The sequence below is a fragment of the Podarcis liolepis genome (assembly GCF_965112155.1).
Source record: "Podarcis liolepis genome assembly, chromosome: 1".
NCBI classification, from domain to species: Eukaryota; Metazoa; Chordata; class Lepidosauria; order Squamata; family Lacertidae; genus Podarcis; species Podarcis liolepis.
This window is the reverse complement of record NC_139554.1, coordinates 92,961,918-93,250,275: the sequence shown is the minus strand read 5'-3', so window position 1 is coordinate 93,250,275 and position 288,358 is coordinate 92,961,918. Positions and strand designations below refer to the sequence as shown.

Here is a 288,358-nt window from a genome sequence, read left to right as displayed (position 1 = left end):
AGATTGCCAAAAGGATGGCAGTAACATGTCAGTATACTTGCATTACACAGCAGTATGTTTCTTTAACAGCGGATTCACTTAGGAACAGTGTCTTAGCAGCCCATGTTGGGCTGAAGAACAGACTATATATAGAATAGATGGTGGAGCTGATGCTAACTGGGAATCCAGTGTCTAAAGGGAGGAGGGAGTCTGGTGTAGGTGCTGTGGCCCATTCATTAGTGGCCCAGGCACACTCTTTAAATTGGGGGTAACCAATGCAGAAGGCCTTCCCTGGTTCTTCCAGACACCATGGCGCCTACGACTGCCAGCTTGGTAACCCTCAATATTTGGGGGCAGGGGGCAGGGTTGAGCTGGGAGGGCCTGCTGCCTTGGATTTGGTTGGTCTGCAAGGATTGTGGAGGGGGGAGAAATGGTAGGAATGACTTCCTTGCTTGCCTAGTGGCCCATCCTCTTTGCTTCTTTGTTGCCTACCTGGAACTGGCAGAATAAAAATAATAATTTCAATAATAATGATATTATTATTTACCGGTATACCCTGCCCATCTGGGTGGGTTTTCCCAGCCACTCTGGGTGGGTTTTCCCAGCCACTCTGGGTGGCTTACAGAAGGCACTTGCTTCACCCCATGAAAGGACTGTGTGTTTTAAGAATTACACAGTTGGGCACAGAGATGGATATATATGTGTGTAGTGTCTGAGCGGGGAGGTATATTTGAATGTGTGGTTTGTATGAGGGAGAAATGCACTTAGGCAGAGAGAGGGAGGGAGAGGTGTGTGAGAGAGACAGAGACAGAGACAGAGGTAGCAGCTGTTTACTATTTGCACCTAGTGAACTTACTTTATTAAGCTAAGATATGAAGGGTGTTCAGATGTTACATTCAACAAGTGTATGATCTGTATACACAAAGAGTTGATATGTACACCAGTGTTTCCCAACCACTGTTCCGTGGCACACTAGTGTGCCGCGAGATGTTGCCTGGTGTGCCGCGGGAAAAATTAAAAAATTCGAAAGATTTTTTTTTAAGTCAAATTTTTGATTGGGGCGCCGTCACTAGATGACCCCTGGGGTTCCCTCCCTCCCTCCCGCTCTGCGCCTCCCTCCTCCTCCTCCTCCGGGGAGGCCCTTCCCGGCTCTCGGGAAAGGCTTGGCGGCTGCCACTCACTCACTCGCTCGCCCACCCGTCCCTCCATCCCTGCACCCGGCCTCTCCCCCTCCGTCCCCGGCACGGGGGCTGCCGGGATCCGTAGTCCCCTCGCCCTTGGGCTCCGCGCCCGCGCGGGGTGCGCGAACTACGTTTCCAAGCGTGGCCTGGCGGGCCGGGCGTTTCGTTTGAAGCGCTCTTCTCCCGGCCATGGAATGAGCGCAGCGGCAGCGGCCGGGCGGGCAGGGGCTCTTCCGCGCAGACCCCGCGCAGCCTGCCTGCGCCCCCGCGGAGATCGGGTGGCAGGATGGAGCCCGGGGATCCCCGCGGAGGCGGAGCGGCGGAGGCTGCCCCCCAGGTAGGGCTGCGTCGGGGGGGGGTTATTTTTGCAATGCTGCATCCGCGCCGGAGGGGACGCATCGGACTGCGGGGAGACCCCTTGGCGGGCGTGCAAGGCAATGCCTGCGTGCAGGCGTTGCATGGAGTGCAGTGCAATGCAATGGCAACGCGGCGCCCTTCATGCATGCATGCAACTTCCACCGGCGCTCCGGACTTGGCAGGTGAGGGGGGTCCCCAGTGGGCGGCAGAGAGAGCCGGGAGGGCGAAGGGGAGCCGGGGGGGGGAGCAGCGCTGCTCCCCGAGCCGAGCCCGGGGGGAAACTTCGGTGTCGTTGCGCCGGGTGTTGGAAGCGGAGGCTGGCGGGGGCCCCTCACCTGCAAAACCTGGTCGCCTCTCATATATTTCGTGCATTGCATTCATCGCCCGCTTTTTCCTCCAAGGAGCTCCCGGGGGCGCGCGTGGTTCTCCCCGTGTTATCCTCGCAACAACAGCCCTGCGAGGTGGGTCAGGCGAGTGGCCCAAGGGAGCACCCAGGGATTGTCCTGGCCAGGTGGGTGATTTGAACCCTGCTCTCTGCCCGGTCTTCGTCCTCATTTAGCCCCCACATGTGCATGACTGTGCATGACTGAGGTTTTCCCCCCTCGTCTTGGCTATGGTGTGAGTCTGTGCTGTTAATTAATGGGGTTCTGCCTTCGGAGAAGATGAGCCAGCCCTCAAGGAGGTGATTATGTAATTTGCTAGCAATTCATGTCCCTCCCGGCGTGACGCTGCGCGCTGACGTCACGGGGCTGTAATGGTGGTGTGCCTCGAGATTTTTTTCATGAAACAAGTGTGCCTTTGCCCAAAAAAGGTTGGGAAACACTGATGTACACTTCTACAGACCTTCACATATAACATTTAATGAGTGTACAGCCTATACAGATTAGCTGAGCTGTATAGGTGGCGCTGTGGGTTAAACCACAGAGCCTAGGACTTGCCGATCAGAAGGTTGGCGGTTCGAATCCTCGCTACGGGGTGAGCTCCCGTTGCTCGGTCCCTGCTCCTGCCAACATAGCAATTTGAAAGCACCTCAAAGTGCAAGTAGATAAATATTTACCGCTCCGGCGGGAAGGTAAATGGTGTTTCCGTGCGCTGCTCTGGTTTGCCAGAAGCAGCTTAGTCATGCTGGCCACATGACCCAGAAGCTGTACGCCGGCTCCCTCGGCCAATAAAGCGAGATGAGCGCCGTAACCCCAGAGTCGGTCACGACTGGACCTAATGGTCAGGGGTCCCTTTACCTTTACCTTTATCAATTAGGAAGTGCACATGCTTGCACAAACACTTGCATGTATGTAAAGATTGCTTGCATCTGTGTTCAGTGCAACATGTAAACAAGCCTATGATCTTCTGAACCATGGCAGGGTTTCAGAGCTTTCTTTTAGATTTTTGGAATTGCACCAAATATTCCATTTTCCAATGAGGGTTATAATTTATAATGTGCACTTAGAGGTTCCAAGAACAGTGTGTTTGGAAATGAACACAACTCTTTCCTTAATTACTAGTGCCCAGTGATGGATTTGCTTAACTCCATTCTGTTAAGCCTGTTCTTTTTAGCCTTAGTTAAGAACAATTTTCATAGTGAAAAGTTGTCCAAGAGCCCAGACGTAATCTTGGGGGAAATTAGAAACCTTAAGTGTGTTGAGTAATTTAATCTTAATGTTGAAGCTTTATAAATGAGAGGTGCCGCGTAATTTTAATGCAGATTCAAAGTGGTTTCTGTGTCAGTAATGCTGGAATTGGCTCCCCTTAATCTGCGTAGTAGGTGTAAAGCGTCTCAGTTCTGAATCCACACTGCAAAGACAAGGAGAAGACCAAGCACTTGCAGCAGTCTCTGTTTCAGAGTCATTTGACATTAATGCTGACTTAGAGTCAGCTTCTAAAAATAAAGTTATTGGAAGAAGGTTTAGGCTGCAAATATGAAATTGCAGAACTTCTACGTGAAATGTTTTCATTGTCATTATTACTCTTTTTCTGATGGACTTTGTTCTTATATTTGTCACAGTGACCACATGGAAAATATATCGGGCTATTTAATGAAATACACAAATCTTGTCACAGGCTGGCAGTACCGGTAAGTACGGTTTCTTAAAAATTCACTGTATTACCTAATGATAAAATGAAGTTGTCTTAATCAGTAGGCAGGGATTTGTTTTAAAATGCTGGAAATAGTCAAGGGCTGCTTTTGTTCTGTTTTAGAAAAGGATAAGCAAACTACAGATAAAGGCAGAAGTGTTGCATCAGTAATCTCTTATTTTTGTGCCAGGCATTGATTGCCTGAGCTGTAAATGCCCTCATTCGACTAGTAGGTTTTGTGTGTTTCTGAGGGAAAACTCTGCTATGAAACACATTCGAAAAACCCAGAGCACAGTTAATATTTGGGAGTAAAGTGCAAATAATGAGGCATGCTTTGCTTTCAAATGTTATATTGTACAGTACATTTGAAAAGCATAGTGTTTACAAGAGAAAATACTGCATCCCTGTTGAATATTACTGATGGTATTCTGAGATACTTCTTGGAGAATATTTAGCATACCTAGTATTTGGGGACATTTGAAAAAGGTTTGAAATGCTTGTTTTTCACAAATCTAAAGAGGCTTTGAGGAATTCAAATTTTGCTGTTGCTCCCAACCCCTGCAGTCTTTCCTTCTACCCCGAAAGCTCAATGTTATTTAGATTTGACAGATTTGGGTATGCCCCTCCTTATTTTCCCCGCCCCCCCCCCCGGCTCTCTGAAGTATCCACTATGTTTTGGTTCAGGTTAATCACATCAGTATATTCTAAAAGCCTGTTAAATTCACTTGGACTTTAGAGCTGGTTAAGGGGAAGAATTAAAAAGTGAACCAAGCACTTCACCTTCCTTTTCTCTCCTAATGCCTTAGTTGTGTTGCATTGTGTGTTTTGAGCTAAGGGAACAGCATTTCACAATTTCCTCTAAATATCTGCTGTGTCAATTTGCTTCTCCCATCTTTATTGCCTGTGCAGTTTGAACTTGAACTCTCAATGTGTCAACAACTAGGTTTCGTTGCACTGAGGTTTCCCAAATACACATTTTGTTATTGGTACTACATAGTGATTAAACTAACCCCATAGGAAACCATTGCATTTTTATTGTCCTATAAACAGGCGGTGATGAAGCAGCAGTAGCACAATTTCATCTTTTAATAACGGAAATGGTAGTATATAATTATCATTAGTGTTCTTTGGGGGGGTGAGCCATCAGAGTGCCACAAAAGTCCTTCACAAAAAATTATCCCACTTCCCCAGCCCTGATGTCTAGGACAACTTAGCAAGTTTTAAAAATGATGTACACATAATTTACAAGTACAGCAACAGAAGTATGTATACCCTTAGGACCAAGCCATGCATGATATGTGACTGGATCTACCAATCTTTTTTAAGAAACAGCAGCAAACCGTTTTTTTAAACACAGGCATAGAACTCTGAATTTGGTCAGAGCATCAGTGCTGGGGAGGAGTCCCTAAGCCCTGTTCCCTAATCTAGATGATTCTACCCTAAATTGCTGCTGTGTTTCCCTCCCCCTATAAAGTACTTAGCAAATATATTGGCTGCAATGCACAATAACCAGTGACTGAGCCATACATCAGAAAAGGCCTGTGCAAACAGAAGAGTCTTAAGCAGGAATCTGAAACAAAGCACCAATTGTTATTGCTTAATAGTAATAGGGAAGGAGTTCCACAACCTATGCACAGACAGTTTAAAGGACTTCTATCTTTTGGAAGCAAGGCAAACATCATGTGGCATTCTTAAATGTTCCTTTCTGGCTAAATAAAAATATTGGGCAGAGGGTCTTAAACCTGCTCTCTGGACCCTGCAGATGTGTATTGGAGATAATACAGTGCAGTCCCTCCTGTACTCATTTCACAGAGTAAGCCAAGAGGATGCCATTGTCAGTACTATAAAAAACCATATAAGGAGAATGATCATACTTTCTGTGTCCTGCTCTTAATAAAGGTACAGTGGTGCCTCGCAAGACGAAATTAATTTGTTCCGTGAGTCTTTTCGTCTTGCGAAGCACGGTCCGTCGCAACAGCGCCTCTTCAAGCGGTTTTAAGAAAAAAGCGAACAAACTCGCAAGACGTTTTTGTCTTGCGAAGCAAGCCCATAGGGAAATTCGTCTAGCAAAGCAATGCAAAAACCCAAAAACCTCTAGCGAGTTTTTCGTTTTGCGAGGCATTCGTCTTGCGGGGCACCACTGTAATCCTTTGAATGACCCAAGGGTGATTCATCCCATAACCATACCTGAACCTAGACGGGGAAGGGTCTAGAAAATTGGTATCCTCTAGGCATGCCTGCAGTTGCTCCACCATGATTCCACCATGACTTTCCTCCTCTAGAAAGGAAGCTGCCCTATATCAAAGGTCCAGGGTAGGCTGCTTGAGGAGTGGCTACACCTCTGCTGCCTTGAAGACAGCAGGGACCCTCCCCAATGCAGAAATGTGTTAACTACATTCTGAACCCACCCAGTCACACCCTTTCTCCTAGTTTTTATTAGCCAAGAAGAGCAGGGGTCAAGAGAGCATTGCTGTGTGTACCCTGTCAGTGCCACCAGGCTGCAGCAGCAGGTTAGACATGGCAACGGACACCTCAACAGAGATGTCCTTCGGGCATCAAGTGAGTTTGTCCTCAAAAGTACAAAGCAAAATGGTCACAAAGGGCTTCCAAGGACACTACAGGTCCACCCACAACAGCAGTTGTGATCAAACTTCAGGCCACATTAGAAAACTCAGTTGGACATTTACTGGAAGGTGCAGTGCATCTGATAAAGTTTTGCCATCTGCACTACTGCATAGTCGGCATGGTTGTGCACTCTAACTAGTGTTTGATCAGCTTCAGGATGAGACATGTGCCATTTGCATTCTAGTCATTATTCAGCCTGCTTCATCTTCTATGCTCCTTAGAGTACCATGGGGCTGCCTAGACTCTGCAGCACCTGAGAGGACACTCACGGTCAATTGTGTGTTACCCCACTTTTTCTAAATGTTATGAAATCTTCAACAGGTTCACCTGTGGGAAATCCCCCAGATATCATTCAGGAATCCCTTGGATTCCATAAATCTCAAGGGTAGGCTATCCCTCTTGGTCCTCCATCCCTGTAGGGAGACACTGGCACCAGAAGTCCGCACTTTCCCAGTAAGTGGTCTGTCCGTGACACAGGGGTATTGTGGAATCCCCTCCTTTCAGACTGCTCCTCCCATTGTTCAGAGCAAAAACCACATTCAGGGTATGCTGTGTTCTGTGCGGTCTGTTGTGGCGTTCCCATCATAGCCATGGAGGCTAGGAAATGCCAAGCTGGACAGACAGTAGACCCCACATGAAAATTGAAATTGCCTAGAATAATTGTCCTTGTTCTTCCAAAGTCTTCCCAGAGACCACTTCAGCCTGTTCAGTCACTGAAGTTACTGAGCAGCAAAGGGGGGTGGCACAGCAGTGGTATTCCTAGTTTGTTTTTGTGGCCCAGCACCAGATGCAGACCCTCTAAGCCAGTTCCAAGTTCAAGAGGTTTTCTGGTGACGAGAGAGTATTCTGATGAACTTTGGTGACCTAATCCCCCAACATTCAGGCCTAACAGTGTTCTGCTCTGAAAAGCCTCACCGCCCCCACATCAAAAACATTAGCCTCGGTAGCAGCGCAGAGTCACATACCAAGGGGAGAAATAATATTTTTCTAAGGACAAAATGTCCACGCACATGTACAATTACTTCGTGGTAGAAGGACTTCCTTGCCAGTCTGGGGAACTGCAGGATCTGAGATCCTGTCCCTCAGCCTGTACATTTAGCATGACTGTGGATCCAGAGGCAGTTTATTCACTGAGTGGGGAGTCAATTTATTGAACTAACAGGAAGAAACTGGTTATAGCTGGCGGACTGGTCTTCAAGGAATATTTGATCAGTCAGTTGATGGGCATTCCAAAACTAATCACTTCTATTATTGACACAACCCAGTTTTCTGTAATCCCAAAATATCTAAATATGGCCATCTGCGTAAAGAGTAGTTTGTTTAACCTTTAGTCTTGCTTTACTCTTACATGGTTTATTTCCCTCAAAACTTACAGGTATTTTGTCTTGAACAATGAAGCTGGTCTCCTGGAGTATTTTGTGAATGAACAGCTGAGAAACCAGAAGCCCAGGGGTACATTACAGCTGGCTGGAGCTGTGATCTCTCCTAGTGATGAAGATTCTCATACGTTCACAGTGAATGCAGCTAGTGGAGAACAATATAAGCTGCGAGGTAAGACTCCGTAGTTCTTGGACTTCCCCACTAGGAGGAAGCCTTTCCTCTTTTTTTCTTGTCTTTGGGTAGCTGTCTTCTTCAAGTCAATGTCTGCTTGCTATTTTGTGCATTCTGAAAAATTACTGTGTCTGAATTTGAACATTTTTTTTTTTTACAAATTAAACTGCTAGAGGTATAAAGCACTTTCTTTTTACATAAAAAATGCATAGTAGACAAGAGAAATACTAAAGATAAATGAAATCCTCTAATTTAGGAATAATGACTATAACACAAATGTTGGTGAATATAACGTCTCCATGTGGTAAAATATTTATATGCATATTCTAGGTATATACAAAACTTTGCATTTTAATTACCGTGTGTTCTTGAGATTTATTCAAGTTTTTTAAAAATATATATTTTAAACAATTGAAATCATGTTAACCATTCCACTTTGATAGTTGGCATAAAACAGTCACATTTTTTCTATATGCATCGTTTGGGGAGAGTGGTGCTTTTAGTCAAAACAAGAGATGTAACCAATCAATGTGCTGTCAATTTTTACTAAAATGCATAGCTGCAAAATGTGACTGCTGAAGAATGAGGGCTGATAGGTCTTTACCCTTTTATACAGGCGTTCAGACAAATGCCACATTTCATTGAAGAGGAGCTTTCTGTTGTAGTCCAGACTGTAATGTTCCTTCTGACTCATAGTGAATACTTGCAACACTTAGTATATCTTACAGTTGCACTTATCTGATTCCCATATTTGTCCCAGCCCAATCAGTGGATTGTGAAAAGGTGTGGGTGTGTTAGAACAGTGTTTCCCAACCGGGGCCCACCAGGATATTCTAAGGGGGGCCCAGGTGAAAAATGCATAAATGGGGGGCCACAACAAGAGGCCAGGGATCACAGAGGGAAGTGAGAAGTGAAGAAGAAAAATCCTGATTGGCTGACTGTCCGTCAGTAACAAGGGGATAAGGGGCAGCCCACCAGGGCTTAGCGCTCCTTTTTGACATGTGCACCCGCCTTTTTCAGTATAGCTTCCTCAGAGTGCAGGAAGAGTAGTTTTAGTTCAACATTTGTCATTGTTTGCTGTAGAAAACATTTTCCTCTATTTTTACTGTGGCCCTGGCATCACCTAAAAGCGTACTGTGGACAACCAATACTACATCGACCACAGAACCATTGCAGTGGGAGGTTAGAGTTATGATATGCCTCAGGATAAGACCCAGTAACCCAAAGCAAGAGGTGCCACAGGTTGTATCTATGCCACATTTTGCACACCCTCTCCTTCCTTCTGCATTGCTGGGATGTTCCCTAAACAAAACTTAACTTGAAATAAATAATTGCATTCTTGCCTTGTCTGCCTCTGAACTTCCTTTTCCTTCTGATTTTTTTTTTTTTTTAATCCAGCTACTGATGCCAAAGAACGGCAGCATTGGGTCAGCAGGCTTCAGATATGCACACAGCACCACACTGAAGCAATTGGAAAGGTACTGTCTGTAACATATACTTTAAGTTATGCAGCAGTTATTTAAACTGCCCATCAATTATGTAGCTTAAAGGGTCATAATTACAATTGCTGAAGAAGCGTGAGCCTACCATAGAAAGGTGACAGCAATGCCAAGACGAATTAGGTTTTAATGTCGTTTTATTTGAAATGTGACGCTGCAAACTTAAGCGTGTATTTGTTGAAATAGTTGAATAGCGGGGACCTCCTCTGATTGCCACTGAAGTGACTTCTCCGTAGCTTCTAATGGCACTGTTCAGTAAAACAAAATAATCTGACAGGTAGTTAGCTAAACACCCAGAGAAGGAAATTCTACAACTTTCCAACTAGGTTTGGCTTTTTCCATGGACCACTGTCTCTTCTGCACTTGGGAAATCTGAAGTCTGTTTCCTTAAATTGTAATGGCAATGCAGTCCTTAAAACTGAAACTGCAGCCCTTTCACTTAGGAGTAATCGTTGTTGAACCCAGTGCGATTGACTTCTGAGGAAGCATCCATGGGATTAGACTGTGGATCTGTTTTTTCTTGTAGATGTAAATTAGGTGTACAGTGCGTACAGCACAACAGAGAAGGTGTCTATTCTCTTTTATACACTGCAGCATGGTGGGGGAGATGGAGCAGCAGCCCCATGGGTGCTGATGAGTATTTAGTATTGGTCAAGGCCTGAATATATGTTGATGATTTAGCCAGTCCTCAGGGTTTTCAAAATTATTGGGTGCATATTCTGATAGTATATCTATGTACTTAATATGTATATAAGTAAAAAAAGGTGGAGACTTAAAGATTAGTTTTCAAGTATTTCCTAATATGTATGTTTGTTCACCAGAACAATCCTCCTCTGAAATCTCGCAGCTTCTCTCTTGCATCTCAAGGAAGTGGCTCCCCTGGTGTGCAAAGAAGACCCAGCCAAAATGCAGCTTCCTTTTTTAATGTTGGGCATCACAAGCTGCCAGCTGGGAGGAGAATTCCCATTTTGCAGCCAGATCATTTAATTGATGTACGAGAGGTTAGTATAATCTTAACTTCTTCTTTTTTACCAGTTTCTTGGTTAAGAATAGCTTGCTTTGGGAAGCAAACAGTCCCTGTACTATCTGAAATTCAGCATGATAATTGAATTTATGATCATAGTAATTTACACCTTGCAGCGTCAATGACTTATTCTGGTTACTTTTCCCTTAATCTACTCAGGTTGAGGTTGGCAGTGAGCATTGAGCTCAACATGTGCTCTCATTCTAGTAATTGATAAACTGCTATTTCCATTCTCTATACTTCTTTATCTGGGTACCCGGGGGTGATAGTTGCGACTTATTCTTATTTATTTTATTGTTGGCTTCCTTGAGTATTTTGTATGGAAAGGCAAGGCATAAATTTAATAAATAATCCTTTCATGATGAGAAAGAAAATCTTACACATGGAACTAAGGGGTTACAGGTGTTATCTTGACCTAACAGGGGTGGGGAGATACCTTACTCTCTGAACTTGGGATTGGCTCTTTCTTGAAAAGCAAGCTCAGACACTTGGACCATGATTCTTTAAATTAGTAAACTGAGCAGGAAACACATGACTAGTTCCATCATCACTCCTGTAATAAGTCTTAGGGCTGGAATGTAGCACTGGATGGTGATGAAATTCTATCAGTCTCCCTCTCGTAGCCTCCCTTATATTCGTTTGAATAAGCTGTGCAGTGAATTATCTATGTAATCTGCTCTCATTGCTGGCTACAGAAGGTTGAGATCGCCATTCATAATAGATCACGTAGCCAAAAAGTAGAGTGACCCAGTTGTGCTCTCAGTACTCTCTCAAGTGATCATGGACAAGGCGTCCTGTGCTGCCTGCTCATCATCTGCTCAAAACAAAGTCGAAAACACTGGAGTTTAGGATCCATTGACATCCTTTTACCCTTGGGTTTTGAGGGTGATGATATGGTAACTCCTCATTCCTACTGAGCACCAACTATGATGAACGTCAGGGTGAACCTAGTTCCATTCAAAAGGTGGATTTCTAAAGTCTCAATAAATCCAAAGCAGAGCTATTTCTGCTACTGTGTCTTAACTTCTAGGTTGGTGCTTGGCTTTGCTCCGGCAGTGTTAACCATACCACATTTCTGGCTTTCCTCTGTCTAAAAAGAGCATTAAGAACAAGCAGGACAGAGAACTGGACAGGTTTGAGGCTTCAAGATGGTGAAGAATTGTGGTTAATCTTTGACTGTGGTTAAAAACAACGCTGAAGTATTTCATTCAGAGAGCGGGGTGGGTGGGGGGTTAAGACAAGACAAGAGGGAAGGTGCAGGACTCTGGAGATATGTGATATCGTACCTGGTTTCCATCCCATCTGAAGCATCCACAAAAGATAAAACTTTTGAGTAGAGAAAAGAATAGTGCTTCTTTTTAATATAGGGCTGATACTTTTGTGTGGTAGATTATTAGCACAAATGTTTCTTCCATTCAGGTTCAGCCCAAGACATTTCACAGTAAATGGTTGTCTTCTCCACCTTCCCCCACCCCAACCCACTGGCCCAACCAAGGCTAACTCTGTTATTTTAGAATGTGAGACAAAAAGGCCCACAATCGCCTCTCCCTGGCAATAAAAATGCAATAGTAATAAATTAAATAACTAACAATTTGCTACCATAGGTGTCAGCAAAGGAGTGGAATGTGATCATTTATATGATTATGGTTCTAAAGGAATGGATTGGCACCATCTTATGATGCTTTTAAAAATAGATTGGTGTGTGTGTGTGTTTGCTTATTTAGTCTGAATATGCAATATGTTCTTGCTGGTTTGAATGCGTAGGTTAGCCAAAAAAACTGGCTAGGTGAGTTTAGATAGAGTTATTTCCCAAGATAATTTGACTAAAGAACCACCTGAGGTCTCAAGCCATTTCTGCAATGCAAGGCAGGCCCTATAATTAGGCAGAGACCTGGGAGGCAATGGAGGCAGACACACCCACCCCAGATGTTTTTGCTGAGCCCGTGGCTGTTCCTTTTTTCTGGAAGGCAGGTTACGTATGACCTGTCCTGTGCCCCCATAACTAGCCGTTAGCTCTTGGGCATGGTGAAGGACATTGTTCCACTGTCTCCACTGAAGTAAGAAGTAGCTTCATTTAACAATCTATATAGTTTGGATGTTTGAAGAGTTCAGGGGATTGGATGAAGCCCGAGTGCTCTTTTCGTAATGTTACGTTGGCACACTGAATTTGAATAACAAGGGGTTTTAGGTAAATAAGAGTTCAGCTGTTGTTTCAGATGACCCAAACCTCAGCCTTTTGTGCATTGATTGCCTGCTAGATGATGTCGCAAGCTGAGGGACAGCAGAGAGACTTGATAAGGAACATAGAATGTCTTCCTTCCTCTGGCCATCTTTCTTCCTTGGACCAAGACCTGCTGATGCTCAAGGCAACCTCTATGGCCACAATGAATTGCTTAAACGATTGTTTCCACATTCTTCAGCTCCAGCATGCATCGCAACAAAAAGGGTCCTTACCTACTGGTGAGTTATATTTGCTCTGTCTTCTTCTTTTAATAAAGCCTTGAATTGATCTTTCTCTTCCGTGCAAAATAGGAAACATATTTAAATGCCTTCAGTACTTTGGAGTTCTTACGTTTCCACTTTGCTGCTTGCACTTTAGCATTTGCCTATCATGAGTTTACATCACTCCTTTCATGGAATTCACAATGGTGTACATGGCATTCCTAAGTGGTCAACATCCAGGCACCAGACCCAGACCCAGACCAGACCTGCTTAGTTTCCAAATGGTGGTGGCCTCATGTGCCTTCAGATCATACCCGAAGGGGAATGTTCAGTCAACCTAGATAGCTGCTGCTGCTGCTGAACTTCCCCAGGGTCCTTGTATGGTGTAACAGCTCAGCTCAGAATCCGGCACTGTGGTCGGCAGAAGATGCCAAGTTACCAGTAATGTTTATGTCCCAGATTGACTGTTCTTTTATTCAAGTTTGTGTATGTGTTTCTTTTAATAGGGCATTATTAGAGTCTACACACACTAGCCTTTGAGAACAGAATGGAACATTTTCATTATTGATGAGGAATTGTATCCATTCCGATAGACTAGCTGGGGGGTAATTGGAGACACCAGAATCATTAAACGAACGGGTGACAGTTTTCCAAATGATGCAGCTTTTATTTTCAAGCAACTATTATTTATTCAACAGAGATTTATTCAACTGTGCAAAACCAAGTATTCCCTCCACCCCGTCAATGCCCCAACAAGACCTCTGGCAAAACGTGTGTTCTTTAGTTTTAGCTTTACTTCCTAGAAATAAATTGCAGTTTGCAATTGTTTTCCCCTAATGGTGTTGCTAGAATGTCGATGCTGCAACCTGTCCAAAGGGATTACGTAACAACCCAGTCTTATTGGGTTCTTTAACTGGTGTCTGATTACACCTTTCGTAACCCCATCTCCTCCTCCGCCGGAGCAAGTTGTGTGTTTCATCATGGCCCAATCACAGGCATCATTCTAATGACCCGAGGAGGTGGTGTTCTCCTGCACCCATCCTTGTTTTTTTGTAGCTGCTTGAGCAAGCTCAGTTGCTTTTTAGTCATTTTGGGGGGAGGGGGGAGTAAAGCTGCTTAATGACAGTTGCCTTTTCGAAAAACAAAATACGCTTCTAGAATATGAGCAAGTTTCAGCGTAAACTCTCGTTTGCTTCAGGGACAACTATCAGCTGGTTGGAACCAAAGATCTCCCTGCCAAACCACTTCAAAAATGGAGCAGATCAGAATTTCCCAGCAGATCAAAACAAGCCATCATCGATCAGAGAGGAGCAGTCCATTTCAGGTTCCAGTCAGCTAACCAGGGTAAGGTTAACATGAAAGCCCCTGTTGTGTGCTTTGTTTTTGGTTTTTTCCTCCTTTACTTGAGAAATGGGGACGGCTCAGGGTTTTAATATACTACTATTTTGAGTAGGCATCATTGAGAAAAATCAGAGTGTAAATAGTTTCTGTGAGTGTAACACAGTATCAATACAGGTATCACTTCTTAAGTTGTAGCTTTTTCCCTTCTGTCATTAACAGGAGGAAATATGGAAAAGGTAGCATTGATGAAAGGAATAATTAAGTAAATTATAATAAATCCCATGCAGTTAAATATAGTTGCAAAGCCATAAGCAGATTAAACGGTGAAAACATTTCCAGGTATATGTGCCCAAATCGGTCAAGATAAAGTGAGAATGCAACTGGATGTTTTTAATATATATATTTTGTCACTTAATCTATAGATACCTTTCTTGAAAATTAACAGCAGATTAGAATAGTAATGGAGCAACAAGCTGTAAGATCTCATTGTAAAACTACATATCTGATCTTAAAATATCTTAAATTGAAAGGATATAATGAAAGCTATAAAAAAATTGTAATACGACCATATTTCAGAAAGCAAACCATGAAAGTTGTAGTGAATGGATGCTGTCATTTCTTCATTTCCCACATTAAAAATGAAGAAATTTAGTGATTGCCTATTTGATTTAAACTTTACTTAAAGTGTGTGTGTGTTTAAGTTTTTTTAATGAGTTGGAAGCCAAAGCTAGGCTTTGAATCATGGTTGCTTCCAAACAAGAAACTGAGTTACAGAAGTGGAATACCCTTACTGGAAGAATGTGATGCCAGCATACTTACTGACAGTTCAGCAGCTGTTCGCACCCTGGAGAGACAATGCAAGAAAATAGTCTCCCTTTCTCTGCCTACCCCGTCATGGCTGCTGCTCCTGTTCTGATGACTGCTGTTTACTGCTTTTCTTTACTTCTCCCTGGTTACCACCACACTTTGCTCTAGGAGATGGCAAATTCCCACTACACACCCTGTTGCTTGCAGCACTTGACGGTGTTACCTAGAAGAGTTACTGAATTGTACCTGAAAAGACCTGGTGCCCAACCCATTCTTCACTGAGGCAGAAATCTCCACACACCCAAGCATTCCTAAATGATGAGTGTATGTAACTGAATAGAATTCGGAGTGCAGTATGCCGTGAGCAGGGAACTTCAAGGCTGGGAGAGGAATACAAGTAAATACAAATACAAGCAAAAAAATAAACTCATTTAGTAAGATGCAACTAGATGATTTAAAATGAAATCACATCTCCCTCACCAGCCATAGGGAAGAGTCAGTTTCATAGCCCACTTCCTATGTTGTTCTTGCTGCCCCCCAACCTCTGCTCCTGTATCCCTTGTTCCTTAGTATTCGCTCCCAGTTGCTGGGAGGAGCAAGGCCTGTTGCAAAGCTTTTGAGTTTCCACAATAGCAGTAGTAGTGTGAATGTGACTGTTCTCTCAGCTATTTTTCTGCGCGCACTGGGATGAATATCCACCATAGTTCCATCCCAGAAAAATTAATTCAGGTATCCCAGCAGTTCTCAAACTTTCTGCCCCCAGGGCCCACTTGAGAGGACTGAAGGCTAGCACTTACAAAACTGTTGGGTGTCAGGGCAGGGGCAGAAACAATTACAAAATGGTGGCAGGTAGAGATGGAGACAGGCATAATCAGCTGGCAGGTACTGACATTGCTCTTTATTGATATCTAATTACACTTCAGAAATCTCTAAATTCCCTGGCAGAGCGATTTCCTTGTGGCAAGAAGTTCCGCAGTACAGATACTGGCCCTGAGGTGATATGACTCAGCCTGCCCGTTTTAGGTAGAATTTGCTGTTTCAGAGGCTCTAGATGGAGACGTCTTTTTATATTATCCCCCCATTTCAAAGTCTTTATTCATCTCCTGTTATTTCTTCTCCTTTAACACTTGTGCCTTATCTACCTAAGCAGCCAGTTTTTCCTTTCCTCCTCCCTTACCCTTTTATGTTCACTCAGTGGCGTAGCGTGGGTTGTCAGCACCCGGGGCAAGGCAAGTAATTTGCGCCCCCTAACCCTAACCCCCAGATGTTGCGCCCGGTGTGGCCGGCACCCCCTGCACCCCCCACGCTACGCCACTGTGTTCACTTCTTTCTTCTGCAACAGCTTTCTTCTCATCTCCTTTCTTTCTGTTTCCAGTTGCTACTTATTTTTAAGTACAGTGGTACCTCGGGTTAAGTACTTATTTTGTTCTGGAGGTCCGTTCTTAACCTGAAACTGTTCTTAACCTGAAGCACGACTTTAGCTAATGGGGCCTCCCACTGCTACCCCGCCACCGGAGCACGATTTCTGTTCTCATCCTGAAGCAAAGTTCTTAACCTGAGGTACTATTTCTGGGTTAGCAGAGTCTGTAACCTGAGGTACCACTGTATTAGCCTTTTGCATCTCTAATTTCCTTCCATTCCTCTTGCCCTTTCCTCTCAGAGAAGGGAAAACTCCCTTTCCTCCCCCATCCCAACTCTGACTCCCGCCCATCTTTCTCTGCAAGGAATTGCTGGTACTGGCACCAGTCCAATCAAAATGGCAGGGGCAGGGCGGGCAAGTGAGGAGACACAGTGTGGGCTGTGTCAGTGAGGCCCACTTGAAAGTGCACTGGGACCCACTGGCATTCCCAGACCTTCTGTTGGAGAATCGTTGTCACAGCCTAAAATACTGGTGCATTTTGGTGCCTGTAGAGAAAGCAGGGAAGAGCGGGGAAATGTTTTTGCACATTTCCGAGGAACTATTAAAGGAAGATGTCTACTCAGTATAGCTTTGAAGGGCACTTCAAATGGGACATGGAACAATAAGCATTCACAGTTATTCTGTTCTATAAGCAGTCTTTATTAATATCACTGACAAATATTTTGTGGAATATGGAGGGTAACTCCTGGGTCCGTATGTTTGAAAAGGCTTTGCTTATTTTGATAGATACCATAGTGGCCAAGTGGATAAGACTCCTTGTTGTTTATTCAGAATGTTACCTGCCTTTCACCACAAGGTTCCAGAGTGGGATACAGCAATTTAAAACACAGCATTAAAATTAGTTAAAAACAAATACTTGGTGTGCCTTATCTGTCTTTGTCTTCAGTCTGCCTCTTCCAAGGTGAGACATGATACTGAATATATCATTCCCTCTCTGCCATTGGAGCTAATAGACCTTTGAGTCCAGGTCATCTTACTAAATACTTCTTCTATGCTTGGTCTATAGCCGTTTTGTAGTTGGCTATTCCACTTAGGACAAGCAGGAATTCCTTCTGGGAGAGTAAACTTCATAATCTGTGATACATGGATACATGCAGGCTATACTTCATTTATTTCTTTTTTTGTGTGTTGGCACATTTTATATTCAGGGCAAGTCTGTCAGAGAACTTTTACTGTTCCCACTTTTTTCCATCTGTAATACTTGAAGTCATCATTCTACATAGGAGAAACTGAGCATCATTAGCATTAAACATAACATATGTTACTCCTCTTATTTTTGTTTTACATTTAATTGTTATTAAAGTGGGTTTTTAAATTTCCCACTCAGTGATTTTGTCTTGTTCATTTCAGGAAATTGACAGCAAGTACTAGAAATATAAAAAAATTGTTCCATCAAAGGCAAAATATGATTATACCTATCTGTTAAGCAGGTCTATCAGCTGAAGTTAAAACGCAGTTGATGAAACACCCAGCTTTTAATTAACAGATCAAGTAAATGTGCATATTACCAAAACCCTGAGTGTGTTTGAGGTGGGTGTTTGAGATCATTAAAGAATGCTCCTGGGCAGCATAAGAACCTGTAAGCAAAGGCTACTATTCATTGTTGAACCATCTTTATTTATTTTTTATCAATGTAGAAATCCAGATTGTATAATAATTCCTATTTTAATAGCACCCTAGAGACACAAAAAATGAGCATATTGAAATCCCACCCGTATTGCAGAAGAGATACACTGACATTGGTTTAAACTGAGTGCTGTCAGCTTTACTAGCTTGTGTCTCTTATTCCTAGAAGTGAAATCATACATATGGGCTAGTTTTGTAGAGAAACGAAAAATAAAATTTGTGTTTTTTTACAAAATAAAACTTCCATAGGGAGAAGAGAGCTAGTGTGTCTGTGGAGGATGAACAGTGATATTCTCTTCAGTCAGCCCAAGAAATTAGTTAGGCAACTAAGTCTTTCTTCTGATTCGTCATTCTCAGGATCACGCTATTAATTGAAGCTTGCAGCCTTAACTGTTGTTAAGTGGCTTGTTCAGTATCACTCCTACAAGCCACTTAACAAATGATGTTGCTTGAGACATGAGTGATTATCTGTGAGGTTTGGGAGGATGACTGAACCGTTGTGCTTGGGAGGAAGAGGGATTAAGTTATAAAGCCCAGATATTTAGGGCTGGTAAATTATTTGAAGTGTAATTTGTTTTTGGAATTTACACTAGGAACCAGAGGAAATAAACCCAGATGAGGAGATAGAGGATACATGTGAACTTAAAGAGGATGACCTTGGAGCCGTGGAAGAACAGCGTAGCGTTATCTTGCATCTCCTGTCTCAACTCAAACTTGGCATGGACTTAACAAGAGTAAGTGACTGAAACATTAATCTTTTTGAAATTGAGAGGGAAGTGCTTCTGGAACTGAAGGCTGGCCCAGCCACATCTGGATTTGCACAGACAACTTAATTAACTTGGAATTAAGCCTTTGCTCCCCTTCCCACAAAAAAGCCCTCGCTGAAGACATTCCTACCAGTTGAATTTATATCAGCTAGTTGAACTGCGCTCTCAGAATTGTTTATTTAGGAATTCTTTTGGGTAATAAGGAATCTGCTCAGAGTGTGTGTGTGTGTGTGTGTGTGTGTGTGTGTGTACTAGCTCCATCTCACCCCAGGTTGTCATTCCTGTTGACCACCATGGACTGAAATGGGAAGCTTCCTGCACTTGTGGAGGCTTGGTGTACATTTCAGAGCCCTGGAAAATCGGGGTTCTAGAACACTCAGGGAGCCCCGATAAGTATAAATGATGCCTTAGCTTCAGACAGCCACCCTCCACTGTGTTGGAACACCTAAAGGAGGAGGAAGTATTTCATAGTGTTTTAAGAATACACAAAGTAACATGTCTTCCTCTTGTTTGCACTAGTTAAGGTTGTGCTCTTTGCTTAGAAAAGCGTTATACCCTTATCCAGTCACTTTCAATTCGAAGCTTTAGGTGTGCTTCATGCCTTTCTTTCTTTTCAGGTGGTACTCCCCACTTTTATATTAGAGAAACGCTCTTTGCTGGAAATGTATGCTGACTTCATGTCCCACCCAGATCTCTTCATTGCGATTTCCAGTGGCGCCAGCCCCGAGGAGAGGATGATCCGCTTTGTTGAGTATTACCTCACTTCCTTTCATGAAGGTCGCAAAGGGGCGATAGCGAAAAAGCCATACAACCCGATCATCGGGGAAACGTTTCACTGCTCGTGGAAGAGCCGAGTACCGTCCGACACGAGTAGTAACTCTTCGTCCCATTCCCTCTCTGAGCAAGGGACTGTCTCAGAAGAGTCACAGGAACAAGCAGAGTCGGACTACCACACAGTCAAATTTGTAGCGGAACAAGTGTCCCATCACCCTCCAGTCTCAGGGTTTTATGCCGAATGCGTAGAAAGGAATATGTGTGTCAATGCTCACGTCTGGACTAAAAGTAAATTCCTAGGAATGTCAATAGGAGTCACTATGGTTGGCGAAGGTAAGTGAAGAACGCTGCAATTAGCCACTTGCCACATCGGCTCACTCATGTTTGGTCGGTTTTACAGTGTGTGTTTCACCACTTGTGCTTTACTTGTCAGCTAACCCAATGTTTTCCAATCTTTTTCTAACCGTGGCTCCCTTCTGACCTTGTTTCCTTCCTGTGGCCTGCCCATGGACGTAGCCGGGGGGGGGCAGTTGTGTGCTGTGGCCCCCCATTTACGAGATTTTGACCTTTGGCCCCCTGGAATATCCTGGGGGCCACCAGGGGCCATATGGCGCCTGGTTGGGAAACACTGATCTAACCTGTGAAGGCAGGGCTTCATGGTGCCAGAGATGCTCAGGGATGGCCATTTCAAGAGCTCATTGTGCTTCACTGTTCAACAGCGCAACTAAGTTTCAATCAGATTGTCTGCTCTACTCACTGGGAAAAAGGCCCAGGGCATTTAGGCACCCATTGGATTCCATTAATCTCCAGTGGTGAGAGTGGGCCATCCAATTCAGTACCCCACCCCTCCAGGGGTGGATCAAAGCCATTAGACCATACTTCACCAGAAAGTGGTTTGACCATGAGCCCCCTGCTACTTCCAGTCAACCCCTTCCTCCATCTGGAGCAAAGACCAGATTGAGGGTGTGCCCTGGCCAGTGTGTTGGGTCACTGATAACTTGGGACAGCCCCATGGCTGTCATGGAGGCCATGAAGTCCTGAAAAGGAACACCTGAGGCATCCTCTGCATGGATGTTGACATCATCCAGGGCTATTGTTAGGGGTTCCTCCATCACCATGCCCATCAGCTTGGTCAGATAAGCTGGTTAGCAGCAGATTAGATGGTAAACCAGCAGTGACCCTTGTTGACTGTCTTCTTGGCCCAACAACAGGTACCGGCCCTAACAACCAGCTCCAAGACAGGGTTTTTTTTCTGGTGATGTAGATGGAAGTACCGGTACTATGAGCCACATCCACTTCATTGCCACCCTATCTCTGTAGCTTGTGCTGATGCTGTAGTCAGGTGGACAGAGCTGAGTCAGATCAACTCCCAGCTTGCCCACCCAGGTCTCATAGGCACCATGGACAGGCTGATGGCCACAGCAGATGAACCACCAGGAACCCAGCCATGGGAGAGGTGGGAGCAAGAATCAAGGTGTAAATAGCCTCTCCCTCGACTTCTGTGATAACTTGTCTCCCATAGCCATTTCTCTCCCTAACCATGTTCGGCTCTTCACAAGCCCATGATATAAATAACAGCCCAACAACAAAAATGTACTACTACCCATCAGTTATCCCAGAAGGTATCTATCTGGTTAAGAACAGCTTTACTAAAAGCATGTACAAACCACCCAGCCCCTGCCACACTCCAATCCTGCCTCATATTCACACTGCAGGCTCTTGCCCTGGGAGAATCTGGCAACTTTCTCCAGTCATACAATTCACTGTCCAGGTTCTCACCCTGTGCAAGAAGCACAGACACCTTATGAGGAATGAACCCCTTTAGTGTCACCCTTTTGGTGGCAAGCCTAACACCCAAGTGCAGCTGAGCTTTTATGCCCTCTGTCCCAGCCAGCTGCAGATGCAACAGACTACAGGATTAGGTGCTCCTTCCAAGGGCAACCTCTCTTTGGTCTCTTGGTCAGAGAAGAAGACAGGCTCCAGTCCTGTCAGAACTTACAGTGGACCTCAGTTGTTTTGGGAGCACTTGGGACCAAGTTCGGAAATCTTGTAGCACGTGAAAATGATAAAAATGTTTGTCTCCAGATGATGTCTTTTGTGTCTTCTTTTATGATGCCTATGTCCTGGCCCTAGTATGCATTCCAGTTTCTTCTTTGCTTCTTTTGCATTGCACATTTCTGTTAATTTCAGATATTTCCTACAGAATTTCAGGTGCACAGACCCCTTTTTCTGAAACTGTTGCTTTGCTCTAGTTCCTTGTGAGAGGTGATGTCGTCCATCCTGCACCCAAAACTAATCTTACTCCGTTGCTCAACTTATTATACAGTGGAGACGTTTTTTGTAATGTAGGGTTGTTTGACAAGTCACAGTAAGACATAGATACCAGCAAGCCTCAGAAATGTAGAGGAATTGTGCTGGGGGGGGCGGGGAGGGTCATAGGCTTTACTAGTTTACAAACTATGTTGGCCTCTTAAGTAGAAAATGCAAATGGGGATGATCCCAATGAATTTTATCTCTCACAGGAAAACAGGGGGTATATCTTCTGTCTTTACAATTAATGATCATAATTTCCTAACATATACTATGGGTTGTATATACAACAAACTCCTGTTAGAGCAAGGATTTCCACCTATGCAATAGGACTTCTTCCCATCTATTCCAAGGGATCTCCCAACCCTCTAGAGCATATTTGCAGGCATGGGGGGGGGTCGTCTCAGGGGGAGAAAGTTATATTGCACAGGCAAAAGTCCTTGCACTAACGGAACAGCAACTGATTTTAATCTTTCTAATATGGTTTTTGCTGCATGGTTTATGTACTTTTGTTGTAAACCACTTTGATAACTTAATGAAATAGCAGTATATAAATATTTTTATAAATAAACAAGCTTGGCTGGATACAACCCTATACTGTTAGTGCAAATAGCTCCTCTGTGAGTTAAAAGAAAAGGGCTGTTGTCACCTTAAGTAAGTGGTATATCATTGATAATACTAACTGATAAAAAAGTCCTGGTTCTCTGCATCCTCTAATATAAGTACGGGGAGTATGAATTATTTGTTTCTGTTATTGTGGAGCTGATGTGAATTTCTCTTGTCTCGCAGGTATTTTAAATCTCTTGGACCATGGAGAGGAATACACGTTTTCTCTGCCTTGTGCATATGCTCGGTCAATTCTGACTGTCCCTTGGGTAGAACTGGGAGGAAAAGTCAGTGTTAATTGTGCAAAAACGGGATACTCTGCAAGTATTACTTTCCATACCAAACCATTCTATGGCGGCAAGCTTCACCGGTAAGTATTTATGGTTGGCAGGCGTTTTGTGTAATGTAGTGCAGAATCAATTGCAGGTAACTTTCTTATGGGAATGGCATCTTTTCATCTTCCTCTTTTGAGCTGGATGTTGTAAAAACGAAGTCCATGTATGCTGCTGCTGCTGATCTAAGCAAGCCACTTTACCACTTTGTTCTGAAAACTTGAGAAGGACATTTAAAAGGAAGCTAAACCTTTTCTGAAATGCTTTTGGTGCTTGCTGGAATGTCGCTTTCAAGTCAGAGTCTCAGTAACTCGAAAAGGATCTTCAGAGAATTGTAGAGTTGGAAGGGGTCTTCAAGGTCATCTAGTCCAACCCCCTGCAGTGCAGGAATCTCAACTAGATTTTCAGCATCTAAACCATCTTGATTTATTTAACTAGTTAAATATTTGCAGAAGATTGATTGAACTCTGGCCCCTGGCAGGGAAATAGTGGAAAATAATGACAGAATGTTATGTATTGTGTTGTGCTATTGAAATTGTGCTTCCTAATTTTATGCTTCTATATCAAGTGCCTTGAGAGAGCATTTGCCTTGAAAGATGGCCAATAACTATTTCAAGTAAATCAAATACATCAAAGCACTTGTCTGTCGTTTCAATTTCCAATGGGACTTTGGGTTAGTGTTTGTATGAGCTTTTTTGTAGTCATAAGTACAAGAGAGAAAATGCTGTCATAGTGACTCTGCTGCTAGTTGATATTGTAATGAAAATAATGCTACTATAGATTTTTCAGAGAACTTTACTATTAAATACTTTTTATTGAGCGGAACTGTATTGTGCACAGCTGAATTGCTGAGGCAGAAGTTGGCTTCCATAGTACAATTTGCATTTGCTTAGGTTTAAAATAATGCTAGGGAAACATCTGGTTTCAGGGAGTTTTACCTAAAATAGAATATAATATCTAGACACTATTTCATATTTAGTATTGGTCGGTATTGGTATTTTTAACAGGATGTTGGGAAAACTGCATATTTCTCTTTAATCCAAAATCTGCAATACTTCACTGTAATCAGCATGTTAAGGTAGCAGCGGCCAAGCAATAGCCTTTCAAGAGGTTGTTGGACTGCGGCTCCCCTTATGCCTGACCATTGGCCATGCTGGTTGGGACTGATGGGAGTTGGAGTCCAGCAACAGCCAGAGGGCTACAGGGTAGCCACCTTGATGCAGAGGAACGTTTATCCAGTCTAATGTATTCCTATCTTAGAAAGCTTAGAGGAGGCCACCAGAAACTCATCTAGCATTGAATTGTAAGCAAAATGCTCCTTTTTTGGTACGCTAGATTTCGCAAATTTGGTGAAGTTCCCATTAAACTTTGTTGTTCAGTATTACTTGGCAAGCCACATATTTAAAAGTCTATCTCTCTCTCTCTCTCTCAACCCTCCATGGCATGAAATTCTTGAGCTGCCATCAATAGAAAACAATGATTTTTAAAGAAGTAAAATGCAAGATATGAGTGCAAAAATAATTAATGGGCCCCTAATGGGCTCCTAAGTTTACTATTTTCTTTTGAAAACTGTTTTGAACTAGCTGCATAGTTAAACATTAGAAATGTAGCTTTTTAAAACACATTTGCAAAGAAGATGATGAGCACTCAAATCTTGCTGTACTGGAACTTGCATGTATTCCTGTTTCTAAAAAGAAATAACACAATGTGAGCTGTAACCCTACATGAATACAGAGCATGGGCTAATCCAGCTATTGTCACATTTTACTTTTTGAATGCTGTTTTTTTAGGGTTACTGGTGAGGTGAAACAGAATGCTACCAACACTGTTGTCTGTAGAGTGCAAGGGGAATGGAATAGCATCCTTGAATTCACCTACAGCAATGGAGAGACAAAATGCATGGACTTGACAAAGCTGTCTGTCACAAGAAAACGAGTCCGACCCATTGAGAAACAAGGGGCATTTGAATCCAGGTAAGAGAAGTTCTTTTATGTTTTCGCAATTAACACTTACTGGGTACACTTAGATGCCTGCATTTCTTTTTCATTCATATTTGTGGGAGCCAAAGTGGTTTTTTATTTTCTAAAAAATGTGTTAGGAAAACCTAAGAAAAACCAAAATGAGCATAGGAGGCTCTCAAAAAATGGCCCAGAGAATTAGAGGTTCTTCACAGAATGGTTTGGCACTTCCATTAAATGTGGCTGCACTGAGATTCTCCACTGCTGCCATGCATTTTTATTCTTCAGTTGGGTAACAGCTATATTCTATATTGCACTGCAAGTTTCTCATAATTTTTTCTGGAGAGAAAGCACTTCCAGGATGTGGTGGCAGTTCCTTCTTGCCTTTCAGTTCACCTTATTCTTAATATGAGAGGAGCCAAGATTATAGCTGTGAATTCTGCTCATGTGCTGCAAGCATTGACAAGACACTGACCTGCTAAGAGAGCTTGAAGTCAGCTGTCCTTTTTTTAATTCAGGAAGCTGTGGCAACATGTGACAGAGTCTCTGAGGGACGGGGACATTGATAAGGCGACAGAGCATAAGAAAGCACTTGAGGAACGGCAGAGAAATGAAGAACGACTTCGGGCTGAGACAGGAGAACCGTGGCAAACTAAGTACTTCGTCAAAGATGTAAGTAACTCAACACAAGTCGAATATTTAAAATGCCAACCTTCCAGCATGTCATAGGGGCTACTGCTTGCCTCTATAAATATAAAAAAAATTCCTCTACTTAGTTCTTTGCATTTTTTTTGGAAACAGAAGATAGGTGAATATAAATAGCCTCTGCTGGAACATTTTTCTTGCCACTTTATTTGATAGATTAATGCCTTCACTTCAGTTTCTCTACATGCTCAATGTATATGCTTCTTTTTGGAACTGAACTGTAGATTTGGCTTCATATTAATAAGTCACATTTGCAACAATCCTGTCTAGTAGGTTAGCATTCTTATCCTTATCTTGCAAGCATAAGATATTGTGACTTGTCTGAAGCCACTCCCTGAGTCTGTAGCTGAGATCTGAACAAGGGATCTCCTAGTGAACTATTAGCTACTATGGTGAAGAATCTCTAGCGCCCAGGGAGGAAGTCCAAAATTAGGCTTTCTTGTCTTGTAAGGGCCAGACTTCACACTGACTCAGTTCATCTGTAGTTTAGCCTTGGAGCATCTGACTTGTATGGAGAAGGGCCTAAATTCAATCCTTGGCTTCTCCAAGTAGGACTGGGAATGTTCTTCTCTGAAACCTTGCAGAGTCACTGCCAAACAATGTGGGCAATATTGAGCTAGATGGATCAATAGTCTGGCATAGTGTAAGGCAGCTCCCTAGAAGAACATAATAATAATAATAAATAATAAATTTTATTTATATCCCGCCCTCCCCAGCCGAAGCCGGGCTCAGGGCGGCTAACAACAATAAAACAGTACAAAAGTACAACATAAACAACATTCTAAAATCATTCATTATAAAAATTAATTAATTCAAGCCACTAGCAACCATTGGGCCAGAGCTCTGCGAAGATTGCCGAGGGAGGGAGTCAGGCTGTGCCCTAGCCAAAGGCCTGGTGGAACAGCTCTGTCTTGCAGGCCCTGCGGAAGGATGTCAAGTCCCGCAGGGCCCTGGTCTCTTGTGACAGAGTGTTCCACCAGATCGGAGCCACAGCCGAAAAAGCCCTGGCTCTAGTTGAGGCCAGCCTAACTTCTCTGTGGCCTGGGACCTTCAAGATGTTTTTATTTGAAGACCGTAGGTTTCTCTGTGGGGCATACCAGGAGAGGCGGTCCCGTAGGTACGAGGGTCCTAGGCCATATAGGGCTTTAAAGGTTAAAACCAGCACCTTAAACCTGATCCTGTACTCCACCGGGAGCCAGTGCAGCTGGTATAGCACCGGGTGAATGTGATCTCGCAGCGAAGACCTCGTAAGGAGTCTCGCTGCAGCATTCTGCACCCGCTGGAGTTTCTGGGTCAGTCTCAAGGGCAGCCCCACGTAGAGCGAGTTACAATAATCCAGTCTGGAGGTGACCGTCGCATGGATCACAGTGGCTAGGTCAGGGCGAGAGAGGTAAGGAGCCAACTGCTTAGCTTGGCGGAGATGGAAAAATGCCGCCTTTGTTATAGCTGCAATCTGCGCCTCCATGGAAAGGGAGGTGTCGAAGATTACACCCAAACTCTTAACGGACGGTGCTGGCACTAATTGCGCCCCCGCAAGAGATGGGAGTTGCCCCCCCAATCCCATATCGCCCCGTCCCAGCCACAGGACCTCTGTCTTCGAAGGATTTAGCTTCAACCGGCTCCCACGTAACCATCCAGCCACAGCTTCCAAACATCTGGTCAGTGTGTCTGGGGCCGAGTCAGGATGGCCATCCATCAACAGATAGAGTTGGGTGTCATCGGCATACTGATGACAACCCAGCCCAAAACTCCGAACAAGCTGGGCGAGGGGGCGCATAAAGATGTTGAAAAGCATCGGGGAGAGTATCGCACCCTGAGGTACTCCACACACCAAGGAGTGGCGCGATGACAATTCCCCCCCAAGCGCCACCCTCTGTCCCCGACCAGAGAGAAACGAGCGCAGCCATTGAAGGACTGTGCCCTGGATCCCCACGTCGGCAAGGCGGTGGTCCAGAAGTTCGTGATCGACCACGTCGAAAGCTGCTGATAGATCTAGAAGAATCAGCAGCCCCGACCCGCCTCGATCCAGCTGTCTACGAAGGTCATCTGTTAGGGCGACCAGAGCCGTCTCGGTCCCATGACCAGCGCGGAAGCCGGACTGGAATGGATCCAGAGCCGATGTTTCATCCAGAAACCCACCAAGCTGTTCAGCAACCGCTCTCTCAATCACCTTACCCAGGAACGGAAGATTCGAAACCGGGCGGTAATTGGATAGATCTAAAGGATCTAATGATGTTTTCTTTAAGAGCGGGCGCACCACTGCCTCCTTCAGTTCCCCTGGGAATGTCCCCGTGCCAAGGGACAAATTGATGATATCCCCCAGGAGGGCCCGCACCTCGTCTGGACACGCTCTAATCAGCCAAGACGGGCACGGGTCGAGAGGACAGGTGGTGGGCTTTCCAGCTCGGAGGAGTCTGTCCACATCGGCTGGGGATATCTGGTCGAAGTGGTCCAATACTGGACCCGAGGACAGTCGAGGGGCCTCCAGTTCCTTTATTGTATCCAAATTGGCAGGGAGGTCATGGCGGAGCGACAAGACCTTCTCCGCAAAAAAGCTCGCAAATGCCTCACAGCCGTGTGTCAATTTGCTATTTAAATTTGGCTGTCCCTCAAGGGACGTTAAAGACCTGATTATACTAAATAATTGCGCTGGGCGAGAGCTAGCGGATGCAATGGAGGCCGAGAAATATGACTTCTTTGCAGCCTTCACCGCCATCTCGTAGGTTTTCATAAAAGCCTGTTCTCACAGTAGCCAATCAGATGCCAGGGTGAAAACAATGGTCACCTGTGTTCCTAGATGTATTAGAAAGCTCTGGTTTTCTGGTAAGGGAGTCATAGTGAGCCTCAGGCATATATAGTCCCCTTCCAACTCTCCAGTTTTGTACCTGTACATTCAGCTTCTGATTTGAAATTTGTGGGTATCCAAACTCAGGCAACTGTGGCTTGTTTAAACTGTGGATAGTGAGAAGGATCAAATTGTGGTTTCAGATATTATGGTTATGATCAGTCTCTGGGCAGTAGTGTACTACTCAGATCCTAGGACAATTAGCATTTGCCATTGAATTTACATGGAATTTTTTTCTTCAACTGAGTAATCTTGTTCTCTGTTTGAATTGCAGGGAGAGGGCTGGGTTTATTATAACCCTCTTTGGAAAAGAATGCCTGCCGTACAAAATCAACCAGCAGACACAAACTAGATGACATTTCTTCAAAATTATTCTTCTCTTTTGTTCTAATCCCTACAACTTCCAAAATGCTGTGTCTCACTAACAGTCCTTTGGGATTTTTATACAATTGCACAAAATTAAGTAAGCATAATGGAATAAACTACTAGGGCACTTTAAAGTTGCAGAAAATCAAAAGATAGCGAGAGAGAACCTTACCAGGTATGTCTTCTCGCCCCCACTTCAAAAAACATTTTATATGGCACTGAAGATTTTATCTGAACTGTGTATTGTATTCTTTCTAAGCACACCTACTGCAAAAGCTGCCTAAGATGTTTCTCTCATATATATATATATATATATATATATATATATATATATATATAATCTTCTAGAAACAGTAGCATTCAGAGCTGCTATGCTGTTCTGCCCAAGTGGAATTGCTTCTGGAGTAATAGCTGAACAGTTCTTCCCAATCTGTGCTCCATTTCCCACTTGTTTCTGAACTACTCAGTGCCCGTATAGAGAAACACCTTTTGCTGCTCTGAATTATTATTCTTGCTGAAAACCTTGAAGAGGAAGCTCTTCATAAGTTGACCTTGGAATCAGTGTTATTGAACTGTCTGGATCAGGACTTGACACTTCTTTTTGTAATTATTCTTCGGAGGCAATGTGTGCATGGCTGTGGAAGAATGAGGGAGTCACGTAAACCACACCTTTTTTAAAAACACCCCCCCCACACACAACATTCTAAAGTAGATTAGAATTGTAACTATGGGGTGTTTCCTATATGTGAAAGAGTTGTGGAGAGAAAGGTGGGAGCAGTAAAATTCAGAACAATTTTCAGCTCTAGAATTTCCCTTAACCTCCCGCCAGCTTCATTTCCTTAGCAAACTGCTGTAAATACCCTGAAGATGTTCTGTCTCTTTGAAGAGACTGGAGCTCAGACCTGACTGATGTGTCCTTTTTTAAATATCTCTATATATACTTTAGCTCATTGCCCCCACTCACTGTTCTCCATGGATCATCTCTGAGACAGAGTCAGTGTTACAGGTTGCCCAGGCAAGTGATTTCATTTGTCTTCTGTGTAAGTTCCGAGTCAGACATCTTTGTGTGCCTGCTGAGTACAAAGACCGTCACTTTGGTTTTTCTACAACACCTGAGAAGGCTTGTTTTTTTGCTATGGGACTGCATACAAAACCAGTTGCATTCTGATACCGGAAAACCATGTTCAGGTAAAAACGTCCATTGTTTTTTATGATACCAATATTTTATTGAAGTCTAAGAATTGCTGGCAATTAAGAATAGTACTGATTTATGGCTTTCATTCTTGTTACTACAAGCTACCTTAATTTTTCTAAGAGTGGTGCCTTACTCTGTTTCTTCTGATGTAGTCTTCCAATCAGTGTATATACCATTGTCTGTCATCTTCTGGTTTGTGTCAACAGTGGGGCCTCTCCCTGCCATCATGGAAACTTTCAAACTCTGTGTGTGCTGGTCAAGTGTGTTTAGTTTTTTCTTCCATATTAAGGGAAAAGGTTATCCGAATGCACCCGAGAGTGGTTAAGTAATCGCCCTCATTTTCCACAAAGTCTGAAAAGTGTTTGGGGGGATTTGGGGGGGAGGGTTATGCACATGTGTTAAGATTCCCTTGTACTTTTTTTTTTTTGCTGTGAAATGCACTGAAATCTTAATGCGACTAGTGTACAATTCCATGTGTGAGAAAATGGGGAGGGAAGGAAATAAAGCTACCAAACGGAACTGTTTGTTTGTTTTTTGTCTGTGTTCATAGCAATGTGGTGCTCAATGCTGACAGCATATTCAGCTTCAAATTGTGGAATAGGATTTTCCAGTTCAGAATTTGTGAGCTTTTTAAGAATATCTCTGCGCGCTCTCTCTCTCTCTCTCTCCTGTCCCACACTGCTCTTGTCTATTCAAACACGCAGATGACACAAATGCCACTTCTGAAGCATCCAGATTTCTCTTCATAGAGAGCTTGCACCGCTTTTGCGAGTTAAGATGAGATGGTGCTTTGTAGGCAAGCTATATGCTTCCATTAACTTGTTGTATAGTTTTCGTGGAAAGAAGCCCATTCAAAATAACAAAAGAAATAGAAATCTGCCAGTAGTTGCTACAGAATGCCAGGTTTCTGCACAAGCCAGTGTCTGTCACTGTGAAACATAAATATATATAGTTCAAGTATCTCCTGTTGGTTTCAATGGAACTTAAGTTCCCCAGGATGCTTACAGTTGCAATCTTAGTCCAGAATCCAGAGAGCCCCGTGCCTGTGCAGAGATCTTCCTCATCCAGTAGCCAACGCCTTGTCTTGTCCAAAGACAGCAGTGACTTTCACAAGTGGCTTTTCAGGTGGCATGTGGTACGCCTGTGGAAAGGGTGGGATGCTGAAAAGCCCTGGCTCTTACTCGGAAGCCCACATTGCGTTCCTTTGGAGTTCTAATTTAATAGATGTTCTATTGAAGTGAAAGAACAGTTTAAAGAACAAATAAGATGGTTAGACAAAATGTGGGTTTTGGCTGAGATGACAGTAGTGGAAATTAGGAAGGAAAGTTTGCAGAAAGAGTTAGGTGTCAAACCTTAACTTTAGGAATAAACATGGTATCAATATTGGGTTTCTTCAAAGTCTGAGAGATGTAACAAATTTTTCAAAACTTTGGAAGCCTGTGTGAATAGAAAAAATTATTTATTTTTAAAAGCAAGCGAATGGAGTTCTTCTCTGATTAACACCTAATGGTTCCAGCAATTTCTTGTGTGATCTAGTAACAGGCTAGGTTCAAGACTCTGCCTTACCCCCTCGTAAAGAATGAACATTGGATGGTGTTTTTTTTAAAAAAAAATGCCTATTAATTGTGAATCTTTTTAAAAATAAAGATTTTTTTGTGTTATACATTTAAAATAAGTATAAAATGATTTATATTGCGTGCTGAACATAATACAGTGACTCTGCCTTTTTGCCTAGTAAATTAAAAGGGCTTATAAATATGTTTTATTCATTCAGAGAACTAAATGGGGTTTGGGGGAGGTTGTTTTTTTTCTGAGTGGCATGCCCATTGGTGCTTTTGTCCAGCTTTTATTTCTTTCTCCAGTCATTGGATATTCCTGTCACTCCCTTGATTCTCATCTATTGGGCAACCCATTTTGCTTGCCTCATCACCAAGGCTGCTGCCGTGGCTGCTGCTGCTGTTGTTGTTGTTGAGGATGTCATCGCAATCCGTCTGCACCATCAGGTTGAACCGCTCTGCCACGCAGTGAGCCGTGAGTCTGGCTTCAGGATCATGGTCCCAGCATTCTGTGATGGTGTCACACAGGAAATGCATTCCCTGAAATTAAGAAGGAAGCTGGGAAGTTAGCAATCTCAAATCTAGGGGGAACGAAACGAACAGGGCATCAAAATAAGGACATGCGTTGTATTTTTGATACTTTCCTCCGTGCTCTTCCTTCTGCTTCACTACAATTATTGCCCACTTTTGAAGTAAAAAGAAGAGCAATCAGTGTGCGTTACTGGCTCAGGAACATGATTTTTGACCTTGTGCTTGATTTCCTTTTCCCTATTGAAGGACACCGTATTCCATTCACCTCCCAAAAAATAAACTCTGCTTGATGCTATTGCCCACATAAATATTTTGATGATTTACTGGGAAAGCTGCAATAAATCTTGATTTCTTTCAGGCACGTATTGGTGATTAGTGAAGACACTTCCTCCACAGCCAGTATGGGAAGCCAGTCAAACAGATGAAGCAGATGATCTGCTTTACTAGCCCAATAGAGCTGACCAGGCAGGGGAAACAGAAGGTTCTGTCCTGCCTCATTTGTCCAGTTAGCTTATGTGCAAGTCCTGCCAGAGCCAGCGCCATCTTTGCTGGGGCAACTAAAAATTGACTGGAAGGGTCTTGGGCAGTGTTATAATGGAAAGTGGGGGCGGGGGACCCATCTCTCAGGACAACGCCTTAAGAGGAGAAGAGGACTGTTCATGAGAGGACTGTGACTATATGAGGCCATTTTTGTCCACCAAGCACACTTCACTTTGTTTAATACAAAGTTATTGATTTCTTCTTTTAGCTTTTATTTTTTCCTCTTCAAATTGCAAAAAAACTAAGATGAGAAAATGTACAAGGCAGCATACGGTAGCAGTTGACAGCTTGTGCTCTTTGATACTGGGTGCATTTGCAACGGTGCTTGTACAAAACATAAAGCATTTATTCTTCTGAGACTGTAATCATAGGTACTTTGAGAGTGCCACCAAACAGAATCAGTATTAGTTATGAGTAAACATACAGAGGCCAACTCTCTGCATTTCAGAAATATGCCAAATATAAAATTGTACTATGTCAAGTTAGGATGCATTTTATGTTAAAACATATTAGGTTTGATAAGAAAGTAAGTATGTTAATTGGTTTGATAAGAAAGTAAGTATGTTAATTTCAATTTCCCCCAAAGTCTCCATTTTGCCTCAGAAACCTGGGGAGGGGGACAGTGTTTGGGGGGGGGGGCTTCAAGATTTCTGCAAATGTTGTTTGTCTAGACACGCACCTCTAGGTCTGCTGCTCAGAAATATTTATTTAAAGCATTTTTGCACTGCTCTTCAGAGGAAAAGGCTTCCAGAGATCAATAACATGAGATCAATAACAAATAAGACTGCCCCTGCCCTCAGGCTTACGATCTAAAAAGAAAAGAAGCCAAAACGGATGAGGAGGGAAGAAGAAAACAAACTCGGGCACCAGTTCTCAGTTATAAGCTTGAATGTAAACAGTTCAAGAGGAGGAGTAGGCAAAAGAAGGTGTTCTCGTGGCAAAGCCATAAATTTTACCTTCCTTTTTTGGTACTTGCCTGATGCACCAGCCAATTGCCAGGTATCTCTGGACGCCCTCGGCCATGCAGTACAACATCTCTCATAACCTCCATGCAGGGTTGCTCCCGGACCTTTGATCCAAATGGTAGCTCATAGTTCTTCACCTCTGCAAGGAAGCAGCGTTGATGTTAGCTAGATGTGCATGCAATTTAGATACACCTTGACTATGTACTTGCTGTGGTGCCACCGAGAACATTCACCAGGAAATGGATAATAAAACTACCTCTAGTGGCGGCTTGCAGCTGTACCTGGTGAAGAACTGTTCATTGATAACAAAGCTTGGCAGCCAGGTTGTGAACAGGGGACACTTTTAAATTCAGGCAGCACATTGAAAGATTTGTCGAAATGCCACTGTATGTTTCAGAAAAGAAGCTTGCTTCATTTAGTATTGGCAGCACGGTATTGGCTGGTTGATGCCCACAGTTTGTTTTAAAACCTGTGAACTGTTAAAAGTAGTAGCACCTACAGCCCAACCGGGTTGTGTTTGAGATGTGGAGTTGCAGGGTGTGTGTGTGTGTGGATGTACAGCAGGTACTTCCTTAATGGACCACGTTGTAGGACACAGCAGAGGCCGCTAAGTATTTGTTGCTTGTTGCAGTGGTTAGGGTGGTGGACCTGGGAGACCAGGAGTCCAGTCCCCACTCAGGCATGAAGCTCACAGGGTGACCTTGGGCCACTCACTGTCTCTCAGCCTAACCTGAGGTTTGTTTTGAGGATAAAAGTGGAAAGGGGGGAAACTTTGCATGCCACCTTGAGTTCCTTGGAGAAAAGGTGGGATATAAATGTAATGACAGATAAATGAACCAGAATCCATATTGCACCAGTGCTGTATCCCCACCATCCTGCTAACACATTTGCCCATAGATTTCACATACACCGCCCTTGTAGACTGTTCCACATGTTAGTGTCTGGACTTGCATCTCATGAGAATTAGAATCAGCACAAGCCCAAATCACTTTGAATTAGCAGGAAAGGTTAGCATTGCTTCTACCAGTTCAAAGCCTGATTGTGTAGCGGGAAATGCTAAAGCAATAAATTAATCCCCGTTAATGATTTTTTTTTACTGCTGATGAAACGTGGGTTCCTTTAGTGGCCATTCGCACTCCAAATGCTTCCTTCAATCTTCTTGGTATTTTCTTTCATTTTAGCAGGCTCTTTGTACCATTTTATTATGTTAAAAGAGGCGTCACTATCATTTCCTAGTGGAGAGGCAATACAATCTCCACTGGAGCCACACAAATCTCCATGCTGTTGAGATAGGTCATTTGCCCATCTATCCTAGGATTATTTGCCTTGGCTATGGGCAGTGCGGCTTTTTGAGTCCTGAGGCCAGAAGCCTTTCTTGGCCTTGCTAACTGAGACCCATTTTTGCAAGAGATGCCCTCCTATCTGACAAATGCGTCCTTCTGCTAAGGCAGGAATGGCTAACCTGTGGCCCTCCAGATGTTTGCTGAACTACAGCTTTCATCAGCCTCTGCCTACATGACTGGCAGTCATAGAGATACTGGGAGTTTTAGTTCATCAACATCTAGGGTGGGGTGGCCATAGGTTAGCTTCTCTGCACTAAGGTTTGCTCCCACCTCCCTCTGGCAACTTCTTGTTGGAACAGCCATATTTGTTTTGCCCAGTAGACCTGTAAAGCGGGGCTCTGCTGGTATAGACTTACCTCCTATGGCGTCACACCTGGAGGCAATCTCCCATAAAACCAGAGCCATGGAATAAACATCCATTTGTTTGAAGGACTCCAGGTCTTCGAGATTCACTCGAGATTCCAAAACTTCAGGAGCCATATATCTGGCAGTGCCCACCTGGCCATAAATTGAGTAGATGTTAGAAGGGGTGGAGGAGAGAAGCCGTGGTGATTCCAAGTTAAAAGAAGATCTGCGATACAGACTGGACCTTTTGTACTCCAGAGTTGCTCCACCCCTTTATCTCTAGGTTTTTGTCCAAGTATAGGGTAGCCAGGAAAGTGACCGTAAAATCTTCTCTAAACTTACCAGCCCTTACTGGGATGGGAACCAAGGCCCAAATTAGATGTGACAATAATTGAGAGCTTCTTTCCTGGGTTTTCTGTTTGTCTCATTCAAACCAAAATGTGCTGTGGGCAGCTGTGAGTTTGAATGGAGGAAAGTACCACTCTACTGTCAGTGGGCAGCTTTCTGCTCAAATCACTCCTCTGCCTGCCGCTTCACCATGAGGGGAAAGACATTGAGTATTTCAGTGGTGTTAGATTTTGAATGCAAAAAGAGCTTGGGAAGATCTAGTAGCCCCGGACTTTGATTACAAGCTAGCTGCCAAAAACAAGATACCCTCCAGAACCCGGAACACAGTAGCTATTTGTCATTCAGCATCAAAGGTGATTCCAAGCCAATTGTGTACCAACAAGCAGGGCACTCACTTAAATCATAGTTGCATGTTTGTATATGGAAGATGCCGAATGCCTGCAGCAAATTCCATAGCAGCGTTGCCTTTTCAGAGCTTTTTCATACTGCCTGCTATGGGTTATATTTGCCATTCTGAAGGACCCCCTTCACACGTAGAAGGGCCCTCCATCCATGGAAAGGGCAGCAGGCAGCACTTCTGGCCCCACCCCCAAGATTTACATGCTGAACTGGCTGTCCAGGGGAAGCTTATGAGTGTCATGCTCTACAGATGCAGCAGGCTTTCATGTGACCTGGATCCCCATTCACACAGGGTTCTAGATCACATGGAAAACCTATATAAGGCAGGCTTCCGCTATGCAAATGTCCATGCTCAACACATGGAAGCTGGGATTGGTAAATCAAATGATGTTTTGGGGTGGGGCCAGTGGCACAGCCCCCACAGTGCGCAGAACTCTTTGCATGGCTAGCACATGAAGGAGGCTAAGATCTTTCTACTTTCCATCAAGCAGAATGGATTGCTCTGCTGGTTTCATTCTACAGCACTCACCTGTCCGCTGTTTGCAAAATCTTCCACACTTAAGGCTGGATCCAGCCTCAGAGCAATCCCAAAATCACAGAGCACACATTCCTGTTCGTTCTTAATGAGGATGTTGGTGCTTTTGATGTCCCGGTGGGCGATGGGGATCTTTGGACTGCCACAGGGAGTGTAGTCACTGTGCAAGTGAGCCACACCACTCACTAGGGAGCCAGCCATCTTCTGCAAGTCCCTCCAGCTCAGAACATTCCTGGACAAATAATCCTTGAGGTTTCCCTGGCTGTGGTAGGCCGTGATGAGCCAGTATTCTTTCTGGAGTCCAGAGTGCCTCTCTTCCGCTGTGAGGAACTGAAGGATGCTGTCATGCTTGAGATTGGCATCGCTGAAGATCTGGCTTTCGTTTTTCCAGGAAGCATAGTCCTCGCAGGGGAAAATCTTCACTGCCACCGTCTCGTACTGCTCCGAAGAGGCATGCTTCAACTTTGCTCTCCAGACTTCTGCAAACTGCCCTTTCCCGACTCGCTCATCTAGCTCGATAGGCAACAGTTCGGTGTTGTGGTTGATGTTGTTGGCACAGGCTGTGCTCAAGGTGACGCGGTGGTCGATCTTGACAGATAGTATCTCGTCGTAGCTGGTGGCTCTGCTGGATTCAGGCAGTGGGCGGTGCTGGACTTGTTTCTGGGGCCACTCCTTGGCTCTCCTCCTCTGCCTGTGGGTTCGGCAGAGATAGAACGTCACCGTTATCATGATGGCAACCAGCAGTGGGGGCAGCAGGCTGATGGCTGCCACGGGAATTATTTCTTTGCTTTGTAGCATGGAGTATCCTATGGCAAAAGGAAAGCAAAAATTAATACACAGCAAGAACATCTCCGCATAGGCCAGTTAGTCAACATGAACAGCTTTTCTTAGTGAAGAATGAACATAAAACTAATAACTTGTGGGGAAGAATCACAGCGCAACCCCCAACTACTCCAGGTAGAGCTGGAAATGTTCCCTGTCTAAAAACCCTGGAGAGCTGCTGCCACTCAGTGCAGACAATACTCAGGTAAGTTGGACCAGTGGTCTGACTCAGAATAAGGCAGCTTCCTCCGTACCTTCTCCTGTATCCTAGGGCTCAACATTTCAAGTGCTAACATTTTCTACCATGGGTTTGCTTGGTTGTCTGTTTTCTTTAATATATACAGTGGTACCTCGGGTTACATATGCTTCAGGTTACATACGCTTCAGGTTACAGACTCCGCTAACCCAGAAATGTTACCTCGGGTTAAGAACTTTGTTTCAGGATGAGAACAGAAATCGTGCGGCGGCAGCAGGAGGCCCCATTAGCTAAAGTGGTGCTTCAGGTTAAGAACAGTTTCAGGTTAAGAACGGACCTCCGGAACGAATTAAGTACTTAACCTCAGGTACCACTGTAGTGCGATTTTGGAAAAAATAGCCATGCAGTTTAACACGTGGCAAATGTTAATTTATTATTTGTTTATTATTACATGTATATCCCACCTTTCCTCCTAGGAGCTCAAGATGGTGTATCAGGTCCCTCTCTGCTTTTCGTTTTATTCTCAGCAACTGTCGGCAGAGCAGCAGCCACTCAAAGATTACAACCAAGTCAGCCGCAGTCGTCTGTATTGCAGCACTTTACCATGCATTTAGGAAACAGGCAAATTTCCCCCACAATTTACAATTTGGTAAGTTAGTTGTTTTGTTCTCAGACATAGTCAGGAGATCTGATCTGGGAAAAAGCCCCAACTCATTGGGTAAAGCACATGCCAGAGACTTTTGAGATGTGCTGTTAATTAGTATATATGTACTGTAGATCTGACGACGGTATAAGCAGCTTCATGTGCACGCAAGATGACAGAGCCAAATCTTGCCGACTAAAATGAACAGTCTTTACAAAAACTCAGCTCTTAGATCATAAACCCAAGAGGCCAAGGGTGGAAAATGCTGGTAACTCCTTTGCTCCAGGTCTTTTGAAAATATAAATGGCCCTGCTATCAATGATCAGATTAATCTAAGGAAGGAATGCTAAGTAAAAGCAGTCCGTCCAGCGGCAGTGTGGGAGCGTGGTCCAGAGGGTCTGACTCCCAATACTCCTTCCACCCCCCACCCTTCCCTCCCCCACCCTTTTAACTCACAGATTTTTTAATTTTATCATGGGGCAGCTAGGTGCAGTGCTGCTGAGACCTCTTAATTTCCCAGAGGCACCTAAACAGGTAAATCTCTGTAGGGGGAAAAACAGAAAGCACCCAGTGGTGGGTACTGTTAATGCACTCATAAGAAGCACAAAATGCATCACTGTGAAAGAAGCCTGCTGGGTGGAGCTGCCATAGATGCTCACTCTCCTCCCCAGCCACACTCAGTAAGTAAGAACCTGTTTCACACTGCAGCCGAGTGGCCCTGGAATTGCAGCTCTGGTCAGGAAAGAGACCAAGACTGGGCACCACTATCTTTCCTTGTGAAGTGAAGATTACGGAGCAGATTGATTGCTATTAGGCCAGGTCTTGTAAGAGCTGGATTATAACCATGCCGAACGCTTCAAGAACAGGCTGGCTAATCTTTGTGGGAAAGATCCTGTTCTGCAGTTACTAGTGGGTGAAATCACTACTAGGATGGGGATGTTTGTAAACCGCACTTGCAACTATAGCGCCTTACAGTACTTGCGCCTCTGATTCGCAGATGCTGCAGCCCCTTTGCTGCCACCTGCTGGTTGTAATGTGAACCTGCTGCTGCCCCATTAGCTGGGAGTATTTGCAATGAAACAAGCTTTACTGCTGAGTTTACATTGCAACGTTTCTGCATGTTGAGATCCACCTAAGGGATACTCACTGACTGCATCCTTGAATAAACCGTAAGTAAGGTCCATGTGCATGCATTTGTACACATGGTTAAAAGTGTTGTCGTTTTTTAAAAAATGAAACTCATAAAAGAAAGCATACAAACTAACTCAATGAACTAAAATGGGAACAGTTCATTCAGATAGCTAGTAAAAATGGAAACTATTTTAAGTTTACAAAAAAGAAAGCTACCATTGATGCTAAAGGTTCTTTAAAGTCTGAAACCATAAATGATTTTGCCTGGCAGCCAAATGAGAGTAATAAGGGTGCTAACTGGGTCTAAGTAGGAAGGCTGGCACCCCAAAGCTGAGGACCTACATTAAAAAGGCTCTTTTTGGTCACTGCCCACCAACACTTCAGATGGTGGGACCAGCTTAAGGAAGGCCTCAGGCAGTGACCTCAGTGGATGGGCAGATTGATATGGGAGAAGATGGCCCATCAGGTATTAGGAAGATAAACCGTGTGGCTTTAAGAGTTAATACTGGCACTTTCAACTGAACTTGGAAACTGCTGGGAGCCAGGGGAGTTGTTTTCAATACAGGCAAGATATGAGATACGATCTCTTCTCCCCGTTGCAAAGAGATAGGAGCAGTTCCTCACTGCTGCTCATGAAATTCAAATAAAATCTTTGAAAGGATTCTTGGCCAAGTATAATAGTGAGGAAGAGAAGTTCAAGAGCCATCCCCTAAGCAAAAAGCCTTTGCTGCATGACCTCAGTGGGTGCAGCCTACAGTTCAGATACTGGAAAAAGAAACTCAAAGCACTTGGCTGTTTTACTTGGCAGTTTACAAAAAAATAAAAATCTGCCACAGCTAACTTCTGCTAAGCTGTGAATGTTTCTAAAATAGGCATTGAGTTCAAACCACAGGATCAACCTCAAATGATATAATTTGAGTTTGTTTTGGAAAGCGCGAAGCCTGGCTATCTCCTGCTTCTCTAATGGATTTACCTGATGGGTATGACTACATCGCTAAAGGCTGTGAAATCCAATGGAAAGCAGAATGGTTTTCAGAGGATTTTCCAGGACTTCTCTTATGTGCAAACCCTGAAGTAATAACTGTGTACATAATTCCCATCAGCTGCATAAGTATGTTGCCTCCCGGGCTGCAAAGTCATCAGCTTGTAGCAGGGATCATTAAATGAGCCTGAAGAATTATCAGGCAAGCAGTTGTTTTCTATGAAAACAAATGCTGAAATGTAAAGAAAAGGAAAACCATCGCCTCATATTTCTCTGTGCCTCCCACTGCTTTCTCTGCCAGAAATGAATTGGTTCTAGAAGAAAGAAAAAAACCCACCTCACGGTCAAATGAAACAAGAAATGCTGAGGGCATCTAAATATTCCTCAATGGATATATTCTGAATCGAGCAATATAATCTCTATTAGGTAGATTTAGAGTTATAATATAGCCTTGGCCACCTTCCTATGGTCCTTGTCTGCTCTCAAAAGGGTGTAGGAGGATAAATGGCATATAATGAATACGGTATGCTACTTTCTGAACACCAAACAATAATGTGCTACTGCTTTAAATGATCCAAGGAAGCCAAGAGAATATGAGTTTCTTTGCATACTGCTAACTCTAAAGGGCCCGAGGTATAAAACTTCACACACAGTATATCTATAATCAGTGCTTTTTTTCTTAATTTTTTTTTAGGGGTACTCTCATTTTGACTCAAGAAAACCACCATTTTATAGTTCAAATCGGGAAAAAGAAATACAGTAAATGGACAAAAGTACAAAGATTCACAAAATGTTTAGGGGTATGTGTACCCCTGCGTCCTCTCCAGGAAAAATGCACTGTCTATAACAGGGGTCAGCAAACTTTTTCAGCTGTGGGCCGGTCCACCGTCCCTCAGACCATGTGGTGGGCCGGACTATATGGGGGGGGGGGAATGAACAAATTCCTATGCCCCACAAATAACCTAGAGATGCATTTTAAATAAAAGCACACATTCTACTCAAGTGAAAACACTAGGCAGGCCCCACAAATAACCCAGATATACATTTTAAGTAAAAGGACACATTCTACTCATGTAAAAAACACGCTGATTCCTGGACTGCCCATGGGCCGGATTGAGAAGGTGACTGGGCCACATCTGGCCCATGGGCCTTAGGTTGCCTACCCCTGGTCTATAATGAAAAGCAATGATTTTTGTCGCCGCCACTGCACTGTCCATTTGACCTTGGCACTGGCTGCCATAAGATGTGATCATAATCAACAGTGTAACTTACTGATAACTAAAATGATAATTCATTTAATGGCCACATGTTGTTATTATGCTTTTCCTGTCAAACAGTTCTGTTTTATGTTATGTGGACTTGGTCTGTGTTGAAAAAAGAAAGTGGTTGCTCATATATTCCTTGCTGAGAGAACAGTCACTGGCCCTGTGTGCACATAATGTTAAGCCCAAACCATGGCTAAGCCTCAATAAGTGTGTGTTTTTACAGTAAAAATCAAGTCTGTTTCACTCCAGTCCTCCTGCTGTAAAGTAAGGTATGATTTCGCTTAATGTTATGTCCAAACCCATGCTCAAGTTTCTCTCCCTGGACAGATTTAACATGTCAAACCATTGCTTAACTCAAGGTAGCATGGCTGCAGGAGGACTGAGGGAACAGTGAAGTGGCTGTGATTTTTTCTGTTGCTACCTGAACACTTGCACATTCACACTTAGCTATGGTCTGGCTTAGTGTTATGGTGTAAGCCAGACCACAGCGAACAGTATCAACTGCGTGCAATGACAGCAACCACAGAATGCTAAGTTCCTACATGTTCAACTGAGATTCTACTGCTCTCTTGCTTCCAAATACGGTTTGTTGTCACTTCTGATGCTTTTTTACTTGTTTTTCCATGCAATTAAGATACAACAGTTCTAACCTTGATTTTTATATGTAATATCACATGACATATAAATAAATATTTGCATTAAATGTTGCATTAAAATAAATAGTCTGCCCATCATGCCTGCGGAATTTTCTGGAGCACCATTTATAATTCAGCTATAGATTCTGAAGCTGATAATGTGACTTAAGGGGCGATTTTCTTCCTAAAGCAGGCTACGTAATCATTGCACAGGAGATCACATTGTATAAACTCAAGTTTCAGTTTCACAGCTCAAAAACTGCATCAAACTTTACCACAGTTTGGTCCAAACTAAGCAGACCCACAATTAGGGCAGGAGGGATGGGGAGAGGCATCTCCCCGCTACATTTTGTTCCTTCCCACACATGACCCAGCCTGGTGTTTTATGTTTTTGCCTGACAGGCAAACTTTCAATGGAATGTTTGGGAGGGGGGGGGAGCTGTGGTTGGGCCATCTCTGTTTTTAGACTGTATAAGCAGGAAACAGATCCCATTCCTCGCAAAACTAACATCTGATAAGGTCAACACTGAAAGCGATGGCTTAGCTTACAAGTCTAAAATAATACTGGCTTGAACATATGCCTATGGAGTCAAACCATCAATCCACCATGGGTCGCCAGTATGCTGCCCTTCCAATGTTATTGGACTGCAATTCCCATCTTCCCTAGCCATCAGCTGCGCTGGCTAAGGCCCACACGTCTAGCAGCATCTAGAGGTCACCTTGTTGGCTACTACTGGTCTACTTTCATGGTCAGTTACTGTAACTGATCTACTTTGACAGTCAACAAGACCTTAGGCAGAACTCCGTCCCTGCCTTGCAACATAGGCCACTTTCACACTGAGCATTTACTGTGGAATATTTACACTGCATTCTCTCACTTTTTCTGGGGAATGTATAATGTTGTGAACAAAACATCCCCCTCTCATGTTCTGTCCAGCTTCCCTCCCCACCCCTTCAGAGCTCAGAAAGTCAAGCTTCTTAAAATTCAGTTGAATAGCCGCATCATTTCCCCAGGTGGAAATGGCCAACTGTGTTACTACAGTGGTACCTTGGTTCTCAAAATTCAAGAGAATCCGTTCGACTCCCAAAATGGTGCAAAAACCAAGGTGTGGCTTCTGTTAGGCTGCAGGAGCTTCCTGCACTCAATCGGAAGCTGCGGAAGTTGTGTTGGACGTCTGGCTTCCGAAAAACGTTCGCAAACAGGAACACCCACTTCCGGGTTTGTAGCGTTCAGGTGCTGATTTGTTTGGGAGCCAAGCCGTTCAACTACCAAGGTACCACTGTAATCCGCCAGGTTAGATTGTTCAGTCTAGCCATTTTCTACATTGTGCTTGAGTCATTTTTTTCTCCTCTCTATGAATTGACTCAATCATTTCAACCCAAATAACATTGCCTTTATATCAGTCCTCTCCTCCCCCCTTTCACCCCAATTGCAGCAGGGGCAAGAATGATTGGGAATGAAGGTGGGGGAGAAAGGATTTAACACACGCACCCCAATGGCAGAGGCGGATTTAGGGGAGCAGAGTCAGTTTGCCTACACTGGGTGCAACACCGGGGGCATCGCAACAATGACAAACAACAGAAGGTGAGAGTGCCACTGAAATTTTAAAGCCCAAAGTCTGCCAATGCCAACAGTCTCAATAAAAATAATCTCCTCTAAAATGGGGAAAGGTGGACTCAAACCAGGAAGAATACTCACCACTGGTGTGCTTTTCAAAAATGAGTTTGTCATTGCATTCCTGTTCATTCACACAGCCACAAATGTAAAATATCCCCTCCTCATTGTGCTGACGGACCATAACACACTGGGATGTGTTATACTTGGGAACCATGACATTTTCCACGGGAAGCTGTGGATTGTGACAAAGAGTACTCACTCTAATGCTCTCGTTGTCTTGTTTCCTGAAATGCATAATTAATCGGAAAAAATGATCACTGTGAAGGTAGAATAATGTAAGCCAACATTGATGTACTTGTTCATAAACAAATAATAAATCAGTCCTGAACATAGTTTCAAGTTACAAGAAAGGAGATTCCAACTAAACATACAGAAAACCTTTCTGACAGTAAGGTAAAGGTAAAAAGGTAGAGGATCCCTGGACGGTTAAGTCCAGTCCAAGGTGACTTCTCACTTCAGGCCAAGGGAACTGGTGTTTGTCTGCAGAAAGCTTTCTAGGTCATGTGGCCAGCATGATTAAACCACTACTGGTGCAACCAGAGTGATGGAAACCAGAGTGCATGGAAACCCTGTTTACCTTCCCACCACAGCGGTACCTATTTATCTACTTGCACTGGTGTCCTTTCAAACGGCTAGGATGGCAGGAGCTGGGACAGAGCAATGGGAGCTCACCCCGTCATGGGGATTTGAACCGCTAACCATCTGATTGGCAAGCCCAAGAGGCTCAGTGGCTTAGTCCACAGCGCCACCCACATCCCTCTCTGACAGTAAGAGCTGTTCGACGGTGGAACAGTCTCCCTCGGGAGGCTGTGGACTCTCCTTCCTTGCAGGATTTTAAGCGGAGGTTGGATGGCCATCTGCCATGGATGCTTTAACTGATATTCCTGTATCAGTTGGACTAGATGACCCTTGGATCCCTTCCAACTCTATGATTCTATAGATGTACCTTGACACAGTAGCCTAAGCAGTGCTTTGTGCAAGGGGTGGAATTCACAATTGCCTGTTACAAATGTTCTGCGGCTTGCCAGATGGAATGATTCTTTCCTCTCCTCACCCCGCATATTGTTCTGGGGGTTCTCCTGACCATTTTGGGAAGGAGGGGGAGTCTTGTTGCACAACTGGAGGTCCTTGCACGGGGCTTCTGATGATGGGGCTCATTAGGTGAATGCTGCCCAAGGCTGTTAATATTTCCCGATGCCAACTGGAAGTGTATCCAAAAGTTGTCTTTGGGCTTGTCCACACTGGAGCAAAACACAGATTTGCACCTGCCTGCCTCCCCATTAAAGCAGTGGTGTCCACATGGCAGCCTCCTCATCATACTGTTGTCTTGAACCTGGAAATGTAAGGTTTTTCCATCCTTGGAAAGTCCAAAATCGACAGGATCAAAACCCCCACATTTAAAGGGGGGAAGGTACAGGACAACACTTTCATTCCTATCAGATGAACTCCCATATAAATTAAAAATGTCAATTGCTTGTCCCCAACCATGACTTTGTACTTATTAGAATCCTCAAGATATAATGTGCAGCAGTTGGAAAATGTAACTGCTAGGTGTGGATCTTTCCGTAACTATGTTCTTGCACTTTATTTTACATTTAATATGTAAATGTTTTTATTAACAGAGGTGCCAGAACCCACCTGAGAGGGTTTTAAAAAGCCCTGCTTATAATGTATATATTTCCTTTTACCCATATTCTAATATTCTAATATATCTGTGCATTTGATTTCATTGACAGTTTGTTTCATCGCCCATTAGGGATGTGCTTAATGAGGGTTGGTGCTCTTTGCCTGCTTACCATATAGACACACAGATTTCCTCTGACTTTTCACAATAGGAGCTGAGATCACAGTTGCTGTAGCACTCCTGATCTTTACAGACTGGGTACGTGTTATTACACCACTTACATAAATTGCTCTTCACATTCCGCCCTCCTTGGCCGTCATGTGCTGTGAGTAAAAAGAAATCAAACAAAAGGAGCATCTTTAGTTGTTTGAATGACCCATTTTGTACATACGTCTCATCTGCTGATTCTGAGTTCACACATGGGTCATTAATTGACATACAGTACTATGAGACAGTCATCCACGGGGAGGGAACGCACAGGTTTCACATATTGCAAGCACCATGTGAATGTGTGTGTTTGGTGGAATCTAGATACACATAAAAACATGTTGCGAAAATGCTTTTTTCAAAAACGTTTTGAAAAATATATTGACTTTGCCATAGCTCACCATTGCCATCTAGTGTCACATTTGTATAATGCACTTGACAACACACTTAAAACATTTTATTTGCAGCTGTATAGCTGAGCCCTTTGTGTGTGTGTGTGTGTGTGTGTGTGTGTGTGTGTGTGTGTGAGATAAGGGGATTCTCTTTCTGTAGCAAACACTGACCATACTCTGTTTCCCTTTAGGCCTCATTAAAAGTGCACTCATTAATTCTGTGTCTTGCATTCATACATCCATGCACTGTCACACCAACATGCAAAACAATTTTCACTAACATGCACAGTCACAAGCTTTCTGGGTGTTTCTGCATACGTTTATCTTAATGCATCGGCTTATAGCAAACTTCATCTTCTCTCAAGGTTGCACTTCTGTTATGGGGATATTGTATCCACTGAGCACTCAAAGGGCAATATACTGCAATGGGTTTTGCTGTAAGTTGGGTCCCCCCCCCTTTTCTTTTTTTTTTGGTGAATAGGACTATCACCATGAGTTGTTTTAAGGCAGTATGTGCCAGAGTCTTGACAGAGGAGGCTGTTAATAGTCCTGAGTATTCAGGTGATGTGTTTCCATAGAAACTAATTATTAGACAATCCTCCTTGCGTCTTATGAATCGGGCAAAAGCAGACCTCCTCCCCCTTGATGATGTAATCTAGATGTCTTGTGTGTGAAGAGAAACGATAGGAAATGCAGTTTGAATCAAAGTATTCGGGGAAATTAAGCCCCTGGTGATTTGATGATCTGGCGATCTGATGTAGACTTTGGCTGTCTTTTGAAGTATTTAAGCTGTGTCTTTACCTATAATCAACCTTCATATCTGTAAATGAACTCAAATATTACAAAATGCCATAAGCATGCCACTGACCTCCTTCCAAAGGAAGCAGAACCCAGTAAGTTCTGTACACTCAAAATGGGCTGAGCATAACTATCTTGTACATATGGTGCTGTGGTCCGGGGACAACCCATGTGTGATGCTCTCAGAACCGCTCTGACATTACCTTTTCACATGAACAAGACTAGGAGGGGGTATCAAGCAAGGGCTAAAATGTGATTGGGACACATTTTGGCTGATCACACAGAAAAGGCCTTCTCTCCCACAAACATTTGTGTTGACCTATCTGGCACAGCTCTGACAGATGGAGAAGACGAAAAGTAGCAGAATAGCAAATTAAGGCAACATGCTTGATTGAAAGATCAAGACAGTACAGAACAATGGACTGCCTCCCCAGTCAGTTTCAGTGAGGGTCAAGGAAAACACTATTAAACTTAATCTCATCCACAGGTGAAATCCTGTGGCCATCAGGGTTCCTAACCCTTGCTACTAGAAGCTTGCAAAGCTCCCCAATTCTTTGGAATGAGGCAGAGCAATTTTGTTAGATTCAGTACTCAGCAAATTTGTTATAGCCAAGAGTCAATGGATGCTGTTTCAGAAGCTGAAAAGCAGACCTAGATATCTGGTTCTGATTATCATGATGTTCTTCCAAAGAATATTTTATACCAATATTCAGATTTGACCCTTTATTGTTCTCTAGTTTCTGGCAACCAGCAATAAATCTCCCATCCCATTTCCTGATGCATAAAATGAAATTTTGCATTACAAAAGAGACAGTAATCCTATGATTGGTGAATTCCGATGTTTGTGTGTGAGTGTGTGTGTGTGTGTGAGAGAGAGAGAGACAGAGACAGAGGCAGACAGACAGACAGACAGAAAGACAGACGTTGACTAGTACAATCATTATTGGCTACCACCAAACCCTTATGTCTTCCATTTATTCTTGGAGACCTCATCCTCATATTTAATTAGTTTATAGTTCGTGCCAAGTTTTGCTTTCCCAATCTTTTTTTTTTTTAAAAAAAAGTTTTTATTTTGATGCTTTGTATTTGCCTCTGCAACATCTGGAAAGCTTTTTGTAGAAGCTTATTGTTACTTTACTGCCTGTGCAGCTTTATTAAATTATCTGAGTATTAACATTGAAAGCATTCATCTGGGTTTAATTAGGGGTAAGATGAGTGATGTGGCAGTTAAACTACAAGCTAATGGTTCAGGGACACAAAGTTCTAATAGTAGTTTTAGCAAGTTTCTTGCCCTGATTTTCACTAATTAAGAAGCTGGGCTCCTATGCAAAAGCTTGCCTTCCAAAACAGATGGGGGGGAATCACATAATGAAGCAAGCTAGCAATAACCTCTCACTGAAAGTTTTCGTAACTTGGTGGCAGTGCTTTATCTGGATTCATAAGTGGTCTATAGTGGTGGCTGGTGCCCATTGATACTGGTGGGGTAGAAGTTGGGGAGCCCAATAGTAGGTGGAGCCAGAGCCAATAACAGGCAGAGCCAACTAATTCTAGTTTTGTCTCCATCCTTGTCCCTGCTGAATTCTCTGCAACAAGGGGAAACCCTGAGATTGAGGAGGAAGAGGGAGCCGGATACCTCCCTCCCCCCCCCCCAAGACTGGTTGTAAATAAGGAGGGAAAGCTGGTTAACTGAGCTTGGTGGGGCAGCCCCTCACTTGCCCTAATGGACCAGCCTACCAGCCTCCCCAAACATAGGTCCCCCAAGTTGTATGGGACTACAACTCCCAGCAGCATGATCCAATGGTCAGGGATGATTGGAGCTGTAGTACAAAGCATCCTGAGCACACTAGGCTGGGGAAGACTGGTTAGTACTCCCCACCTCCAACCCTAATTTGCCTTTGCACTTAAGATCCCCCCCCCCATTTAGACTGGTCTTGATGTATCTTGTTGCACAGCTGGTGATGATTTTTCTTTTGGGGAAGTGTATGAATCAGAACCAACATTCTTTTGAACGTGTCTTTTTTTTTTGTAAGATTACACGTGCAATACTTGGGTGTGTTCCTAGTGTGATTTGGCAATAGCTCCAATTAATGGGCTTGTTTACCGTGGGTCCCATGATTGATAGTAGAATCTCATCAGGGCCAGTTCACACTGCAAATTCCTCCGCATAACTATATAGGCAGCAACATGGTGAAAGGCTAGTAGGGCTCTACGCATGAGGGTGATGGCAAACCTATTTCTGTCAGTAGGTTGTGCAAAAGGTACAGATGTGGCCACATGAAATATCTGCTGGCTCGCCGCATGTATGTACAGTATTGTTTAGCACTAGTCTTTCTTCACAACCCAACACTGCGCATCTGCACACAGTGGTGCTGCCAGGGCAGGGCTTTGGGGCAGAGGTCCAGGGCCCCTCTCAGCAGAATGAGCAGGAAAGCTGCCCCAAATGCAGGAGGACTGGCTTGCCATATTTTGAATTGAGTGAATATGGAGGAAGCCTCTGCAAGGTCATGGATTCCAGAGCCCAAAATTAAGAACTGCATCTACATGATCATCTGGAGCAGCGGTTCTCAACCTGTGGGTCCCCATATGATGTTGGACTACAACTCTCATCATCCCTGAGCTCTGGCCTTGCTAGCTAGGGGTGATGGGAGTTGTAGTTCAACATCTGGGGACCCACAGGTTGCGAAAGGCTGATCTGGAGGAATGTGACAGTGTCGCCTGGCACCGAGAAAGAAAATATAATCGACAGTAGGAGATAAAAGCAAGAGTGATCCATTCATTTATGCAATGAACCTCAGTTTTTCCATAGAGTGCCTCTTAATGCATATGTTGCCCCTACTTGTGTACTTGCCTGTCTTCAATTTATCTGACAGCTGTGTCTAATGACACATAGGCAAAGCATCTTTCCCTAAAAGAAATATGCTTCTGGGATTGCTAAGGCACCAATGTTGTTGATTCTTCCATGTGTATCCAATAATTTTCAGTCAGCACACTTCTTCTTAGTGTTCCTGTTTGCTGTATCAGTTACTTTTAGTTCCTCAATGGAATACCCTTCCTACTTGGAAGCACACAGTTCACACCCTACTGATGAAGGGGTTGATAGGTCTATGAGAGCCTATGGCTCAAGAGGATGGGTTCTCATCAGCCTAACCTCAAAAGGGCCATTAGCAAGGGTTTCAAAATTTATCAGGGTGAGACTGTTTAAGGCACATGGGAGGAACACTTTTTCACATTGAGGATGTACCGTATTTTTCGCTCTATAACACGCACCCGACCATAACACGCACGTAGTTTTTAGAGGAGGAAAATCCGTAGGCATGCCACCCGTAGGCATTCCCTCCATAACACACACAGACATTTTCCCTTACTTTCTAGGAGGAAAAAAGTGAGTGTTATGGTGCAAAAAATATGGTAATTGCATTTCCAAACACCTTTCACATAGCTTATATTAAGGGAGGAAACCTTGGCTTGTTTTCAAAGGATTTACCTGACTGGAACTACTGCACATGCAAGAGAATGAGATAGTAGACCCATGAGCTGGTCGAGAGTGCTGGGCCATTTTGGACTGTAGGATGAGAGAATATATATATATATATATATATATATATATATATATATATATATATATGTTCCGCCAAGAAAATAATTCCATGCAAGCAGGAAACTAGCAAACTAGGGAAGGGTTATAGACCAGTTATTTCCCTGTTCTGCTAGCTTTATATTTTCAGGGAGTTGTTTATTTTACATAGGGAAACATAACCATGCCAATCTGAATGGTTTCAAGTGGAACTTTCTCCAAATGATCATGATTAAGAAGAATTGCATTTTAAATTTGTCAAAGAATAGACTTACATAGTGTTTCAAAGATTAGCTATGGGGTGAAAAGAACTTGGCTCTTCATTCAGTTTCTTTTTGTATTCATCATGAAATGTTAAGGAAACACCACTCCTGTTTACATCCAATTATTCAAATCCCCATGATATGCCCGAAATGCTGAAGATAACTGAACACAAATTATACTTAATGAAGACACATTCACTAGTCTATTTTCCTTTGCCATAGCTCTCATTCTTTCAAAAAATAAACATGCCTACAGTGCTATCCAAGGCTGACCCAATACATTTTGATGCCTGAAATGAAGCAGCAAATGGCACCAAGTCAAGTTATTTTATCACTGAGACATAAATAAATCCCACAAGTGCCTCTCCCACTTTCTGCCAGTAAAAACACAATAATAAGTTAAGTAACTGATAGTAGGCTGCCCTTTCATGGCATCCAAGATATGCTACCTGGGGCAGGCCTCATCCATTATATGGGGAAGATAACAGGATATAATAACACCATGAGGAGCCTACTCCCCATGTTCTTGCATAAGTCCCTGCCCAGGAATTTATCATGGTGTGTTTCAGCCTCTTTTGTCGGTGGATATTCTGGGTTCATAGGAAAGTTAAATTATTTATCTCTTCAGGCCTGCTGGCGATCCCTGCACTGTACTCTCATCTCCACTGGCACACATTTTGAAATTACCGGTAAAGATACTGAAATGAAACAGTTCAAATTAATAACAGCCTTAATTGAAAGTCATTATAAGACTTATTTATGGCCTGTGGAGAAGGGGTGGCGTTCTTTTCAGACACAACTTGGTCAGCACAAATAACCACAGACGCTGAACAGGAAACTTGCACAACCCAAGGGTCTTAATGAGAATTCATGTCAGGAGGGGGAAATGGCAACAGAAGCAGCACTTAGAAAATCTGTTTCAAAGACAAATATGCACTGAAAACGCCCGGGGGAATAATCAATTCCTTTGCCCCATTTTTGCTACCTCTGTCTATAAAATAGTGGTTAAAGCCTCTGCTGGTCATTAATCTGTATTAAATTATTTAAAACAATCCATTAGATTTGTTCTGCATAACGTTTAAGTCATTGTATCTACATAGTCATGTTAGTATAAATATGATTGGGTGGAGGGGTGAAGCACAGCAAACTTATAATAAATCAACTCCTATCTTTGAAGACAGTCCAGTTATCCCTGCACAATGCATATTGCATTGTATTCATTGGCAACAGACAGCACTAGTGTCTAATCCAATAAACTTCAATTCTATATCTGGTGCAAGCAATGGGGAGAAGGCAAAGGTGAATGTCGGTTTAGTGGGAATGGAACAGAGAACAATAGGAGCCCCTGCCTCTAAAGATGTGACTTTGCGGGGAGAAGGCAATGAAGGCAATACTGTACAGTTTTTGGTTTTGGCAGATGTTCTGCTTGGTGCTGCTGTCTGATAGCAGCTATCACACAGGCTCTCTTACTCTCTGGTTGGTATACATTATAACATTCTACACACTTCTGTGTCTCTGTCATCATGCTGGTATGGAGAAAACATGGTGGCCAATATGCCGGTATTTTTGCTTGTGTGTACATGCAATGGGGATTCGTGGTCAATCCTGCTACCCTGGTACATACAACTGCATGCGTGTGTGTGGTGGAAAAATATTTCTTCTATGCGCCTTTTTGCTTGTTACTTTCACAATAAATCTTTTCCTTTTCCCAACTAATCAGACCTCCGGCCCTTGGAAATAAAGTAATGGAGGAGCTGCATGGCATTCTAAACTACAAAATATGTTGATCGCATATTCTCCATTTGCTCTGGGATTAGAAGATTAAGCAATAAACATTTACAGCTGTAAAGCCAATTTTCTCCTCTTTAGGGCTCTCTTTCAAGTTTAATAAAAGAGTTTGCTCTCATAAGCTGATTTACGATCAAGATTTTACTGAAGCACTTTGTAGAAAATTATTCAGATCAGTGAACAAAGAAAATCCTTCAATAAAAGGGGGAAGATGCAAAATTGCATACTGAATTGGTGAATCCAAGAGCAAGTCCATGGCCTCTTCTAAAATCCATTGACACCAACAACAAAAATTCCCACTGACTTTGGGGTGCTTTGGCCGAAGCCTAGAAAATACTTCAAGAGTGGCAATATAATAATTTTTCTCTCTGATATGTTTGATATTTTTCTTTTTTTGACAGTGTTTTCATAAATGAATGAATGTAGGAACACTGGAAATGGCTTTCCCTCACTGACAACCTGGAGTGGCACAGTCCATTCTCTGTCATCAGCAGAATTTGCTACATGTGTATATCAGGCAGACTGGCCTCGGAGCCAGACAAACAGTTCTCACATTCATCCCGGTATTAAGAGTACAAGATCTAACTTGTCTACCCATTTGTACTTGGGCACAGGCTTGATTCTCGCAGAGGTGGTAATGCCTGAATCTGGGCCTCACTATTTCAAACTGCAGTTTGGGTTACTATGGTGGAATCTTTGGGTTTTTCTTTTTGTCAATGTATGCGCTGCACTTCAGGTAACAGGACTCTTAGGATGACATGTGAATTTAAAAATTATATCCCTCACATTTCATTTAAATAATAAGGTCTGGAAGGATAGGTTAGAATGTTTTCTCCTGGCATCTAATTTTCTGTATGGAGGGAATTTCTTTTTAACACATAAGCTCCCACCTGCATTCTGAAGTGGTTCAGAACAAACAGATTTATTATCTCAGTGACAAATAGCCCATTGATACCCAAGTATCATATTTTGTGTTAAGCCCTCTCCACTTCCTTAAACAGTGAGTTTCCAGGGATAGGGCTACACAGTGTTTGGCTTCCTTTGGCTGAGAGAACCCTTAAATCTTATGGTGTCTTTGTTATTGGGTGGAAATTAGATATAGATCACCTGTGTGGGGTAATTAATAAAAGAATTGGAAGGAAAACACTCGAGAGCCCCCAGCAGAGTATTAAAATCACAGGATTATGCAGCACAGTGAAGCATGGGAATAATAGATTAACAGACCTTTTAAATATCCTGTTGTAGCCACTTACAGCATTTCCCTTCTACTCCTCTTGCAATGAACAGACCATACAGTTACTAAGTTTAAATGTTTTACTTACAAACTCCAAAGCTCAGATTAATGCCTTATTCCATGCAGCAGCAAGAAGAACACAAGTAGAAATCTTGGGTTTACAAAATGCAGAAAAATATTTCTGAGAACACGGTCTGTGCTTAAAGCAGTCAAGCCCAGGCATGTTGCCTGGTCAGCTTCACATAGGGGAAGAGAAGGAAGAAAGAATCTTCACTTCCTTCTTCAATGGAGGTGAGGGGGCATGACCTAACTGAGTCTAAGAAACTGGCTGACTGACCGAACCCAAAGGGTGCTCATCAATGGTTCCTCTTCATCCTGGAGAAGAGTGACTAGTGGGGTGCCACAGGGTTCTGTCTTGGGCCCGGTCTTATCCAACATCTTTATCAACGACTTGGATGATGGACTCAAGGGCATCCTGATCAAATTTGCAGATGACACCAAACTGGGAGGGGTGGCTAACACCCCAGAGGACAGGATCACACTTCAAAACGACCTTGACAGATTAGAGAACTGGGCCAAAACAAACAAGATGAATTTTAACAGGGAGAAATGTAAAGTATTGCACTTGGGCAAAAAAAAATGAGAGGCACAAATACAAGATGGGTGACACCTGGCTTGAGAGCAGTACATGTGAAAAGGATCTAGGAGTCTTGGTTGACCACAAACTTGACATGAGCCAACAGTGTGACGCGGCAGCTAAAAAAGCCAATGCAATTCTGGGCTGCATCAATAGGAGTATAGCATCTAGATCAAGGGAAGTAATAGTGCCACTGTATTCTGCTCTGGTCAGACCTCACCTGGAGTACTGTGTCCAGTTCTGGGCACCACAGTTCAAGAAGGACACTGACAAACTGGAACGTGTCCAGAGGAGGGCAACCAAAATGGTCAAAGGCCTGGAAACGATGCCTTATGAGGAACGGCTAAGGGAACTGGGCATGTTTAGCCTGGAGAAGAGGAGGTTAAGGGGTGATATGATAGACATGTTCAAATATATAAAAGGATGTCACGTAGAGGAGGGAGAAAGGTTGTTTTCTGCTGCTCCAGAGAAGCGGACACGGAGCAATGGATCCAAACTACAAGAAAGAAGATTCCACCTAAACATTAGGAAGAACTTCCTGACAGTAAGAGCTGTTCGACAGTGGAATTTGCTGCCAAGGAGTGTGGTGGAGTCTCCTACTTTGGAGGTCTTTAAGCAGAGGCTTGACAACCATATGTCAGGAGTGCTCTGATGGTGTTTCCTGCTTGGCAGGGGGTTGGACTCGATGGCCCTTGTGGTCTCTTCCAACTCTATGATTCTATGAAAACAATTTATGTGGTCTTAACCCCTGTGTGCATTAACTAGCCCTGAGTTTAAGAGTTCTATTTGACTGCAGTTTCCCACGTTTGTAATATTTGTTTTACTTACAGACACACAGGTAGAGGACACTGGAAGTAAAGAAGCACCCCAACAGCAGGCAGCAAATCCGCTATCCCTACACCTGATTCTCAGAGAGATCCCATGCAGTCCCAAGGTTCTTCAATCATCTTGCCTACAAAAGGTTTATTGCTAATGGGAGTTGTAGTTGTACAACACTTGATGGTCCACCAGTTTCCCATCCCTGCTGTAACATTATAACCAATCCACATCAATCATGTCCAGAAGGATGCAGGCAACTTTCCCTTTTGACTTAAGCCCCATAACTAAGGATAACTATTGCTCAAATACGCTCCTTCTGTGGCAGATGAGGGTATGGGCTCATTGCGACTTGTATCCAACAAGTCTGCAAAAATGCAGCAAAAGCAAAGAATCTGTCATTGGATCCAAAATTCAGAATCTTAAATCTGCTATCTCAAGTGTGCTTGCCCAGGAGTAAGTCCCATTGAACTCAGTGGGGCTTATTCTGAGTAGGCATGCATAGGATTGCACAGGAAGCACCTCAAATTTCATGCGACAACTCTGTCCTTGAGACTCATGTTTCCTATATTTTGCTTCCCCTGTAGGAATTGTAGACCCATCTAAGTGGATGGGAAGGAACTGGGAAGTGCAGTGTAAATAAATCTGGTGTTGTCCTTGGAACAGTAAACATGGCAGAAATGTTATCTGTGTCACATTTGAGCAACGGGGGTTTGTGCTCTGTTTTAAGTGCAAATGGTTTACTGGTGATTTAGATGAACTTCCTGGGGAGTGTTTGAAAATTTCTGGCAGGCATTCTGTTTACCATCTGGCAGAAAGACTTTGATGAGCCAACAAAGAGATGTCAGAGCAAAGAAACTGCTATAACTCAGTGACAAACTTCTGTGGTCCACTAAGCTAAGCATTTTCCAGCCTTTTTTGTTATTTTATTGCAATGATGAATCTTGCAAGAGGCTATAAATCATGAGAAGCAAGAAGAAGGGTTTAAAATTTAATGCCACCCCTTTCTTAATCAGACAGTTCCAGTAACCATCTCCTTGCAGCTGATAAAGTTGCCAACTGATACTATTTTTAAAGTCTTAGAAAACTGAAATGTATTTTTTTTAAAAATGTTGCTTTATAATCAATTAGCGAGACTCATATTTCTTGGTCCTCTATTTGCTACTCCTTGCAAGTTACAGCAGCTGGGTTTGCAAAACTCAGCCAATAGCCCTCTATGCGTTACTACAGTAACTATAATGTGAACAGCACAATAAGACTTCTTTATTTTATGATTATTAAGTTTATTTATCTATATCCTCCCTTTCCCCCAGAACTGGAACTCAAGGTGGATCACAAATTCCCAAAAGCCTGCTGGAATAAATAAAATTCTAACTCATATGCCAGTCCCTTACACTTGGTAAGGATTTCAGTTTATACTGAATTGATACAGCATTATGCTTGTGGTAGCAAATCCTCTGATTTATTGAACTGTGTGATGGCATGGAATGCTTATAAACATTCCAGCTGTTGAAGGAAAGCTGCTAAAATGCTTTTAGTCCAGATTTGCAAGGGTATTAAAAAGGTGGGGTAGGATTAAAACTCACACAAACCCTGTGGTTTGGTAAGGTAGGGTAAGGTAGATAGGCTCAATGGACAGAGGAGACAGAGAAATGAGGCAAGAAAGAATTAGTGAGAGGTGGCTGAAAGGGAATAAATAGACTTAAAGCAGCTTTTCCCAACCTGGTATGTTGGTTATAACTAATGAGTCAATTTTTGGACTGCAAACTTTTCAATTCAAAGTAGATCTGCAGAACATAGAAAGCTTCATTACACCTGTCAGGTTATTTGAACATCTAGCTCCTGGCACTGCCTACTGTGACTGGGGTGGAATCAACACACATATAAAAAACACACAGTGAAAATGTGTGTGTTAAAAAAAAAAGAGTTTTGAAAAATATATTGAATTTACCATAGCTCACTTTCGCCATCTAGTGCCACCTTTGTATATTGAACTTTGCAACACACTTAAAATGTTTCATTTGCAGCTGCATAGCGGAGTCCTGGGTTTCAAGCAGAAATTATGATCCTTTTTAACTGGACATTCCAGAAATGGAAGTTGGTATCTTCTGCATGCAACACATGTGTCCTGGCACTGAATTATAGTCTCCCTCAATAGCACTTCATTTGCCATCCTACTGCCGTCACCCCATCCCTAAACTTTGGATACCTTATTTTATATGGAATAAAAGCAGGGTTGAGAAAGAACTCTGGAGTGCCATGGCCAGTCTGTATAGACAATACTGAGCTTGATGAGCCACTGCTCTGACAAAAACAATTTACAGTTGCCTAGTGACTAGAAACCAAGACACATGGTGGTAGGCAAGAAAAGGAAAGATAGAGAATAAAGTAGTTATTCATATAGCACATAGTTAAACTATACCATTCATTACCACAAGATGGCCACAGTGATGGCCACCAACTCCAGACGGCTTTACATGAGGATTAGACAAATTCATGGAGGATAATGTAGCAATGGCTACTACCTCCACTGTCAAGAGACATTCTGCCTCTGTGTACCACTTGCCGGGAATCACAAGGGGCTGGGGGAGAGCCCTGTGGCCCTCAGCTTCTGCTTGCAGGTTTCCCATGGGCATCTGGTTGACCACCATGAGAACAGGACACTGGACTAGATGGGCCTTTGACCGGATCCAGCAGGGCTCTTCTTATTGTTTATATGCCACCCTTTTCTCCAAGGAGCTCAAGGTCATGTCCATGGTTCTCTCCCACAACCGCCCTGTGACGGGCAGCGAGTGGCCCAGGGTCACCCAGTGAGCTTCATGGCATGGTCAAGTGGGGACTTGAACTTTTACCTCCCAGGTCCTAGTCCAACACTAACCATGACACCACACTCAATTCAGTATGCCTACCATTCTCAAAGCCAGTGATAAATTCTGGAGTACTAAGACTATTGAAGAAAAATTAACTTTTCACTAATGCAGACATTATGGCTTCAATATGAAGCCAGCTTTTGTTCTCACTCCCCTATGCTTTACTTAACAGTCTGATGAAGGTTATTCACTATTTTGCTACCTTCTCATTGGTCATAAGAAAGCTATGCTTAATGTTACCTCCTTCCTCCGTTTGGCTTATTTGGTGGGTTTCTTTCCGAGAAAAAACACACTTATCTGGCATGCAGAGGACTGGCAAATAGCTTCCCAGGAGATAATATCCTAGTCCCTGCTGCGAAATAAACTGACACTTCTTCCTTGCCTGTCTCTGCTTTGCCAAATCACAGTTCAAACCCCTCCCTCTTGGGAGACACCTTTCATCTCCCCCAACTTCAAGTAACCCTTGCATTTCTATAGGAAGGACTAGATCACTCTTTTTGAGAACTATATCCCTAGAGAAACAACAACAACAACAGAATGTGTGATGGAGGATGGCAAGCAACCCCCCAAAACTATCTTCCTGTACATCTGGTGAGAATATCCTACAGAATTTTCCAGCAACCTTGGAAAGATGCCTATTTGCAAATTAAATACAGAAATTAAAAGTTCTGAAGGCTTTGTTGGTCTAACATGTGTGATTGCCTGTTCCATATGTCCAGTTTGAAGAAAGCCAAACTTATTACTTGCTGGCTAGATACACAGTCTTTCTTTCTGTCACGAAGGAGTCTGCCTAAATTCAAGGCACTTGAGGCATATCTGTACTTGCATTGTACCATAGCTTGCATTCTGGACTGAGACCTCAAAGTCATGCATTCTTAGCCCCACTAAACATTCCCCAGTTGCCTTGGGCAAATCGGTTCTCCATCTTAGAAATGAAAACCACAGTGCCCTATCTGACGGGCTGTTGTGGGTAGGAATAAGACAATGGTTATAAAATACTTCGGGAAGTGCTGTTGAAATGATTAAGAATTATTTTCTCAGGGCATTGATACGAGGTATGAAATATTTGCAGAGAGGGTGTCTTTCATATAATATACCCATTGAACTCAGTGGAATTTACTTCTGGGTAGGCATCCATTTGATCAGGATGTTGAATAGGCCCTTCCATAGAAATCAAAGTGCTTCATTTTGGCTGTTTGGTGCCCAGTATCTGAACTCAGAGGTCCTGATTCACAGTCTCTGATCCTCACTAACTACACAAGATCTTCACCGATGTAACACTGTTACTACATACTATACACGGGAAGAATTAAGAAAATTGTAAAGGTTGGGGGGGGGGTGTTTTGCAAAGGAACATGAAACATGGTATTCCTTCCTATATATGTTACTTCACTTTGCATTCCGCTTTCTGCATTTCTGCTTTAGCACCAAACTGGCAACAGAGGGAGTTTTGATCCAGGCACTCCCTTAAAGGAATCGGGAGTAAAGGAAACTCTTGTTGCTTCCAGTCCTCATTCTTTAGCATGCTGTTTGGAAGTGGGGTGGGGGTGGCAAGCAGGAGCTTGCCTGCCCCCCCCCCAAGAAAAAAATGGGGAAGAGCCATAACTCAGTTAAAAAGCATAGGCTTTGCATGCAGAAAATTCTGTTCCTGGCTTCTCAAGTTATGAAGTGGTGCAGTTAGGTAACCGAAGATTTCTGATGTAATAACCTTATGGGGTCCTTTTCTTTAGATGATAATATGAGTTATTTCACTTATTCGAAGTCATCCAGCCTTCCAGCTCATTCTAGACTTCTGCCCCAAAGTCATGCCCTTATGATACCACCCGCTTGGGGTGGCGGGTTTGACGGTCAAGTGGTATACATACATTTTACTAAACAAATAAGTCTAGGAAAGACCTCTACTTGAGAACTTGCAGAGCCATTGTCAAGTGAAGCAGACCAGTCTTTGCCAACTTGGTGGTCTCCAGATGTTTTCGACTCCAACTCCTACCTGCGCCAAACACCTGGAAGGCCACCAGGCTGTCGAAGGCTGCAGTGGGCACTATTTGACCAGAGGCATTGATGCTCTGATGTTGCATGAGACAGCTTCATGGGTCTATAATTCTAGGAGCCTGCCCCTGTTCTTATCGTCCTGTCCCGTGGAAGGGGGAGAAACAGAACCATGAAGAAGAGCTCAGGGTTGTGCAGGAAGAAACATGACAATGCTGCCAAAATAGGTTACTTAAACAGTGCCCCCCACCCCAGATAACCCTTGCCCTGTTATTTGTGCTTGTGGGAAACTGCAGCACATGGAACAGGCAAGGTTCTGTATGTGTGACTTGCACATGAGCCTACATAGAGCTCTGCAGGATCAGATATAAGACCCAAATGCCTATGAGAAGCCTGCAAACAAGATCTGAGAGCGACAGAATTCTCCCTGCTTTATGATTCCCCCCTTTATGATTCCCAGAAACTAGCATACTGAGGCATACTTCCTCGGAGGCAGAACACAGCCATCATGCCTAGTAGCCACTGATAGCCTTACCCTCCAGGCGTTGGGTACACTGAATTGCCATAACTGACAGCCAAGTAATCATCCATCAAAAGGCACCCTTATGGTTTCACAGAATGACACAGAATGCATTTTTTTAATAAATTTTGTGTATCAGTGCAATAAACAAATCCCATATAAAGCCATGCTGTTTGCGCCACACACACACACACACACACACACACACACACACACACACACACGAAGTGTATATACTTCTTCTGACTTGTGTATATATAGCATCTATACGTGTGCATCTATGATTTAAACAAGAGCCTTTGCAGCCTGGTGGGGCATACTATCAAATCCACCATGGAAGTTGTATCTTCAGTATTAACAGACCGTTAACAGAAACAGAAACACAGTGCTTGCCACAAATAATTATTTGCTTATGCGATAGTTGGGCTGCCTTGCCAAGCAGCTAGATGCAATGGCAGAAATCCTCATTTCCCTCCACATCATACTTAATTGGTTTAGTTAGTACTGCACTTAAATTTGTGTGAACGGGTCAATTTGAGAGTGACACAAGCTATGTTACAACCATCGCAAAACCCTGACCATCTCAAACTATTCAACCAAGTATTTCCGCTGATTTTAAAATGCTGCAATACAATGTAAAAACAACCAATGCAATTCCCTCCCCACCAAAAACACACACATTAGTTTCTTCATCTAACATTAACCCACGTTTGGTTACAGCAAGTACTGTAACAGTTGCAGCTACAAGAAGCCTGACTATATGGGACAAACATCTACCGATAGAAAGAAGCAGAGATTGGATTTCCAAGCCTGCCTTGCAGCTAGCGCTTATACCAAATTATCAGACATTTCTTATCCTTCCAGTCATCAGCAAAGGAGAAGGGAGCTGAGAGAAGGAACATAAACAGCCTCTTGCTTTGCACAGCTGAAGCAGAAGCCCTTTTTTCCTTTACTCACGGAGCAACAGCAGCAGTAGCAGACTCAGAGTGAGGCTCCTCCAGTAACCCATTTTCTGGATCTTGCCAGCAACTGAATCCCTGCTTCACAGCGTTGATCGGTTCATCCTCCGCCAGCCCATCCAGAGCTTGTGGGGCTCCTGTCTAAAATTGAAGGGGAGGCAGTTCCAGCTGTTTCAAATCCAGCTGTGCGTGTGTGGGGTCCGCCCAGGAACTGAAGTTTATGAGCAGGCTAAGCTTGACTCTCTGAACACACACAAATATGGGAGGGGGAGGATGGGGAGGGAAAAGTTGGCATGGAGAGCAGGGCTTGATATAACGATGACAATGCTAAGCTGCTTCAGGAAAAAACGGCTCCGTATGGTCCAACGCTGTTTGAAGAGCACCTCATTCCTGCCTCTAATTTTAACAGGTCTACTAAGATTAGATGTACAAATCCTTTTCTTGGAAAGAGAATGAAAGAATCCAGCAGTGACTATTTCCCTATGTTATCACTTTCCTTTAGAAAGTACTGGAATTTGATGTTAAGCTTCATCAAATACCAAAATTCGACATTTAGGAAAACATCTGTACAGTCATTGCTATTAGCATGTTGCCGTTATCATCATTGGTGGTTGTTGTTGTTTTTTGAAAGCTTTTATTTAAAACTAGTCAAAAGATCTTAAAAGGATACAAAAGCACACCCTATTTTAACCTTTCGGTCTGGCTTCAGGTCGAAACACAGTACAGTTGTACCTCGGGTTAAGAACTTAATTTGTTCTGGAGGTCCATTCTTAACCTGAAACTGTTCTTAACCTGAGGGACCGCTTTAGCTAATGGGGCCTCCCACTGCCACCACACGATTTCTGTTCTCATCCTGAGGTAAAGTTCTTAACCCGAGGTACAATTTCTGGGTTAGCGGAGTCTGTAACCTGAAGCGTCTGTAACCTGAGGTACCACTGTACTGAAGCAGCCTTTGCTCACTTTGGTTGATGACCATTAATTAGGGAAGAGATGGAATGTGGTGGTGGTGGTGGGGCCTGCTCTGTTGGCTTTCCTTTTCCATTTCTCCCTATGGCAGCTCCTTGGGCTGGGAGAGGGAGGCACTGTACTGTAGTGGTTCTGCTCCTTCCTGCAGGGCTGCTCCTACCAGATGTAGAACTCGGGGACTTCGGCTCAGCTCCTTGGCCATTGAGAAACTGCTGGTGAGGGGTATCCGGAGATGTGGAGCACGATATGCTGACGACAACCAGTTCTACCTCCTGGTTCCATCTGAATTGGGCTTTGCAAGTGGTGTCTGCAAGCAGTAACTGGCTCTATGAGGACCGATAAACTAAGGCTTTATCCCCCATAAGGTGGAGATGCTGTGGGCAAGTGGTTGTTCCATGCCTGGCGTTTAGGGAGACAACCTGTTCTGGATGAGGTAGCAGGCACATAGCCTGGGGGTGTTACTCAACACTAAGTTGTCACTTCACATCTGCATGACCTCAGCAGTTAGGAGTACCTCTTCTCTGGTTTGCCAGCTACGACCATTTCTAGATCTGGATAACCTGGCTGCAGTGATTTTTAAAATATATTTTCAGCATGGTGCCATCAGTTCACATCGGAAGCTCCTGCTGGTATACAACAGCTAGACTGATGATGGGGACAGGTGGCCGAGAGCAAGTAACAGTAAAGAATAATATGCAATACATAATACCATAGAGTAAAGTAAAAAGGAGGCAGATCAATTAATACATTAATTGTTATCTGTTAATATGTTATCTTTGTGGATATTTGGTGTTTATGAGCTGAAAGAAACTAGCATTTTTTCTTCTGGCTTAAGTATATATTCAGCCCAGACACTGAGGTCCTCCTCTGAGGATTTTCTGCTGGTTCCCTCACTGTGAGAAGCGAGGTTACAAGGAACCAGGCAGAGGGCCTTCTCAGTAGAGGCGCCCTACCTGTGGAACACCCTAACCTTCAGATGTCAAGAAAATAAACAGCTATCTGACTTTTAGAAGGCATCTGAAGGCAGACCTGTTTCGGGAAGTTTTTAACTTTTGATGTTTTAGTGTGTTCTGATATATGCTGTGAGCCACCTAGAGTGGCTGGGGAAACAGAGTCAGATGGGTGGGGTATTATTATTATTATATTGCCATCCCCTCTTTTTTCCCTGAAAACTTTCCAGATACTCTGTTTTATGGGTTCTGCTTCTGCTTGGCTTAATATTCGCTTTCCCCAGCCCTCCTGCAGTCTTTGTGGTCTCTTTACAGCCATTCCGCTTACATGCGGAGGCATCTCTGAAGCTGCTAGAGCAATATATGAGGGTTCCCCACCCTTTTAAATCATCATTTCCTTCAGGCTTTGGCACCTTTTGCAAACGTTTTTGTGGCTAAAAAGGCCACCAATGATTATTTACTTTTAATTACTGTCCACTAGGATTTTTCATCTTATACATCCTTTACATCACAAGCAAATGCATTTGCCTTTTTTATTATAGTAAATACAAAATTAAAATGCACCCTAGCCCACAGCCTACTGGAATTTAAGACCTTTGGCTACAAAGACCTCTTCAAAGATCATGTCAGTGTGTGTACGTCCGTACAAAGCAGGGTGCCTTCATATCCCATTCAACAGACATACTGGGCAGCAGATCAAATGGTGAATGAATAACCCATTTTTCCAGTGCCTCAAGCAGATTGCCTTCTTATTTTTTCACAGTACTGGATATATATTTATTTAATTAATTAAATATATATTCACCCTCTCTCCAAAGAAAACAACAACAAAAAAGCAGCATCAGCAGCATCAATTGTTTAAATGTTGAAAATCTCCTTTGGAGATGTATATGTATGTTAGTGATCTCACCAGTTCCCCGCCAATCACTGTTGTGCACAGCTGCTTCTGCTTCAGACAGGAACAACAGGTTCCCCCCTGAACTCAGGCTGGGATAGGAGAGTCTGACCAAAAATGCAGTTAGCATACTTTCACAGTTTACTTGGAGGAGATCTAAAGTCGAGCACACCACTTGCATGCAAAAGATTCCCTCTTCAATCCCTGCCATCTTCAGCCATGGCTGCAAAAACCTCTGGTCTAAGACCATGAAGAACTCCTGCCAGTCACCTTAGGCAGTCCTAAGCTAGATGCACCAAAGGTCTGACTCAGTGCAAAGCAGCTTTCTATGTTGTTCTACAACAAAGACGATCCACATCTAAGTGTATCCTTGCCAGCAAGCAGGAAATATAACTTGGAAACAATAGACCAGTAGAGGGAGATAAGATCAATTACACAGCCAACAATCATGGAAGAGCTGGCAAACAAACATTTAACACTCCAGAAGAGGGCAAGTGAAAAATGAAAATGGTGAACACAAAAGTGTAACTCAACCTCTGTACTGTACTCTCATGGCATACATTTCATTACAGGGAATGTGTTTTGTGTCGTGCCTTACAAGTCCATTCCCTTTTCCGTCTTATTGCCTCTTTTTTAGGGTTGCCATATTTCAAAAAGTGAAAATCCAGACATAAAAATTGTGTCTAATCCCGGCTATTCTGGGAAATTCCGGATGTATGGCAACCCTACTTTTATTACTTGCTTCATCAGAAATGTCATGATTAAGGAAGGCCTCCAGAACTTGTAACCTGATGATCAGAAGACAGCCCACTAAGATGAATACAGTGTAACAGCTGTGTATTGTCTATGTGGAACTGGCAAATTTTAGCAATCCATAGGAGCCAACTCCTAGGGGCCAAGGTCCCTTCAGCTCCCCAATAAAATATTTGAGGGGGCCATGCCCTCAATGTTGATGGGCATTGCCATTCAAATGGTTTGTGATCGATTATCCAAGAAAGGGCTTACCTGGCCCGCCCTCCAATATTTTATTCAAGGTGGCTCCCTTTGTTATCCTAGTGTTAAGCCCAAAGAGAAGAAAAGGCAATATTCCCTAAGGAAGTGAGTTTACTTACATACAGAAGAAGCCTTAAAATCTTGTTTGCACAAACATGTGCTTACTGCTTATCAGTGTGTATCAGACTTGCTTTGTATGCTTTGAACACAGGTGAATGTGGCTGTGATAGTTCTGCTGTACCTACAGTTCAGATTTCCATGAAACTTTTTTCCTGTTCAACTGACCAAACTACAAAAAGTTACAAGGATCAAAATCCTCTTCTGATGTCCCAGCAATCAAGACATCTTGTTTTCTTCTAATGGGCCACTCTACCCTTAAACCTATTTTATGAACTGTTGTCTTTGAATGCATTTCTCCATCTGTAAAATTAGCTTTTAGCTATTGCAAGCAAAACATTCATACTGTACTAAACTTGCATGCATTTGACCTCTCTAACCTATCCTCCCTTCACAACTCCAGTTAAAATAAACTCAAAGATGATTTTAAAGACCTTTTGAGTGCTTTCAGTGTATCTGGTTTCTATTCTGTTGTCTCCATTGTTTGTACAAATTTCTTCCAAGGTTATTTTAATTGTTACCTTTGCCCATTCATTCCTAGTCAGATAGAATTTCCCAAGTTTTTACAACGAACATTTTATTGGAACAAACACTCCTTTTAAGAATGTGAACTGTCGATGTGCCCTTTGAGTATGACTGATTTAAGATTTGTTTTATAAACCAATAGTCCATTTTATGCATGATTGCACAGTCGCCCAAAATCTGTTTCCCGTTATGAAGTGGTCTTTGGGGTGTTTACTCTAGATATTCAGTAAGATATGTCTCTTGCATCAGTTACACTTCCATTTTAAAGGATATGCATATTGGAATTTTCTGAAGCCACCCCAGTGATGCTGAAATACTTGTGCGAATCCCATATATGCCTCATCAAGCATTATTGTTATGGCTGGGTTCTAAAGATGAAGATAATGGGAAACTTGGGATTGTATCTTCTCTCATGACAACAAAAGCAAATCTGGAAGAGTCTCAAACAGACCTTTTGACTTCCTTACCCGCATTAAAGCATACACAGGGCCTTGCTGTCTTGCTAGCTCTCTTCTCTTTTGATGGGGTTATCTCTGAGCTGAACAACATTCAGCACAGCCAGGCAAATTGCCTAGTTCCATCCTGTCTTGTTAACATGGCCTGGGAGAGGCTTAAAGTGTTGAATGCTTGGCTTAAATAAGACTCAAAAGTAGCCTGCATTAAACAGTGTACCGGCAACTCCGCATTTATGTGCATTCAAGTCATGTGTGACTATGCATTGCCAGAACCCGGAAATGTCACTGAAAGGGGCAAAAATGGCCTCCCAAAGAGTGCAGGAACGGCATCTAGCAATCCCACAAGCCTTTGCACCATCCTTTGAGGCCTGTGGAGAGTTGGAGTTTGGGCAAGGAGGTTTGGAGGGAGCAATTGTGGTGGAGTTCAGCCAGTCTGTAAGTGCTGCTGGTTTTTAAAGCGTATGACTTCTGCCAAAGAATCTTTGGGAACTGTATCTTCACTTAGAAACAATTCCCAGCATCCTTAACAAAGTACAGTTCCCAGGATTCTTTGGCAGAAGTCATGTGTTTTAAATGTATTGTGTTTAATTAAAACTCACGTGTGCATGGAAATACTGGTAGATGCTTACAACTGTTGCAAAACTAGGTTTTATTTCACCTGGGTCAAAGACCCAGTTTGGTTCCCCTCCCCACGCATTTGCAACACACATACACACATCCCCCCATAGCACTGCCTTGTCTATACCCCAGATATCATATATTTTGCGAAAGCTTTAATCAGACCTTTAATCAGGAAGGGGAATCAGACCATGGGGGGCTGCAAGAATTAAGACTGCACATGCAAAGGTACACACCCTCTCTTCTTTACTGATTCTCCCATTAATCCCAGGGTACAGTATATCGTATTACAGTCTGAGAAAACACATAAAGCCTAAACACGTTTACTAGATAGTAAGCCCCACCAAATAAGGTGGAATTCACTTCCGGAGCTTCGATTAGACATGCAAAAAAAAAAACCTGCACGGCGGGAGGCGTCGGTGGGGCGGAAGTTACCCAAGGAGAGTATCTCTCACTGTAGCCAATGAGTCAGGCTGCTTGCGAGCCCCACTGGGATTTGCCAAGACGCAACTTCTGAGCAACAACATCCACGCAACAAGATATACAGGCTTCAAGTCAGTGACCACTGATGCTAGCAAAGTCCCACCGAAACATGCACAGCACCCGGGTGATCAAGCGGTGCAAATCTCGCCTTAGTGGTGCCGAGGACCATACGATCACAGAATAGTAGAGCTGGGAGAGACCCCCAGAGTCATCTAGCCCAACCCCCTGCGGTGCGAGGGATCTCAACATGACAGATCTCTGCTTAAAAACCTCCAAGGAAGGTCTGGGGCGGGGGAGAGAGCATACTAGCGGGTACTACTCCTTCTCAAGGAGTGCGTTCCACTTCACGTTTTCAGTAGAGCTGCGTGAAAGGGCTTGGGATTAGGGGGGCGGAGAGAGAGAGAGAGAGAGAGAGAGAGACTACTGTACCACCTATCGGGGAAGACACGCCCCCTTCTCCCCGCCCACTCCCTCCTTCCGCCTTCCGCGTAGTTACCTCAGGCAGGGAGCATTCCGCGCCTGCGCGGTGGAGTCTCCGCGTCCCTTTCCCCGCTTGTGTCCTCCATGGAGCATCCCGGTGCCGAGAGCCCTGGCGGCGGGAGCAGCGGAGGCGGCAGCACCAGCAGCACCAGCAGCCAGGAGGGCGAGGAGCCCGAGTCTCCCGGAGGCCCCGGGCCTGAGGAGGAGGAAGACGACGAGGCGGCGGCGGCCGCCTCCCCGGCCACTTACGCGGTGAGGGGAGCTGCTCCGCTCCCGGGGACCAGGAGGGCAGTTAGGCCGCGGCCCTCGCCCTAGTCCCGCTTCCCCGGCGGAGGCGGCTGAGAAGGGAAAGGGCGGCAGAAGAGGCGGGGGTGTTGGTGGAGGGCCTGAGAGGGCGGGAAAGGGGGTGGGGGGCAGAGGGAGGCTGGGTTTGAGCTGAGGGTCTGGGGTGGAGGCTCGGGAGGGTTAGTTGCATGGTGTGGGTGGGTGGGAGGGAGGGAGGGGGTCCCGCGGGCGTTTTCCGTTGAGAAGCAGGGAGGGGGAGGGGGAGCCTCTGGGCTCTTAAAGAGTTTCTCTCCGCTGGGAGTTCTGGCAGGTGCAGCTGAGCGTGCACAGGTGAGGAAAGGCTCTCCAGCTAAAATCCCTCTCCTCTGTCATGGTTAACGAAATCAAATTGCGGGGGCAGTTTGAATAAGATCTATTATTTGATTGTTAATGTAAACCTCGAAAGTTTTTTACCTCTTATCTTCAGTACATTTTATTTTATTGCTATGGCTAGTGGCTGATGCAAATAAAGATTCTACTGCATCCGTCATTGTTAACGAAATTCCCTCAGCGCCCTCAGAACTGCCGTCCTCCTCTTAACCCTCCTAGGAATTCAGAGGTTGACAATAACGATGGTAAAGACTTGGCAGTACAGTGGTACCTCGGGTTACAGATGCTTCAGGTTACAGACTCCACTAACCCAGAAATATTACCTCAGGTTAAGAACTTTGCTTCAGGATGAGAACAGAAATTGTGCTCCAGTGGCGCAGCGGCAGCAGGAGGCCCCATTAGCTAAAGTGGTGCTTCAGGTTAAGAACAGTTTCAGCTTAAGAACAGACCTCCAGAACGAATTAAGTACGTAACCAGAGGTACCACTGTACTGTGCAGAGCACTCTGCATGGCACCACCATCTCCATGTTCCTGGTTCATTTCTGCTTTGTTATGTATTTTGTGCCTCCTTTCGTGTTTTTGTGTTGTGATAGTTGGATACACAATACACAATAATGTGGATTGAATAAATAATTGAATAAATAATACTAACTGGAGCAGGTGGTCTGCCTAAGGCGCTCTGTTGCATTGGTCTTTACCTGGTGACCCACTTCAGGGTCATGGCATGTTCTGAGGTGGGTTGCAAGAGCTGCACTACTGCCGTACAAATATTTGCTTTCAAACTGTAAGTGGGTTCCCAGATTCATACCTTGGTTAAAGGTAGACCCTGGATCAAAATAGGTTGAAACTTATTACTTTAGTGTGTGTATTCAAGCAGAGGCTTAATTTAAAGCACCACTTATGGTGCTTTATTACTTGTGGTAATGCACAGCATCACTTATGGCATGTGTACTCTAAAGTAAGCTTTGTTGGTTTCAACCTTCCCAGGGTGACGAGCCCCATTTGACCCTCACTTGTGCAGAAACTACCTTATTGACCTTTGGACCCACTATTTGTCCCATCCGCTCAATCTGCCCGACCCTGTCTACACATGCAAGGAAGTCCCTAACTCACTGAGGGGTTGAGACCTCTCAGCTATCTTTACCTAGTTTAACCAGCCACTTGAAGCTGTTTCCCTGTGTTTGGTGCTTATCGCATGCTGACCCAGAGCCACAGATGATAACTGAGTGTAGGGTGGGGATTAACTACCCAAGAAGGAGCACATTTCCCCCCTCCTCCATAGGTACTATCATTCTGCTAACACCCCATAACCCATTCTAATGATAAACTGAAATATAGTAGTAGTAGTACCCTGCCCATCGGTTTTGTTGCTTCCAACAAGTATAAAAGCATAACATCAAACATTAAAAACTTCCCTATACAGGGCTGCCCCTCTGTATTTTTAGTCCATTTGATCTAGTTCTGTCTAGTTTAACTTATTTTGCTATCTGGCTTGGCTATTTAGTGACAAAAAATGGGACTGAAATATGCTATATGAAAGAGAGGGACATCTTATACCAGCTGGCTTGCGGATATGAAATGGTAGCAACATTTGAACTAAGTGATTGTGAACATGCACATGAACACCAGCATTTGAGGAGGGGGTAAAGATTGGGAAACTAACAGACTAAGGTGAAAAAGTAGGATTATGGCTACTTCACCTATCACTGAGCATACAGTATGTGTACTTGCTGTCATGTTTGAAGTACTACATACATATGTATTACTGCACATAAATGGTGCATATATGTTGAGGAGGCATGGCCAGTCATGATTTCTCTCCACATGTACATGTGGAGCTTTCCTTTTTAATACGTAATATCTGAAGCAGCTCTTCACTGGCAAGATTGTATGTAAGAAGTGTATTAACAGTATGACGGTCCAAGCAAGCAGAAACACAAAGAGTGCTGGAAAGTCCCCCGTTTTTAATTCTTTATTTTCTTTCACATAAGAATAGCATGTGGTACAATATGAGAAAGCTTCTGCTGTGCCATAAGCTTCAGCGTACAGTATGCACCTACCTACCGTTGCTCATTGTTGGTGTAGTTAAAAGACAAATAGGGTACTATGGCAGTTTTTCTGATATAGTTAAAGCAGAAGAATAAGACTATAATGTTAGGGCTAGAGTCTAACAATCTGTTGCACGCTACCCCAATCTCTTGAGTGGTATGAAATTCCACAGGTTCTACGCACTTACCCAGGGTTCTTGATTCCTTCAGAATGAGGTACAGTGGAGACTCTAGTGTCTTTATGATATATGGTTTATTTACACTTATATGCAACCTGGGCCTACTATGGAGGGGCTCACAGCATTAACACCCCAAGAGGGTCTTGCGTCTCTGATTACCACAAAGAAACTTCTTTGTTACTTTAATGACCCATACTTACACAGCCATTCTTTCACCAGGAAGTTAGCCTGGCTATTCCAGAAATTGAATCTGTGCTGGATCCAGAAAGTAGAAGGCGGCTCCGGCATACAGCCTACCTCCCCCCCAAATTCATAACAATAGGTACTTGGGGTGAGCTTACATATATTGTTGGCACCAATGAAGAGTGTGAAACTAAATTGTGCTCTGCCCTTTTGAAGAATCAGAATTCAAAAGGAGTTGATAGTTGTTTTTGTCTTGTGCAATTCTTACTAATATCCTCTCTCTCTCTCTCTCTCTCTCTCCGTAAAAAGATGATGGAAGATTGCTTATTGAAGAAAATAGAAATTAGTGTTGCAGAAGCAGAGAAACGGACTGGACGGAATGCCATGAACATGCAGGAAACTTACACTGCTTACCTCGTGGAAACAAGGTGGGTAAAAGAACATTCAACCAAGGTTAGGTATCTGATTGGCTCTTCTCCAGTAGTTTAAGGGCCAGTTACATTGCAGTATTCTATGGCTGCTTTTGGATGAGTATGGAAACATGTACTTGAAGGACAATTCATATTAGCCTACTTGTAGATGAATCTGTGAGCTGAGGGTTGTATGTATTCCACAGAATTCTTTAGTATTCTGAAATAGATTGTATAGATTTAATCTTTGTGTCTTTTCTTGTTTAGTTACTCTACTGGCAAGAATTCAAAATGCTAGTATCAGTAGCCATATATAAGCTCAACATAGCTAGCAGACCACTCATTCTGGAAGCATTTGCATATAAATGTTGGTTGACTCTTGTGGCCCTTTGTACATTATTAACCAAGCTGTTCAAGCTTACTGTAGCACTCTAACACAGCTTTATTTTTTTTGCAAATAATAAACAGGTACTATTTTTCTCTGTTCAATAAAATGAGTGTTCTAGATTACTGTTTTCAATCCTAACTGCAAAATAGTCCTGTTCATCTCCTGAAAAAACTGCCTTGCTACCCTGTTGACCTTTTAGCTACTCTGTGGCGCAGATGGTAGGGTTTTCCCCTTTCTACAGCATCTCAAACTTTTTTTTTTGTATCTTATTAATTAGCAATATTGGTGAATTGCTTAAACCTTTATTATAAAGGAATTTTGTATCAGCTTTGCTTATCTAAGATTATTTTGAACTGGAGATTTAGAGCAGTGGCTAATTCTGACTGCTGGAAACGAGAGAATCCTTTCTTGTTTGTTTGTTTCTTGAAGTTCAGTGGTGGATGATACTATAAAATCAATATATGGTGATCAGCCCATTGTATCCCCATCACTAAAAAATAAACCTCCAAAGCTAGGTTAAATTTACTAAAGTTGATATACTCAGAAAAATGTAGTGTGGATAAGTTCTGCTTTGAATGAGAATGGGTTAAATCAGTAACTTGTAGATATTTCAGTTTTAAAATAAGATCCCTTATTTGTCTAATAGAGGGACAGGCAATATAAGATCCCTTATTTGTCTAATATTTTGACCCTCAGCTTAATTTCATGTATCCTTGCACTAATTTCTTATGTGTTGCAAGGAGGGTGACTGGGGGCAGGCTAGAGGGTGACAGGGGAGAGGGAGAGGAATGGGGGGAGAGGTGGGCACAAAGAGAGAGAAAAGGAGCAGCCATGGCTACTTTTGCTCTAGTACCAGTTGTCACTGGCTTCTGCCCTGCCCACTGCTGGTGTAAGACTCCTGGCCCATAATTACTGAGGGAATGTAGCCGCAGCAGGAAAAAGATTCTCCAGCCTTTCCCTAATAGTAAATGTGGTCATCATGCTTCCTATCTGCAGTTGCTGAGTTCCCAGTGTTTCATGAGTAATCACTTAGACTGCTATCCTGTATCCACTTACCTGGAAGTAGGCTTTATTGAACTCAGCAGGACTTGCTGCTGAGTAGACAGGATTGATCTGTTAAGGTTCCAAGTTATTTGAATTTAAACATGTTAAGAATTTCTTAAGTAACATGTCCTTTGCTAGCTCTGTGCAGTTAGAGAGGCTAGATTTGCTGCGATTTAAAACACCAAAATAAAAATTAAATTAAAATCAATTAAAATAACAAAATCTAAATGAGAATTCAAGTTCTGTGGACTTGTTTTTTTAACAATCCAAAAAATATTAACAAGCTGTTTTTATTACAAGTGATCTGCACATTGGGTCAGAACAGGACTAGTTAAAAGGATCTATCTGTATAAGAGAATTGCTAACTTGAACGCTGACAATGATGCAGTTCACACATAATGCTAATCTAAGTCATTGCTTAGTACAGATGTGCAGTTCCCAGAGGGACAATTGTAGCTGCTTCGCTGATTCCCTGGTCTTGCTGGTAACTTTATTAAATCATCTTCAGATAAATCTGTGAAATAAAAACTATCCTAGGGGAAGAGGCGGTTTGAAAACTTGCTTAATAGTAATAAGGACTGAAAGAGACATGGTTGGCAGTAAAAATTGAGAACTTACATCCAGCGGTCTCAAATGGGCTTCCCAGTAGACCCTCCCCATGCCAAAGGGTTCTAGGATAGTCTCTGGACTGTTGAACATTAAGGAAATGAAACAAGTTGTAATTGTTCTACAGGGTATAATATACATCTTGTTTTCCCATACTGCTGCTGTTCGTTATTTATACATCACTTTTGGTGTGTGCATGGCTTTGTATATAGAGCAATGGGGCAAGCATAAACAGTGTGGCAGAAATGGTTATAGTGTATTGAATTGCTTGTGTGTTAGAAATGAGGAGTATTGGGTTTGGCTTTTTTTTAAAACAAAGTTTACAAAAGCATGTTGAGAGTAACTAATAAGAGACTCCACTCTTTTTTCCTTTTGCTGGACACCTCTAGATTACAGTTGTGTGCAACCTATTTGTCAATGTAAAATTCCTCTTCTTATGTTAAAGTATGGAGTTTATTATATTTGACTGCCTTTCAAATATCTTACTAAGTACTTAAGTTCTTCCTAATTCAAGTAGAGAATTGGACAGCTCTTATCTTTTCCTTTGATATGCCAGCCTTTTCACAACTTCAGTGGAGCAAGGAAGAGAAAAGAGATTTAGGAGTAGGTAAAAAACACTGATCCTAAGGTGGGAAGGACCCGCTGCATTATCCTTTATTCATTGCTTATCTGTCTGCTTTAGCAGTCAAATACCCTTTTCTGTATTTCATATTCAAATAATTTTGGGCACCTATAATATTTACCAGGATGCTAGTCTAGAAGGATTTTAAATAGCTGTTGGACTACTGGATCCCTTAAATATATTCTTCTTTGGAGAAAAGCACACAAATACAATCATTTGGCTAAGTATTCGGCAAAGCGTAACTTTTATTCTCCTGGAATAATGGTAATATGCCTATGTCCCCTTCTAAACATGGAATAACTCATTTGTAAACTTGTATTAAAAGTGTGTGAACCAGGCCTAACCATGTAAGTCATCCAGTCAAAAGGTGTTTTTTCTTAAATTGGGAAAGAAACAATGTCCTTCTTGCGTTTTCCTGATTTATAGGTTCTTTCTGTTTAATGGCCCATTTTCAGATAGTTAGTTTTATATAGCAATGAGAATTGACAGATCTTCAACGCCCATTGGTTCAGTTTGGCATTTCTCACTTAGGTAAATAAATGCGGGTTTAGAATAATTCAGTATCTTAATCACTTACACCATTAAATGGTGGAAATTCAGAGGTATAACTTTTTCCTTAACTTTTCCCCCAGGCATCTTGCTTCAGCTCATGGCAAGGACCATTGTTACTGCTTTATTAAGTGGGAAAGCATATGGTTTTCTTGTCAGAACACTTGACAAGCATCCTAATGTTTCAAAACCAATAATAAATTGAAAAGTTAGACCAAATGTCAGCAAGTGATTATCATCTTAATTGAGGCAGGGATTGCAGAACTTGTGTTTAGAGATGAAGTTTATAATGTGGCTGCAAGAATCAAATGATGATGAAGGCATTCAGCATAATGAGTACCTTTTGTGGGTTTAACTTCCTTTTGTGGAGTAAAGCTCCTGGGGAGAAGTATTCTCACATTAGTGATATTTTATGGCCACTTAATGCAGCCAGATGGAAAAATATTCTTCAAGAATAAAAATACCTGCAATTTTCCCTACCTTGTCTCCATTGTAGTGCAGAATTTCAGCCTTCCATTATAATCTCTCTTTCTGAACCTATGCTTTTGTTAAAAAATAAATAAAATTACCAAGCAAGACCACAGATATAGGTTCCCACTGTCTCTTCATTGTATTTACTGCAATGACAGGAGAGTCTGTTACAGGACAGCAGTAGGGAGGAAAGGGGGGCAGAATTCCCATTGTGTCTGAGCATACTTTCACTGCATTGGATGCCATCCATTTTATATATTTAACTCAAGTGCTTACCATTTTTGGCTGGTCATGCTAGCAAAGCCAAAATTTGCATTTTCCATATTCCTTTGCTTTCCCTGCTGGCTTGATGTCAGCTTCCCAATAGTAGCCAAGGGTGTACATATCCTGATATATGTATGTTATCTCATAGGCCTGGAACCTCAGTAACATTTTAGGTGAATATTTAACATGGTGCATATCATTATAGTTGTTTCTGTTCCAGCTTATGGTACTTCTTGCTTTATGTATACGTACACTGTTTCACAACTCAATCTAGCACTAAAATATAGAAACATTTTAAATGAAGTAAATACACTGGATATACAAAAATGGCCAGAAGCACTTAGTAAGGTAAGAATGACCATTGCATTTTTAAAAGGTTCATATAGCAATACCAGTGAAACGTCACAGTTGGAATCTTTGGCATTATTTGTTTTCCCACAGTTCAGAACCCCATATAGTATCTCTATAAAGGCCATTGCAAAACCCACAAAATAACATTTCTTAGCAAATTGTGTATAGCTTGAAGACTAAGATCTTGTACTGATCTTAGCATTCTCGCTTCAAAATTATGATCTGATGTTTTTCAGGGCTGTGGAGTCGCAGGCTGAAGGGCAATGTTCTCCCCCAGATTCTCTTTGGAGGCGATACAGTGAATTTGAATTGTTGAGGAATTATTTGCTAGTTAACTACCCACATGTTATTGTACCACCTTTGCCAGAAAAAAGGGTAAGAAAATGTTGCAACTTCATCTCATTCTGTTTTTCCATCTTTCTTGACGCAATATCCACACTAGCATTCATTCAGTATTGTACTAGGCTGGGGTTTTTTAAAGCAGTCTTTTGGGGTTGCCAGTGTGGAGTCCATGGGAACAATGATACCCTTGTAGATTTTCCCTGGCAAAGACTCTGTGCCTCCCCACCACCATATATAGACATGCTTACTGCCCCCTTTTGTCCTGTGGTGTGGATGGGTACTGTGTTTTATTCTAAAAGTACATATGACTAAATGAAGAAGTTGGAAGAGCAACACTATTTCCCACTTCCTTTTTCAGCTTTATGTGCTTTTTAATGCTTAGATCAGGAATTGAACACAAAGCTTGGTAATCTGTGGGAGTTAGGAGGGAAAGGGGAGCAGTATGGGAAACAGGTGAGAAAAATGGAGAAACCAGGGGTAGCAACCAGGGGTGCCACAGGAATCAAAGGGGGACACACACACATGTACATACATTGGATCTAGTAAAACTGATCCTCTTGTATTATTATTTTTTACAAGTTTCTCATCAGACCACCATTATATCACACATGATTTCTGTTTCCATTGACCAAGCTGTAAAAAAATCATGGATCCAGTGCTTTTCAGTGCTGCTGTGGTGCAAAAATGCAGATCCACAGCACAGATCCTCAGTTTTACTAGGAATTCTCTCAAAATCACCATCAACTCATAGATCAGATATATGGCTATAGATGTATTCTGTGATTTGATGGTGGTTTTGTTGTCATCCAATGTAAAATAATAATAATGATCACTTATGCCTTGCATCATTATTGTTTTATTACTGACACATTTTTATTTTGCTGTCTACCAACATAAACCTTAATTTGGTGGTTTTTGGGTGGACTCCATGTAAGATCACGCAGTACTACTAGTACTCCAGCTTTTACCCAATCTACACGGGGGGGGGGGGTACAAGTGTTGTATGTGTGATTTCTCTCTTTCTGGGGCATATATATGAATGTAAGAGAGACCTGGGTTAGTAGGGAGAGAAGCAGCCAGAAGATGTGATTCTCAAAGCACACACTCAACATGCCAGATATACCCAGGATCCCCAAAAAGCTGGTGACCTCAGAAGGTTGTGAAGATATGTTTACACAAGTATGGGCAGTGCCTAGTGAAATTTCAAGACTGAGGAACTGAACTGTAGCAGCATTTTCAGTCACCAGAGCATAAGGTTTCTGTGCCTTTGCCCCAGAATAAATTATGTAAAGCAAACATAGCTGCTTATATACTTAATTCACATAATTTGTAGAAATGGAAAACATTATCTTAGTGTGAAGTATACACAATCATGCTCTTAACACATCCCCTTGTTTCACAGGCAGAGTTTGTTTGGCATAAGCTAGCAGCAGATAACATGGATCCAGATTTTGTGGAAAGAAGAAGAATCGGCTTGGAAAACTTCCTTTTGCGGGTGGCTTCACATCCCATACTTTGTCAGGAGAAGATTTTTAATGCATTTTTAACCAAGGTACCTTAATTCTGTCTGCAGGATTAAAAAAACCAAACTTTTCCACCTTAATTCTAATTCATGATAAATGCATCAGATTATGTAAGAATTGTGGGGCTTTAACTCAATAATGGAGTGCATGCTTTGCTTGCAAAAGGTTCTAGATTCAATTGGTGGCTTCCCTTTGAGTAGGAAACACCTGTGTGAAGTTCTGGAAATCTGTTGCCAGTTAGTGTAGAGTCTACACTGACTAGAACAGATATTTGGGACTTCATGCAGGACTCTTTCTCAGCCCTGCACTGTTGGCAATACTGAGTTAAGTGGACCAGTGGTCTGACAAGGCAAATATCTGCATTGCTCTGTCTGAGACCTAACAACTATAGACATCGAATAGAAGCCTGTTTTTTGTTTAAAGCATGAAATATTACTTCTACTCATGTTCATGTTGTTTACTGATTTATTTTCCAGTCCACTTTTAAGGGATAGATGTTTTATTCCCCTAGTTGCTTGGATTTGATCCTTCAGTTTAATTAAAAAAATAAACATTAGTGTAATGCACTTCAACTCATAAACTGATTACTGGATATGGTTAATGAAATTTGTCAGGCCTTGTTCACCTGCTGTTGGCCTCTGTTGCCTCTCTTCTGCTGTGCTGGAAATGGCTTCTTCTGACCATCAAGCAGGTATCTCCTTTAGCAACAGTACGTAAGTGAATACTACATGGACATACTGGAGTGCTGCTTCTGAAAGTTTCCTGGACTTTTTGGAAAGGAGATAACTTTGTTTCATTTCACCTTTAATTTGTATACCATCTTTCTATACTGCTATACACAAAGCGGTTTACAAGCTGAAGAAAATATGCAACAAAGATCGCACATCTTATAACAAAAAAGTCATAATGAAAGCATAAATTTAAAATAAAGTATATCAAATAAAGTAATATTCGGTAATCCATTAGAATATAATAGAAAACGATAAAATTAAATATCAGCAAATAATAAACAGAAATTCACTAACAATTACAATAAATAATTACTAAACTATAGTCAATTTAAAAACAGCAAGTCACACTGCATAAAATGCCACAGTACATACAAAACCAAGTAAGAAGGATCAAATTGAAAAACAAAGACACACAACTTATAAAATTGTTGGGGTTTTTTGTTTTTTTTAAAAAATACCTTAAGTCCTCGTTTCTCTTCCCAGCAGCTTCTCCTGTTCTTAAAGTCATAGTCTGAAAACGTCTCCTAGGGTTGAAGGGTGGGACAAGGCAGGTGGGAAAAGCCATTGCCTGATGACCAGCAGTGTATTGGGCAGCATAATGTAACAAGAAAAATCTACTGTAGCCTTTTGATAGTTGAATTTGAGTAATGGAAGCGCCCCATTTTCATCTTGTTCTGTAGTATATCAAATCCATATAAATAGCCGTCCAGTCCTGCCTGTTGAAAGATTTTCAGGATTGTTTATTGCATTTGCCCTGTAGGCAAAGCTGAAGTGTCTCAATGTCATAACTGAAAAAGGAGGGCTGCTAGCCTGCTCTGTTATTTTTCTGGTGATTGGTCTTTTCTAGCTGTTGGGAAAAGGGTGAAGTGGGAAAGCTTAACTGCCACAGAAGTAACTGGATAGAGCAATAGTTTTCTGTACACTACTGTGATATTTTAGAATGTGAGCAGTTGATAAATCTTTTAAAATAAAAATATCAGAACTGGCCATTAACTCTTCTCTTCCTGAGTGTGACTCGTTTTTTGCATGGAGCCACCAGAGAGTCTTCAGGTTTCTGAACAGGCATTGCTGGAATGTGTTTTATGAGAATAATGAAGGAAGTAATACATATCCTGGCTCTTATACCAGACTGGTAAATACCCATTTGCCTACTCATATGAAGTGGGTAGAAATTGATTCCAGGTGACAGATAGGAAATGATTGTAAATTGGAGCAGAGGTGGGTTTTTTAAACAATTGGTAAGCATGAGCAGATGGGATAATGAAAAGTTCTGTGGACTGGTAGCTCTTGTGGATTTATTTGCAAGCCTGTCTTATATATGCAGATGCCCATTTATTTATATAAACATTTCTATCCCGTTGTCCTAGTGCCCACTCAGGGCAGCTTACTGTAGCTTAAAAACACAATACAGTAAAATGATAGCACTTTTTTGTGTTGGACCAGTGGTGTTACAGAGGCAGCACTCACACATTTATAATGCATTGAAAAATGAAATTGAAATTAAAGTTGAAATGAAATTTCCATTTCTAGGAAGGTGGATGGAAGGAGACAGTAAATGAAACAGGATTTCAGCTAAAGGTAATTATCTCTTTATTATAATGTGTGACATTCTGTCAAAGGGTAAGCCTAATTTGCAGCTTCATAATTTAATGTGAGGGGAGCAATATTCAATATTTTGGTAACTGAAAGTTATGGCATAATATTGTAAAGAGATTTGAAGAATAGAATTGTAGAGTTGGAAGGGACCACAGGGGTCATTTAGTCCAGCCACCTGTAATGCAGGAATTTTTCGCCTAACGTGGGGCTCAAGGCCACAACCCTGAGATTAATAGTCTCAACTGAGCTTTCCCATTTCTGTTCATTGAAGTTTTGTGACGTAATAGCTAGGCCTCTATACTCAAATGTAACTTGAAATATTGTTGCAATAACTGCTTCTAGTACATTTTTAATCACAAGTAATACCATATTTTATTCTGGTGATAATCTTCTGAAATGTGTGTTTTAAATTTATTTAAGTGAATACAATTAGTGTCTTGTGTGTTCTTCATTAGGCAGATTCTAGGTTAAAAGCCCTTAATGCAACATTCAGAGTGAAAAACCCAGACAGGTAAGTGTGTTGTGTGTGTTTTTAGTTTGTGTTGCAATTGGGAGTTGCAGTTAATGTGTAAATATTTTTTATTTGCTTACAAGGCCGCCTCCTTGTTGATATTCACTCTGATTTGGTTTGGTTTGGTTTATTACATTTCTATGCCGCTTTTCATTCAGATGAATCCCAAAGTGGCTTACAAACAATAAATAACAATAATATGATAGAACATAATAGAACATCATAAGTACAGGATAAATCATACAGAATAATTAAAAATAGCAATAGTATAGTAGTCTATAACAAAGCAACAACTAAAACAAGCTAAACATCACAATTAAAGCAAAAGTCATATGATTAACAAATCAATATGACATTTATAATCTATAAAAAATATTAACAACATTAACAAAATAGCAAGCAAAAGATGAACTAAGCACTGTTAAGTTCATACACACACTCTCCCACCCCCCTGACTGGAGGGTAGGGCAAGGCAGGTGGAAAAAGCCATTACCAGCTGGCCAGTGCAGAGTCTCTCACCACTCACAGCTGTTCCTTGGGCTAGAGGTGTCTCTCTCCCTTCACTCTTGGTTTATTGACCCTATCTCCAAAGAGCACCCAATGTAAATTTGAAAGGTGATCCTCATTCCCTTTCCCAAATCCCTTGGGCTTCTTCTCTGCCCTCTCCCAACTCTTTAAAAGAGTGTTGTTGTTCTTTTGGTTTACATACGGAAAATGCTCCTGCATCCCAGTAATAATTTCCTACACATGCATCTCTCCCTTTCCTCCCTTGACATATGTCCACCCAATGATAACTGTAAGCAGGTAGGCTTTCTAAATGTCATAGTATGTCATTGAGATGCCCACAGTATATCCACTAATAAATCCTTATGCTTTCCCAAAGTAAAGGGGAAAACCCAGGGGTGAAAGGAATAATGCTGTAATGATGCAGCTGTAAGTCCAACTTTTGCTTTATTGTGAGTAGAGTATAGAGCATGCAAAAATATGTAAGTGCAAGTGGTGTGCTGATCATTGGCCATACTGTTTGGGGCTGACGGAGAGCTGGAGTCACAGCAGCAATTGGAGGGCCACAGGTTCCCCACCCTTGTCCTATCCCTACTGGGAGTAAGCCCAATTCAACTCCATTGGACTTCTGAGTATACATGTATAGGATGGTGCTGTAAAGCTCTTACAAATTTGATATTTTTTCATGGCTGATTTTGGGAGCCCCTCATTTATGCTGCAACTCAATATTCAAATGACTTCATGACTAGTTAAAATGATCACTCACAAATACAACCAACAAATACAAAACAGAACTTTTCCTTCTGCTTTAAGGTTTGGTGGCTGGCTATGGCTCTATTTCTTTCCATGTCTTTTGCAGAGGAAGTAGACTTTGAGGAGAAGGGCTTGGGAATTTTGACTGGTAAAAAGATGAAATGTTGTCATAACTAAAATATTTTCAGCTAGAGTCTTTTTGATTTAATAATTTGAAACTGATTGCTAATGAGCATTTCAAAATATTAGCTGTTGCAGTTGTTCTTGAACTAAGCACAGAGCTCTTTCTGTCCTAAGCAATGACTAAGAGGGATGATGAAAATGTTGTGGCCTGCTGATGGAAAGAAAAGAATATCTCAGTGATGCATTAATTAAACTCTTTTCTTGCATCAGAATCTCTCTTTCCCTCCAGTCACTAACAGTTTAAAACAAAATCTGCCAAGCTCAAAGCTTTTTGTTAGTTTCCTTTACAACTCCAGCAGCTACTTTCCAAAAAGCAAATGCAGAACATGGCAACATATTGCATGATGAAATTAGTGTCTCTGCTTGTGTTGGCTGAACCATGTGCTGATAAAGGCAATGCTCTCTAATTCCCTTCCATTCCCTAGACCACTTTTACATTTATTTCAGCCAGGCTTGCTTACTCTTTTTCAGTTCTCTTTGTCCCCTGTTGCTGTAAGAATGGGAAATTGGACTGTAGTTAGTCCTTTCCCTTATATTTCAAATGCTGGCAAAAACCCAAAATCAACAAACTCCAACTGAGGGGAGAATTCTCTCATTTTTCTGATATATTAATCTTGCACGTGGTTAACAGTAATGGTAGCTATTTTCAGGCAATGAGAATCATTTGTTTAGTGTGGAGACAGATGTGGAATTGTTTTAGAACAGTAGGGCTAGCTGTACAGTATTTTCACTGAGTTCCGTACAAACATACAGTGTTCTTTCATGAGCATGTAGCTGAAAGCTGGTACTAGATAGCACCTGTGACATCAACCACACACTCCTTCCTCCCCCACCCCATACACCAAAGTCACAAAGTCTATGCCTTTGCTAAAGTTCGGGCCTTGTCATGTTCCTGATGATGGGGCCAACCTCTCATCCTTTATTTTTGGCAACTTTTCCCATAGCAGTGGGGCCTCCAGCTTTAAATTGGAACAGGGAGTTGCTGGTCTGTGTTGGATGTGCCCCTGAGACTTCCGCACTTAACCCTCTGTGTCTCTTCTTCTCCTCTCTCCTGCTGCAGTTGGCTTTGAAAAAAGTTTTCTGTTGAATACTTTTTTTCAAGCCTAATTGCAGTGTAGTGTTGGGTAGAATCTTGACAGGTTGTGCAGCTGAAGAAAGCACTGCTGTGATAGATAACATTTCCTGTGGTTCCTGAAACCTTTGGATTCTGTTGGAGCATGCTGTGGCAGTATTTACAGATGCACTGTAAGCCCTTCCTTGCCATAGCTGAGTAAGTTGAGGGAAGGGATGAAATCAGTAGTAGCAAGAGTCAAAACAAGCCCATGTCGAGCCGAGTCTAAATTTTGAAGGACTCTGCGTCCAACTCTGCAAGCGCTCATGAATGTGTACTAGCAAAAATAAATTTTGAGACTTCTTTTTTGAGAGTTCCAGCAACACTACTTCTGACTGCTCTTAAATTCTTACATCTGCCTGCACCCTTAAACTACTCATTTTGCTGAGACGCAGTTGCACTTTGAAAACAGCTAACGTGTCCAAGCTAACTATCTTCCATCAATTTTTATTAACTGTGTTTGCTCCAAGAAGCATTCCACAGTCAGCACTACTTGGGGAATGGTCTGATCCCCCCCCCTTTTAATGTGGTCATTATCTACAGAACCGTACCAAAAGCACTTCTGAAAAAGGGTTTGAGAAGGGCCAATTTTTTCTGTTGATAGCTGATTTTTATGTTCCTGTATTTTTTAACTGAATTCACCATGTTGTGAATGTGCAGTCCTCGCTTTGCACTGGTAGCTTAAGTCACACATTGTAGTGTATTGTTTTCCATCTTTCTCAAACTGCTGAGGTTTGTGCTTGAAATGTAATATTGCGCCTAAATGAGGGTACTACATTTCATTCCAGTATCTCTTTGTCCAAATAAATTGTTTTACAAGCTGACCAAATGGAATACTGAACAGACTAGTGGTTAAACAAGGCCTCGTTTTGCTCAACCAACTCTTCCTTGCATTAATAAGAGTTCTGCCAAATCCTTACTTTAGCTGATGGCTGCTACTTCAGGAAGCTAGAGATAATTCTACTTAAACAAGTCAATCTTTTCCTTAAACTGTTCTATTCTGAAGCTGTCATACAGTTTATGGCAGTTTGTGTTCCTGATTGCTAATGATCTGCTATCTGTTTTTGCATTCCCAGGAGATTTACAGAACTTAAACACTACAGTGATGAGCTGCAGTCTGTCATATCACACCTTCTGAGAGTCAGAGCTGTAAGTGTTTCCTCTGTGGATTCTAATGGAGAGTAACATTTATCAACATTGGTTAAAGTACAATAAAAGAATCCATCTATCCCTTGTTGATGTGCAGCTGATTTGATTGTAGTGCTAGGTTTTGGAAGTGGCCATTTATTTTTCTAAAAAATGTGCCTTTGCTTTGTGTCCCAGAATTCAAGAAATAGCGAGAAGTTGGAAGAACAAACACATTTTTAAGTGTGGTTCTCTGGTGTGAGGGGTAAAAAAAACCAGGAACAATTTCACAAATTAAAAAAGTGGTGCTCAAAAATGGGATGCCCCTTGGGAGGTGTGGATAGTCAAATACTTTTTTGTGTGTTTCCCAGTTATATTATTATGGTTTCCCCACCCCCACCCCACATATCCATTGTACTGTGTATAGTGGTCAACCTCTTAGATTTGCTTTGATCCCTCCCATAAGAACATCATACTGTGCTGTGAGCGCATGTGCCCATTTTTCCTCTTTAGCTTGTTGTGGGGCTGGGGAGAAGATTTATTTCAGAATAAACCTCTGCCTTGTGTTCGGGGGAGATGTAAGGAATTGTTTGGTTTAAGTGTAGGATCTGATATCATGGGTCTGAAAAATTAAATATAAAATTGCTGACCTACTTAAGGCAGTAACTAATAAAGCAATTCTGTTAGCACAAGGACTTCTGGTTGTGCAACAGAACTTCCCCTCCTATCCCGATTGCCCCTTAATCTGTTTTCAGGTTTCCCTCAACCCCCCAGAGCAAATTTGGGAAGGGTGCTAACAGTACTACTTGGCTGGATTCTGCCCATAGTCTCCATGTTGCCTGTTTCTGTCTTAGGCTGTTTATTAGGGACTAGTAAGTAGCTGATATAATTCTGTTATTCCAGAAAGATCAGTTTGTCTTGAAAGTGAGCCAGACTTCAGTGCTGGGCATATTGTCAAAAATTACAATTAAGGCTGGCAAAAAACTCACACCTGATACATTACAGAAGAGTCAGCAACTATTTTGCAAATGCCATCATATCCCGTCCTGATATCCTTACATTTGCAGGCCATGGACCATTTGCATAACATTGTAATTCATTTTTTTAAAAAAAATTGACAAGATTTTCTATTAATGGTGTCTTCAACCAAACAAAGCAGGCATGTTGTAAAAGAATATATTTTGGTGGATCATGATGGGATTGGAACAATGAAGAGAAAGCAATTCAAATAAGCATTTTCTTGTTTGGGTAGAGACCAACAAGAGAAGAGAAAATAAAATTCTTGCCCCCTGGTATTTTATTAATGTAATTCAGGCTAGCATTCCAGAAGGAAAAAGTGGAATAGAGCTTTGTTAATGTGAATATCTTATATGGCACACTTTTCCTAGAACGCTTCAATTAAATAATATGTCTGGAAAAACTGACCACTGCTTGCTTGCTTTAGAGAGTGGCAGATCGGCTGTATGGTGTGTACAAAGTCCATGGGAATTATGGAAGAGTTTTCAGGTAAGATATGAAAGCAATTTACCCCTTGACCGAGTGAGATTTTATTCCCACCTCTCCAATTCATATTGGACAAAATCAGCTATAAAAAAACAAAACTATAAAACAACTTTTTAAAACAGGAAAGCAGTAGATAAACAGTCAAGAGGTGGTGAGGGGAGACAGACAGTGAAGTTTTTAGCTGGTATCAGAATAAAAGTTGGGGCAGGGGGAGGGAATGGATCTCCTGTCATTGGGAGATTCACACCACAGAAGGCTTCTTTCTTGCATGAAACCTGTTGGAGGGAAGTGACTAGTGGGTGCTTCGCTTCCAGGGCTAATAGAAGCTTGGCCAAAGGTGGAGTGGGGGCATTGTTCATGTTGTGGTCTCAGTCCTGATCAGGTTTTCTCCCTGTGACTGTTAACACCACTTAAAAAGCATGTAATGTAACATCAATGTGTTTAGTATCGCATGCAATTTAGTCTTTAAAAACTCTGTGTTTTGCTCTTGTCAGTAAATGTTGCCGAAAAGCATCTCTTACACCTTTTTAATCGAGTTCAACAAAACATGTTGCTACTTCCAATCCGAGGGTACAAACTGCAGACTGGGCTAGAGCTGAAGTCTCAGGAATCAAAAGAAAAAGTTTCATGACTGCAGAAGGCTAAGAACCACCTATTAGCTCTGTCTGGAAATGCCAACACTGCTACTTGAGTGTCTTTTGTTGCCTCCCACCTATCAAGAAAAGGGAAGCAAGAGGTAGCTTATTAGCAGATCCCCTTTGCAGTACTTTGTCTGTACCTTATTCTGTGCAAAGCCTGGGAGAAAGTCCAGCCACATTGTGACATCATGAAACGTGACTGGAGATCATGAACCTTTTGATCACATTGCATGTGACTTAAATGACAGGTGACTTTTTAGTGCTGTAAGAAACCAACCCACCATCATGACAGTTTCCAAGATGATCTATATTTAGTTGTTTCAAGAGCTGACTGAAGCAATACGCTTTTGTGATTTGTATGCCTGATTGTGAACTTAACTTGGCCATCTTACTGGAAAATTAAAGAATCTGATTCTCCTTTTTGTGTTCTGCAGCTGGCACATTTAATCCACTAGGCTAATTGATTGCAGATGTGCATCTCTGATTTTAGAACTCTAAACTGTATCAGTAGTACTCCTGTAATTATGCTAGATAGAACACAAGATGAACTGCACATTAGTTTTTGGAGTGCTTGGTTTCTTTGCAAGATTTCTGTAGGTTTTCAGTAATCTTACTAAAAATGTTATTGAGATTTTAGCATAAAACGACATACCAAAATAATATAAGACGTTAAGAAAATATTACTGAAACTCATGGACAGTAGACACAATGTTGCCAAAAAATAACAGACTATATCAAAGTATGTTTCAGGCTATGGATGAGAAAATATTTCTTTTTAAAATTAAAGCTTTATTCAGGAGGAATTTTAGTGATAACATAAAGGTGAGAAAGAGTGCTTCTCCCCCAACTTTTGGGAAGTCATTTGTTTTTAAGTGTAGTAAAATGACGTGGTGATGCTTTCCAGTTTTAAATGTTCAAACAAGCTTCTTTTGGGGGCCTTAAACTGTTGGGAGTTCTTAAAAGTCATATTTTACATGTGGTGTTTAAGATAGGATAGCATATCTTATAACAGACTTTCACATTTTGCATTCAGAACTACTGCTTGCTCGGAGGAAGTACAGCAGTTTAGCCAAGTATAACTTGGAGGTTTCTCCATATAGATACCACCTGGGGAGAGACTACATACAGGATGCAGCTTATTAACTTTCTCACCCTTCATGTGTTATGTTGTTTCTTATTTAAAGGTTTTTTTCCTTTTCTTTTTTGTCTCTAGTGAATGGAGTGCAATAGAGAAGGAGATGGGGGATGGGCTACAGAGTGCTGGCCATCACATGGATGTGTAAGTATTGACTATCTGAGAGTTGATGGAATCCAGATGGACACATTAAGAAGGGGCGCATGTGTAGGAAAATGTAGTTTTGAGAAGATGGTGTGTTTTGAAAAATAGCACTGTAGGCTGTTCAGTATTTCATTGGCTTTAGCTTTGGACTGCTTCAGAATCTGTTGCATTAAGTAGCCCAAGGAATCCCTGGTGACTTAAAAAGGATTTCTTTTTATTATTATTTTGAAACTGTTGAAGAAGTTGGAAATGCTTCCAGAGTTTCCTTTAAGCTACTATGCCAGAAACTGGTAGAATGAAACCTGATGTTCTCCATTTGTTTGACAGCAGTAGCTGTTCCATAGATACTATATAACTTTATAGGTTTGTTTTTTTAAAAGTCACATCTATTTATTGCCTGAATTTTTAAATGGGTTCTGTAGGATATTTAAAATCTGAGGAATTTTCAGTTATCCTAATATGTTGCAGTTTAAAGCCCTACATGATTCAGACCCCGGGTATCTGAAAGACTGCCTCTTTCCCTACAGATTTGGGTGATGAGATTGGCAGAGGGTGCCCTCTTGGTAGTTCCTCCATCCTCAGTGCCTGGAGACCTGTGAGAGGGCATTTTTTGTGGCAGCCCCTGAGCTGTGGAACTCCCTCCCAACAGTGGTGTGTCTGGCACCTTCACTGTACAGCTTCCAATGAATATTCTTTACCTTGACCGTTGATATCTGAGGTGTATATTGTCATAAATTATACATCTATTTTTAGGACCCACCTTTTTGTGATTGAAAGTTGTTTTTAACTGTTTAAATATTGTGTTTCAATGGTGTAACTCACCGGGGATCTTATGGTGGTGTTAGGGATCTTAATGTAAAATCATCATCATCATGAACAACAACATCATTTAGGCAGAGCTATCAATGTGTTTATTTTGCATTGATCAGTACGGGAAGGTAAAACTTGAGGCTTATTTTCTCTCATTCTGAAGCCCATTGGACTTAAAATGGTGTAACTCTGCTTAAGCAGCAGGGGCTTTGACCATAATGGTGATGGAAGGGGTTGGGAGCTGTGGGCTGCTTTTCTCTCTGGCTGTCTTTGCATCTGTAATGCCTGGAAACAAGAGCGACAGCTGAGGCTCTCAGGAAGCCAGAGCCTGCCTATCAAAGTTAGCTGATCCTCCATCTCAAGAATTATAGTTTCAAGAAGTGTCCCACTGAGTATTCTTTTAAGTGTCTTCAACATTTTGCATCCTGGAAAGCACTGGAGAAGCTTTTTCAAATTGGCAGAACAGTATCCCCTTTCTGGCTGCACTGCAACATTTCTTAAAGTTATTTGGTATAATAATATTTGATCAGTAGGTGAGCACCAAAATTATTCTCCTGCTTTATTGGCTACCTAACATAATGTAATAGTTGTCTTGTAAAATTCAGTTGGTATCTTTTATTTCATATTTTTAGCTGCCTGTTTGACTGAAGAGTGACAGTCAACTACTCTAACCTATTTTATTGGGTTTCCCTCCCTTGCAATAAAACTGCTTTCTTTTTAGCAGGAAATATATTAAGATTTATCATTTTATTGTAGCAATGGCTTGGAAGGCTTTTAAGGAGCATTTCTCACAAGTGCCTTTTCAATATATTTTGTTGTTGTGAGAAATATGTTTCTTGACTAGTACATAATTATTTTACAACACTGATGAAGTTTCAGGGGCTCTTTTATCTGTTATGCTCTCTTTTGGTAGGTATGCAGCTTCAATTGATGATATACTAGAAGAGGAAGAACATTATGCAGACCAGCTGAAAGAATATCTCTTCTATGCAGAAGCTCTTCGGTAAGCATATTAGCATAATTTCTATGATGATTCTAGTTATGTTTAAAGCATTGCAGTTGAGCACATTTGTAAACAGTTTACAAATGTAAAAGATTATTGTGCAGGTGAGTTCAAAAGCTTGCTCATACATGGAATTCTGGAACAAGTTGCTTTCTCAGCCTTTTCTCCAGATCTGTTTGTAATAGGGAAATAATGGGGCTCACATAAAAGTGGTTGTATGGGATGTGACAGAGGTGCATATGGCTGTAAAAGTGAGCTGAAAGCAACATTGAGAGAACAATTCTCCCTAGCATGTCAATTGGATCAGTAATGCATTAATAATGATGATGGGATTATTAAAATTCAGACTAGATGTTGGTTAGGATGTGTATTAAAAATCTGATTTAAACAGATTTTATCTGTATCTGAAGAAGTGTGCATGCACACGAAAGCTCATACCAAGAACTAACTTAGTTGGTCTTTAAGGTGCTACTGGAAGGAATTTTTTTATTTTGACTATGGCAGACCAACACGGCTACCTATCTACTACTGATTTAAACAGTTACACATGAATCTCCTTTATTGAATTATTTTTAGGGCTGTTTGCAGGAAGCATGAACTTCTTCAGTATGAATTGGAAATGGCTGCTCAGGATCTGACATCGAAGAAGCAGCAATGTGAGGAATTGGCGACGGGAGTAAGCCTGGTTTCATTTTTTTTCCACTTTCCTTTCCAAAATCTAGAATTGGAGAAAGCCAGGTTCTTACACTAAATGGCATTAATGTATTGCTTGCTGACAGGAGACTTGTGAAGGGTCTTACTCAAGTTGTAGATCTTAGTAATTTATTTCACAGCGATTTATGCTGTTCATGCAAAACTTCTGTATGGAAAATGTATGTGTTGACCACAAGGGTGTGTTACATGCTGCTTGATAAAGAGCAGTTTTTGAACTTAGAGGGAGGCAGGAGAGAGAGAGGGAGAAACTTTTTACTTTTAGACATTTTAAAATAAAAAAATTCCTTCCAGTAGCACCTTAAAGACCAACTAAGTTAGTTCTTGGTATGAGCTTTCGTGTGCATGCACACTTCTTCAGATACACGTGTGCATGCACACGAAAGCTCATACCAAGAACTAACTTAGTTGGTCTTTAAGGTGCTACTGGAAGGAATTTTTTTATTTTGACTATGGCAGACCAACACGGCTACCTATCTGTAACATTTTAAAATATTATCGAACAACTTCCCTTGTTCAGTGGACTGGGAGGCACCCAGTGCATTTGGATAAACAGGAGTGTTCTGTGTACTTGGTGGTATTGACATCGGCATAGTTTATCTCATTAGCAAGATTTTGAGAATGCACAGTACTGCATTCAGAATACTATTATGGGTAGCTCTATTTGTCTAACAGCATATATGTTTGTGGTGATTGTGAGAATGGAGTTGATCATTTGAGGAAGTCAAAGGGGCATGAAGCTGTTTGTTTGGAATTTAATCACATTTTAAAAAAACTGTTATGGAAGAGATGCGTGTCGGGGAGGAATAGAAAGGAAGATATAAGCCATGGGAAATATTACATTTATTGTAAATCATAAGTATGTATGATATAATCTCCTTTTAATTACTAGTTTTTTATCCCTTACCTGTTTTAAGTCTTATGTGTTCAGTTTATCCATATGTTTTATCATATGTTGGTCTGTGACCAAAATAAAGTTTGATACTGATATTCCCTGACCCTACCAGAAATAGAGCAGTGTGTAGAAAATTAAAACACTAAGATTGAAATCTTGCATATGGTTACTTAAATCTTTCTGAAACAAATGGAGTAGCTTAACTCCCTTTTAACATAAACATTCAGCTATAAACATGGACTACTGAAAGAGGAGTACTTATAATCAAAATTCAGTAATAGCTTTTTTAGAGTTGGAGCCACTGTTTCATTGGTTCATTTCACAGAATCCTCTGAACCATTATTTGGAGGACTGGGGACTTGCTCTCTGCTTCTCTTTCTTTCCCTGCTTCTCATTTCTGCTTAACATTAGTTTGCCAAGCTAGCCTAATTCGTCCAACTATAGTTGCTCAGAAATGGAGCAGGCAATTGGCTCCAGAGATGGGAATGTGTAAGCCGGCAGTATATTCTTGGTCTGAGTTGTACCGTGCTGCATTAAGTAATGATATATAGTTAAAAATAAATAAATCTTGATTTAGGTTTAACTGTCTGTCTCTTTTAGACAGTGTGAGATCCAACATGGTGTCATTGTTAAGAGTGTCTGACTTGGATGAGGGAGGTTCTAATTCCCCCTTGGCTGTGAAGAGCACTAGGTGTCCTTGGGGCAGTCAGCCTAAACTGCTTCACAGGGTGGCTGTGAGGAAATCAGGGTTTGGAAGAACCAAATTTGTCACTGAGCTCTTTGAAAGACAGCTGGGATAAAAATAGAATACATTTTATATGCAGCTTAATATTTTGAAGTTATGTGTGCCATATAAGCTTTCCTTATCCATGTATTTGGGCACCTTCCCCTCCAGAAAAGCAAATTTCCTAGAATACATGTTTACTGTTTTCAGACTGTAAGAACATTCTCCTTGAAGGGAATGACCAGCAAGCTGTTTGGCCAGGAAACACCAGAACAAAGAGAAGCAAAGATAAAAGTGCTCGAAGAACAGATACGTGATGGAGAGGAGCAGCTCAAAGCAAAGAATTTAGAAAGCCGGTAACTGTTGATCATGTTTAAAGAAAATGTAGATGTGAAAGTTATATTTGTGCAAGCTGACAGTATGCTGCCAGCATCTGACTATCTTTGGAAATTTTGGTTATCTGTTAAATGCTAAATACGAGGGAAGCAGCTATCTGGGATCTGTCACACAACTTTTATATATTTCTGGTGTTTATGAGTTTTTGCAAAATCTTTCACTTGCAAAAAGAACATATTCAGTATTAGTCAGAGTAGCCCTATTGAATAGTATGACTTTCGTTGGCTATCACTCCACATTCTTAGCTACTGCTCGTGAGAGAAAGCTGAACACTTTCAAAGCATGTTTCATGGTTTATTGTGTGTGTTCTATTAAGATAGTAATACATTTAGCAAGCTGGCTTCTCTGTCACAGAACAGAATACAAACATAATGCTTCTTCACACTGAGAAAACTTGGTGACTAAAAAAATCCCTTTGAGATTTTATAGAAAACATAGGTAGCTTCCTATTAAGGTTAGATTTATTAGCAGGCTACTCGTGAACAAACAGAATGATCTTTTGCTAGGAACAAAAATCTTAGGAAATAAGTGCTGACATTTCCAAAACCAGTGTATTTGTTGCAGAGGAAAACAGCTTTTACGATTTCCTGTGTAAGGATTGCAGCTAAGAAGATCAATATGCTCAGTGTTATCTGTACATCTTAGTTTAAAAAAACAAAAATTCTGCACCCAGGGAAACCAGGCTTCATGCCAAGAATAGTGGATTTCTCTGTGACCTGCATGAATTATGTAAATTTTGTGTATTTGCATAGGTAGCAAGTTCTTAGCAGAATTCTCCCCATCTTTATTATTGTGCATAATTCTGGCTTTGTTAGGCGTGAGGTGAGGAAAGGAACTGTATAGGACACTGAAGGCCCCCTCCTTCAGCAGTCCCTCTGGCTTTGAAAGCTTCAGCAGATGTTTCCCAGACACTTCCAAACAGATCTTTGCAATCACAAGCAAATTTTGCTTTTAAAAATGAAAGCTGAGATTCTCAGGAAGCTGGAGTTCTACTCTCCCACAGAATTGCAGCATACACATGACCCTGAATAATCTATTCCATTTAATGAAGGGCAAGTTTGTATTTTACTTTTGCCATGCAAATTAATAGATGCTGTTCAGGTCTGTGGGGAACATGGCTTGGTGTTGGATTCAGAGAGTAGGCTTATGCTCACGGAATATTCATCACAGAAGGGAGGGTGCTTCTCATTAGTCCCGTCCCCCCCTGCAACTTATTGTGCCCCTGAAAATCTTCTGTGGAGGATTGGAAAACTCTTCAAAACAGAAGGGAAGAATGCAGGGAGAATTGACAAAAAATGCCTCCTCTTCCATCCCCACACACCTTGTTCATTTCACAGAACTGTCACTTTGGATTGCAACCCCTTTCCCTGAATGGAAAGTTGTGTCTGAGAGCCTCATAAGGCTGGGAAAGGTGCAGAAAATGACAACTATTGTAATTGAAAAGCTGGAGCAATCTATTATAAGGAAAGTTTGCAATGTTGTGAAGTATATATTATATATATATTATATTATATATATATATAAAATTATGCATGGTGTGAAGAAAGTGGATGAAGAGAAGTGTTTCTCTGCCTCTCACAATATTAGAACCTGGGCTCATTCAGTGAAGCTGAATCGTGGAAGGCTCAGGACAAACAAAATGAGGTTTTTCACACAGCACATAATTAAACTGGAATTCACTATTGGAAGATGTAGTGATGAGACCAACTGGGATGGTTTTAAAAGGGGATTAAAATTCTGGCTGTTTATTACTTCCAGTATCAGTCAGTGTGCTTCAGAGCCTTGGTTGTCGGGGAGCATGAGCCAGGGAGTGCTATTGCATGCATGTTCTGCTTGTGGGCTTTTCATAGCCATTTAAATGTTTACGCACTGTGGGAAAAGAATGCTACTCTATGTAGGCCTTTGGACTGATCAGTAGACTTCCAAGGTCCTTGACACAGTTCATCTGGAAAAAGGTCTGACAATGAAAATCTGTCAGGTCATAAGAAGTAGAAGAGGGGAACAGGTTTTGTTTCCACCACAATGGAGTGTATTATTGCAGCCCCTTTTCTTTCTTGCATAGGATGAATGTCTACCATTCATTTCTATTCAAGAATGCAAAGCTGATACAGTTAAACCATGTAAGTATTGCCTCCAAGCTTTGGGGTCTTGGTTGGATGATACCTTTTTGATCCACTGAACAGTTTTGAGTGTTTGGATGAACAGTCATTGGTTATAGATAGATATTGACTATTATGCATACTTGCTGTTCATAAAATGTTTAGAGACATTGACACTTTGTGTCAAAATGATTGGGAAATGCAATCTGGTCACTGAAAAAGGCACCAAGTTTTCAGTTTAGAAATAAAATACTTAAAATGTTAACTCCCATCAGCTGGCCAGTAAAACTATTCCAAACTTTCCAAAGAACAAACAGTGCAGAATACACAAGAGGGAACTCCTGGAGACCACCTTGCTTATTTCCTTCCTCCCCCCACCCCTTCACCCATATTTGTATATTTAGACACTAAGTTGTATTTTAATCCCCAAGGCTGCTTAGGAAATAGTTTCCACATTCCAGAATCCACAGCAATAAAATACTTCCGTGAAAGGTTAAAATTCCAAGTAGCAAGCTGCCCAGATCTCCATCTGAGCCTCGAGCAGTAAAAGAAGCATCAGGGGGGAAATGCATTAATTACATGTAGTCATGTGGCCCCAAAATTTTAATCCAGTATTTTAATCCAAAAATTTAATCCTGTATATAAAACTGATCCCAGTTGAGCTAATTGGAGAATCTGGATTGATAATTAATGACACATTAAATTGATAAATGCACAAATGCAATTAGTGAGCAAAGATGAGAGAAGGAATCCTGAAAAAATACTGAAAATCACAACCTTTCTTGAATATGTCCCCTTCTCATGAGCAGCTACAGTTGCTTCTCACATTGGTGGCAATTGTTCATCCAGTAAATAACAGGATTGATAGCTTGGGCTTACATGATGCAGGCAATTTTTGCACTAATTTGTTTTCCATTTATTGCAGTGACTTTATGAAAAGTGCCTGGACTGATATTGAACGCTTCAAAGAGCAAAAGAACCATGACTTGAAAGAGGCCCTGATAAGTTATGCTGTAATGCAGATCAGCATGTGCAAAAAGGTAAGTCTGTTGGACTAATGTTTTAGACTTGGGAATCACAGTATGAAGATTTAATACATGTTTCTGCCCTCAGGAAGGGAAGCCTCAGGATACTCCTCTCTGCATTACTCAGTAGCCTGCTTCCACAGCCCTATTCTGTTATGCTCTGGGGGGAGGAACATTCTGTTTGTGCTTAAGCTTAGAGCATGCATTACATGATGAATGTAAGATTTGTGCTCCTCCATCATGTGTAAAATTCCCAGGATTTTTAAGTGGAAATGGATGCATGGATTTGGGTAGTTGATTCCATCCAACTGTCAGCTTGAAAGCTCGCTTCAAAACCAGCATTTTCTTTGTTTTTTTTTCTATTTCCTATGAAGGGAATTCAAGTTTGGACAAATGCAAAAGAATGTTTCAGCAAGATGTGATGTATGGAACTCAGTCCTTCGTGGCAAATTGCCAGATAACAGAAGCACAAGTGCATGAACATGGATACTAAGTTGCTACATTATTAAACCATGGAATTGGTGTATTTGTGAAAGTAGGGCACAAAGAATTGGTCTCTGTTCCTTGATGGCCACCTTGTGGCTTCTTTTGCATGCAGTAGCAAATTGAACATTGTAGTTCTCTCTTGAGGTAAGGCTATAAGGAGGATCCAAGTTGGCTCCAATGATTACATAAACTAAACTGTTCAACATACTAGGCTCTTGAACCACCAATCTTTGCACTATGTAAATCATTTCCAGGTACCCCTTCTTCATATGTTGCTGTTTCACAATTGTAATGCTATAAGATATGCTGATGTTTTTTCCATTATTATTTTTTGTCATGGCACAAAATTATGTTTTCAAAGTTTAAGCATCATCTGTAACATAACACATGCATTATGCATCTCTGAAGAAACATTTTTCCAAAAAATTAGCTTAATTTTTATATCAAATTTTTAAACAGTGGGAGTGCTCCATACAGTACAATGTGGTGTTTCTGTGCTTGAATTTAAAACCAATAGAAATCTATTATAGAATTTCTCTAATTGCCAGCACATGATTGAACAATTAGCACTGAATAGTTACTGTTACTGACCTCAGTAAAAATGCTTAACACCAGCTTTAAATTTACTCAGCATCATCCATTAGGTTAAAAGTATTTGGTTCTGCATCAATGTGTCTTTTTAAGATTATGCTGAACATAAAATTATTCCCCTTGTTGAATAGTAACAGCGTTCCACCCCACCTGGAAGAACACTATTAATCTGAATTGCTTTTGCTTACACTTGTAGCAACATAAATGTGAATTGCATTTATATGTATATGCATCTGTTTTGTTTACTGCACTCATTTTGTCCAGATTTTTTTTTGAAAGGGAAATGAATAGAATGAATTGTTTGGTGTCTTCGCTGGTACAGTATGTTCAAAAGCAAGGTTGCTCTTGCTCGCTCTGAATCTTAAAATGCAAGACACTAATTCCCAGCTGTAGGAAAGATCTAATGCACATTTGCTCTTCTGCATAGGAGTCTTTAAAATGTCACTTGAGTAAATCTGGAATCATGCCAGACATAATTGTAGCAAAGCTTCTGAGATTAATAGTATTCATTTGTCAAGTATGCATTTAATTATTTTGGATGATAACACTGTATTAGTTTACATATTCCAAAAAGAACTACTTAATCTGTTTATTTTCCCCAAATCAGATCTTGTTTCTTGCTGCAGTTATAAAACCAGGTTTCCCGAGTAAAATGTTTTCAGTTAAATTGATGTAATTTTTGATGTGTGGTTTTAAAGGTTAACATCTTATTTTAAGAATGGTTTCATCTTTATTGTTTAAGTGGTAAATTCAGCCACCTTAAGATGAATATATCTATTGCCAATCATTCCATTTCAAAGAACTGTAGAATCTGGGTCCTAAAACTGAGTAAAAACTTGTACATTCCAAAAAACAATAAGCAGCTACAAAGTTAGATTTTTCTAGTAAACTTCCTAGAGTAGTCGTGCCTTAATTTAATACCACTAGGCACTTGGAGTCAATATTTTCCATGCACTTGATCTTCCTAGTGCCTTCCCCTATCCCGCCCCTCTATTTCATAAGCTGTATAACTTAAATGTATTAGTATGCCTTTTTCTTGCTAACTGTATTAAATCTGAGAAGGGATCAAAAGGTTGTTGTATGCTTTGTGCCAAATGCTAAATAAAACTACACTTTATTATTTTTTGTATTTTTTGCACTTATTTTGAATTGTCCAATTATTAAAATGGTTGTATCCTATATTGGGCTTCATTTACTTTTTAAGAGGTACATTTTCATTTGATGTGGGACTCAAATTCTTGATTATACATCTCTTTCTCTCTCTAAAAAAAAGTAACCCCAAATTCATTTTTGCTCAAAGTAAACTAGTACAGTGGTACCTCAGGTTAAGAACTTAATTCGTTCTAGAGATCTGTTCTTAACCTGAAACTGTTCTTAACCTGAAGACCACTTTAGCTAATGGGGCCTCCTGAAGCAAAGTTCTTAACCCAAGGTAATATTTCTGGGTTAGCAGAGTCTGTAACCTGAAGTGTATTTAACCTGAAGCGTATGTAACCCGAGGTACCACTGTACATCAGTCCTATTTTAGATGAGGATACTGGTTGATGCACTGCTTCAGATGTGACCTAAAAGATGGATTGGGCTATCAATAATAAGCTCATTGCCCTCCTGCATTCTCGTTCATTCTCAGTAACAGCAGACTCCCACATCTTAGCTGTCCAATACTTCATGGAGAGTATTGTTTGCAATTTTTAGTTTTTGTAGAATTTAAGGGAGTGTGCATGTTGTTCTCAGACAGTCTTCCATCCAGGCACTGACCCAACCTAGATCTAATTAGCCTCAGCAAGGATGCTTCATCATATTGCTGGGGATCCTGTATATAATATATTATTATAATAATGAGTTGTACTTCTTGGACTGCCCTCAAAGCAGTGGAGGAGGCAAGAAGGGTACTGCCAATTTCCCCAAGACACTGAAGAGAGTGCAGCTTCAAGGTACTAACTTTTTTTATTGGAGCAGACCAAAAAGTCTCTTCATTCCTTGTTAACAGGTGTTTTCTGTAAAAGGAGAGAACTTTGATATGACAAAAACACAAAACAAGCATTGCATCTGACAAGTTATACCTGAAACACATAAGCCATAAAAACTTTATGTACTGCTTTAAGAAAGCAGGATTTTAACATTTTTAAAGGTTTGCCTCACTTTGGTTTCTTGAGAATCTGGAGCAAATTGACTTTCCAACATGTCTCAGAAAAGCAAATTGACTTTCCAACATGTCTCAGAAAAGCTGGCATCCCCTATAGGCTCTCATTTTACTCAGCAGTACTGTGAAACAAGTCTGTTTCTGTTTCAAATTGTTCTAATAGTGTGTTGTTGAAATGTTGGCTACTCAGCAAAATTGTGTGCATAGCCAATCAACAATGTTTCTACAAGTGGATGGATAGGAACATATTCCTACCTCACCTGCAAATACTATAGCAGTTGATAGAACCTCTCTCTAGCCCTGCCATATTTGAAAAACCTTAACTCGTATTGAGCTCAGTTTTAGAGAGTTTAACTGTGTTACTATGGCGCCCAAAAGACAAGCTGTTAGTTCAGTACATTTTGCTATTTTGAAGTATCCAGGGAAAGCTGTCGGGAGTATGCCAACAATCATAGTGGCTTGCTCTGTGCTTCAGAATGTCAGCATCTATATGAAGGTTAAGTATTAGAAGTGGAACATTTACAAGACAAATTGAACATGTGCCTGCATCAACCATTAGCAAGTAAGCTAGCTAATCTTACTATCAACTATGCATGGATTTCTCTCCAATAATTTTTCAGATGGGTAAACTAATAAGCTAATATTTGCATAAGGAATATATCTATACTGCACATAGTTGCTCAGATACTTCTTGGGCATTTTGCTTTCTATATTCACTATCAACATGGTATTTCAGATACAGTGGTGCCTCACAAGATGGAAATAATCCGTTCCGCGAGTCTCTTCGTCTAACGGTTTTTTCGTCTTGCGAAGCAACCCTATTAGCGGCTTAGCGCTATTAGCGGTTTAGCAGCTATTAAAGGCTTAGCGGCTAAAAGGCTATTAGCGGCTTAGCAAAAGGGGGGGAAGCAAAAAAAATTGCAAGACTTGCAAGACGTTTTCGTCTTGCGAAGCAAGCCCATAGGGAAATTCGTCTTGCGAAGCGCATCGAAAAATGGAAAACCCTTTCGTCTAGCGGGTTTTTCGTCTTGCGAGGCATTTGTCTTGCGGGGCACCACTGTATCTGTTTTGACATCTCAGACAATTGACTCCTGACTCCGACTACCTTACAGAGATGGATATTTCAACAATAAATTAACAATTTAACAATGCTGGATTGCAAAAATAATTATTCAGACCTGTTTTGTAGCCAAGGACCTCTGTAGTCCCTGCCCCCACCCCTACAGTACAGGTGTCAACTCACAAATTGAAATTTCTGCTATGAAAAATTTAGGACAGAGAGTTCGTTGGAGAGGTAGATATGGAGCAGCAGCCTTGGATCATCTGAACCTTTGCTAGATACTGCATAGCTTCTCAAGGTAAGGAAAACTTGTGAGGAATAGACTATCCTTTCTGCTTAAAATTTGATATGAACTGAATAGTCTCTTTGTGCTTTTTAACTCCACTTATCCATTGAACTGTGGTGTCTATATATACTCTCTTGTAATTAATTTTTGGGCACTGTTTTGATTTATGAATGTAGTAAAAATTACTTACTGACAAGCAAACACATTTTATAAAACCAGATGTGAATAACCGTACATCTCCCAACTAGTGTCTACCAAAATTTGTTTCTTTAGAATGAAAAGTAGGTAAAAGAAATGTTTGATTACATATTGCCCCCTAGTGTCAAAGTATTTCAAAGTAGCCTAACACACACAAAAATAAGGCAGAACAATTTGCAATGGTTATCATGACATTTTCACAGGAGAGGAATTTGTAAAGAAATAGGTACCACATAACAAACATCTTGTGTGAGAATGGGGTGTTAACGTCACTGTAAACTCCCCCTTCTAAATAGAGTCTGGAGACTCTGCAACTGTCAAATGTCCCTTTCTACCTACAGCTTCCCTCCTGTCCCAGGCTCTGCCATAATTCTTCTCTCCTGTTGCACCTAAGTAGGATCCGCATTGTTGAGTCGCTGGGATCTTTAATCTGACCTCTGGAACTGCCAGCCATTATGGAATGCAATTGTTGGCAGAAAAAGGTAAGTTGCTTTCTAAGTATCAGGTGTGTTAGGTGAACTGGAAAAATCAAGGCTGAAAGTTTCATATCCACTTCTGATAGATCCACGAGCCACAACTTTTTCGACAGCTCTAGCAGGATGTCAGATTTGTGTTTCTCTATGTGATCTCAACCTCACCCCTGCTTTCTATACAGCAAAACAAAACAAAACAAAATTAAGGGGAGCACAGATTATTTCTGGCCCGATGCTGAAGGCTTGGACATGCCTAGTGCTGCAATTGCTGGACTGTGTGTTAAACCATGGTTAAAAATGAAACAGGTATGGCAGGAAAAACAGCAGCATACAAGTCACTGCAAGCTTTTCAAGGAGATCTATATATTAGTTCAAGGGTTGCCATAAAAGCCACAGGCAAAAAATTATATACTGTACTGGATTTTTTGGTTTATGTGGTTCCATAGAATTGGAAAGGTGTTGCAGATTTACTATGCGGTCTGCTTTCAAGACACCCCCAATTCAAAATGGTGGCTAAAATGTAAATTCCCTTACAGTTCTGACACGCTCAAAGAGACTTGAAGGGGAACTGAATCATGTTTGTTGTTGTGTTAGCTGTGTGCTACCGTGGGAAAGACTAAATGCAGCATATGGCAGGTACATTACTGATAAAAGTACAAGGTGGGAAGTGTGCCCTTCCTTCAACATTTTTCCCAGGTGTAACGTGCAATGATGATTAATGTTAGTCAGAATACACCAACCAGTATAACAACAAATAAATAAATATGCCAGAATTAATAAGCAATATGCCAAAATTAATAAGAATTTATTTCATATCAGTGGAAGGTGGCATATTATGTAATGAACTAAATAAATATTCAGCTGTATGCTACATGAAAATAAGAGTAAAAATCTGAGCTTGTTCTAAGCAATCCTTAAACTATTGACTTTTCACATATTCTGTAGCCAGACTGCTCTATTTGTATCTGACAAAATATGCAGCGCTTCATGTTGCTAGTGTAGCATGGTTACATTTTTTACATGTTAGAAGTGCCTAAATTTTTAGTCTTTTCTGTAGAAGCCATTTGTTATAGATGTGCATCCTCTTTAGCTGAAGCTATACAGTGGTACCTCGGGTTAAGAACTTAATTTGTTCTGGAGGTCTGTTCTTAACCTGAAACTGTTCTTAACCTGAAGCACCACTTTAGCTAATGGGGCCTCCTGCCGCTGCATGATTTCTGTTCTCATCCTGAAGCAAAGTTCTTAACCCGAGGTAATATTTCTGGGTTAGTGGAGTCTGTAACCTGAAGCGTATGTTACCCGAGGTACCACTGTATGTTGCTCCTTCCCTTTAAGGTTGTACCCATTGATGTATGATGCAATAGAAATGTCTGTGATATTTGCAAATACCTCTGTTAATATGTTGCTCTTTCTCCAGCAGCCTTTATAATATTTGCAACACTTGTATCATTGGTTTTTTGTACTGCTTGGCTTCTGACACAGGGCATGTAAGGTGGGGAGCACAATCTACATCTGTTTTCTGCTGCATCTGACAACATTTGTATCTCACTTACATATCTACTGTTAAATCTAATTCTACTAGATTATACAGGCTTGGGTTTCAGCAAGCAAAGCAAAACACTGCTTGAAATAAACTTCCAACAATTGTTCCTGCTCCTAACTTGCCTATGTTTTAAATGTGTGTGTACTGAAATTGCCCTATTGCATGACCATGACAGGGCTTTTTAAAGAATTTGTATGTCTTGCAGCCTGATCCTGTAGTTTTTTGGAAGTAATTCTCACTAAATGAACTGGTGCCAATTTAAGATTGAGGGTGCCTATTTAATATTACTACATATGGCATGTGTGTGCCACATTGGTGGTTGTTATTATAGAATCAATTATTGAAGTGTGTGTGTCCATCCATCTTTTGTGTGTTAGAATAACCTTTTAGATAATGTTTTGAACATTAACATTCTGAGAATGTATTATTTGTACAATAATAATATGGTGTGATCTTTGATTAGCTGTTACAAGACTGGATTAATCCTGAAAGGTTATGAGATAAGATATAGTTTTGGTTCTCTTGGTGTATTATCTCTGCCAGGAACTGGACGGAGGGAGTCTGTCACAGTCACTGTTGATTCTACTCAACCTCTTTGTAGCTTTGCATACCATCACATGCTGTGTTTCTGGACCGGATGGCTGTGATGAAACTTTGGAGCCTGTTTTATGGTGGTTCTGGTCCTACTTGGTGGGGCAGTTCCTGAAAATGGTGCTGGGGCAACTCCTGTTCAGTGCCTTGGCTACTGACCTATGGTGTCCCTCAAGTTTCAACTTGTCCTCCATGGTATTTAACATCTACATTAAACCACTGGATGAGATTATCCAGGTCTGGAGGGTTCAGTATCACCAATATGCAGATGACACCCTACTCAATATCTTGTTTCCATCTAATTTCAATCAAGTTGTTCAAATTCTAAACCCATACCCAACATTGCTAATGGGTGTGGTGAGGGCAAATAAATTGAATTTCAATCTGCAAAAGAAAGAGGTTTCCCCAGTCATAATTTAGATGCATTCTTCGATTCAGCCCGGAACTTGTAAAACCAGTTTTGAACAGTGACCAGGAGCATTTGCCCAGGTAAGATTATTGTTTCCATTCTTGGATGTCAGATCTAGCCATGGCAACACATGCCATATTGTTAGGACAGCTGTAACCACTGGTTCTGTATTTGTAGTGTGTTTGAAAACCTCAGCTGCTTCAGAATGCTGTAGCCAGACTATTGACCAGAGCCTGTCATAGACAGCACATGTTACAATAGCTTAATAAGCTACCTGTTTATTTCTGGGCACAATTCAAAGTGCTGACATTTGAAGAACATTTCGTGGAAACTCAAGAGAACACCTTTGTGCCTGTTTCCTCTGTAACTGTGTTCAGGATTGCAGGCCAAGTAAATATATTTAGATCGTATTTCATAAAATGATATTAAAATATTTGTGGATATTTATTCTATGATTCCTGTGAAATGTTTATATAAATTGTTTTTATTAGTTCATTTCAGTGTGAGATAATATTTCTGGCCCAAGAGTTAAGGAAATAGTTTAATTTGGTGCTCATTAATTACTAGTATTTCAGTTTTGTGGTCTACAAACTGCAAAAGGGTGCAATCTTGGCACACTCTGTGACAGGCAGGTGACTCCAGGAATATCAACTGGCCATCACTACTGATTAATCAAGTTTATCCAGCTATACACAATGTCTTGAGAGATGATAATTTCAGCACAATGGCACTACCATAGTAGTATGTTGCTGAAGATTTTGGGGAGTGTGGGAGAGCTGTGGAAGTATCAGAAACATTACAGACCTGCTGACATTTGTTCCAGTGCCTTCACCATAATTTCCCTGCAATTTAACTAACTACAGGCTGCCAAACAAATTTGAGAAAGGATTCCAGATGATGCAGCTTCGGAAAAAGGAGTGGCTTTTGTTGTGCTGGAGGCCTTTCATTCTATTTCTCATTAGAGGCAAAACTAGTCATGATGGTGGCAGGCTGTGTACTTAAACCAAGATCTGTCCTAGTCATGTAGAAAATGAGAGTCTGGAATTAACTGAAAAAGGATAACATGGGCTGAGAGATGCTAAAACTTTTTCTCCCACTGCCCCATAGCTTATTATCCACCAACCCTACAACCAGTGTGATTGGGACAGATGTAGGCTTAAACATCTCTGTTTAAACATCTTTTCTCCTTATGTCTAGCTTGGCTCTGAGGAATCTAAATTCCTTTTTAAAAGATGCAACAAAGGAAAGAAGCTGGAAGCAGAACACCATTTGTCAGCAAAGAGGCAGCGCCTGTAAAAAGTGGAACATTCTATAAAAAGTATATTACACTTGAGTATACTATTATTTGCATATTCATGTGTCTCTTCTCTTTGTCTCCAGTACACTCTCCTCAGAAGGAACATCATCAAATAAAAGTCTGCCCTGGAACTTCCTAATACTCATGGATGTGGGGAGTATAAAATGCTGTCTATAAGTGCATCCACACTACTTCCTATGGAAAAGAGGGCATCTTTGTTACATTCTCATCAATTGTTGCTCTCCTGTGTTTCAGCAGTCTACCCAGAAAATTAGACTGCTGTGGAAGCAACAGCACAGCACTGCAATATCCAATATTTCCCATCTGTGTTAACAGGGAAGTAAAGTGGCCTTGATGTGTTTGTGATATTATTTCTTTGTTATTACCGTATTTTTCGCCCTATAGGACACACTTTCCCCCCTCCAAAAATGAAGGGGAAATGTGTGTGCGTCCTATGGGGCGAATGTAGGCTTTCGCTGAAGCCTGGAGAGCAAGAGGGGTCGGTGCGCACCGACCCCTCTCGCTCTCCAGGCTTCAGGAAGCTGTCCGCAAGCCTTGGGAGCTCCGCGGGAGTTCCCGTCGGGCTCCCAAGGCTTGCGGGTAGCAGCCTGCATCCTGAAGCCTGGGGCGCGCTGCACATATCTGCACATATTCCTGCAGATATCGGGAAGCCCCACAAGCTCGGGGGACAGCGGGGAGGTGGAGCACCGCCATCCTGCTATTCCCCGACTTGGTTTGGAGGTTGCGGTGGGGAGAAGCGCACTTCTCCCCACCGCCAGCCCCACAAGCTCGGGGGACAACGGGGAGGCGGAGCGCCGCCATGCCGCTGTTCTCCAACCTGGTTTGCAGAGTTGCCTGCATCCTGAAGAGAGATGCCTGCATCCTGAAGCCTTCGGGCAGATATCCGCAAGCCTGGGGAGACCGGCGCGACTTTCCGCGGGCCCCCTAGACTTGCGGACAGCAGCCTGTTCTGGGGGCTGGGGTCGGGGGAAGCTCGGGCTTGCCCTGCCCCAGCCCCGCACCTGGGGGGGAAATAATTTTTTTTCTTTATTCCCCCCCCAAAAAAAATCTGGGTACGCCCTATGGGCCGGTGCGCCCTATGGGGCGAAAAATACATTTATATCTCATCTTTCCTCCCACAAAGTAGTGTACATTGTTATCTACCTCCCCATTTTATCCTCATAACAATCCTGTGAGGTAGGTTAGGCTGGGTGTGACTGGCCCAAGGTCACACAGTAAGCTTCATTGGTGAGTAGGGATTTGAACCCCAGTCTCCTAGGTCCCAGACTAGCACTAATTTTACCTATTACCTTTCTGGTTGGGGCCATTTCATTTGCACAGCTTTTTGGCAATATTTAATTTGTATTTTTGACTACTTAAAAAAAAAAAAAGAAATTGAGCAACAGCACACAAATGAAAAAATGTCTTAACTCAAATGTACAAAATGATTTTTAAAAGCCCAAACTGCCGTTTCAGTCTGTGCCGTTTTATCACTGTGTTTGTTTGCTTTTTCCATTTTACCCTTTTCATCTACTTTTTAACATAAGTGAAGTAATTGTGCAGTGCCCCTGAAATGGAAAAAGTGCTTTGGTATGAATTTTTTAAATGTTTGGAAACAGATAATCAAAAAATGCTGTGTTCAGGTGAATTGCCCCTTTCCTGCCCATAAAGCTGCATCACACTTAGTAGTGTAGATGAAACACACAACACTTTTTACCTAAAAATGTGAAAAGTCAATTCCTCATATATCTAACAGTGGGAGGATTACTGGGTAGCGTTAAGAGCCACCAGTCAGGAAGTACCCCATATGAGAAGTGCAATTTGTGTGTGTGTGTGTGTGTGTTTTTAGGATTGCAGTCTAAGTATCTTATTGTTAGCTGCTTGCTTAGGATGAGTAACAGTTCTGGGCAAATTGCCTGTCAGAGTCACCACTCAATGTATATGTGCATAGATGGGCTGGTATATATTTTTTAATACTTGCAAAAATGCCATGAGTATAGATTGTAGGCGTTTTTTTTAATATATATGTTGTCTCTTCAGCTTTGTAATGCAGCTTTCCCCAACTTGGTATCCACCAGATGTATTAGACTGCAACTCAACCATCCAGGAACAAAGGCAAAGCTGGGCGGAGCTGATGGGAGTTGTAGTGACAAACTTCAGGAGAGTAGCTCTAGCTCTAGCAGCATGATCTAAGCATGCTGTAGGGATTATGCAGGTGCTGGGAGGCCAAAATCTCACTGCAACACATCTGAATTCATCCTAGAAGGGGAAACTACCAGCTGTCTAGTCACTCACTACTGTATTGAGATGAACCTACCTGAGCCATTAGATCAGTAACAGGCTTTGCTTTCTGGCTTACGGTTAGTGAAGACCAGATTGGTGGGCATCAGCAACAGGGCCTTTTCAGATGTGGCTCTGCAACTGCGGCTTTCTCTTTTTATAAATTATAAATTATTTCTGGCCAACTCTTCCATGATGATGCTGGTGCACTTTTTTGTTTGCCTTACCGTGTTCCATCTACGGTTTTATTGTCAGTTTGGGGACAGTTTGGGGGTGTGTGGAATAACCCAAGATAGGACTACCTAACACCCTTTAACCTTGTTCACCCGAATGCAGTTGTAGCATCTACTCCCTTCCTGCACTCTCCTCTGCACTTTTTAGGTAGGAGATCTTCTCTCCCGACCTCCTTGATCTCCAAGTGCTGAATTTCAAGTCAGAAGTCCAAGCTGGCCTAGAAACCACACCGATGAATCGAATTAGCCCTTGATGCTGGTGGCCGCAGTTCACTCAGAGATTTGGGATGGAGGGGCACAAGTCCTGGGGCTGAGACCTCCGAAGCCTTCCCCTTCCCTCCCTCGGCCTTCCACTACTCTGTTACTACTCCTCTCGCTCTTTCACCCACCTTCCCTTCAGGGGGAGAGAGCAGCAGCCCTGCTTCTGGTGGCGGGTTCGGATCCTGCGGGCGATTTCCCAAGCTGCACCGCGGCGGCGCTCTCTCTCGCTCGCTCTCTGTCTCGGCCCGTCGCTGTCACCGCCAGTAGGAGGCTGAGGCGGCTGCGCTTTCCCGACCGGCCTGCCGCCCGCCGCCGCTGCAGCAGCTTCTTGCAGGAAGGGAGCCATCGCTGCTGCTGCTTGCTGCTGCCGCCGCCATCATGGTGCCCGGGGCAGGAGCCGGAGCCGCGGCCTGGGGGCTCTGAGCCCCCCATCACCTCTTCTTCCCCCGCCGCCCTCGCCTTCCTCTTCCACCGTCGTCGTCATCGCGCCGCCGCCGCCGCCCTACTCTTTCCCCAGCTTCGGGCCGCCGGTAAGAATCCAGCCGCGGAGGGGACGGGAGGCGGGCCCGGGCTCCTTGGTGGGGCCTCGTCGCCTGAGCTGTGTGGCGGCCCCGCCAGGGAGGGGCGGGCGGAGGGAGACGCTTCGGGCCTGGAGCGGGTGGGTGGGTGGCGGTGCGAAGTGCGTGAGGCGAAAGGGGGCTGAGGGGAGGGGAGAGTCCGGGCTCCTTCCCCCCCCCCGCCTCCTTTCCAGGTCCCGCTTGCACGGGGCCTTGCAACTGCTCGCCAGGAGGAGAGCTGGGATCTCGGGCGAGCAGGCCTCGCTGGGGCTCCGGTAGCCCTCCGAGCCCTTCGTAGGTCAGCAAAGGCAAAGGCAAAGGAGACAAGATATAGGCAAACAAAGGAGGAAGGGGGCTATGGGGGGAACGGGGGGGGCGGGCACATCTCCCCAGGGAGGCTTCCCAACTCCCCTACCCCCCTTCTTCTTTTTTTTCCTTCTTCCAAGGTGGCCTCCTTAAAAATAAAAAAAAAAAGGAGAAGAGAGCCTGGCAGACAAAGGGACTTGCAGGGATGACCGATCTACAGAAATGCACATTCCTAAACCTTTGGCCCACAGTGATTTCTTCCTCTCCCCTCTTTGCAGTTTTTATAACCTTGAGGGTTGGTTTTTTTTTAAAGAAATAAGAAGTCACATAGGCTACCCTTCAGATGCTTGACACTGGGACAGTCATGACTACAAAGGATGACCCCTTGCCATCAGCCCCTTGAACTACCTAACCCTGCGATTGACAGCCTGATTCAGAAGTGGCCAGCCCCAACTCTGGTTGCTTCCTGTTCCAGCAAGGGATCCCTAGGATTCCTGAAGACAGCCGGGCAAACATTAGAGACAAAGGGATTGACAGATCCCTATGAACAGGCATCTTCAACACCTAACAGGCAATTTTGTCCTGCTCTGAATGTTTCATTTTGATATAGATGGGTAGGTAAATCTCCTGCAGGATTTCCCCCTTCCTCTTTCAGAATTGTTGCCGCAAGAGTAAGTCTCACAGAGACCCACATGCCCTGAATCTGAAGAGCCTGTAAATAGATATGCAGAACAGAGATATCTAGCTTCTTTTTCCTGTTCAGCAGGGGACTCCAGTCTCCTTAGAGACAGATTGTCAGAAACATAGATTATGGCTGCAGGCTTTTGCACACTTACATGAGAGTAAATGCCATTAATCCCAGTGGAATTTACTTCTGAGTAAGTAGAGCATCAGGCTGCACAAGACTGTCAGAACGTGAAATGTATCAGTTTCCAGATGCAGAGCAATCTTAAACCTCCCTTCCCTCGCTTCCAGTATAGGCCCATTTTCAGGTACTGAATTACGGAACTGAGACATGCACGCACAAACTGTCTACTTCCTACAACTACTGTTTGGATACATAACTTAGCCTAGCTCATACGCCTATGTGATAAGGATTTTGCAGTATACTGTTTGGGCTCATTTATTTGTAAATAGTTGTATATTAAGGTACATACCTTGTCATAAGGAGAGCATTGCTAAGTGGGCACCAAGGGGTATTTACTAAGAGTCAAGCTCATCATGACTAGGAAGATAAAACTGGGGTGCCACTATGGACCCAGAAATACAGTTACTTCTAAGCTATAGAGATGCTTGAACATCCTCTACACACTTCCTGCTTCTTCTAGCATTGTGTATTTCTCCTTGGGAGTTCATGTGGAATGATTTCAGTAGAGATGCATGAATGGAAGATCTTGCATTGGAATTGGTCACCGCTATGAATTTCTGAGGAAAAGTTTGTCAGCAGTAGTTCTGGCTATCTGTCCAGAGATTGTCTCTAAAAATTTGTGTGATTGAACAATTCCAACCCAGAGGTTTTTATATTTATGCTTGTATGGGTATAATTTCAAAGTGTTCTCATAAAGAAATACATTGAAAATGGCCAACTCAGTTGTTGCTAAAACTTAGCCCAAATACATTTGCTTTCTTTCAGAAATGGTTGTGGAAAGGTCAGAAACATTCAGATCCAGACTTAAATGGTGAACTACATAAATATAATTGTAATCCAATATCTGAAAGCAGTATTGCCAGATCTGTGGCTATCTGCTACCCACCACAATTGAATCCACTATCCCATTCCCTCTTTAGTCTGGTTACATATTGTAAACAATATTTTGGAGTAGGTGCTTGTGGGGCATAAGAGAGATCATCAAAGCTTTCATTTACAAGTTGAGACACATACTGTAGATGAAAATTCAGTTTTAGATTTAAAGTTTTCCTAAAATGTAAGATTGTATTCATTTTCAACATAACAATGGGGCTAAAATATGTGAATTCAATAGATAGTTCCGTTTCAAGACAATTTTTGTGAGGCCTTCTTGCTCTGTGTCATTTTTAGAAGTTTGGGGTCCAGTTAGGTTGGATAACATTCCACCATGTTTTTTATAGGTGTCTACAAAAAAGAGAGAGACCTTTATAGAGTTTTAAAGGTACAATATCCTTTCTGTTGGTTATCTTTGTTATGTAACTAGTATTTTCTAGGTTAACTGTTGGTACTAGTTTGAAGGACCTTAGTCTTTTTGGATTTTAATCTTCAATAACAATTGCTTTTTGTGGGACAGATAGATGTTGAACTGCCGGTAGTGATTTGGGAAAAGGCTTTCTTCCTTTTCAGAATAGAGAGCTGGGAGAGCTTATTTTTTTTACACAAATGCTGGCTGCGGTTCTGCCAGAGTTATCCACAAATAGGTTCCTCAGACTTCAGTAGGACTGGCAGATGTGCAACTTTGTGCAGGGTTGTAGCCTTGATATTTACTTAACTTTGAGAAGGGTTCATTCAGGCTGGGGCTTCTATTAAAATCTGTATGCAGATCTAGTTTACCAGTATTGAACAAACACTTGTGAATGGCTATTTATTATAACACAACTCGCCCTGAATGTGAAAATGTGAGGCAGTGCTTTTGTTTGTTTTTGTTAAACATAGTTTTTGTCTTTGCAAAAAAACTGGGATTTTGGCCTGTGACTATATATGATATAACCGTTAAAAAGATAGAGGACTACTGTATGTCCAATGTTGGTCCTGTTCAGAGTAAACCCTTGGATTGACATTGTTAACTTAGGTCCATTTACTTCAGTGGTTGTACTCTTAAATATAATGTACTTGGATACAGTCCAAAGTAACATGTTTTTGATAAATTATATACATTTAAACTGATACCTCTTCAAGTCATGTCTAAGTGATTAGAGGAACAATTAGGTAATGTAATTACTACTAAAGCTTCATAAACTGGGGCTTTGCTTAGGGTTTTTCTGTAAATAATCTCTTTATCATTCTGACTGCTTTGGTCTATGTAGCAATAGATCAGATGATGATAGAAGGACACCCTTTTAAGAGTTCTCATAATTCTGCAATTTGAATACAACTTAATAGAGAATTGAAAAATACTGAACTTTACTTCTCTCTTTACATGTATTGGAGATGATTATTGGATGCTTCAGAATAATATCTGAAGAAGAAGAAAACCTCAACTACAAATGTAGAGTTGGGATGTTATTTCTTTATTTCACAAAAGGATTCTCTAATTTAAGATCAGCTGCAAACCTTTCAGAAGACAGGTCCCCCCCCCCCAATATCAACCAGCTATGAATTCTTTAGAATTCAGTCAAAGCCTGCAAGGATTGAAAGTTAATATTTAGACTATTATTTAAAGAGTATCCTGCACACCACTGGGTAAAGAAAAAGTATGAAGTGATATCCATTGTGACAAAAGCGGTTCATTCCTTCTTCTTTTCCGACCTTGAAAGCACCTGAACCCTGCAATATGCTCAGGGGGTTCCCCAACTCACAGGAGTGTATTTGCAAGGTGCATTGGGAGCTGCGGGGGGGGGGGGGACAGATGTCCCACTGCATGTTGACATCATTGGATGTTTACCATGGCCCCTCCACTGAGAAACCATATAGAAAGTCATAAGCATGCAACAGGATGTGAAAGTACTACCCTTCAACAGGTGCATGGGGAAAATGGTTTGACACAGGTATGTTGGAACACTATGCATTTTTGAAATAGGAATATTGCCATTAAAACCTTAGTTTGCCAGGGGTGATGTTGTGCAATTTGGAAACTGCTCTGTCTACTCGGTTTGAAGAGATTATACTTTACTAGGGTCAAAGAGTGCCATTACCTTTCAAAATTGAATGAAGGCGATCAGTGTAAAATTGGCATCTTAGCCATTTTATCATTCTCTCTATTTGAGATTGTCAGTAAAGCAGTACATTATATCCTGTTTAACATGAACACCTAACTCTGGGTTCAAAGCAAGTAAACAGCCCATAGCCATTTAAGAGAATTGATATCATTCATTGCTCATCATTATAGGTGTATATACACATATTTCAACAGAGCTAAGAGCTAACATAACTCTCCAAAATACATAATGAGTGGATGCCACATTTTCCTAAAATGATTATTTTCTGGTAGACTGTCTATCTAGCTTAATTTGAAATGTCAATTTTTTCATGACAAGAATCTCCCACACTTCTAGGAGCCATTGTTTCCTTGTGGGTTGCCTGGGATCCTTAAGTTGTCAAGCCATCAAGAATTTGGTTACAGCAAATAAAGCAACTAAAAGCTGCTAGGCCTTGATATACCAACTATATTATTAAATAGATCACATATCATTATAGCACTCTAGTGCAATATTTTATTTTTTGAGCAGTTTCACATTTGCACTGATTTTTGAATTTTGCAAAGCATTGCATTTGATTGGCCAGTTTCAATGAAATGTTATCAACAGGTGTTGCTAACTTGTGGGCTGTATGCAGGCTCCTAATAGAGTTTTTTTGACCCTCCCATAATTTGCAGTTTAATTTTTTTAAAAAACTCCGGTGGATCCTTGCTGTGATGTGTCAAAAGGTTTATTGTGGTCCTCCAAAGTTAACATTTTTTTTAAAAAATCCCCCTAAAAAACCTGTTTTAAACTGACTGCTCCTGCGATACTGTAATGCCAGAAGGTTTCATGACCTCTCAAAAAATTGTCCCAAATTCCTCCCCCCATCACTCCCACAGCCCCCCCCCTGCGATTGCATGGTATGAAAAGTTTTTTTCAGACCCCCAGGAGCCTCCAGAAGGTGTCCTTAAAAAGGGGAGAGGCTCACTTCCTTTTACAGTTCACCCACACTCACTTTTTCACTTTGGCCACATCCACTTTGACATTTGGTCTCCATGGATTAGTGTGGCCCTCAGCCTAAAAATGGTTAAACACCCTGGTTCACAACATTACTTTATTTTTGCCTTTTTAAAAAATGTAACATATAGTTTAATTTTCCTTGGATGATACTCATTTTTAAAAGATACCACAAACAATGCACCTAGGCTGCTAGTATTAAAATTGGCATATGGTGATAGAAGTACTCTTTAAATGTTAGAATTGCAGAATTTGATGTGATGGAAGATAGTAATTTTGGTAAAATGTAGGACCACCACCCATTCATCAGCAACCTGAGGACCCCACCAGTCCAGGTGGAAGTATTTTGTAGAGACCATGTTGTAGAACTGCTGATTCCACACGACTCAAGCAAGAAACCCAAGTCAACTTAATGATGAGAACTTTGGAAGTACAGGTAATAAATATCCTGGCCCTCCTTTCTTTTTGTTAGCCAAGGCAATCAGACTTTCTAATGGGTGCTTACCTGCTTTAAAGGTGTTGCACACAACTTTTATATAAAAGACCAAATACACAAATAGTATCTGTGTGGGAGAAACCCACTTATCCTTAAAATAGCAAATGAGCTCACAGAAGAATGATTATACTCTAGAACACCAAAGATACACACTTTTCTCAAAGTATCTACTCCATCTGTAGTCTTTTGGCTGTTATCCAACAGAGAAAGTCTTATAAAATGTATAATCTTACTGGAAGTCCCTGCCCAGATCATTAGTACTGCTGTTTGTCTTGGTTGTTATTTATTTGAGTTAATGCCGCAACCTATGAAATCTGAAGAGGTTTACAAAAGTGAAACGCAACAGGCAAGCTGGAGGCTTCAGTGGGACTTTGCACCTGATCAAATGAGCTGTTCTTTGAGCATGGTAGCTTACACAATTGTTTCCAGTGCAACTGCCCAATTGACCCCTGACTTGCTGCTGTTGTTCCTTTACCAGTGCTCCACTTGTCGCTCCTGCACAGGAGATACCCAGCGTTGCAGCAGTGGGTGTGTGGGGCTTCCTGTTTCCCTCCTCCCCAAAATATCCATTCAGTCTGCCCCAGAACAGATTTTGGGGGTGTGCGAGGAGCTGCAGGGGGAAAGGGAGGAGGAGGGGAGCCCCATGGTGCAAACAGAGGTTCGCTGTGCAAGCAGGTTGACACCTTGGATGCTGTCCCAGGAATTAATATGCACAAGTTTCTGAAATGGGATTATTGCATGCATCTATATTGGAATTGGTTTTACCTGTTTCAATTGTTTTTGTTTGTTTGTGTGTTTGCTGTCCTGGCCCTTTTTGGTAGGAAAGGTGGCTAAATAATAATAATAATAATAATAATAATAATAATAATAATAATAATAATAATAAATTTATACCCTGCCTATCTGGCTGGGTTTCCCCAGCCACTCTGGCCGGCTTCCAACAAAACACTAAAATGCAATAACCTGTTAAACATTAAAAGCTTCCCTAAACAGGGAGGGCTGCCTTCAGATGTCTTCTAAAAGTTTGGTAGCTATTTTTCTCTTTGACATCTGATGGGAGGGCGTTCCACAGGGCGGGTGCCACTACTGAGAAGGCCCTCTGCCTGGTTCCCTGTAACTTGGCTTCTCGTAGCGAGGGAACCGCCAGAAGTCCCTGGCGATGAGTATGGAGTCCTTGCTTTCAATTCTAGTCAATGGATTAGCCCATGGTCAAATGTTCCCTTAAGGCAAAAATGCCCAGTGCAGTTGGTAATTTAACTCTGTTGCATTGCGATGTCACTGGATAGAAAAAAGCAGGGCTAAATACTCCTCATCCCGTTCTCCTTGCACATAGCATGAAGTAAGCCAGTTTTAAATCAATAGCACAACATGAACAAAGAGAAATAATAATTTTATATTTTAGATAATATAATAATGTTGGGAACATTACAGCACAGATAGCCAACATGGTGCCCTACAGATGTTTGTTAATTTATCAAGAAAAAATCTTTAATTGCTTTATATTGAAAATGATTCAAAGCAGAAATATAATATATTAACAATCAAAAAGAGACATTTAAAAGCCTTTTTGTGTGTGGGTTACATAGTCCCCATTTCACCAAACAGCATGACCAGTGGTCAGGGTGATGGGAATTGTAATTCAGCAACATCTGGAGGGTACTGTGCTGGCTAGCTCTGCATTACAGATTCAACACATGCAAATCTGCAGAGCTCCAGTCTTTTTGTTGCAGAATACAAGCTATGATATTGTGGTTCCGTCACTCAGCTCTGAATGGCTGCATCTAAACATTTGAAAGACACTGATCTTGTTGAACTTTCTGCTTCACCAGTGCTGTGGAGTTAAATGGCATTGCTTCAGTCTTTGAATTTGCTCATATGCCACAGGAGAAATTCTCCAAGTGGCAGCTCAATTCTGTTCCCTCTTGTTGCTGTGATAGCAAAGTTTTGTGCCACAAAAGCTGTGGTGGCATGCAGAGCAGAGTAAGGGAACAGTCCTCTACTTCGAGTTCCTTGCTGGCACAAGGATGTACCGGTGTTAGGAAATGTCTTTGCAGGGACCTTTCTTTCCATCTTGAAAACCTCATTGCCCATTGCTTCTGTGATGTGAAGGGGATTTTCTCCTCTGCTTGAGTGGTAATGCCAATGGCTTTCAGTGCTTTTCCAGAGTGCGAGTCTAGCTCCTGGTCAGCAAGTGGAACTAGCATTCACTCTTCTTTCCAGTTGTCTCTATGCACAGAGTATCAGACTCTTAGAAGCATCAGTGATTCCATTCTCTTTGGCAATTACACTTTTAAGGGTGTGTTGATTTCTTTTGTTGAAACGGAACATAGCGTATTGCCTCTAAAGCTTCCTGTACCTTACAAACCCATGCACACGAAAGCTCATACCAAGAACTAACTTAGTTGGTCTTTAAGGTGCTACTGGAAGGAACTTTTTTATTTTGACTATGGCAGACCAACACGGCTACCTATCTGTAACTTACAAACCCAGTCTCACTTTCACGTGTACCATTCCAGTCTTTAAGATGTGCACCTGCCAAGTTGAAACAAAAGGACATGTAGAGAGGTTATCCTGGTGGCTGCCCCAAAATGGTGATACTCTCCTCCTTAGAGGCTCACAAGATTTCAAGTCTACAGCATTTTGCTTACTTAGACTGACTTTCAATGCCCTAAGTCAAAAAGATATGGGGCAGTAGTGGCTTTTTCTATTTAGTGTTTCATTATTCCCAAGCTTTCAAAAGGCAGGTTTGAAATGGAAATAAATAAATTAATAATGTTTATACAGTTTAGTGTTGTGTAAATATGCTAAACTAACAAGTAACAGTTGCAATTTATGACTCTGTTTCGGAAGAATTACTTCTGCCCATTTGCCTTTCTTGCTTTGCATTTCAAGTGATTTAATTCTATGGAAATAAATAGGACCAAATCAATTTAAAACATAGTGTCATGGTTTAATGAAGATGTATTTTGGTATAAAACCAAGTTCTCTATTCATCATGACTTTATTCTTTCATTGAGCTACATACCTTTGTAATACAGGTCTTTAAAACATGGACTGGCCAAATGGCTGGGACCACCCACCTGCCAGTTTCCTGATATCATAATGACATCAGTTCACTGATATCTCTTAAATTTCAAAGGAGGTTGCTGCTACCTCTGATCAGCTGATGGGAAGTTAGAGGGAGCCCCTGTGGAGTCTCTGCAGAAGTGGAAATGCTCCTAAAATAAAACAGTACGGTATAGGAATTTTACTGACATACTATTAAAAAATCTTACATGTAATAGAAGAACTTTCTTACTCTTTTATTACAGTGCTCATTTTTTATTTTTTATTGTAAAGATCAAGAAAACTGACTGGAAGATATTCTTGCCTGTAATTTTGTGCACTTGAAGCTCAGTGTATACAGAGGTTGATCATTCTCTTGAAACTTCTTTGGCGATAACTCGTAGCCGAGTAAGATTGTCTTCCATGAACATGGTCTTAACAGTGAGTCCGTAAGTGATTGTGGAGGCCAATCCTGGATCCATATGTCCTTTCACAGTGGGGAAGAAGAAGAAGAAGAAGACTGCTTTGTCCAGCTTTCAGTAGAACAGCTTGAGGCATGTTCTACAGAAAATATCTGATACCATTTTTATGAGGGAAATTCAAAATATAGACTCAGCCCCACAGCAGTATTGCTGCCATTGGTGGCCTGTTTTACCACTAAATATAGTTCCATTGATATCCAAAGAACTACCAGTAAATATAAAACTATTACCTATTGTAGCAAATAAAGTACCTATTTGAATAAAGGATTCTAGTGCTGAATACTTTCTCATCAGTGCTGCACAGGATCAAAAACTGAAAACTTTACATATGGCAGTATTACTTTACTGATATTTTTTGATGTAATCAGAAATGTTAAATAGAAGGAATTATAGCTTCAGATGGAGACTCCCAATAACCTATTAGGCATATTACTGCTGCATATTATTGGAGAAAAGGGAGAGAGAAAAATCTGGCTGGTATACCTCCGGGTATAGGGCGGTATATAAATTCTAATAACAATAACAATAAATAAAGTAGTAATGAGTAAAACGTATAAACACATATTTTTAGGAATGATATAATGAGAGAAAAATTTCCTGCCTGCTATTAACTCTTTTGGGGTTTTGAACAAGACAGAGAGTTATGTCCCAGCTCAGAGCAGAAGTTTTTATATTTGAGCAGTATGTTTACCATTGCTGTGAAAGGCTATACGACAGGATTTACTTGCAAAAGATGTGAACAGGCTTTTTGCATGGAAGACAAGACCAGTGCTTTTTTGGGGGGGGTACTCAAGGGTATGCAGTACTGGCAGCTCCCCCCCCCAATGTTAAAAGTGTGGCACTTACTGTAACAACTTCATAGTGAGTACCAACACCTTTTTTTCTTCTTTTAAAAAGACACTGGACAAAACTAGAGTAGTAATGTGTACTGATGCATTTAGATTCTGTGGCTGGGGCAGAGGTTTTTGTTATCGTATGTGGTGGATAATGATACGGCAGTATCATAAGCAATTATTGATATGACACTACGTATTCTCATCCAGCAAAGGATAATGACGCAGTTACATGACTGTATATGCAGCTGTCTTATGCTGAGTCAGAACATTAGGGCATCTTGCCTTGTTGTTGTCGTCGTCGTTTAGTCGTGTCTGACTCTTCGTGGCCCCATGGACCAGAGCACGCCAGGCACTCCTATCTTCCACTGCCTCCTGCAGTTTGGTCAAACTCATGCTGGTAGCTTCGAGAACACTGTCCAACCATCTCCCTCTGTCGTTCCCTTCTCCTTGTGCCCTTCATCTTTCCCAACATCAGGGTCTTTTCCAGGGAGTCTTCTCTTCTCATGAGGTGGCCAAAGTATTGGAGCCTCAGCTTCACGATCTGTCCTTCCAGTGAGCACCCAGGGCTGATTTCCTTCACAATGGAGGCATCTTGCCTAGCAGTGCCAATCCTTCAGAAAAATCTCACATTCTCAAAATTGGGTGATGAGGATCACATGACGATATGAAACGACTTTATAACAAATCCAACTGTTTCATCATCTTGCCCTGTGGTATATATTCTGTCCAACAACAGCTCTTCAAGGTTGCACGCTGAGACTTTTCCCAGCCAAGATCCATTTTTAACAGATAATGACTGAGCCTGGGACCTTCTCCCTGCAAGGCTTGTTCTGCTGTTGCTGAGCTATGATATCTCTGTGATTCTTAAAACCTTGTCAGATAAGTGGCCTGCTATATATTGTTTCATTGTACTGGCAGACTAAAATGGATCATTCCTGACAATGTTTCTGTTTGGGGCTATTATTAATCTGAACGTTACTTTTATAGAATCAGATCTAGTGGTAAAGAATTATTTCTTGCCTTGTAACCTAATTTGTTGTTTTGTAGATCTTTGCCCAAACTGGAACAGGACAGGCTGGTCTCCTTTGCATTGTTTGGTACTCTGGTTACTAGTTTGGTCTGAAGTGTTTGGTCCTTCAACCATTCATAATATCAAGCTGAGGACATACACATACAAAACCTGTGTATTCACGTTGAATCTAGGACTGGGTGATGAGAGTCATCTTGCCCTGCAGTATATATATGTGTGTCTGAATTGCTTTTAATTATGTATCTGATTTCTTCATAAGATAATTTCTAGCTCATTCTTCCTCACAGGGGAGGTCACAATAAAATAACACTTCGGTGAAACCAATTCACTTTTTAAAAGCAGAGAAAAATACAGCATGTCTTAAGAAACACCCAGAGAGGCACCACTTGGGCTCTTCACTGTCAATGACAATTCCCTAATGGGTTGTATCCAATTGTGCTCCTCTGCTGATTGAAGGCTCTTTGTTCCAGTGGAGATGCTAAGAGCTGATTTGCCACTCTCCATCTGTAGTATCCCTTACCCTCCGCTGGAAATCTGCAGAAGAAAGGGGGAAATTTCTAAAATCACTTGCCCTCATGGAATCTCTGCTGGATCAAGGAGCCCTCCATCAACAGAGGGACAAAATTGGACACAACCTTATGTCTCAATAGGTCAAGGGCCAATGATTATGCTTCAGCACTATAAATCCTTTTCTTTGATGTTTTCAGTTCCGTGGTTGTACAAAATATCAATTTCTCCTGATACTTCCTGCTTCCTTTCCTTTTGTAGAATCATCAACATGATCTTAAATGGATACTGGAAAATCTTTTGATATGTGACTTTCAAAACACTCATATATCTGTAGCTTTTAAATTGAATCTAATGGTTTTTATATTTTCCATAAATAGCCAGAATTCATTGTTAAAAATGGTGTGAGATGCATTGGAACTAGATGCAGAGCAGTGGAGTTGATCAGTGTAGAAGAGCTTGAAACTATGCAAGCACCATGGGTCAATTTGCAGGCAGCAGCATGACTACTTAGGACAGGAAAAAACTATTCATTGCATTTCCCACAGGTTTTTTTTTAATGGTAAGGAAAATTTATCAAATTGGATTCCATCCTTTCTACTACCTATCAAGACCTAGTAAAATATACTGATTTTTTAAAAAAGTTTGTAACTATTCTGTTTGTGAGACTGATATAGGATTTAAAGAATTTGGGACAGTTGCTGAATTGATGAGCATGCATGTTCTAAAAAATGTGATCATATTTTTAGAAAATAATAAACTGCAGGATTACTTAAGTAAGTTATATATAGTTTTTGAGAAGGAGGGAGAAGTCTTCTTTTAAGAGCCACTATTTTGTTCCAGGGAGCATATTAACCTACCAGAGCTAGTACATGGTGTATAATATCATGCATTTTGTCAAGGGTCAGTTTGTTTTGGAAACACTTCCTTTTGTAGATACATTCCAATTTTCCAGCTGACCTATTGCAGAATTCCATTACTTTTTAAGTTTCAGTGAAATGTCTCTTTAAACAAAGCTGGTTTTTTCCCCCTTATCTAAATAATTTGCCAATCACTTTTTTAAAGGTGCCTTCAGCTATCTTTATCTTTCATCTTTTAAATGTATAAATAAATTTGAGGGGCCCGCAATAATGTTTTTTAAAAAATCAATCCCAGTTTGAATTGTGTGGTCTTGCCTTTGCCATCTGAATGTACCTTTCTTGCAAGAACATCGCTGTAAATTATTGCTGGGAAATATAGTTGCTTTCTTGATTTCCACCATGTGTATAGTCAAGCATAAGGTGCTGGTGTACACTAGTAGCCATCTTGGATAGCCTTGCATAAGCACTGGCAGTATCCATAAACAGAGACAATGCCTGACTTCTCAGACTTGGCGTTGATGAACGCTTTACTAGAGTTTCATGAAGTTTCTGACAAGGCTTGTGGTGAAGTTTCTGACAAAGCTTGTGGTGATAGGGAGGTGAGTTAGTGCTTAAATTAGCAGCACATTCTGCATGAAGGTCTCTGCCTAACCCAGTATTATTTAAAACTGCTAGGGCCAAGGAAATCGTTAGTATGAAGTGACTTTTTTCAGAAAATATATTTAAGTGCAATTCTCTCATTGCCTGTCTAGTCCTTTAATAATTAAAGCAATTGAACGGCAGCAAGGCATATTTCTTCAGCCTTTGACTGATTCGGGAAAGGGCAATTTCACGAAAATGTCAATCTACAGACTCATTTTCCATATATAGTTAATGTGTGCATCATTTTAAAGATAATTTTCCAAAGTTTAATTATCTGGCAACGGTTTTTCAAAATAGCATGTTACACATGTGTAGAACAGATTTTACATATGAGAAGTTTGACACGCAAGCTGATTCAGAATTTATCTATTTTTACCTATCTAATCTTCATTTAAAGATCTATCCAAGAAAACAGACAATAATGTAATGATCCTTTATTGACAGCTTGTCTCATTTGGTAAATTGAGAAGAAATTTTGTTAGGAATAAAATCAGATGAGTTAAGGATGATAAAAGTTGGTTTAGCATGTTATGTTGCTCACAAAAACACACCCCTCTCCCACAAATGAAAAGAAAAATCTAAGCGGACTTCTACTCACCCAGTGAGACTTCATGTCCTCCTTGTGGACTTTCCATAGGCATCAGGTTGACTGCTGTGAGAGCAGAATGCCAGAGTAACTAGGCCTTGAGTGTGACCCAGCAGAACTCTCCCTTACATTCTTATGCTATGTTTGTCCTTGGGGGCATGGAAGAGGAGAGGAAATGGAAGTTTCAGTGTGCAACCAAAAGTCCTTGCACCAGCAGAAGCACCTTGTTAGCTACTGCCCCATGTTTTGAATCAAGGTGCAGTTTGGAAAATGTCAAGCTAAAAAAATTAAATGGTGCATCCATCTTGCAAGCATAAATCTGTTTTTTCTACCTGAACTGCTCCAGATCCAAACCTAAGGAAGCAGTGAATCTTTTGCACTCTAAAATTCTATTCCCAGTTTGGAATCTTTTTGCAAAAAGTGTCAGATTTTGAGACTTTATGAGTAGTTGGCATGTATTTGTTGAGGGATGCACTTCTTATCCTTTTTCTAGGGAGAGATTTACAAAGACCCTGTAATCAGATTATTGTGAAATTATTCTTATTATGGTGATTCATGGTTTTTTTTTACAAACAAGTTAGAGTGACTCACAGCACCTTTAAAATTATAGAACAAAGTATCACAAAAAACACAAATAACCCATAAAAATAGTAAAAGTGTTCATCAGCATGCCTTACATTTCCCATGTATGTATCCATAAATACCCAAATATTGTCAGTGAAGCTTGAGTGTGGGGCTGTGTTTTTAAACACTCTGCCTATTAGCTCTATTGTATTGTTTACTTTTTTCTTTTATTGTATCATTCTTTAAAAATCGTTTTTCTTCTTCTGTTTGTCTTTTTTGAGGTGTAACTGTCTACTTATGTAACAAAAATGAAATAAATGGTAAATACTCTGCTAATTGAGTTTTGTTTTTTGTTTTTGTATTTGCAGGTTAATTGCACTTAAGAATGAACATTGAAGATAAGCTGGGAGGATTGTTTCTTAAATGTGGTAGCATAGAGCAAATGCCGTCATCCAGGGATATGGTTGGAATGGGTGCAGCATCTGACCAGTCGGCAGTTCCTGTGGAACGGCAGGAAGCAGTGCTTCAAGACCGGGCTATGGCGCACCAGGAAATCCTTTCTGCAGAAGAAGTGCTACAGGAAAGTGAACTTCGACAGCAAGAAATGATCCCACACGATGAACTCATGGTCCACGAAGAGACGGTGAAAAATGATGATGAGATGGAGGGGCAAGACAGGCTTCCTCAAGGGCTTCAGTATGCAGTCAATGTCCCTGTAAGCAATTTATTTATCAGGGCTTGCATTTAAAAGTTGAGCAAATCATATCAAAAGGTCTACTTAAAAAAAAAAAAGTATGGCAGGAACAACCAAATGAAAACTAAAATAAAAGTAGTTCATTACTCTGAGAAAAAACAATTGGAGGTGTTTTTTTTGTTTTTTTTAACAAGAACAACAAAATGCTATAAATCCCATGGCTTGTTTTCATCTCTGGTGCTGTTTGCACAGTTAAGGAGGCAATAAGATATTGACTTACAGTGTGGGCTAGGAATAGAGCCCATGGCTAAATTATAAGCCCCTGGTTCCATTAATTCTTCCTCTGTAAAAAACAGTATAGTCATAATAGATGTATTTGCCATCAGCATGGGTGGGGGGAGTTATGCGCAATGGACTGCTTTTGCATAACAATATTAACCTTTCTAAAAATCTTGGGAATCTTTGATGCTGTGAACCAACCACTGTTTATTTAGTAACACGTTCTCATGTTTTAATACACATTTTACACACTTTTTAAATATATATCTTACATAGTGCTCATTTGACTTTAAGTGTCTGCATTCTTCCTGCACAGGAGATAAGGACTTGAAAATGCTTCTGCTATATTCAAAGAAATAGTATGTTGTTGTGGTTCCTGCACTTCTAACACAGTATAGTATTGGTATTTAATGATGTGCATTGAAAAGCAGTGTAGTTTACACAGTTAATTCTCTGTGTGTGAGGAATAGCTTCTTAGATTTCAGCTGGGTTAAAATACGGTTTTACGTTGATGGTGCTTTGTTGTAAGAAAGTAACAGGAACTTTAGAAAATAATGAGATTCTTTCAAACTGTTAACAGAATAAAATAATAAATTATCACTGTAGTGGAAGACTTTCAAGCCTTGAAAATCAATCGGCAACTCGGTTTACATCAGGTGTTTGTTTTTTTGGTCTGATTCTATAACAGAATCTTGTTGCTGAAAGTACAGTTCGCAACCTTAGGGGAGAAAACTGAGGTGACAGAAGCTGCCTGTGTTTGAACATGGAACAGCTCTAGTGACAAAAAACAAGGGGGTTAGGTGGGTGTCTGACTTTCACAGCATATGCAGGATACTTGTGGTACACTGTCCTGCTCCAAGAGCTTTTGTTCCTAGCTGACCCTGTGATCTTGCCTGGCAGAAAACTGTTTGAAGGGAAGCAGGGAAGTAAGCTTTGGGGTAGGGAAAGGTTCCTGATTCCTCATCCACATGCCCCTTTGAAGGATGGCCCCTTCAAATAGGTTTGATATCATCATGGTAGCTTTCTGTTCTACTGGCAGAAATGAATGTTTGATTCACAGCAGGAAGAGACCAGAATTTAAAAGAAGGGTTGAAATTATCATAGTAGCTCTTTGGCAAAAATGAGGGTTTGGCTTAGAACAGTGAAACTGTGGTTCAAATGCCAACATAACCATATCTTAAATTATAAAGTGTTTTTGTCAGGTGAAATTTCTTTGTTAAATGTTAAATTATATGTGGCATGTAATCCAAGCTTCTGTGCTTGAAGGTATGAAAGGAGTACCATATTGGAATACTCGCCACAAATAGGACTTTTTAAAATAGCCTTTCCCCCTCTTCCCCAAAACAGTACGAAGGGTATAAAGTAATTCCAGGTGTATTACTATTTTTGAAAGAATTTGTTAAAATGTGTCTTATATGTAATTATATGTGTCATATGTAATTAATATTATCTGATGCTGGCACTTCGTATCCTAGCAGATCAGCGTAAAACAAGAAATTACATTTACTGATGTAGCAGAGCAGCAGAAAAGGGACAAAAAGCTAATACGAGAGGGTTTAGATATGCAAAAGAAGAAGAAAAGGAAACAGCGTTCACCAGCAAAGGTAAGACATTTAATTTGAACCTTGAAGGCAACTGGAGATTTTCCTTGAATTTGCAATTGGAAATGATAGTATTTGGAAACCATAGATTCAGCCACCTACCGTATTTTTCGCCCCATAGGACGCACCGGCCCATAGGACGCACCTAGTTTTTTGGGGGGAAATAAAGGGGGGGGAAATTTATCCCCCCCCAGGTGCGCTGTGCTAAGCCTGAAGTTTGGGGCATGCGGAGCTCAGCGCGCCCCAAGCTTCTGGGTGCTGGCAAGGTCTCCGCTAGCCGTGGGAGAGCCGAGCGACTTCACGCGGCTCTCCCACGGCTAGCGGAGTGCTGCGCTAATCCCGAAGCTTGGGGCGTGCGGAGCTCAGCGCACCCCAAGCTTCTGGGTGCCGGCAAGGTCTCTGCTAGCCGTGGGAGAGCCGCGCGGCTCTCCCAGGGCTAGCGGAGCGCTGCGCTAATCCCGAAGCTTGGGGCGTGCGGAGCTCAGCGCGCCCCAAGCTTCTGGGTGCAGGCAGGCTCTCCGCTAGCCCTGGGAGAGCTGGGTCTCCCAGGGCTAGCGGATAGCTTCCTGAAGCCTGGAGAGCGAGAGGGGTCGGTGCGCACCGACCCCTCTCGCTCTCCAGACTTTAGCGAAAGCCTGCATTCGCCCCATAGGACGCACACACATTTCCCCTTCATTTTTGGAGGGGGAAAAGTGTGTCTTATAGGGCAAAAAATACGGTAACTTTAATCTCAAAGCTAAGCCACAATATATTCATAGCTTGTTTCTTTGAAATTCTTTTCACAGCATGAATATTTGACATACTTTAACATCTGTTTCCCAGGCATCTCCTTCTCTAAATATTATCTTTTGATGAGTGTGTAGTTTTAAGGACCACTTATCAATTACGGAGACTTTTTAGATTAATAATAATATTGGGCTTATTTAAATATCATAGTGTTTTTCTAACAACTTTGTTATTAATCAGACAGGTGCACAAGGGTTGAAATTGATTACTGCATGCACCTGAAATTAAATGAATGCCTTCCATTCACAGGCTTCTAATTTCAAATGAGCCATTTTAATCTAAAGTTCAGTTTTCAGAGTTGCACATCTTGAATTTCCTCTCAGGAAGTGCAGCAAAAATGCTATGCATGGATTTTGAAGCATAAAATATGAAGCATTTGAATATATTTTTATTCAGCTTCCTGCTGTACAATTGACACTTGCAAATTCAAACTGAGTACTTGCCCACTGCAGTTTTATTCTTGTTTTCATTTGCAATTCCTGAAGTTTGGTGAAAACTAATGGGAAGCACTGACTGGAAGCTATTTTCATGTACTTGTCTCAGTCATAGTTTGAGAACCCCTTTTTTCCTTTATTTCGTTGTAGAGGTTGTCCTTCCAATCTTCCTAATATTGTATAGTAAGAGATCACAAATTGACCAGAGAGATTGAGAGCAGGTTGGGTACTGGAGGGTCATTTCCTAGTATCGACTTTGAAGACTATAGCTACCTAGAGCATGCACATTATATACACTCCCCTGAGGAAATGAGGTATTAGAAGGGCCCAATCTTAAGTGTTTGAATGTGCAAAACTAGGTATAAATCAAGTTCATAGTTGCATATCAAGAAAGGCAATATTTCTTTTGGAAGCAAGTATAATTAATGGTGTATTTTCTTTTCTGTGAAAAGAAAGTCAAACCAACCTACTATAATGCGTTTAGCAACTGTGTCGTTCCCCCCCCCCCGCAAGGCACATGATGGTGAATGCCAATTGTATAAGGCACCCAAATACCCTAGAACCAACAGGATCTATCAAAACAAGTGTTTTCTGCTGCTGTTTCTGAATCTTACTGATTAGGGATACCTGAAGAAAGATGGGCTTTCTTCCATGCAAAGAATCATTTGCAGGGACACCTTTAAAAGGATTACACTCACTTAGAACAAACTCTGAAGAACTGCACCAATTTAATGTACCCAAAGGGGCTTTAGGCTTGTGCTTCTTGAACAGCAGTTCTTTGCTGTTAAAATGGAGGGAACAAAAGCAGCTTGTGATATAGCCGTGGGGTGGGTAAAAAAGCCCATGGGAACATTTAAAGTAGCTACGAATTGTTTATCTTTAGAATTTTAGATGCATAATTGTACAGAACAGATTTATTAAAAGTCACAACATACTACTGAAACATGCTTTAACAGTGTCATGTGTTGGCTTTGTTCACGTCACAGTATTTAGCTTAGCACAAATGTGGGAGCCTGTGGGTTCCAGGAGAGGAGATTCTCTCTGTTTTGCTTCTCCCTGATCATTTTGCTGCTGTGTCACCCAGACCAAAGCCATAGGTGGGCTTAGCATGTTGTCTAAAGCTGGGCTCATGGTTTACTTCTCCCAGACAAATACTGAACTATAACCTATAGAACAAGCCTTGGCTACAGCTCATAGTTAGTCTGCAGAGGCCTCAGCCACACCCCTGGATTTGGACTGCACACTAAGATAAACTATAGTTTAGCTCAGTGTGATGCAGTAAAAAAATGACCAGGGAGGAGTGACGCAAGATTTTCTGTTACTGTTGAGCCATGGTTTTGACTTAGCATGACATGCAAATTGCGCTGTTGTAATGGTTTATTGAGACTGAAAAATATTAAGGTTATCCTTAACCTTCTGCTGAGATGGAAGAGATAAAGTACACAATTATCATTTCACTAACACATGTAAGTAATATTACCAAACTACAAGTCCTGTCACCAGTACGCTTGTACAAAAAAAGAATTCCAGTTGCTGGATGTACTCCATGTCTTGAGAAATAAAATGGATATAACTTGAGTGCCTCTAGATTTTATAGCTTTCTTTTCTTGTCCAACTAGTAGATTAAAGACTGATTTATAGTGCTACCATTTGAGAAGATAGTGGTCCTGTTTGTACACCAATGGTTTAGCATGATGGGAGCGAATGTCATCCACTCTCAGGCTTGCATGCTCCCTCCCATCCCCTCTTCTCCTGCTGAATAGCTAAATGTAGAAACTTCTACTTCAGCTTTTTGTTAACTGCAGCTTCCTATGTTGTCCGAATTGGAATATGTGGTTTTAACATATGGTAACTGAAACAATGGTTAGTTTTGGGACCAGCCAACTTCATAATCCATGGTTTGAAATCAGCTAGTTCTGAAATCTGCCATATTTAGTGTGAAACCACAATTTGTGGTCTGATGACACAGGAAGGTGCAGTTAACTAAGAGCAGAAATAAAGTTTCTGAACCCGTCCTGTCTGCCATGTTAGAGAAAGATGGGGACACAGGCAAGCCTGGGAGGATAGGCTTGCTCATGTCACAGTTAACCGTATTTTGAGTGACAGCCAAACATGATCAAAAATATTCTGACTTGCTCTACTGAGAATAAATTTCTAGCACAGGCTTCCTCAACTTCAGCCCTCCAGATGTTTTGAGACTACAATTCCCATCATCCCTGACCACTTGTCCTGCTAGCTAGGGATCATGGGAGTTGTAGCCAAACACATCTGGAGGGCCGAGGTTGAGGAAGCCTGTTCTAGCACTTCTTTGGATGTATTATGTGTATTATATATCACAAATCTAGAAAAGCTAAGGTTCAGTTAGGTCAACTAAAAGATAGTCAATTGATATCTATGTCTACAGTCTTCCTATTTTGCATTGTGGTTTTGCCTAAAAGCGTTTCATTTCCTCCATTACGTATTCATATGAATTTTGTAATATTGTTGAGAAATTAATGTGAGACTGAATTTTGCCCCTTTAAAAATAGATCCTTACAATAAATGAGGATGGATCACTTGGTCTGAAAACTACCAAATCTCACATTTGTGAGCATTGTCATGCTGCCTTTAGAACCAACTACCATTTACAAAGGCATGTCTTCATTCATACAGGTACTGCTTGAATTTAAGTTGTATTTTATATTATCTAAAAATGGTTGGATCTTTAATAATGCACTGAATCATGAAAAATGATGCAAACTTTATATTCCAAAGTGCAGGAAATGTGGCATCTAAGCTTAGGTATTCCATGCACCAAAGTGTCAAAAAATACCAGAAAAGAATTAGTGTCATTTCTGTTAATTTGAGATTTACTGTGTTGCTTTGCTTTCTGTACAAGGATGGGTTGGTAAGTCACCCAATTTCCAGTTTTGTCTTGTTCATAGCATAGTCTCTGGGTTCTTATTTTACCAGTGATGGAACTCTAGTTGGAATAGATGAAAGAGTTTTACAGTACCTTAGATGACAGCATCCTGCCTGATTTTGCTCATGAGCTGCACTCCTCTGTTAGCAGCAGGCTCGCCGAATTAATAGCCTTTTTCTTTTTAGCCCAGGTAGTTTAGTCAGACTTTTTTATACTAAAATATTTTGGAATTCATTCATATGCTGGATTCCAATAGCCGACTATTTTATTTCTCAGCAGAATCTGTTAGAAACAAATGTTTGTAGCTTTTAACTTACAGATGTGGAATTATATTGTTTAAGGTGAAAAACCATTTCAGTGCAGTCAGTGCGAGATGCGTTTCATTCAGAAGTACCTGCTACAGAGACATGAGAAGATTCATACTGGTGAGTATAGTGCCTTGAGTTTCTTTTTACTGGTGTGTTTAAAGAACTGTTTCCGAAACATGGCCAAGTATTGGGTGATTATGCAGCTTCTGTTTTAACGTGCCGTTTAAGAAACTCTAGAAGAGAATTTAGGTGTTTGCTTTAGCCTTGCCTCTTTCCTCCCTTGCCCCCAAGAAGGTACTGACAGCTGATGTGAGCAAACCTTGAGAGAAAAAAATATTTTTATTGGGTAAGTGGTAAATAGGAATACTTCGAACACAATTATGGCCAAAATGCCTGACCCCATAGGTATCTGAATCCTGTTTTAAAAAAAAAAAAGCATACAGAAAATTATACGAGAGTAAGCATTTTAGCAAAAGACAAATAGAAAAAATGAGACCCAAAGTTAAAGCAGGATAGTTAAGTTTATATTGGTTTGTTTTAAAATTTTACTTCTGGAAAACCACATTCTGTATAAAGACTTGGCTTTACTGGGTTTTTGGCATTTTGGTGCATGGCCTTTCATTATCTCTGCAAATATTTAGAAATATAGTCTTTTTTGGACTAGATGCCAATTTTCAGTCTATATTTCAGGAAAGTGGAGCTTGCAAATATGCTGAGTGTTGCTTGGTGAAAGGTTTCATATCTGTTCAAACTGCTGGTGGTGATGTCTGGTACTTTATGTGTATGCATGTAAACCTTGAGAAAACAAAACATGACAGAAAATTGCACAAATACCCCGGTTGTCTTGGAATGCTTGTATCCGTGCTTATCATCAAACTAGCCTTACTAGTATTTGGATTTGCACTCTTGCTTATACTTCCGTTTCTTCCAAGCCATGTGTTTTTCTGTACACCCGGGCATCTTGCTGCTGCTGCCTTTCAGTATTGTTGCAGTCAGTTATTTAAATGATGTGCTGTTGGCTATGTTCTGCATAGAGAAAAAAATGCATTTTCTTGAATTTTAGGTTGTTTTTACTCTTGGTTTTTATATCTGTTTTTAATTTTTGTTAGTCATGTTGAGTTCATTTTTGAAAAAGTGACTAATAAATATATATTTTTTAAAAATATAACCCTGTTTCACAATTGACGTCTGTGTATTTTGCACTTATTGAAGCCCACAACAAATGGGGGGGGGGCACAGGAGAAGGAGTGGGAGGAGAGGTTCTGTTGCACAAGTGGAAATCCATATACAGACAACATGGCTTATTTGAATACAACCCATAATACATTAAGAAACAATACAAAAAATAAATGGGCAGGAACTGTATACTTACTTCCACAGGCATGCACTGAATGTATGTGAATTGACTAGAGACCGGCTTGGTTATCTTCTCTGCATACATTAAGATTGTTGGGGAGTGGTACTTGCGGCACTGGTGTACCTGCCACTCTTGCAGGGCTGTTGCAGTTAGGCAGCTGAGCTGTGATGGCTAGCTTGTTTGGTTAGTAGGCAAGCAAAGGAGCCTGTAGCCAAACAGAGGTCTGTTAAAGTGGTGATAAGAGTCTCTTAGCTATGTGAGCTATTTCTTTTTTGAGCAATTCTTCCCTCTTGACTCTGTAGTCAGGCAGCAAGAATGGAGTTACACGGGAAACCAAAATACTGAGTTCAGCTATTACAAAAAACCCACATTACCAATCCTAGTTTCTTGACCTCAAAGAAACCATGCACAGACAAACCAGAGATAAGCTAAACAAACCACGGTTTAATTTTTAGTCTGAACTGAGCTTATGAGTTTGGTAGTATGTTTCTTATGTGTCATTTGGCTACACCTACTTCATCTAAAGTAACTGCCAGTTTAATGTTTCATACTTTTAAATATATATATATATATATAATATGTAAGCTGGATCTGTGTATCTTTTTATAACTGTGTGGGTGGTACTGCTTGCCAGTTAGGTTTGAGAACATGAAATATATAATGTTGTGACTCCAAGTATATATAGTATAGGAGATAGGAAAGACAGGGCGAAGACTTGAAGTTTTGCTTCAGACTGAGTCAGAGGCTAGGGTGGACAAGATACAACATTGTTTTTTTACTTTCCAACAGAAAATTGTATCCCCTAGGGCAGGGGTCTGCAACCCGCGGCTCCGGAGCCGCATGCGGCTCTTTTACACCTTTGCCGCGGCTCCGGGGCGGATACTAGCGAGGGGAGGAGGCGCATTGTGCGCCCCTACACTCCCCAATGTGGCGGGCGCTGTACTGGCTGTGACGTCGCATGGGGGCGGTGCGTGCGTTAGTCATGCACCGTCCCAACGTCACCTTCCCGCCCGCTGTCAGATCGGAGGGCAACGGCGCGCATGCTTTAAATGTCGCAATGGTTTTGCAGCTCCCAGTTGTTGTTTTTCTTCGGAAACGGGTCCAAGTGGCTCTTTTTGTCTTAAAGGTTGCAGACCCCTGCCCTAGGGAACTGAAATGCTTGGCTTTAAGTCAGCTTAGTCATTAAGTCAATGAGACAAATTGGCTTCAATACAAAGGATCTTAACATAACTGTGTAGTGGATTAAACTAATACAATGAGCTAAGATAATACAGCAGTTTTGTGTAAAAGGAAAAAAATAGATAAAAGAAAGGGAAAGGAAATTATAAAAAATGATATTGTTTTATTTATTAACATGGAAAACAAATATTAAGCGCTACTTGTCTTTGAAACAAAATTATGGAACCATCTATGATATTAAATAACAAATAGTCTGAGTCCTTATAAAAATTCATTGCTTTTATAAATAAATATTTTGTCAGAATGATTCAACTCTGAATTTTAATTAGCTATTTTTAGCTTTTCAGTCTTTTTTTAGTCTTTGTAAAAGCGAGGAGCCTTAATATTCTCTAGTTCATCGCTGCCTTGAATACGAAGCAATGCAATACAAAGTAATCAAATACAAAGTAATATATGAGGTCTATCTTTTGGCATATACTGTATCTTTTTAGAGTTGCTTTGCCTCTGTTGTATCTTTTATTCTTTGACCATTCTTTATTTCTTTACACAGTACAAACTTTTTACCTGGTTCACCTGTGCATAAGATTCCTATTTGCTTTTCCCCCAGGAGTAGAAAGCAGGTTCAGGGAGATCCATGGTATACTTTGTATAAATCTGTCAGTGCACTAGCCAGATGATACTTTTATCCCTGGGAAGGGCTAAGGAACCAGCAGATACCTCATTCGGTAGATTATAAGACTCTTAATCTCAGGGTATTGGGTTTGAGACCACGTTGGGCAAAAGATTCCTTCATCACAGAGGCTTCGACTACATGACCCTTGTGGTCCCTTTCCAAATCTACCATTCTATGATTCTGTTATTCACCTTCAGCTAACTAAATAAAGGATCAGGATATTTATTGCTAAAGGTCAGCAACTAGCTATTCCAGTTTTAGTTATCTTGTTACAGTGGTGCCCCGCAAGACGAATGCCTCACAAGACGAAAAACTCGCTAGACGAAAGGGTTTTCCGTTTTTGCGTTGCTTCGTTAGACAAATTTCCCTATGGGCTTGCTTCGCAAGACGAAAACGTCTTGCGCTTTTTTTTAAAAGCCGCTTGAAGAGGCGCAGTTGCAACGGACCGTGCTTCGCAAGACGAAAAACATCGCAAGACGAAAAGACTCGCGGAACGAATTCTTTTCGTCTTGCGAGGCACCACTGTACAAGGATGCTAAAAAATGTGATATTATATAATAGCACTTTATGTGAACATGCCTGTGGCTGGTCTGAAAAAAGACAAGTTAATCACAAGGGTATAGAAGATTAATTCTCTTCATAAACACAAGCTTTTTGTCAATATGAGGAGCTTTTACGTGCAGTCTTTTTCACTTTACTAGTACATACAGGCAACTTATTGGGGCTAGTGTGTTACAGTGTTAGACTAGAACCTAGGTGACCAAGGATCAAATCCCCACTTGACCATAAAGCTCAGTGGGTGACCTTGGGCCCCTCACTGCCTCTCAGGTAAACCTACTTCGCAGGATTGTTGATTAAATGAGGAGTGAGAGAACCATGTACATCAGCTCCTTGGGGAAACGGTGAGATAAAAGTACAATAAATAACAATGAATAAAATACTGGAATGAAAATGGAAATTTATTGTTTTATTTGTTTTCCTCTAGCTCTGAATGTTGGGACATTCTTTTTTGATGGGCTAGTTTATTTTTTATTTGATTCTCTTCCACCTCTACTCAATATTTGTGTGATTCTTTTAACATGTTTGTAGTGATGAGCCATATGAAAAAATATTGGTGTGTGGTCAGACTTATATTTTGTTTACATCCAGCTGATCAAAGCAATACTTTGTAAGTTTTTTGTTAAGTAAACCTAAATAATAGCATGGTGGGGAGAGGTATGAGACTATCTGTCTTCTCCTTTTTTTCTTAAACAGTACTTCCTCTTTTCATTTTTATTCTTAGGTGAGAAACCATTTCGATGTGATGAATGTGGCATGAGATTTATACAGAAATATCACATGGAAAGGCACAAGAGAACTCACAGTGGAGAGAAGCCTTATCAGTGTGAATATTGCTTGCAGGTAATTTAAGAAGGAGAAAGAAGGGTGTTTAAGGGAATCAGTTTTTACAATATCATGACAATGGTGATTCCAAATTTTAAAACTTTGAGGTAAGAGGGCACTTTGGCTTGTCTTCTAAATACCATACGTTTCATTGTGGATTTAATTAAAAGCATTTTTTTTAAAAAAATGATTTTATAGATATATATAAAAGAAATTATGGCTCTCCAGTATGAAAAGAACATATACCCATTGAGAAACTTAAGTTTTTAGTTATCTGAAATATGCAGAATTAATAAGGATAGAGACCTTGAGACGAATTAATGCTAATTGGAGGGGTCATTTAGGTTTCTGTCCTTTTGTCTTACCTTTCCCACAGCTGCAGGTATGTGAAGTGGCAGGAGGGGCCCTTATGTACTGCAGTAGGCTCCTATAGATCAAGAACAAAGGGTTGGGTTTGTTTGAATATTAATATTGACTCACATCTTCTGACATGGTAACGTTTTCACTTTGTGACGTGACCATTTTTTAATTCCCAAAATCACTTATGACAGGGTTAGGGAATCTCAGGCTCTGGGTCCAAATTTGTCCCCTTCAGGCCTCTCTAGTTCTCCCTCAGGACTCTTACTTCACCAACCATCTCCCCACATCAGCCATATTTTAGCTTTTGCCTGACTGAAATTTGTCCCTGAACTATGATATTGCCTCTTGCTTGCGTGGATGGTGGGGTGGGTAGGTGTGGAAACTTCCAGTTTTTGTGTGGCTGGAATGTGGCCTACTATAGAAAGCTGAGAGTCACATCCATTGATGTGCCCCCTTGTTTGCCTCTGGCCTTGCCCATGCCACCCCAGAGCATTCTCCATGAGAGAATAGGACCCTCAGGCTGAAAAATGTCCCCCACCCTGACTTGGAAGGACTTTATCATGTGAAAAAATGTGAATTGACCAAAAGGCTGCATGGCTTTTCTCTAACCAAAAATGTCCTCTGTAGTTCTTCTCAAGGACTGACCGGGTGTTGAAACACAAACGTATGTGCCATGAAAACCGTGACAAGAAACCCAACAGAAGTGCCACCAAAATTGGCCTTTTGACTCCTGATGACGATCAAGGCTTCCCAATGCCTTTGAAGGACAGCTCTTTGCCAAAGAAGAAAAGGCAAAAAATGGAGAAATTGAAGTCTTCTGGGCTAGATAAAGAAAGCGGGGCAGATAAATCTGAGCATAAGAAAGATAAGAATGATTTTTTGCCTTTGTATGCTGGCAACGCTAAGATCAAGGATGAGTATATGGTGGCTGAATATGCAGTGGAGTTACCACATTCTTCCGTCAGTGGAGGGCACCTACAGGAAGCAAATTCTGGAGAAATACACCCACCTAAACTGGTGCTCAAAAAAGTTAACAGTAAGAGGAGCCTAAAACAGCCATTAGAGCAAAGTCAGACCATTTCATCTTTAGCGTCTTACGAAGACAGCAAGGTTTCTAAGTATCCCTTTGATCTTGTGGATAAACAAGGCCTGTTGGACTCTGAAGGCAATGCTGACATTGACCAAGTTGATACTTTGCAGGAAGGCCCCAGCAAACCTGTACACAGCAGCACAAACTATGATGATGCAATGCAGTTTTTAAAGAAGAGGCGGTATCTCCAAGCAGCTAACAGTAATAGCAGAGAATATGCCATGAATGTAGGCACCATTGCCTCTCAGCCTTCAGTCACACAGGCTGCTGTGGCCAGTGTCATAGATGAAGGTAGCACAGCCTCAATACTGGATACATCGGGGCTGAATGTGGAGATTAAAGGCAACCATGACAAAAATGTCATTCCAGATGAGGTACTTCAGACTCTCTTAGACCATTATTCCCATAAAGCTAATGGCCAGCATGAAATAGCTTTTAATGTGGCTGATACGGAAGTGACCTCTAGTATATCAATCAATTCTTCCGAGGTGTCAGAAGTCACACAAACTGAGAATGTTGCAACAAGCTCTCAAGGTTCCTCATCCGATAAAGCCAGTATGTTACAGGAATATTCCAAGTTTCTTCAGCAAGCTTTGGATAGAACTAGCCAAAATGATGCCTATTTGAACAACCCAAGCCTTAATTTTGTGAGTGACAACCAGACTCTTGCAGGGCAACCAGCGTTCTCTTCCATAGACAAGCAGGTCTATGCATCTATACCGGTCAACAGTTTTCGATCAGGAATGAACTCTCCATTAAGAACAACTCCAGACAAGTCTCACTTTGGACTTATCGTTGGCGATTCCCAGCACTCTTTTCCCTTTTCAGGTGACGAGCCAAATCATTCTTCCTCATCCTCTACCCAGGACTTTCTGGATCAAGTTACTTCTCAGAAGAAGGCAGAAGCACAGCCTGTCCACCAAGCATATCAAATAAGTTCCTTTGAGCAACCGTTTAGGGCTCAGTACCATGGAACAAGAGCTGGAATATCATCTCAGTTTAACACTGCTAATGGGCAGGTGAACTTGCGGGGACCAGGGACAAGCGCCGAATTCCCAGAATTCCCTTTGGTGAATGTAAATGATGCTCGAGCTGGGATGAACTCTTCACCTGATGCCACAACAGGCCAGACATTTGGCTAAGAAAATCTGTAGAAATAACACGGGCACTTTAGCATGGGTCTGTCAAGAGCGAGCATCTTCTGTATAAGATGGAGTCAGTCCTATACAAATTTAAGGCCTTGGGTTACAACAGAAAAGTAAGCCAGTACAGAGTATTGGCAACTGCTTTTTGTGTGTGTGGTTAGTCACCATTCTTTTTGAATTGCCTTATATGTGGGTGTCCACTGAAAAGGCAGATGGCTATTTGCTTGCTGGAGATCAGGAGCTTGCTATGCTGAGATTTTATACAAGACAAAAGAAACCAAAAAACCCAGATAAGATGTCTCTCCTGTAATAATTTCTTAGTTTGGTAACATTGATTATTTTGGGGAGAATGATAATTATGAGATTATTCATTTTGGAATTTCCTGGTTAGTTAGTCAAGCCATTGCACTTCAGCAGGGAACATGAATATAGACTGTACAGATAATATGAACTTAAAAGTTTTAATGTCAGGAGATGATGGCTAGACAACTATAGTGCATTCTGGGGGGAAATCCATTTTATCAACTCTTAAAAAGTAATACACATAATATTCCTTCTTGGTTTCTTTGAATTTCCTTTTACAACACTTAGAGAAAGGTAATTATGTTTTCTAGATGCACTCCCCTATTTAAATGTTTGATTCAATTAAAAGTACTTTAAAAGGAAAATACTTACTATTAATGCATTTACTTCATTCCTGAAGTATTGCATATTTCTTTGTACCTTTGAAGGTAAACATGACTCTTTATGTTTTTATCTCCAAATGACAGGTATCAAGATGGTTAGGATTGAACTAAAATGCTTTGTAGATGACATTCCCATTTCCATAATGTTTATATGAATGGTGAACTCCAGGTTTTAAGAGTTTAAATTGTACTTCAGCCTACAAATCTGCAATAATTAACGTTAGAGCACTTAGATTCTTTTCCATTTTTCTTTCTTTCTCAAAAATAAAACTATTTTAGACCTTTAGGTTTGATGTGGCTGCATCATTATCACCTTACATAACAACAGAAGAGTTATCTTAATGAACAGTTTCATTACAGTTTTACTAACTAGAGCTGGTGACTGAGAACAGTGACCAAAAGATAAATGGTCAAACTTTTGCTGCATTTCACAAATAAATTAACTGCAAACTTTATCCCTATCCCCTGTGGTTGTTTTAATAGTAGACTGTCTTGAGTTACACTGTGTGGTGCAATGATTAGTTCTGTATACTGTGCTTCGACTTAACATAAATGTCAGGATAATAATCATTTTTAAAACTAAAGCTTTTATTTTCATTATATGGGCTGCTTTAAGGTAATATTGCGGGCAGTGTTTTACCTAAAGGCTGAGCGACAGGAATGCAGATACATCCCCCCCCCAAAAAAAACCATACTCAACATTTAGGCAGGGGAGATGGGTGCATGTATTATTTTACAGCTTCAGGCCTGCTCACCACCTCTCAAAGATAGCCCTAACAATACCTCCTTCATTCAAAAAAATTTAAGGAAAGCAAAATTTCAATTCCCAGAGAAAAACCTTGTTTTAATTAAAACGGTACTCCTAATTTTTATTGCCACAGTTCTCCTTTGTTTCACCTGTGCAATTTTGGACCCATTTTAGAATCTACGTGAAAGTCATAGGCAGCTACTGCAGAAGCCAAGACGCATATGTTATGAAATGCCTTGTTTATTCCTATAGGTCACAAACAGGTTAATTTTACAGGACGGTGTTGTTATATCCCATTACTCCGCATACGTTGTCCAAGGATTTATTTCATAGTACAGTAAGTAAATGCAACCGTGGTACTGAGTCAAAATAAGCACACATGAAAACTTCTAAATAATGGAACTTTTTAGGTCTTTTTAGTTTGTCTCCTGACCCACACCAGCACAGCTAGTACATAACATATTTTAATTTAATTAAGCATTTGTGGCCCAGTGTTTGAGTGCACCACTATTTGTACAATTAACATTCAGTTGTGATTCAGAGAAGTAAACAGGACTGGCAAGTGAGAGTTGTACACATTTAGTATCTAGGGAGAATGGCTAAGAGTCTGTGTGCGTATGTAGATATGGCAAGACAATAAGGCCAGGGTGTAAAGGCTATGGGTTGTATCTTGTGTCCCACTCATGGGAGTTTCTTTGTTCCAGGAGAGCTTTCCGTGAATGGAAGGGCGAGGAAGGCAATTTTTTGCAAACTCCCCTTTCTCTCGCAACCCTCGTGTCCTCCTCCCAAGCTGTTCCAAAGGGATCCCAACCCTCTGGAGGAGATTAGTGGGGGGCAGAGGGGACTCAGATGAAATAAGTGAAACGACCTTCCCTTTCTTCATTCATTGAAGCACCGACTTCATCAAAGAACCATCTGTGAGTGGAGGGGTGCAAGTTGAATATAATCCCTACAGTGAGAAGACAAGGGGATGCTTCTCTGAAAGTGTCCATTATGAAAAAGTGAGCAGAGAGGAATGGAAGGAACTATGGCTAGGATCCAAATGTGCATGGCCAAGCAGTTCCATATTTACCCTTCTGGTGGCTGCTCTTTGCACTGTATTGAGGGAGTGCTGTTTTATAGCATTCCAACATTTTTAGAGGGACTTACTGGGAACATGAGAGGCTGTAGTTGAGGAGAAGCATTGGCAAAGCGATGGAATGTAATGAGCAGAACCTCCACCTGTGGCTCTTGAGGGTGCCCATGGGAATCATGCAAAAACCTGTTCCTAAGTTGCTTTTTAGAAGAAGAAAAAATGACACAGATATATCGCAAGCCTCGTCAGTTATAATACAAACCTATTATATACATGCTAGGAGACAGTGTTAATAGAAATACTTTCTTAATAATGCTTTTTAAAGTGTATTTAGGAAATCTCTGCTATGGTTCTACAGTCCTGTTAAGCTCAATGTTATGTTTGGATTCAACTCTTTGAAACTAGACTTCAGTGCAAACGTGCTGCTTAATTTTCTCAATTTTTAATGGCTCGTCTTTTGGGTGACTGCTGGGCCTGAGTGTCCCTTTTAACACTAATTTCCTGTTCCTTTTACTTTGAATATAAAGCAAGTTAATGAAGGAACTGACTTTTGGGCTTAAAGCTGAAGTAGCTCCTTTTCCTTCTCTTTGTCTTAGTTATTCAGAGTAAACAATTGATCAAAGATGATCTATCCATTTATCAGAAGATAAACCGCATCATGTACTGCAGTGTACTCTATTTCTGAAGAAAAGTTTAGAAGGATTTGTTTTTCATTTATATGGATCACCTCTTCATGCCTTTTCTGAGATTAGTTTAAGAGAATTATTACAGACTCCCAGCTATTGTAGGTGGACAAGGTTTTTGAGAGAAGGAGCAGCTCAGAGAAAGTACAGTGAAAGCTTGAACGTTTTATTATTATTAATGAGGATGCTAATCCCTACACAATATAATTTCTCCTTGTTTTTCTTCAGTGGTGTAAAGTCGTGTAGTCAAGGTCTTATGAAAGTATGACTATAACCAAGCATATTGCAGAACCTATGTACAAATACTGCAAACTAAACCACAGTTGTCAAAATGAATGAAATACATTGTAATGTCATATGCCTGCTTTTATTTGCTTATTTATTTTGTGATTTTAAACATGGGTTTTCAAGTCACTAGTGAATTACTGAATTTTTAGTATAGCTGTTTGATTTCATTTCCAAGTTTCTGGCTTGTTTCCTGAAAAATTTCCACTTGGATACATACAGCATATTCCATGTTTCTTTAGATTAATTTTTATGATGTGTGTATCATATTTCGTAAATATTTGAAAAGGATCTAAAATGGATCCAGGATCAGCCTGTTTGAGTATTTCAGTATTAACTTTCTTTGTATTTGTAAAATTGCAACCTAAAATTTTGTTGGGTTGACATTGGACTCTTTCGCAAGTTGCAGGGGAGTAGCTATTAGAGTATAGTTAAAAGCTTTAGAAGGCAGAAATGTGTTAGTGATCTGGGTATTTTGGTTGGTAAAAATTCAAATGTAAGTTTTCCAGTTATTATTATTAATAAAACAAACTATTTTTTATGTTTTCTTAAATTCTGCTCAACGGAAGCCTTGTGACTTTTGGAGATGCTTTCTTTTTATGTTAAGTGCATGTATGTTAGGTATATGTAGGACATTTAAGTACTCCTTTTGCAAAACAAAAAACAAAAACATGTCCTGTGAAAGTATTGCAATGAATGAAAACCATTATGTTTTAAAAAAATAACTTTCATTATTTCCAAACAACTTTGTTTCAGGGAAATTTTCTAGTTGCTTTTGCTATACTTGTATAAAATCATTGTTTCAATAATAATTTAAGAGAGAGATAGTCTGGTAGCGAACACAAACCGAAGCAAGCAAACCTTTCTCAAAGTAGTTTCTTGCTTTCTTTTTCCCAGTGAATGGAAAGGTAAAAGACAAAAAAGTGTAAATGTTTATTTTATTTTTTTATGCAATATTGTTCTGTAAATATGAGTTATCAAATAAGGATGTACCTATGATTGAATCTTTGATTCTGCACAGTTAGAGTTTATATATAAAATATAAATGTGTCTTGACAATCAAGGACTTACTGTCAGTCTTCCTTTATGATGTTTTATTAATGTTATGCATTCCATTTGTTAGACTTGAGTACAAATGTGGGAATTTGTATTGTCTGTAAAGTATGTAATGTTTTTACAGCTTGTTTAAAAAAAAGGAAAAAAGAACCTTGTATATAAACAGATCACAGTACTGCTTTATATCAGGAGGCATATGATGTACTGTATGTAAGCAATAATGCCTAACAGTGCTAACTTTGCAAGTAGCATAAGGAAAGTTCCAAAAACTGTTTGGGGAGTTAATAGCTTTGATTAAGTTAATGGATATTCTTAATTGTTTTTAATCAATAAATTCAACTGTTTTTTGGTTTGTAGTATATAACATTGTTTACATAGCACAATCTGAGTTTCAGGGAGAGCAGGCCTTAGATCTGCACCTGTGCACACATTCACGATGAAACTAATGGCTCAGATGAGCTTCTGCAAGATGAGTTAGTGTCCTTATTTTTGAAGGAAGGAGAAGGATTTGCTCCTCCAGTTTCCACACCAATTGAATAAGTTTGAAATTTAATTTTAAATCCTTAAATCCCAGTATGGTTTTGGTATAAATCAGGTTCATGTGATACAAAAAGTGGTTCTTGTTCATAATTCACATTGCAGTTGAACACTGAGTCATGGTTGATTTTGATATAATTTTGCCATAGGGATTTATCAGCTGCTGAGATGAGCTTTATCCAGAGTACAAGCAAAACAAAACCAAGTCAAAAAGTTTGAACAATGCTTTCAGACTGTACAGAGCAACATAATTATTTGAAAACTATCATTGCTTTGGTGGGGAAAGATCGCCGATTTATAAATGTATATGACCTACATTTTATAGGAAGAAATGTTTTTAAATGCTAGTCATTTATATGATATGTGCTTTGAAGGATTTGCTAGTTCACTTCTGTCACTTTTAGTACACTGGTATCTTTTTATATGTAATGTATGCTTTTTATTATTGTAGCGAAGCATTTCAGTAGAAGGAATTTTGCAACAGTGTTCAAGGAGATTTTATTGTTGGAAACTAATTATACTGGATTCTGTCTCTGTAAGTTTTATCTTTATTTTAACAATGTCAGGAAAAGGACCTTGGTATTCAAATAAACCTGATGATCTGCTCTTTTTTTAAGGATACATTGTGTGATTTGCAAATGAGTCCACAAATTTTACGTTTGGTAGAAAATCCAAGACTTATACACAACTTTAAAAAAATAGGGGCAGAGAAAGAATAGAAGAATGCTGCTGGAATTCATTTTCTGATACAGTATTCCCCCCTCCCCCCAGCATCCATACGCCTTCTTTGCCTTTCAGTTCATAAAATCCCCTATAATACCAGTAAAGGAGATTTCAGTGGTCATACAGTATTACTTTAAAAAATACAAGCGATCTGTCCATTTTACTGTGAGTGTTGCGTTGTTGTTTTTTTAAAGCAATTAAATTCCCAGTTTCATTAATTTAAAAATGTGTATAAGTAATATAGATGCTTTTGTATGAAACTTGAAAGTATGAATTTGTGTAATTATTTTGTATTTGAAATAAATTAGGTAATGCAGGATTCCTGAGGAATCAGGAATATTATGATGATAATGTTTTGTGTGGTAGTTGTGTATGGACATAACATCAGAACATTTAATGGATTTTGTGAGATACATTGAGAAATTGCTGTGTGGATACTTGAACTTTAGTCTAGGGAAGATGCACATACCTTTCTGTACCCACAGCCAATACCTCTATGTATTTTGGACCAGAAAGTGCCATCTTCAGTCCTGGATCTCACAGTTCATGTAATATGGCCAGTAGTTTGGTTCACAAATTTTGTGAACTGAAAGTCATAGGAATGGATGGAATGGTACCTTCTATTGTTCAGGGGCTTATGTCCTTTGGGACTGAAAAGGATTTCACAGACCATTATTGTTTTGCTCCCCTTTTCTATAGATCTGAATGTTCTGGGCTTACAGGGTCTGTGTGTTTGAGCCAGATTTGTATTTCCAAGCAGTGCCATGCTTCAGCTACAGTGGCACAAGCACTGAGTTGTGTAGGTGGAGCTCAACAAGATCCTCTGCCTTCTCACAGATTCAAAGTTAAGATCTTAGTATTGGAAAGAGTTTCAAATAGCAGGTATGGGAGATGCAGAAAAACACAAAAAGCCAATATAATTTTCATGCAACAATGCCCATTACTGCACAGGGGTGTTATTTCATGTACCCAAAGACCTTTGCAATACTGGAAAGGGAGTTCTGCCCAAATAATAATGGGATTTTTCTGTTTAAGAAACAGAGTGCAATTTGCTACTTTTTGACCTTTTTCTTTATGGTTAATTTATTTGGAGTTTATAGTAACTATTGAAAAATGTGCACGAAGACAGGTTTGTTTTTTAAAAAAAGCTTATTAAATGTATAAGCAATGGCTGAAATCTCAGTGTGCTCTGGCTGCTGCAAAATAAAAATACAGAACTCTGCATTATGAATTAAGGTTTACAAGAGATTTTTCATGATAATTTAGTTACAACAATTGAAGAATGCATACATTTCTTATGTAGCAGAAGATTCAGCTTCATTCTTGATATAAGCCAATGATTAGTCTCTGGGTATTCAAAGGGCATCTCTAGCTTTGAACTGTTTATGCACATTACATTTTTTATAAGGTATATTCATTTTGCATTAAAGTGTCTACGGCTAACACCTCACTTACATTACTTAAAAGGCCAATTCTACATTGGATAAGGAGGAAGAACTGAAGGCGAACAAACTACCAAATTTTCATCTCTAATGGGCTTGCATTGGCAGAATGGATTGGGATGGTGCTTATGTATCACACTACCAATATACATTTTTACTTCTTTACTAAATCTGTCATTTCAGCAAGCTATACATGTAGAAAGGAGTGGAAATGAATGGCTGTCAACTTCAAAGCAGCCAGGACCACTCTCTGTGTTACAAAAGTATTCTCAAAAGAAACGACCATTTTTGCAGGGCTGCACCTGCTTGCTTGTGAAAGCAAAGGTTTCAGCAAGCGATCTCTTGGGTGTCTGTAGAAAGGGGGCAGGCTAACAGATAATGAGTGATGTCTTCCTCATGTGGTTGACTACCAATTCAAAGTATTTCTGCATACGAGACCTTGTTGCAGCCATCCAAGACTGTTGTGGGCATCACTTGGAAACAGCTCAATAATGGCATTTCTTAAGGAAGCTGGTGAAAGTTTGATCAAACAACTAGCTCTAAAACGCTCTGTTCTCAAGAGTGGATACCCAAGGGGGTAATGCGGTGTTTCTAATTAGTTGCAGGTCCCTTCTGGATTCTATCCAAAAGAGCCAATCCATTGGATGACACTTATTCAAAGTCAAAGCAGAGCTCAGTTCTGGAAAATAATGTTAGTGTAAAACATTGGCAAGCTGCATTCTAGTTGGTTATCATCTGGTTCCATCAGGAAAACACTCAATAGGCATGGTAGCATTCTTTTAGCATACGTTAACTGAGCAAGCACAGTCCACTCTTGCCTTAATTGTTGGCTACCCAGATTATGTACAATGAAGAACTGCTAATATTTCTGATGGATAGAGTATGGCTTCTGGAAGAAAAGTATTTTGCACAGTTTCCAAAACTTTAATGGAGTTCAAATCAGAGCTCCAGATTTCAATGTCATAGAGCATCTGGGTTAACACTTTGAACCTACCCTAAAGATATTTGGTAGCAATAACCTGCCTTCCCTTATTGTAATAGAATTTCATCAATGTTCCTATGGTTTCCTGTGCCTTTAATTTCACTGCCTCCATATGATATTTCCAAGAGGGTTTCATTTACACCTAGATATCTAAATAAGTTTGTTTTATAGCTTGCTGATCCAAGCACCATCTATACCCGGAGGGTACGCTGGAGTACTTTGACACAGAACCTGTGGACCGCACACTGCCTTGTCATGCGGGGGGGGGGGGGCTGGGGGCTGGGAGTGAAGCCAAATTTTGATGCCTCACTCCACTCCTCATGCTGCTTTCCAAAAGCCACTTAAGCAAGGCTTGGGGAAGGAGGTCTGAGGCTCTGGCAGGGTCCTAGAGTCCTCCCATTTCCTTTTGAAAGCTGGGAAACTGCTAACTCGGCTTTGGTAAGGCGGTAGGAAGCCTCTAGGACTCTGTCAGAGATCTCACACCTTCCCACAGCCCAGCACCTCGCTTAGCCAGCTTTGGCACGGCAGCACAAATGTTGCTGAGGGCTGCCAAAAAAAGGCCTCAGGGGCTACATGCCACCCTTGGGCCACATGCTAGGCCACCCTGATCTTAACTAGGACTGTCTCTGCCAGGAATCACAATCCTGGTCTAACCTCTAGGCCCCTTGTAATTCCTGCTGCTTTTAAAATTGGTGTCCTCTTCAAGATTTGCAGGTCCTATATTACTAGTATATAACCTAATGCAGGGGAATTTTAATTTAAAAGTACAAATGGTACAATGTCCAAAGTATAAATGCATATTCTCAGAAATCTGCTCATATTTTAAATATGTGTAAAATGGATTTTGTGCACCTTGTAGCTTGAGAATTAATTTGGTATGTGGGACACTCAATTCACAATGCATACTATGCCCAATGTTTCCTATAAATGCCACTAGTTTCAATCATATCTAGTATAGCTGCTTGTCTGTTTTCCCTCCCTGCCCATGTTTATTTCACTGCTGTAATGAACAGGTACCTGTAAATCCTGGTTCTATGCCATCTTAATTACAGTCAAGGCTTGTGTGTTGAAGGCAGGTCCAAACTTGACATCAATGTGAACTAGAATGCTTGATATAACCATTTCTACCACTGTACTTCCAAGAGCTTCAGCTCCTTATGAGGTAGGGCGGGCATGTCTGATTGCCAAATGAATATTGATGGTATTCCCATTCTTGCTGACATTATAGGGCATATTTAGCCCCAAAAGCTGCAAATGAAGCAAACAGGTCCTGGATTGTTGTCATATCTCATTGATGATGCAGACCTTTTATTACCTTACCTATTTTAGGAAGACAGTCAGTGGACTGGTGATTTCTATGGGATTGCAAGGAAGAATATTAGTATTCAATTGTGATTGTCACTTGTAAAAGGCAACTTAATATTAAAACCATTTTTTCCAGATTTTTCTGAAGCAGTGAATTGTTTGAAAAGTTTTCTGTTTCCTTACAAAGCATTATATGTATACCTATCTTGGATTCCTCTTCCTTTGGATCATCTTTGTCAGAATATGCAGATAGCAAAGTATCACTGCCTATTTCAGTCTCTATGGGGGTATGTATGTGTGTGTACATATATATGGTGCTTTTCTTTAGCAAAAAATAAATTAGGTGCCCGTACTCATAACTTGATAAAAGTGCTGTGGGTGCCAGCACAAAATGGCTGCAATAGACAGCAAAAAAAGTCATGGTACTCGATATAAATGAGTGCCACCACACACACAAAAGCGCTGCATACACACATTATAAAGTGACCAATTGTCTTAAAGTAATGGCATATGAAACAACCATGCTTTTTCTCCCTTCCTTGTATAAAAGACTTGCAATTTCCACATCATGAGGAAATCATGATTAAGCTCCCATTGGATGCCATAAACATCTGCCTCATATCATCAGGAACTGGTTAAAAACACAACTGACTAATTGCAAAGAAGTGCCTACAAGCTTTTCATTCTTGTAAAAAAATATATATAAATAAAAAAGACGGTCCCGAGTTTATGTGAAAAGTGACACTCATACACTACAATCAAGAAAACCCGAACCTCATTTTTATACAGGTTCACAAATGCTAAAATACATCTTCTTAAAGAAAAGACAGCCCAAACTTATAACACTATTTCACTAAGTAAATTTAGGTCCCAGGCCTCACCTAAAGTGGATCACTATAGCAACTCAAACACCATTCAGGTATATGGTAAAAAATTAATAAGTGGGTCTTCAGCTGAAAGTGTGCGTTAAAAATAAGTCCTCAGTTGGGGGGGATTACTGTTTTACAAAGCTTACAGTTCATCTTGGAAAACACTTTTTGTTAGCCTGCCCTTTTATTTTAAATATATACATTATGAAAAATTAGCAATTTTCAGAATAAAGCTTCACCAGTAGCTTTTCTCCTCTAGGGTGAAAAAATTACCACATTTATGCTAACAATATTTTGCTCCAGTCCCTGACACACGGCTGTCATGTAAAAACAATGGTACCTTTTGCCATCCCAGACTGAATCTCTCCAGTACGCTATTACTTAGCCAATGCTATAGACCAGGTATCTTCAACCTTTCTAGACCCAGGAACCACATTTAACCCAAGCATGCACTTAGGGATCCATTTCTTAAGCTATCCCCACATACTTGCATGGTGGTAGTGCTCCAGTTGCAACCCACCGTGGATCAGGCTGCAATCCACTATTGAGTCCCAACCCCCAGGCTGAAGACCAGTGCTCTAGACAATTAGAATTGCATTGATGTGGATAAGGTCATGGAGATCTACTCTTGTCTGTGTGCCATATTCACATATTCTACTAACTGGATTCTTATTTTCTCTGCCACCATAAATACACAAAAGTTAAAAGCCTAAAATATTTATTCTTCCACCCCCTGATGCTGGGATGTCATCAAGTTCTAAAACAACCACTGCCACCACAATCACTATCAAACCACACATTCCCACTCTGGGATTCATTTGGCTGACATGTGGATTATACATTGCCCAAATGGATAAATAAAATACAGGCTAAATTAATCCGTTTGTGTTTGAATATTTACCCTGTTCTCTTCTTCTAGCAATAACAACAATCTCATTTGCAGTGCAAAAAGCACTTTCCCCACTAAATCTTTTACCACTGACAGTTCATCTACTCAGATGTGAAGTGTGTGATTAGAATGTTACATACCCCAGCCAAAGCTTGTGTTCACCCCACGCCATTCCCTCGATGAGCTGTGGTTCCCTGTGTCCTGGGATGAAATGTATCCCACAGCTAACAAAAGACAACTAGGAACATTCCCAGTAAGATCACATGAAATTTCTACACAAAACTAGTCTTTTAGTGAAGTGATTCCCTGCCAGGGCCTTCTGTTTTGCTTCATTGGCATCTTGCATGACACATCTGCAGAGGATCCTCCCCCCCCTTTTTTTTGCTTCCACACTAGTTCTAAACCACAGAGCCTAGGGCTTGCCGATCAGAAGGTTGGCAGTTCGAATCCGAGCGACGGGGTGAGCTCCCTTTGCTCGGTCCCTGCTCCTGCCAACCTAGCAGTTCAAAAGCACGAAGTGCAAGTAGATAAATAGGTACTGCTCCTGCAGGAAGGTAAATGGCGTTTCCATGTGCTGCTCTGGTTTGCCAGAAGCGGCTTAGTCATGCTGGCCACATGACCCAGAAGCTGTACGCCGGCTCCCTCAGCCAATAAAGCGAGATGAGCGCCGCAACCCCAGAGTCGTCCGTGACTGGACCTAACAGTCAGGGGTCCCTTTACCTTTACATTAGTTCCTAGCCCACTCTGACATGGCCCTTGGCCTACTCTGCTGATTTAAGGGCCATGATAAAAGTCTTCATCAAAGGGTACATTCTGCTCAACCAGCTGGGCTGATCCACACTGGCTGCAGTGACAAGAGCAAAGAAAAGGCCCAGCAGCCTTTACCAGTGGTGGGAATTTGGCTAAGAGGGAGGGGGCTAGCAAATGAGCAGTAGTGACAGAGGCAATATTCTACATCTGACACACATCAGATTCATATAAATGTTGCGTGTTATTAAAGGTTAATCAGAAACATGAAAGTTTTCATAGAATAATAAAAAATATTTCAATTAAGAATAACTACTCATGAGGCATCCCAAAGTGGTAGAAACATACATAAAACTAAAAACAGCTAAAACATCTGCATATATAAATACAATTAAAAACCAATACACACATGCACAACTTAAACCCTCCAACATACATAAAACCAATTCAAATCCATTACAGATACCACTAGGATTAAAGTCCGCTTTGAAGGCTCCTTGAAAAAAGCCTTAAAGCAGGATTCCTCAAACTTGGCCCTCCAGATGTTTTGAGACTACAGTTCCCATCATGCCTGACCACTGGTCCTGCTAGCTAGGGATCATGGGAGTTTTAGGTCATAATATCTGGAGAGCCTTTGAGGAAGCCTGCCTTAAAGGATCATTTAAGTGTCTGAGTGGGCTACATTTTCACTTTGAGCTATAGCTCTTCTTTTAATGACACACTAAAATTGTTCTTTCCCTGCTGAAGATCATAGATTTTCCCCTCCATTTTGACAATTTATGTTGAATTTTGATGTTTTTTTACAGCACAGGAATAAAATGGACGGTCTTTGCATGCCTTACATTTTCACCAGCCAAAGACTACGATCCTGTGGAACAGTTACCTTATTGTGAAAGTTCCCACTGATTTGGCAAGTCCGCTTGGCTGTTGCTGTGGCAACTTGAGGCCTAAAAATATTGCATGTTGTTATATAGTTCAGCTGCGGCATTTCCTAGCCACAAATTATTATTCAGTGAAGTGCTGGTTTTCAGAATGATGGTAACCCATTAGTAAACCACCACACATCCAAGCTACACTGCCCAAATTGGGTTTTACAACCTAGACTCATGAATCTTTCTAGAAAGAAAAAATGAACAAATGTAAATGTAAAAATACTTTTTATATACAGTCAAAGCACTTCATGTGCATTATGAGTAAAAAGCACTATCTATGGCGAAACTTCATTTGGAGACCTCCTGCAACTTGGGTCTCTTTGGCTCCAAGCATTGCGTGAACTCAATGGGACTTCAGATGTATAGAGCTCAGGAAGTTACCAGATGAGAATGCACCATAGAATGACCTATAAAATGTTCTCTCTTCCACGACTCCTTGCACTATAATATGGAAAATGCTCTCCTGATTCCACCATCAGCAATACAAAATATTTGTTAGACCTTGGACAAAAATGTGGTTCTGTTAGGAAGCAGCTAACCCTATTGGGAGGCATTCATCTCATTTTTCTGGTATTTGTGCACCAAAAGACATGCAATGTATTCTGAAAGGAAGCATTTTTTTAAATAGCTGCTTGCCAGAATCCTGTTGATTTTGTGTATTTTCTTTGGTTTAGCCTTGATAAACCAGTTCATCTGGCTCTGTTGTCATGCACTCTTGCTCATTCCACATATGACACTTGCGTCACTTGATTTCCCTTCCTACTTAAAAAAAAATTAAGCTATGCTAAGACAGGAGAAGAAAACTACTAAATATAAACGACTGTGACAGGCCTCTTATGAAGAGGAAGCTTCAGGGTTCAGAGCTAATTTTAGTAGTTTTTCCTCTCTTTTCCACAGAAGAATTGTAAATGCTAAGAGGATGTATGTGGTTTAAAAACCAGCTGGGTAATTAATTGTGCTCCAATATTATTTTTCTGTAAATGGGGGGAAAAAACATAGGAACACAAAGTGCCTTGTGTATTTAGTACAGTATTATATTTGTGTGTGTGTGATTTGAGAGCTCCAAAAATCCCACCGAAAGCCTGTTTCTGGAGTAAGGTTTTTTGTCCCCTTTTAAAAGTAGTACTGTAGTAGAATTGGTAACAACAACAATTATTTATACCACACACCTCTGGCTGGGTTGCTTTCTGTCCTCACGGACCTATATATAAAGGATTATCGAAATATCTAAAACCTCATTCCAAAGTTAGAGGGCAGCCTTTTCACCCACAAATAAAACTGATGCAACCAGCAAGATGTGCACACATCTAGGCGCACCAGAAATCCTGATCTATAATGTCACCGGTGAGAGGGTGTGCTATCGCCCTCGTATTCTCAAGAACAAACGACTCAGTTAAAACCCTTTTTGTAAAGCCCGAAAGGTGGGAGGGCCAAAAGAAAAGCAAACATCCTGACGTGGGAATATCCCTTCCTGTCCTGCACCCAGCCACCCCCAGTCCGGCCCACGTGGCACCTGGGTGGCTGTCCGTCCCAGCTGTCCAGCAAGACTTGATCGCAAAGGTTCTGACTGCAAGGCGGCGGGGGCGGAGGGGGGAGCTGCATCCTTCGCTCTTGGAGGCCGAGAAGAAACAAGGTAAGTATCCAGCGGATCCCCCAGGCTGGATAAATTCAAGCAACGCTTTGCTGCAAGGTGTCTGTGTAAGAGAGCGCGCGCGCAAGAGCGCACCCTCAGGAGGCAGTGGGGAGATCCTCAGGAAGCTCACTAATGTCTACACTGACTGGCAGCTGCTCTCCCGGGTTTCTGACAGGGGACATTCTTAAAGATGCCTGGGACTTTGCGCTCTCGCAGCTGCGCGAATTCAGGTTGAATTCCAGCAGTCCAAAGGATCCGGGGCTTGCAAACTGAGGAGGCTAGTCAGGAGTCGCCCTGAAAGAGCCCGGCAGCCGCTATAATACTGTTTTTCACCGACGGCGGGGCGGCGCTCGCAAGGGGCACGAAGCAGCAGGTTTTCTCCAGTTCACGAGCAGGCTGCAAGCGGCCCCGCCCGGATGCCGTGAGAAACCAAGCAGGCAGCTGAGGCGGCGGTCGCAACAGGTGCCTCCCGGATCCGGGAAACTCCTATGGCGGGGCGCCGTGAACGTGGAAGTGTGGGCAGGCCCGGGCGCGAGGCAGGCCTCGTCAGCTTGGGAGGGAAACCCGCCCAAGTGAGCCGCGCACGCACGCGCGCGCCCCAAGGGCTGCTCTCGGGAGTCAAAAGGCGCGTGGAAGAGACCCCAGCGTTTCCCGCCTTTCCCCATCGCGGCGCCTGTCGCGCTCAAACACCCGCAGCAGTTAGGGGAGCCTTCTTCCGAGCTCAAAACAAAAGTCTCGTTATGCCCTTTCCTATTTTGGAATTATATATTTATTGGCATAGTGCTATGTTTAAAGTATGTATTTAAAAGTTGTATTGGAAAAAGAGGATTTCATTAATGGGGGGGGGGGGCGTTATAAGAAAATGTCACACGCGTCAAGGTGATGGCATGTTAAACGAGGTGCGGCTGGCGCCCCTCACCTCTTAGGCAGGGCTCCAGAGCTTTGGAACGTTACCAGATCAGGACACCATTTCAGGATAAGATTCAGGAATATTTTTTTTTTCATAAAGATTCAGGAATATTTTTTTTCGGGTGGGGGGTGTGGATACTGGATTTCGGCCATTACTGACGCAGGAGCCCCGCGGGAAAAGCGGGGAAATGAAAAGTGAAAAATGCGTGGAACAAGGCAGCAAAGGCAGAGGCCATGTGCGCTTTACGCTTTAGTCCAGCTCCAATGTGTTCCCACTGCTGGTGTGCTCATGAGGTTAGTCCTAGTCCATAGGTATCCTGTAGAAATGCTGCTCTTTGATGCACTTTCCCTCAGACAAGCTCCCTTCCTTTTTTTTTTAAACGTAGGCCAAATTCGCATAGTAGTTGAGATGAGGTGCTCACATTTGGGACAGACCTTGCACATGCGCAGATGACAGCTTTATGGGATAGGAGTTCGCGGTCGAGGTTGCCAGGTTGCACCAGGAAACCAAAAAGTACAGTATTACTATTACCTCGGGTTAAGAACTTAATTCGTTCTGGAGGTCTGTTCTTAACCTGAAGCACCACTTTAGCTAATGGGGCTTCCTTCTGCTGCCGCTGTGCCGCTGCTGCACGATTTCTGTTCTCATCCTGAAGCAAAGTTCTTAACCTGAGGTAATATTTCTGAGTTAGCAGAGTCTGTAACCTGAAGCGTCTGTAACCAGAAGCGTATGTAACCCGAGGTACCACTGTACTGTAATCTGCATTGGGTGAAAACACATCCCTGTCCCCTCTCTGGTGTGAACAGCCAGAGTTACAGGGGGCTAGCCAGGTTTTTTGCTCTGGGTGAAGCCCCCAGATTAGCACCATTGAGGCTCCCAGCCTGTGTGCAAATGTGCATAGAGGGGTGCCAAACTGGGTCTTTGACCTGGATGAAATAAAGCCTGGTTTCGCCACCCCTGTGTACAGCAACATACAAATACAGTTCTCTGTAACCCTCTGCTTTCCCCACCCCAAAAATAAATAATAATAATAATAATAATTTTTATTTATATCCCGCCCTCCCCAGCCAAAGCCGGGCTCAGGGCGGCTAACAACAATCAAATAAACAATCAAATAATAACACATTCTAAAAATATTTCTGTCAGAGCTGCTTGAAGATCCTAGCTCACACAGGATCACGCTAGCCAGCGATCATTAAGTAAAAGTCTTTATTGAATTACAGTTTCCATTCTCACGCTGCTGCGCGCAACTCTACGTCTAGTAGCTAGATCGGCGAAGCTCCGTCTGAGTCTCCGCCCCGTGTGCACCAACTTAATATCCTAGCCTTGCTCCACCTTTTCCGCCTGACTGTCCTCCTCTGGGTCCCTCTACCCCCCGGGGTTTCTTCCTTCCGGGATTCTTCTGACGCTGACCCGGACCCTCCTGTCTCCTTGCGCCGGGCTTTAGGACCTGGCTCTCTTTCGGGGCTGCTTACTGCGCCGCCTTCCTCTGCATTTGAACTTGGCGCGCGCGCCCAACCTTCCACTTTCCTCTTAACCGTTTCTTCGCTCCCCGATGGAGGTGTGGCCACTCCTGACTCATGCCCTCCCTCCTGTGGTGAGCTGCCAGCGCTTCCCCCCTGTCTCCCTTCCTCTTCCCTGCTTCCTGGCGGTGACGCTGGTCCCGATTTCCAGCTGCTCTCCCCTGAGTCCCCTCTGGCTCTATCTTCCTGGGGTGCCCCCCTAGACTCCCCCCTTGCCCTGGCCACTGGTGCTCCTTTCTGTGAATCCTCTGATTCACTGGAAAGACTAGGAGATCTCGGGTCGTCGTCATCACTCATCTTTTCTTCTGCCTCCTCCCCTTCGCTCTCTGTTTCCTCCCTTGCCCGTGCCTCTGCTCCTAAACCCCTGACAATTTCATTATAAAAATTAGTTAAAATCAAATTGATGGCAACCGATTAAACAAAATTCTGTGCAGGTTGCCAGAGGAGGGAGTCAGGCTGCGCCCTGACCAAAAGCCTGGCGGAACAACTCTGTCTTGCAGGCCCTGCGGAAAGATGTCAGGTCCCGCAGGGCCCTAGTCTCTTGTGACAGAGCATTCCACCAGTTTGGAGCCGCAGCCGAGAAGGCCCTGGCTCTAGTTGAGGCCAGCCTAACCTCTCTGAGGCCTGGGACCTTGAGGATGTTATTATTTGCAGACCGTAGGTTTCTCTGTGGGGCATACCAGGAGAGGCGGTCCCGTAGGTACGAGGGTCCTAGGCCGTATAGGGCTTTAAAGGTTAAAACCAGCACCTTAAACCTGATCCTGTACTCCACCGGGAGCCAGTGCAGCTGGTATAACACCGGATGAATGTGCTCTCGCAGCGAAGACCCCATAAGGAGTCTCGCCGCGGCATTCTGCACCCGTTGGAGTTTCTGGGTCAGTCTCAAGGGCAGCCCCACGTAGAGTGAGTTACAATAATCCAGTCTGGAGGTGACCGTCGCATGGATCACAGTGGCTAGGTCAGGACGAGAGAGATAAGGGGCCAACTGCTTAGCTTGGCGGAGATGAAAAAATGCCGCCTTTGTTATAGCTGTAATCTGCGACTCCATAGAGAGGGAGGTATCGAAGATTACACCCAAACTCTTAACGGACGGTGCTGGCACTAATTGCACCCCCGCAAGAGATGGGAGTTGCCCCCTCGATCCCATATCGTCCCGCCCCAGCCAGAGGACCTCTGTCTTCGAAGGATTTAACTTCAACCGGCTCCCACGTAACCATCCAGCCACCGCTTCCAGACATCTGGTCAGCGTGTCTGGGGCCGAGTCAGGATGGCCATCCATCAACAGATAGAGTTGGGTGTCATCAGCATACTGATGGCAACCCAGCCCAAAACTCCGGACAAGCTGGGCGAGGGGGCGCATAAAGATGTTAAAAAGCATCGGGGAGAGAATTGCACCCTGAGGCACTCCACACACCAAGGAGTGGCGTGATGACAATTCCCCCCCAAGCGCCACCCTCTGTCCCCGACCAGAGAGAAACGAGCGCAGCCATTGAAGGACTGTGCCCTGGATCCCCACGTCGGCAAGGCGGTGGTCCAGGAGTTCGTGATCGACCATGTCAAAGGCTGCTGACAGATCTAGAAGAATCAGCAGCCCTGACCCGCCTCGATCCAGCTGCCTGCGGAGATCATCTGTTAGGGCGACCAGAGCCGTCTCGGTCCCATGACCAGCGCGGAAGCCGGACTGGAATGGGTCTAGAGCAGATGTTTCATCCAGAAACCTACCAAGCTGTTCAGCAACTGCTCTCTCAATCACCTTACCCAGGAATGGAAGATTCGAGACCGGGCGGTAATTGGATAGATCTGAGGGATCTAATGATGTTTTCTTTAAGAGCGGACGCACCACCGCCTCCTTCAGTTCCCCTGGGAATATCCCGGTGCCAAGGGACAAGTTGATGATATCCCCCAGGGGGCCCCGCACCTCGTCTGGACACGCTCTAATCAGCCATGACGGGCACGGGTCAAGAGGACAGGTGGTGGGCTTTCCAGCTTGGAGGAATCTGTCCACATCGGCTGGAGATATCCGGTCAAAGTGGTCCAATACTGGACCCGAGGACAGTCGAGGGGCCTCCAGTTCCTTTATTGTATCCAAATTGGCAGGGAGGTCATGGCGGAGCATCAGGACCTTCTCCGCAAAAAAGCTCGCAAATGCCTCACAGCTGTGTGTCAGATTGTTATTTAAATTTGGCTGTCCTTCAAGGGACGTTAAAGACCGAATTATACTAAATAATTGTGCCGGGCGAGAGCTAGCGGATGCAATGGAGGCCGAGAAGTAAGACTTCTTAGCAGCCTTCACTGCCATCTCATAGGTTTTCATAGAAACCCTATAAGATGTTCTTGAGGCTCCGTCACGGGCACCCCGCCATACTCGCTCTAGCCGTCTGAGGTCCCGCTTCATTTTCCGAAGCTCCTCGGTAAACCAGGGAGCCCGGTTTCTGCGGGGTCGCAGAGGGCGCTTAGGTGCGATCTCATCGATGGCTGCCAGGAGCTGGGTATTCCAGCCCTCAACAAGCTCAGTCAATGAGTCGCCAGGGGGAGTAAGGTCCCGCAAGGCTTGACGGAATCTATCCGGGTCCATCAGCCTCTGCGGGCGAGCCCAAATCGGCTCGCCACCTAAGCAGGGTGGGGGTGGAAAGTCAATCCTGGCTTTCAGAGCGTAGTGATCAGACCATGGCACCTTCATCGAAGGAGACATGATCACATCTATACCGGCGCCAAAGATCAAATCCAGCGTGTGGCCTGCTTGATGTGTGGGGCCCGAAACAAACTGGGAGAGCCCTAGTGTCGCCATGGAAGACACCAGGTCCAGAGCCTGTGAGGAGGGAGTGGCATCAGCGTGGAAGTTGAAGTCTCCCAATACCAATAGGTTAGGGAACTCCAAGGCCCAGCCGGCCACCGCCTCCAGCAGGCCTGACAGGGTGGCTGCTGGTGCGCTAGGTGGCCGGTACACCAGCCAGACAGCCAAGCTCTCCTCGGAGCCCCACACTAGGCCAACACATTCAATGCCGGGGATCGATGGCGATGGTAGAGCCCTGAAAGAACAATCTTCCCGGATTAATACTGCCACCCCTCCCCCCCGGCCCACAGTCCGTGACTGGTGGAGGACGGAGAAACCCGGGGGCGCCATCTCTCGTAAGGTAACAGTTACCCCTTCGCGCACCCAGGTCTCCGTCACACAAGCCAGGTCAACTCCCTGCGAGATAAAGAAATCTCGCAGGGTAGCGGTTTTGTTGCCTATAGACCTGGCATTGCACAACACCAGTGAAGGAGGTGAGTAATCCTTGCTCACCCTACCCTCGTCTCTCGGGATGGGGCGCAGATTGGAAGGGGTACGAGCATATCCATATCTCGATCCCCTTCGCCTATAACATCTGCCCCCACCGCCATACCTCCCTCGCCCCACCACGGTGGCAATCCCAAGCCTCATATTAACCTCCATTTACAAATAGAAAACAAAACAACCAAAACAATTATGCCCAAACAAAACCAATCCCCGCCCCACTCAGTGCCCAACCCCAAAAACAAAACAAAATGGAACAAACAAAAATACATAAATAAAAACCACCATTCACAGTGGTACAACAAAATAAACAATAAAAGCACATTTAAAACACCTTAAAATATATATAAACATCTTTAACATTTGCAGCAGATAATGAAATAATATAATATTATAAAAAACAACAACCCCCATTTAAGGTGCTGCAAATTAAAAACAATTAAAACGTTTAAAACTATTTTGTCCATTGCTGCCGGTAGCTGCTCTGTCCTCTAAACTGTGATGGTAGTGCAGGCCCCGCCCCCCTAGGCCGGATAGAGTTGGCAGGAGTGGGAGCGGTCTTCCCAGCACTCACAAAGCAGCAACAGCAGTCGTGTCCCGGAGGCCTCTCCCAGGCCTCTCATGCTGTGGCGATGAATGCAGGCCCTGCCCCCTAGGCCAGATGGAGTTGGCAGAAAGGGGCGGTCCTCCCAACACTCACGCGAGCAGCAGCACCAGCAGTCGTGTCCCGGAGGCCTCTCCCAAGCCTCTTATGCTGTGGCGATGAATGCAGGCCCCGCCCCCTAGGCCAGATGGAGTTGGCAGAAAGGGAGCGGTCCTCCCAACACTCACGCAAGCAGCAGCACCAGCAGTCGTGTCCCGGAGGCCTCTCCCAAGCCTCTTATGCTGTGGCGATGAATGCAGGCCCCGCCCCCTAGGCCAGATGGAGTTGGCAGAAAGGGAGCGGTCCTCCCAACACTCACGCAAGCAGCAGCACCAGCAGTCGTCAGTTCCGAAGGTTTGGAGAACTTTAGAGATGATGTGGTTCAAAGGGCTACAGATGGAGATGATGAGAGACTCATTGGAGATCATGGACTTTTCCTTTGTGTGAGCAGGTGCTCTGGATCAATGGATCAAGTCCTATTCATTGATTGGTGATATTATTCAAGAGAGATACCCAGACTTTATTTATAAAATATTCAAGACTTACAATGCAGCAGCTCAGTTTACAACATTCTCTTGTAGTGCTTAGTATTAATGAAAAGCCACTATAAGATAATACTACAGGAGACTTTCCTTAATGGTGTAATCTCTACTCCTATTACCCTGGCTTTACTTGAAAATGGAGGCTGCCTGGGAAGTTATGGTACCTCAGTAAAACAAACGTTTGTGTCCTTACAGGTTCTGCATTAGGTTTTATTTGCTGTAATGCATTTTCACTTTTAAAAAAAATATTTCCCCCTTGAGTACTAAAAATAAAGTGTTTTAAAGATATGAGGTGAGATGTTGGTTAAGGCTTTTATTTAAATGAAGTTATGTGAGATCTTGGATCACTTTACATAGCACAGCCAATAGGAACCTCTCTAATAGGAAAGGGAGCCCCATCGGAAGTCAGTGAGACCACATGTACATACGGCGAGAAATATATTAACCTTTTTGTTTTTATAAACCAGCCATCTGTTGAAAGCAGTGATTTCAGCTTAGAGAGCTTCCTTAGTTTTGTGTTTATTGACAAAATATCCTAAGGTGCAAAAGCAGAAATTTTGGTGTTGCTAAATGAACAGAAAAGGCTCAACTAGTCTTGGAGGGATGTGATTTAGACTCAGTCTATATTTGCATGCTAAAAGCCACAGAATCTGCTATGGATATAATTTGGGCACAATCATTTTAGCTGTATGGAATTAACAGCTCAACTGTTATACATGTATACTATACAGAGTTCAGTTATGCTCTGGTTAGTGGATGCTCTGGTTAGTGGTAGAAGAGAAGAATGAGTTAGTGCAGCATTTTGAAACAATCCATGTTTTAGGACAGGGGTCAGCAAACGTTTTCAGCAGGGGGCCAGTCCACTGTCTCTCAGATCTTGTGGAGGGCCGGACTATATTTTGGAAGAAAGAAAGAAAAAGAACAAATTCCTTTCCCCCACAAATAACCCAGAGATGCATTTTAAATAAAAGCACACATTCTACTCATGTAAAAACACCAAGCAAACTCCACAAATAACACAGACATGCATTTTAAATAAAACACGTAAAAACATGCTGATTCCCGGACAGGAGCTGGGACCGAGCAACGGGAGCTCACCCTGTCGCGGGAATTCGAACTGCCGACCTTCTGATTGGCAAGCCCAAGAGGCTCAGTGGTTTAGACTACAGCACCACCCGCGTCCCTAGAGCCTTTGGAAACCTGGGTTCAATTCCACAGTCAGCCATGAAGCAAACTAGGTGACTTTGCTTGGGCAAGTCACAGTCTGTCAGCCTAACCTATCTGACAGGCGAGGATAAAATGGGGAGGGGGAGAGCCGTGTATTCAACCTTGAGCTTCTTGGAGGAGAAGGTGGGCTATAAATATGACAACAATGATAACAGCTGAACTGTAGTTTAATGTGACATCCAAATGCTACACCTTACTGTTTGGTTAAATCTAGTTGAATATGGAAAATGGGTTTTTGATCTCTTCATTAAGGGGTCTTATGGTTTGTCTGGTGTCATTTTTCACATTCTTCAGGGAGATACAGTATTTGGTGTCTTTTAACATTTGAACCTGCCCCTCAAACTAAATGTTTTTGTCTTTTTTTACCATGTTGATACCCTCTTCTTTAACACCAACTGGTTCCTTATAAACCACATTTTTAATCATTTTTTTGTAAAGGTAAAGGGACCCCTGACCATTAGGTCCAGTCATGACCGACTCTGGGGTTGCGACGCTCATCTTGCTTTATTGGCCGAGGGAGCCGGCGTACAGCTTCTGGGTCATGTGGCCAGCATGACTAAGCTGCTTCTGGTGAACCAGAGCAGTGCATGGGAACGCTGTTTACCTTCCCGCCGGAGTGGTACCTATTTATCTACTGGCACTTTGACGTGCTTTTGAACTGCTAGATTGGCAGGAGCAGGGACTGAGCAATGGGAGCTCACCCCATCGCGGGGATTTGAACTGCCAACCTTCTGATCGGCAAGCCCCTAGGCTCTGTGGTTTAACCCACGGCGCCACCCGTGTCCCTTTTTTATACTTAGGCACTAAAACTAGCATGAGCAGCAATACAGGTTTTTTTTTCGTTTTACTTCCTTTAAGCACTGGGTGCTGAACGAAATGTGGACATAATGCCAAAGCTCTCACAAAATAAAATTTCTGTTTCAAATCTTCTTGAAATTGTTGGGGGCGGGCAGGAATAGCTTATTAAGAAACCATTTTTTACTTGCCTGCCATGTTAATGTTCTTTGCTGGCTTTTATGACAAAGACTATTTGCATAAAAGCTCTATCTTTGTTGCTGAGAGTTCATTCCCCCTGCTGCTTTTTCCGCTGCATGAAGCCTCAATTGCACTGAAAAACAGCAACCAGTGGTAGAGCTGGCAAGGATTCCTTCCTTCCACTGGAGGGGAATGAACATCAGGGAATCAGTGAACCTTAACTGCTTCATTGCCTGCTTAACTGGCGATTTGCATAGGGTAAAGGAAGTGAGTGGTAGCGTAAGGATTTGCCTGTGCTTTACCATCACAGGTGCCTGGGAAGGTAAAGCAAAGAAGGGTTGGGCTTGTTTCACAGTAGTCTACCAGGAGAGCGAGGATGAGGAAAGCAGCTGGAAAGCAGGATAGGGGAGGGGTGGCTTCTTACTGAGCTTGGACAGTGGTGGCAGCTAGATTCTGAACGTCAAGGTGCAGATGAATTGGGAGTCTGTAGTGGGAAGGTCAGGAAGATAATCCTGCTTTTGTATACCACAATGTGGATTCTCGAAGACCCATCTTGCCTCTACATCCTCTCATAGACATTGTGAGCACTATATTTCTCCCCTTTCTCCCGCCAACCAGCATGGGGAGGGATGAGACAAGAGTTGCCTGCCCAGCAAACCTTTCCTTTTCAGTTCTAGGTGCTTCTGATGTCAAAGTGCTGGCATTGTAAGGAGTTAGGGAAATCAAACAGCACACCTGGGAAAAGCAAAACCAGGTTTAGCATTTGCCTTGTCATCCTTGCTATGATACGCATGTTTTTGCTACAGTCTGATCTTATTATTCCAGTCTCTGGCCCCCACCTACCCTGTGTATTCTGCCTTGGTCAGACCTCTGTCCAGTTCTAGGCACCACAGTTTAAGAAGGATGTTGACAAGCTTGGAATGTGTGCAGAGGTAGGAGACCAAGACGATCAAGGGTCTGGAAACCAAGCCTTAAGAGGAACAGTTGAGGGAGTTGCATATGTTTAGCCTGGATAAGAGGAGACTGAGATAGCCATCTTCAAATATCTAAAGGGATGTCACACAGAAGATGGAGGAAGCTTGTTTTCTCCTGCTCTGGAGGGTAGGAACCAGACCAATGGATTCAAGTTACAAGAAAGGAGATTCCAACTAAGCATCAGGAAGAACTTTCTGACAGTAAGAGCTGTTTGACAGTGAATCAGACTCCCGCGAGAGGTGGTGGGCTCTCCTTCCTTGGAGACTTTTAAGCAGAGGTAGGATGGCCACCTGCCATGTATGATGTAGTTGAGATTCCTGCATTGCAGGGGTTTGGACTAGAAGACCCTTGGGATCCCTTCCAACTCTTTTGTTCTATGAATCTGTGATAAAACTCTTGTGCCTGCATCTGAAGGTGATGGTAAGTTCTGTCTTTTCTCTGAACTAGGTGAAGTACAGCAATGAAGCCTCTGCTGTGCATGCCTCATCTGTGCAGGAACTCACTTGAGCATAATAGCTGACACTGAGCTCTGTTCCCTGCCCTGTGGCTTCCATTATCATTATGGCATCACCCTACAGCTACAGCTTAAATGTGAATGGCAGACTGTTTTTGCCCAGGGGCAACACCAGCATGAGGAATGATGGACATGTGCAAGAGCTTTTTCACGAAGAAGCACAACAGGTATGTTGCAAAAGCCCTGGTTCCCTACAGCTGAGTTCTGAATTCTGAAACATTGCAAGGTGGTGGGAGTAATGCTCTGAGAAGAGTCCAGATTTGTGTTCAGTTTACAGTGTGTATATAAATTGTGATTTATTTGTTTGAAAGTCTCCGTGGATCATTGATAATTAATCACTTTGTAGCAAGAGCCACAATTGCTACAAAGCATTGGAATAGTCTCCAAATTAACGACCTTGAATATTGGTATCAAAAGCTGTGGCACATTGCCTTATTAGAGAAACTCGCATAAAAAGTGAGAATTGTCAGGGGACGAAGTACGCAGAAGTTTGTGGTCCTTTGGCATGGCTTTATTGAGTATACAGGAGCTAGTTTACATGATTATCCCCCACCTGCTGCATATTCTTGTTTGTCCTTACAGTAATAACTTTTGGTTTGGGTGGGAGTCAAGGGTAATGTGGAACCTGCAAGGAAGATGCTTGTTACCGTATTTTTCGCTCCATAAGGTGCACCTGACCATAAGGCGCACCTACTTTTTTGGAGGGGGGAAGAATTCCAACACCCCCCCAAATACCTGTTTTTGGGGCTGAGGGTGAGGGATGCTCGGGCTTCCCCCCACCCCCAGCCCCCAAAACAGGTCAGGTCCCGGAGCTTAGGGGAGGGGGGAGCCCGAGCTTCCCCCGACCCCAGCCCCCAAAACAGGTCGGGGGAAGCAGCGTTGCTGCACGCAGCTTTGCCGCTTCTCCCGGAGCTTGTGGAGCTGGCGGGGGAAGCCCGGGTTCCCCCCGACCAACCCCGGGGACCACACATTCGCTTCATAAGATGCACAGACATTTCCCCTTAGATTTTAGGGGGGGGAGTGTGTCTTAAGGAGCGAAAAATACGGTAATTAGAAAATGTCAATTTATTTGATCAATTCTTCCAGTTGTTTCTGTAGATTATTTATTTATAACAATCCTTAACCCTGTTTCATGCTTTGCAATTTGTTTTGCATAAACTGAAATAGTTTCAGAAAATAAACCAACAAAAATTATTATTTATAAAGGTTACTACTGAGGCAAAAAGAGAGAGGTATTTGTGAAAACAGGACTTGCTGGCAAGCAGGTTTTTTTTTGTTTTTGATTTCCTTTTTCATGGCAGGGGCGGGCGATAAGTGTCAGAACCTTTTGCCCTTACCTACTGGTTCCATTCTTAAACATTGACACTGAATCTAGTTGCTGATAAGTAGGTCTTTGTAGGCTATAATCAACAGGGGATCTGGGTTTTGTTTGTAGTAGGGTGGGATTCAGGCAACATGATTACCCTTCATAAGATGAAGAGCTCTTCTGAATCAAACCAAAGGCCCATCTCTTCTAGATACCCATTGTCACAGTGGCCAAGCAGATGCCACAGTAGTGTGACTTATTTAGGATTCTCATTTCCATACAATTAACTGCCCTGGGGGCAAGAACGGGGCAAGTTCTTAAAGCATGCATTTTGCAGGCATTATAGTACTGACCCTTCGTGCCTCTGCTGGTGCCCAGCAAGATGAAAAAGCAAACGTAACCTTTAAATCCTATTTTCATTCAGAGTTCTCCGACACACAACAGACCTTGGTGGAAGATACATCTTTTTGTTTGGGAACCAGTGCTCTTTGGCACTTGGGACGGAGTCTTTACCTCTTGTATGATCAATATCTTTGGAGTAGTTCTCTTTCTGAGGACAGGGTGGCTGGTGGTAAGTATGGGGAACTAAATGACAAGCCATACAGCTGTTGATTTGTCTTGGAATTGGTTTTGACGTCCTTAAGGTATTGCATTTAAATTAGTACTGAAAGCCTGTGTGCTGGCGACCATTCTTTTGCCTTATCATCTTTAGGTCTTTCCACCATTTCTTCTGTAATAGCTGCTGAATGCATATTCATTTGGATAGTCTTCATCACATATCCAACCTCCAGCTATGGTGTGTCTGTTTTTTAAGCAGCTTGCTGACACACAAAACACAGACATGCAAGCAAGTGGGAGATATAACTGGAGCACTGGCAAACAGCCCAATCCAGCCCAGTTAAGACTATAATGAGAGCAAATAATTTTAAACCAGTGTGCTTTGGTGTCAAGTCAACATTTTGCCCTGCAGGCCAACCTGATTACATTCTCTGATCATGTGGAGAAATTTGCATAGTATTTGGTGCTCTCGGCCTCTGTTTGGACCACACTGTTGTAGGGATTGATCCTTTTTAGTCACAAGTGGTAACAAGATGATTTGGCTAGATGACCTTTTGATCCTTCCACCTCCTGATGAAATGTGGGAAGCTGTGGTGGAGCAGAAAGTGGCTTATACTGACTGCAGTAGCAGCAGCATACCATGCCATCCACATGGCGCAAAAGCTATTCTGCTAGGTTGACAATCCTGTTATTACCAAATATTTAGCATGTGGTTCTACCTTGGCACAGCTGAGTGCTTAGGTGGCCAGAATGTATTTAGGTTGGCGCATCCCCAATCACTTTGCCCTGTGCTGTATTATGGTAGAAACAGGCACTGCTTGGTATCCCCTCCATACCACTGGGTCTGGCTTTTTGCTGGTGCAGCAGTCATTCTGGTCCTCTTACAGCCTTCTCCAGATTGTTGGTTACTTTGAAGTAAGTTCTGCTGAACTCACTTGGAACTCATCTGAGTTCAACTGATGGCAGTAGGACTTGGTTCCAAGTAAGCTCCTTAGGACTACAGCTTGCAATCCCTGTTGGCGTAGACCAGATTTAAATTTTATTTTATCAGCTCTTTAAAACCCACAAAATTACTTGCTTAAAATATACTTGGGTTCCTATGGCTTTGTTAATTTCTCTCCCTTTGTGTCAAAATAAAATAAAATAGTAGCTTGGGCTATTTACAGGGAAGTTGATCAAATATAAATGTTCAGGTAACACATGTTGCCATAGTTACACGTCCTCCCTCATGTTCCTCCAAGCTCTACTGAAAGAACATAGTGTAGTTTAAAGTGATGGTTGTAAGCAGCACTCCTTCTGCCCAGCTGGAACAAACACCCTCTTTCATTGTCCTTATACCAAATTTATTGAGTTTTTAAAATATGTTGATAACAGTTATACAGTTGTAGCTCAGCTCCCGAACGCCTTGGGAGTCGAACATTTCGGCTACTGAACGATTGAAAACTGGAAGTGAGTGTTCCGGTTTTCAAACGTTCTTTTGGAAGCTGAACGTCCGAAGGGGCTTCCGCGGCTTCTGATTGGCTGCAGGAGCTTCCTGCAGCCAATCAGAAGCCTTGCTTTGGTTTCCGAATGTTTCGGAAGTCGAACGGACTTCCAGAACGGATTCCCTTCAACTTCCAAGGTACGACTGTATTATGAACAGTTATGCATGAACTGAACTTTAAACTTAGAAGAGTGGAACTGCTTAAAATTATTATTTAACTGCTTAAAATCTTTCTCCTTTGCTAAAGCTCCTCGGTGGTGTAAAATTTCTACTGAGTGTGAATGTGTGTACGCATTGTGAAGATTGGATTTGGAAAGTGGATTGGATTAGAATTCAAAATTAAATTGTTAAAATGGATAATTGTGGTTTTTTAAAAAAGAGACAGAGAGTTTAAACAAATATTTACAAATTGCACAGCAAGAGGACCTTGAATGCATATTGTAACCCACCCTGGGACCTGCTGGTGTGAAGGGCAGGTAATAAATCAAATAATAATTAAATAATAAAAGCCTACAGGCAACAAATGGCTAGGTGGTCCTTGAGCTGTTGATGGGGAACAAACTGGTTACAGTGGGTTTCATTGGCATCTGCCTATGGGCTGGAGGAGACAGAATATAATCACTGAGTGATATTATTAAACAGGTACCAGGGCAGCAGTAAAAAAAAAAAAGATTTATTTTCATGCTGGCCACATGACCCGGAAAAACTGTCTGCGGACAAACGCCAGCTCCCTCAGCTTGTAAAGCGAGATGAGCGCCGCAACCCCAGAGTTGTCTGCAACTAGACTTAACTGTCATGGGTACTTTACTTTTACCTTTATCCTCCAATTGGAACGCTCACAGGCCAGTGTTTCCCAGTTGTCGGTGTTTATACCACTTTTTTTAGATTTGCCTTGAGGGAGTCTTTTGTTTGTCCACCGGCATTACCCATGGACCTGTAGAAGCCTCCTGCAACCTTTTGCACCTTCTGTTCTCCTTGCACTATCACAAACTTACTAGTAGTGATTATCTGATCTGAGGGCCCATTCATTCATTTCTCATCAAAACTAGAAATTGGATGCTGCTGTTTCCTCAGAATCTCATTTCCTATCTCTCCTCGCCTGCTCCTCTAACTAGCTTGATATGTATCCAGAATGCTGTAGCCTTCATGAAGTGCAGTTTCAGTTTGGAATCCTGCTGGTTTTGATGGCAGTTGCATCAGACCAAGGGGAACTGGAGCCAGGACTCAGCATGCAGACATCTGCTAGCATACAAGCCTCCCTACACAGCTATATTTTTTCTAAAAGGAAAGCATTGTTCTAGCTTTGCATCAATTGTTAAGCAAAATAAACAAAACAAAAGCACTATCAGTTTTGTGTATACTAAATATCTTCGAACTAGCCAGGACAGTGGGTGCTATTTGGAAACGCAGATGGCGCAAGCATAACCTAACATGTTCTGCACAAAGCAATAATTAGTAAGCAAGAGAACCTAAAAGCCACTGCCCTTCCTTGAGAAGTCATAGCAGGAAGGAACACAATGCCTGTGGGATAAGAGCAGCACACAGAGTGCTTTGAAGATGGCACGAAGGAAGCAAAATGCTAGAGTTTGTTCACAATGGGGATCTCTAAAGCTCAGAAGAAAGGCTTAAGAGGTCACTTTTTTATTTAGCATCTGCATGCTGATAACATTTGAAGGCCTTCTGACTGGGTTCATATGCTAAAAGCTGTGAAAACAGAAGAATAAGGCCTGGCTTCTGCTTTCTGTAAAGAGATGCATTAGAAATCCCCTTAATGTAGTAGTCCTGTCAGTTGTTATTTTATACGCATGTTTTTGTGAAAGATATGAGCACTGTTAGCCCATCTCAGAGCCTTGTGGTACCTTGTATTTCTTAGAAAATCCTGTAGTAGATAGGTAGCCGTGTTGGTCTGCCATAGTCAAAATAAAAAAATTCCTTCCAGTAGCACCTTAAAGACCAACTAAGTTAGTTCTTGGTATGAGCTTTCGTGTGCATGCACACTTCTTCAGATACACACTGTGTATCTGAAGAAGTGTGCATGCACACGAAAGCTCATACCAAGAACTAACTTAGTTGGTCTTTAAGGTGCTACTGGAAGGAATTTTTTTATTTAGAAAATCCTGTACAGCATACCAGTCCTCCTACGTTGCTTTTTTTAGACATTGGAGTGATTTGCAGTAGAGTTGAGTTCAAGTGTTAAGTTTTAAGAAACCACATACCTTCTTCCTACTGCTTTCATGTAAACTTCCTAACGTTTTGACAGTGGTAAGCAAGACACTTTGGCTTAGATGAAGTACAGATGCATTGCATTCTTTTGTAGCAAGCAAAACAAAGGTAAGTGTGTGCCTTGAAATCTATGCATCTCTTTCTTCTTTTAAGTTTCAACCTTTTCTTTTTCCTCCCATTTCAGGGAAACACCGGTATTTTAATGGGCATGTTTTTGGTGTCCATTGTCATCCTGGTGGCCTTAGTAACGGTCTTGTCTGGCATTGGGGTTTGTGAACGCTGCAGCATTGGAAGTGGAGGAGTCTACTCAATGATTTCTACTGTCCTTGGAGGTCAAGTTGGGGGGACCATTGGCCTCCTCTATATTTTTGGTCAGGTAGGAATGCAACTTCTTTTTAAATAAATTAGTGTTTGTGTGTGTGTGTGTGTGTGTGTGTGTGTGAGTGTGAGATCTCCAGTCACCTTTCCTTTTCTTTGCTTGAGGCAATGATATACAAACCCTATAGTTTATATTATGCTACTGAAGAAGATTTTTTAAATATTCAGTAGAAATTGTGCAGTTGCAAAAATTATGAAAACTCTGTTATATATCTGTTATGTTATGGATAGATTTATAATTGCCTGTATTGGAACAGAAACGTGGCTAATGCTAGATCAAAGTTCTGCACCGGGAATGCTTTTTAACATAAGTCCAAGTCCTGGATGCCATTTGCTGTGCTGGAGAGCTAAACAAACACCTCAAAGGGAAATGTGGCTCTCAAGATTTGGGGGCGGCTGGGGAGGAATTTAAGTGGCTTAACATTTATTTCTTATTACTGCCGCACAGCGGATGAGTGTGCCACATTTGTTACTTGCTTGTGAGGTATTTTAAGAGCTTAGAACCAAATTTAGGCCAGGAGCGCTTTGGAATTACCCAAGTATGACATTGATACCCAAGACAGCTGAAAATCAGTATAAAATAAATAAATCAAAACCACTTTGTGACTCCAATCAAACTGCCTTGAGCAGCTATATAAAGAAATGATTTTGTGTCATGATTATATGATTATAAAAATCATTCTTATTTTAATTCTTTAGTGAGGCCTCCACAATAATGTTTAATAATTACATACGCTGTGGGTTAATCCACAGAGCCTAGGATTTGCTGATCAGAAGGTCGGCGGTTCGAATCCCCGCGACGGGGTGAGCTCCCGTTGCTTGCTCCCAGCTCCTGCCAACCTAGCAGTTCGAAAGTATGTCAAAGTGCAAGTAGATAAATAGGTACCGCTCCGGCGGGAAGGTAAACGGCGTTTCCGTGCGCTGCTCTGGTTTGCCAGAAGCGGCTTAGTCATGCTGGCCACATGACCTGGAAGCTGTCTGCGGACAAACGCCGGCTCCCTCGGCCCATAGAGCGAGATGAGCACCGCAACCTCAGAGTCGGTCACGACTGGACCTAATGGTCAGGGGTACCTTTACCTTTTACCTATTATATCATTCCTTCATTTATACTTGTGATTGTGTTTTAGGTTGCCTTTCCCACTTACAGTTTCTGTTTAAGAAGTACTTGACCAGCTTGCTACAAGCTTTTAAGATCTTTGGAATTATCCAGTTTGGCACTTGTGATTTGTTAATTTTAGTTCAGCAAAAGCCTCTGGGCAAGGAACCAGCTCGAGGAACATAGTGCCGATGAACTATATTCCATCAATGTAGACATCATTTTGAAGTAGAGATTCCTGAGGTGATGGCAATTTGTCTGTAGCTTGAGTCTTTTGACAGAAAAGTTCCATCCTGGTCTCATTCACTGAATAAAAAAATTCCTTCCAGTAGCACCTTAAAGACCAACTAAGTTAGTTCTTGGTATGAGCTTTCGTGTGCATGCACACTTCTTCAGATATCTGAAGGTATCTGAAGAAGTGTGCATGCACACGAAAGCTTATACCAAGAACTAACTTAGTTGGTCATTAAGGTGCTACTGGAAGGAATTTTTTTATTTTGACTATGGCAGACCAACACGGCTACCTATCTGTAACGAATCATTCACTGAACTCATTCACTACATGACAGCAGTTATTATTTCTAGCTTTTAGAAGGTCCAAGTATAGCTATTCAAATTGGATGACAGGTCAAACAAACCATAGATAACTTTAACCACACTTTGTTGGTATGGATGATGGTGGTTAAGGAAAAACCAAACTCCTCCCTGTAGCTGTACCAGAAGAGGAGAGAGATTAGGGAGGGGGGAGGAGGCAAGCTTAGTGCTCACTGTGACTTGTTCTGACTCATTCATATCATGCAATCTTTAGTTTAGGGCAACCTCCCCCATCTTGGTGCCCTCTAGATTGTTTTGGACTACGTCTCCCATCATTCCCAGCCAGCAGAGCCCAATGATCAGGGATGATGAGAGCTGTAGTCCAAAACATCTGGAGGGGGCATGTTGGGAGAAGGCTGGCCTAGGGTGATATTTGAACGAGGTCACTGAGTGATAACTATAAAAAATGAGCCAATGTAATAAATAGGTACTTATCATGGTTGGTATACAGCAGGCATAGGCAAACCTGGCGCTCCAAGATGTTTTGGGACTACAACTCCCACAATCCCTAGCTAACAGAGCCAGTGGTCAGGGATGATGGGAGTTGTAGTCCCAAAAACATCTGGAGCGCCGAGTTTGCCAATAATAATAATAATTTATTATTTATACCCCACACACCTGTCTGGGCGGCTTCCAACAGAATATTAAAGTACAATAGTCTGTCAAACATTAAAAGCTTCCCTGAACAGGGCTGCCTTCAGATGTCTTCTAAAAGTCTGGTAGTATGCCTGGTATAGAGGACACGCCAGTCAGGAACCTAGAGAGAAACTTTATTGCCTCTCTCAAAAAGAGCAGAACAGCAAAAGGAAACTCCACTCAGATACAACTAAATCCAATGCCATCCAGCGACAAAATTATGTAACGATATATTTACACAGTATTTCAGGGCCGGCCCAATAGATGGTTGTGCCTGAGGTGGACCACAAAATGTGCCTGCCCCATCAGCAAGGGAAGAAGCAGGGAGTGGAAACAAGGGCAAGGAAACAAATCAGTATTACCCTACGGTTGAAGACTGGTGTAGAGCCCAGGAGACCCCAGAGGCCAGTCCCGCCATTTCATTGCTAGGGTTGGAAGGAGACCAGCAGCGACTCCTATTTGCTGAGAGGCCACTGCCCCACCCACCTGTCAAATTTGGCATGGGAGGATCTGGCCTGTGGACCCAAAAAGGTTCCAAACCCCTGTTGAATATAGTCTTCTTTTAGCATTAACTCCCTTTCTTTGCAACTTCTTCCCCAATGTGGTTTTACTAGGCTTGTTCTGTTCTTGCTTCCTGGAAATTAGTAGAAATGTTTTTATTCCAGCAGATATTAGAAGGTTGAGTCAGGTGGCTGCCTTAACTAGACCGGGCCATTTTCTATCTGACATTATGCTGCTAAATACAGTGGTACCTCCGGTTACATATGTTTCAGGTTACATATGCTTCAGGTTACAGACTCTGCCAACCCAGAAATAGTGCTTCAGGTTAAGAACTTTGCTTCAGGATGAGAACAGAAATCGTGCTCCAGCGGTGTGGCGGCAGCAGGAGGCCCCATTAGCTAAAGTGGTGCTTCAGGTTAAGAACAGTTTCAGGTTAAGAACGGACCTCCGGAATGAATTAAGTTCTTAATCCGACGTACCACTGTACCACATTGTTTTTAAATAACTGTAAGCTATATATTTTATTATTATTTATTTACAGAGTTTGTTTTATACCCATTTTATTGTTTGTTTGTTTTTCTGACATTTTAAGCTGCCACAAGGGTCCACTTGCAGGCCAAGTAAAAGAAATAAAATCTTCTGCATCCTCCAGTTTATATGGCTTGTAACATACTACTTAGCAGTTTCGTAACTGGAAGTATTTTTCAGTGTGTTGCAGGTGCTATGTACATTACTGGATTTTCTGAAAGTATCTCTGAACTCCTGGGCTTCAGTAACATTTGGGCCATAAGGGGCATCTCACTTGCTGTGCTGCTGGGTTTGCTTGGAATTAACCTTGCCGGTGTGAAATGGATAATCCGTCTCCAGCTGCTGCTTCTCTTCCTACTGGCTGTTTCCACGCTGGATTTTGTCATTGGATCTTTCACACACCTAGATCCAGGTAAATTTGGTATTGTTTATTTATCTACTTACCTATTGGACATGCAGTGGTACCTTGGTTCTTGAATGTAATCTGTTCCGGAAATCCTTTCAACTTCCAAAACGTTCGAAAACCAAGGTGCAGTTTCCAATTAGTGCAGGTGCCCCGGAAACAATAGCCAACAGCTGTATCGGACGTTTTGCTTCTGAAAAACGTTTGAAAACCGGAACACTTACTTCTGGTTTTTGAACATTTTTTGGAAGCCAGAAAACTCTTACTTCCGGGTTTTCGGCGTTCGGGAGCCGAAATGTTCGAGTACCAAGGGGTTCAAGAACCAAGGTTCCACTGTACAGTGGTACCTCGGGTTACATACGCTTCAGGTTACATACGCTTCAGGTTACAGACTCCACTAACCCAGAAATATTACCTCGGGTTAAGAACTTTGCTTCAGGATGAGAACAGAAATTGTGCAGCGATGGTGTAGCGGCAGCGGGAGGCCCCATTAGCTAAAGTGGTGCTTCAGGTTAAGAACAGTTTCAGGTTAAGAACGGACCTCCAGAACGAATTAAGTTCTTAACCCAAGGTACCACTGCATTTATTACCCACTCTTGACCAAAGGTTCTAGGGTGTGCTCCATCATAATAAAAATCAGTTAAAATATGATACATAAATAATGGCTCACTAAAAGAACAGTACAACCAGTAAAATCATGAGCAGAGGATGAACCGTGATCAAATGTTTCCAAAATTTGTTTGGAAAACAGTGCGCTTTGCATGTCTTCTTAATTTCTCTGAAGTTGCAGCTAGATGCACAAGAGGCAGACTGGGGGTCAGAAAATGGGAGTCACTGTATCAAGAAGTCCCTCACATGCTTCATACAGCTGCATCCCTGAGGGACCGTTTTCCTTAATGGCTTAGAATTTTCCACCACCATGAGGAGACCTCAAGCAACGGACTCTTTTCCCCAGTTGCTAGGCCCCTTTACAGCTATTTGAGGGAGTTCCATGGAATTCTATGTTTATCAGTTGCTGTGTCCATGGGTTTCGTATTTTTACCCCAAAATCCCTTATGTTTAAAGATCTTCACTTCTTTGCTACTTCAAATGCATTTTGACTTGCATATATCTATTGCCTGATCAATCCCATAAAACTACCCAAGATAGCTAATGTAGCTAGTATTGCTCAACATGTTGATTATAGTATCCTATTAAGAACTGGAGAGCCTTCTCATTTGTGCAGTGGAAGTTTGCTTTTATTTTACCATGAAATTGGCTACATAAAGTAAAGTAGAATAATACTTAATCACCATTACATCTTTTAAAGAGATGCATGCTGTGAACGATGGCACAAATAATTTTTTTTAGTGTGATTTGTTCTTGATCATGCTGTTAAATTTAAGTACATAAAATTATATGTAGTTGCACAACTAAACAGAAGGTGTCACTTTAGATTCATTTTTTGTTATCCCGCTGCTTTCTTTCTTTCTTTCTTTCTTTCTTTGGAGTTGCTTTTATTTGTAAAATCTACATTGAAGTTAAAGGTTGGAGACCAGCACAGGAAAACGATTCACTTTGCAAAGGTCCTAACATTTTTGCAGTAGTGTTTAATGAGTCCAAATTATAAGAACAGGTGTGAGTTTTGCAGTTACCTGACAGTTTGGGTGAAAGGCTGCTGGGGTTGGTGATTGCTGAAGCTCTGATTCTGCACATACTTTGGGTAAGCCTTATTGTACACAGTTGGACTTGGGTGAAATATAAATGCACTCATAAATAAATAAACTTTTATATCCTCAAAGGAGCAAAATACATAGTTCCTCTCCTCTCTGAGTAATCATCACAAGTTAAAATAGTATCTGAACATGTTCACAGCGCCTGGCCTTTCGTTACTAAATAACTCAGCATTTCTCACACATCTCAGATTAGGGTTAGGGTTTCTGATAGGAAAGAGACTCATTTCTTGGTCAAAATGTCAGCATGTGCTGCTGAGGTAAGAGATGGAAGAATTAGCACATTATGCATGACACACAAAATAATAAAATATCTGACTTGTTCTACTTTTTTCAGAAATGTAGCTCTCTGTAGTTTCCAGTGCTTTTTTTGAATGCGAGTCCCTCCCTCCTTTTAATTACTCATATAAACTTTACTTGGAATGTCTTGCATTACTGCAGATGTCCTCTGTGTGGTATCTGAGCTTTGAATAAACTGGGCATTAAAAAGATTGTGCTCAGAATGTGTGTTTGAATAGTGGCAGCATTCTTAAGAAGTCTCTCTCTCTCTCTCTCTCTGTGTGTGTGTGTGTGTGTGTGTGTGTGTGTTTAAGGGTGGATATGCATTCCCCTCTGAGCCTCATGAATTTCAAAGGCACTTAATAAATCCGACATACTGTAGATTTTTTTAAAGAGTTCTTTTCTAACAAAGACAAATGGTCAATAAATGCTAAAAATAACAGTAGCTACTGCAGCTGTGCAAGAGATTGCTATCTAGCCTCAATACTATTTGCATGTAGCATCTTGCCCCCCCAATAATTATTCTGAGCTTTTAACACATTATTAGTAGTTTGCTGCTGTCATACTTTAAGCAAGTCCATATGGAAACTTTTCCCAGAAGCTTTGATGTGATTTAGAATGCAATCAGATAATTGAGAATTTTATATAGGGATCTAATGGGAATGATAATCAATGGGAGGATGCAAAACAATGGAATCTGATACTGACATTTTTTAGAATATGGGTGTGATCTAACCATTCAAGTTTCAGTTAAGTGATACAGCACATCTACAAAATCATTTGTTTTGCTGCATTGTGTTCTCTCCACTTGTAACTCGAACATTTAATTTACAAGTATCAGCTTCCATAGGAAATACTAATAAGTATTAAATATACTGCTCTTAAAAATATAAAACCAATACTAATTAGGCTTTTAAAAGAGCTTTCACCAAGCTCTTAGGGTGTCACAGAAAGACAAAACATATTTTAACACATATTAGACTTACTCATCACTATCATCTTACTTTAAAAGATCTCCCCTTTAAAACTTTCTAGGGGGGGGGAAACCTCACATCCAGACTTGTGTACACCCTCCTTTTGGTTCTCAAATGAATTCTACTACGTGATTATGCTTGGGTGGAGTTTCCTTGCTGTATCACTCCCATTTCCTCAACTGCACACACACACATACACACCAATATTATCCCAGTGTTCAGTCACTTCCTTCCCCTTGTTGCTTTTATTTTTAGAATTTCAAGGCAGAGACACATTTTTACATTTAGAGGGTTTTCTCAGATGGGGTTCCCATCTTCCTGTATAAGTTCTTCCCTAAAATAATCTCTCTACATTGTATAATCCTGGAAGTAAAGAACTCCTGTTTGATTTTGTTGCTAGGTCACATTAAAACAGCTGCATCTTTTCCACAGAGCATAAAGTTCTGGTGTCTTTGTGGGTCTTTCTGGACAGTATATTTCATTTCACCCCCATTCCCCCAGGATTGTCATTTGGAAGAGGAGATCAGTAGCAGACCTCAAATGTATGCATTTTCTGCTCTTCTTCCTCGAATAAGAGGAGAAGTGAGTAATTGACCAGGGAGATATTAGACCTTACGAGATTAAACTTTCTAAAGAGTGAGCTTTGTCTCCAAGGATTTTGGGGGTAGGGGATTGAATGTAGTAATTCTCAGTTCAGTCACTTTTCCTTGCAGTGGGGTCGGGATGGGAGCTTGAGGCCTATTCATAGTCACCATCCTAAGTGGGAAAATATTGTCTGAACAAGTAGATTTTGGTAGATAGCTAGCTGATAAACATTAGCTTTTTAAATGTGAAATGGCATACATTTTTCTTAGTGTGTGCAGTTGTCTTGAGGAGATCTCTGTTGCTATTGAAGGGCACACATATTAGCAGCTTTTTACATTATTTTATCCCTAAGGATGTTCTGGTTTTGCAGAACTGGGAGTGGTACAATGGGATGATTCCTGAAAATGAATCAGAAGGCCTTGCATTTCTATCCAATTCACAGGGAGGAGTAGGCAATGCCAATCATGTGAATCCCAGAGTTCTTCAAGTGGAAGATATGACCTACAACAATCGCCACCAGCAGCAAAAACATAACCCATCCACCAACTCAGACTTACAAAACAATCTTAACCCCTTATCTGTGCAGGTGATGGTAGGGTTAGGAGTAGTAGAGGCTTATTTCCACTAGGTTCTGCTGGTGAGTGGGGCTCCACCACCACACCTCCCCCCTTTGCCTACCAACAGCATGGACTATTGACAGGATATTGCTTATCGTGTTCCCACCGGCTGTAGCTTCAAAAAAGGAGTGGCAGTTGGGTAGAGATGGGCTGGCCATGGGTCTGCTACAACCTAAGCCAGCGAGTGGCCTGATCTGCGCCTTTCTACTGCAACAGCCTGCAGCTCACACGGCAAAAATTTCGTAGAATCACCTCCCCCCCGAGCTTTTCTAACTTTTCATGTTGGTGACACACTTTGTAGACATGCATCATTTCACGACACAGTAATACAGTTTTACTGGCAAACTGGAGGTTAAATTAACCCCTTTCCAGCCCCGGAAGGAGTGAGGGGAGCATTTGCATGGCACACCTACACACTGCAGCCAACACACTAATGTGTCACAACACACAGTTTGGAAAGCTCTGCCCCTCCCCCCTTTGCCCTGGCTGTCATGAACAGTAGGGTTTCAAACGTGGTGGTCCTTTCATTCCATTCAGCCCCCCTGTTCCCTAGCCGTGAGATAGGATTGCTCCCTAAATGCCCTTCTGGAACATATCAGTGCAAATCTATGAAGGGCATTCATTTTAACGGTGCTCAGATTCAGCTGTTTGGAGGTTATGCTTGAAAAGGAAGACAGATAAAAAGAGGGGAAACTTCAGAGGAGAACAATCATAGCTTAATTTGAGACAGAGTTCCTCACAATCCTAGGCACATGTGAAAAAGTGGATTTTTCTGAGGTTAAAAAAACTTTTGAGACAAAGTGCAAGCTGACAGAAAGGGACCAGATGCAAAGAAAGCCAGATCTCTTCTTCCTAGAAGAGAGAACTGTGATCAAAGCAACCTTCTTTGTGCCTGGATACGAGCTGCACATTCTCCTTTCTACCAGATTGGACACAACTATTTGTATCTGTTCATCGTAAGCCAGGAGTTGAGAACCAGTGGCTCCAAGTCCAGTCATACCCAACCCACATAGCCCATGGGAACTGTAGGGCAGAAATATCTGAAGGGCCACAGGGTTTCCCACCAATGTATTAGATACTCATTTTTTTAAGGAAAAGCATGTAGTTTCCTTCCCCTGTAATTCTTTTGCTTCCCAACACCTGAAAGCCAGAGCTAGATCTAACTTCTTCATTCTGAGATAGGTCGTACAAGAATCTGTATTGCATTATATACTAAGGAAGGGGTGGGGAACCTTTGTCAGCCAGAGTCACATTCCAGTGGCCATTTGCCCAGTGGTGGGCAGGACCAGGAGCAAAATTGGATGGAGCAAGCAATGTAAATTCACTCTCCCCATCTTCCACCTAGGCAAGCTAAAAGCATTGGCAAATACATTCTATCCAGGCAAAAACAGTCGAGAAGGATGCAGATCTGGGGCTGTAAGCAGGGGCAGCCAGGTGAAGCGAGGACATTTGCTTCAGGTGGCGGATCCGACCGCCCCACCTCTGCCGGTGTGCTGCTTCCAGGCCTACCGGGGCTTCACCAATGCCACCAGCACAGCCCTGTTGCCCTTGGTGCTGTGCTGCATTGTGGCAGGTGTTGTGGTGGCAGGTACAGTTGTGGTGAGGGGGCTGGCAGGGGGCATATGTGGTGGTGGCAGGACGTTTTCCCTACAGCGACACAACACCTTTGGTTGGCCCTGGGGTAAGGCATGTGGTCTGTGGAGAGTTATGTGCTAGAGCAGGCACATAGGTCACTTAGTTGCAGTATCCCCCACCACAGTGAAATGAATTGTATTTCTCTTTAAGTTATATAATTTAAACATTAGCGTCTATCCGTAGAAAGCCTCACATGCAAACTTGTGCAAATCATTTTATCCTCTCTCCCTTTCTTTTGCAATGGGAACCCCTGCTTTGAAAACCCAAACCCTTTGCTGTGGGAAATGGGAGTGGGCAGAAGACTAGATTTCTTTTCCATCTTATATTAGTGTGCTTGCATCATGCGAGATAAAAGCCTAGTGCGATATGTAGTATTCTTTCATATTCACACTTTGGGAAGGTGAAAGGGTTCCAATTCCCACTGGGTCATAGGGGACTAATTGCAAAATTTCAAGCAGCTTGGCATTTCTAATTAGGACCTGTGCACATACCCAAAAGGAAGCGTGTTCTTTAAACCAAGTACAGAACCAAGCCCAAAAAATCCTGTAGGCAGCCCTGCAATTCATTTTCAAGGACTCTTAGTAAAGTACCAAAATAGAAATAAAGAACTTAAGAGTCCTTCCTAATAATATTCCCTAGTTTTCATTATCCTAGCATTTCTCTGGAATTCTTTTGGGCTGTGATTCCTTCCAAGCAACACTCTACACAGAGGCATCCATTTTCCTGTTTTGTCAATTATTTTTAGGAATCCTATTAAAACAAAGCTATGTAAGGATGTAAATAAAAAATGTAGGTGGCTTTTTTATTCCTTCTGGACAAAATCTGTTAATAATTTCCAACATTTTGTTGTTGCTGTGTATTCTTTTGTTTCACAAGGAAGATTTAAGAAGAAACTGATGTTGCAGGCATTTTGTTTTTAAGCAGAAAAGTTTCTCTTTGTGTTTCTTGCTAGAACTTTTAATTGGATATTTATATATCTGATAAAGTTAGGACAGGAACATCTGGCTTGTTTTATGTTTCGCGATTATACCAAATTGGTAACCATTTGCCATACATGGTAATGCTAAAGATGCTATTTTTATCTTATCCCCTTTTTCTTTGTACTGGATAAAGTTGAGAATCAGCAAACATCATTAACAAAGGAATCTAGGCAAGTGGATGCTCAGAAGCTCTAGTGCAGATGGTGAATGTGTTTTGGTAAATTTATAACCTTGCACAAGCCAAAACAACAGTAAGCAAGCAAACAAACAAACCCATTCAGACATTCCTTCACACTTTCATCTGGTTTTTTTCTGTTCTGCTGCATCTTCTGTTTCCTTGTTCACTGATGCAGAAATATATGTAATTTTCAATGTCTTTCGCAGTGCAGGATATACGTGCGTGTCTTAGACATCAACAGATATTTACAAATCAATTTCCTTCTCTGTGTGTTCCTTTTCAAAATTAATGAATTTCCAGAGGGGTAGTCCTATTAGTCTTGTGCTGCAAAAGTTATTGAAGTAGCTAATGGCTACTGTTGTGGCAATCCTAACCATGTGTAGTCAAAAAATAGTTCCACTGAATTCAGTAGGGCTTATTCCCAGGTGTGTGGGATGTTAGGGAAGGGGTAGTACCTCTGATGGGGGACATGTCGTGTACCTTCTGGGGGTAGTTTGTCCACCTTTGGTCCCCACCCTGCACTCAGCTCTCACCTGTGGCTCCTAGAAGCTGTCAGCATGTGACAATGGCCACAACCCAAGGAACAGCTTCGACTGGCTTGCTGAACCAGGTGAGGGTAGCCTATGGGTCTCAAAACCTTGGTGAGTTAGGCATTTTCCCTGCATGTGATGGCAAGCTCTGGCAGATTGAGTGGATGAGACCAATAGTGGGTCGAACGGTCAAGAAGGTGGTTTCTGCATTTTCTGTAGAGGGAAGTGAGGGTCAGATGGGGCTTGTCAACCTGGGAAGGTAGCCCATCTAGGAGAAGGAAAACTCTGATCCTAAACCTACTCTGCCTTGCGGGATATCTTTGGGAGAAGAAAAGGCTAAGGAGTAAACCCTACACAAATCTCGAGTGGAGTCCCTAAGATGGTTGCATGGTGTCTTGTATGCTTCCTTCCAGCAACTCCTGCAGCCAAGCTGGTGCCAAACATATTGCTCTGCTTTCCTTTGGACCACATCAGTGAGGCTGAGAGTGGAGTCTTGTCATCTGGGCAGCCCAAGACACTGCCTAGGTTTGTGTCTCAGGGAGGTCACTTTGGTGCTGCCAATGCAGAAATTTGACTTCACCGCCAGAGGCGTACTCCATTGTCTCTCGAGACAGCTGGATGCCAACAACAGTTCCCATGTACATGTGTTTAAGATTGCAGATTTACTATGATCTTGCAGTTCAGTACAAACAAAATCATGTCGCATTTCCCCCACTCAGGCGCCAAGAAAGGAAGCACTCTGTTTTTATTGTGCAACAAATCCTGTGGGCACCTTAAACATTTTACCAAGCACTATCCTGCACACATTGCAATGTCAGTTATATAAGCACTTTCTGTAATGCAGCATTTTATTTCATAAATTTATATTTCATGCTGAAAATGGCTGTGTGTACATATCAGCTGAAACATAACATACAAGTTAATTTATATTTTAAATGTTTGTAGCAAGCATTATTTTGAAAACGTCAGACTTTTAACTGAGGGGCACAGATAAAGTCAGCAGGTATAAAAAGAGATCAGTTCTTTCCAACTGAAAAGAACAATAATGAATGTTGCATTCCATTGATTTTTAAAATTCTCAGTAGGTAGCAGGTTAAGGCTGCAATCGTTTCTCTAGGTGCTTTAAGTTCTACATCAAATTCATCTGCCAGTCACTTGCACTTCTCTATTGTGATAAAGATCTTTCTAGCTTCCCTGTATTGTTTCATTATTCCCAGAGAGACTGTTGCCTATGCCTGCTGTAGTTCGGCCTGAAATTGAAATGAACCCAAGGAATTTTTCATGTACAAATACAAGTGCATTCCCATTGCTTTCTTCCCCAAGTCTTCCACCTAGATACAGTTGTTCTATGTAAGACATATCTGTGTTTTTGTGCGCTTAAACAGAGAATTTCAGGGAAGTGTTAGCCTTCACAATAATATCTTGCCTTAAAATTTGGCCACATAATTTGATTAACTTGATCTGTATTCTTGCAGGTGTGTGTGTGTTTGTGTTTGTGTGTGTGTGTGTATAAAATCTCACACCCTACCACTCTTACAAAATTTGCCAGACACATGTAAGTGAGGGAGGGCAGTGGACATAATACTATATACATTTACTGTACAAACTACTAACATGAAGAGTCCTAGTTTAAGGCAACCATGTATTCATGTGAGATACAAGCTTTTAACGAGGGGAAAGGATATATAAAGCACAAACAGTAACAAATCATAATGTGCCTTCCTTGTGCAAATACAGTGTCATTTTGGGCAGCTTGACACATCATTCTAAATGGCAATATGGTTCCCTTCCAGTTCTTTGACTCTTAGCTGCATTATTTCATGAATGCATTATTTTGCTGTGCTGTTGTTGTGGATTATTTAACCACCTTACATTATAATTTACCATGGGGTTATTTTTTGTACCAATTTTTGTTAATGGCATCATTAATACTTGTTTACTGGAAAGAGAAGACGGGTGTGTGTGTGTTTAATAGTATATAGGTTCCTTAATTTTTTTCTATGTTTTGGGGATTCAGCAGAGATAATGCATAGTCTTAACTATGGACACCCCAGCACCTGACACTGAGAGGCAGTGGGGCACTTAGTAGCAAAAAGAAACACTAATGCCATTGTAAATTAAGGTTATCTTTCATTAAGTATTTCTGCAAAGAAAGAAATGTTAACAGGATGTCTGCTGAGCTTGGGTGGAACACCAGATGACACCCACACCCTGGGTGAATCTGCATGCTTTAAAATATTTCTTTAACATTTAAGGATATAAACAGTTCGACACAGTTTTGAAAGAGAATGCATAGGGACATTGTATGCGACATATATGTAAAATATATACTGTATTTTTCCATCTATAAGACGCCCCCGTGTATAAGATGCCCCCTATTTTGGGGGACTCAGATTTAAGAAAATGGGGGGGGGGGGGAGATGACCCAGAGTATAAGAAGCCCCCTAATTTTTGACATTAATTTTTAGGGGAAAAACCTAGTCTTATACATTGCTCCCGACTTGAAATACATCTGGAAATTGGCATTGAATTCCTGAGCTGCAAAACTACTGAACAAAAACAGCAGCAGAAATCCCATGCAGCTACTGAGCAAGGTAGACACCATGGGTGAACAAAGTAGGAGACTGCTAATGCGGTCTTTTATTTATTTTTTTAAAAAAACAACCCACCCTGCTTGCTTCCACCCACATTTTTCCAATTATAGTGCATTGAATTGATGTGACATCACTCTTGACCATAGGCCAGTCTATTCAACAGTCTGGCGAAGAAATTTATTAACTGGTTACCTGCCAATTGTCTGGAGTCCGGATTGCAGTGCAGACGTATTTCTTTCTTTTTAATGATAACATTGTTAGGGGGCCTTACATTGACAAGCCCACAGAGGCCTGCAGGATCTCTGAAGTAGATATTCCAGAGCCAGATCATGGCTAAAATAAAAGATTTACTAATGGGTAAATCTACTTTAGAGGCAGAAGGGATGGGAGGAACGTTTAACTGTTTCAGTTTACCAACACCAGTACATACAAACACTTCTCTCCTTGGCAGACAGAACACTAATACGTAGCTATCTATCACTTCGTAGTTTGTTTTAGTTTTCTCATTTAAAATCCAAAGAACAAAGGCGGTAGTAGTCAGTGTGGTTGGGCCAGTGGCCCACACATGGGCGTAGCCAGGATTTTTGTTGGGGGGGGGGGGCAGGACTTTTGTTAGGGGGAGCAGAACCAACATGATTGGTCAGTTAAGTATTTCTATTGTTTCATTGATCTGGGGAGGCAGCTGCCCCTCCCTGCCCCCCTTGGCTATGCCCATGGGCACACAACTGACCTGGTCAGTTGCATTACTGCTGCTTACCCAGAGGTAGAGAGAGGAGAGAGGTGCCAGTGAGATTGGCTCATCTGGAGCTTCCTCTGGCACCCTGCTAACTACTCCATCACCTTCTCCCTCCCTTCCACGTCATGGTAAGCAGCAGTGATGCAACTGACCTGAGGTCAGGTGACTCCTGCTGCCTAACCAAGCCAATATTCCATAATGGGTATTACAATCTCTGCAAAGTTTCATCAGCTGTGAATAGCATCGGCTGAGGAAAATTACACTTTGCAAGCGTTGAGTTCCTGGATCAAAACACCCCCCCCCCTTGAGCTCCCCTTTGTTTTAAGATTAGCACTGTAGTCCCAAGCACCCAGGTGAGGCTGTTGAACACAATGGGACTTACTTCCCAGGAAACATGCATAGAGTTGCCCTGCATAAAATGTGGAGTCTGCTTCGCTGTAATTGTGGAAATGTGAAGCATTTTAATGTGTGAGGCTTTACCCCGTTTTTGTTGTTTTAGCTGTTGTTAAATTTGTGCTAGAATGTTAATTGAATGGATAAAATGCCTGATGGTGTATGGGAGGCAGGATGTCTCAATTTTCATTCTGAACATGTCCTGACTGATGCACTAGGGCCTATAACTCCATGGTAGAACACATACTTTTTCATGCAGCATCTCCCAGATTCACTCCCTGCTATCTGGATGAAAAATAATACTGGAGTAGGCCATGGATAGATGTTATTCTGCCCTCCTACAATTTCTATCATTCCTGATCGTTGGCCATGCTGACTGTGGCGGATGGCAGTTGTGCAGTAGAGATACAGCACTGCTTTCTCCTGGACCTGGCTGCCCTAAGCAAGATGGACCAGTATTTGATCTCAGTGTATGGCCTCCTTGTATATTCATATGACAAAAGCTGTAGCTGTCTAGGCCAATGGAGTCATTTCAAAGGCTTACAAAATAAATTCTCCTATTCTTTGCCTCAACAAAGAATTGCATTAAGCACCACTCCTATTTACATGGCCAAAATAAGATTTGGGCCAACCCAGCTTGCATATCAGTTTCATGCTCTGCCATATAACAATAATTATATGGTAAGTATGCAACAAGTTAGCAGTTTGATTCTAAAAGAGTGTGGGTAGTTGTTTCCACTTGTGTTTTAGTTCTCTACTTGCACCACTGTTGCCACTTTTCCCAAAAGCTTTTAGTTGCACCTATGCTTCACTTCTAGTCATTATCGTGATATATATTACTCTTAGGTAAGCACATATAGGATTGTAACCTTTATAGTTTCGATTGCCCAAACAATTTAGAAGATCGTTTCCAAGCATGGCTTCCATCAGTTGCTTGTATAACTTTTTCTCCTGTGTGTTTTTAATTCCACCTCTCAGTTTGTAAATCATTCTTCAGAAATAGGATCGCAGACATATGTTAGGTGATAATCGCAAAAGGCACCTGTTTACTTTATCGCATAATAAGATAGGACTTGAAAGACTTGACGTGAGAGTCTGGTGGAAAGAAATACCTCTTTGAACAACTTGGGAAGTGCTAAGGATGTAGTGAGATAGCAATGGCTGTTAGGGGAAAAGATACTTTAAAATTGAGAAAAACAACAGGAATCTATTTTGATAGACTTGTTTTCTCTCTGACGTTGGTCATAGGATGGGAGTTGGTCAATAAAGTGGGCTGGGCAGACGATATCTTAAAGTTCCATTCCCTGTTCTCGAGCTTTTACCATTTCCATCACGATAATAAAATGGCATTATTCTTTACCATCATTAAGCTTTGTTTTCTTTCATTTTGATTAATCTTTTATCTGTGCATTTAAGAAATTTTCCATCTGGACTAGCCCACAGTTAGCTTTGAAAAGGTTTTGTCACCGTCCACAGTGTTTCTCCTAAGCTTTTTTTTTCTTTTTCATTTGCAAAACCAACTTTCTTTTCTGTCTTTCCCTTTTTTTTCTACTCTAAATTCAGCATTCTATAGCCCATATTTTTTCAAACAAAATGGCAGCTAAGCTCTCTTTGCATAGATTCTTTGTCTTACACAGGTTGATTAAAAAAAACCCCAAGGGGCCATATACATCAGGATCACAATTTCTTAAAGATATGGCTCTGCATTCTACAAACAAGTCCCATCAGTGCAAAGATTTCTGAGACAAGTGTACCTCACCAGGGAAGGCATCCCACAAATGGGAAAACTGCCAATAAGAAGGCCTCCACTCAATGGTGGCAGTATCACCTAGAGGGCCCCCTCTGTTGATCCTAAGGCCCAATAACACCAGGTCTTGCGGCATATTGATTGGGTGGGTTGGTTAGTGGTAAGTTGCCTTGGGTCACTTTGAGCAAGATAAAGCAACTAATAAATCTAATAAATAATAATAATATAGCTGCTGTCACACGTCAGCAGATGTGCCTTCAGAGCAGACTTTCCCCCTCATCTGCTCAATATTGGCTAGCAAATTAATGCCATTATGTTTAGAATTCCACCCCTCCAGCCCTCACCTTACCAGTGAGAGAAGGGCTGCAATGTCATCACTAGTTATTACCTCAGAGTTGTGGAGAAGAGATACCAGGTTGCAGCTGCATGCCACGTAACATCTAATTTGGCCCTAAGATGCTTCAAATATCAGGAGAGGCAAGGAATATAAACATTTCAAATAAATAAAAAGTGCTAATCCACCCCAAATTCGGCACCATTAAATTGCTGAACTCTTTAACCTATGCAAATAATGCAAGACCACATTGAGCTATTTATTGCTTATTTGTCATAATTTGTTATGTTTCTGCTTGTCTTGAGGAAGACAGAAGTCCTGCTCACTAGGCACTGGGGAAACCATTTATTCTCCCTTATGGTTTGTAAGATTTCATCAGGTATTTTACACATGCTTTCAAGCTCTATGGGTTAGTAGCATGTGCTTGTTTTTTTTAAAATGAATGCCGAGATTCTCAGATTGCCCGAATCTGTGTCCTGTTCTATTTTCTTTATTCGTGTGGTATAATCATAGAAATTGCCAAATATACATACCACTGCCTTTTCTGAATTATACAGATTCAGGTGCCGAATTGATGTGGTTTCTCCCTTGACTTGAGTTTGTGTACAGACATGATCTTCCCTTGGAATTGTGGGCATAAAAATATTTGCGTGCTGTAGCTAGAGATGAGTCACCCCTGGGGGTCCTGCAGTAATGTAGCTGCCTGCATGTTAAAAGAAGTCCCCTTTGTCTCTCTGCACATGAATAATGCAGCGTGACCTAAATAGCAAACTGTTCCCACTTCACTGGCATTGACAGCAGCTGGGGCAACAGGTGGAGTGCATTCTTCTATCACCCCTACAGGGTAGCTTTCTGGAGAGGGTTAACATGGGGGGGGGGACCCTGAGCAGCTGGCTACTGATAGGAAATTGTATTGTACAGTGGCTTTAAATGGGAAGGTTTGGGAGATCAGCTCAGAATCAGCAAACAGTGACTTGGAAGGAACAAAACAGTCAGTGCTTCTGAAGGGTGGTGATTTCCTTTTGGGTAAACACGTCATTAATCTGAGGGAGCACATTCTTTTCCATCAAAAGATAAGGAGGCCAAAAAGCCTTTCTCAGGGCTGGGCCTCAGTTAGATTGTTTTTACCCCTTCAACCACAGCCCTATGTAAGCTTTAAGGAAGCTTTGCTTTGCTTGTCATGTGGAATCCAGAATCGGTTGTGATCGAGTGTTTGACAGTGTTGCTGTAGTCTAGAAGACGTAGAAAGGGAAGATAGAAAGCAAGATTCTTAACTGAGCGTTCCTTCCTCCCAATAAGGCCCCAACTAAAAATCTTCCTTTTTGTGATTCTTTTTACATCTGCAGTAACATTGCTAACCAGCCAATCATTGACAATTCTGAATGTTCTATTCTCAAAATAAATGAATTATACTTCGTGCCAGATTTGTTCTGAAGTCTACAACCTTTGTTTCTTGTGGACATCTTTTTGTTTAATGTAGTACATCCTGGACTGCACAATGGTCTGGACTAGATGAGCTCCGAGACCTTTCCAACACCTGTGATACCAGTCTAGTACCTTGAGACCTTCTGTGCAAATCTCCCCTGCAGATGTGTGTTCATGAGCTTAGCCCATTATTCGTGTTTTAGGGATAGAAGGGTACTTAAAAGAAGAAACGCATTTTAAGTGAAAAACTAGGGTGCTGATACTAGACTGACTTTATCACTTATCTAGTGCAATCTCCCATAGACCTGCAGCAGGACTGGCATCATACCAACTGAACATGCTGAAAACTTTGTCATAGACTGGCTGGATGCAAAGGAATGATAGGAGGCACCAACTGGAGAACCCCCGCGGGAAAGAAGGTTCAGAGCCAGGGGATTGGTGGTCGGATGACAAGTGGTCAGAGGGAGAAGAGGGAGCAGCCTGGGAGGGGAGGTGTCAGAAGCAGAATAAGTGGCAGGGATTAGTGAACAAGTAAAGGCTGTGTCAGAGCACAGTTCGGACTCCGAGGCAGAAGCAGAGGCCAGGGAGTCTGCCTCCTGCTGCAACCAGCTCCCCACTCTCCTGGTCTCCTAGAACATGCAGAGAACTGAAGTGAGCAGAGCAGAGGGGGGTTTTGTGTAGACACAGTCTGAGACTGCATGGGAAAGACCCTGGAGAGGAGTCCTGGTGGGCACTGGGAAGGTGGGGAACTTCAGTCCTCACAACTGCTTCATTGGGGCAAGACATCCAAGAAAGAGTTGCTGAGACCACTAGGCCTGAGCTGTGGTTTGTTTCCTTGAATAAAGAGTTAGTGTCACTGGCCTCTGGTGATTTATTGTTTTGTGCTGTGACTCCAGCCGTGACACATAATCTCCTCCCACCCACCATGGCTGTAGTGATGTTTTGTTTTGTTTTCATTTGCTACATAGAGCTTCCACAAAACAGGAAGAAAATTGCATTACTAAGGCTCTTTGTATTTCTTCATACAATATTTTTGTCACTCTTTGATTGATTATAGATAATACTTTTTCAAGCCTTAGACATGTCGTGTGGTCCTGCTTCTCATAACAGCCATAATAGGATAAATACCTTAGAAGCATCTAGCTGGCCACTGCTGGGTACAGGATGTTGACCTTCATAATGATTAAAATAAAAAAATTCCTTCCAGTAGCACCTTAAAGACCAACTAAGTTAGTTCTTGGTATGAGCTTTCGTGTGCATGCACACTTCTTCAGATACCTGATACTTCTTCAGGTATCTGAAGAAGTGTGCATGCACACGAAAGCTCATACCAAGAACTAACTTAGTTGGTCTTTAAGGTGCTACTGGAAGGAATTTTTTTATTTTGACTATGGCAGACCAACACGGCTACCTATCTACTTCATAATGATTGTTAGATCTTAGTTTGATCCGACGAGATGCATTCAGCCCAGGCACTGAGATCCAGCACCAAGAGCCTTCTAGTTATTTTATGTGTTCAACTCAATGATATATCTAATACGTGGTAGTCGGTCTGGGAAGCTGCCTCAGAAATATTGCGAAGATGTCAAAAATTCATTTGCAATTCATCTTACCTTGTGCCTGATAAGCAAGAATGAATTATTTTGTTCCTGTGTATATAAAGATGTAGAAATCAAGTGTTTCCAATAAATTGCACCACTTTCCCCAAGGCAATAGGTCGCCCCATTATCAAAGAGGCTGCAAATTATTCAGCCAGCTATTTACACGGTAATTCTATTTTTTAAAAAGCATTTAGTTAGGAGAAAACTGTATGAAATGAATCAGACTTGCTTCATAATGGATTTTATTTCCAAATGTGCTAGGATCAGAGTCCTAAAGATTCCTAACCATTTGCTGCAATGTATATTTAGTGCTAAAATAGGATCAGGTTTCTCTGAAAGAAGTCTTTGTACATCCTGTCCGATATACTTGCTAGGTATGCATTTCTGCTGTACATGCATTTATCTTTTGGGGGAAAATGTGCTTAGTCATAATTTAGTTTGAGCCCAGAATCAGCAGAGGTTAGATTTGGTACGTTTCTTTAAAGATCCATGGGGCTAAAACTTTGGTCATCCTGAAAAGGAGGCCAAATTGTTAGCCACTTATTAACTGGGAGGGAGAAAAAATGCTGGTTGGATTTTCTGTCTTGGGTGCTGTAATACCTTCAACCATTATGAAGAATCAGCACTAAAGTAAGAATTAAAAAAACTGAGCTTTCTTCTCAACAAATATAGGCTTCCTTTCCCTCATCCCTGGGCAATTATATCAAGTTGCGCAAGTAGTATCTGCACAGGGCTTCTGCTGGTGGGCTCATTGGGTGAATCCTTTCCTTTCTATACTAAAGACAACCAACCTCTCAACTACGTTAAATCCCATTGAGCAAATGCTATCTTTCCTGACCTTTCAACAACATTTTAAATAGCTTTTTATGGTTACCCACCCTGGGACCATCAGTTGAAGGGCAGGTAATAAATTAACAGCAAGAACAATAATATATTGAGTATTAATGTCTTTTCTCATCGTACTACAGTGGTACCTCAGGTTAAGTACTTAATTTGTTCCGGAGGTCTGTACTTAACCTGAAACTGTTCTTAACCTGAAGCACCACTTTAGCTAATGGGGCCTCCTGCTGCCGCCACGCCGCCGGAGCATGATTTCTGTTCTCAACCTGAAGCAAAGTTCTTAACCTGAGGTGCTATTTCTGGGTTAGAGGAGTCTGTAACCTGAAGCATATGTAACCTGAAGCATATGTAACCCAAGGTACCACTGTATTTATATACAAGAAATAATGCATAGTGAGAATGTTTGTAGAGAATGTGTTATTTTCTCTTTGCGCATCTTAGAAGCAGCTTTCCTTGCAGTGACACGGGGGGGGGGAACCTATTCAATGCCCAGTTTAACTGAGTTCTCCCTCATTCCAGCATCTTTTTGTCTTGAGCTAGGTCTCCAGAATGATGGTAGAAGGTCCTACTTTTAAAAAACCTGCTTTATTTCAACATACAAAACTCCCCACCACTCCCCCGAATTGCAAGCACTGTATAGTTCAGTGATCATCATCATCGGCTATTTTCAGTATAGCATGGTTGAGTATTGCACTACTGCTTTCTCTTCACTTCGCTCAGCTTTAACATTGTCAACTGAATTTATCTTGAATTTGACCCAAAACTTGACTAATCTGTAATGAAGTCCAGGCTTCGCAGAACTTGGCATGGTGGATATCCTTTCAGCAGTTGCATAATGGCTCACCCTGCATAACCACTGCTCACTGGCAGCGTATTCACCTCTCAAGGCGTTTTCCAAGTTCTCAAAGCATTCAGCCAAAACCTCAAACTCTTCCAAACCTTTAAGGTGTGTCCTTTACTCCAAAGCACTAAACACTCTAACATCCCAAAATATGTGTTTTTTAAAAATCCAGTCACCCTTACACAGAAGTTAAAAATTGCAGAAACGTAAACGTTTCCTAAGTTTCCTGTTCATTTGCTGAGGGAAGTCAGTGAAGGCTACGGGGTATTTGCTTCTTTTGCAATGGCACACTACACACCGGGGGTGTGGAATGTGAGCACAGCCTCTGCGCTAAATCTTGTTGTTCACTCCTCTGGGATTCTTTTCCTTGCTGTGCATGACCCTGCCTAAGAAACCCCTCCCAGGGAGCCTTCAGTAAAGTTTTATAGCAAAGTCTGCCTGCAGACTCCATGAATAATAGATGCCAAGTCCCGGGTTTCATGGATCAGTGATTATCGTTTTAAGGCATCAAGAAGGATACCCTTTTCTTTTTCATGAAGGCTAAAGATGGTCACGGAAATGTGTAGCTTCATTTGACCTCCGTGACTTTGCTTGAAGGCTTTCCAGATGTCAAGGGGCCCAGACTCTTCCTCAAATCCAGAAACAGTTGAGATAAACTTGAACTGCCCCAGTAGAGACCTGACATTTCCCAAGTCTCTTTGCCTGTTAGGTGAGATTTCTTCCGGGCCAGAGAAAAGTGATTAAGGATGCAGACCTCTACACACACAGCTAGGGATGAATCACAGAATCATAGAGCTGGAAGGGACCATGAGGGTCATCTAGGCCAACCCCCGGAAATGCAGGAATCTTTTTGCCCAACGTGAGGCTCGAACTCACAATCCTCAGATAAAGAGACTCATGCTCTACCAACTGAGCTACCCTTTGGATAAACTGCATCGAACACAGTAGAGCTTATTTCCAGACAGGAATAGCCAAATCTGTCCATTTCAGCTTCTCCTGGTTGCTCATTTTTCCAATCGTAGATTCAGTTCTCCACATGCCCACTTCAGTTTGCAGATTTTTAAAAAATAAATAAAAGTTAGCATGAAGATTCAGCAGCATTTTTGTACAAATTGTACATATTTTTGTATGTAATTCCCCCCGATATGCACATTTTTGCAAACCGATTTCCCTTATAATGCAAGGTATTTTGCATGTCCCCCCCCCAATAATGTATGAATTTATATTCACACTTTAGTATATGCTTTTTGTGCACATTAATTGACTGGAGAGCTGCATTGCAAAATTCAGATAAGTGTGAATTTTGAAGGATGGCTGTTTTTCAGTTCATGTTTTGTTTCAGAAAGTGTGAATTAGCTTAGTTTGCCTTTGAATGTGAACTGAATTGAGCCCCCCCCCCAAAAAAAACACCCTCTTCCAGGTACATGTGATTTTTTAATTGTACTATAGAAGTGGTAAGCCGGCTACCACTCAGATGCAGGCTATATAAACAATTCCCAAAAACCAGACATGACTGTTCTTTCAATGCCTTTCCTTGAACGCTGAATAAAAAAAAAAGATGTAAATAATTCACAGATTCAATTCATTGTTGTATAATAAAAAAAATTACTCGGTCCCAGCAATAATAATTGAAGTTCAGCTAATGTAAAGGGTCAGGTAGTCTCAAACTGGGAATCTGAGCTGCAGGACCAAAGTGTCTTCTTCTCTCTATCACTGTGGCATCTGGTTGAACGAAGGACCTGCTGGCTTGTTTTCTGCAATGCTACTGCTTTGGGTGGCCAGAGGGCAGTGCTGCAGCTACCAACTCAGTAGGATCAGGTGATACAAGGAGCAAATAAGATTCTACCAGTCCTATAAGCCCCTGGCTCTGGAATAGCTTCTCAGTCTGAGCAGCCTGATGCTTTGCCTCCCTTCCAGATCACCATCTCCAACACTGATCAGGATTTGAATATTCTAAAGATACAATTTTGCTGGCTTTGCAATTTATGATTAAAATAGGCTTGTTCATTATCCCTGATTTCAATACATGCTGGAGTGTTGTTGTTGTTGTTTTTTAAAAAGAACTGTTTCCTATTTATTCCAAAGCACCACAGTCCAGAAACATGATAGATGTCTTATTTCAGACTTGATAGTGCGGTATTCCCCTTCAACATTTGCTGTCATATCTTTGTGATTCATTAACAATGCAGTTGCCTTTTTCTGACACTCGTGGAAAGTAGACCATCTCCGCAAATAAGTAGCGATGGAAAACATTAGGATATGATGGGGAGGATGTAAATAAGGAGAGCATAAATAAAGACTACAGCAGGCTATGACGTTAAACATGTGTTATTTTACTTTGAAACATGCAGAACATGGTTTCGTTGGTTATTCAGAGGAGCTAATGTTGAATAACACGCTGCCGAACTACAGCCCGGGGGAGTCTTTCTTCACTGTGTTTGGAGTGTTCTTCCCAGCTGCTACAGGTACCGTAGAATTGTATAAGATGCACTTAATAATTCTTGTGGTTGTAAGTGTGCTACACAAATACAGAATCCTAAACATCTCCCTTGTGCTTTTTTAAAAACCATAAGTTTACAGTTCTTATTCTAGTGAAGAAAATTTGGGAGCAATATCTATTTGCTTTAAAAGTTCAACACACACACACACACACTCTGGTGGTTGTGCAAAAAGGAATGACTTCTGAACTCTACATAGATCTCTGTCTCTTCTTTTGACTTTTCAGTCTCTTTTCCCCACCCCTCTCAAATGTCTTTTGTATTCTTTGCTAAGTCTTTGATGAAAGCAGCAGAAGCAGGATTGGCAGCCTTGCCCTCAGAACCTTCTGGAGTGTTTTTGTGGGCTGTTTATTTGTTGGCTTGTTTCTGTACCTTGCTGCCCATGCCCCCAGGGGAACAATAAAATCAATACAATTAAACTCCACGATGGCAGAAATAGACCAGCCACACACCAAAGATAAACTGGAAACCTATCACAATAAATGTTGGCCTGAAAGCTGTGGAATTAAGATGCTGGCAGTTTTAAGATCCCTTTCCCAATGATCCCTCATGTGGTTTTCTCCTTTTCCACAGCTGCCACACACTAGGCCAACATTTTCATTGAGCTACTCCAAGTTTCCTTTCCTGATCACTTGCCACCAGCTCAGACCACAACAGTGTGCTTATTAGGATTCTTTTACCACCAGGTGCATCAGCTTAAACGATGACACTGAATTTGCCATTTTATTGCCCATTCACCCAGTTTGGCACCTTTGGAGTGATTTGTAATCACCTTTTGTATTCACCAACCTGACTAATTTGATGTCATCTCACTACTCACCCCTAACTCCAGATCATCTATGAACAAGTTTAAAAACACAGGCCCTAATACAAATCTTGGTGGGAACAACACATTTTTTTCCACATCCCTCCGTTGTGAGAACTATCCATTGACTCTTGCTCTGTGCTTCTTTAACCTTTACTGATTTCCCAAGAGGATCCACATGGTGGCTAGGATTGCTCAGTAGCCTTTCATGAAAGTCTGTTGGCTTACCTAAATAGAGACCATGTTTATTTTACAAAATTTCCTAAAATTAGCGATAGAGATAGATAATGATGGGGGAGAGGCAGAGAGAAACCCCATACGTAATGCCGAAGCATAGTTGCTTTGCATCCAAGACAGGCAAGTAGAGAAGGAGGAATATTTATGAGTGCTGCAATAAAATTTACCCTCAATGTTGTTAAATGGTTCTTCACTCTTCCTAATTCTTGGCAGCTAGGAAAGAAGCCAAACCTAACAGATATAATTTATTTCAAAAGTATGGGTGAATTATTACTTCATTAGTACTAGTAAAACCAGTAGCTATGCTAAACACTCTCCCTGAGTGCAATTTTTTGTGTTAAGAATGTCATTAATTTGGTTGCTACCGAACAGCTTCCTCTTTATTCTTCTAGTATGTTTTATAGCATTTAGCTTCTCACAATGGCCGTGTGTCAGTGGCATGTGTAAATTAACGTCCCGTTCCTCTAGCTAGCTGTGTTCAAATAATGCTTGCAGGAACTTGGCCTGAAGAAGAACCCCTCTTGAGCATTTGGAACCTGACATTGCCACAAACTGCAGACAACTAGATAAGCAGCAACTCAAAAATAATGTAGGGGTATGAGCTACAGACTCAGAAAACAGTTTCATCTAGTAAGGGGAGAGGAATATGTAGAGAGAAGCCCATAAAGAGGATCAAAAGTGAAAGATAGAAAAAATTGTGAAAGTATACTTAATCCTAAACCTTTTTACAAGTGTCAGTCCCCCTGAAACAAAGTTTAGGACTAGTTTGTCGTGAGAGTAAAACGTGAGAACCTTCATATTGCCACCAGTGAAATCATCAAGTGATAATGATAATATGAACACCCGTACAATTAATGGGTATCTGGTCCCACTTAATGGTTGATTCTGTAGCACTGGTGAAGCCACATGGGTATGGATCATGTGGGAGGCCAATGTGGAAACCATGTAAGAGCAGGATACAAGCACAATTAAGAATGAGCTGGAATTAAAGCGACTCAGAGCAAGAGAAACACAGGTATCTAGAGAGAACCATAGGAGGAATTGGATAGTTTCTCAGGCACCAGAACAAATTTTAATTCTGAAGCCACAACATACTATTATTATTATTAGTGTTACAGTAATCAGATGACATTGTGATGTAAGTCTCAAGACTTTCTATTGTTTTTTTCTACAACAAACACGGCTTGCGCTCTAAAATGTATTATTGCAACGCCATCATTCACTTACTCCACATTAAGACTGTTTACCCCATAACAAACATGGCAGACAGTCAGTTGGTATTTCCGTAGTCTGAACATTCTGTAGGAGTCCTACATTCCAGAGAATTTCCATAGAATTTTGTTTTTTTTTTGGCATTGGTCTAAATAGCCAAAGATGAAAATGAAGCTGTGTGGATGCCTGAACTCCCCTCTCAAGAAAGCCTTAAACATCTGACCCACCAACCCAAACCTAGACCACCAGCCAAGTATTGTGACCTGTGATGAGCTTGACAAATGCTCTTGTTTTATATTCCCAGACAAACATTAGAAGAAGTTTTATGAAGTCCTTGTTGGGCTGTATAGACTGAGGGGCGCTTTTCACTTGGAGGCTAGTACTACAGTTATTCTTTAAGATCCTGCAATGTAGAGCTAGCACATAAGATGTGATGAAGGATACTACCACCAGTCTCTCTTCTTTCAGTGTTCTCTGGGACCCTGATTGGCCGCTAGTCAAGGTTTTTGCTTCTTTCTAAAATCTGTGTAAACCAGGCCTAAAGAACCTGCAGTCCTCCAATATGATGTTGGATTGCAGCTCCCATCACCCCCTGACTATTAGCTATACTGGCTGCATGATTGAAGTTGGAGTTCAACAACACTTGGAGGGCCACAGGTTCCCCGGAGGGCCACAGGTGTAAACCATTCTAGATCTGACAAACTGTTTGCAAACTTTTTACTTGCAAGCCAAAGGTTTTTCACTCAGATCTCCCTACATTTTTATTTAAACTCCTATCCTCTCTTGTGTTTGACATAGATTGCCCATTTATTGATCTTGGCCCCTGTCTATAATATAGTGTCATAACAAAACATTTGGTTAAATGCAAATTGTGGTGGATAATCTTACTGGCAGATCCCTGTGGGCGGTACTGAATATAGTGTGTAGATTTAAGGAATCATGCTCTTAATTTACCAGTGAGTGTGGTTTAGCAGCACTGGAGTTTGCCAGTGGCTGGTTTTATGCCTGGATGCACCTGTTAAGCTGAGAATAAATGTAAGGAATTGCTTTGACATTCTGAAATGGCAGAAAGCCACATGAGCAATATTTTCAGAAAGGCCATTGCTTTCTATGAAAAAAAGATGAGGTTCTGACTAATTCAAGCCCATTCTTCAACTTAAGCTGCGATTCCAAGTGTGGGAGGAAGATGGAAACAGAAGGTGGTTTAACTACCTCATCCAGCAAAGGGAAGGACTATGTCCTTCAGTTCCCACCCCCAATTTGTAGCCCTACCAATATAGAAGCTCCAAAGTTGTTAAGGGAAAGGCTGCAGAAGTTCTAATGGTGGTAGAGAAAGGATTTCTGACTTCAGATATCCCTGTCAATGGTTACAGCCCTTTCCCTTTTTTTCTGCCCTTGGGGAGAGAGAGATCCTGTGCTCCCTATAGCTCCTGGGGCACTCTGCCAGGGACCTTAGGATTGCAGAGCTAAAAACTTGAACAGCCTGACAAGGCAACTGCAGCTCTAGCTACACAGATGGAGCAGTCTTGCTCCTACTTCAGTCTGCCAGAACCAAAGGTCATAGTTGGGTCTCACGGTAACATAGAGTTCTGCAACTAAGTCACTATCTGGCTCCAGTGTAGTTAAATCAGACTAACGTGTCGTTTCTAGAGACTGCTTGGACAGAGAATAATAACAATACGGTAATGAATTGAAGGTTGTGGATTAAATTTCATTCTCAGTGTCTTTGGATTTTTTGTTTATCATGCTCCACTGATGTAAGTAACAGTAATATTACTTTATTTTATAGCCACACGGCCAATAATGTCATGCAGCTCTGCTCCTTTCTTTGTAATAGATATTTAAAGCATTTCAGATGAAGCTACTGGCTTTCTTCCCGAACATTTTGTAATGTAATAGTAAAGAAGTGGCTCTGTCATCCAAGCAATTAAACTGTTGCATGAGTTGCATGAGAAGTTGTGGGTGTGGGAGATGTTGATTTTACTGAATTAGTTCAGAAAGACTGCAACAACAACCACAGATAGTTTAAAAATACTGAAAGGGAAAGCCATTCCAGATGTAGGCAGACAGGATTTTTTTTTACCATACACGCATGTGTGTGTGTACAGAAATGTATTAAACAGTTTGCTCATTTGGGCTGAAATATGTACTTGCAGAGTAATCCTAAGCATGTTTACTCTGAAGTGAGTTTCCCTGGGTTCGATAGGATATGGTCTCTCCAGTAAGTGTTTTTAGAATTGCAGCCTTAGGCATTCCCAAATACGGCCCCTTTGAAATCCAAGCATAGCTGATACTAGAATAGGCTTTGTATGTTAATGCCAGGTCTGGGCATGGTAACGTATAGATAGCAAGAATGGACATTATGGTAGATTGCACAGAGGCACCCAACATTATTCTGGAAACTGCATTCTGTGTTAGCTGCACTTTTCTGGCAATTTTCAAGGATAATCCTAAGTAGAGTGTGCTACAGTGATCTAGGCAAAAGGTTGCTAGAGCATGCAAAACTGTACACGTTATCTTGGTTGAGGAACAGACATAGCTGGCAAATCAGCCAAAGCTGGAAGCAGGCACCTCTTTGTTTATGGCATTTATATACTGCGTAATCATCTCTAAGTTGTGTATATAAAAATAAACATTTCCCATACAACCTTAATAAACCAAGATGCTGTATGGACCCTGTAGCATTGGAGAGGACCTTGGGAGCGACTGTATCGACAGTCCTCCTCATCTTGCCGTCCCACAACAGGACCAGGGCCTAAACAGGATCACAGTCTCCATCCACTGGGAAACTCCCCAGAGTACTCAAGAATCAGTTTCCATTAGACCATCTGAATCGGTCCTCCATCCCAGCAGGGAGTGACTGCTGCTAAAAGTACAACCTTTAACAGGAAACTTATTTTACAGAATGGGACAATCTTAAAAGTATCAAACAGCACCCAAACACCATTGGATTGGGGTGTCCTTTCTTGGGTTGGAACGAGACAGAATCAAAACAAGCAGAGCAATCAAAGAATGTGTTGGTAGCAGAGAAAGATAGCATTTGAACTGAGACAAAAATGACAGATTGCTACTGTGTGAATGCAAAACTGAGGTAAGAATGAAAGGCCCAAGTCAGAGCAAAGAAGGTGATGATTATTGATACTGTAAACTGACTTTTAGCTTGCCCACACTTCCCTTGCCCTCCGCCTTTCCCAGGGAAAACTCGCTCTAAATCGGAACAAACAGCAACCTACTGAAAACCGATTGCTGTTTGCTCCAGTTGAGTCCTAAGGAGTGGTTTTCCCTGGGGAAAAGCAATGGGACAAGAGGAAGTGCTGATAAGCCCTTTGTCTGAGCTGCTGTAAGCTGTAACATAGGAAAATGCTTTTTCTGTTCAGTTCTAGTGCCTTTTTACTTGGAAGAAAGATGTGTGTTGCAGGGTGCTGGGTAATCCTTTCCCCTGCGTATTGAGTGTATGTATGTGACTGTTGTCCTATCAAATAGTTACCAATTGAACACTTTGCAATGAATTCATTAAGGAGAGCCCACCTATACCAAATTGGTAGAGGGTGGGTAACAGTAATCACAGACATAGAGGGCAAATGCTGGATCCCTTTGTCCTGAACGCTCATGATCTAAACATTTTGTAACAAGAGTTATCTTGTGAATGTGTCAGAACCTATAATATATTTGGAGTACACTACCCACATAATATGTGTGGCCTGTTTGAATGATTTGCAGAGTTGAATGTCAGCGGTCATTTGGAGAGGGGACTGCTTTCAAGTGATAGTTTTGAGATAAGCCCTTTTTTGTTTAAATCTCTGCTTTTTCTTCCAGTGCCATTGTCCAGTTTGGAACAAAGAACCTCTTTGTGGGCATGTAGTTTGTAGCTTGTTGCCACTGGATACCTGATGGCTTAATCACAAAGCTTGTATACATGGCCCTGATATCAGCATATGCACCGGTGATGTTTTTAAAAAGGCTACTGTCTTACAGCAATCTAACACAGTGTCCTCTTTATTTTCCCGTGTTCCCAAAACGCAGGTGTGATGGCTGGGTTCAATATGAGTGGTGATCTCAGGAAGCCTGCAACAGATATCCCTCTAGGATCACTATCTGCTATAGGTGTTTCGTAAGTCCCTTGAAAACAAGGTGGTGGTGCTTATGAGGAAACCTCCTGGTAACTTTCTTTCTGTCATGTGTGATATAGATTATTGTAATATGAAAATAGATTTATTTATTACCTGACAAATCAAACCTAGGCAGACAGTCAAAGAATCTTCCTGGGCAGCTTAGCAAAAAGAATAATGAATTAATGTTTGTCCCCCACCTTCTATTTCTGATTTAGAGGATATATAAGAATTTGTGGATGCTGAGATTCTTCTGAAATGGATATAAATCTTAAAAGAAAAGAGGGGGAAAGCCCCAACCTCTTCCTCTAGTTGGGGGGAAAAATCCACAAGGAACATGAAACAAACAGGCTGAGTCTTTCTCCAACATCCACCACAGATCCCTAGATAAATTCCACAGCAAATGGATTTTTAGAAATAATTCTTAAATTAAAGGATCCCATTGGATTCGAATTTATAATAAATGAGATACACTGCTGCCTAAATGATATTTCTTACTTTGGTTTACAGATAAATACTTTGATTTGTAACCAGAGATGGTGGCACAGTAGTTAAAGTACTTGACTATACTCCTATATGCTTTGTCTTACTGGGTAATATGACTGGTCAGATCTCACCTGTGTCTAGTTCTGGGCACCACTTGTGCAGCGACTCAGATGGGAATAGCAAGGAAGCAACTATTTTCAGAATGTAGAGCAAGGAAGATTACATGCTACTATCATTGATTATTTACTTAAGTGGATAATTTTATACTGTAGGGCAATAGATGCCTAACATAATTTAGAAAAATAATTGATGGTCCTCATATGCTTGACACTAATATTTCTTTTATTTCTTCGCAGGTGGTTTCTATACATAGTATTTGTTTTTTTGTTGGGAGCCACTTGTACCCGGGTATCACTGCGCTATGATTTTATGATGGCAGAAAAGGTAACTAACTGAGATTCTCTAGCTACATAAAACGGATGAATTTGAAAATGCATAATTGAAAACTTGCATATTTGAAAACAAGCTATGGGATTTCTGTGTCCTGGAGCTTGAGTCTGTTCAGACTAAAAGCCAAATCATAGTCTGGCACTATGTAGATGAGTGCTGAACTTGTGCACTCTGTCTTCCTTCCCTTGTGTGATCTGATTTGCCACCTCACTTCTTCACTTTAGTTTGCATTTGCACTGTCTAAACTAGGCTTACTATGGTTTACACAAGCCAAAGTCTACGTGGTTCAGGTGTACAGAAACTTATGTTTTCATTCTCAGTCAGAGGCAAGAGATTCTACCCTTGCTCCCTGACGCAGAGCAACATGTTACACATGTGATCAGTATATTACACAAATAGCAGCAGCAAGTATAGATCACAGGTGACCAAACTATATGAGCTATATGCTCCAGGAAGAGTTAGAGGAATGGGGACAGAGAAGGGACTTACGAGGTTTTTGGATTTCCCAAACTTCTCTTATTCGTTTCAAATGCCTGTAGTGATCATAATGTAGTATATTGTAATATATATAGTATATTATTTATCTTTATGCACCAAGCCTCATAGATATAACATAGATACAACTCTGCATACTGTACATCTGCAGATTTTTGTTTATTATGCAGATCAAAGTTTTATTTATTTACTTTTCAGCATTTGTATGGTACTCCTTGGGCAGCTTACAATAAATGGCCATATGTACAACAAAAATGTGGGAACTGCTGCCTTTGTAGCCCAGTATGAAGGTCTACTTCTTTTTGAAATATCCCACACAATTTACTGTGGAAAACTGATTTGGGCGGCTTACATTCTCTTACAGATCTCAGTATTACCTCTTAACAGAGGGATTGAACTAAGAGCCTTAAGAATTAAAACAGGCCAATATTATCAAACGTTAAATATTCTATATTGTTCAGTATCCCCTATTCCTTCACTGGAACCCCAGACCAAACTGAAATTGCTAAATAAAATTATAAAGGCTCCCTTTCAGAAAGTCAATCTTACACTTTCAGATTTAGCCCAGCATAACTGCAGTGAAAGTTAAGAGGATTATTAAATACTAGACATTCCATTGTGATATATATATGCCAATTTGTAGCTATGAAGTCTGATATAAAAGGTTTCCTTTTAATTCCCCATTCTAGCTTATTGTGATTGAAATTAGCACTTCATTGGTTTGAAAGTCCGGGGAGACATCTTGAGCTAAAAGGTTCCTGCATTGCAAGGACTAGATCAGGCCTAGGCAAACTTGGCCCTCCAGATGTTTTGGGACTACAACTCCTATCATCCCTGACCACTGGTCCTGCTAGCTAGGGATGATGGGAGTTGTAGTCCCAAAACATCTGGAGGGCTGAGTTTGCCTATGCCTGGATTAGATGACCCTTGTGGTCTCTTCCTACTCTATGATTCTTTGGTTCTTTGCATCCTTAAGGATGCAGTTCAGCAATTTGCCCTTACATGTTCAAGAACAGTTTCTTAATACTTCCAGGGTATGTTCTGAGGACACATGATGTTGCCATCTTGTTGAAGCTCAGCAGATATGGGTCTGGACCAGCACCTGGATGGCAGACTACATGTTGGCAGGTGTAGCCAGGCCCTCTGCAGCACTGAGCCTCTCTCCAAATGGCAGAGTTCATCAGAGTCCGAGGGAAATCTCTGTTGCATCCTATCTCACACTTCCCAGTGTGTTTCAAGTCACTTTCCTTATCACAAAAAGTCCAGTCTTTTTGGGAAGCAGGTTTGTTGCATAAGACCTCCCAACCAACTATAATTGCACAGCCTCCGTTTTCTGGCACATGATTGACTACCACCCCAAAATGGCAAAAGTCTGGAAGCACCTTTAAAGAGCTCTCTTTGCTGGTCACTTAGCTGTTGATTCATCATATTTTGTTGTGCAGTAAAAAAAAAGGGGCTAGCAAGCTCAAACAATTTGCAACCCACCAAACTTAAAAACCCCAAACCCCTCCTGATTTTGCTGCCAGCGTGAGACTACAAAACCAGGGTTATTGAATAGCCATTCAGTTGTAGCCTGCCTTTGGCTTTTGGTTCACAGGTTATTAACTATCACAATCCATTTTAATCCTGCTGTTCCTCCAATGATCTCAAGACAACTCCTATTTTCTACCATGTTATCCTTACAACAACTTGTTAAGGGAGGTCAGGTTGAGAAATAGTGCCTGGTTCACTTTGACCCAGTAAGCTTCCTGGCTGAGCAGGGACCTGAGCCAAGATCTCTGTTATTCCTGTTGTGTAGGCAGGTATTAAACCTGTAGACATCAGACCAATCATGATGGAGCTCTCTTACTTGGTCTGCTAGAAAGTAATCCCCTGTTGTGAATGCAGTTCACACTGTGTTCTGGTCTAGCCAGCCTTGTTGTCATAATGTGTATTTAATGGGTCCAGCACAGTAGAGAAGGAGAACACTTGGCTGTTACCTTTAGCAAACAGAGAGAATGCAAGCCATATGGAAAACGCTAGTTTAAATTTTGCTTTTTTCGGAAAAGATACTGCTCAGCAAATTCTTTTGGAAAGAAAGCTTGAGCCCATCTCTATTCAACATGAAAACACAAGAATCAGGAGACAAGGGCTTTCTTTCTATTTTGAGCTATACAAGGTGCTGCTGATGTAATAAAAGGATTAAAATATGCTGACAGAATTGCTCTTTGCTGGTCTTGCGTGGCAAATGTAATTTGTGAAAAATAACGTGGTAGTATATTTGTCATTTATTCTTAAAGTAACATTGTCATCAAATGCAATTTTGTTGAACTTAAGAGAGAAGGAAATAAAGCAAATGGGATATTAGAGGTGATCAAATTTGAATTAAGAATTCCTTGTGAAGAATTTGTCTTCATTGAATGGTGTGTGTGTGTACTTTTGAGCTTTTCAAAAGTACTTTTCAATGAAAAGACAACTTCCTTCCAAGTTGTGAATGGAATGTCAAGTAGCACTTTCAAATACAGACCTTTTGGGTAACTGAAATTATATGCGAATCTTGATACAATCCACTATTGGTTTTCGAATACACAGGGAGATGACTTTTAAAAATGTATTATGATAGTAGGTAGCAATGCTATTTTCAAATCAGTTATTTATTTGTTCATTTTCCAATTGAAAAAGTATATTCATTGCCCCCCTCCCCTCCCCTTTCCTCTGTTCTTTTTCTCTGTCAGCAACACAGTTTTGTATATGAAGAAAGAAGCTTAGTTTGGTTTTGTGTGGGCTTTATTGGTTTTGAAAGACTGCAGGAATTCTTTGATCTTCCTGGTCTTGCAGACTGCTTTCATAAGCAGAAACAAGCTGTGATCCTAAACACAGTTACTAGGAAGAAAGTCCCATTGAACATAGTGGGAAATACTTCTGAGTACAGTGGTACCTCGCAAGACGAATGCCTCGGAAGACGAAAAACTCGCAAGACGAAAGACTTTTTCGTTTTTTGAGTTGCTTCGCAAGACGAATTTCCCTATGGGCTTGCTTCGCAAGACAAAAAGTTTGTTTCCTTTTTCTTAAAACCGCTTGAAGAGGTGCAGTTGCGGCTTGACCGTGCTTCGGAAGACGAAAAATTCGCAAGACAAAAAAACTCGCAGAACGAATTAATTTCGTCTTGCGAGGCACCACTGTAAACATGTAGGGGTTGTACTACTATGATATTTTCTTAGGTGCTATATATACATAAAGCTGAATGTTTTCTTAGGAAATTATATAATTATTATTAAATGCATGTCAGCTATAGAAAGCTTGTAGTTCAGTGGTGTGCTTCATTGGTAGAGCATCTGTTTTCCATGCAGAAGTTCCTGGTTCAATCCCCTGCGTCTCCAGGTAGGGCTGGAAGCGTCTGCTGTCTGAAACCCTGAAGAGCAGCTGTTAGTCATCCTTGACAGTACTGAGCTTGATGAACCAATGGACTGACTCCGGATAAGGTTGCTTCCTGTGCTCAGTCCGCATTTAGAAATTAGGGAATAAGAAGGGGAGCATGAAGTTAGCTATGTTGTCCCCAAATAACAGATGCTAATTGAGCACTAAGTGTTCTTCCCATGTAAGAGAACTGCCCTCTGAGATTGCTCGGTGCAATAGCAAAAAATAACAGTAGCACCTTAGAGATCAACTAAGTTTGTTATTGGTACGAGCTTTCGTGTGCATGCACACTTCTTCAGATACAGTTGTACCTCAGGTTACAGACGCTTCAGGTTGCGTTTTTTTAGGTTACGGACCCACCGAAACCCGGAAGTACCGGAACAGGTTACTTCTGGGTTTCGGTGGTTGTGCATGCGCAGAAGCGCCAAATCGCAATCCATGCGTGCGCAGATGCGCCGTTGCGGGTTGCGAATATGTATCCCACACAGATCACGTTCGCAACCCAAGCGTCCACTATACACTGTTTCAGTGTATCTGAAGAAGTATGCATGCACACGAAAGCTCATACCAATAACAGTAGTTGGTCTCTAAGGTGCTACTGGAAGGACTTTTTTTATTTTGTTTCAACTACAGCAGACCAACATGGCTACCTACCTGTAACAAAAAATAACAGGTTAGTGTTCCCAATCCAGGCTCAGCACCCTTGGTTTGATGACTAGCTCTCCCTGCATGGCACCCTCCACCCTCCAGTGCCCCCTCAGCAACTTCAGTCCTTGTTTCGTTCTAGCCACATGATCCAGAATTGGTGCAATTTATCCTGCGGATGCTTAGCAACTTCAGTGTTCCTCCCTCTCCTCATCTTCCCTTAGCAAACCCAGAAAAGGAGCAGAGTGTTTACTAATGAGGAGCAGAAACAATGGTAATAGTACCCAGATGTAGTAGTAGTCTTGGTAGTGTGTCTAGGCCTAATGACAGATGGGGTGCTGGTTACTTGCTGTTAAGCACCTGGTGTGCTTTTACCTGGTCACATCTCATCTGACTCCTGAGCAAGCCTACTCTGTCCGCTGTTTTAATATATTTGCAGACCTTGCTTGTATCTAGTAATAATAATAAAAAATTTTTATTTATACCCCGCCCTCCCCAGCCAAGGCCGGGCTCAGGGCGGCTAACAAGCAATAATAAAAACAAGTTGAATGATTACAACTTAAAACAAAATTAAAATACAACATTAAAATATTGAAACATTAAAATATTAAAATGCCTCATCACAGGAGGAGAAGGAAAAGAAAAAAGAAAGAGAGGGAGGAAATCAAATTGGTTCCAAGCCAAAGGCCAGGCGGAACAACTCTGTCTTACAGGCCCTGCGGAAAGAAATCAGATCCTGCAGGGCCCTGGTCTCATGAGGCAGAGCGTTCCACCAGGCCGGAGCCAGAGTTGAAAAGGCCCTGGCTCTGGTTGAAGCTAATCTAACTTCCTTAGGGCCCGGGACCACTAGGGTGTTGCTGTTTATGGACCTTGAGGCTCTCCGTGGGGCATACCGGGAGAGGCGGTCCCGTAGGTACGAGGGTCCTAGGTCCTAGTAGGGAATATGTAATGCAGAATGAGCTGAGGCCTCTAGTTGTTCTCTTGATAAGAAAAGAAACATGAGATACATGTGCTAGCTTTGTTTTGTTTCCTTTTGTTAGTATGCATGGGGAAAAAGTTAGTTGGATTACTAGATCAAATGGTGGAAAATGCAGTTTTTCTAACTGCAAACTGCTTAAAGCACTGGTGCTGCAGTCCTACACCCTGTTGGGAATAAGACCCAGTAAACTCAATGGGACTTACATCCAAGTAAACATGTGCAAGGTTGGGCTACAGAGTTGTTCTTTTCTAACATAGTTTGAGAAGAAAGTGACTTGCACATTTAAAACAGGAAAAGAAAAGGACCCAATCCACTCAGTCCTCAATCTTGCGCAACCCCCTTGATATTGCACAGGAGCCACCTTTTGAAGCAGACAACCAAGATCAATCACTAAATCATTTAGAACGTGTTTCAGAAGAACACTTTGATTTATATGAAATATCTGATCTGGTTATATTCCATGTAAAAAATAAACATCTATAACATTGATTTTCTTCATTAGGCAGATAGATGGGATTGTTTTCCGGCTATCGGGAGGCTTTTAGCTTTCTGCGTCTTTTCCGGTTTGATTATCTGTCTACATAAGTGCACTCCCCTGAAATAAAACTCTCTTCAGGCTTCCTTCCAGTATGTAAATGGAACTGAGAATCTGCTGCATTTCCTGTAAGCTGTGCAGGTTTCTTGCTGCTGCTTAAGTGGAGCTTTTTCTATGGGATTGCTTCACTCTGTTCATAGCTCATACTTGCTAGCTATGCAGGGCAAATTAAAGTGAGTTATTCATGTTAATTAGAGATGAAATATCCACCAGGATGTTTTCCTGGGCAAGCTGCACTGAAATCCTACATTTTAAATTGTACTTGAACAGCTGCCATTCATTTCAATCATTTCATTTTAGGAGAGCTTCCCAATGGATTGGGAGCCATCCTCCCTGCACCCGCCTTTTTGCTGTGTTCTTTAGAGTTTAGATTTCAACCTGATCACAATCATATTCACTTAGAAGTAATTATTCCTAGCATACTATGTTTTAATTGTTCAAAGCTCTGCACATATATTGTCTCTATCATCCTTATACCAGCCCTGTAAAACAATGCTGTTACCTATAAATTAACAACAGTAGCTGAGGCAGAGAAAACAGAAGCGCACGCTAGACCACTTGCATGCAAGGCACCCCCACTACTCTTTGGCGCTCCCCAATAGAATCATAGAGTCGTAGAATGGGAAGGGACTCCAAAGATCATCTAGTCCACCCCTGCAATGCAGGAATATGCAGCTGTCCCATATGGGGATCGAACTTGGAACCTTGGCATTATCAGCACCACGCTCTAACCAACTGAGCTATCCAGGTTGACCCAAGAATAAGAGACATGGCAACTAATATTTGGGTGAAATCAGGCCACAACTTGATTGACAGCAGATGTAAGGAGTTTAGCATAGGCATTGGGTAGACCCCGTCCCTTCTGGCCCGCCTGCCAGAATAACTTATGGGGTCAACTGGAAATGAGGGAGTCCCCGACCTCCATCAAGGGGGAATGTCCCTACTGGATTGCACCTGGGGAGTGCTGTGGCCCAACAAAAAGTGGCTGCAGAGTGGCCTATGTTATATACTGGAGGGGCTGGCTAAGCCTGGTGACCCATGCCTGCTTGCAAATTGCTGATTAGGCGAGCAGGTGGGGCCAATTACCCAGGCAGCAAGCTCGGCTCAGAGGCTTCCTTTGCTGCCCAGGAAACAGTCCTAGGGACCTCCCACATCAGATCCTGGCATGCTGCGGAGTGCCAGTCTGCAGTGGCTACAAGAGAGTGTGAGTGGACTTGGTGAATTCATGGCTGAGATGAGATTTGGACTCCAGATTTACCAACTCATCACCATACTATACCAGCTCCCTTGTGTAACCCCACAGATGTTCAGAACTGGCCCAGGGCATTTTGCTGTCTGATGTGGAACAGCAAATGACACCCCCAATTGAGGTGCACAAAAAAATCCCAGAAGCATGTCTTCCTAGGAGCAGAAGTACAAGAAAACAAACAAAATACCTAATATGTTGTGTCCTTTCACGACAACTAAGGCTGTGTGCGCACAATACCTTTAAAGCACATTCTTGGCACTGTAGTTGGTTAAGAGTTGCTGGGAATGGTAACTCTGTGAGGGCTAAACTACAGTGGCCAGAATTATTTGCAGGAAAGAATTTTCTTCAAATGTGCTTTGAAGGTGTAGCATCTGTACAGCTCAAACAGCTGCTTGAGGCAGCCACACCACTCGACCTAATGGTAGAGCCAGCCCTGTAATGTATGTAGCATTAGTCAAGAAACATGCCAATTTTTGTTTGTTTCTTTTATTTTAGGTGTCCTTGGTGGGCTTCTTATTCTTACTTGGTTTGTACATTTCATCTTTAGCATCCTGCATGGGAGGTCTGTATGGAGCACCCCGAATCCTTCAGTGCATCGCCCAAGAAAATGTGATACCAATACTTGCATTTCTTGGACGGGGGGTATGTAAACATGGAACACAGACTAATCCGCCTTTTCTTTACAGTACACAAAAGTTCAGACAAGCATACCTTTGGTTTATCTCACCAGAGTAGTAGCTAGCCGCTAATTGAGTTTCCAGAAGCAGAGGGATATTTAAATCTCCAGTCAGTCTGAGTAGGAAGCACTGTAATCTTCCAAACTTTGTGTAAGAGAAAACCCAAACTAGCTTCTAAACCATGAACTTTATTTGGAATGGACCCTCATTCCACATTGTTCGTACCTCATCTGCTACCTCTCAACATATTCTTGCATCTTTCTTTGCCAAATGATTCTCAAGCTCTTTTGTTGTTTGTTTTAAGAGGGAAGGCCTGTGGCGAACCCTTTCTCTCTAAGCTGGAATTCAGAAACACTCTAGAACACAGGCACTGTTTAAAGTGAGGGTCCACATTAAACTTCTAAAGCTAATGCATCGCAATGTTTCTCTTTGATCTGACAGACGCACTTGCTGCCTCTGTTTGTGTACTTTTTGTTGTTGTTTACAATTAATAGCTGCTGAGCAGGGACAGGAAAGGGATTTGTAATGAAAGTGTGGGGAGTGAGCTAACTCATTCCTCCCCTGGTGTGGCTACAAGAAAGGAGATTCCGACTAAACATCAGGAAGGACTTTCTGACAGTCAGAGCTGTTCGACAGTGGAACGGACTCCCTTGGGAGGTGGTGGGCTCTCCTTCCATGGAGCTTTTAAGGCAGAGGTTGGATGGCGATCCGTCATGTATGACATACTTGAGATTCCTGCATTGCAGGGGGTTGGACTAGATGACCCTCGGGGTCCCTTCCGACTCTACAATTCTGTGAATTCTATCTGCAAAGATTCTAATCAGATTATTACTCATACATAACAATATGCATATTCTTTCTGTTCTAACTATAGAAAGGACCAAACAAAACCCCGGTGGCTGCAATCTGCTTAACAAGCCTTATCACCATGGCCTTCGTTTTCATTGGCCAAGTGAATGTTCTCGCTCCAATTGTCACCATAAACTTCATGCTTACCTATATTGTCGTGGATTACTCCTATTTCTCTGTCTCCATGAGCTACAGACTTCAGCAGAGCTCCAAAAGGATACTGAGAGAGGATTCCAAGGCCGTGCTCAGCTGTTCTCGGCCTTTAATACTGGACAAGCCATCCTGTTATGGATCAGGTGGAATAATGCAAGGCCGATCCGATGGCACCTTGCTAGAATTCACAAAAGACATGGATCATATTTTTAGGCCTCCCGGCCAAGACCCAGGAGCCAATCTTGAGGGGAAAGAAAAGGACATGGGTGTTAGCCAAATGGCCAAGTCGAGGAAGCAGAAGAAGGCAGTCAAACAAACGTTACAAGACAGCTTTCTCTTGGATCTTGGCAATAACATTGCCTCTACCCAGGATCTTTGCAGTGGTGACCTGGAATCCAGTGACAAAAGTATGCAGAGCTTTTCAGAGCTGAATCACCAGGATGAAGAGAGTTCTGCTGCTGTAGGATCCAGGCGGAAGCAAGACCAAGACAGAGGCCAGCATTTTGAACAGAGGCAGAAAACTGCCAGTCACCAAGTGGAAGGTAACAAGAAGCACAATTAAACTTACCTTTTAAAATGAAGAATATTGCTGGTACTCCTCTGTAGGCAAGGATGGAAATCGGTTTTACAGGGTCAGTCTGTCAAACCTGGCAACAATTTATCCTTTTTTTATAACTGTAGAGTCTGTTTTAATGATTCACAAGAGATTCTCCTCTAATTTGCCTGTGGAAATGTTGCCCAGATTTAATTCAGTGCAGGAAGATTTACTATTTACAGTGTACTGTGCCAGTAGTCTACATATGAATCCTTTCACTGTGAGATGTATCACAACATTTATTTTTACCTTGACGTGGGAGGTAATTGCTTCCAAAAGTTAACATCCTAAACATCAACTCTCCATTCTTTACAAGCAGAAATGATTGTGGTGGTCTTCATCAGATAACTCTGATTGTGGTCTAGAAACTGAAATTGTCCAGTTTCATGCCCGTATATTTTTCCCTTTCCAAAATGTTGCCTTCTGCATAATTGTAGTGTGAAAAGGACCTGAGGCATGCAGCGTTCAGTAGCTAAGCTCAGCAAAAGCTCTCCTTACCTAAACAATCTTATTGGAAGATCTCATAACTTGGACTGCTGTGTTATCTGAATGTGAATACATTCTAAATTCTGTGACCAGAACTAGTTGTAGCATAATATATTGCAGTTGGCACAAACCGTGTTTCCAAATAATTGGAATTTTCATTTTCATTTTTGCAAGGAATATAGTAATAGGAAAGGGATGGAGAAAGGAGAAGAGCTGGAGTGCTGGCCAGCTGTATGTTCTGCATGTATAGTGATATATTTATGTTCCTCTGAAACCTTGGAGCTTTTCAGGGAAGCCTCATGCCAAGAAGGCCACTCCCTCAGCATCTATGTGAGGAGCCCCCTCGTTGTCTTGATTGGCCAACAAAGGCTGGACTGTAGACAGGAACAAAAACATCTGTTTAGTAGTGAGGAAATTGTTACCTGAGCCTCTACAAACCCCTCCTCCAGAGGATCTGCCATTGAAGAATCTCTTAATTTTAGCCCCATTCTTAACTAACCATCTTCAGTAGGCTCTCCTTGCAGAGATTTTGTCTCTTGAAGCAGACTAGTGCTTTCCTGGGACTTTCACATCAGAGAAGGAGAAAAGTTAGCCTGTTGTTGCTAGAAAACTTCAGAACAACACAGCACCTGATACTTGAATTGTATCCTCTGAAAGCAATAGGTTTTTGGGGGGTGGGAGGGAGAAGACACTGAGGCTGGATTTGAACTTCTGACAGAAGAAGGAAGAAGTTTTGTTTAGGCATAGTGAACTATGTGATCCCTATCAAGGACACTTGAGTGCCTAGGCCTGATCCTTCAGAATCTATCCATTGTTCTACTGTCTCTCTCCTTCTGTAGATTTAAATGTAAAACAACAAAGCCAAGAATTAGAAATTCAGAAAATGCCAGCGTCCTTCTACTCCAGACTCTGTGACCGTTGGGTTTCCCTTGTTGGTGTGAGTTACTCTATAATATTTCAAACCTTTCTTTAGGATAATAAGCAGGCAACTAACATTACTTACAGATCCATAGGGATGCTTCAAGCTTCACAGAAAAGGCTTCATATATATGATGCAAGAGAGTATGTTTGAATACGAAGTTTTAATCAGTATAGGTGTTGGGTTGGAAACCTAGGAGGAAACAAGAAGTAGCAAAAAAGGTAATGCAATCTGGAGTGAGATGCCAGGACACTATGAGATGCTTCAAATTAGGGAACTACAAAATGAACCAGCCAATTAGAGTATAGCATCACCAGGAACCTGTCCACAATTGGGTAAGATGGAACCCAATGGAGTTAAGATTTCAAAGTTGTTGTTTTTCAGTATGGATACAAACCTACCTTGTGAACAGTGATTTAGGGGACTTTAAAAGGTGAGTATACAGATGTGGTGTATCAGCAACTATTAGTCTTGATGGTTACATGGAATTACCAGATTCAGAAGCAGTATGCATATGAGATGCCCTACTTCTGGGCTTTCCAGAAGCATCTGGCAGGTCACATGATTGGAAACATGATGCTGGGCTACATGGACGCTTGGTCTGATTTAGTAGAACTCTTGTGTTCTCCTGCCTGTCACTCAAACTAAATGGAGCTAAATTTTCAGCTGCTTTTCCCATTTGGATCACCATGTGCTATTTGAAAATTCTAATTTAGACTAATCACATGCTCAGACTGGCATTTGGAGAATGTGGGTCATGTAATTTGCTTCATTCTCAAAATGCATCTTGTTTCCCATGCCACTGAAGACTTACACATTAAATGAGAGGTTATCCCCCACCTCTGCTAAGTACCAGAATGGGTTTTGTGGCAGGTCCTGAAAAGTTGTAAAAAGTAGGGTGAGACTTGGAAGAATTATTCTAAGCAATTTGCTCTCCTTCAGATTGCCTAGCTATATTTGATTTTAAAATAAAGTAAACATTCTGAGGGGAAATGGCAGCGCTAGTTTCTGTACCCCAGAGTAATCCTACATTTTCCATTTTCCAACAGGCAATAGGATCACTTGCAATTATGTTTGTTATTCAGTGGATCTACACTCTTGTTAATTTGGGATTAGCAATTATTCTATATTTCTACATTGGTCAAGTGAGTCCAGGGCTACCACCTGGTAAGTGTTTTCACTTAGATCGGCCTCAGTTTCCATTATGTTTCAGTTGCATGAAAATGTCCCATCTTCTCATTGATGTTAACACTTTTTTATTTACTTGCTTATTTTTGTAGCTTAGACTATCAAAGGTTGTTGGGGTGGATGATGATGATGATGATAAGAGCATTATCAATCCAATTGTAGCAGAAGAAATGTTAGGCAGATAAAAATGCAGTTACACTTTCCATCCCTTTATTGATGTAACCCTAATCTTCCAATGCAACCCATTCTCTTGCACTGCTTCTGAAAGACCCTGAGACATTGGGAAGTTTCAGTGGAGATGAATTTCATAATGATAGGAGGAGAACTTTTCTCCATTGTCTCTTCCTCTCTGAACCTGGCAGTGTCTGTCTGAAATGGAGGTCCTGAGCTTAACTGCAGATTACATGTATGGTTTTGTTGCAAGTCATAAAATAAGGTTCTTTGAATCTGGGATGAGGAACCTGTGAATCTCCAGATGTTGACTACAAGCTTCTGTCATTCCTGACATTTAGCTTGGTCTGATGAGAGACTGGGTGCAGCAACATCTAGGGAGCCCCGCAGGCTGCCCATTTAAATAGTTTAGCTGCATTTAGAATGATCAGGCTCGACTAGTTGATACCTTTCGCAAAATATTTTAATTTATTCTGTTGCACCTTCGTGGAATAAATTAGGTGGAGTTATTGCCTTACAGGAATGTTGTTTTTAAGATGAAAATATAAGTAGGTCATATCCATTCATAACCTCCCATCCACCCGTCTAGATAAATCCTCCTGAGAAAAATGCTTCGAAGATTGGAATCTCAATAAGAATCTCATTAAATACCAGAATTTCTGACTACAAAGCGGAAGCCCCTTTGATTTATGAAGTAAAACATGTTAAATATTCAAGAAATGTAATCTGAGGAAATACTCTTTAAGCTAAAAGAGTATTAAAAGAGTCTGTGCATGTCAGGTGTTTAGGAGTTTTGTGTGTGTCTGATTTAGAATGTAGTACTCGATGGCACTAAAATAGCAAGTACCACAGCCTATCGTAGTGGTTCCCAGGCTTTAATTCAATTTCACTGACTATGTCTTAAGATGTAGCTCCCTGATTCTTTTTAGAGATAGTTTTGTTCTTACAAAATACAGCCACAGAGGAAGCAATTTGAGAGGAAGCAATTTGAGGTGAACTGCAGGGGCAGTTCTTATCTTTTCACCTCAAGTCACTCCAGGGATGGCCTACTCAAACCTGTAGAACGTTGACATGTGTTTTACTCTGGTTTTTTAAACTTACAATTGATTAATTATTTTTGAATGTTTAAAATTGCTGTTTTTACTGCCTTTTTAATTTCATTGGTAAATTCTTTTTGTAAACCAGTTTGAGGGTTGTTTGTTTGTTTGTTTTACAATAAAGCAGTACATAAATTTTATTAAATAAACAAACAAACAGCACCACCCAATATTGCCCACACTGAGCAGACTTTACCTGCGTGGTTGCCTGCATGTTTTCTTGATGGGTAAAATGCAGCTTGTGGGAGTTTTTTTGGTAGAAAAGACTTCATGATCACCTTCTTCCCTCCACAACAGCCCCTTTTCTTTCAAATCGTAGTCTCAATGACTCCATTTTGTAAAAAGCAAATCCCCCCCCCCCAAAAAAAAGGAACCACAGATCTGCATGTCAGAACATAAGGAGAGTCCTGCTGGCTGGGTATACTCAACCATAGGAGATATAAACCTCTTACCAAAATACCAAGGAGAGCAGTTTGAGGATGTAGTGCCATCTAAACAAACCAGGGTCAAGCACAGGGAATCACTTCAGGCCAAATATGTGGTGCAGAGTCAGGCAACAGTTCAGGGTCAATACCACAGGGAGTCTGGACAAAGTCTAGCTAGGTTTGTGAACAAGGGGCCAGCAACTTGAAGGCTCAAGAGGGAGACCTTATATACTCGGCCCCACTAGATCTCATCGTTCAGGGATTCCTTATTCATAAGATCCTGACTCTGCGTTCATAGACACATGCCATCACTTTCCAGGCCTGGACCTTTTGGCACAAGCATGCTTTATGCATGTATGTATGTATGAATGACAGTCCTTCACCTGAGGATTACAGGGCAGTTTACAATATAAAAGCACAAAAATACAGTGGTGCCTCGCAAGACGAAAAGAATCCGTTCTGTGATTCTCTTCGTCTAGCTGTTTTTTCGTCTTGCGAAGCAAGCCTATTGACGGATTAGCGCTATTAGCAGCTTTTAGCAACTTATCTGCTTATCGGATCAGCTGATAAGCGGATTAGCGGCTTAGAAAAGGGGGGAGGAGGAAAAAAAGCCCGCAGGAACTCGCAAGACATTTTCGTCTTGCGAAGCAAGCCCATAGGAGATTCGTTTTGCGAAGCACCTCCAAAACGGAAAACTCTTTTGTCTAGCGAGTTTTCCGTCTTGCGAGGCATTCGTCTTGCGGGGCACCACTGTACATAACATAGTAAGGAACGAAAGCAATACCCCCTTCTGCAATTTAAACGACCATAGTTTGTTTAATTAGCCGAAGGCAGGGTGAAAGAGGAATGTTTTTGCCTGATGGCTAAAGATAAGCAGGGAGCCACTGCAGAAAAGGCCCATTCTCGGGTTGCCACCCTTCAGACCTCTCATGGAGGAGCCACATGAAGGAGGGCCTCAGATAAAGATTGAAGGGTCCATGTCAATTCATATGGGAAGAGGCAGTCCTTGAGGTATTGCAGTCCTGAGCCATTTAAGGCTTTATAGGTCGAAACCAGCACTTTGAATTCTCCTGGAAACTAAATGGCATCTATGCTCAAACTGTCTTGCCCTCAAGTGCTATTTACAGCCTGCAGTCACTGATTCAATGACTATCGCAAAGCCTTAATTTGAGGAGAAATATGAAAAACACATTCCCACCATTATTAAACCTTTAAACTTTGGGCCAGCTTGGATTAGTAAGGATCAATGCAGAGTTTTAGATTATGTGTCAAGTTATTAACAGGAGTTTATCAATAGTGCAACTTATTTTGTCTTTTTTTTTTTCTACAGGTGTAGCAGCCAACTTCAGCTTTTTCCAATGGATAAAACAACTTTTACTTAATGCCTGCAGGTTGGTGTTAAGTAGGAAAAGAGACGTTTCATATCCTTAATTAATTTGAGATTAACAGTGCAGTCCTATCCATGAGTAAAAATTAAGTTCCATCGAGTTCGGTGACACTTAATCCTAGGTATAGGATTGCAACCTAAGTTATTTAGATCTCAGATATATTACAAAATACCACAAGACATATTTCTCATAAGCCATTCAGCATAGCTAATTAAGTAAAGGCCAAGTCATTCTTTCTGCCCTGCTTATAATGAATCTTGGCTCTCCTACAACCCACCTGCTAAATCTAAATGGCACCATACCAACTATAATCTCACTTTTAATAGATTCTGAGGGAGCAAGACTTTTGCTACACTTCCTAAGGTAGGGTTAACTGCACCACCTCCATTTTATCTTCTACATTGCAGAGATGCATAACATAACAGCTTATACCCTACTTATTTTTCAAAATGTCCAGTTACATCCCCCAGAGCCACTGAAACATTGACAAACTTGAATGAACAGAGGTGCACTTGAAGTGCACTTAAGTGCCTTGTACGGTGCATTCTTGAAATGCACCAGCAGGTAGTACAATTACTTTATTGATTCTGATTCTCTGGTTGAATGAAGAGCAACTCCATTGTGTCCACAAGGAACCAATGAGGGGGAAGGAGGAAGACCTTAAAATTAGTAGCGAAATATGGGAGAATATTCTGGCTAGTCATCGAGGTCTCCACAATAATCCATATTATATTATGGATTATATATTATGATTGTTATTATGGGATGTATTTTTGTGTTTTTTTGTATTGTAAATTATCCTGTGATCTTTGGATGAAGGGTGGTATAGAAATATAATAATAATAATAATAATAATAAGAAGAAGAAGAAGAAGAAGAAGAAGTCATCAACAGCTACACTTTGTTGGATTTAGAGCTGTATGCACTCTTTTATGGATATGTGTGTGTGAATAGCTATAACATTAGTTTTATAAGTACTTGCACTACCATTAACTTTGCCATATTAAGAGTAGAATTATATATCACATACAGTATCATTCTGTGATCATTGTACATAACTTTTTTTCCTACAAAATGCAGCCACTGAGGCTATAGTGGGGGGGGGGGTTGTGGGTGAGGAACTTTTTAAACCTTTCCCTCCAAGTCATTCTCTTGCCAGAAATCACCCTGACCAAACCACTCATTTACAGAATTCTGAACTTCCCTAGCTGTTTTGAGTTAGCTTCTCTGGCAGGGGTACCGAATGACTCCCAACCAGATAGCATGGTCAATGGTCATGGATGATGGAAACTATAGTTAAAGAACATCTGGGGTTGTGGGTACCATATTGGCTACTCTGCTCTATAGGTCCTTCTCTATGGTCATTTGCTGCTTTATGCTTTCCCAGACTCTCCAAGTGTTCCCTCTTTTGTTGTGTTTGCTATTGCTGCTTCACATGTTGTAAACACTAGCTGTGTACTTACCAGATGACATACAGAGCAAAGAAACAAAGTCTCTTACCTATTGCCACCTGTTCTGGTAAATATAATATTAATTTCAAATAAATTTACAAACCAATGAAATAATAAGAATCAAACTAACTGAGGGAAACCTTCAATTAGGGTTTAAAAAAACAAACGAACACAAGTTTAGGATGCTAGAAATATGTTCTTACATTCTCTAACCCTGAAAAACGCAGTTTCAGCTTCCTTCAGTTTTTGTCAAAGAATTATTGCAGTTGCTCTATATCCACAACATAACGTGAAATTGCCATCATCAGAAACCATGTCTCTTGAAATACAGAAGAGCATCATAGATGATTAACACATATCTTACCTTTCTTTGCTTGCCATTTTCCACATCCCTTATGTTTCTTCCTATAGGAGTCCTTGTTTATCTTTTCATTTTCACTACTTTGCATAAGTTCATCTGTCAGCAGGTACTTCTTCTAGATACAAAGGAGGACAGCAATCTTAATGACTTTTAGTAATTTTGTAGAAGAGGGCATTTCAGCAGGTGCAACATTATGCACCCTTCCTAAATATCTGAACCTGCCAACTCCCACATCTCTACAGTGGTTACAGGAGCCCCTTTCCATTTGATCAACCTATATCCCATGCTGCTCTGTGCTGTATATCTGGAACAACCTTCCTATCTAGCGTTCCCCCCCCCAGATGATCAGTTTATAATGCAACAAATATAAAGTTTCTCATTTGTTGATAAGCATCTTGATATCTTCTCTTAAGAAAGTGCTTCTGTTTGGGGACTAAGCACTCAAATTGCAACATCCTGTTAGGAAAATGCAGTTCTTATGCAGTTAGAAGAATATAGCAATTTGAAGCGCTGTCTGGAAAGTGGTAGCAAGGGTACCATCAGATGTGGTCCAGAATTTCATTGAGGATGAATAACTTAACTCCCCTCTCCCCAACATGCCTTTACCATATTCTTTACCACTTGCCAAGAGATGTCTTTCATGGGATTAGATGTTAATTAGACTCAAAGCAAAGTGTGCATCTGACCCTTGTCAATGTTAGTCTCTTAGCAGCTAGTTTTCACTTTGAGAAAATTGCTAGCATTTTTGTGAGTTCAAGATGTAACCACTCTGGGGCCACAACTGGTGGCACGGAAACTCCCATAAGGTGTGCCTCTTGCAGTAGGAACATGTTACAAGTTTTTTTAGGGGCTGTATTTACTCATTCCCTCTATATAGCAAAACTGCCCTAGTTGGAAGCATTTATACACATTTTAGTAATTCAAAAGGCCCTAATGACATTAAGGGTTTACATGCTACTGCACTTCCCACAACAGTTTAAGAAGGATGCTTCTGCAAATTAGATGTGAATGCAGTTGAGATTGGTCTTAAGTACATTTAAATTCACATTCAGAATATAAAAGTATAATTTTAAAAGGCATTGAATAAGTGCTTAGCAGTCTTTTACGATTTTGCTGAAAAACAACAGATGTGCAGGATGAATTTTCTGGGCCTTTTCATTCTTTGAATTGTTGCATCCTAACTGGAAAGCACTAAAAGGAAACGAGCAGGCATTATTTTACATGAGCTGGTCTTCAGCCATAAGGTATAGATTTAATTGGACCAAACATTAGTGCAGTTTTATATACCTGGAGCATTTAAAGCAATTGGGAAATAACCGAAGAGACGCAAGTGTATGTATTAAGGGGGGAAACCTTCACTGACCATTTAAAAATAAAACTTACATAAGGAAAGAGTCTGTGATGAATTTTGGCCAAACCCTCAAGTCATAAGGAAAAGTTTGCATTCTTTCTTCAAGTGCCGTGTCTTTGTGCATAGCAGAGTGGATTCCTTTTCTCTTTCTCTTTTTTTCTATTTTTGTTTACACAGTTCAAGAGTGCAGCTGCAGATGTATTGGGAAACAATGGGGCATCTGAAGGTTCTGCGTTCCTTTTGTTTTTCAGGGGAAAGCCATCCCCGGAGGAGCGATTTGTTGTGACACCGTCCCTTGCAACAGTTGGCATGGAGACCACTCAGCTCACAGAAGAGAATACAGATTTTGCCTCCCGGGACCGCTACCACCATTCCTCTCTTATCACCAGAGAAGAGTTTGTTAATCGGTTCCAATGAGAAAGCAACATGCCCATTCAATCTGCCAGCCAATTAAAAACACTGGCCACAGACACACCACTTGATTAAAAGGCTTTCCCTTTTAGAACCGATTTTAATGAATACTGAAACTTCCAATTAAAGGAGGGAGTCGGGGGGGGGAGTTTTAAAGCCTTGGCTTCTTCTTTTCTCTTCTATTCCGCCCCCCCCCCAAAAAAAGAGTTTTGCAGCTTTCCCAGAACATTGGGGGTATTTGTGTCCGATAACTCCACAGTTCATAATTTTTCTTTAAAAAATACAGTTTTATAAAGTTTTCTGGTTTTGTTGTAGACTGTTTATATGACACGCTTAATTCTAATATGTCCATATCTTAGCATGTAATTCAGAAACCCATAGGTACAGGATACCAGAAGAATGAAAAAGGGAAGCAACAGTAGTCTTCAGTATAGGTAGACTCAGCAGGTGAGTTGCTAGACAACTGAGCTTTGGACACACAGTTTTGTCAAACTTTAGCGGCCCAGAAAGATCCAATGCTAAATCTATATGTAGTGCCCCTTACCCATGTAGTGTGAAACAAGACAGCCCCGTATCAGACACGTTCTATGCAGCAACTGAGAATTTTTTCAAAACATTAAACCATCAAAGCTTAAAATGAGGATTGCGTGTTGTGATCGGGCACAGAAATCAACTCAGAATTAACAATAAGCTGCATGCAGACAAGTGATCAGGCTGGCAGGAGTGCTCCCTAACCTTTCTCTGGATCAAGCGTAGAAACCAAGCAGGCCACCTGAGGAAGGAAGCCCCCCATCTCCACATTCTGCATAGAAGTGCAGTGGGATGTTAGAGGAGGGATGGAGCTCCATTTCTGCCAGCTACCAGAACATTGTTGTACTTTTGTATGCGCATTTACAAGGCTGACTTAGAAACCCTCTTGACAATTTTTTTTTAACCTGGCTGAGTGCTTCTGACCCTTAAGTCTCTACCCCACCCCCAGCTACTGTGTCTATCTACCGTTTTTGATCTACTGTTATAATGATACCTGATGGTTGTGTGGAAGACAGGTCATCAAGAGGAATCATGTGTTACATGGACTCAGACTGGAGCAGTACCAGAATTCGGTATCATGGTGCTTAGGGTGGACAACATGAAACATGCCCCTGCCGCCAAACCAACCTCTTACTTTATGATGTGAAAAATTAACAGCAGTTGTAATAAAACGTTAAACAGCAAATATATTTCCAGGTCTGAATTAATCGACTCAGTTAGTGGGTACCCATGGATTATTTTCAGGAGCTCTAAGCTTCTTGTTGACTCTGGAACTGGGAGAATTGATCTGGAAGCTGTAGTGCAGAATGCTGCAGCATGAGTGTTGACAGGAACATGACCCTATAAGCATGTAGCTCCTCTCAGAAATCTGCGCTGGTTGCCTATTTGCCACTGGGCCAAGTTCAAGGTGTTAGTATATAAACATGGGACCACTTGTAGGGTTGCCTCACACAATATATGCCTATTCGACCACTTTGATCTGTAGAACTGGCATTGTTGGCAGCTGCCATGTAATACAGTGGTACCTCGGGTTACATACGCTTTAGGTTACAGACTCCGCTAACCCAGAAATATTACCTCGGGTTAAGAACTTCGCTTCAGGATGAGAACAGAAATTGTGCAGCGGCAGCAGGAGGCCCCATTAGCTAAAGTGGTGCTTCAGGTTAAGAACAGTTTCAGGTTAAGAATGGACCTCCGGAACAAATTAAGTACTTAACCCGAGGTACCACTGTACTGCTAAAAACATTTTTTGTTTAAGCAAGCTTATCAAGACACAAAGATTATCACCTTTTTAGCTGCTGTTGATTTTAATCTTTTGAATATTTATAATACCTGTTTTCAGCAACAATTTTTGATGTTTAGTTTTATATTGTTGTAAACCACCTGGAGGGTGGTTTGTTAGTTTGTTTACAATCAAACGGTATATATATTATGTTAAATAAAATGAATAGAGGAAAAACACAGGAATTTGCCTTATACCACATCTCATTATTGAGTAATTCTTGCACAATATTGTCTGTAGTGACTGGCAGCTGCTCCATGGGATTTTGGGATGGAGCTTTTCACAGCGCTACTTGCATATTCCAGGGATTGAACTTGGAAGCGTTTGCTATGCTTCCCCCACCCCCACACTACAACTCAGCAACAGCACCTCATTTTATTAGCTCACTTTATTTGCATTCCCACTTTGCTTCTAATGGAAGAAAAGCCAGTCTTGCCAGCTAATTCAAAAATATTCTACACAAACTTCTGTAATTCCACCCCTGCCAAATAATTCGGCTTCTGCTTTTACTTGCTTTTTACTTTTCTTTCACTTGCTTAAATAATCACTCTCACATGTAAGATAATAAGATACTGTGTCTAATTAATTCAGTTGCCAATTTTATCATTATTCCATATTTGGAGTCTTCGCTGGAGAACTATTAAACTTGTTTGATGCTTGTCAACTGCAAATGTGGGTGAGTGGTGTGTTTTGATTTAAACTTAATCTTCCACAAATTGCAAAGGATGAATAAGTGGCATGTATGAATGAAATATATACTTCCCCTCCCTTAGATCTTAGGGCAATTCATTGTTTCTTTTTCAGAATGTGTTCTATGCAGAAGCAAAATGTTGATGGCAGAAGGGAGGAATGGTGATTTTGCTACCATGTTTCATACTACAGTTATTCAGCTGAGATGAATGGTACGTTGCAGAATTTTATGCTTAAGATATTTGTGTCATTCTGCTTGCAAGAAATGATTGCATCAAATTTAAAGCAATGTTGTTTTCTTAATCATGTGGACCATTCAAAGCACATTTGTGCTACAGGTGACATCACTTCCTAATAGTGATGCTCTGCGTTTGGGATGTAAGCATAAATTCAAGAGCAGATTACATTGGTCCCAAAGCTAAGGTCTTTTCCAAGATAGTGATATGCCTTTCATAATGCCCAAACCAGTGTGGTGGAGTCAGTGGTTAAGGTTTTGAATTAGGACCTGGGAAATCTGGATTCAAATCCCCACTCAGACAGGAAGGCTGGATGATCTTGCAATAGCCACTCTTTCTCAAACTAACCTACCTCACAAAGTTGTTGAGAGGATAAACTTAAGAATTCCTTGGATATTTTCAGTAATTAACACTACAGTGGTATAGGATGACAAATGTTTAAGAAGTTAACAATGATAAAAAGCTATTTGAATTCCTGCTCTTTAAATCTGCTTCATTCTTCTCTCTTGTTCGTTTCCTTTCAAAGATATACATACATATTTCTCTGAAATTATTACTTTCATTGGCTATGTGTTTGGCACACTGAAGTCTTATATGTTCCTGTGCCAATAACCTCAAAAATACCTATTTACTTATCTCCTGAAAACTCTACATGCAATTCAATTGATTGACTGTATGCCAATTCATCCATGCAGTTTCTTCCTTTCAATCTGGTTTGTCCTCTTGGAAAGAGTTCAAGTTATTGTTGCAGGTGGGTGATTTTACATGGTAATCCAGGTTGCAAGGGTAAAATGACAACATGGCAGGCAGAAAGTAAAAAAGTTAGGGGCGAGTTTTGGAAAATGATTCCAATTTTGAGAAGCCATGTAAGCTGCTAACCTTAAATAAAAGAAACTTCGTGGTGCTACGATGCCTGGCAGTGATGACCATGCAAAATAAAAGATGGGAATGAACTAGAATTGTTTTCTAGTGATTGTAGTATTATTCATGCATCTAGGGCAGCACAGATGTTAATAATATGAGCCTGTTTCAGTTCCACCTTGGCAACAAATTATTTAGAGTAAAGATGAGGGAGAAAATAGATTTAATTCTCATGAATGGGGAACCTATCTCATTCCCAAAACAACATGCAAACTGAAACATACTTATCCTCCAAAATTTTGTTTTAAAATCCTCCAACCACAAATAATGTGTACATAAATGCATATACTAGGGGAAAGTGTGCACAACATGAAAAAGTATGCAATATTGGGCAAAACCACATATAAAAATGTGTGTACTGTATTAGGAGAAATATATTCTAAACTACTGATAATTCTTCATGAGAACTTTTATAAAAATAAATCTAAACTGATGTGGAAATGTGAAGAACTGGATTTGCCAATCCATAAATTAGGGGGCCATAGGCAGCTGGGTGTTCTCTCAGCCTCAAGTTTCCATTTGCAATGAAAGGATTTTAATGCCAAGCCATTGTATGTTGATATAAGGATCACTGAGATAACGGCTGTGAAGCTCTGCAAGCACTATACAAGTGCCAAGAATTATTTTATTGCTGTGAGCTCTATAAGGTAAAGTAGTTCTGGAGCAACAGTAGTAGTGCTATAAAGATATCACAGCTTACCTTGCATTGGTTTCCAATACAATACTGTAAAGTTAGATGCAACATCTAAAGCTTTTTTCAAGTGACTTTGTGTTTTTGCCATGCATCTTGCTTAGTAGCATGACCAACTACTACAAAGAAACATAAGCAAGCTAAATCTCTTAGCTTGGGTATGGAGGATGATAGTAATGGTGTCTTTGCAATGGAATCTCACTGCATTGGGCAGGATAGTAGAATGCCATGGAGAGTCAGACCATTGGCTCATGAGGATTGTCTACCTGGAGATACCAGGGATTGAACCTGGGACCCTCCTGCATGCAAAGCAGATGTTGTTGTTGTTTAGTCGTTTAGTCGTGTCCAACTCTTCGTGACCCCCTGGACCAGAGCATGCCAGGCACTCCTGTCTTTCACTGCCTCCCACAGTTTGGTCAAACTCATGCTGGTAGCTTTGAGAACACTGTCCAACCATCTCATCCTCTGTCGTCTCCTTCTCCTTGTGCCCTCCATCTTTCGCAACATCAGGGTCTTTTCCAGGGAGTCTTCTCTTCTCATGAGGTGGCCAAAGTATTGGAGCCTCAGCTTCAGGATCTGTCCTTCCAGTGAGCATTCAGGGCTGATTTCCTTAAGAATGGATAGGTTTGATCTTCTTGCAGTCCATTGGACTCTCAAGAGTTTCCTCCAGCACCATAATTCAAAAGCATCAATTCTTCGGCGATCAGCCTTCTTTATGGTCCAGCTCTCACTTCCATACATCACTACTGGGCAGATACTGTACCACTAAACTATAAGGACTTCCCCTAATGCAACCTCCACCACCTCTTTCTCCTCCCAAGCTGGCAAGAGTCCTGCTCTCTCCCCTCCCCTCAATGTTGTAAATGTGAGATAGAAAACAGAATGGAACAATTGTGAAATAAAAGTTTGGGATAAAAGAAGACAGGCAATAAATAATTACCAGCAGAAGTAAGTTTTATTTATTGCTGGAATGAATGAGGAGTATAAATTTGATGAAAAGCAGATCAATAGTTTGAAGTTTTTTTCTTTAAAAATATACACATGTTGTAAGGTCACTTTAATCATTTATGTGGTGCCATAATTTGTAATGCAATGTGTTTTTAGCTTATAAAGATTTTGGATGGAATCCTAGACAGCTACAGCACCTGTCTGGGGCAGGGATATACTTATTCAGCCAGAACTGCTTGGGGAAGGTTTTTTTTACTGCAGCCAGTCACTTGGCTGAAGGAGCTGACAAAATGCTTTTCCATGGCTATCTAGAATTGTGCCGTCTGTGTCTTTACGCATGTGTCTTGTATTTATGGTTCATTTATAAAAATAAATTGAATGCAGGTTTTACATTCGACAGTGCAAAAAGCAGCTTCATTGCCATGCTGAAGAGCACCTGAAGATACTTATCACCATGTGAACTTCTGACAGGTCCTCTTTCCACATATCAGGGTCCTTACCTGCCCAGACCCTGCCCTTTGCAATCCACATTGCCTAGATGCCACAAATTGCTCAATCCCCGCCTCTTCCATGAACTAAGGAACACCCAACACCACCCCCACAACAAACAGCTTTCCAGACTGCTACTGGATACCCCTCTTCATGCAAGGCTTGTGTGTGTGAAGGGTCAGGGGAAATTCCCCGGGTCAGCATTACACCCCACTGATTGCCTGGGCAGATTCTGTGATGGGGCTTCTGTTCAGCAGGAAGCTTCCTGTCCTAAGTTAAAATTTCCTGTTTTCAGGCTTTTGCTTTGGGGGAAAAAAATATCCAGGGTCTTGGGCCTGTTGTGCTCCTCCATACCAGCTTTCTAGGTGATGTGGAAGTTCCCTAATGATTTTGATAATCCGGAAACCCCGCCTGCTCCCCCCCCCCCGAAAAAAGTTTGGTCTACGGATGCCCTCTGTCCTTTTGAATCTCCGGCTAGGACCATAGCTGTGGAGAGAACCACCCGAGCCGCCTGCAAGGGTGGGGGAGATGAAGGCGGGCGGCGCGCTGGGGGCGGAGGACGGAGGGAGGGAGGGGAGCAGCATCGCCCGGTGATGTCAGCTTCTAGGAGGAGCCTTGCCCTTGTGTGCTTTTACTTTCAGGCTCCGTGCAGTTCGCATGCGGCTGTGAGCCACTCGGCTGGGGCTGCTCTCTTCTGCCTCCCAGATCAGCCGCGCCTCCACGATGAAATCCCTTGATCCAGCGGCTTCGCCACGGACCCGGGGAACTCCGAGAGTAGAGGCGGCTCCTTTCCTTTGCTCGGGCTCCCTTTGCCTCCCCGCCCACTGAGCATGGTGCTTACAGCAATTATTATTAATTATTGTTATTGTTATTATTATTATTCACCACCGGGCATGTGAAGCCCCGAGCATCATGCCAGCAACGTGCACTTTTCTGATCCATCAATTCTGCCTCCTCCTGCTCGTGGGACTGCATCTCTTTGTGGGATCTTTCCCCCTCGCCTCCCCGTCCTCCTCCTCCTCTCCTTCCTCCTCCTCTTCCTCCACCACCGATCGCTCCCGTTTCGCCACGACGGGGCCGCGGGGATCTACCCCTCCCCAGGAGGACTCCTCTTTCTCGGCTGCTTCCTTGCTGCTTCGCAGGGCAAAGGAGAGCCCGGAACCTTCCGCGGCATCTGTCGGCGCTGGAGACCTGGGTGAGTAAGAGAGCGAGAAGCGGAGAGAGGGAAGCTCGGGGGGGATGTGTGTGTGTCCGCCCGCCCGCCCGCCCACCGCCACAGCAGCTGCTACTCCGGGGGGGGCTTAGCTTCATCCGGCACATTTCATCCCGCCTTGGACGGGGGTGGTGGTGCGTAGAGGATTCCTGTAGACGGATTAGAAGGAACATGCCAGCCGGCCGATTTCTGCCTCTCTGCCACCCCCTCAGCATCGCCACCACCAGTTTTCCCTTTAGCAAAAAAAGGAGCTCTAGTCCGGTGATCATTCCCACCCATGTCCCAGCAGGGGTTGCGCGTCAAAGGAAAGCCACTTCTGTCGGACAGCACCGAGTTGTTGTTTTTGAAACAATAACAATAAAAAGAACTTCTGTTATTCGCCATCTCTTCTCTCTCCCCCCCTCCAACCTCCTACTCTTAGGACTTTATAGGGATCCGGCTTTGGGGGATGTTCAAGTGGGGCGCAAAGAGAAAGGTTTCTTAAGCGCCACTTGCAAGCTGTTCTGCTCCTCGCTTGGGTCGGGCTGGTGGCCCCATGTCGTTGGCAGAAGGGCTTGGGACACTTGACTATGGGAGAAGGCGTTGGGAGTCCGGCTACTGAATGAACGGCATGATGGATTGTCCTGTCAAAACTTGACTGGGTTTAATTTGCAGATCTAACGAGGTTATTTTGTGTGAGAGAAGCTGCCCCGTTCACAATTAATTAATATCTAAAGACCAAAACAAATATTATTATTACTACTAGTAGTAATGTATTATGCCTCTAGTTAAGACTTCTGTTGCAGTAAGTAAAGATAAATAACAGGCTTTCCAGAAAACAAGCTGCTGGAAGTAATGGAAGAATGAAAAGAATAAGAAATAATACATTTGGGCTTGATAGGTGGGTGGTATATAGAAACAGTTGGCTATTTTAAGCACACTGTACAGAAGTCTATAGGTAAAATAAGTTTGCAGAGTTCTGATGTAGTAACTTGATTGGCTAAGATACAATCCTATACATATCTACGAGTATGTCCTATTGAACTTGGTGGAATGACCTTCAATCTAAGCAAAGATGCATAGCATGGCACTGTAAATGTACCTTGTCTCATTGAACAAGGGTTCTCTCCCCGCCCCCATTACAACCAGTGTTTCTCCAGTTGAATGAATGGAGGCTTGTGTAGGGAGCAGAGTTTGGTTAAATATTTTACTTGTAAATTACATTGAGCCAGTTATAAACTGTTTGGACACTTGTGTTCATGATTTTCTGTCATTTCCTAATATTAAATTGATCAAAGTCTTTTCAAGAAGGATTTTTTTTAAAAAAAAGGATGATCATGATGAAAGTTAATGTTATTGTTGTTGATTATGATAATTGCCACAAAGCAGCTGATAATGAATGCAAAGAATGCAAAATAAACAAAAGTAGAAAATGCAGATAAATGTTAATTTGATTTCCTGCTATTTCTATAACTCTATAATACTGTAGAAGAGAGCAAGCAGGAGCCTGGCTCAAGAAAAGAGCAATGAAAAACTGAATAGTTAGAACACACACAGACTTTTACATATTTATTCAGTAGTAAGCCCCGTTGAGTTCATGGGACCTTACTCCCAGGTACATTTGAATCTCTGGATTCAGGGTCCCATCACTTACCTGGAAGAAAGCCCTATTGAACTCATGTATAGGATTGCACAATCATATGAATTAGACTCTTCTGAGACGTATGTATTGCAAGAGTGGCATGAAATAGATTCTGCTTTTCTTTCCCAAGTTTATGACTATCAAAGCATGATTAGCATATATTTAAGGAATAAGCATTCTCAAGTCATATATAATTCAGGATTTGAATTACAAGGGGGGTGGCTTTACATTTTCCGCCAGTCCTCTTTGCTAAAATTGGAGGGAGACAAGAGGCTGGGACTCACAGATGTCATAAAGGAGAGGGCTTATCTCTTCTCCCATCATTTGAACACTGGTGCAGACGTTAAAAGAAACTTAAAGCATGCAGCAGAGGCATCCCCTCTTTGCAACTCTTTCCACACCCAGCCATATGGAGATTCTGAAACCCAGAAAGAGGCAGTAGCACTTGAAGAAGGAATGAAAGGAGCAGGCATCCCCTAGCTGGATCAGTTGGAGTGTGTGAATACTGTGATACAGGGACGCGGACTTATAAAAAATATTGGGGGGCCCCGGGAAAGCTCATGAATAATAAATAAGCTCATGAATATGCAAATAAAGTGGCGCCGCCTCCTCGTGAGCGAATAGGGGAGAGCGTGCTGCGCCTATTAATCAGCTCCAAAGGAAATTGGGTGGAGCTTTTGCTCGGGAGGGAGGGCAGGAGGCATGCAGCCCGACCCTCCCTGTGCATTTTGGGCTGGGGGAGGGGCGGCGATGGCGCTCTGCTGGAGGGGCGCCGGAGATTATTGGGGGGGCGGAGCCCCCCCAAACGAATTTTTGAGGGGGCTCGGGCCCCCTCAAGCCCCATGGAGTCGGCGCCTATGCTGTGATACATAGAAACTTTGGCCACTGTGGATGCATAGAACTGCATCTCATCTGAAAAGGACTAGAGGGGTTTGGGCTGCAGTCCTAACCATAATTAGTAGGGAGTAAGCAATGTTGAACAAGATGGGAGTTCCTTCCAAGTGAATACACACAGGGTTGTGTTGTGTAACATAAGGTTTTCCCAGCTGGTGTGTCTCATCATCTGCTAAGGTGATGCAGAAAGTCTGGCTCTAGGGTGTGTAAATTATTGGAGATGCTGCAATTTCCTTTCTACAGTACCGTACAGTACAGTATCTCTGCCAGCCACTGTACACATGGCATCATAAAGATGCAAGGGCAAGAGTTGTGATTTGACTCTGGGTGGTGAGGATACGCTGCAGATCTGCGGCATTCGGTTTACTTTCTATGCTCTGGAGATTACTTCAGAACCTTGTGCTAAAGCAGAGGTCTTCTATGGCTAACTGCAAAATGTACAAATCCAAAGGCAAGTTAGTTTTGACTAGGGTTCACATGGCGTTATTTCTGTTTACCATAGACTGGAAACAATTCACCCCAGTACATTATCCTTTCTGCTAGAGCGGACTACCTTTTCATCTTTTGCATGGGCCTTTCTTCGTGTAGCATGGAGCTTCCATTTGTTTCTTCAAGGCTTGATCTGGCCGGGGATCCACAAACCTGTTTTAACATACAGACTACCCTGGCGGGACTTGGGCAAATGAATGCGGTAAACTCAACCCCTGTAAAGACCCACTCCAGTGCTGTTATATAATACTGAGATTATCCTTGTTTGACTAGTATTTGTTATAGTCACCCTTCAATAGGCCTTTGAGGTCTAAAGTTGGGCCAGAATAAATTTGTTTCAGGTGTTTAAAGCCAATGAAACAAATTTAAACAACTATTTAAAGCTGTAACAATGAAAGGAAATGATGGCGGTATTTCTTGATACAGTATTTATGTCGTGATACCAGGGATAGACCAAACAGTTGGATGGATGGATGGTTTATTACTGTACATTTAGCTCACACCCTTCCTCCTAAAGAGGTCCCTGATGGCAAATACATTTGTGATAAAACAATACCATTTAAAAGCTTATTTTAAACTTTTTTTAAAAAAGTAAAAGTATCCAAAATCATTAAAAACAATTAATAGCATCTAAAAGCATTTGAGCATTTTTTATATAAAAAAGATGCCGTCAAATAACGTGTATTATTTTTAAAAATTGTGCATATAAGTAATTAAATATGTGTAGTGTCCACAATCAGAATTAAAAAATTATAGGTAGCTTTGTTGGCCCATAAGAAAAATTCCAAAATCCATATTATTGCTCTGTTTACCATATAACCTGATGAAGCATTCTGGAGAACTCCAAAGCTTGCATACTGTTTTGTGACATTTTAGTTGGTCTTATAAAGACGTGGCCCCAATATGCGTTTTGGAATCAGAACAGAGTTACTTAAGTTCAAGCCCATTTAAATCAATAAGGTTAACTGCAGCGATGTACTGGATTATGTTCAGCAAGGATAAAAGACAAAAGTCATTTAAAGATGTGATAATGGTTACGAAGCAGGTCGGGGTGCCTGCTCCGAAATGAAATGTGTACCAGTATTGACTCCTGCAGAGCTGAGGGGAGGACTCTGAGAAGCTTCCACTCTTGCCTCTGTTCTCAAAAAAAAGTCCACTTGAATATTTGTCCATGGTCAAATTATTGTCATTTATAGACTGGAAAAGCACCCTCCCCCCCAAATAAAGAATCATGGAAATGGTAGTTTACGCCTTACAGAAGCACATTTTCCAGCACCCTTAACAAACAGTTCCCAAGTTTCTTTGGGAGGTAGTTACAGGCTTTTATGGGGACGTGGGTGGCGCTGTGGGTTAAACCACAGAGCCTAGGACTTGCTGATCAGAAGGTCAGCAGTTTGAATCCCCGCGACGGGGTGAGCTCCCATTGCTCAGTCCCTGCTCCTGCCAACCTAGCATTTCGAAAGCACGTCCAAAGTGCAAGTAGATAAATAGGTACCACTCCAGCGGGAAGATAAATGGCGTTTCCGTGCGCTGCTCTGGTTCGCCAGAAGCAGCTTAGTCATGCTGGCCACATGACCCAGAAGTTGTACGCTGGCTCCCTCGGCCAATAAAGCGAGATGAGCACCGCAACCCCAGAGTCAGCCATGACTGGACCTAATGGTCAGGGGTCCCTTTACCTTTACCTTTTACAGGCTTTAGTATGTGCAGGCTTACTAGATGCTGTCCAAGCCCCTAGGCGGTGACTTACTATAAGCAGCATTGCTCATTATTGGAGACAGGATGCTGGGCTAGATGGTCTTGCCCTCATTGTGCCACTTTTTCAGTACTCAACTGTAAACAATGTAAAAAAAAAGAAAACGACATTTACATTAAAAGGAAGGAACGATTGTCTGGTAGATAAGAAACAGGGCAGGGATTCAAAAGACCTTGGTTCAGTCTTAGACCTCCCTTTGTGACTTTAGGAAATGCAGTAGATAGGCTCTATATCTCAGTTCCTATTTGGTTATGATGGATTATTAAGAATTTCCTATCTTACACGGGGTATCGTGAGGACAGCCAGTGACAGCAGTCAGAGGAAAGTGGCTAGCTCAGATGGTTATGAGAAACAAATGTTTGTCTGGGACCCTCCACCTTTTTCTGTGCCTTTGAGATTCAAAAATGAATAAATGAGTGCAGTTGATTTATTTGTTTCTAACATTTATATCCGGTCTCATTGTTAAGCAAGGACATTTTGGGCTGTCCGTTAGGGCATTTTGGAATGTAACCATGTTTTCAACATACGGATGGGCAGACATTTTGCTCTTGCTTCCTGAAATGCCCGCAAACCCTATCATTTGTTGATAAACTGCATTTCCCCTAACACTTGTTTATACGGTATCTTGGGTATTATACGACTAGAAGCAGAAAGCTCTCAAGCAAATAGGACCTGGGAAACCAGGGTTCAAACACCCACTTGGCCATGAAGTTCACTGGGAAACCTTGGACCAGTCACTGCCTCTCATAGGGTTGTGGGGATTAAATGAGAAGGGGGTAGAGCAGTGTGTGCCACCTTGAGTTCCTTGGAGAAAAAGTAGGGATATAAATGCAATAAACAAAACAAATGATTACTCATTATCACAACAGCGGTCACATATGGCCCACTGAATCATTTTTGGATTGCAGCTGTGATTGCCTTGGCATTCTTCTTCCTCTCTATTTATGCGCTGGGCTTGGTTCTGTGGACAAACGTCTTACTAGAATAACTCAACAAATAGACTTTCCACGCTCCTGCGGAAGGGGTCCCAACAAAATACACCAGGCAAGGTATTCTCTCAATGTTACCTGTTATTTTTCAGCACCGTTTTTAGGTTTGCCTCTCTTTTGTTTTATCACAAGCGTTCAGACTTGTGCTCTAGAAAGATACAAAAACTACAGACTTTGCTCTGTCTGCATGTGGAAGCGCAGACTTGCTGTATCTGATACATATCGTATGGCATGCATAGAGGCAAGATAAAGTGAACAAGAGGAGAGAAAGGTGGCGAAGGAGAGAGGGGGAGAGATGACAGTGCTGTTTTTTTTTTTACCCCAACAATAAGTTTACAATCAGGTAGCTTCAGGAAAGACTAGGAGACCAGAGAGTGTGAGGAAATGCCTTATTCATACAAAATCTGGAGATTAGAGCAGCAAATTATTAATGGGTTTCCTTTAAATGGGGCTGGGGAATCTCTGGGCTTCTCTCTGTGACCCTCAAAACTCTTTCCAGGCAACCATGTTCCTGCCTAGGCTACACTCCTCACTTGGCCACCCTTGAGGGTTTTTGTCAGACTATAAAATGCCCTTGAGTGTCTCTTGCTTGCCTAGTTTATAGAAATTAATTTTTGTGTTTGAGGGGTGTAGCTACTGTATCCATTGACCCTCTCACTTTTCCTTTTGGCCTCCCACACAACTGACACATGGGAGGTTGATCATGAGGGAATGTGGCCCTCAGCCTAAAAAGTTCCCCTATTCCTGCTTTAAAGCTAGGTACAGGGGTGCAGAAGAGGCACATCTATGACATAGTGAACTTTGTGGGAAGAAGATGCAGGGACATATTTCAAATGGTGCGATGCTAAACCACCGTGTCCTCCTGCTTCACCCCGAGGCATGGCTAGCTAGCCTATGCTTTTTTTCACCGCTCAGAACATTCCCATCCACCCTTCAGGCTGAAATCATAATTAGAGTCCACGGACAAGGAGAAAAACTTTCCCACCCAAAAGGGAAATGAGAGGCTGTGTTGCTGAGGCAGCCAGCCCAAGTAATAATATAATCTTAGAAGAATGCAGTTCCCTCGAGTAAAGGAAGTTCTAAAAACTTCAACATGCGGAGCCATTAAAATAGCTGTTGCTTGTTTGGCTGTAACTTTGTCTGCGGATCCAGGCTTCTGAAATGCGGGGTGAGGGGAGCTCAGAGTGAAGCACTGGGGGGGGGGGGAGTATTTTCTTTTGTGTGTATAAATGACACACATGGCCCTTGAGATGAGAGCGTTTTCTCCTCAGGTGGCGTAGGCATCTTTAATATACCAACATCTGCTCTCATTGAAACTGAGCTTCCAAGATCCAGCAACATCCATTTTGAGGCAAATAAGCCTCGCTCTGCCTTTTCTGGGCCAGTGGCTATGGCGCCTCAGCGAGCCAACAAGGAGCAAAGAGGGCAGCAAGACTAGATGGGAACAGCACTAACATGAAGGAGACAAAGTCTACATACACACCATACACTGAAGCACCTAACTTTCCCCAAGAATTATGGGAACTGTAGTTCAAGGGTTCTGGGAACTGTAGCTTTGTGGAGGGGGAAACTACAGTTCCCAGGATTGTAGCCAAAATGAGGCAATGATTCAGGGACAAAGATGGCAAAAGTTGCAAAGTTGACACATTATTTGAAAAGAATAGATTATTTATACCTCTAATAAGGTAAAGAAGAAGAAGAGTTTGGATTTGATATCCCGCTTTATCACTACCCGAAGGAGTCTCAAAGCGGCTAACATTCTCCTTTCCCTTCCTCCCCACAACAAACACTCTGTGAGGTGAGTGGGGCTGAGAGACTTCAAAGAAGTGTGACTGGCCCAGGGTCACCCAGCAGCTGCATGTGGAAGAGCGGAGACGCGAACCCAGTTCCCCAGATTACGAGTCTACCACTCCTAACTACTACACCACACTGGCTCTCCCTATAATATAAATCTTTAGAAGGAAGGGCCATTGTGATCTACCAAAGTAATGATGACTGTTGAAGGTTCTCCTCCCCCAACATGTGTATAACTACCCAGGGTATTAAATATTGCCCTGAAGAAGAGCTATGCATCATGGGATACCATGAGGTAATTTTGGACTCTGGACTTAATGGTCTTACAGTTTATTTCCATACATGTCTATTCAGACTCAAGTCCCATTAAATTCAGTGGGAATTAAAGCCCTGGTAAGTGTAGGACTGTGCCTTTATTTAAGTTAATGGATCCCCCTGCTTTAAGATGTCTATATTTCTTTGACATGCGATGAGGCAGCTGTGTTCATTTGGGGGCCGTCCTGCTCATTCTGCTGAATGGGGCTCTGGACCTCTGCCCCAGAGCCCTGCCCTGACACTGTTGGGATGTAGATAATCCATCGTTTTTGAACAATGAAACAGGATGTCCTGCAAGTCAATGATTCACAAGGAGATAAGAGGGACTTAAATTTAATAATGTTCTATGAGTTGACTGCATAATTAAATTAAAATATCCTAGGCCAGCCTAGGGTATATCTGGGGTATTATTTCAAATAGATCTGAAAAGTGAGCGGAGACTAACGTTGCATTGGAAATCCACATTGAGTTTCAAGTTCCAGTGCTACCAAGGCAACCATCACAGATCCTTGTGTATTCTTGCTTTATTATCTCCCAAAGTTATTGGACTGCTTTTTTTGCCATATCATTTTTATTAATTTTACAGTAATGCTTTCCATTACAATCTCTCCCCTTACATTATACATTTTGGCATTTTAGAGCCATGACTTCCTTCAAACCTTCCTTGTGATTTTCTATCTTTCATTTCAAATTTCTGCATTTTCACTACTTAACCATGGCTTGCAAATCAAAAACATCAAAGCATCGTATTTTATTATTCTTCTCTGCAGTGATTTTTATACCTTTCCTTCAAAAGCTTCTTGCTATCCTACCAACGTGTTTGATTGACTACAATTGTCTTTCAAATAATTTACAAATTTAGTCCAGTCCTTGAGGAACTTCTGGTCCCTCTGTTCTCGTATTCTTCCCGTCATTTTGGCCAGTTCTGCATACTCCATTAACTTCAGTTGCCATTCTTCCTTTGTCGGTAATTCCTCTTGTTTCCACTTCTGTGCTAATAAAATTCTTGCTGCAGTTGTTGCATATAGGAAAAGCTTAGTATCTTGTCTGTTAATGTCTGTACCTACAATTCCCAGTAGAAAAGCTTCCAGTTTTTTAGTATATGTATATTTCAACATTTTCTTAATTTCATTATATATCATATCCCAGAAGCATTTCACTTTCTTACAATCCCACCACACAAAGTTATTGGACTCCTGCTCCCATCATCCCTGACTACTGGCCACATTAGCTGAGGGCTGATGAGAGTTAGAGTCAAATGACATCTGGAGGGCCATACTCCACTCACAATTTGTGAAGTGGGCCTAAATTGTGAAAAGCTGTAGACAAAGTGGTTTGTCCAATTGAGGAACATTGGTTTTTAGGAGTTTCCAGAGGAACTGGACACAATTCTTATGGACAAAGCAAAACCATTAAAAAAAAAGTTATTTCAAAAAGCAGCATAGAAGTCAAGACCTTGGCTATTTAATGGGCAAGTCAAGGCTCACAATTCATCATGAAGTCTAATTACATTTGTTGCTGTACTTTATTACGTTTTATTGTGGACTCTGGGCATAATTGCATCTGTGTCTAGGAAGTTTTAGTGCTTGTCACCTGCAAAGACAATCTGCCCTTGGTGCAGGTTCTGCAAGCCCATATGAAAATGTAGCCCTGAAAAAGATCCAAGCATTTAAACAGCCATTGTTACTTGATTCCATCTTAAATTACAGAGCTAAATGCTAAACATTTCAGTCCTCTTTGGGATATTATCAACTCATTTATCCAGAGTGGGATGTGATATACTGTTAGGCTGGCAGATAACACAGCAAATAAAGGCTCTTTCAAATAGTAGTTCTTAAAGAAGAAATGCGATCTCTGCTTGGAATAATGAGGAAAAACAGGCAAGCATAAAGAGGTGAATCGAGTTGGTCTGATGCCTTTCTTTTTAACTGCAAATTTTCTGTGGCAGCATAAATGAGTTGAAAAAGATACACTTTCATGCCTACTGACTTGTATTTAGATCGTTATTTAGATATGCTTCAAAGCTAATTAAAAAAAAGTAACTAGAATTCATATCTGAGGATTAGTATCCACATATTTGCAACAAACACAAAAATTAAATTTGGGTCACCATCTGCTTATACCCTGGCCTTGCTTTTTCAGGTGGGTGGGGTACAAACAGGACCTATAACAAAATGTTGATCTTTTATCTGTACCACCTAACAAAAGTGCTCAGCTTTTCAGCCAGCTTTGTCTCCTGGAGGACACTCCATTTCACCACTATATCCTTTTTGTTGTTGTTGTTGTTGCTTTTCCTTACCCCCATTGGAGGAGGGCCTTCTTTCAAATGTCCTCACCTGCATACAGCAGGTGCCCTTTTGGACAGTTTGTGCAATTTTGATTGCAATCCAATGCATAAATAAATATATATCTGGGACTTACTTCAGAATAGACTTTCACTGTTCATTTATTGCTTGTGACTTTTCCTCCCTCCTTTTATTTTTATTTTTAAATACAAACCTAGGTGTCCCATTCCTGTTCATATAATAGTAATTGGTTTGGGTTGTGGTTTTGTTTCATTTTTTTGTTTGTTTGTTGTGGGGGTTTTTTACATGGGCCTTTTATTGACAGGCTGTTAACTGCCTTGGATATTGCACTTCATGGAAGAAAGGCAGTAAAATCAAAAAACTACACGGGACGTTTAAGATAAATACAAGGTGCTCACAATCTTTTAGCTTTCAAACAGGTGTACAGATGAAATGAATGGGAGAAGGTGGTCCTTTTGCTCAAGTGCAGAGGACGTCCAGAAGGACATGAGCATGGATGCATGGCCAGCCACAGGGTTGGCACAGGAATTCCTTGGCAGAAGCCTAGGTGGCTTGGAAGCCGACACAAAGCAGCTTGTTGGGGGAAGGAGGCTTGGCAGAGCACAAAACCTCCTCTAGCCCCATAATCTCATTTGGAGTAAAGTGATCCCCGCACTCCAGCCAAGATGGCTTGTGGCTTTTGTGGGGATGAATGCAGCAGATGTTAAATCACGGGGGAATGTTAGCCCTTTGCTGTTGGATACCTCCTAGCCTTGTGGCTTTTGAGCTCAATACTGAAATGTAACTGGTGGGGCTTTGATTAGGAAAGGAAAAGCCTACCCAAAATTTGCAGCTCCCCACCCCCCTGGCCATCTTCTCTTTCCTTTATGCCAGTAGGCAAGATGGTTCGTGTCAAGGGGGAAGAGGTGAAAATTATAGGGTGTCGAGAGATCCAAGTGCAGTTCAGACTGAAGCAGCTACACCCTTCTGAGACAATGCACTGGAAGGATGTGCCTAGGAGGGGCCTGGGCTTGGGAGTTCCGCTCTCTGTGAGCTGTGGGGAACGGGATGCCCTTCCAAGGAAGGAGGAGGTAAGGTAAAGAAGGTGGAATGCTCCCGGCTGGCGCCTCATGCCCTGAGGACCACTTAAATCAGGAAGCCTCCCCTTCCAGCCTAGCTAAGACCTATTGGACTTTACGAGGCTGAATTAGATCAAGTGCCTACAGACTGGCTACATCTGTGCAGCGCAGCACTGTGCTGGGAAAAAAATGCAATGCTTGCTCAACTACAAAATCTGGTTATTTCGTGCAAAGATCATTTTCATGATGGCTTTCTCTTAGTTAATTGCCCTTTGACTAATTCACTTAGCTGACCTTTTTTTTTTTTTAAGTACCACAGAATTGTTTCCTTAGCTGACCTTTTTCTAAAAGAACAAAACACCAAACCACAGAATCGCTCTGTTCCTTTTGATAGACCTTTGCATTGTATTTGCTTGCCTCTTTATGTAACCTTCATCTGCAGGGTGTTTAATTAAGCTTACCTTACAGACACCTCCAGTGTGGTACACCTTGCTCACTCCTGATGCATTTGCGGCACTCAGGACACTTCCAGGCTGTTCCTACATTTGAGAGGGATTCAGTCACATACTGGCAGAAGCACCTTGTGCAATTGCAGTGGGTTTGGAGGTCTCGCTCAACAAACCCGCTCAGACTAAATTTCAGCCATGTGTAAGGTTGGCTTGGTGGCTGCTTCTGCTTTGCACCTTATGCTCAAGAGGGGGTGATTTGTAACAGAGAAGCAGCTTTACTCTTCTCTTGCCAGCCATTTTTCTTTTGAAACTCCCCCTTCCACACACCAATTTACTACGCTGTTTCAGGTCTGTATTTCAGACGTAAACACCGTTGAGTATGGGCTAGCAGGGGAAGAGTTAAGACTGTTCTCTGCATTTTTATTTTTTTTATCTATTGCAAATGCTTTCCTCTCCTGGAAGTGTATTTGCAAGGGGACAGGCAGTTCCTGTCAGGCTAATGTTGCAAGAGAAGGGCTGTCCTGTAACCTTTAGTATGTCCTTAAAAGATTATGGAGTATGTTTCCATTTCCCTACCATATGCAGTTCTTGATTTCTCAAGCAAATAAGCCTGTCAGAAACTTGCAACTTCCCCCAGATGGTATGCAACCATATAGTTTGACCTAAACATGTGGTGTGAGACAGTACGGTGTAGTGTTTATAATATTGGACAAGGATCTGGGAGGACTGGGTTTGAATCCCTACTCATCCACAAGACTTGCTGGGTCACCTTCGGCCAGTCACCTTCTCTTAGCTCAAACTACCTGGTCTTGAAGTAAACCAAGGCCTGGTTCATTGCAATCTCTAGGAGAGTTATCAGGGCAGAAATTTGTGCCTTGCCTGTTTGTCATCTTCACTTAAAATTCAGCCGAGCAAAAAACAACAATTTGTTACATACATACAGCTCGGGGCCTGTTGCTTCTGAAGCTGCTGTGGTGGGGGTAGAGCTAACAGGGTTTAAAAAGCACATAAGGCCTTGCTTAGTGGGCAGAGTAGCTTTGAGTACCATGTATCTGGATTTCCCACCTGCTTCAGCCACAACAGGCATTTGTTGCGGTCTGGCATTGCTAAATTCTGTGGTATGGGAAGAAGCAGGACCCCAGGAAGACCATGATAAACAAAGGGTGACACCCGACCCTGTCTCTCAGACTTAGTGGCCTCACGATGGTCTTTCCAAGTGCATATTAAGACGAGGAAGGTGGGTATTATTAGGGTTTAAAGTGCAGGATTGGGATCTGAAGGCTATTCTTAGCTCTGCTTCTAACTTCCTGGCTGAAATCCCAGCTTTGCTCAAAGTCGGTAGGAGCCTGCCGTTAACTTCTGTGAAGCCAGGCTCTTAACGACACCCAGATCCCAAATGAGGGAGGCAGAAGTTCACCCAAAAATGTCAGGTTGCAAGCCAATGGTTATTTTTGTGGAGCAAGGAAAATGAGCACTCTTATCACTGCAAAGGCACAAGCCTTGGGTCGTGCTTCACTAGTTGGATACAGAGGCTATACAGAAGCAGGAATCATCCACACATTTGGGCTTGGGTTTGCCAGCCGTGTTTTGTCCCTACCTTTTTCAGAGTCTTCTGTGCAACTCAGAGAACTTGGAGGGGTGTGTGTGGAATGATGGAGTGGCCTCTCATATGGTCCTGGGCTTTAGAGCACACGGAAGCACTTCCACGGACTCCCAAGCTGAGCACAATGGGATAAACTCCTCCTGAGACTTGGAAAGGGGAGGTGGAGTTAATAGCAATAATTACAAGTAAAAATAAATAAAATACATCTGCCATGGAGTCTAGCCCAGGCTGAACCATCATAGGTAGCCCTAAATGCTCCTTTATTCATTCGGTATGTTAGCACTCCTTTTAATAGCAGACTTTGCTGGTGAGCGCTGACAGGATTGTAGCCAAAATTGAGGCCCAGAAACAAGAGGGGGAGATATCAGGATGCATGGGGGATCCAATGATGTCAAGAAGTTAAAAAAAACCTATTGGTTTTACTCTCTCTCTCTCTCTCTCTCTCTCTCTCTCTCTCAGAGACCGAAAACTAATACCCCAAACAGCCCAGTGAGGACTGAGCATTCTCAGTGACCACATAATTCCAGGTGTCTGTTCTAGCAGGTAGGGCAAGGAGGGCCAAAAGGAATGGAGTATCCTCTGGCTGGTTGGCTGGCTGGCCAGCACACTGAACAGGAACACTTCACACTGCAGCATTTTGTTGCAGGTTGTACTAGTATGTCATTCTTAGGTTAAAGTGCTAATAATTGCACTCAGCTATCAGTTTTAAGACACCAAACCCTAATAAAAATTACAGGGTTATCACCCCAAATCTGAACTCAGAAATGTCAAAAATGTGGAACAGCTCTGGCATGTCGTTTGGCCGATCCTATAAATGGTTGAAAGATTTTTGTCCGTGTTATTGTTCAGCTCTGTTCCTGTTTAATTGCAGCTTTCCTGTGGGTTGCAGGTTATATAAGAATGTAGACGTTTCCTGATTACTGTCTAGCAGAATATCTGAGCCCTAGCTTAACATGACATGTTTGGCATTTGGATGACAATGAAAATCTTCATATATGGAAAACAATCCAGTTTCCATGGCCTCCTCGTGCCTACTCTAAAGGCACGCTTTGGTAGCTAAGGACATTTCCTTACAGTTATCCAAATCTGATGTGCTATAAAATTAACCCAGCAAAGGCTCTGCCAGGCAATGTTCTGATCACTCAGGCCTGAAACTATATTTCATCCCAGTCAACCTGTTCTCCACACACTCAGGGAGCTGCCATGGTTTTCATTGTGTTTCCCCGTGCCCCCTGCCTCCACCCGCCCTTTTATACTCCCGGCTGGCCCCTTTTGCAGCCAGGATGTTTTTTTTCTTGCCATTTTATTGTTCCAGTGACCTAGCAACTCTGCACCGGTGGACTCTTGCCAGTCAACTTCCTCTCTGAGCTGCCTGACAGACTCCAATGATGTTGCCATCAGAAATGAGTAGAAGTTGAAATGGTGACAAAATAGGGTCTCTCTCTCTCTCTCTCTTTTTTTCTCTCTCTCTCTGTCTCTCTCATAATTCCTACTCATCCACATTATTCCTCGGTTGTTGTGGTGGCTGTGGTTCTTCTTCTTATTGTTATTAAAGCCCAAAGCATCAATTCTGTTTTACCAGGAAAAGAAAGAGTTCACAAGAGAATTCCAAATGGGAATATAGATACTGGGTGGGGTAACATTTTAAACAAGCAAGAAAATCCATTTATACCAAAATGAATTTTGCTAATCTTGAGCACTGTCAAGAAGATAAGCTGAAAAGCACGTCAATAAAGCAAAATCATATGCAGAATTTATAGAAAGATGCCTTGGTGTTCATTATGCACCAGAAAACAATACTTATAACGAACCAATGCCTACTGATGATTCTGAATAGAAAGGAGTCTGTTAGCAGAAAAAATATTGCTGTAGATTGAGACTATGCCCAAAAACCAACACAGCCCTTATGTTGGTCTCATACTGAACATTTTTTAGCATTCACAAAACACGGAGAGTCCCTCTTTCAAGTATTATTCAAAAAGAAATAATAATGGATTGGCAACCTTACTTTTTAATTTTTGTAGACTTAGAACATAATCATATTAATAATTAATAATTAATAATTCCTTAGAGGTGCATTGGATCATTATGAGTTCTTAATGCATGGAAGCTAGCCCTTTTAATAGGCTTTCCTCTTCTTCTGTGCATTTAAACCAGTTTCCAGTCTGTGGTAATTTTCTCTCTCTCTTTCTGTGGTGGGCTGTGAGACCTACTTGGATTTATCTGGCATTGGCGTCCTGTCCTTGCTTGTTTTCCTAGTATAGAACACAGTAGGAACAAAATGGAGAGACATTCCAAATGAAGTGATCTGCATAAGTAAATAGGAATGTGGATTGTCAATAAGAAGTATAGAGTATTATGCAGAGAAAACTGCATGTAATTCAACAAATGCAATACCAAAACAGATTTGTATATATTTTGATAAATGCCACCTGTAAAAAAAAACATGCAGCACTATTGTTGATTTTAGGATGCTACAGTCAAGCAGATTGCAGGTGCCACATTTATATGCCCAAATGGAACCACAGATTCTCACAAAAGGCACCAGTGCTTCCTGTGATCTTCCCAGTGGCCTGTGTGTACTCCCAAGGCATGTGTGTGGCAGCTCTCTAAGTGTGAACCTGTCCTCAGAAACCAAAACAAATGACAAAATAATTACATTCCCAGAATTTCAAAGCCTATTACACTGGGCTTGGTGCCGGTTGCTCAATATTCAAGGTTTACAAATAATGTGAAATAAATGTGCTGTGGCTGCGCACGTGCCAGAGTGTGGCCTGCATGAGACCACGCTGGTGCAGCTTATTAAAAAAATAGTGGTACTTGTATGTAGTCTGTCCATGTGGTTTCCATTGTTTCCCTCTGTGCTGAACAGGTTGCCTGTCCCACTAAGGAAAGGGTTAATTGCATTCCCCTGCTTATCAGAGAAAACAGTGCACCCTTTTTAAGGAATATTCTCCACATGCTGAGGACGCTGTAGAATTGGTTTTCTGCTTTGAGGATTTTCCTCAGTGCTGCTCCTTTCAGGGAAAGAACACGGAAGGAAACTGAAAGAGTCCAGATTTAGGACCGAAGCTTTTGTTCGCACAGCACAAACTCGCTTGGCTCCAAAACGGCCTCCACCCATAATCATTACATCCGCAGCAGTGTTTGAAAAACACAGTCCAGAGAGCTGCTTTCCTAGTAGCTGATAAAGGAGTGGGCTGCTAAAGTGTGTGCTGCCACCCCATGAAGCCGGAGAGGCCGACTGTCTTCTTTATTATTCTTTTCAGCCTAAACCTTACTGCTAAAGGTTTCTTACACAGACTGAGGAACAAGGGAATACAGATTTTCTTCTGTGACTCTCTCTCTCTCTCTCTCTCTCTCTCTCTCTCTCTCTCGTGTGAAGACTTACTGTGGATTTTGCCAGATTGCAAACATTACTTTTACAGTTTCTTTTACTTTTCTCATGAGATTTTCTTTTTGTTCAGTGCGGTTTAATTTCCAGAAAGATGAAGAACACATAACATATCTTTTTAGCTTTAAGGTTGCCAGATGCTCCTTTACTTAGAAGGCACCCTTTCTAGGGAAGGGAGTAACCAACCACTTCAGAGCATGGCATTTGCATTAAGTACAACATGCTCCTCTCATTTCAGAGACCACAAAGATTGAGGGCCAGAAGAACAGACATGGTTCCTGCTGGAGATGTGTGATGCCCCCCTACCCCACCCCACCCATTCTCTGCCCTTGAATCAGTACATAAGCTAGAGTACTGGATATAGTTTAGGAAGATCCAAGTATAAATTGTATTCATAAATGATGCTCAGCGGATACCTTTGGGACAGTCACTTTCTCTAAACTACCTCATAGGGCTATTGTGAGGGTAAAGCGTTGATTGGGGTGGGAGAGACCATGTACACTGTCCTGAGGAGGGGGGGGAATGTAATAAATAGCAAATGAAGGGAACAAAGTTGCGTAGAGTGACTCTCGGTGACCCTCTACAGCTATGAAACTTGTAAACTAGGGAGGTTTAAATTTAAAGTGTGAGTGAGCCAAAATACCAACCATACTCTCTATTGACTGTATATTAGGCAAGCTTGTGAAGAGGTCTTACTCAGCTACTAATGTATGACTGACAGTACATGGGATGATATCCTGATCAGGCCATTTCCCAATTTTGCTAAATATTTAGCTGATGGGTAGGCAGGCCTTGCTTACATAGCCTCACAATCACCTCATGTGTGTCTTGTTGATATGGTTCCGATATGGTTAAATTTTATTTCATTTTAACTGGTTTTCTATGTTTTCAGTTTGTTAAAACACAGCAATGGAGAGGAATAGAAACCTAAGTAAATGAATAATCCCTTTTTTTATTCAATAAGATTGCTGATCAAATTCCATGTGCATCATAATGTTGAAAATATAATGCTGTGTAAACAGCACATTTATGGTGGATTGTGTCCCCCAATCCATACACACATACACTTTTATAGCCGTTGAAGGGTGGAATCTACCAAGGACAAATTGTGGGGAAGGAGCTGATTATCTTTAACCTATTGAGCGATATAATTTTCCACTTTTTGTCTCTGAATGTTTAATTTGTAAATGTGTTTTGAAAGGATAACTGCAGAAGACGAACTCTGAAGTATTCAGCCATTCAAAATTTGAATAAATCAGAACTCAGGACTTCGTTTCTCTACCCAGCAGAGTTGCTTATCCTGGCATCCTAGCTGAAAAGCAAACACTTTTCTCTAATTCCCTTCTGCAAGTCTTCCAGTTAGCCTTTATATTCTGCCCAGAAATGTTTCAAAAACGTTTTGTTTCATTTTCCCGATGTAGTAACAAATACACACAAAAGGAAAGGGTGGGGAAATGAAGGGGCAAATAAAAATAATATGATTGTACCAATACAAAGTATTCTGTTACAGATCAGATATGCATTTAAAAAATAATAATAATACTGTATACACAGAAATGAAAAATACAGTTTCCTTTGTCAGCAGATGCCATAAATAAGTTAATAGAACAGGGATGCATGCAATACCAAAGGGGTATATATAATTAACTCATAAATTAAGCCTATCTGGCCTGTTATACATTGATTTCATAGAGTCTGAGAAATTTAGAAAAGGTAGCCATCTTTCTTTCTTTTTAAAACCCTACAATGTTGGGTTTAAAGTTCCTAAAATGTTTATAATATTTTCATTTAACAGCTGCCACATTCCAATACTTCCATTTGGTAATCCCCCTTTTTAGGTGTCTCACTTATGGGAGTTAATTTGAGCTTTGCTATCAAATTGAGCAGGAACAGGATTTGAGTTGTGAGCTTATCAGACTATACAAGTTAAGTAGGGTCAGGCCTCAACAAGTCTTAGTGGCTGCCCTTTGCAGAAATGGAGCGAGAGGATTCAGAGTCTCTGTGCCTTTGACCTCTGTGAAAATAAAGATTTAAGTCGTATGGTAATGTTAGTGAGCTTCCTGCTGTTTGAGGCATGGACGAAACCTGTAATCAAATGGAGTGCATAAGGAACATAATTTTGGGGAGATATCTCTGTACTTTATTTAAAAGGCTTGTATTCCACTTTTCAGAACAGTCAGCCCACAAAGTGGCTTCCAATCCCTGAAATACACTAGTAACAATCATTAAAATACAAAAGTAAAACTGTTGAATCTGAATATAGTCAGACAATTAAACACAGACTAAAATAGGCTGAAACCAGCATTGGACATGCATGGCCCAACCATTCTGCCAGTCTCACATTTTAATCCTCAAAGGCCATTCTAAAACAGCACATTTTTAGAGCTCATTTAAAAGAGCTGAGTGACATGGCTTGCCTGATGTCCCCCTGGAACTGAGTTTTATAAAGTGGAGGGGAGACCACAGAAAAGGCCCTGCTCCTTGAAAGTGCCAAGTAAATAACTGTTGGCATCGTTGTCTGCTTGACCATCTCTTGCAGGGCAACCACATAATTGGCAATGGTAGAAAAGGCAGGGCTGGTGCTGCTGACAAATGAACACATCTCATAGATTTAAAGGCAACTATCTTGAACTTACTTCCAAGGAAATGTTAGAATCATAGAATCATAGAGTTGGAAGAGACCACAAGGGCCATCGAGTCCAACCCCCTGCCAAGCAGGAAACACCATCAGAGCACTCCTGACATATGGTTGTCAAGCCTCTGCTTAAAGACCTCCAAAGTAGGAGACTCCACCACACTCCTTGGCAGCAAATTCCACTGTCGAACAGCTCTTACTGTCAGGAAGTTCTTCCTAATGTTTAGGTGGAATCTTCTTTCTTGTAGTTTGGATCCATTGCTCCGTGTCCGCTTCTCTGGAGCAGCAGAAAACAACCTTTCTCCCTCCTCTATGTGACATCCTTTTATATATTTGAACATGGCTATCATATCACCCCTTAATCTCCTCTTCTCCAGGCTAAACATGCCCAGCTCCCTTAGCCGTTCCTCATAAGGCATCGTTTCCAGGCCTTTGACCATTTTGGTTGCCCTCCTCTGGACACGTTCCAGTTTGTCAGTGTCCTTCTTGAACTGTGGTGCCCAGAACTGGACACAGTACTCCAGGTGTGGTCTGACCAGAGCAGAATACAGTGGCACTATTACTTCCCTTGATCTAGATGCTATACTCCTATTGATGTTCATGGGGAGTTGGACTGCACAGAACCCAGACTGATTTATAAATAACACAAATAGCAGCTGTAAATTCAATGGCAAGAGTAAAAAATATATATGATGAAGTTCATTGTAATGTGCTATACAAATAGATCACATCCATTATGTGTTGTTTTAAGAACTTCACAATCCAGTCAAACAGCTAAAGTGGAAACCCAGAAGTTGGGTTAAAAGCAGAATCTGTTTATGCTGGATGCATTATAACAGTATCACAAATGTGTAGGAGGAAGTAGCATTTATAGTAGGCAGGTCTGGTAATCATCACAACACATGTTGTAGTTATAACTCGGGAAGAAAGCCACAGATACCGAAGGCTGTGCGATAATTTCATATTGCAACTAAAATAATTTATCTTAACAAGAGGAGAGGATGGATACCATTTCTGCTCAAATCAGGAGGCAGTGGCTTTGTATGTGACAAAAGAATTTATAACTGAACTTTACATCTATGTAGAGGGAGTTACTTATATAAGAGGCCATTGTAACTTCTTCTTAGCTAATCTATCTCAAAAGACCAGTTTTCCTATTACTTGTTATCTTACTTTCCTCAATGTTATAAGATCTGCATCCAGATTGGAATTACTTTTTAGGTTTCTAATTGTTTTATCACTTGTGCGCTTGCTACCCTCTTTTGCAGGATGGGGGGTGGGGAATATAAGTTTAATAAACAAATAGTAGGATAAGGATTTCTTTCTCATGCACTTGATCTAGAGCGTGAAGGATCCAACCCTTTACTAAGACTATATATACATAAAATGCAGTGAGGATCATCCATCACAAATCTTAAAAACAACCATAACTAAAGACAACAGTAGAAACCATCAACTAAAATTAGGGGTAATCAGTACCACTTGTATAGAATCAGAAATACAACAAACTAGGCATCAGCAGGGCCACCCCAAGACTGTTACAAAGAATGAGTTCACTGTTGGTATAGATCAGTGGTGGCCGAACTTGGCCTTCCAGCTGTTTTTGGACTATAGCTCCCATCATCCCAAGCTAACAGGACAAGTGGCCAGGGATGATAGGAATTGTAGACCCAAAACAGCTAGAGGGCCAAGTTTGGCCATAGCTGGTATAGATAATATGATAACCGTTTTGATGATTCCACTCTCTAAAATTCTGATTACATCTCAGTATATGTGCGCATGGACACACACAGAGAGAAAGTGGAAGCAAGCGAGAGAACAAGCAAGAAAGCATAACACAACCTTAAAGGGAAAATCGTGTGGGAGGACTATCAACCCTTTCCAGAACCTCCGTATCACAAAAGAGCATGTGATTCCACCCAGATAAGGCATTAGTGTGTCACTGAGCAGTCAAGTCTGATGGCTCGTTCCTCAAAACATTTGGAAGGGGAGATGGAAGGCGCATAAATTTTTGCATGCCCACACACATACCCAACTTTTTCTGCTTGAGTCTACATTACATTCCAGGCATTGAGTTACAAATGCATGTGCTGCACAGCCTGCTAGGTTTTTGAATTTCTAGAGCAAACTGGTCCCGGCAAGCAGCTTGTTGTCTGGGGGCATGATTTGTTGGTGTGACACTGTCAGATATGAGCACTCTGGACACTCATGTGTGCTGGCTCTGGAATGTTGATGACAGTAACCGAACGCACAGGCTTCTCACAGATGAAGGGAACCTACAGGACAGAGTTTGCCAGACCACTGTTGTTATGAGAATAGACTTGGCTTTGCCTTGTATGGCCCAAGAAGAGATTCTGAATCCAGGAATACATTATCTGAAAGCACATCTCCCTGTCTCTGTGTTCAAGCTGAAACATCTTTACATATGGATAACTTGTGGGTTTCCCAAAGGCATCTGCCTGGCTACTGTGAGAACAGGATGTTGGACCATATGGGCCATTGGCTGGATCCAGCAAAGCTATTCTTATGCTCTTATGTTCTTAACTTGCAAGGATCGTGGGCTTCACTAAAGCATGATCACCGCTGGTAATGATCACCAACTGTTTGCAGCCAACCCATGGTCTCTTGGAAAGATGTTAAAAATAATTAGGAGGATAAATTAGGTCAACAGGGTGTAATTACAAAGCTGGGATACATTCCAAAGTGTAGTAATTCATGCAGCTATGACTGCCAGGGGCAGGGGATATGAAAACAAAGGATTCTGTGGTGGTGTAGTGTCTGTTGCTAGAGAACTATTGGCTCTGGGATGATATGAAAAAATTAATGCCCAGAATTTTTTGCTGCTGCATTGCTATTGGTAATCTGAAATGAGAAATGAGTGGAAACCCAAGATGATTCACATGAGATGTGATGGAGGGGCATATGGGCATGCACATACATACATTCTCCCTCCCTCTCTGTTTTTGTTCACACATGCAAACACAGGTTGGGCCCAAACACACATGAACATAACAACCACCTGCCGTCCACTAATAAATTTGTGACTTGTCCAGGGTAATTAGGATCAGACCTGGTTTCGCTTCTGTTTTAATGATCTTTTTTTCTCCCCTCCAGCCATTATGAGCAGCGAAAGTTCCAACATTGAAACAAGGACTTCAAGCTCTCATGCACACAGTACAGATGCCTTCAGTGCCCATGGCAGTGTCAAAGGAAGGACACTGTGGACGATAACCGACAGTGCTTCTGTGTCTACAGCCAGAACAAGAAACTCTGCTTATATTGAAATGATCAGGTCTGGAGGTACAGCTCAGCAGTCATCTTCGGTGATGCAGGCCAGAAGAGCTGATACCTCACCAAGTTCCTTGGGTACTGCTGGATTTGAAACAGGGACTTTGAGGATACATTCTCCCAGGACACCCGTTTCTTCACTTTCAGAGGATAATCACCCAAGTGAGTTCCACCATCAAAAGTCTTTTTGTATCTGAATGGACTGACAAACCCTGAAACAACAAAGCTGAATGGGTGTGTGTAAGAATAAGGAGAAGTTGGGTGAGGCACAGATTGATTTGGAAGGCTATGGTCATTCCTTTGTTAATGATTAGATGTACAACCATAAAGGTGTTTAATGGTGTTTGTCATCATTAAATTATACATGTTTGTAGTTAGTCTTAGTTGAATTTCACTGAAAATGAAAGCAAATGGAATCTGAGACACCCCCTTTTCAAGCAAAGGTATGAATAAGATGCCACACAAAGCTGAACCTGCATACACTTATGCAAATAACGAATTTTGTATATATTCGCCTATTTTGCAAGATTTACCCTCCAGTTGCTTTTTTGTGTAATGCCCAAGTATAATATAGTTATTGCAAGTTCTGTACAGTTCTCGACACCAGATGAAATTCAAGACATCAGATGGATGGAAGCCATGGTTCCACCGCAAATACCAAATTGTTAGACCCTGATAGGGTTTAATTTTCTCATTTCATATTTACAGTTACTGGGAGCAGCCACCATATAGATAGAAGGTGGGATGCAGACAGCACAACATCCAGTTTGCATATCATCAGCATGGACAGTTCAACAACGACCAACAGAGGCACAGAAAGGACTTCACAGTTTCTTACAGACAGTGTCGCTCTGACTGATTCATCAAGAAAAGACCCAGTTTCTCAGAGGGAAGTCACCACCTTTCCTGATCGAACCCAGTTCCCATCTCATGCAACACATTCCAGAGGAAGAAGTAACACATCAAAGGTCACACAATTTCCTGAGTCTTCAGCAAGGATTCGGCTTGCCCAGTCTTACTTGCCTCCAAAGACTAGTATGTTGTTGTTTTTTCTGTTCTAAAAGTCTACTTCTTAATGAATTCCCATAGAGAAATAATAGCATTATACTGTTTTAGAACTGCTGTAGTGTAATGCCATGTGAGCTGTGAGCCAGGAAGTTGCTGCAGATTTTATCTCAGCTGAGCAAATATTGGTGGCGACAGGGAAGCCACTATTTCTCATCCTCCTTGCATCTCAGATATTGGGAGGATAATTGGCTATCTTGCAGGGTTTTTGAAAGGATTCCTGAGATAATAGATGTGAAAACTTTAAGCTCTCTAGTATGTTCCAAAATGCAGAGGATTGTTTATGATTAATTTGAGAGGGTTTTCTCCAGAAATAGTAAGGCAAGTCACCATTATGATTTGAGGACTAGATCAGGCTTCCTCAACCTCGGCCCTCCAGATGTTTGGAGACTACATTTCCCAGTATCCCTGACCACTGACCACTGGTCCTCTAGCTAGGGATCATGGGAGTTGTAGGCCAAAAACATCTGGAGGGCCGAGGTTGAGGAAGCCTGGACTAGATTCTTGGCATTCCGTTCAAAAATAACAACAGAAATATATTTTATGTGAAATCAAAACAATTGTCGTTCTATGTCATGGTAGTAGTCTGTTGATAGTGGACAGCAAGATTCCTCACTGAAATTCATAAAGCAGAGCATGATGAAGCTATCCGTTCCTTGTCATCAGCATGGATAGTATACTTTTGGTAAAGACTGAGGTTCCCAACTGGGGTTTCATGACTAGTAACCACTGGAAGACATCTTTTCCACTTATAGAAAATAGGTAGATGAAAAGGGGAAGATGGTTCCTATGTTTTTAATAGTTGTGCAAAAGAAGAAATTTTACCAGGAATTTTGGAGAGTTGGTTTAGGTTCTAGACTGGTGAATCCTGATAAGACAAAAGTGGAAAAGATGCAATGTGGGGAAAATCCTACTGCTTCCACAGTATCCCTTTTCTTTAGAATCACCTTCTTTTGTTCACTCACATTTCTTCCCATGTTTTTTCAGACTCCCACTTCCCACCCCATGAGGAGGCACAGTTTTAGCACCAGCAATCGGCAAAGCAGTATTAATGCTTTTCAGAACTTCTATGCCTTTAAATGGAACACTTCCTCTTTACCCATTTTATTGCTTCCTGTTGATCCAAGCTGGGATTTTATTTGTTCACCTCTTGAATAGCCTTTCCCAATTTATTTCTTTTATTCATTTGCTACCCAACCCTTCCTCCCAAAGGAGCCCAGGACAGCAAAACAAGAAAGCAACACAATTCAATTGCCCCACTGTCAGTTTCTCTTCCAGGTGGTGGTGGAGTTTACTACTGATCATTGACTTAGCTTGGTTTCATTGCTAAGAACAGAAAAGGGAGAGAACCAACAAGTGAGACAGGCAGTGGTATAGTGAAAAAGGGATGGGCAGAAGAAGCATTGGCTGCCTCATATTCTGCTGATGAAATCTGTGCATTCTTTGGGTTGGGACCTGGTAGGAAGAAAAGAGTGAGTGAATGGGGATACCAAGACTTGGAAGCACTGCTTCCATTTATTGGCAAAGAGGCCATCTCCTTATTTGGGACCAAGGGTATTCAGAGGGGATACTTACTTGCCAGCAAGATTATTTCGTGGGATGTCTGAGTGGCAGCTTTTGGAATAGCTGTTGGCTTTTGACTTCCTTTTGCCTACCTTTTAGCCACAATCTTATCCTGAACTTTGATGGCTGTAGCTCAGCAATCCTTGCTGCAAAAGGGCTGCAGACATAGCTCATTCAGTTAATGTAAACAGGGTCTTTGAAATACACAGTGTCTGTTGGAAGCTGACTGGGTAAATAATCATGGTTGTGTCTTATCAAATGCTGCCTTATTAAAGTCTTGTTATAATAATGCATAGCGTTATAGTGTCACTCTGAGGAGGAGCTTCCTTTGGTCAATCCCCTCCGTCAACATTGCATGCCACAGTTGTGATGTGCTTTGCAGAGCAAGTCTGAAGGTGCCTTGGCTGTGGTGCAGGTGGGCTTAGCTGGGGCATGACTTTGTGGGCCAAATTAAGACCCCGTGAACCTAATTTGGCTTGTGGGTGAGAGCCTTGCAGTTAAAGAGAAAATATACTGTACAACGATTGCTCGGAAATTTGTGCCCAAGTTAGCATCTTCCCCGTCTTTCCAAGATCTTATTCTTTGCTTTCTCAAGTCTCTTGCCCTTTCTGGTCCCGAAACGTGAGTCACACTAGAGGTTCCTTTCATAACACAATCCTATAGCTTTGCAGGGTTTACAGTATTCCACTGGGTTTAAAGTGGAGCAAGCTACTGCTTGTAGGAATTTCCTAAAATGTAGATATTTTTGAATATTTCAAAGCAGTTCTTTTATACTAGCACTTTCCCCTCAGATTTTATTATAAAGGTTTAAAACCCCAACTTTCCCCCCAAGGTTTCATCATTTCTATCAGTTGGTGCGGGGACTGGAGCACAATTAACTTGTTTTCTGTTAAATATGTGTGAATGCAGTTATGGGAAGAAATGCAATAAGATCCACCTTCAGCGCCTGCTGGTGGCACATCTAATATCTTCCTCTTCTATTTCAGCTGCAGAAGACAGTAGTCAGCCAAGGAGTAGCTCAAATACAGAGAGAAGCGTTTCCAGTTCCCACACAGATGATGTGTCTGTTTCAGGTTTAAATGACAGGGGTGGAGAGAGGACATTACGTACTTTAAGAGATGTCAGCAGTCCTCTTAATGCAACGCATATATCCCCAACCACTAGCAATGATATCTCCACCTCTTCAGGCCTCATGGGTTCCTCACATGTGCTAACTCCAGTACAGACTGGACAAATGGATTCATCACCAGAGGACAATGATTTCACTGAAGCAGCACTTCTACATTTCCAAGCTCCTTCAGAAACAACAGGTACAGGATGAAGATCTCTTTTATTACAGATTTTGGAGCACTGTTTGACTTGTCTGGTGTGAAGATGATGCCCAAACATTAGCAGTGAATATAAACATGAAGAGAAAAAGAGCAAATACCATATAGCTCAGAGACAGGAAACTCTGTGTTCCTCAAATATTGTTGGGCTCTGTCTCCCTGACCCAAAAGCACCAGAGCGCCCTCTACAGCAGCACCCACTGCAGTGCAGGCATTAAAAGTACAGAAATGAAGCATCCCTACACACACACAGTCATAGGTTCACTCCTTTTTCTACTACTCACAGGTAACCACCCTTCTGACTGACTCAACACAGGATCACACTTTCTTATCATACTCTAAGGCAACTTTCTGAACTTCATTGCTTTTGTCAGACAAAAGGGGATATGGACTTGTTTTCCATTAGAGCTGTCTGAATATAATTATGGGAAGAAATGCAATGTGATGCCCTTTTAGCGCATGCAGATGGCACATCTAATGTATTGCTCTTGTGTTTCAGCTGCAGAAAACAGTGGTCAGCCAAGGAGCAGCTCAAATACAGAGAGAAGTATTTCCAGTTCTCACACAAATAGTGCATCTGTTTCAGGTCTAACTGATAGGAGCAGAGAGAGGACATCGCGGACACTGAGAGACGTCAGCAGTTCTCTTAATGCAACACAACTATCCACAACGGCTAGCAATGAAATCTCTACCTCTTCAGGCCTCACAAATTCCTCTCACATGTTAACTCCAGTAGAGACTGGACAAATGGATTTGTCACCAGGGGACAATGATTTCACCGAAGTCACGCTTGCACATTCCCAGGCTTCTTTGGGAATGACAGGTAAAGCACGAAGATCTCTTTTATTCTAAATCTCAGTATACTGTTTCACTTCCCTGGTGTAACAATGAAACCAAAGCATTAGGATGAATAGATTTTAAAAACGAGAGCAAGAGGAGATAGGCTAAGATTAGAGAGACAAACCACTAAAGGAGGTTTGGAAATAAACTTGTCTACAAATGTGCAGACAACTGAAGGAAGTTAACAGTAGCTCTTTAATCTCAGTTTGGTTTAGAAAACAGGACAGGTTTTATGGTATGTTTGAGCCCACTCAAATCTGGATCAGATTCAGTCATTTATTATCCTGGTTTTTTACACTAAGGAAACTTTAAAATCTTTTTAAAAAACTTTAAAAAATGGAGGACTATGCAAACATGAGGTTTTAATTGTTGGTCATTATTCTTTAAGACTAGAATATCTAAATAGTATAGTACAGTGGTACCTCGGTTTAAGAAGAGTCTGGTTTAAGAACAATTTGGTTTACAAACTCCACAAAACCGGAAATAGTGTCTTGGTTTGCAAACTTTACCTCGGTCTAAAAACGGAATCCGAACAGTGGAAGGGCACCAGCATCTGGAGGCCTCATTATGGAAAGCACACCTCAGTTTAAGAACGGACTTCGGGAATGGATTAAGTTCGTAAACTGAGGTACCACTGTACTGGTATTTTAAATTAGGATTTATTTGCACTTTTGTAGGGGACATGAATCATTTGGCAATGTCCAACATCACATGACTACACTTCCACAAACACAATGAGAACAACTCCTTTTCTCCCTTGCAACCTCCTGCGTTGCTCCCCCGTCTACTCCAGACTGACTCCCAACTGTATTGAACAGATTTTAGAGCATACTGGGGCAGGGCAGGGGGATCTGTTGTATCAACAGTGACTTGTTAGTAGGTCACCGGATGTTACCCAATATGCCTTTCAGAACCTTAACATATTCTGACTGATTGATACTGGTAATAATAACAACATATTGTCAAAGATTTATTTTTCCTCCTGGAATACATATGTGAGTTTAATCAAGTTAAAGCTATATGGCGGATGGAGCTAATATACTGGAGTGTATGTAGTTATATATACTTGTGAAAATGTGTGGCCAACGGGAACACTTGTTTCTTATTAAAGGTGGATATTAGAGAGAACTGTTTCAAGTGGTACATTAGTTAAATAGTTAAATAAAAATTATGGTTCAGCTTACAGGAAATATAAAAGTATAATAAATTAGAGCAGGGGGATTCAACATGTACCCCACATATGCATTTTAACCTATAACAAGTATAAAGATAAATATATATATATTTTAATGGTCTTGGAGATTATAGCAGCTGAAAAACCAGGTACTGAAGTCAAGCAATTTCTCCAGCTATTGAGGAATGGATTAATGAAGTATTGAGGTACTTAACATGGTATATATATACTTGAAAGAAAAAAGACCGAAAAAGATGCTTTTTATTAATTTATTCTATAAAATGTATTTAATCCAAATTAATGTTTCCAATGTTACGATGGAAATAAAAACAAACCATGTACAAAAACATTAAACTTTTTTGTCATAAACAATGGGTTGTTTCCAACTAAATATTTGTGTGAGTGGAATGACTTATGCTCTCGCAGTGGAGCTTCCCATCTCCCCTCCAATGGCCTCTGAACCCTCCTAATAAGAGCAACCCATCAGAATAGATTTGGGTTTGGTGTAGGGGCACAGTGTGGGAGGAGAGGAGGGAAAGTTCTGTTGTGTGGGTGGAAACCATTCCTCTTGCACATTGATTTTTTTGAATCAACCATTAATCTAGGCATTCATTATTTTTATTGGGCTGCAGTGCGCACGCCCCACTTCATGTTTTCTATTTGATCTGCATGATTATAAGAAAACTACATAATAAAACTTGAGATACTCTTTCTATATCTGGAGGTGGCACATCTCATATTTGTTTTTTACTGTTGTGTGTTTTCTACTGAAGATCTTGATCACCAGTCAGCAAGCAGCTCAGATCCAAAGAGGAGTATTTCTAGTTCTCATACTGACAGTGTACCTGTTTCAGTTCTACCTGACAGAGGTGGAGAGAGGACAATACAAACTCTAAGCAACAACAGCATTTCTCAGAACACAACACAAAAGTCCATCGCCGGTAATACTGAAATCTCCAGCTCTTCGGCCCTCCCTAATTCTTCTTACATGTTGACTCCAGAGCAGACCAGACAGACAAATTTGTCAACAGAGGACACTGATTTTATTGAAGCAGCAGTGACACATTCCCAGTCCCCTTCAGAAGCAACAGGTAAAGAATTAAGATCTTCTGTTTTGTTACAGATTTGAGAGCACTGGTTTGCCTTGGCTGGTGTAAAACCAAATTTCCTGTGGAAAAATAGGGGATTGCTCCCGATCCTAGACAATGAGAGAAAGTTCACATAAACTTTGCGTTATAGCCCTGGGGACTCTTGTTTGTGCTTAAAGGACACCTTTGAACAATTTAGCCCTTTTATGACATCCCTTTTCCAGCCCCACCCATCACCCCCTAAGGGCTGATCTGAAGATTACACATTCCCTGGAAATCAGCATCCGTGTGGTAAGTGCCCTCTCCCTCTCAGTGGTATTGTTTATATAAGTCACCATATGAGCCAGGGCAATAATGTTGGCACTTTCCACACACTCCATGGTGGCTGCTATCGATCATGAGTGGGCTGGAGTAAAAGGAAACGTTTCCCGTTGTGGCCCCAACTCCTGTGGCGAGCTATGCTGTGGCTTGACTTGGGAATGGAAAACTTTCTAAAGGGATGTTGAGCCCCATAAGAAGTATAGCCTTTTCATCACCTGCTCTGAAAATCCTTTCTTTTCTCCATACTCCAGGGCCACTTCATAAGTTGCAGCGTTAACATTGAGTTCACTGATGAACACTTCCATGTGGTGACACTTCCATGCAAGGGACATAATACCTGGTCACATCCACACCATGCATTTAAAGCACATGGCTTTCCCCCAAGGAATCCTGGGAACTGTAATTTACAATGCACACTTAACAAACTACAGTTCCCAGGAGTCTTTGAGGGGAGCCACGTGATTTAAACGTATGATGTGAATGTGACCTATAAGTGGCTTGTCATCTGAGTGCCAGTGCTGTGCATTCATTCATAGTAACTGCTGGAGTAGATGATCTCAAAACAGTGTCAGCAATCCAAAGGGAGAGTGGCTTCCAATTGTCATTTTATTTAAGAAGCAGCACACATAGTAAATGGTTACCACAGTTAAAATATTCTAAAACAACTCAATTAGGAAGTTCCTGCTAGTGATTTCTTGAGTCTTGTAGGCTTCGTTGGGCAGGTGGCATTAGCAGATTCTGACTTTTGGAACTCTTGGAAAAGGAAGCTGCTGTAGGAACAGTGCTGTAAAAAGATAATAACTTCTCTCACCGGGTCTCTTGTTAGGCACACAGTGGCCCCAGGGGCATAGCATTCATACCCTGGAAGTGTCTTCCTAAGTCAAAGGTCTGAGTAACTCAAGACAGTATTGAAAAAGGAAATTTTTACCTAATATGTACTCTTCCATCACTCTTGTGAGAAGCAAAGATGGGCTTTTAGGATCTCTTGTGGGTTAAACCACAGAGCCTAGGACTTGCCAATCAGAAGGTCAGCGGTTCGAATCCCCGTGACGGGATGAGCTCCCGTTGCTCAGTCCCAGCTCCTGCCAACCTAACAGTTCGAAAGTATGTCATTGTGCAAGTAGATAAATAGGTACTGCTCCAGCGGGAAGGTAAACGGCGTTTCCATGCGCTGCTCTGCTTCGCCAGAAGCGGCTTAGTCATGCTGGCCACATGACCCGGAAGCTGCACACCGGCTCCCTCGGCCAATAAAGCGAGATGAGCGCCGCAACCCCAGAGTCAGTCACGACTGGACCTAATGGTCAGGGGTCCCTTTACCTTTACCTTAAGTGACACATGCAAGGCTATAGGTGGCACATACCTCTCTGCTTTTGATCTGGAACATCTCACTAGTTGTGGCCTCTGCGCTGGTTAAATTCAAATGGAAAAATCCACATTTTAGCTTTAGTAATTTAGCTTATTAGAGTTTCCACTGGTTAATTCCATTGACCTAAATGTAATATGTTGCCCAACTAAGACCATGCCAGAGATAATGAGACATAGGATAGTGACTACCTCTTATAATTGGATTGGCTAGATGAAGCCATAATGAGGTACTAGATTGGAAATTTTAAATTAGATTAGGTAAGATGAAAAGCAGGTGGCCACTATGGCACATTTTTTTTAAGAAACTATTTATTTTATATAGGGGATACATGATTTTGCCCAGCTCATGGGAAAGCTCCCAGCTCATTGTGTTTTTCTTCTCTCTTTACAGAATTTTATTATTATTATTATTAAAAATGAACACCATAGAATAAATCTAAATAAGCAAATTCTCCTGAAATGTAAAGCATTTCCATATCATTAAAAAAAATACAGAAAGTTGTATTTGGATGAGATGACAGTGACATTAGAATGATAAACTTGAAAACTGAAAATCATGATTTTTATAATAGGCTGCTATCCTAAACACACTTACAAGATAATAAGCCCCATTGGACACATTGTGACTTACTTCTGAGTAAATGTGCATACAGTTTTACAATTAATGTATGTGCATAACTTTAGTCTGAACTTGTAGACAAAGTTCTAATTCCAGTTTGTTCACTTCTAGATGTTAGGAGTAGCCAGCACACGTTCAACAACTTTGGTACAGAGGAAAGGGTCTCTCAGACTGAGAGTATGTTCTCTACTGCCACATTCATCAAAAGTGGAGATGGGACATTAGGATCTCTAACTATCAAGAGCAAATCCACAGATGCAACAGAGCTATCAACTTTTGATCTGGAAAATGTCAGCTCTGTAGATTTAACCCAGAATGTGTCAACCTCAGCCCAAGGTGGAAAGGACAGTTTCCCATCTACCCAGATGGATTTCAGTGAGTCCTCAAAAGAGCATTTATTTACATATTCCTCCAAAACATCTGCCTATTCATCTTCTGCAATAGATCTTTCAAGTGAGTTTTCCATTTTTGTTATTGCTTTGGTTAGAAATCGGCTTGAGACGTAGCCATTCATTTGTTTCCTGTCTGTCTATGTAGTTTTCTCCATAAACTTCCCCTTATTTCTTCCTTTTTAAAGTAACAGTCAGCTTTTAACTATTGTATTATACACATGAATATGAACGACTATAACTTTGCTCTTTGTGACACATCCACACTTTATATAACTGTCCTGTGCACACGTTATACCTTTAGAGCACAATCAAAACACATTCTTTCTCTCAAAGAATTCTGGGCACTGTAGTTTACACCTCACAGAGTTACCATTCCCAGCAAGCCTTAACAAACTACCACGCCCAGAATTCTTTCAGAGAGGAAATGTGATCCAAATATGCTTTAGAGGTTTAATGTGTACACAGCCAAAGTGTTTTGTATACATTTGTGGTTCCTGTGGCAAAATATATGAAAATGTCCATAACGCATGTATGTCTTTACACACACAAGCACATGCAACTGGAGCCCCTGCTATACATGGAACAAATATGCTTATCATGTAAAGCAGGGGTTACCAGTAGCCCCACTCTGCAAATTGGGCTGCTGAAATAGAGAGAACTTAAGGGAAAACTAGGACTGGATTTCTGTATGAAAGGAATGCAGTTCTGCACAACAAATTCCTGGGCATGTGTTCAGAAGAATTCTTACTTTGCATTCTTACCCTTGCCTCAGCCCCAGCCCACTGCACTGCTATTTCGCATGTTGTGGACTTCAAGTTCCAGGGGGGAAACATACTACAAAATAGTACACCTGAAGTCTGCTCATACCTGATTAAAAAATGTGAGGTTGCCCTTAGGTGCAGCAATTTCTGCTGCTAAAAAGATATGCCATTTTTAAACTGGGTAACAGCTTGACTCTTTGGCAATATAGGACTCAGACCCTTAGTGTTGTGCCATCTACCCTTTAGAATTTCTTCTTGTTAAATATTAGACAGGCACTGTCTCTGTCAACTTTTCAGCACCTACTGAAGATCTTCCTCTTCCAAAAAGCCTTTTAAGGAGATATCTTTCCCAGTCTACATCTGCATTGCAATTTTTTATGATGTTTTAATTGTTTTATTACTTGCATATTTGCCAGCCTAGGCTCCTTTGGGAGGAAGGCCGAGGGATTAATAATAATAATAATAATAATAATAATAATAATAGCATCAACAATAACTATTGTGGCTTTCATGCAATTGCTTCCTTGGCACATGTCCATTCTTTGTATTCCATCTTTCAAAACTCTATTATTATGATCTATGAAATTACACACAATGTAAAATTCAGCTCACCAGCATTTCTGATTGTATAGCAACACTGTTAAGCATATCAAATAGCCGCTGACTTCAAATGCCCGCTGTCCAGTTTCTGCACCATTTTTTCATTAAAAACATTCTGTGCTAGTCTGCATTCCACTTCAACCTTATGAAAATACTTCAACTCCACGGAACAATAAAAATTAGTGTGATGTAGTCATCTGATTTTCCATTTCTAGACCCAACATGTACTGGGGGCCACCCAGCCAAATACATTCTCAAGTCTCATTAAAGTCAAAATAATTTTTGCCTATATCAAAAGGATATAAGACGTGAGCACTTAAGCCTAACTAACAACATCTTTCTTTGAATTGTAATCATGCTGTGTGGCATTAGTTGAAAACCTTTGAGGATCAGCTGTATTATTATGACTTTTAAGTATTCAGACTTAAAAGAATCGAAAGAAGTGGTACTTTTGACAGGAAGTACGAACACCTAAAGAAATTCAAAGAAGGGATGCATATGAAATTTGTATTTTCCTCTTTCCCAACTACCGTATTTTTCTGTGTATAAGATTATGGTTTTTGCTATTAAAAATTAGTCAAAAATTGGGGGTTGTCTCATACATGGATGGTGAATGCACAGGGGTTCAGGCTCTGGCTCTGGCGTGGGCAGCCAGCTTCCCTCAAAAAATCTCAAAGTTGTTCTGTTTGATGTTTCAAATATTGATTTCTTAATTCTGGGTTCAAAAAAATAGGGGTTGTCTTATACACAGAAAAATACGGTGTATTCTGTTTCGATTTAGGTACTGGAAGCAGTCTTCAGCCGGTTAAAGTGTCTGATGTGGAAAGAAGGCTTTCTGGGGCTTCTACAGACAGCATATACCTGTCAACTACATTAATGCATGGTAGAGAGAGGACCTCACGGTCTTTACCAGATAACAGCACATCTCCTGATGCAACAGACAGTACCACTTACAATACTGAAACTTCCGAGTCTTCAGATCTGACCCTGAGCTTGAATTCCGGAGGAGAAATGCATAATGTCTCACAAAGTGAAGTGCAATCCGCTGGATCTTCTACTGAGCACCTGCTTCAGCATTCCTCTGAAGTTCCAACGTCCCCATCTTCACCAAAGGATCCGTCAAGTGAGTTTTCTTTAGGAAAAAGAGTGAAGGAAGAATTGACTGTACTCACCATAGTTTGCATTATGTATGTCTATACGCAGGGATGCGGGTGGCGCTGTGGGTTAAACCACAGAGCCTAGGACCTGCTGATCAGAAGGTTGGCGGTTCGAATCCCCGCGACGGGGTGAACTCCCATTGCTCGGTCCCTGCTTCTGCCAACCTAGCAGTTCGAAAGCACGTCAAAGTGCAAGTAGATAAATAGGTACCGCTCCGGCGGGAAGGTAAACGGCGTTTCCGTGTGCTGCTCTGGTTCACCAGAAGTGGCTTAGTCATGCTGGCCACATGACCCGGAAGCTGTCTGCGGACAAACGCTGGCTCCCTCAGCCTATAGAGCGAGATGAGCGCCGCAACCTCAGAGTCGGTCACGACTGGACCTAATGGTCAGGGGTCCTTTTACCTTTACTATGTCTATACGTGCTGTAAACACCTAGAATTATAAAGAGCTTTATTTTCATGTATATATTATGTATACATAGGTAGATGTGTGTGTGTGTATCTTTATGCATACACACTTACAAATTATCAAGTCTCTCATGATAAGCATTTCTGTTATGAACTATATAATTTGTTCAGAGCATGACATTTGAGTTTGGAGTTTTGTGCAGCAAAAGGGGATCTGGAGTACAGTATGAACCAATGAAATGTCACTGTTTACAGTATTCCACTGGCAGATATGTAGGCATCACCTTAAACCACATGCCTTCAAAATGGGGCAGGATGTAATTCACTTTATCAAAGTCTAGTAACTACACATTATGAATAATGTGACATTATAAATAATACAGGTTTTGATAGCAAAGTTATATGCTGTAAGTGCAATTTTAAAATTTCATTTTCAAATTCCTCTTTCAGTTCTTGGAAGTAGTCATCATTCAATGAGTGACGCAAGCATTTCACACTCTTACACTGAAAGCACTTACCATTCAGCAACTTTCAGCAAAGGAGACGCACAAACTCTACAATCCATAGTTAACAATACGTTTGCTGAAGCGACTGAAAGAACGTTTTCATATATAGAAGAGTCCAACAGCTCAGAACTAAATCCTTCCTCGTCAGAAGCATACTCTAGAAGGACAGACTTCTCAGTAAAAGGTTTTGATACTTCTGGGTCTTCAACTGAGTCTTTCCAAAACTTCAGCTCATCCAGGATACCAACTTACTCTTCCTTCCAAAGTGAACCTTCAGGTTGGTTTTTATTTTGTACCCTGCTTTACCTGCCAGCACTTTTCAATACACAATTATCACCCTAATTGCATATTCTTCAAGTGCATGTAAGCTTTACACGACAAGGCAACAAGTTTCATTGAACTATTAGTTCTTGTTGGTGAAACTGAATGAAGATGAATCTGTAAAAGGTATTGCTTTTGTGTATGTCTTTTTATTCTTGGGACCAACAATTACTGGATGTCCACAGTGATCCACAAGTAACACTAAGCCAAGCTTAGTGCAAACAAACAAGTGTGCAGGTTCCCAGTCCAACTGCTGCTGCGAACAAAGCCATGGTTTGATTTCTCGATATGTCCAAACCTGGGAACATGGTTATACAGTGGTACCTTGGGTTAAGTACTTAATTCGTTCCGGAGGTCCGTTCTTAAACCTGAAACTGTTCTTAACCTGAAGCACCACTTTAGCTAATGGGGCCTCCTGCTGCTGCCGTGCCGCCGGAGCATGATTTCTGTTCTCATCCTGAAGCAAAGTTCTTAACCTGAAGCACTATTTCTGGGTTAGCGGAGTCTGTAACCTGAAGCGTATGTAACCCTAGGTACCACTGTATCTCACTCTGCTCAAGCCATGAGCTGAAACCAAGGTTTGTTCTGAAAGTGGGCCTGCCAGGGTGACCTCAGAGAACAGACAGATTTGTGAGTTCATCAGGTCCCCAGCTGGGAGCATTCTGGACTAGAAGAGCTGAAAGAATTCTCTGGAATTTATTTCCCAGAAAAGCTTGCCAATCTTAGAGCCATAGCTCAAGCATTGTAAAACATTTCTCCAAATCTTAAGGAGGTTAGGATGAAGTAATTGTTTATATTAGTTAGGAGATTTAAGGAAAAAAAGTTTGGATTTAATACTGTGAATTGTACTTAAGGAATTTGTTTTGAGTTATTGATTATTGTCATAAGCTATCCTTGGCACTTTTTAAAAAGTATGTAAGAGAAAAGCGAAATGAAGCAATAAATGTAAAGGGTTAGGGTTAGTTTTGGACTGAAATCCTGTGGACACTTCCTTGAGTGTAACCTCTAGTGGGGTTTACCTCTGAATAAGCATGTATAGCATTGCCGTCTTAACACCTAATCCTATGCATGTCCAGTCATAAGTAAATCCCATTTGGTTTAATGATAATTACTCACCATCTCTTATCGGCTGGCAACATAAAATGACGTATTTACAACTCATTTTATGCAGAAGCTCAGTCCAATATTGTGAGTTACTTCAATAGTCACTTTTTCTCAGTAAGAACAAGAAGATATTGGCAAGAAGAGTATATAGCCTATTGCTGTCTTAGTTAATTGTTGTTAATATTCCTTCCTACCATGATTATTGTCTAGGATTTTTTCTCTCTGTGTACAGTTGTAACGTAAGCCATCAGACCTCCCATGCCCATGAATTCATATAAAATGATAACAGAAGTTACCAATAATTGCCACCTTGAGGCTTTTTTTTTAAAAAATGAAACTTTTATGGATTTTTTGTTTGTTTTAATTTTATTACATATGGAATCTGAAACTATTACTGCTATTGGGGCCCCCAATCTGTATCAGTAGAAATTTCATGCTAAGAATTAATAATAATTTTTGCTTGTATTTTAGACACTGGAACAGACTACCAGCCAATGAGTAGCACTGACACTGGAAAAATAATCTCTGTTTCTCATACTGACAGCACGTACATTTCAACCACTTTCACAAGGGGCGGAGAAAGGACGTTACTGTCTATTCCAAAAAGCAGCACATCAGCTGACTCATCAGAAAGTTCCACTTTTTATGCAGAAATTTCCAGCCCTTCAGAGTCAGCACGGTCTTCATTTTCTGTGACCCAGATCAGAGGAAGCAACATGTCCTCCGGCAACATGGGTTTCTCCACACCGTCAACAGAACCGTTGTCTGTACACGCCCTGAAAACACCAGCCTACTCTTCCACAGTCAGTGAGCTGCATGCAACTCAGTTATATTCGAAATCCGAACTGACACCTGCTGGCGGCTTATCATTCACACCTTCCTCTTCAGTGTCACTGAAACAGGATTCACTTCCACCCACTCAGCTGCCAACTCTGTTTTCGACCTCAGAATCCCCTCTTCCATTGTCTTCCTCTGCTTTCCCAACCCTGCTTTCACCTTCCCCTCAAACACTTTTGCCAACTTTTTCACGCAGGCAGTCGCCAACAGCACTGCCCACGCTGCCCCCATCCTCATCTTTATTGCCTCCTCTTTCCTCAACACCGTCGTTGCTGCAGCCTAGTGAGCCTTTGGAAGGCAGTGTTTCTATGACTGCATCTGAAGGGACAACTGGAACAGACCCACCCACAGCTGGAAGCTCCAACAGGCCATTCAGCAACCAGACTGGGACATACCCACTGAAGGACAGCACTGATCTGGGGACAACAGGATCTTCTCTTATTCTGACCCAAACTACTGAACAGCTCACAGACCACTTGTCACCTATGACAGTATCCCTAGATGAAACCAAGGGCTCGGAGGGGCAAAATGTTTCCCTCCCAGGGACCAGGGTTGGAAAAATGCCTCCTGTTCCGACTACGTCTCCCACATACAGGGCCCAGAGTACCACAGTTTCAGAGACAGCCAAAGCAACAACTGCTTCGTTACCATATACAACCACTCTGGAGGATGTCTTCAGTTTGGTGGGGGTAACCACAGGAAAGAACCTTGTAAATATAGCACACACAACGTTAGGATTACCTACGTTGGCATCAAGCGTGGATTATGTGGTCACTACAAAGCCTCAGAAAGTACGTCCTCCCCTTCCCACCAAGACGCCATTTTATGCCACTGGAACTCCCACAAAAGGGATGGAAACGAGCACTACCACTGCTTCTAAAACCACTGATTCCAAAGCCACTACTGCCCACCCTCCCAAAATGTTTCCTTCCAGCAAAACCACTGCAGGGACCGTTTCTGCTTCACCGGTTCCCACCAAAGCCACTACATTTGCACGGGTAGGAAGTCCAAGGACATTTCCAGCTTCCCGTGGAAAAGGTAAGCCTTCTCTGAGAAATGATGGAAATGGGTATAACACGAAAAATGGATTTAATGGTGCTGTATCATTGCACCTTTGGATGGGAATTCATTTGGTAGATTTGTCTTTTTTTAAAAAAAAAGTGGTTATGCATTTCTACAAAAAACAGAAACCATCTACTCCAGAGCTCAGAATCAAAAATTATTTGGAGATGGGGGGGGTGTAAGTTTTTTAAAAACACACACACACACACACACACACACACACACATAAAGCATCTATAGGGGATGAAACTGAAAGGGGACACAGTAACACCTGTCTCAAAACAACCCAGCAATGTCCACACAATGTTGAATGTTTGTTGAGGTGGGGGAAGGATCATCTAGAATAATAAAATGGAATCTGCAGGAAAAAAGGGCATGGCTATCCCATCTCTCTAGAACCCTGGAGCTCTCTACAATGCAACCTCTTGTTGCATGTCCCAGTTGTACAATAGTGTAACTTTGTGTCTGTGGCATAATTTATGTACTATAGTTATTTTATAATGCATTTACTCCTTTAGTTAATAGAGTGTGCCAGTGTTTGCTGGCCATATTCTCCAGCTTTTAAGCAAGGCAAGGACCTATGGTTGAAGTCCTTTCTGCTGTGCCTGCCTGTTGCACAAAATTATGTTTGCGATGTAGGCTGAATAGCGCTTTGTCTCCAAGGTGTAAGGCTACATTGTGAAGCGCATCATTTCTTTTTGGCTTGAAGGTGCCCATTGCTGGTAATGCTCCAGAGGTACCCCACCTTCAGAATGCCAGAAGTGAGACTCAGATCAGTAGGATGAGTGGAAGCTAGTTCTCCATGTGTTTTGGGAAACCAGCAGTAGCCATTTATTGCATGGTTTTGGAGAGTGATCACCCCAGCAGCATATAGTCTATTCAGCTTGACTTGTTGGTTCTGGGTACCAGAAGAGGAAGCTTTTGTGTGCATGCGGGTGAAAGGTGCAGTGCACTACCTTGCTTGTTGAATGTGGGGGTTCGGAGGTGAATTTGGTCACATCTGTTGATCCTGACTTAATTCTTCAAATGCTTTATTTCACAGCTAATGTGTGCACTGCAGAGACTTGCCTTAATAATGGGAAATGCATTGTGGATAACTTGATGGACAAATTCCAGTGCCAGTGTTCACCTGGTTGGCAGGGAGAGGACTGCAGTACAGGTAATGGAGGAATAATGGCAGCCCTTTACATCAGTGCTTTACAGCAATGAAAAGTGGATTGGTGGACTTCCATTCTAAAGGCTGTGGCTTTTTCCTTTTGTTTCAGATGTAGATGAGTGTCTGTCTAATCCATGCCCGGCCTTGGCCACATGTACTAACACACAAGGTTCGTTCCATTGCACGTGTTCCCTGGGCTACCAGATGGAGAAAGGAAAGTGCAATTTAGGTAAGAGAACTGAAGGGACCGGGGGTGGGGGCAAACTTCTTAATAAAACATAAAGCCACATTTAGCTTAATTTGTTATTATTATTTTAAAAGGTTTTACTAGCACCGGCTGCTTCTTATTACCAGAAAAACATTTAACCTCACTTTACTGGTTTGCAGGAACTGGTTCTCATTGAGATCAATGAAACTGAAGCCAGTCATGTTTAACTTGTGTTATCAATTTCAATTAAACCTAAGTTCAACTAACTTATCCAATCCATGATTTTATACTTCAAGACTTTAAAGGAGTAGAGAAGATGTGTCTTACGTTATTGGATTCAACCATGCATCAGCCACAGCTAGCATGGCCAATAGTCAGGGAATATGAGAGTTGCAGTCCAACAATGAGTAGCCACTGCCAGTCATTGTAGACAATACTGAGCTAGATGGGCCAATCGCCTGACTTGTTATAAGGCAGCTTCCTGTGTTCTAACATTAATGTATGATTGGCAGTTAACAATGTTCTGCTGTGTAATGTCTAGTTTGGCCCTTAGAAACAAAGCTTCCATTTAAATAAAAAGACATGTTTCTATTTCACTGTTGTGGAGAAAAGTTAGGTTTCCTTGGCATTCAATGTGTGTGTGCGTGTGTGCGTGAAAGAGAGAGAGAGAGAGAGATCTAACCCTTAAAGTAGCTAACAAGCTATCCTTTTGCCTTCAGTTCGAACCTTTGTTGGCCAGTTTAACACAACTGGAGGGCAGTACTCAGAGTTTCAAGTTGAAGAAGCTATTATGAACATGGTAAGTGTCAAAAGTTGTTTTTTAAGCATAGTATTTAACTGACAGTGGCAGCTTGTGAGGAGGCAGTTTGCTGGGAGAAATAAGGGGGCTTCTTCTCCTTGCCCAGCTCTTTTACAGAAGGCTCTCTTATCAGGGGCATGGCTGGAACCTTTGCCTGCCCTACAGCGCAGTAGAGTTTGTCTTTTAAACTTGTGAATGATCTTAGAAAGTTCTCCAGCACATCCTAAAGTTGTCCACGGTGGACAACATTGCCCATCATGCTGCTTCTTGCCTTTTTCCTCTTGTGACCCATGAGCTTGCATTCGGAAACTTCACAGTTAGAAGCTTCTCTGCTCCTCAAAGGTGTAAGCAGAGCCAGCTCCAGATTTATGTGGGGCCCTTGCAACAGCACACATGCACCCAACACACAAACACACACCCCATGCCTATGCCTCTCCGTTGCAATAGGTGGCCCAAGTTCCTCTCTCATGTCCCCATGTGCTGCTATTTGTGGGTGACCAGGATCTCCTTGCACACTGGGGGGGGGGGGGCGGAATGGTGGTGAGGGGCCACACCAAGCGAGCAGCAGCAGCCCAGCTACCTGGTGCAGCTGGGTTAGGATGCATGGCATGATGGTGAAGCTCATTGCTCCTGGCTCAATTTGCAAAACAAACAAACCAACCAATACAATGTTCAATATTTTTTTTTCCAGCTGAACAATTCTCTTTCAACATTGCCAGGCTATTACACATCCACTGTTAAAGCATCCAGGTAAGGATCATGAAACAGTAAAACCATCACTTTTGGTGGCTGGGCTTTGATTTGAACTCTTGCCCCAGAGCTTAATAATAATAATAATAATAATAATAATAATAATAATAATAATTATACCCCACCCATCCAGCTGGATTTCTCCAGCCACTCCAAGAAGCTTCCAGCACATATAAAAACCATTTTATACTGTGATATGTAGTCCACAGTCCCTCCCACCCCCCACCCATGGTACTGTGCCATTAATAATTGGGAAGAAGAGAGACTGCAATAACACATATTCTTTCCCTGGTTCTCCCCACCTCCTTCAGTCGGTTAACTCTTTACCTCAATTGAAGATTGAAGCCTTCTGGTACAGGCTGCGGTCTTCATCTACCCTGTAAAATGCCACAAGCATTGATGCTGCTATAGAAATAATAAATGATAACTACAAGAGGGAATTTGGGCAGGAGCAGTTTATCATGTTGAGTAATAAAAGATGCCGCTCCTGAAATTTTCTCGTGTACACAACTGTAAAGGAGCAGAAGCTCTTTTCCCCTTTCCCCTTGATCAGCCTGTGGCTTCTTTATATTGCATGGAATTGGTGCAATTTGGCAAAACAAACCCATAACCCTTCCCTGCAGTATATACATGTTGCTTCCAGCCATCACGCTAAGTCACAGGAATGCACCTGCTCTGAAGATTCTTAATGGAATCAAGCATGCCAGATTTTCTAGCACAACCAGTATTGGCTTTATAGCCAGGGCCTTGGCATGGTCCTAGTCTTCCCCCAGGCACCTGCAAAAGTGGTAGGAGCTCTGCCTGGAGAAGGGTCAGGTAGGCGCTTTGAATCTAGCAGCCTCTGAAGTGCACTGTCTCCCTGTCTTTTTGATATAAAGCACCACAGGCAAACACATACTGCCAAGCCAAGACTAGGAAAATGTGTTCATGCTGTGTGTATGATATTTGTACCATTCTCAAATAAGTGTTGTGGTTCTACAACTGCAGGATGATGATGCAGACTTTGCATTTTTTCACTCTTCCCACAGGCAGTTGGGTATCATGCAAGTGTCTGTCCTGAGCACCTTTTCTTTGGTCTCCAACGTCACCCTTTTTGAGGTTGCTAGCACCGTGCGAAGCCACATTCGAGCCTGCAAGGCTCCCACACAGACTTGCCAGTTCATCTCTAAACTTACACTGCTCCACAGAGGTAAAAAGACATGATTAAACACTGTTCTTTGGGGTTGGTTTTTTCTTTTTCTTTTTCTTTTTAAAGAAAATTTTTCAAAAGAACATTCTGTCTTTTCTTTCTTTCTTTTTTTAAAAAAACTTGCTTTCTTCAAAGCTCTCTTTGAAAAGCTTTGTTTCACTGAAACAGAAAGCCTCTTGAAAGCCTCTATAGGATAAAATAAAGATTTCATTCTCACATGTGTGAGAAGCTTGCCTCTCTACAAAAACATTCTTGTAAGTAAAATATGGGACACACCGTGGGATTATGGTCTTTGTGTACAGGCTTTTCATGTCAGAGGTGCGGCATTGAATCCTGACCACGTGGTGCGAACCTGTCAAAATTATGGGGCAACACTTCTCAGAGCCACAGGATGAGAGATGACAGTACAGGTTTTTAAAATAAAACAGTACTACTACTACTAATAATATAGATCTTTAAATTGATTAGCTTACCAACAGTTAGATTTTTCAAGGATGCTAATCCTTAGTGGAAAAGAAGGGAAATGAATTTTTTTTAAAAAAACCTGATCATAGACAGAACTGGCAAGGGAAATGGTATTTCAGTGTCCAACCCACTAAGGATGCACAGAGGAAACACAAAATAACACAAAACCACAAAGTTAAATTACCAATACAAGAAAATGGGCTCTACCATAACCAGCAACCTTTTCATCAATGAGAGCTGGACAAGCATACAGTAGTACCTCGGTTTAAGAACAATTTGGTTTACAAACTCTACAAAACCGGAAATAGTGTCTTCATTTGAGAACTTTACCTTGGTCTAAGAACGGAATCTGAATGGTGGAAGGGCACCAGTGGCAGGAGGCCTCATTAGGGAAAGCGTGCCTCGGTTTAAGAACGGATTCGGTTTAAGAACGGACTTCTGGAACGGATTAAGTTCGTAAACCAAGGTACCACTGTATTGAGAAGACATCTGTGGCAATGGCTTGCCTCTTCAAAAGGGTATGGGAGAGTGTGATGCTAATGACCAATACCAAGATAAAGGTCTACCAGGCTTCCATGCTGAATACGCTGCCTTATGGATGTGAATCATGGCCATTTTACACCTGCCAAGAGTGACGCTTCAATGCCTTCCATATGCCTTTATTAGGAAGATTTTAGGCATCACAGGGCAGGGCAGAGTCTCAGTCAAAGTTGTGCTCTCCCAAGCCTACATTCCCAGCACCTTTGCACTTTTGTCTCAGTGACATCTACGCTGGCATGGGCATGAGTGATGTCTACGCTGGCATAAAATCATGCACAAATAACACAAAACACAGATCTAAAAATTACAACAGTAGTTAGTAGTATACAGCGGTACCTCGGGTTACATAAGCTTCAGTTACATACTCTTCAGGTTACAGACTCCACTAACCCAGAAATATTACCTCGGGTTAAGAACTTTGCTTCAGGATGAGAACAGAAATTGTGCTCCGGCGGCGCAGTGGCAGCAGGAGGCCCCATTAGCTAAAGTGGTGCTTCAGGTTAAGAACAGTTTCCGGTTAAGTACGGACCTCTGGAACGAATTAAGTACTTAACCTGAAGTACCACTGTACACAGCTATAACCAACACACTGGAAATGCTTGGATTAGCAAGATCAGCTGGTTAGGTTTTTTGTCATTAAGAGATGAGCAACAGCTGTACAGCCTGGTACCTTAGCAATGGTGGCATTTCAAAAGGGACCAAGGGTCCAGCAAGTGGTAGGAAACCTGTGGATGGTGTAAACTGTTGTCTGGCAACATTTGGAGGGCCACATGTTTTCCCCATCCCTCGCTCACAAAATATCTAATTCTGATATCTGTAGAGAAAGAATCCAGTGAAGGTGCACTTTCCCTCCGCCTAGTTAATGACCTTCCCAATGTTCTTTTTTTGCAATAGTTGGCGGTCTGTGTAAACACAAAGATCCGGAATGCGACAAAGAAACTTCTGTGTGTGTGGACTTGGATGGCATTGCAGTTTGCAAGTGCCAGGCTGGATACTTCAAATACAACAAACTGGATCATTCCTGCAGAGGTATTATGCATTGTACAGCTGGATCGCTGGGGTTCATCTTTAATCTTTTGGTTCCAGTTCAAAGGATATTCCGCAGATCAGTGTGATTTCTTGTATTTCTATGCGTGCTAAGCCCTATGAATAAGTATTAAAAGCTTAGGTTTCCTTCTCCCAGTGCTCGTTTTTCTACAGTAGAAATTGGGGATACGGTCTCTTGCTTGCTCTCAGTGCAGCAATAATATTATCCTTTTACACAGCATGCTGTGTAAGCCAGAAAGATCCAGTGAAAAGAATAAAAAGGGGGCAGGCCAGGGAGGGGTCTGATATGCCTGTGGCGAAAGTTCAGTTTTTAGAGATGACGTAGTGCGGTTATTTCTGTCTCTGTTTTGTCTGATCTCCAAGGGAAGTAAAAAAAAGATAATTGCTTTTTATTCACAGGCCGTTTTGGTGGATCCTTCACAGTGTTCCAATTGAGCTGATCCAAAGTGTGAATTGCTTTTTCATCCTGAAAAGCAGATAACACATTTAGAAACATGATCCAGTCGCATTTAATTACCCTATTGGATAGCTTTTAGATTGAATCCAGTTCAGTCCAAAATAAAATACTATCCCCACTGCTTGTTTAGGAACTCCATGCTAACTAAGCCATGTGGATGTAGCCTAGATCCTGTCTAGATTTCAGAAATATGACCTCACTTTTTCTGTTAATGGAAGTTAATGGTGACCTTCCATTAGTCTACACCTCAGACATTAATTAAACATGGAGAGACAGAAGAACTTCGGAAATCTGACATCTGTGCTCACTCTGAGATAACCCTCATTTTATTTCTGTAGTTCTCTGCAGGCATTCAGTTTGAATTTGCAGAGGCTCAAACATGAACACGTATCCTGATTTCCGTCCCCTTGGTTCCCTGCACACTCTGGGGGCGCCCCTGACCAATACACCTTCAGCATTAGCCTGAAAGTGTTGCTTTGTTCACATGGACCATTTCCAACATTGGAATAGGAAACTTCGTCAGTCTGCTTTCATCTATATATTAAGTAAAATTATAAAACAAATCATCATAAAGACAAAAATTAAAAACCTCTTGTAGAATCTCACATTCACTTGTGATTTATCAAATCAGTGGAGGCCAAAACCAAGACAGCACCTTATTATTCCTCTTCCTATGCTCCAAGGCCCCTCAATCCCAAAATAAATTTTACTTTAAAAGATACAGATGCCCCACAATTTCTGGGGAGTATGGTCCCTGGCACTTGGGGTGTGGTGCTTCTTTTTCTATTCCCTAACCAGCTCCTTTCACTTATATCTTTATTCTCTTTATTCCCCCCATAACCCCCAGCTCCTTTTTCTTCTCTGCATGGCCATCCAGCATCCTTCTACCCCCATCCCCATCCAACGCCTTTCTCTCTTTGCTCCACAATCATCCAGCTTCTATCTGTGTTCCACCCCCCCCTCCATTCCCAAGATCATCAAGGCTTCTTCCTCCACCCATCCTCTGAGAGGAATCCTCCCTCACCTTTCTATGGACACAGGAGTGAATCAACCAATTCACTCAGTCATTTGCTGGCAGCAGCCACAAACTGGACAACATGCAGTTCCACTTGCTCCAGACTACAGCCTCTGAACCTCTCTTGACCAGAGCAGGCCAGAGTTAAGTGCAGCAACACCAAGTTTGGTTTAATTTAAATTCTGCAGAACTCTAGATTGGTTGGGAACTCCTACACAAGCGCCCCATTAAGCAACAGCTGTGTCCTTGACCAGCTCTGGGGATACCTACATTAGTAATCCCAGCAAAACTGGGAGATATGGTTGAATTATGGTCCAGGATGCCCTCTTTGTTGGCAATTTTCAGGAGTTCATGGCACCTGGGGAGGAGCCAGAGCTAGATTTCTGAAGTCCTGCCAGGGCAAGCGAGTGAATGAGGAGTGTATGTGACTCTGATGCAGGGTCAGGGAACAGTAGAGAGAGAAAGTAGCTTTGGCTGGCTGGCTGGCTGGCTGGCTGGCTGGCTGGCTGGTGAAGAACAACACACTGCCAACTCTTAATAAGGAGCTTCCCTGCCAAGTTTATAGTGCCATTTGGTTCCAGAGATTTTCTGCATGAAAATCAACCTAACCTTTGGCTGTACTTGTCTAATAGATGCAGATTTACCTGCCTGTTTATCTGTCTTGAGTTCTGGATCTCAAGCGTTCTGTTGATGTGTCCTGCATTTTGAAAATGGTTGTGTTTAGACACGGTGGGTGGCTGGGTTCACTGCACAGCAGAAAAAATATCCAGATGTGTTTCAGTGTTGGGAAAAAAGTGGTTTCTGGCTTTCAGATAATAGCATGTTTTGGAGTTAACGCTTTATACATTCTCAGAGGGGTGGAGGCAAGGTGCCAGACCTCCCCCGCCTTCCATCAAGCATAGCAGCAATTTATTTAACTTGCTCATTCCACTGTTCTAAGCTGCTCACTTGAATAGTAGAGGGGTCCCTTTTATGGATGATACATAAAGGGCAGAGCTGGAACACCACATAATTGTTTGCCAATAAGGAACATGTAGGGCCTAACTTAAAATCACTGTGTGCAAATTGTTTAGCCTTGTGGGCTCCAGCAAAACTTAGCTGGAAAGCTGCAACCGAGTTTCATATTTCACTTTTCCTACCTTCCTTATCTTTATTAAGCTCTGTAGACCACATATAAATGTGACCAATAACAATCAAAGAGGATTGCCATCTCCTTGAAAACTAAAGATAGAAAATACAATCTGAATTTTGGCCCCACTAAATAAATAACAGAATCCATTAATTTATAACATAAAGATGAAATGCAGCATTTAAACAAATAGCATTGAAAGCCCTGTATTTGCATAGGAACGACAGTGCAGGCTCCACTGCTCACTCCACACTGTTGCTGAACTTGCAGCAGTGCTTCAGGTTTGTTCAGCGGAAGGGGAGAGGAGGAAATCCTCACTACTTGTTAAAAGTTTCCTGAACTTTTGCTGTTCCCATTGCAAATGTTCACCCTCCCCCAGTCTTCGGCATGGGTTTGGCCCCATTCCCTTAAACCCCGTGAAATGTACAGGGATGGGTCTTTGGTTCAGCATTGATTTAAACCAGTTGACTAGCAGAGGTCACTATTAATCCACAGGAATGCCACAGATTAAAGTATTAGAAACAACATAGAAAGCTGCTTTATACCATCAGGCTATTTCTCCATTTATCCGGGCATTGTCTATCCTGAATAGCAGTGGGTCTCTGGGGTCCTAGGGACTGGTTTTTCACGTTACCTGCTAACTGATCATTTTATCCAGAGATGCAAAGGATTCAGCCTGGGAGTTTCTGAATGCAAAGCATGCATTCTGCCTTCTGGGACCTTGTGAATGCTAAATATGTGCCATTAGGCGGAAACAACATGTAAATCTGTAAACCAAAAGCAGCCTCTGGAAACTCTAGTTTGTATCCAGGGCTGCTATCTATCCCACTAGAGCAGCAGACTTCACTTTGCACAACAGAACTCCTCTTCGTCCTTTTGCCCTGCAGTCTCCTGAGCACCCTCAAAATCTGCTCCAGAGGCTTGGATAACCCTCCAGATCAGATTTTGAGGGTACATAGGGAAAGGAGAAGGGGACGTCCCACTGCAAAAGTGGAACTCCCCACTCAGTGTTGGATACGACCCTGAGACACTGAGCAAAGGAATAGTGATGATACTTAAACCCTTTGCCCTTAGCCATTAAAAAACAAATTCAAAATCACTCCCAGCTGATTTAGACTGAGTTCATCTAGTTTTTTGGATATCTAATGTATTCATTCTCTCTTTCTCTCTATATATTCTCTGTTACTGAGGTGATCTCATGGACATTTTCTCTTTTTTTCCCCTCTTCCCCCTGAAAAGGAAAAGTTAAGTGTGCCTATATACCATGAAGGGGATGATGATGGGAATCATAATCAAAGAGGCGAAAGCCTCCTCTAGGCCTGGGCAATATATCGATATATTGCCCAGGATCGGTATGAGGAGCAGACAGTGATGTCAGCTTCATTCAGCAGTACAGTGATACCTCGGGTTACATACGCTTCAGGTTACATACGCTTCAGGTTACAGACTCTGCTAACCCAGAAATAGTACCTCAGGTTAAGAACTTTGCTTCAGGATGAGAACAGAAATAGTGCTCCGGCGGTGCGGCAGCAGCAGGAGGCCCCATTAGCTAAAGTGGTGCTTCAGGTTAAGAACAGTTTCAGGTTAAGAACGGACCTCCGGAACGAATTAAGTACTTAACCACTGTATATCGCAGGTGAAACCACCATCTCTCCCAAGTCCCTCTGCTAGCTGTGTCCTTCCTCCAGTGGCCGCTGCTAGCAGAAGGACTCAGGAGCGCTGGCAGTTTCACCACCAATATATCGCTGAGTGTAATCGCCACCCCACTCTGGACTCATACAATGGAGCCACCGATACAGCCTGTTCCTCCCTCTGCATCTTTAAACTGCTCGATGGAGAAGTGTGCAGCTGCCCTTGCCTCAGTTGAGCAGTTAAAGGAGCTGGTTTCTGCAAGCCATCTCAGCGGGGGGGGGGGGGGAGTTCCCTCTCCCCAGCTGAGTTGCATGAACAAGCTGCATTGTCCCAGCCTGCAGCCCTGGCAGAAACCATCTCAGCTCTCGAGGTGAGAGCTGGGGCAGTTTCACCTGGTGTCTGACAGGCAGAGGCCAATGCATCTTGTTTTTTCAACATCACGGTATCTCGCCAAACTGCGATGTTTACTACGATGTTGAAAAGCTGATACCGCCCAGCCCATGCCTCCTCCCCTCCCCACCTTTACCCCTGTTCCTCTGCTCAACACTGCTGTCTGCACAGGCTGCTTTTGGTTAAAGATGTATTTGAGTGAAATGTGGACACCGCTGCAAGTCTTTTCATATGCAGCCTTGCTGTGTGTTAAGAGTGACCTCCACTGGCCAGCTGGTTTAAATGCATCAAGTTTCTTGCCTAGTATTGTCTTATTTTTATTAATTTATTTGCACTGTTTGTAATCCACACTTTTGTCAGAATATATCAAGGGGGTATACAACATAGAAGAATCAAATCAGCAAAATGTATCCATAAAAACATTATTAAAAACTTCAATAAAACATAATTCAATGTCAGTTGGTGAAAAATTGAAAGTTCATATTTCAAGGTCTTCACTCACTGCTTTCTCTCACTCTTTCTGTAAGCTGCTCCACACTACATGGAAAGCCAAATTGTGCCTTAGGGAAACTGAATAAACATGCTGGATCCTTGAGAGGAACTCTCCGCCACTCTGTTCCTCCCTGGTTCTCTAAGCTGAGCTGAACCAAGGTTTGAACCAGGCTTGTGTTAGAACTCTCTCTTCACTAATGTTGGGTCCCATCCACACCACCCTGCCAGCCACTACTGATTGTGCATATTTATTGGCCAGAATATAACAGAATGGTGCAATTGATTTTGGACGACCCAAGATGTGCTTGTGTTGATTGAAGAGCAGCTGCTGGCCATACCCAGTGGAAACCCACTTTTGAAACTTCAAAAGCAGTTTTTCACAGGCGTTTGCTGTTTAACGTGGGCAGGGATGTAAAAAAAAAAAAGTTGCACCGAGTTCACCTAAAGTAGTTCTTTGGATACTAGCAATTATCTTTCTGAGATGTGCTCATGGACATTCTCTTTCTCTTTTAGCTTGTGAAGATGGGTATAAACTTGTGAATGACACTTGTGTGAGGTACAGTAAATTATAGAAATCTGTTTTCTTTGTTTCGTATTCCTTTCCCTCCTGCTCATTGCCATCACCAGCCATTAATGCATTTTGATCACTTTCATATTGGTTCAATTAACACTTAATTGATTGTATTTTTTTCCCCTCTTTCAGTTGCCCATTTGGATTAGGAGGATTCAACTGTGGGAATCGTGAGTATCTGGTCTAGCGGCTCTAACTCCCAAACTGGTTTTGCTTTTCTTTCAATAAGTTATATGGTCTTTCAACAATAGATTTCCAAAACAGTGTATGACCAAGGCTTTAAAGGCAGTCAAATTATAGCACATTAAAAACCATTCATTTAAAACCAACAGATGTCTAAGCAAGCAGTATTAACGGATCTGTACAAATAGAGCAGAACAGGAAAAAAAATTATCAAACCTAATTTTTAGACATTGTGAAAAAGAGAGCTCACCCTGACCCTGGAAGGAATACAGAGAGGAAGCCTTATGAGACTTCTTTCAGAGGCCATTCCAGAGTACTTGGGCCACAGCAAAGAAGGGCCTTCATCAACTGAAAGCTAACATGGTGTCAATGTAAAATGGTGCTTTCAGCAGGCCCTGTTGAAAGTTCTTCATTGTCTGGGTGGGAGGATTCATACAGAAGGAGAATTTCTGTGAGGTAATTTGAAGCCAGGCAATTTAGTTCTTTATATGTCAAAACAAAACCAGTACAGCATACTGAATTGAATCCGTAAACCAGCCAGCAATGAGTTCAGACATTTCAAAATATGTGTATATCAACTAGTACCTGTTAATTGTCTCTGTGTGAGCATTTCCTCATAGGCTAACTAGTTTTTCCAGTTCTGTCAAAGAAGCTAAGCTACATCAGTGAATCTTTATCCCATACCTGATGGTGGCTTTGTAGGCATTCCATGACATAAGAGCATCTCCAAGGTTATAGATAAGGGAATCTTTACAGGCATCAAGAAGGTGACAGTTTCACATTATTGCCTATACATAAAAGATGAACAATTTTCCATTGAAGCAATATTGTTTCTGTTCTTTGCTTTAGCGTATCAGCTCATCACCATTGTGATTGCAGCAGCTGGAGGGGGACTTCTGCTCATCATGGCGATAGCTCTCATTGTCACGTGCTGCCAGTAGGTATCCTAAGCCAAGTGCCTGTTTTTAAAATAAAACGCTAAATACCCATCATGGGGAAATTGTTTATCTATTGATTATACTTTCGTTGAATGAAATTGCACCTTTAAAATGTTTCTTGTGATTGTGCAAAAATTAATAATGTCCAAATGATTTGGAGTTGTATATAAACCATATCAAGATAAATGTTTTGGCGGTATTTGACAGATATCACAAATACTGAAAAGCACAAGTAAGATCTGGCAGAAGCTTCTTTGATTTTTCAAAAAAAAAGAAAGGGATATTGTCACTGTTTTCCCCACCACCACCACCATTTCTTCGTAGAGCATACTAGAGCAGTGTAGTATCTGACTCCCTGCTAAGGATGGAAGAGAAATGTGATGCACTTTGCATTTTAAGGCAAACCTACTTAGTAAGCACTTTCTGAAATGATACGTGAAATGAAACACAGCTATCCATCAAAGAAATTTTCCTTAATTTTGTGATGCAATTCTCTAGCCAAATAATGCGTACAAAAACACATACACTAGGGTCAACAGTGTTGTTGTTTAGTCATCTTAGTCATGTTTGACTCTCCGTGACCCCATGAACCAGAGCATGCCTTGGAAACTCACTTTCTTCTCAAAGCTTCTCCTTTTTTATGTACATGAAGTTTTCTTGGCAAAATACTGGAGTGGTTTGCCAGTTCCTTCTCCAGGTGGATCACATTTAGTCTAAACTCTGTCTGTCTTGGGTGGCCCTGCATGGCATAGCTCATAGCTTCTTTGAGTTATTCAAGCCCCTTTGCCACAACAAGGCAGTGATCCATGAAGGGGTCAACTGTGCATGGAAATGCATATATCCATGAAAATAACATGCAAAATGTGCTTATATTCAATGAATTGGCTTTGCAATAATGAGTATACAGTGGTACCTCGGGTTACATACGCTTCAGGTTACATACGCTTCAGGTTACAGACTCCGCTAACCCAGAAATAGTACCTCGGGTTAAGAACTTTGCTTCAGCATAAGAACAGAAATCGTGCTCTGGCGGCACAGTGGCAGCAGGAGGCCCCATTAGCTAAAGTGGTGCTTCAGGTTAAGAACAGTTTCAGGTTAAGAACAGACCTCTGGAATGAATTAAGTACTTAACGCGAGGTACCACTATACTAGGCAACATTTCATACCAAAAAATATGAGAAATTTGCAGTAAAACTATGATGTTTCATGAGGTTTTTTTAAAAAGAAAATTCAAACATATGTGGAAACATATCTGCATACCCCTATTCCCCACCCCAGTCATAACTGTGTTTTCACAGCACCCCTGTAAGCAAGGCTGTGCAGAAAGATAGAGCAACTGGCCCAAGGACATTCAATGAGCTTCATGGCTGGTTCAGTGAGGATTTGCATCTGCGTCTCTCTCATCCAAGTTCAACCACTATGCCACACTGGCTCTCTTATGGTTATGAAAAAGATGCGTGGGAGTTTTATAGCTATCTCCTGTCCTTTTCATATGGTTTGCATATAAATGTTTCTTTCTTTATCCCAGGAAGAATAAAAATGACATAAGCAAACTCATCTTCAAAAGTGGAGATTTCCAGATGTCGCCATATGCTGAGTATCCCAAAAACCCTCGAGCTCAAGACTGGGGGAGAGAAACCATTGAAATGCAAGAGAATGGGAGCACTAAAAACCTACTACAGATGACAGATGTTTACTATATGGTAACTAATCTTCAGCTTGTACATGTGCGTTTTAACAAAAGTCCAAAGGTTATATACTCAATGATATATAACCAAGGTTACAGTCAAGATAATTGGTTTTGAGCAGGGGCTGTTGTGCAGTCAGTGTATGTTCCTGCAGGCCTCATATGCCGATCTTGCCATGGAAGGTTTCAGCTGAATGAGAACTTTATTGTCTCTCTCCATAAAGAACAGAACAGACACAGGAAACGTTTGACTCCTAGCTCCAGTTAAGTCCATTGCCACCTAGTGGCAAAACTATGTCTATGCATGCAGGTAGGCGCACCTTCTACAGGCTGCCACAGAGCATACAGCTGCTATAGCATCAAAATAGTACATGAATTATGATGTAACAATCCCCATAACATCCAACAGTGATGTCTTTGTCTCTCTAGTATGACAGATTACTAAGATCTTGGCCTTGGGTAGGGCCAGGAATATTGTTCATTACCTTCATAGCCTCCCCTTTGCCCAATAAATCAATGGAATCCACCCTTCTCTAGCTAAGTTATGCTGAGAGAGAATGATTAGCCCAAGTTCATCAAATGAGCTTCATTGCTGGGTGGAAATTTGTATCCAGGTCTCCTTTATCTTCATCCTATAATCTCTGGGATTAGCAGCCATATGACAATGATAGCAGCATACTGTATCTCCTACATCACTGATTCCTACCTGGCTGTGCTCCACCCAAAATAACTGCCCTGGAGGTGTTCTCCATAATATCTACATGTGCATCGGAGTACAAAACAGATGTGCTGTATTTTCTATGTACTCATTGGTCTGGGTTGCAATGGCTATGATTTGTTCATGCCAGTAACAACTGGTGGGAGAAGCTTGCTTTCCGGTATGCTAAGGAAGTATTGGGCAGCAATATATTTTCCTAGGTTGCATCTGATTGGTATAATTCTGTTTCCAAAGCTTTGGCATTCCAGATTTTTGGTTTGGAAGAGAATGAGAAATAAAAGTGAAAAGAGGGATTCAGAGATATTACTGTGTTTACCTTTGTCATGCATGGTGGCAGTATATAGACATAATAATAGTAACTGCTTCTATGCTCTGATTTTTGTTTTAATTTCATGATAATGTTGTTTATCAATTTATATATGTGTGTGTGTGTATAAAATTATATACCACAATTCCATTGAAAATTTCAAAGCAGTGCATTATATACATAAAACCCAAACAGATCACCAGCTATTATTTTTTTCCTCAGTGGTGGCCTAGAATGCCCAAACAATTATTACTGAACACATCTGCTTAATCTCTATTAGAAGAGCATATTATCTATTGGAAGCATTTGTACCTTCATGTATTATTAATAAAATCCCAGAAAGGATAAGTGCTGACTATTGAACCATTTCCCCCCTTCCTTTCTGTGTCCATGTCTTACCCTTCTAGACAACCAACCCAAGGAACCCTGAACTAGAAAGAAACGGGCTGTACCCACCTTACACAGGTCTTCCGGGATCCCGACACTCCTGCATCTACCCTGGCCAATACAATCCTTCCTTTGTTAGTGATGACAGCAGAAGAAGAGATTACTTTTAATGGAATTGCAGGAGAGACATGGGAAAGTGAATGGAACATCGGCCATTGCCTGCTAATTGTTTTCTGGGTACACATTAATTATACAGCTCAGATGCTGGCATAGTTTGTATACAGAAAGGAAACTTTGAACCCTTGGAGGATACTGAACAGGGTTGTCCGAAAGGAGCCATTTGTAGCTGCTGTTGAACAGCAATGGGAAGGCAGGTGTAAAGAGCAAGTCAGCACACAGGCCTGTCTAAGAGGCAAGGGAGAAGCTTAAAGGAGTCCCTGTGTGTACATTCTGCATCTTTTCCTTATCACTAATTGTGTCACATAATGTGAATTTGATAGTAGATCACTAAAGCAAAGCTAACAAACGCTGTGGATGACACTCTAAATCTAACGCCAGTAAAGTGTGTTGTGTTTACAGTTAACAACTAGTGCTGTGTTTGTGTTGCCCACGTTTTATGCAAAGCTGCGTTGAGTGGATTTTATGGAAAGAACCATTTCTCTGTCACCAGGTATCTATTAATGGGTACTGATGAGATAGTCACAGAATGCTGGGGATGCGTATGGGAATGTGGCCTAAGAATGGGGGTTCTATGTGTAATGTGCAACGTTCAGGGTCCTTTTTCTTTTCTTAGGATAATGCATCTTCTTATTTCCTGTCTTGTCATTCAGTTGTGTATTGACTCAGTTGCAATGGTGCTTGCTCCTGCTCTCTGTTTGCCCCCAATTTATTATTGACCATTGTCTCATGAAGAGTAATCATTGCCCCATGCCCATGCCTTCTCCAGCCATGAATTTTTTCTTTCTCCGTGAACTCTTAGTGAATTGATTATGTATGCTGGTCTCATACTATAGAACCACACGTGTGTGTGTGTGTGTAACCAAATGGTGAGTGAGGATTGCCCCCAGTAAAAAAGGGGGGTGTTAAATGATATTCAGGTTTACAGTATCTGAAATTTGAGCTCAGAAAATAAAATCCTGAAATCATCAGATCAAGAAGAGGAAAAAATGATAGGAATCTGAAACTCTGGCTGAGAATACCTGAAGTGCCACAACATGTGCCCCCAAATTTGGTTGGGATGCTTGTTGAATTTCACAGGCAGCTGACTGTTCACTTTTAGTTTACCTAGGCTAATCACCGTGATATGAGACCAACAAACTGTGCTTGTTCAGTGCACTGCTGCTACCAGACTAAACCCCACAAGAGGTTGAGCTAATAGAGCTGCTTTAAACGGCATACAACCAGCTTACCAACTCAAATTATCCCTTTGGTTAACTCATTGTCCTTTACTAGCACTTAAACCAGGATTCCAAGTCACTTGTAAATTGTGGTTGGCCCCAGAACCACGTTCTTCCATATGGGAAAAGGAAGGGCATACTAGAATGCCCTTTTGTGGTGTCTTGAGTTGTAACCTAAGACATCTTCTCATTTATTTATTTTTTGTCATTTTCAAAATGTCCATCCCTTTGCTGCTGAAGAAAAACGTGCTTTTGCCTTTCTTCCTCCCATCCACATAACCAGGGACCTGGTGTTCACCCACTGCAACACTAAATAGCTCACCTCCCATAGTTATTTATTTTAGGATTTCCCAATCCCTGGCAACACTTTTCCCCACCTGCAAGGCTAGCCCTGACCCATTCCATATCGTGGAGATAAGATATAGTAGAGAAGATGGCTTAACTTTTATCCAGGTAGCCGTGGAAGAAAGCAACCAGGAAGCATTTTAAGTGGGATTGGCATCATATGTAGCTGAACCCGGACCCAAGTTCTCTTGTGTATGGCTTTTCCTAATGCAAAACAACTTTTGCTCTCTGAATGTTCTAAAGAAGGTGTGGTTTTATGAGAAAAGAGGACTTTGTACAGTGTGCAGGAAGCTGCAGGGTGGCTGAGTGGTGACGCTTGCAGCTTAATCATGAAGGATTTGGAGGCAGTGATTAATAGTGAGAGACCTAGCCTGCAGAGCGGCATGTGATTGTTTCAGATTGGGTGAGTGGGGGAAGATTGGGTCAGGCCAGAGGTGTTTCTTGTCCTGCACTCCTGTATCCCATAGCAACCACTTCAGAATTGTGAAAAAGGATGCACTTCACCAGAAGGCACAAAAAAAGAAGGAAATAATCCAAGGATGTGGGAGAGAAAGGAGAGTGGGAGAATGAGAGAGTGGGAGAGACATACACTGTCTGTGTACCACTTCTGAATACATAGGCTAATTGCCAGTGATAAAACTACCCTCTGTGACCATGTTATCTTATGAATTAAATTCAGCTGTAACTATAGTCCATGACATTTTCGAGGCTCCAACCTCAGATTTCATTAGTCATAGAATAGGCTAAGATACCATTCTGTATAACGGCTAAATTCACAAGCTTAACTACAGCAACCACTTCTGCAAGCAGGAAAGGACTGGGGAAAATATCCTGAGTAGTCTAGTTCCTCTTACTCTAGCTGTACCTATTCTGCTTTTTGAAATTATTTGGGAACAATATTTCTATTTTTTAAAAAAATCAGCTGTGTTCAGGTCACTTTACTGCTTTCTGTATTGCAAATTGCGTCAGGTTGTACTTTGTACTGTAAAAAGACCCCCCCCCCCCCGCAAATGTAAAATTAATCATCAGGTGTTTTCCACAGACTGATCTTCTTGCATTGCCACACAAGGAAGCCGGATGCGGAATGGAGTTTGTTCACCTTGATCTGGCAAGGATGATTCACGTGTGGGGTGAAAGAAAAGGCGGGGGAGCTATACCCAGATGGTCAGTGCAGTCCAGCTATAACAGAGCTGATACTGCCAGCCATTTGGTTGGCGGGTGTGTACACAGAAATCTAGATGAAGCAGCACATGTTCAGCCATATTCCCTTCTTGGGAGGAATCTTTGGATCAGGACCTTTGCTTTGGATGGCAAGGGGAATGACCCATAACTATGCCCACTTTTATGGAAAGGTGTAGCTGACAAAACAGTTGCCAAACACCCGTAAAAACTTTCAACGCTTTCTGTCATAATCTTATATTACAGGCCTCGTCCAAGCATCCCTTTAAACCATAGTGGTGCTCCACCACTACTATTTCCTTTCCCACTTGGAGGAGGAAACATCATGGAGGACGGCTTCCCATTAAGTGCCAACAAGCACTTGTGTATTGTTTCTTTCCTACCTAACCAGCCACAATGGTTATCCAAAGTTTATTTGTTATTTATTTTATTTATTTACCCTATTTATAGATTGCCCTTCACCCAAAGGCCCCAGGGCAGGACTACACAGAATTGAAACCGAAATTAGTAATAATAAAGCCTGAAAACTTACCATAAATTCCATACAAATAAAACAGTAGCGTCAATTAAAATCCAATCCCAATGTACCTGACCCTTCCCTAAAACCCTGAGAAAGCCCAGCGATGAAGTGACAACAATGTGGTGGTGAGGCAGGCTTCAGAGGGGAGATCGCTCCAAAGGAACGGGGCTACCCCTGAGAAGGCCCAACTCTGGGGACCTTATGGGAAAATATATGGAAAGAGACATTATTTTAGATACTTGGGACCCAGATCGTTAAGGGTTTTAATTACTAACACAGGCACCTTAACTATGGCCTGGAAGATTTGTAGTTGTTTCAAAATTGGTGTCCTGTATGAGCTTTTCCAGATACCTACTGGCAGTCTAGCTGCTGCAGTTTGCATTAGTTGTTGTTTCTGGCCCATTTTGAAGGGCAGTCCCACATAGTTATGCACACCGGGACATACATAACTGTGGCCAAGCTATCTCTGTCCAGAAATAATTGTAATTGGTGCACCAGCCAAAACTGGGCATGGGCATTCCTTCCTCTGAGGTCATGTGGACCTCAAGGGATACAGCTTTGTTATTAGCTTACCATCACGAGGGCTGGGTTGCATGTAGCAGGAAGCAAGCCTCTGGTTTGTTTTCCCTTTGAGTGGAAAGCGAAGGAGTGGCAGTGGAGCACCTAATGACTTTCAACTTTATTTTAACTATGATTTAATGTGACTTGCAAACCAGCCCACAGACTAGCTGAATAATAATTACCTCAGCTAAAGGAACTCTGGGAGTTGTAGTTCTGTTCACAGAACTGGGAATTTCTTATGAGAGAGCGAATTCTCAGTACTCTCAACAAATTACACTTCCTAAGATCCTTTAGGGTCAAACTTGCTGTGGATTCAAAAGTGAATAATAAAGTGTCCTTGGTGGAAGCTCTTCAGAGTCCCACTGTGATGTCACATAGAAGAAGCAACAACAAGAGGAACAGTATAAAGGGGAGTTCAAAACATTTATTTATTTAGTAGAAATGAATGAGTATTTCTTAGTTACTAATTGGAAAATCAGTTATGCTAATATTTTATTATATTTGGTGACAGTGAGATACTGAAATCTGTGATGGGTAGTACAATGGGGGAAAGCCTGCAATGTTTTGACACTACAGTATTTTGCAGAAATAATCAAGATTATGAGCCTACGCAGTTATGTGACCGAAGTCCCATTGGACCTAGTGGGATAGAGGCTTACGTTTGTAGTCAAAAACGGTCATGTGTTTGGGATTCTTGTTAATATAACAGTGCAACCCTAACCATATCGGCTCAGAAGTAAGTCCTATTGAATTAAGTAGAGCTTACTGCCAGGTCGTGGGCTTAGGATTGCGGAATAACAGAGCAGCCCAACCTCCCTTTGTGCTGGGCTGGTGGCTGGGCTGGGCGGAAGTGTCCTTCCTCTGGCCTCCTGCTGGATGCCACCTTCAGAGCTCCTCTTGTGCTGGCCAGCAACATCCTCATCACCACCAGCCAGCACAAAGCCCCAAACTGGACTTTTGGGGGGAGGGCGAAGCTGAGCCAGCCTGAGATGCTGCCCCAGCACCTGCCATCCTCACCACTGTGTGCAGCAGGACTGCAGCTGAAGAGGTGGGCTCTGCTATTCCATAAAGCTCTGCCAGGATGGAGGTGGGGGGGGGATGCAGAGAGTTGGAATGTTCCCTAAATTATTATTGAGACCTTGTGGTCAGTTGTTTCATAGGAAGGCCTATGGAATGTTGCACAAACTTTAGGAAGCTTACAACATTTATTAGAGAGTTCTATCTCTGCTATATCATTCTGTCCAATATTGGGAGGAAAATGATCTTACAACATCCAATATATTATATTTCTTTACAGTGTTGTTGGTTGTTAAATGAAATCTGCTAAGGGTTTTGTTTTGTTTTGTTTTGTTTTGTTTTGTTTTGCTTTCTTCCATTAAAACAACAACAACTAAATTTGGCAGGACTGCAAAATAGGAAGTCACTCTCATCTTTAACAGTCAAAAATGTATGTGATGTCTACCATGTCTTTCAGACAAGATGGATAAAGCCTTGTTTGTGTGTCTTCATAATGACTCTGAATGTACCGTTAGTTTGACTTGCAATTGTCTATTGTACTTTGTTCTGGATTTCAGCTTTGCATACCTGTGAACATAACTTCTGAGATGTTTTGTTTATTTTATGTTTCCAACACAGTGTTATTTAAAGGTGTATCTTATTTGCAGCCTCCACTAATTATACAGTACTGTAGTTCCAAAGTATAAAGTATAAAGTTTGGATTATTTTTATACCAGCATCCAAATATTTGATTTCTGGCGTTGTAGTCAGTGTAATAAAAATGATACAATAAAAGTATTAATAATATTCTGAACCTGAGTTTTTATTGGTACATGCAAACAAGACAGCATCCGCATCTCTGTTTGCATATGGAGAAAAGTTAAATAATACACTTCTCAAAAGTCTCCACTGAAAGGTTTGATAGCTAATGGCTACAACAGGTTTTTCTCTACCTCAATATTCTAGGCCTCCTGAAAAGGGAGGGGAGGAGATCGTATTTCAATAAGCAGGTGCATTCTGGTTATAAAAGTTGGCAAATCTACTGTAGCTGTAAAATCCGTATTTGAAAAGTATATTATACATTCAGAAAATGAGAACAGGTGCTTTTTCATAATTATAAACCTTACAGTAAAAATGGGGGGGGGGGGACAGCCCATCCAAAAATATATATATTGAGGGGGCCCAAAGTGCCTTGGCCCCCAGGAGCCTGAGCCCATGATCAGAACTGGTCTTCCAGATCATTCTGAGCTGAGGCTGCTGCACACAGTGGTTTACTAGCTTCTTATAGCCTAGGACAACGACGTAAGGCATAATTAGACAGGCTTACATTCCTGTTCTATTAAATCCAGTAGAAAAAAATACACTTATTACAGTGGGATTTAGGTGCACCTGTTTTCTGCTGGCTTCTTCAGGGAAGATAGCTTGTCCATGCTCAAGTTGTATTAAAGTTTTATCAAAAATAATTGATCACATGAGATGCAACTATCTGATTTATTTAAATCTATATTTTTGTTATATAATCATTTTTTAGTTGACAGTAGGTCTATTGCAACCATGGCTCTTCAATAGGAATAATTTATTGAAAGAAGATTTAAATCTCTCCTTTCTTTATGAGGTTCAAACCTGCTTGCAAAACAGTACAATATAACACTATATGAAGCAAACCACCACAAAACAGTAAGAAGCATAATAAAGCATACCTCAGTGTGCTTTATAAGTCAAGTGACTGCCTCTTATTTTGCTGTTATGAATTGGGGTGTTTTATGGTTTGCATTTGCTATGGATCATTTTATTCTTGCCCATTGTTCTCTCTGCCTCAGAATTTGACTGGGTGAGGGGCAGTTTAGAAATATTTTAAACAATAGGTAAAGCATAATAAAAAGACAATGCGGAAAGAGCAAATAAGAGCAAACACAAAGGGTTGTGTATAGTTACAGTAGGCAAAAAATTAAAAACTAGTTTCCCAGCCTCTAAAGATCTTAATCTTTATTAAGTTCCTGGCTTTGAAGTGGAAAGACAAAATGCAGGAAGCAAGACCAACCTCTCTTGGCAGGGAAGTTTTAAAGTCCAGGGGTGTCAGTGAACAATGCTCCACCAGAGCAAAATGGAGGATGCAATTTCTATGCAAAAGCAGCAGGTAGGAGAGGGTGTTAAAGTCATCTTTGTACATAACCTTCTCTCTCCCAGCCCATCCTCACTAGTCACTTCTCCGCAGCAGTTTGTCCTGAATACCCTGACCCATCTTTTGGTTGCAAACACAAACCTTTGCCAACCTGGTGCTCTCCAGATGGTTGGACAACTTCTGCCAGTCCCAGCCAGTACGCTTGCAAGGCTTTCAGGTGAGCAAAGGTTGGTCTATGACAATAGTGTCAATATACAGTGGTACCTCAGGTTACATACGCTTCAGGTTACATACGCTTCAGGTTACAGACTCCGCTAACCCAGAAATAGTACCTCGGGTTAAGAACTTTGCTTCAGGATGAGAACAGAAATCGTGCTCCGGCAGTGCGGCGGCAACAGGAGGCCCCATTAGCTAAAGTGGTGCTTCAGTTTCAGGTTAAAAACAGACCTCCGGAACGAATTAAGTACTTAACCTGAGGTACCACTGTAATATTGCAAATAAATGGAGCACCTAATTCCAGGGCAGTTCATCTTGAGTTCAAGGTCCTAAGTAGTACAAGGAAACAAAACCAATGCTTGGATAGCTGTAAAAAATAGTAGAGCTTAGTTTCATAGCAATAAACACCTGCTGCAGTCTGTGAAAGCTTAACCTGGAGATAAAAAACCTGGACTTTAACCACCGGGAAATAATTTGCACGAGAGGCAACATATGGATCAGTGTACATTTTTCTAGGATGTTCATCCGGATTTGAAATTTGTTGCAGCAACTTTAAATTCTTGTTTTACATAGGAGGATGGTTGTGAGACAAAATGACCAAGACTTTGGCAAAATCTTTAGAGAAGTGCTTCCAGGCACAAGCCCTGATATCATGAGTCCCTTATGCACCCCATAGCACATTCATCTTAGCGGATAGGCACTTCTGACCCAAATGGACCTGCGTCCTTCACTGAAATGGATGGAAGAGCCCTTGCAGGTCGATAAGCAACAAATGTGCACCAGAATTTCTGCATGTGTTTGGAAAAAAAATCCTACCAGACTCAATATGCTATGGGACAGGGTATAATATTCTTTATCATAATGCTCTGGTGCAGGTATATGCTTTAAAATCTCAAGGGTTTTACTGTAACTATCTATAGAAATGATTTGTGAACTTCTGCTTTGTTTGCCTGCTACCTAGAATCAAGAGGGGCGTGTAACACAGGCTGCGAGTTCAGAAAAAGGCAATAGATTATTTCATTCCTGCTTCTAACTCTCTCTCTTTATTTCTGCTTGCTGGCTGGTGATTTCAGGACTCAGGGTGAAATTTTATATTGGGCCCTCAATTTTAATCCTTCCTCCCCCAAGTGAATTAGAATAAGATTAAAAATAAATTAAATAAAATCCTTATCATATATGCAGGATAAATTGAGCACATAAGAGGCAAAAGAAAGGAATGTGCCCAAGGTCTGAAAAATCATATAACTTTTACTAACATATCAAATACATGTTTCAAATGTGAAATGTCACACTAATATTGCAATATTAGATTCGCTCAACCCTACACACAGCATAGAAAATGACTTCACTTCCATCCTGCCACTGAGAGCCTGCAGGAGTGCTAGGTGAGCCAGCAGAACTGCTTTTGGCTCCTGCTCCCTCAGCCCTGGGATTGCAGCCTAC

The 288,358-nt window shown here is 41.8% G+C and overlaps 6 protein-coding genes and 3 long non-coding RNA genes across 26 annotated transcripts in view; 5 read left to right on the top strand and 4 right to left on the bottom strand.

The window, feature by feature from the left end:
* The window catches only part of OSBPL11 (oxysterol binding protein like 11), a 48,439-nt gene extending 18,137 nt beyond the window's left edge, over nucleotides 1-30,302 (top strand). For all 3 annotated transcript variants that reach the window (XM_083489513.1, XM_083489514.1, XM_083489515.1), the window contains exons 2-13: nucleotides 3,520-3,588; nucleotides 7,591-7,766; nucleotides 9,165-9,244; nucleotides 10,087-10,266; nucleotides 12,548-12,749; nucleotides 13,930-14,075; nucleotides 18,519-18,659; nucleotides 19,310-19,799; nucleotides 22,566-22,752; nucleotides 24,505-24,687; nucleotides 25,191-25,344; nucleotides 28,497-30,302. In XM_083489513.1, the coding sequence (XP_083345639.1) occupies nucleotides 3,520-3,588; nucleotides 7,591-7,766; nucleotides 9,165-9,244; nucleotides 10,087-10,266; nucleotides 12,548-12,749; nucleotides 13,930-14,075; nucleotides 18,519-18,659; nucleotides 19,310-19,799; nucleotides 22,566-22,752; nucleotides 24,505-24,687; nucleotides 25,191-25,344; nucleotides 28,497-28,574 (2,086 nt within the window). In that variant the 3' untranslated portion in view covers nucleotides 28,575-30,302. The remainder of the gene's footprint in view (nucleotides 1-3,519; nucleotides 3,589-7,590; nucleotides 7,767-9,164; nucleotides 9,245-10,086; nucleotides 10,267-12,547; nucleotides 12,750-13,929; nucleotides 14,076-18,518; nucleotides 18,660-19,309; nucleotides 19,800-22,565; nucleotides 22,753-24,504; nucleotides 24,688-25,190; nucleotides 25,345-28,496) is intronic.
* On the bottom strand, nucleotides 25,280-68,006 carry LOC310700487 (TGF-beta receptor type-2-like). Of its 4 annotated transcripts, XR_014522644.1 has the most exons (9): nucleotides 61,367-61,608; nucleotides 45,494-45,644; nucleotides 43,719-43,921; nucleotides 36,340-37,151; nucleotides 35,075-35,216; nucleotides 33,387-33,514; nucleotides 31,706-31,879; nucleotides 30,789-31,220; nucleotides 25,280-25,417 (listed from the first exon to the last, which is right to left on the bottom strand). XR_014522644.1 is itself a non-coding variant. In XM_083490191.1 (8 exons), exons 1-8 carry the CDS (start codon nucleotides 61,416-61,418, stop codon nucleotides 25,337-25,339), a joined length of 1,743 nt encoding a protein of 580 aa, XP_083346317.1. In that variant the 5' UTR covers nucleotides 61,419-61,608; the 3' UTR covers nucleotides 25,284-25,336. The 4 variants fall into 4 exon arrangements, 3 of the variants coding, with proteins under 3 accessions (XP_083346317.1, XP_083346318.1, XP_083346319.1); XM_083490191.1 differs by lacking the exon at nucleotides 30,789-31,220 and having other exon boundaries at nucleotides 25,284-25,417; XM_083490192.1 differs by lacking the exon at nucleotides 25,280-25,417 and having other exon boundaries at nucleotides 30,445-31,220.
* SNX4 (sorting nexin 4) lies at nucleotides 67,905-97,278 on the top strand. The gene is made up of 14 exons (XM_083490711.1): nucleotides 67,905-68,102; nucleotides 71,224-71,342; nucleotides 75,856-75,994; nucleotides 77,364-77,513; nucleotides 79,746-79,793; nucleotides 80,267-80,322; nucleotides 83,950-84,022; nucleotides 85,443-85,504; nucleotides 87,353-87,418; nucleotides 89,142-89,231; nucleotides 89,808-89,907; nucleotides 91,772-91,917; nucleotides 94,982-95,096; nucleotides 95,456-97,278. Exons 1-14 carry the CDS (start codon nucleotides 67,935-67,937, stop codon nucleotides 95,501-95,503), a joined length of 1,380 nt encoding a protein of 459 aa, XP_083346837.1. The 5' UTR covers nucleotides 67,905-67,934; the 3' UTR covers nucleotides 95,504-97,278.
* A 7,999-nt stretch (nucleotides 97,279-105,277) lies between these two features.
* On the top strand, nucleotides 105,278-141,547 carry ZNF148 (zinc finger protein 148). Of its 7 annotated transcripts, none has more exons than XM_083489366.1 (7): nucleotides 105,278-107,462; nucleotides 122,036-122,382; nucleotides 124,119-124,244; nucleotides 127,990-128,113; nucleotides 128,705-128,788; nucleotides 133,163-133,281; nucleotides 134,251-141,547. In XM_083489366.1, the coding sequence occupies exons 2-7, from the start codon at nucleotides 122,053-122,055 to the stop codon at nucleotides 135,853-135,855; spliced, it is 2,388 nt and encodes a 795-aa protein (XP_083345492.1). In that variant the 5' UTR covers nucleotides 105,278-107,462; nucleotides 122,036-122,052; the 3' UTR covers nucleotides 135,856-141,547. The 7 variants fall into 7 exon arrangements, with proteins under 7 accessions (XP_083345492.1, XP_083345496.1, XP_083345494.1 ...); XM_083489364.1 differs by having other exon boundaries at nucleotides 105,279-107,462; nucleotides 124,116-124,244; XM_083489367.1 differs by lacking the exon at nucleotides 105,278-107,462 and adding an exon at nucleotides 121,160-121,359.
* LOC310701339 lies at nucleotides 114,489-116,047 on the bottom strand. Its single transcript, XR_014523015.1, has 2 exons — nucleotides 115,583-116,047; nucleotides 114,489-115,461 (listed from the first exon to the last, which is right to left on the bottom strand). It is a non-coding gene; the product is annotated as an uncharacterized lncRNA (long non-coding RNA).
* On the bottom strand, nucleotides 128,992-147,554 carry LOC310701267. 2 transcript variants are annotated; one of them, XR_014522967.1, is made up of 4 exons: nucleotides 147,020-147,554; nucleotides 145,093-146,903; nucleotides 133,629-133,690; nucleotides 128,992-129,697 (listed from the first exon to the last, which is right to left on the bottom strand). It is a non-coding gene; the product is annotated as an uncharacterized lncRNA (long non-coding RNA). The 2 variants fall into 2 exon arrangements; XR_014522968.1 differs by having other exon boundaries at nucleotides 145,093-146,910; nucleotides 147,026-147,554.
* A 454-nt stretch (nucleotides 147,555-148,008) lies between these two features.
* On the top strand, nucleotides 148,009-219,401 carry SLC12A8 (solute carrier family 12 member 8). Of its 6 annotated transcripts, none has more exons than XM_083489460.1 (14): nucleotides 148,012-150,450; nucleotides 160,970-161,203; nucleotides 162,767-162,913; nucleotides 166,791-166,982; nucleotides 170,520-170,751; nucleotides 191,095-191,208; nucleotides 197,519-197,606; nucleotides 198,447-198,534; nucleotides 206,395-206,541; nucleotides 207,451-208,120; nucleotides 209,499-209,596; nucleotides 210,628-210,745; nucleotides 213,790-213,850; nucleotides 217,261-219,401. In XM_083489460.1, exons 2-14 carry the CDS (start codon nucleotides 161,084-161,086, stop codon nucleotides 217,424-217,426), a joined length of 2,241 nt encoding a protein of 746 aa, XP_083345586.1. In that variant the 5' UTR covers nucleotides 148,012-150,450; nucleotides 160,970-161,083; the 3' UTR covers nucleotides 217,427-219,401. The 6 variants fall into 6 exon arrangements, 5 of the variants coding, with proteins under 5 accessions (XP_083345586.1, XP_083345587.1, XP_083345588.1 ...); XM_083489461.1 differs by having other exon boundaries at nucleotides 148,012-150,912; XM_083489462.1 differs by having other exon boundaries at nucleotides 148,012-151,653.
* Nucleotides 219,402-223,777: 4,376 nt separating this feature from the next.
* HEG1 (heart development protein with EGF like domains 1) lies at nucleotides 223,778-285,384 on the top strand. Its single transcript, XM_083488407.1, has 21 exons — nucleotides 223,778-224,403; nucleotides 246,836-247,171; nucleotides 247,718-248,044; nucleotides 250,624-250,947; nucleotides 251,465-251,788; nucleotides 253,744-254,070; nucleotides 256,484-256,825; nucleotides 258,907-259,248; nucleotides 260,140-260,472; nucleotides 262,092-263,495; nucleotides 264,562-264,678; nucleotides 264,785-264,904; nucleotides 265,603-265,682; nucleotides 266,374-266,432; nucleotides 267,461-267,621; nucleotides 269,521-269,655; nucleotides 275,302-275,344; nucleotides 275,492-275,529; nucleotides 276,392-276,479; nucleotides 278,009-278,183; nucleotides 279,600-285,384. The coding sequence occupies exons 1-21, from the start codon at nucleotides 224,121-224,123 to the stop codon at nucleotides 279,747-279,749; spliced, it is 5,508 nt and encodes a 1,835-aa protein (XP_083344533.1). The 5' UTR covers nucleotides 223,778-224,120; the 3' UTR covers nucleotides 279,750-285,384.
* Nucleotides 227,887-230,758, bottom strand: LOC310701335. The gene is made up of 2 exons (XR_014523012.1): nucleotides 229,108-230,758; nucleotides 227,887-228,745 (listed from the first exon to the last, which is right to left on the bottom strand). It is a non-coding gene; the product is annotated as an uncharacterized lncRNA (long non-coding RNA).
* Nucleotides 285,385-288,358: the final 2,974 nt, after the last annotated feature.

Coding starts and splice junctions, on each gene's coding strand:
- SLC12A8 (XM_083489460.1), top strand. CDS start 161,084: ATGGCATCACCCTACAGCTACAGCTTAAATGTGAATGGCAGACTGTTT. Junction 161,204..162,766: donor TTCACGAAGAAGCACAACAG/GTATGTTGCAAA, acceptor ATTTTCATTCAG/AGTTCTCCGACACACAACAG. Junction 166,983..170,519: donor TCCTCTATATTTTTGGTCAG/GTAGGAATGCAA, acceptor AGTATTTTTCAG/TGTGTTGCAGGTGCTATGTA.
- ZNF148 (XM_083489364.1), top strand. CDS start 122,053: ATGAACATTGAAGATAAGCTGGGAGGATTGTTTCTTAAATGTGGTAGC. Junction 122,383..124,115: donor AGTATGCAGTCAATGTCCCT/GTAAGCAATTTA, acceptor TTCGTATCCTAG/CAGATCAGCGTAAAACAAGA. Junction 128,114..128,704: donor GCATGTCTTCATTCATACAG/GTACTGCTTGAA, acceptor ATATTGTTTAAG/GTGAAAAACCATTTCAGTGC.
- LOC310700487 (XM_083490191.1), bottom strand. CDS start 61,418: ATGGGTTACTGGAGGAGCCTCACTCTGAGTCTGCTACTGCTGCTGTTG. Junction 37,152..43,718: donor TTTTGAAAAGCACACCAGTG/GTGAGTATTCTT, acceptor CTTTTGCCATAG/GATACTCCATGCTACAAAGC. Junction 31,880..33,386: donor GCAATTGGCTGGTGCATCAG/GCAAGTACCAAA, acceptor TCTTAATTTCAG/GGAATGCATTTCCTGTGTGA.
- SNX4 (XM_083490711.1), top strand. CDS start 67,935: ATGGAGCATCCCGGTGCCGAGAGCCCTGGCGGCGGGAGCAGCGGAGGC. Junction 68,103..71,223: donor CCTCCCCGGCCACTTACGCG/GTGAGGGGAGCT, acceptor CTCCGTAAAAAG/ATGATGGAAGATTGCTTATT. Junction 89,232..89,807: donor TTCTATGCAGAAGCTCTTCG/GTAAGCATATTA, acceptor AATTATTTTTAG/GGCTGTTTGCAGGAAGCATG.
- HEG1 (XM_083488407.1), top strand. CDS start 224,121: ATGCCAGCAACGTGCACTTTTCTGATCCATCAATTCTGCCTCCTCCTG. Junction 254,071..256,483: donor GTCCCCTTCAGAAGCAACAG/GTAAAGAATTAA, acceptor GTTCACTTCTAG/ATGTTAGGAGTAGCCAGCAC. Junction 263,496..264,561: donor TCCAGCTTCCCGTGGAAAAG/GTAAGCCTTCTC, acceptor TTTATTTCACAG/CTAATGTGTGCACTGCAGAG.